The sequence below is a fragment of the Carassius carassius genome, chromosome 28, assembly GCF_963082965.1.
Source record: "Carassius carassius chromosome 28, fCarCar2.1, whole genome shotgun sequence".
Taxonomy (NCBI): domain Eukaryota; kingdom Metazoa; phylum Chordata; class Actinopteri; order Cypriniformes; family Cyprinidae; genus Carassius; species Carassius carassius.
Genome location: NC_081782.1, coordinates 18,097,994 through 18,341,786, shown reverse-complemented (window position 1 = coordinate 18,341,786; position 243,793 = coordinate 18,097,994). Strand labels below are relative to the sequence as shown.

General features: G+C 39.1%; 6 protein-coding genes and 1 pseudogene across 10 annotated transcripts; 3 read left to right on the top strand and 4 right to left on the bottom strand.

Moving 5' to 3' along the window:
• Positions 1-618: 618 nt before the first annotated feature.
• Positions 619-10,984, bottom strand: si:ch211-11n16.2 (zinc finger FYVE domain-containing protein 1). 2 transcript variants are annotated; one of them, XM_059514738.1, is made up of 11 exons: positions 10,746-10,984; positions 9,062-9,566; positions 7,015-7,232; positions 5,631-5,737; positions 5,182-5,290; positions 4,448-4,545; positions 3,040-3,157; positions 2,786-2,956; positions 2,517-2,706; positions 1,199-1,297; positions 619-1,097 (listed from the first exon to the last, which is right to left on the bottom strand). In XM_059514738.1, the coding sequence occupies exons 1-11, from the start codon at positions 10,860-10,862 to the stop codon at positions 865-867; spliced, it is 1,965 nt and encodes a 654-aa protein (XP_059370721.1). In that variant the 5' UTR covers positions 10,863-10,984; the 3' UTR covers positions 619-864. The 2 variants fall into 2 exon arrangements, with proteins under 2 accessions (XP_059370721.1, XP_059370724.1); XM_059514741.1 differs by lacking the exon at positions 10,746-10,984 and adding an exon at positions 9,839-10,016.
• A 1,222-nt stretch (positions 10,985-12,206) lies between these two features.
• LOC132108155 (zinc finger protein neuro-d4-like) lies at positions 12,207-70,848 on the top strand. Of its 3 annotated transcripts, none has more exons than XM_059514735.1 (12): positions 12,751-13,163; positions 26,051-26,080; positions 30,392-30,552; positions 30,656-30,763; positions 31,565-31,692; positions 37,278-37,367; positions 38,766-38,844; positions 41,408-41,539; positions 67,508-67,627; positions 67,713-67,825; positions 67,960-68,041; positions 68,808-70,848. In XM_059514735.1, exons 1-12 carry the CDS (start codon positions 13,156-13,158, stop codon positions 68,876-68,878), a joined length of 1,122 nt encoding a protein of 373 aa, XP_059370718.1. In that variant the 5' UTR covers positions 12,751-13,155; the 3' UTR covers positions 68,879-70,848. The 3 variants fall into 3 exon arrangements, with proteins under 3 accessions (XP_059370720.1, XP_059370718.1, XP_059370719.1); XM_059514736.1 differs by lacking the exon at positions 12,751-13,163 and adding an exon at positions 23,816-23,880; XM_059514737.1 differs by lacking the exons at positions 12,751-13,163; positions 67,508-67,627; positions 67,713-67,825; positions 67,960-68,041; positions 68,808-70,848 and adding an exon at positions 12,207-12,335 and having other exon boundaries at positions 41,408-41,981.
• Positions 70,849-77,157: 6,309 nt separating this feature from the next.
• Positions 77,158-78,811, top strand: LOC132107621 (endonuclease domain-containing 1 protein-like; annotated as a pseudogene).
• Positions 78,812-78,835: 24 nt separating this feature from the next.
• Positions 78,836-85,448, bottom strand: LOC132108152 (TRPM8 channel-associated factor homolog). 2 transcript variants are annotated; one of them, XM_059514732.1, is made up of 9 exons: positions 85,190-85,448; positions 84,956-85,076; positions 81,998-82,734; positions 80,921-81,912; positions 80,736-80,830; positions 80,415-80,628; positions 80,078-80,317; positions 79,602-79,939; positions 78,836-79,499 (listed from the first exon to the last, which is right to left on the bottom strand). In XM_059514732.1, the coding sequence occupies exons 3-9, from the start codon at positions 82,612-82,614 to the stop codon at positions 79,257-79,259; spliced, it is 2,739 nt and encodes a 912-aa protein (XP_059370715.1). In that variant the 5' UTR covers positions 82,615-82,734; positions 84,956-85,076; positions 85,190-85,448; the 3' UTR covers positions 78,836-79,256. The 2 variants fall into 2 exon arrangements, with proteins under 2 accessions (XP_059370715.1, XP_059370716.1); XM_059514733.1 differs by lacking the exons at positions 84,956-85,076; positions 85,190-85,448 and adding an exon at positions 83,024-83,282.
• Positions 84,445-91,011, top strand: pnkp (polynucleotide kinase 3'-phosphatase). Its single transcript, XM_059514734.1, has 18 exons — positions 84,445-84,582; positions 84,971-85,118; positions 85,213-85,259; positions 85,409-85,672; positions 86,831-87,085; positions 87,181-87,260; positions 87,350-87,407; positions 87,526-87,633; positions 88,098-88,169; positions 88,317-88,365; positions 88,610-88,680; positions 88,935-89,027; positions 89,483-89,579; positions 89,673-89,734; positions 89,884-89,993; positions 90,080-90,167; positions 90,345-90,412; positions 90,531-91,011. Exons 2-18 carry the CDS (start codon positions 84,992-84,994, stop codon positions 90,649-90,651), a joined length of 1,770 nt encoding a protein of 589 aa, XP_059370717.1. The 5' UTR covers positions 84,445-84,582; positions 84,971-84,991; the 3' UTR covers positions 90,652-91,011.
• A 7,939-nt stretch (positions 91,012-98,950) lies between these two features.
• On the bottom strand, positions 98,951-123,724 carry LOC132108151 (calcium-activated chloride channel regulator 1-like). Its single transcript, XM_059514731.1, has 14 exons — positions 123,575-123,724; positions 123,323-123,460; positions 123,067-123,217; positions 122,843-122,948; positions 117,949-118,117; positions 102,674-102,901; positions 102,364-102,588; positions 102,090-102,270; positions 101,877-101,983; positions 101,569-101,784; positions 101,110-101,374; positions 100,828-100,974; positions 99,474-99,692; positions 98,951-99,382 (listed from the first exon to the last, which is right to left on the bottom strand). The coding sequence occupies exons 1-14, from the start codon at positions 123,722-123,724 to the stop codon at positions 98,967-98,969; spliced, it is 2,718 nt and encodes a 905-aa protein (XP_059370714.1). The 3' UTR covers positions 98,951-98,966.
• A 32,193-nt stretch (positions 123,725-155,917) lies between these two features.
• Positions 155,918-218,419, bottom strand: LOC132108150 (calcium-activated chloride channel regulator 1-like). Its single transcript, XM_059514730.1, has 15 exons — positions 218,195-218,419; positions 191,660-191,845; positions 191,418-191,555; positions 191,165-191,315; positions 190,975-191,053; positions 190,719-190,887; positions 169,086-169,313; positions 168,731-168,955; positions 168,456-168,636; positions 168,244-168,350; positions 167,945-168,160; positions 167,473-167,737; positions 167,199-167,345; positions 158,486-158,704; positions 155,918-156,764 (listed from the first exon to the last, which is right to left on the bottom strand). Exons 1-15 carry the CDS (start codon positions 218,279-218,281, stop codon positions 156,421-156,423), a joined length of 2,742 nt encoding a protein of 913 aa, XP_059370713.1. The 5' UTR covers positions 218,282-218,419; the 3' UTR covers positions 155,918-156,420.
• Positions 218,420-243,793: the final 25,374 nt, after the last annotated feature.

Below are 243,793 nucleotides of genomic sequence, written 5' to 3'. Positions count from 1 at the left end.
GGATAGAAACACCAAGATGTTTAATCAACAAATTATTTACAAAAATGCACTTTTAGAAGGCAATTCGTTTCAGTGCCAGCACAATAGTCAATAGCTAGAATCTATCAAAATCTATTAAAATATTACAATTAGTATTTTCTATTTTCCTCTATTTTTCTCATTTCCGTAGCAAATCTCACAAAGAATAGAACATTTCTGGGTTGTTTATTCATCCCAAAGTCAAGAAAAAAAATTGTATATATATATATATATATATATAATATACAATTTTTTTTGTGCTGTCAAATGATTAATTGCAATCCAAAATAAAAGTTTTTGTTTACATAGTATGTGTGAGTAATGTGTATATTATGTATATATAAATACACACCCATGCATGCATAAAATTCTGAAAAATATGTTACGTTTATATATTAAATATTTGTATATAATATAAATTAGAAAAATATAAATATATATATATGCATATGTAAATACATGTTAATATTTTTAAAATATTTCAAAGTGTGTGTGTATTTATATATACATAATAAATATATGCAGTACACACAGATATATTATGTAAATAAAACTTTTCTTTTGGATGTGATTAATTACGGTTTGACAGCACATATATATATATATATATATAAAATATTTTAATTACGCAACATATTTAGCATTTTTCTCTGTTGATTTTGAGATGGAATATAACCCAGAGGTCATCACTCTCTAATGCTTTGAAGAGCCTGAGTGTTTGTCTGTGCAGCTGCAGTGTTTCTTCTTCCTCTCAGACCCGATTATACTGCCTAAGGATGAAAACTGGCTACAACCTGCACCTAGCACTAAGATTTATTGGAGTGGCACTACAGAGGCACAGCAAGGTCACAGGGAATCCCTGCTGTCAGCGCAGCCATCACACACTCGCACAGGGTGGTCCCAGCCACGAGAGGGCACTGGCCTGGTCTTCATCGAGCAGTTCCCGCACACTCCCTGACCACATGCCCGGCAGTGGTGCTTGGACATGCTGGGGGTGAAGGGTTTAGTACAGCTGTGACACTGGGTGATCTCATGGTCTGGGATCCAATAGTCTGGTCTTGCAACTCCCTTCACCAAACCTAAAGAGAGGACATGATGTTTAAAAAAAAAAAAAAAAACTCAGACTCGCTCTGCATAAACAATATAGTTCAGACAGTATGAGTGTATTGGTGACACTCACACAGGGGGAAGTCCACTGCAGTGGAGACCATATCCAGAGTGGACTGAGCTACTTCTGTCACTCTGCGGGCGACTAGTGTCCGGGGTTCTGTAACAGCCACTGCAGGGGAGAGAATGTAATGTCTCAGCTGAGCAAACCAGTAAGCAACCCACACTGAGACCATTTAAAACTGTTTTGGAAAACACAACTGAGCTCAAAAACCCAGGGGAATAATGCTTATGTTTTTACAAGGCCATATATTCTGCAAGATGCATTACATATACAAGTAAGCACATGCAGAACTGATGAAAATATGCGGACAATAGCACAATTTGTACCGTAAAAGTTATAAAATCCCATAGAAACGAATTTAAGACTTACCTTATGAATAATCCAATGAAAAGATAACTTTCATTAACTAGTTTTAACTAGTGGAATTAGAGTTTCACAGTCCCAAAAATCTGCCCACAGTTATTTTTGGTTGTTAGTATTTTGGATCTAAATTATTAGACTGTTGCAGAACTAAAAAAGAAGTGTGAGAAACCCTTTTTACTCTTGCAAGGGTTTGAGAACCAGACATATAGTAACAAAAAGTCAAAGCACATAAAAAAAGCAATTGTCATGACTAATATATATATATATATATATATATATATATATGTGTGTGTGTGTGTGTGTGTGTGTGTGTGTGTATACACTGAACAAAACACTGATAAAACTTTTGTTTTATCCCTCATTTTTCATGAGTTAAACTCAAAGATCTAAGACTTTTTCTATGTAAACAAAAGTCCTATTTCTCTCAAATATTGTTCACAAATCTGTCTAAATCTGTGTTAGTGAGCACTTCTCCTTTGCTGAGATAATCGATTCACCTCACAGGTGTGGCATATCAAGATGCTGATTAGACAGCATTATTATTGCACAGGTGTCCCTTAGGCTGGCCATAATAAAAGTGCTAAAATGTGCAGTTTTATCACACAGCACAATGCCACAGATGTTGCAATATTTGAGGGAGCGTGCAATATATGAATTTCTTGTATTTTTTTCAAAGTGCAATTTTTTGCTTGGATAATAATCAAAGCACCAAATCAGCATATTAGAATAATTTCTGAAGGATCACGTGACAGCTAAAGACTGAAGTATTGATGCTGAAAATGTTGCTGTGCAAATTACATTTGAAAATATATTTAAATGGAAAAAACTAAATAGTTTTACTGTATTTGTGATCGATTTTTTTTTAACATTAAGAAAATCTGACCAACCCCAAAACACTTTAGCAAGTGTAAGAATTACTTGGTGCATCATTACAGTGTATTTAAAAAGAGAATGACGTCCTCACCCTGTCCAGTGTGCTGGGGTCCTCCCTGCCGGTAACAGGCATCACACACCCGTACCGGGGTGCCGCCCCAGCCCCTCTCGGGCACTAGCATGCTGTGAGTGGAGCAGGCCTGACAGAAACCCTCCCCACATGCCCGACAGTGGTGTTTCCTCTCCGCCTCCTCAAACGCTCTTTTACAGCCAAGACATTCCTAAACAAACAAACAATATATTTTTACATTATAAAACAATAAACTTGTTTTCTTTCACCTAAGTGGCATATCAACTCACAATGATTTCAGAGTTGGGTTTCCAGTAGGGTGGAGCCACCCGGTCTGTGAGCCAAGCAGTGACGGCTTTAGTTGGGCCTGAGCTGTATTCTGTCACTGACTGGATTATGTAATTCATTCCATCCAAAACCCGCTGAGCTGCATTCTGATGGTCTGTCTGGAAGGCATCGGTCTACACAAGTGTAAAAACAACATCAACCACTGTGAGCATCAATGGAGTCAGCACATGGATGGGAACACAGAAAAACAACTTACCCCCTGCCAGACATGCTTGACCTCTGGCCGCACCACACTGCTCTCTGGATCCTGGTTGCCCATCCAGTACTGTCTACTGCGGTAGATGATGCCACAGCTGGCACACTCTAAAACATAGCTGTAGAATAGGAGGGAAACAATCCATCGATTAAATGTCTAACGATACGATGCATTGATGCCACAAAAAATATCGATATCTGTCCACATTTTCACCAATGTCTGTTTATGCATTACCTTTAACGCTTGCATTCTCGTTCAAACTCACGTTAGGACGATAGACTGGCTGAGCGTAAAAGACGCTCTGGATAGTTGACTGAATTGTCGAGCGCTTGTTATTGACAGCTCCCTAATACTTGAGCTCTCTTCCGTTTTTTTGTGCATTGATGAACAAATACCGACCCAATAACATCAGTGTCCGCCTTGGTGAATATCCTTGTAAACACAGTCGGTTAGGCCAATGTCTTAACGTAAACAGTTGAGAAATAAAACGCATGTGTATTTTTAGTATACTGGATCCGTGCTTTCGCTCTTTAAGTGAAAGCAGACTTCTGTCAAAGAAAGAAATCTCTCACTGATTTTGACTGAACAACTTTTATAACGATTACTCCATATCTTATCTATACCGTGAAGACTATGCAGTGTTATTTTACATTAAATTTCTGTACCTGAATATGTCTTCGATCTACTTGAAAAACCTGAAAAGTCTGTGTTACATTGTATTAATTTTCTGTTATTGCTTGTAATTTGGTTATCGTAGAAAAGATTTAGCACTGAGCCCATAGTAGCAGCCAAAATAAAATAAAAAAAGTCTCAAATTAAAAAAGTTAACAGCTTAATTGGTGTATTTTTTTTTATTCCTACATTGATGTATTTTTTCCTAAAACTGAAGTACCTCATTTGTGTTGTTTCCTAATGAGGACTTACATTATTTTACACATTGCATATTTTAGCACAGAAGCCTGGAAGACTTGACTATTGTCATATCTTAAGATTACTGATCTTGTGTGTGACTTATTTTTCTTTCGTATTTAAAAAAAAAAAAAAAAAAAGTTTAGGCCTATTTTTTGTTGTTGTGAATGTCCCAATTGAGGAATAGGATGTGAAAATTTTGAGTAAATGTTCATGTTATATATTTTGGTTGCATTTGTGAGTTAATAAAAATGTAGATGGTTGTTTAAAATAGGTATATAATATAATAACATCGATATATCAATCTCCTGTATCGAAATCCTATCATATAATGTTTTTGAAGCATCAGCCAATATCGTATCGCTGGGTATGAGAATCGATATCGTATCGTGACAAAACATCTGATTTACACCCCTACTGTAGAACAAGTCCAGGGTTTAGAGCGTAGATGAGGACAAGCTTCAGAGGCTAAATTCAGTAAGAAAACCATCTTACTTACCCTGACCATGCATACTTGGCCAAACCCAGCCATTGGTTATCTGTGGAGGCAGATGTTTTCGGCATGACGATCACTTCTTTTCCGCTCTCATAGCACCTCTGCATGGGTAAAAGAAATAGTTTATCATCCTTTGCTTCCATTCAATATCCTTTCATTTGAAATTGAGAAATGTAATCCATATATGACAGTTTTTTTGCAAACTGATTAATCTAAAACCTCAATTAACAGAAAAAATGTGGCAAATCTCATTAAATCTTAATCAATTTTAATTAAATTTAGTTTGATTTTTTTTAACATGGAAAACTGCATATTGGCACTGCCAAAGTGAATATCAACAGTAAAACAAAAAAAAGGAAAATAAAACAAACAAACAAACAAAAAAATTAAGTAAAACAAATATATTACAAAAAAAACGTAAAAAAAAATCTAAGCAAAAACTAATATTTAAACAAAACATCACTAAAGAAAAACAAAAATATAAATAAATCTCACAAAAAAAACATGTAAAGTAAAAACATAAAACAAGAAAAAAAAAAGAATACAAAAAGCTTAAAAATAAAACGAACAAATAAAAAACTTAAAAAATAAAAAATAGAAAAGTAAAAACACAAAATAAAACAACTAATCATAATAAAAATGGTAATTTAAACAAAACAAATGACTGAATAAAACACACACAAAACTGAAAAGATTAATTCTGACCTAGAGAACTAGCCATGACAGTGAGATCTTACCTTACAAATGATAACTTTATTGTTGTATTGGTGGGCATACTGGCATAATCCATCGGCCATGTGTGAGACCCCGTCTTTCTGGTGGTTCATTCCATACTTACACCGAACACTAAAGCCATGGGATTTTGAAAAGGTTAGTTATGATTCACTAGATCTTAAGTACTCTTGAAGAGTACTGCTCTATTAAGTCACGCACAAGCTAAAACAATAACAAACAATCTAATTATATGCATGTTCATCTCATTTTCATATATTAGTTTTGCATGCTGAATAGAGATCCTAGCTCTTTATAACTGCAAATCATCAAATTATGAAGTGGCTCAGTGTCGATGTGATTTTTTTATGCGTCAGACACTATGCATCAGTACACTCAACACAACCTTTGTGTAAAAAACAAAACAAAAACAACATTCATTCTACAGCTCTGCGCATGTGTGGACTGGACTTACTTGCAGCTGAGACAGACTGATGGGCAAGTGAAATATTCATCAGGAAAGAAGGAGAATATGCTGATTTTGTCATCTGAGATCTCGCCACAGAACCTGTTGCTCAAAGCCTGAGAGAGTGAAGCGTGTTTTCAGAAACATGCTCAGTGGACAAAGGTGAACACATACATGCAGACACTGACCCCAAAAAGTAGTTTAGGACACTTGAGTCACTACCGTTCAAAAGATTGGTAAAATGTCTTTGAAAGAAGTCACCATGTTCACCAAGGATGCATTTATTTGATTTAAAATATGGTATAAACAGTAATATTGTAAAATATAATTACAATGTAAAAAATATATATTTTCTATTTTAATACATTTTCAAACATAATTTATTCCTGTGACAGAAAAGCTGAATTTTTAGCAACCATTACACCAGGCTTTAGTGTCACATGATCCTTCAAACATTTTAATATGCTGATTTGGTGATTTTTATTAATATTTTGAATTAGTTTTCATTAGTGCTGTCAAATGATTAATCATGATTAATCACATTCAAAATGAAAGTTTTTGTTTACATAATATATGTTTGTTTACTGTGTATATTTATTATGTATATATAAATAAACACACATACATTATGTATTTGTAAAATATTTAAATGTATTTTACATGTATATATTTATCATTATATCATTAAAAAAAACATAATATATACGTGTGTGTTTTTATATATACATAATAAATATAAACAGTACACTCATATATGTTATGTAAACAAAAACTTATTTTGGATGCGATTAATCACGATTAATTGTTTGACAGCACTAGTTTTTATTCTTCTATGTTTTCATTTTAAACTTAATGTTTTACTTTTTTACTTTAGTATAGTTATTGTAGTTAAGCTTAATGGAAATAAAAATCATTGGCTCGGCAAAATGTTGAAATAAAAGAGGCTTACAATTTTTCGTATTTTATTTCAGTTAAAATTAATTTAATTTCAAGTAACAATAATTATTTTATGGTTTTACTTTTAATTAACTATAAACCTGGTGCTCAAGAAACATTTCTTGTTATTATCAATGTTGAAAACAATCCTGTTGCTTACTATTATTATTGAAACTAATATATTTTTTCCTTTCAACAGAAAGTTCGAAAGAATGGCATTTATTTAAAACAGAAATCTTAAAAGCTACTATATATATATATATATATATATATATATATATATAAATAATAATTTTAACCCCCAAAGTTTTGAACGGTTGTGTATGCAAGTCAACACTTCAGTAAGTCAAATTAACCAAATATTTCAAACCAAATATGAAAGCTTTTAGTCTTTAAATTCTTTTTAGAGTCACTTTACACACACATACACAAAGAAATGTTTGAGGAGCTGCTGTACCTGCAACGCACTGAACACAATGGCCGGCTGGCGCGGGGCTCTCTGGGATGTGTTGTTCACCTGCTGATTGACTATCTGCAGTAACTGGGAGTAGTCTGTGGGTGGAGTGATGGTTTGGGTGCCCACGTACTGAACAGAGCTGAAGGCGTCTGTGCTCTGGCCCAAGTCATGGAAGCGCTTTTGCAAAAGTGTGTCTGCTTGCCCCAGGACAGAGGCATCTGGATAAAGAAAACCAAACCCATATTTCTCTACCCTGACACACTTCATGGAATGGCACGAATTTAATCATTTCAAAATAAATAAATAGAAAAAAAGTTTTACTGACATTTAAAGATTTTTTTGCTTTTTATACAGCACTTTTCATGTACTATGATTTACAGCATGCTGAAAATCTGGAGTTTACCCAAGGGCATAATTATACTTGAGCAGGATTGTGATCTTTGTAACACTCCACACCTGAGTCACCCTGTCATGGGAATTTCCTGCAATCTGCATTAGATAAATAGTTGCTTAACCACTAAGTTACCTCCAATGTTTCGGTTTCTCTTTTGGACAAATGATATATATATATATATGATATATATATATATGATAGATATATATATATATGATAGATATATATGATAGATATATATATATATGATAGATATATATATATATATGATAGATATATATGATAGATATATATATATATGATAGATATATATGATAGATATATATATATATGATAGATATATATGATAGATATATATATATATATGATAGATATATATGATAGATATATATATATATATATATATATATATATTGAAAATGTGTCCTAATAAAATATTTTTTATTATTGCTTCAACCTTTTACAGAAGCAATCATGCTCCTGAAGATGCAATACTGTATTATATCTTATGTAATATCTTTATCTCTTTATATTCATCTTGGTTTCATAAGATTTAGATTTTCAAGAAAACTAAACATTTAATTCCTCACACACTGAATACATGCGAGTGTACAAATTGTTTGTTAAAAGTTTTTAAATATTTAACAGTATATTTTATATAAAATAAAATTAATTTAATATATATTAGGGCTGTCAAATGATTAATCACATCCAAAAATTGTATTTACATAATATATCTGTGTGTACTGTGTATATATATTATGTATATATAAATACACATACACAGTATATATTTTGAAAAAATAAATAAAAACTAATATATATATATATATATATATATATATATATATATAAAATTACATATTTCTCTTAAATATATAAATGAATGTGTTTGTATTTATATATTAATAATAAATACACACAGTACACACACATTATGTAAACAAAAGCTTTTATTTTGGATGCGATAAATCACGATTAATAGTTTGACAGCATTAATATATATATAATATAAATAATAATATAATATATATATAGAGAGAGAGAGATATGTATAGATAGATAGATAGATAAATGATTATATCAATCTTGCTTTGTCAAAAAAAATAAAAACTTCATTATGACATCAGAACAGTTCAAAATGAATTTTAATTTTAAAAAAAAATTTTTTAAATGCTCATCATGCTTTTAATTTTTTGTTTGTATGCATTACATTATTATGTATTTTTTATTAAAATAACAAAAAATAAATGATAAAAATGAAATTGCCCATGTGTTACTGACCCAAATTAAATGTCTCAAAACTCTTGTCATTTGAATACAGATAAACAACGAAACAAATTGAAATTCTCATCACTAAGCAGACAGAAACAAAAGCAGTTTGAAATAAAGCCTTTGGTTTGACTGACAACTTAGGTTTTACCTGTGGGATTCTCCACTATTCTGAAATTCAGGACTTTTTCAAAGACCCCCCTGGCTATGTGTTTAGACCCCATGAGGGTGTGCAGACCCAAGTTTAAACAGCAATCCCTTTGCCCCCAGGCTAGTCGTACAACAGCCTTTGGCAACAACATCTATCAGAAAAATGCTGTATTCATATTGATAAACACTGCAGGCCTTGTAAACAGTGAAAGTCTGCTTGCTCTGACTTACCCTGGCCTAGCAGAAGCGTGCGAACAGTCTCCTGGAAAACTATAACAGCAGGTCCGAGGCTGGAGAGAGGCACGTCCAGCCCGCAGCGGTTAGACAGAGCGCGGAGCTCAGGTGTGAAGTGCTTCAGGTAAGCAGCTGACGCGCTGCCGAGGAACTGGAACATGTCGTTGTGCAGCCTCTCGGCCCGCGTGCGGTAGATGGCCACGTCTGATACGGCCAGGACCTTCAGCAGCAGACGCATCCGGCGGTTCTGCTGACTGGCGGCACCGAGCAGGCCCTCCGTGTCCAGCACGATCAGGTTCAGACGCGGCTCGTAAGCGGCCCACACGCCCACCGTGCATGAGGACGGAGAAGGGGACGTGAGGAACACCTCCTCACCACTGAAAAGCACGTGATTGAGAGTGTGGGACTTGCCGTCGCCCGTGTTACCGAAGATAGAGAGAACTTTGACTCCTTGAGCAGCACTGCAGCCCAACTTCTGCAAAAACTCTGCTTCGTTCTTCACCTGAAGAGAGAAAGAGTACAAGAGAGACCCGGTTTACAGCAATTTTCACTTTATCTATCAGTGTGTCTATCTATCTATTTTTCTTTCTATCTATCTAGCTATCCTGTTTACCAATTCAGTTCATTTCAGTTTCAATTCCATACTACCGAAGCAATTATGCAAATAGAACCATATAATATAACCAATATAAATATAAATACAACAAATTAAACCATTTGCAGTTTGGAGATCACAATGTTTAACAGAAGACCTCTAACATATACAGGCCCCACCTGCACATCCTGTTCTTAATGCTTTCAAACACAGCAATTCTGGGAGATTCTGTTTTAGATGCATGCAGAATTTTTATTCTAATTTGGCCTGTGTGGACTATTGGACGTTTTCTCCTGTAATTTCACAATGAGTTTGCAGAATTCTGTGTTGATGGTCTCTCTTGGATGCTTGCCAGACCTATCTGTCTGTCCGTCTATCACCATTTGTAAGAATCTTAAAGAGACAGTTCACCTTAAATGACGATTATGTCATCATGAATGATGAATGAGTCATCCTGCTGTTTGTGTTTCACCAAAGAAAGTCATAAGGGCTTGAAACCTCAAAAGTGTAAGTACATAATGAAGTTTCATTTTGGGGTCTCTATATACAGTAACAATCTCGCAAAGTGACAGCAATCGATCACTTTTTGGCTGGTTCCTGAAAACACTATAAACTAGCCTAAGAAAGACACTGTCATTGTAAGATGTCTAGCTCATAGATCACAGCGAATAGCTGCTACTTTGGTATTACCAAAGTACATCAGATCTGAATATCATGTTAAAGCCATAACATAACAGCAGTAACTTATACAGCACTGAGATCATTCAATGTGATTGATTCACTGTGTTGACAGATGTATCATCTGCTGAAGCAAAAACTAAACAAACCCTTGATATAATCAACACTGATCAAAGTCTAAAGATCCCTAAATGTTATCAAAAGACAGTCTTTCCTTATGATGCGATCACATTGACAGTTTAGAGTTAGTTAATCTGTTTCTTATATAACGTTTAATTACACAGACCATACTTAGTTATTAGCGTGCTCGTGAACTGACATATCAAAGTGTATAAAAACAACTAAGAGCCTACATGTGCTGTTCACCTAATAGCTTGATGGCTAACACAGAAGCTAACAAAAACAAACCTGCAAGCTTTCGTTTTCGTCCACCAGGAGAAAACTCCGTCCATCTTCCTTCTGCTCGTCCATTTTAACAGGCCCGAGAGAAATCTCTTCTAGATCTTTCAGCAGCATTTCAGACATGGCAAAAGATTATAAACCATTGCAATTCTCTGGAAGGCTAGTTTAGACTACAACTGTCCCAGCCCAGGACTTTTAACTGTGCTGCTGGCGCTGCTCGATTTTCCAACTAGACGCAAAGGGGCGCTGTTGCTACTCTTTCAGCCGCCTTCATTGTGTGTTATTGAGCAGTTTGACGCCCTCTAGTGGCTGTTATGATCATAGCAGTCTTTGTGTGCATGAAACAGAAGTTTACACTTTAGTTTCCAGGTCAATAAAAACAAGTCTCCATGAAAAAAGTTCTCACATGAGCTCATTATTGTATGATTAGAAAATCAAAGTTTTGTAAATTTAGTAAAAAAAAAAAAAAACTTTTGGTAGGAGCAAATAGAATAGCACTGATATTTAAATTTAATTTTAGTATATATTGCAGTGCAATATCTTAAATTAAAGATTAGCTCAACTCTAAAATCCCCCCAAAAATGCACCAATTCTGCAGTAATCCCTTATGAATCAACAGGACATTTGTGTTCAGTCATTCCACAGAGCTTGCTAAGGTTCATTAAATATTTGTTAGCGGGGATCTATAAATATCACATGTCACATAATGCCTTCAAAGTGGCGCCATTGCATTTAACTGGACTGAAGAGCCCTTTACAGTCATTCCGTTTCTATCAGAGGTCAGTCTGGATGATGATATTCACAACATTTAGATGTAAATGTTTCTTATTGCATAAGCAGAATAAAAACACATATCAGAATAGTTTTACTGTTATTGTGTCCATTAATATTACTCAGGTTTAGCATGTTTTAAGGCCAGACTGTAAGAAACTTTTCTGAATAAGAAATTTATGAAAATGTAAAAATGCAGAAAAGTTTGTTTGTGGTTTAGATCTAGAAGATGAAAACTATTTTGAGCTCACAGCAGAAGTCAAATGAAGTGTGTTAGTGATATATACACATATAGCAGGATAAAGCTGCTATGTAATAATGATATTGATAATAGATTATCTCTAATAGATATAATATAATACGTGCATACTAAGAAAATAAATATTGACTTCATCGCTCTTCATAGCTGCCCGTCGCGCTCTAAAAATACTTCCAATTATTTACGAATTATAGGGAACTACCAACATGAGAGCAAACATACTGACAGACAGTCCAGCAATCCAACCTTGTATTTACAGTAGATGTTTTGGCTTGCCCATCCAACATCAAGGCGGGACTAGTGTACAGTTAACCGCAGTGCATTGTGCTATTTGTAGTACGCGCACCGCTGTCTCCTGAAGCCATCAGAGAATTAAAAACTACATTTCCCCTCAGTGACCGACAGCCAGTCGCGCTCCTATTGGCTGGCAGATCCAGCCGCAGCCCCAGAGAATGAATGAAATTGAAATTGCTGCTATATTACATGTACAATACCGGGGATCTGCAGTCTTACATTGTATCATTCTATATCAAAATGGCCACAGTGGTCCAAAATCCTCTGAAATCGTAAGTAAAAATATTTCTGTTTTTATGCGCTATGGAATACATGTCAGGCAACAAACATTGTTCGGTCTGATTCACAAATATACAAACATCTTTAAAAGTGTAAAATGCCGGCGACGTGTTTGCACTACGAACGCGTGCTGAAATGCAATAAATCATAATGCATGCGACGACATTTTGTCATCTGGGCAAATATGACATGTTATAAGTGCAGAGTCTCGCGTGTCATTTCTGCATATGCACAGTGATATGGAGGAATGTGGAGAATGTTGACCCGGCGTCCCTGGTCAGTATCGATCACTAGGAACTTACAGTTGTTGGTGCTGGAATCGGAGAGTTCACTGGTCACCGAGTCTCGAGAGAAACGTCGATACTTGAACATGTTTGCTTTTGCTTTTGTGTAATATTACGTCAAACTAAAATGAACCGGTGTGCTGTCTGTCAGGGGATAACATTTAGGTGCAAACTGCCAGAACCGGAAAATGTTACATGAAGGTTTTCAGTGGTTACATTGCACGCGCTGATCGCACACGTTAGATTGCACAAATTACGTGCATCCGTGAATATGATTTCTAAGTGTTATTTCGGAAGCAAATGCATGCTTAAACATGACATTTTAGTGACGTGCAACATCTGATATCTCTTATGCGCCGTTGCATCAGTGCACATTCTGTGAAGTTTCCATTAGATTCCTTTGTGCACACTGACACATTTTTTAGGCGTGCGGCACGCAGACGCCACACGGGTACAGTGCCAAAATTGCTTTACATTTGTCTGCTACAGACGGGGACCTTTCGAATGGGGATATGTGTTTGCATTTGGCATGAATATGTGAGTGTAGCTTTTACAGGCATCTGATAAAGAGGAAATTGCACTTGTGCCGGGTTTTAACCCGGGAGGTTGCATCTCTCTCTACAGTAACAACCACGATTGCTGCCGACCTGGACCCAGCAAAAACATCACAGTAGCCTACTGCGGGTTAAACCGTTACCCAAAGCAAACCTAAAATTATATAGGCTATTTATATATAAGATATTTAATTATATATAAAATTACACGTTTACAAAAACGAAACAAATCTAAAATGTGCATTACGTCGGAAAACAACCAAAACACAACCACGCCAAATTACAGAGCTTGTGGAATGTAATATATATATATATATATATATATATATATATATATATATATATATCAGCTTTTGAATGAAACGACTTTTTGCATGATCGCACGAGACATAAATTCTCACTCGTGCAACTAGCGGCGCGTGCACACATTCAGTATTGCGTGCACACATTCAGTAGACACGAGCTAGGTTTTATGAGGTAAGAAACTCTAACCTTGTGACAAATTATATCATTTCAGTATCTAACAATGTATAAAAAAAAAAATACAGAAGGCTACACGTGAACTAACATCGGGTGTTGGTTACTATTGCTACGCATAGACTATTCAAACGAATAGTTATGACATAATTTAAATTCAGACAAATGTTTTGTCAAATAAATAAATGCATTCAGACTTGACAAATTAAGTGTGTATGGACATGTCTGCAAATATAGCTTACGTGCTTTCCTACTTACAGTTCGTGCCTCACGTGACTTTCCTGAATGCCATGCCTTGACGTAACCAAGACCAATGTTAGTTTCAGCGTTTACTAATACATTATTTAAACCAAAGTTGTAGGCCTATCTCTTAGTATATTAGCCTTTTTAATGAACCTGGGATAACATGAACTCATAAGTATTTTTTTTAACTAATACTGTAACAAATGTATTATTACTCATTATAAGTCAATGCATTAACTAGGTAAAAATAAATAGGTAAAAATGTATAGCCTGAATGCACTGTAAGTCGCATTGGATAAAAGCTTCCGCTAAATGCATTAATTTAATTTAATTTAATTTAATTTAATTTAATTTAATTTAATTTAATTTAATTTAATTTAATTTAATTTAATTTAATTTAATTTTAACTGATGGTAACCTTTTTGTAAAGTGTTAGGCTATAGGCCTAAGACTTTTCATGAATATCACTGGACCTTGATTAACTTCAGTAGCACCATCTACTACCTTTCAGTAAAGGACTAAAACTGCTGTGGATTTTGTAGAGCCGCAGTTTTGATTCAGTGACTCATGTAAGTAACTCACATATGACAAATCTTGGGGTATCTTACTGGGTTCTCTTCAGTTTGATCAGTTTCCCCGAGAGGTGAACGTTGCTGTTGACGGATGTTTTTAGTCATGTACAAGGTCAGGTGTGCATCTTGGTGCATTTAGAGATATTTGCATGAGAAACATGAATGAACAGAAAGAGGGGCTGCAATCAGCGTCTGAATTACTGTGATGTTACACTCTTCAATAACCCTCTTCAAAGAACCCAGTTAAAGTGCAGTACTTGAGGAGATATCAGTTGAGGAGCCAATCTAATTTACATTACTGGCTTTTAGAAATCACTCATTTTGAAGAGAAGGCGATTAAATGATGCCTGCCTTGATAGCTGATTATCTGCTAACTGGCATGCCGTCACTAAAATGATTGCATTTCATTGGGAATCTTTGAATATTTGGAATAGGTTTCCCACCGTTCTCGTTGCGTATTTCTCTTTGTTCAGTCTCTCTGGTCCTCTCTAGTAATTACTCAGGTTCACTTACTGTCTCTATTTTTCCTCTATCTTCCGCTATCTCCTAAAGTGATGGTGTCCTGTCTCTTCTAGTCATCTCGTAGGATGCGGAATGCGGACTTCTTGGATAGTTATTCCGCTTTGCCTCGCTGATCTGAGAAAAATGAGATCTATATAATTCTTCTCACTGTCGCTCTTAAGCTGAAGACTGTCACCCAGTTCTAGATCCTTCCTCCCCATCTCTATACTCAGGCCCTTTTTAATGTTTGTTTGCATAAGCGGCTGCAATTCTATGAGGGCATTTTTCTTCTTCTGAGACTGGTGGGCTGTTCTCTTCATCTCACTCACTCACTCACTCACTCACTTTTTTTTCCCAGAGAGACTCTCTTTGTCTTCAAGAGGAGAGAGAGATAAAGAGACAGAGAGAGAGACACAGATAGGTATTTTTAGCTCTATGACCTATTTCTCCAAAGCTACCTAACTCACTGTCAGTCATCAAACTGTTGCTCAGGGATCTTATAGTGCACTGCTAGCATCTATATCCTATATGTAGTGCACTGTGGTGTTGCACTTGAACTTAGGAGATGTTTAGAAGGTTAGAGAAGCGTGGCGTGCTCACTTTCACTTTTTCGGGAGGTGAGACACCTTATGGGAAGATCATCAGATGTGGACTGAGGAAGACAGAGGGAGGGTGTCGCTTCCTGATGACTCAGTCTTGTCGGTGTGAAAATCTTAGTAAAGGAAGTTTGAAGCTATTGCAAAAATGTCTTGACATTAGAATTCCTATCAAACTTATATGGTAAGTCATGAAACTATATTGATATACATGTATCATTATTTTGTATTTTTAGAATGCATTTTTCAAAGAGACGTTTGCACCTACATTTGTAAATAGAGAATTCATTGGTTTGTAAGCACAAAAACTGTCGGAGCAGATAGCATTGTGGGCTGTGCTCCAGCATGTTGAATATTGGGTGACCTGAGTTTGAGTCCTGACTTCAGGACCTTTCCCAAACCCATCCCCTTTCTTCCTGTTTGTCTATATGGTCCTATAGCAAAAAAAAAAATGAACTGAATTTTGTTTCTGCACAATCTGCTTATGTCAAACTGGCAGGTAAATTTATGGGTAAGGGGGGGGCATTCATGTTTTTTATTTATTTATTTAATTAAAAATGCCCAACTGATGATTAAATTTGGGGCATACTTTTTTTTTTAATTGCAAAAAATGATGCAAATTATTGCATTAATACAAACATGATATGCATCTATATGAAATAAAAAAAATGTTACATTTTATCATGAAATTGGGCTGGTGGATGCTGTGTACAGTACAAATGTGATTTATTTTCATCATTTAAAAGTTTAAATATACTATAACTTATTCCCAGTGTTTTTGTTGGTTTCTTACAAGCTCAAGTCAGAAATGCACTCCCTAAAACCTCTGTAATATTCTAGACTTTCGGTATTGTTTGTGCCCTTCCTTCAGTGTAAGTCTATGGGTTTTTTCACCCAATTTATCATCTGCCAGGTGAAAATTGTAAGCCCTATGACTTCAGAAAGTAATATCACACCTCTCTTCAACAAAGCCACACTATTTGAGGTATCTTCTTCTTGCAAAAGCATTGTTTGATTGAGAATGACTTTGTTTTTCGATCTCACTGATATGTTGAGCTGGTGGTCTGCAGTGGTTTTACTGCATAACGCAATCGGAGGCTGGCTTGAAGTGAGATCGCCTATAGGGCAGCACTTTAAACAAATAATGATTGTGGCTAGCACTGCCAAACAGAAAATATCCCTCATATATATATATATTATCTAAAACTTGCATGTTCATGAGGATCTTCAGCCTCGTGAGACTGTGTGTACTTTGTACTGAATGCTAGTGTGTGTGTCAGTATGAATCAGAACATGCATTTGCAGCAGAAGAGCAATGCATGGAATAGTCCATTGCTAAATGTGGGTCCATCAGAGGAGATTTATAGCTGTTCTTCTTTCGCCTTTATTAGGTAGACAGATCCTCTCCCTAGATTTCAGATATTATTAAAGTGCAGAGGGTCGAAATATTCATCTCTCTACCAGACAAACTGTCCCACTAGCCATTTTCACTGGAGATCCATAGGAATACTTGTTTAAAGGAAACTATAGATGGTCCAAGAGGGAAACATAAAGGCTTAAATACGATCTTCGAAGAGCATTGTGCAAGATGTGCAAGGTGGAGGGCAAGTTCCAGAGTGTACGGTGTGTGAATGCTCACAAATCAGTTGATAGGTCCCCAAATATGTATTTTGTGCAGTGCGAATGTGATATGTATTATATAAAGAGTAATAAGCAATGGGATTTACCCTACTAAAATAACCGTATTAAGTGCACCTGTAAGCATCCCTGTCAGTCCTGCAGTCTTCTCAAGCAGTGGAACATGCAGCAGGACATCAGGTCCATGTTACACCACAGGCAACGATTTATGTGAACACATAGCCTGTCCCAGCAAACACAGCAGGGCAATTCAATATAGCAGACAAATGCCTCTGAGGATATATGGTTCTCTACTGCAATGAAGGATCCTGGGTATTCCATTTGAGTGAGGGTGTTTGCGAGCACCGTGGTCCACGGAGAACGCAGGTGTCTATAGCAGACAATCTCTGAAAATTCATTGAGCATCTTCAGCATTAACACTTTTGGCGAGTACGTTTCAAAAAGTTCATTTGGTTCTGCATACAAATGAGATGTTTTGACACTTTTTAAAACTCAAACTCCTCCCCAAGGTGATGCTGATGAATATGGAACTAATTTCATGCTGCTTTGTGCATCCTTTGGTTTTGTGCTTGGTGAACTAGGATGAATTTTCCACTGATGGTGGTTGAGGGTAAAATCATAGACTTCCAACTTTTATGAAAAAACAAACAAACATATACGTAAGCTGGTACCAACATTTTGCAGCATGAGGTGACATTATAATGCAGAGCAAACAACTAGTGCTTTATATGTGCAGCTTGTTGTCTAATAAATGTCAGTTTGTTCCTCCTAATTTGGAAACATTTATAGTCAAGAAAAAGTGCATTAATACAAATAAAGAGGTTACCATGCATCTTTATTTTCCTTCTCCATCTCTGGAGTTATAATGTAATTGCTCCATTTTAAAAGATCTCTTTTCGGCTACTGTATATAATATGTATAGATTGAACACATCCTTGAACATTACGGAAGAACAGCGCTTTAAAGTTTCATTGGAACAGAAATAGCGACAGATGTTTTTTTTATGTCATAAAACCCACAGACTGATGGATCGTTAACGCAAATTGATGATATTCAAAGCGTTAAACAACTTGGCACAAGCTGAATGGTTCATGTTGCATGCACAGCCAATGAAATTGCTTTACATTTGAATGACCGTTTAGCATTCACTAGAGCATTTTGCAGCGTGCTTTCAGATTTCCCCTGAAACCCTTCACCTTCCCCAGCTCCACCTTTCCTGTATATAGTAGATCTGCAATGGGCCCTGCACTTGCTTTGTTACAGCAGCAGCAGCAGCAGCAGCAGCAGCAGCAGCAGCAATAGTCTACAACAACAGCAATAACCAACAGCAGCAGCAATTCAGCAGCAGCGCAGCAGATCAATTTGGCCAAAACCAAATACATTAATATTGTCATATCCATTTCCATGCTAAAATCTTCCAAGGGTGGTTATGATAGAACTTATCTCACACTAGTTGTGAGAAACGCTAACCTGGTTGGTAAATTCTGTGTAAAAGTTTATTTTAAAGTTTAAAAAAAGGTTTATTTTAAATAAAGCTTTACAATGCATTTGCTATCTTTCAGTGGTATGCTGTATATTCAGCAACCATCAAGCCTCTAAAAATGAGTTTTGACATTTTCATACATCCCAAAAAAAAAAAATAATAATAATTGCGCGAATCATGCATAAATAAATAAATAAGGTGTATTTTAATTTCATTCAGACTTGGAGTAGCATACGAATGTGAGTAAAAGTGTTGTTACAGAATTTATGCACTAAAGAAAAACTTAAAAAGATTGCGTCAGTACTTGCGATATTTGATATTTGATTTAAAAGTTTGCGTCAGTACTTGCAATATAGTTAGCTTGTACATAATCTGTATGGTTAAACACTGTAATGCGCTAAACCTTTTCTCGGAAGACAATCCTTGGAAAATTTGAAACTTGGCAAGTGACAGAACAGTTTGTACAACAGACATGACAAGTTAATTTTATATTGATCTAGCTATTAATTTTTTTGGTGTTCCGATACCTTTCTTTACTTGAATGTTAAGGGGGCCATTTTTAATAAAAAATTTTTTTTATATATATATATATATATATATATATATATATACAGTATATATATATATATATACAGTATATATATATATATATATATATATATATATATATATATATATATATATATATATATATATATATATATTGTATGCAATTTGGCTGATCATTTACACAAGAACAATGTTTTGGGAGACCTAAAAACACGAACGTTTGAAATGAGTTTCAGTATGTACGTTTTTAAAAATGATGAAAGTAAACGACTCCATGTAAACTTAAAAAATGCAAATCTCTGAAAATGGTGACGTCGTCCGCGTATCACATGATCAGTCTATAGGAATGTGTATGTGCGCAAATATGTAGTTTTTCTTTACAAAGTGACATCACCAACTACTGGCCTGGCATGCACAAACCAGCTTTTTAGTCATCTACGCAAGTGCACAATTCACTTTACACAAAACTTTTAAAAAATGCAAAAGAAAAATATTTCCATTTTTAGTACAATCGTTTTTGTGCAAACCTGCTCTTAGTCCAAGAATACAGGCTATCCACTGTCCAACATTATCAACATGCACTTCCTGTTAAGTCGATGAGATTTATAAATGTTTATGTAACATTTGGCCTAGGCTAATGCAGGGTTGAGTTTTGACTATGCATCTGTTAATGTGCTGCGATTCTTGCAGTCCTCAGTAAGCTAGTCTTCAGCAGGCTGGAGGAAATGCACCAGCACATCTGTAGAGGCACAGAGGCAGATGAAGAAAGAAATGAGATAAATCATTTGACTGGGTAGTCTAGTGAAAAAGAAGAGGGAGGGGTAGCGGGGCGGATGACGAAAAGGGAAGAGGTGCTCGAGGAGGTTGCTATTGCGAAGTGTAATCTACAGTACTGGTGGGGGATGGGTGTGCCAATAACCTCTCTCAACAGTCCTAAGCTCATGGAAATACCGTGGGCCACATCAACATATTAGTCAGCCTCCAACATCAGTGACACCAGCCACAGCAATTCAGCATGGTTACAAGTCCTTACACCCACATGTAACGCTGAGATCCACTTATAAAGAAGTACCATAGTACTTTTTGAAGAATCCTGCACTGCTCGTTTGAATATGGAAATCATTCAGTCTATGGTACTACCATCTGGCACTGCTGCAGTGTTTTATTTTATTTTTATTTTTTTCTGGAGTTTATGCTTCTATAAAGATAGAAGATTTAAAATATTAACTGGCAAATTCATTGAAGATGGTGCACTTTATGACTTTTTAAACAGGCTTTAAAGGCCCAACTCCTATGTTTTTTAAGAACTATCATACAATGACAGTTTAAGTTGAATGTTTGTTTTTAGAAGATATGGTTAAGCATCTACTTTCACTGACCAATTGTTGAAAAGGTCATATGAATATTTAAATACTTCATAATAAACAAAATACAGGTGTTTTGAGCTATTGCGTATCTTTGAAACATATTGTTAGTATAAAAATTATGGTGTTAAACGTTATTTCTGTGACTCTGGATTACTAAGTTCTGTTAAAATTAATATATTGTGGTTGATTCTTCAAGCGTGTGTGTGTTTGCATTCAGTAACTTGATGGTTCTCTTCAACAGGATTTGGTATTTTACTGACACAGTGCAGCCTCTAGAGGGAGCTCTCTGTTACCTTTCAAAAGGACAACTGTTAATAAAGACTAATTGGCACTGTAGGGAGTTTTCTGCTAGTGAAGGGACTAGGGAGTATAATGAGGAATACACCAATACGTTTTAAGATATATTTGGACAACATCTCCCTCTGCCTCCACACTGGTTTCAGTTAAATAGGCTACAGAAGAAGAGCTAATTTTGGAGGCTGTTCTATTTTTGAGGGTCATAGTTGAGCTTTGCACAGGAGTGACAGTGTGGATGCTGGAAGCTATGCGCTCCTCTCCAATCATCTTTTTTTTTCTTTCTCTTTTGGTTTGGGGAAAAGGCATCCTGTTCTTGAGGTTCTTGTTTTCCTTTGTTTAGCTAGTGTGTATGTGAGTGTGTGTATGCGTCAGCCTGGCTTTGTGTAAATTGTAAGTGGCTATTACATGCATGCATTCATATCGTATCAAGTAATCGTTGAATCAATGCCAACACATTTTATTACAGGATTTTGCATGTTGACAGTTCTCTTTAAAGGCTTTAGATGCAAAAAAAGGGCTCTTAAGTGGGCGGCATCTACTAAAGAGCTCTAAGAAAGTAGATTATAAATTGGATACTTTCTTTCATTAGCCTTTGCTTTGATATATGTTGCCAATATAGCAACACTACACTGTGCACCAAACTCAAATGTAATGAAAATACAAGAGTAAATCCCTCAGATGTATCTGATTAGATCTGCGCTCCATTTGTCACTGATGCTGACAAATTAAAGCCTTTGTCCAAATTCTCCCTCACAATAAACATGGACCCTCGCTTCTATTAAAGAAATCCATAGGTGGTCATCCACAATCGATTATTGGTCACCTCTGACACAAGGAGCTGTGATTAAATTACACAGAGGACTGCAGGGAACAGTGTTGATCGAGAAAATATGAATTCACAGAGTTCGGCCTACTTTCAGACTGCATTCCATATGGCCGGCTTTCTCTCGTTTTCCAGCAAGACACGTTTCACAGCTTTCAAGGCCACCGCCACAGAATAATATAATGAGATTGTGTGAAAAAAAAGCAAACAAACTGAGAGCGGCCATTTTCTACAGCTGTCAACTTACTACTGAAAGCCAGACTTGTTCCACTAGCAGCACACACAGGAGTGAGGAGATGGAATGGAGAAGGGGGCTTGACGGCTCTGTGCTCAGACTAGAAAGAGGCGGAGGGGGGAGGGGGCAGAGGGGTGAACCTCAGGGGTGAGTTGCTTTGCATTTGTGTCTTTTTGCTACGCATTACCTTCCAAGGCTTTCAAGTCTCGGGCCAAGTCTATACCGCAGACACTCACTTTTAATTTCAGTTATTTGGAAGAAATTGTTTGCATTCTGTCTGCGTATGTCAGGTTTTGCCAGATTTGTGGTGATAAGTCAATAGTCATGTATGGAGGATGAGGACTGCTAAAAAAAAAAAGGAATCAATTATTTACTCATTAATTATATTATGCTTTACTGTTTTCTACATAAAATCATCCTTCATGAAGATGTAGAACATTCTGTAATATAATCTTTATATCTTTAATATTGACTGAGTAAGGCCATGTCAAAGATTGAAATCATAGTGAAAATTATGGATGAAATCAAACTTTGATGCTTGTTATCTCATAAATAGATTTTGAGACTTTAGCTTGGATTTTACAGACAGGGTCACACACACACACACACACACACACACACACAGGTGTTTTTGTGAAAAGTGGGGACATTCCATAGGCATAATGGTTTTTATACTGTAGAAACTGTATATTCTATGGCCCTACACCAACCCTACACCTAACCCTAACCTTCACAGGAAACTGCATTTTTACTTTCTCAAAAAACCTCATTCTGTATGATTTATAAGTGTTTTGAAAAATGGGGACATGGGTTATGTCGTCATAAGTCACTCTCTCCTTGTAATACCTGTGTCATACCCATGTCATTATACAGAGTTGTGTCCTGATATGTCACAAAAACAGCCCCCCCCCACATATATATATATATATATATATATATATATATATATATATATATATATATAGTTTAGAGAAATATTGAATTAATGTAAATTAGTAATGTGAACAATGCAAAGAAATCAATTATAAATATATTTACAAATTTACATACAACTTTAAATATTATATGATATATATATATATATATATATATATATATATATATATATATATATATATATATATATATATATATAAACAATAAATTGATGAAAAAGGCCCCGTGTAAAATTACACGTGTCTATATTTTACTGGATTAACCAATACATAAAGTATCTGCACATTCTGAACTGTAGAGTTGTTCAAAAAAGTTAATGTTGCTACCATACATATTCAAGCATCACTGTATTGCTGTGCAGTTCTATCATGCACAAAATCTATTGTATGAATCAGAAATGGGCACCAAACTATGTGCATTTTTCTTCCTGCTATGCTGTCTCATTGGTCAGTTAGATCAAAGTGAGATCATAACACTCAGCATCAACTATATGAAGGTTAAAATCAAATTCACACACACACTGCCACATATATAAACACACATACACACACACTCTCTGACCTTTCACTCCCTCTAAGCATAGATTTACACACAAAAAAGTGAGAGTGCTTCCTCATGGCATACTGGTAACACACTTTTCCCTGTGGATGGCATTCCTGGCTGGCTCTGCCCGCACACAAGCCAAACTCTGGTTTGGTTGCTTCTGGCTTTTGCTTCCTCTTCTTGATTTTTCTTATATTAGCTAACCTCACCCATTTCTCCATTCTGTCAGCCTTCTTCCAAGATACCTAATGTTTCTGGAGTTCTCATATAGCTTGAATACAATGACTGCAAATAATGCATCTCTCGGTAATGTAGTTAAAGAGGCAATAAGACGTGTTTTCCGTTTTCTATTCTTGTAACTGCTTTTCCTTTCAGCTGTAAAACTGCAGCACGCTGCTGCCTCATGCTGTTCGTGTGGCAAATCTGAAAACAGAGTCAAGGTATCCAGATCCTAGTTTCAGACCCAGATATCAGCCAGGCCAATTAATCAGCTGGTATTTGGTCTTTTTGAAATTATCACCATCGGCATGCTTGGTCAATTAGCAGAATTCTGTCTGTTCCAAAGTCTTCTGAAAGCCTTGTCAGTAGACAATAAACATATTCTGTTTTTTAAATTTTGTAATAACTCTTGAGTAATTATTCTTTTTATTTAATTTAGGGTTTCCTTTGCTGTTATTAAAGGGCATTCATCCAAAATTGAAAATGCAGTAATCTACTCATGGTGTTCCAAACCTGTATGACTTTCTTTTTTTCTTCATATGAAGATTTATATATATAAATGAATCTTGATATGAAGATATATATATAAATGAAGAGTTTGGTTCCAAAACCTGAGAAATGCCATTTAAAAAAAAAAAATTAATTTCCAACAAAAACAGTATTGTATCTGGTAGGTATAGAAAAGTCAGTTTTTAATTTTATGCAAAATGCTATATTTGCAGAGTTATTAGGTCATGTTTTCTCCCTTTTTTCCAAAAATCTAAATCAGCATATTATCAGGTCGGTAGTTGAATGGTCCATTTTTAATTTTACGAGAAATATGATATCCGCCGAGTTATTAGGTTATTGTTTCTCCCTTTTTTCCAAAACTCAACAAATGCAAATCTCCTTTCTCTGCAGAATGCGATATATCCGCTCAACTAAGCACAGCGCACCATGCCACGCACTCTAGACAGTAATGGTGGCGCTTTGAATACACCTGGGATCCTAGTTTTCCTCATCTAATTTGTACTTTGTAATCAAAAACAAACAAGGGCTGCACGACAAATCGCATGTGATTGTCATGTGTGTTTCATCAGTAAAGCCGCATCTATGATAAATCTCCATTGTGTGCTTTCAGATGAGCAGCATTTAATACACAGAGCCGTACATCACTGACAAGTTATGCAATATCTATTATGCAATATGTGTTTATAATCGCAGATGAGACACATTCGATCATGAACACGATATTGCGTAGCTTGTCAGTGTAAGTGTTTTTTAATAAAGGCCAATAATGTTTTTGTTTACACAGCGTATAGCACTAGTCAGCAGATGAATGTAACATGGCAAAGATGAATGCACTTTTGGAAGTTGAATGTTAAGGAAATGTCATTTTGGAATATGGAATCTGTGGTTTAATGTAATTTTGATGTTCATGTATGTTCATGGTGAAATTTTATTTTATTGTTGTTGGCCTAATTAATTTATAGCATTAACAAGATGATCCGTTGAATTCATTTTGGAAGCAATGACTGATGAAAGTATTTTTAATCCAGTGCCTGTATATAAGATTAGTATTGACCAAGTTCAGAGGCTGTCATATGTGGATCAACTTACTATGTTGTGTATTCTCCCAGTTTTAATATGAAAAATAACCTTTATATTGATTCAATTAAAAAAAAAAAAAAAAAAAAAAAAACATGTATCATGGATTTATTGCACTTTGGGGAAAAAATACAATTTTATAATAAATCTTTGAAAATTAAAATCTGGTTTTGAATTTTTTATGTTATTGTAACCTAAATATGGTATGTGAAAGTTTGAAACAGAAAATTGTTGTTTTCATCTTGCCACTTTCTTGGTAAACAAAAGTAACACATTTTTACTCAAATTAATCAAAATGGATTTATTCCGTTTTGGAACAAAACTCTTCATATATATATATATATATATATATATATATATATATACAAACACACACACACACACACACACACACACACACATGTATATTATTTTATTTATTTATTTTCATATAATGAAAGTAAATGGGATCCAGTGTTGCTTTGGGGCAAAAACTGTAGAAAAATTCTTCACAATATTTCCATTTGTATTCGACCAGGAAAAAAAGTAAGAAATACAGGTTTTGAACGACATGAGAATTTACATTTTTGGTTGAACTATCACTTTAAATTGTATTATCTTTATATCAGCATTATATTGTGAAAAGCATGTCTTGCTAGACCACGGTTAAGAGGCTTTGTCTGTTCTTCATAATTAATTTTTCTGTTAACTTGTAATGGTTTGAATGGAAATCCATCTTATTAATTGACCCCCCCAAACCTCCATATGAATCAGATATTGTCTGCATCTGCTCATGTCTGTTTCTGTCTTTTCTTCTCTTCTTAGGCAATCAAGTGGAACTGTCATAAAGAACAGGTATGCTTGTTAAATTCAATACACAGATCCCTCACTGGTGCATATCATACCAAAAGCATAGATGCAGTCAAATTTACTATTGGGTGGATGCTGCACATTGGTGGTGGTTGAGGAGATCCCCCTTTTTTATGTGAAGTGCCAAAAAAGCGCAATATAAATGTAACAAATTATTTAATAACATTTGCTAATGCATGCTATAGTGCCCCTTGTGGCAGGGTTGACTATGCAGCATGCATTTGACATTCACATATTCACAAATATATTTTCAAGATACTTATTTAAAGATATTGTGGTCACAAATTTAAAATTCCTTGTTTTAGTTAAATCATGGACAAAACTATCACTAATTGTGGCTACTGTTTACTAAATTAACTTGTAACTAAATTACAACTTGGCTACAAAACCAATTAGAGGAATAATCCACCCAAAAATGAAATTTCTGTCTTCACCCTCTTGTAAATCCAACCTCTATGACTTTGTTTCTTCTTCATAATAAAAAAGAAGATATCTTGAAAAGTGTTGTTAACCAAACAGTGTTGGTCTTCATTGACTATGTTGAAATCAATGGGATCCAAAACTATTTGTTTACCAACATTCTTCATCTTCTTTTGTGCTCCACAAAACAAAGAAAGTCATACAGGTTTGAAACGACATAAGGGGGTAAATGATAACAGAATTTACATTTTTGTGCGAACTGTTCATTTAAATAAACTGAACAAATTAAAAAGCAATGAGTCATGGGAACAAATTCTTAATTTGTGGCCACAATATCAATTTTTTTTTCTTCTACATGTCATGTGCAAGGCTTTGTATTTTTCTGATCTAAATGATCGCTATTTCATTGTGCTCGTGGGATATGAATACAAACTTTGCCATACAGAGAAGCCACCTTATCTCACCAATTCAGGCAGTCGATGAGGGAACTTCTGTTTTGCGCCCAACTCTTTTCGCCTATTGGAGAGGCCTATTATGGAGTATCCTGTTTAAAACATTCAAACTCCAGTTGGAAAGCCTTTCAGAAATTGCTCGAAAACAGAAGTCTTGAAAGCTCATTTGACAAGGACTTTCTCTGAAGAACAATTTCTCACATAATCACAGAGACGTCAAACTTTGTTTTTCACTCGCTCGCTGACCTTTAGATATTGCCTGGTCCATTGTGTGAGATTGAGCTCAGACTGAGTATCTGCTGAGTGTAGAGGTGTTTAAATGGAGCCCACAGCACTTCACCACAGGACTTAATATTTCCTCTCTGGTGGACCTGAGCACATGACATTCGATGCACTGTAATTTACGGCCCCTGCACACTTAGCACTTAGTATTTTCAACCCACATGTTGAGGATTGATTCCAGCCCGCGCCGAATGACCAGGATGTGGCCCCCAAAATCAAACATGGACTAAATTAGGTAGAAAATGTGTTGTTTTGCTCTGGCCGCCATTTTGTTTGGAGAAATGAGGGTTATTTATTTCAGCCTGACTGCGTTGTTTGTCTTGAGCCACAGGGCTCTTCATCATTCCCCCACAAGGAGAAATGGATGAGTACCAACCAATCACAATGGTTTTACACTTACATCATCACATCACCTCAAGCCTCTGTCAATTTGTTATCAGGCTTGTTTCAGGGATGCGGTCATTGTTGCATGATGCAATTTTCCTTCAATTCTCACTCCTGTTTGCAGACCGGTGCTTTTGATTACAATGAAACAAACGATGACACATCAGAAACCAGGGACTGTGTTCCAAAACTCGCCAGTACTTCCATGGGGCTAATTTTTACAATAGCTTATGTAACATAGAAGGGAGTTTATTCAGCCGGTTTGACAGAAAAAAAAGGCAACCGCGGGAGAGCAGGGTTTAGGAGAGCATTTTCAGGACTTTTTAAGCATCTACCAATTATTTCTGCACTTTTGATCTTTCCTTGTGTTAACAATGGGAGAGAAAATACAGACAAACTTCAATACTGAATAAACTAGAGCAGAATCAAAAGAATATCTGGACTAAATTCAATAACACTTTGATTTATGACAATGCCAAACATTATTACATGACTCACTCAGAAATACTTGCTTTTGATTGGTCAGTTGGCATTTTGTACTGTTAAATAATGATGGTTATACTCTGTAACTGCAGTCTTTCCTCATAACTGTGTTTGCAGTGAAGGAGACTTTGAAAAAGAGTAATTATTATTGAAATAAATAACATACTTAACATGTGAGCTGAATATAATGTTTTCAGATGATCAATTGGATATTAATTATATATATAATTAATTATAAATTAAATGTATTGTAGTTTAAATTGATATTAAATGCAGTAAGTTTAACTTTAAATTATTTTTGATCCACTTACATCTTTATATATAATTTCATAATTACTTTTATTGTCCTTGAATTCTGGATAAAATGGACTGCTCAAAATAAATATTAAAACATAATGAATTCTAAATGTACTTTAAAGTAAAACATTTGAAATTATTAATGTACAAAGCACACTTTTTAGAAATTGTACTCTCTTGAAGTACAATGAAGTGGCCATTTGTTTCATTAGTGTAATATGCAATTACCGTTTTCTTTTAAAATAACTTTTAAGATTTGAAGTACACTAGTACTTTTAGTATGTGATTCAATCAAGTGCACTTCTTTTTCACAAGGCAGCCTCCCATCCACCCCTGCAAAAGTAAAAAAAAAATCTCATTAAACGTTGTCATATGTTTTCATATATTCAAATTTGAATGTAAATGTACTAATCTGTAAAGCAATATATAACAGTTGCTAATGACTTATTCATTAGTGTTTTCCTTATTTTAAAATCATTTTTTAAATGCAGCGGTTTGCTGAGGGCAGCCTCAGCAATAAAATAACTGTTTGGTACTTTTGTCCTGACCAGATTCGAGCATGCAAACACACTCTTGAGGACAGAACTGTTGAGTGCGCTCTTTTTTTTGCCACATAAACCATTAATGTACACCACTGTTCTCATGCAGCAATGTTTTTAAACAGCAGTTCCTAACACCCGAGCTCTTTACCCTCGAGTGAGATTCTGTACAGTATATTCCAATGCACATGCAGTATGTCTTCAAAGGTGGATCAAGTGGTGATGCATTGCTTTAGCAGTGCAAGGTTGTGGGTTCAATTCCCAGGGAGCACATCTAAGTAAAAAAAATGTGAGCCTGAATAGTGTAAGCCGCTTTGGATAAAAGCGTCTGCTAAATGCATTAATTTAATTTAATTTAATTTAAAGGTGCAAAAGGAGATCTTGGAAAATGTTAACATTAGCCTGATAGCACTGAAAGCGAACTTCCAACCCTCCCTGCAATCACTGTATAAAGCCACGCCCCCTGAATGCTTTTATGCTCACAAACCAGAATACCAGAGACAACATTACTACAATAGGCTACATCAGCGGTTCACGGTGTAGGGATCATATCGATTGGACACAGTTCATTCACGTAGCTCGAGTTGGTCATCTGAATCGGGTGTGTTAACTAAGCAAAACATGCTAAATATGTACATTAGCACTGGAATTGGGAACCACTAGGCTACATCACGTGTTATTAACCAGTGAGAAAACTTTAAAAGTACTACAATACCAGGAAGGAATACCAGGTTTTTTGATGTTTGTCTGCCATTCTAGCTCTGTCTGCACAGCGTGCGTGAATGCGCTAGTGACATATTTTGTCTGCGCGAACAGGGTGTGCAGAGGTATGCAGATACATACGTTGACAGGCAGGTAGGAAAGCTGTTTAAAACACTCGGACCGAGCGTTTTGATTGGACGTACATTTCTTGGTCCTACGTCTTCCACAGAATATATAAATACAGATAAATAAATTTAAACCACTTAACTTAATGATTGCTATCTGGATGTGAATAGACTTTCAACCAGTATAACAAAAACATTTTCTGAAGACAATCACCTATTGCACCTTTAACAGAGCTGGAAATGAGATTTATATTTCCGGATTGCATGCCAGCCAAGAATTTTATTTCCCTTTTGCATGACAGTACAAAGAGTTCTCTGCATAGATGGGTGAAAATTTAAAGCCCCATTGAAGTTATTTGGAAAGAAATTTGTTTAGCGCAACATGACTCATCAATATTGTTTTCCTTTAATTTCCTAGAAGAGGTTAAAATGGTACATTTTGAATGTACATGTGCTAAAATATGAATTTTGTCAAGTGTTCACCAGCATATACAGTAGATGGCTTCAGACACAAATTTTGATTTCATGGGGCCTTTAAATAATAAATATTGTTTTTTGAGCACTGAAATCAAACATACTTGTGAGACATTGCCCCTTTTTAATTGTTTGCAGCCTTGGTGAGGAGTTTTACCGTGAGGCCATCGAGCACTGCCGCAGTTATAATGCTCGACTTTGTGCTGAACGCTCCATGCGCCTGCCATTTCTTGACTCCCAAACAGGCGTAGCACAGAGTAACTGCTACATATGGATGGAGAAGACACATCGTGGGCCAGGTCTGTTTTATGTGTACAGTGTATCACACTACATCTGTGATTTTGTTGTTAGGTCAAGGTTTTGGATGTTTAAACCATGGCTCTGGTTCTTTTTTTAACTCAGGTGTGGCTCCAGGGCAGCTCTATACCTATCCTGCACGCTGCTGGAGAAAGAAGAGACGGTTAAACATCTTAGAAGATCCACGTCTTGGACCAATCGAGTTTAAAATCGGTGAGAGTTGGTATTAAGAAAGACAAACATAAATCCTTAATTCACTTTTGTTGTTTTTGGGGGGGGATCCGAATAAAACAAATAATTTATTAAAATAAACCTTAAAAGAAAAACAGAAACATTTGGTATTAATTTGGTCTGTATTTTTAAAACAAATGACCCCAAAATAAGTCTCTTATGCTCACCAAGCCTGTATTTTTCTTAAGAAATATACAGTAAAATGGTAATTTGTTAAATATGATTCATATTTTAAATACCTGTTTTATATTTTTATGTGTAATTTTTTTATGTAATGTCAAAGCTACATTTTTACTAGCCATTACTCTTAAGTATCACATGACCCTTTTCTAATATGCTGACTTGCTTCTGAAGAAAATAGTTTTTGCTAGGTATGTTTTGAAGCATGATTGCTGGTTTGAGCTAGTATAAGCTGGTCCTTAGTTGGTCATGAGCTGGTCATGAACTGAGCAGGAGCTAGATGCTTAGGACCAGCACATTACCAGCTTAAACCAGCTTATAACAAGATGCCATGCTTTTAAACATAAGTAACCAGCATATGCTTTTTTTTTTCAACAGGGTAATCTTGTAAATGCACAGTTTGAACAGAAATACATAAGATACATGTTTTTTTTTTCAAGAATGGTTTTAATTGAATTCATTTCTTTTACAAATGTGCAATTTCTCATCAAATTTGAAAGACTTGAAGACTTTAAACAAATGCCATAAACACTGTCTGGCCTAGTCTTTTAGGAATTGATTAGAAATGTATTGGTGTGACGATTGTTTGTGGTGTGTGTCCAGACTATGAAGCAGCACTAAAGAAGGAAGGGGGTGTTCCTGAGGGACCCGTTCTGGAGTCACTCCTCAGTGGAGAACTCCTGGATAAGAAGGTTGAAACAAAGGAGGAGGAACCCATGAGTGAATGCCAGGTAAGAACGATTCCTCAACTGTGGTTTGCTCCCACTCAATAGTAAACTAGATAAAGAGTGGTTTTACACACTCTGCCCTGAAGTACAAACTAAAGTACACACTAAGACACTGTCGCCATGTGTTATTTTTGGTACCCAAAATGCTCTTCCCACCAATCAATTCAGCATTTCTTTCCCCTTCTGATTTCTCTGTAGTACTTGTGTCTCTTTTTGGCAGTAACACAAATCGCCGCAGGGCTGACACGCCCCCACTGGCAGACTTGTTAAACACAAACTGTGTATGTTTGTGAGTGTATTTTTTAATTTTGTGTGTCAATGTCAGTAAGTTTGACAAAGTTGGTTTATTGATTTTGTGGAGTACAGTTGCACATTTTCAACGGGTTTACGGGTACTTACATTTGACCGTGTTGACGTGTGAATGCCTATAGATCCTAATGAGCCCGCCTGCCAGTCGATGAAGCTGTCACTAGTGTCACCACCCTCACTGTTTTGCACACAACACGACATCTATCCCAGGGGTGGACAGTTAACCAATTAGCACTTCAATTAAGAGTGACTCTTTAGAGCGCTTCGTCCCCTGGGAGCGGACCTGTGATCCTTGCTGCTTGCTTCGCCTCAGGCCCCAGCAGGAGTTAAAAAACTGTGTGCCTCCCTGCTACCGCTGTTCTCTTCCCACAGCCATGTATTATGAGTATGCTTACAGTTGTGCACTTGCTAGGTAATCATCACAGTTAAGGCCTCGATATACTTGGTTCTGAACAAAAACAGTTAACATCCCGATATACTTATAAGTCTACTTATAAGTACTTATGAGTAAAATCAAAGAACAAACTGGTGTGATGTCATTTAAAAAAAAAATAGCTAAGGCCTCAATATACTTCAAGCTAAATCGATGAACGAACTAGTATGATGTCATAAAAAAAAAAAAAGGTCAATGCCAATTGGAGAGAAAAACAAACAAACAAAAAAAACGGCAAGGCCACAATGTACTTAAAAAATAAATTGAAGAACTAGCTGGTGTGACACTATTTCGAACAAAAACAGCTAACAGCTAAAACGCTGACATAGTTTTAGTGAAATCGAAGAACAAACTAATACAGCTAATACCCTGATACACTTCAATTAAAATTAAAGAAAGAAACAGTATGACATTATTTCGAACCGTAGCGAAAGTTATGCGTTTTAAAATGAAAATGCACTAGTATAAATGTAGCCTTATATTGAAATCAAAGAATCAGCTAGTGTGATGTTATTTTGGACAAAAATAAAAACAGGTCAAAATTATGTTTGTTTTCGGGATTTTTAAACAACTTGCCAGGAAAGATTGCTCTGGCTAATAACTTTCGAACTACTATTGGTCAGTGCAAATAAACCAAAGCCACAAACCACACCCACCTATTATGTTATCGCTTACATAATAGGTTGATGTGATTTGTGGAAATATTCTTCAGTGCAGACACAAGTACAAACACTCAGATATAAGTGAAATTGAAGAATGAACTTGTGTGACATCAATTGAAAAAAAACAGCCTAAGGCCCTGTAATGATAAAAGTTCGTATGGCAGAGAAGGAAGGAGACCAGAGTCGGCGTACTGAGGCTCGTGGGAACTTTATTATACTGATCAAAAGAACGGAAAACAAAGTCGTGCCACATGCGCATAAATCATAACATTGATACTTTCAGGCTCTCGCTTTCTGTCGGTCGCTTCCTCCCACGAGTCCTCAGGTCTCTCTTTTGTCTCTGGTTCCCAGCTGGCTTAAATACTGCTTCCCCACGCCAATCACTGCAATGAGAAGCAGGTGTCACTTGTCTCTCACTTAACTCACTTACCACCGCTGATCTCCTCACTCTCTCTCCCGTCGCAGACCTCGCTAAACCACACCTCCCCTGCCACATACCCCCACCGCCCGAATCAGGCCGGGGAGCCATCCGGCCTGCAGCCCCCCCACCCCCCCCCCCCCCATTCCTGAAGAGGAAGTCGGCCACAGCCATCTGCGCCCCCGGCCTGTGAATCACCTTGAACTTAAATGGCTGTAAAGCTAGATACCAACGGGTGATTCGCGCGTTGGTATCCTTCATGCGGTGGAGCCACTGGAGGGGCGCGTGGTCCGAGCAGAGGGTGAACTCCCGGCCCAGGAGGTAGTAACGAAGGGTGAGGACCGCCCACCTGATGGCCAAACACTCCTTTTCTATGGTGCTGTACTTAGCCTCTCTCTTAGAGAGCTTCCGGCTAATGTACAGCACCGGGCGATCCCCCCCCCCACCTCCTGGGACAGGACCGCGCCCAGCCCCCTGTCCGTCGTGTCAGTCTGCAAAAAAAAGGGGAGAGAAAAGTTAGGAGAGTGCAGGAGCGGTCCACCACACAGGGCAGCCTTAACTCGGGTAAAGGCCTGTTGGCACCGCTCCGTCCATTGGACCGTATCTGGTACCTCCTTTTTAGTGAGGTCAGTCAGGGGGCTAGTGAGGTCCGAATAACCAGGAATAAATCTCCTATAATATCCCGCCAGCCCCAGGAACTGCCTCACCTCCTTTTTGGTCTTGGGTCTGGGGCAAGTCGCAATTGCTGCCGTCTTGTCAATTTGGGGACGCACTTGCCCGTGACCCAAGTGGAAGCCCAGATACCTTACCTCCACCCGCCCAACCGCGCACTTCTTCGGGTTGGCCGTTAGCCCCGCCCGTCTCAGCGCCTCGAGGACAGCCCTCACATGCTCCATATGCCGCCGCCAGTCGCCACTATAAATGATAATATCATCCAGGTAGGCGGCGGCATATGCAGCATGCGGGCGCAGCACTCGATCCATGAGACGCTGGAACGTAGCGGGGGCCCCGAACAAGCCGAACGGAAGCGTCACAAATTGGTGTAAACCAAACGGCGTGGTGAAGGCTGTTTTTTCTCTAGACATGGGAGATAAGGGGATCTGCCAATATCCTTTTGTCAAGTCCAATGTCGAATAAAAGCGAGCCGTACCTAACCGATCAAGCAACTCGTCAATCCGTGGCATTGGATAAGCATCAAATTTTGACACTGCGTTCACCCTGCGATAGTCCACACAAAATCGCACCGAGCCGTCCGTTTTAGGGACCAAAACAATAGGGCTCGCCCAATCACTGTGGGACTCCTCGATTACTCCTAACCCCAGCATCGCCTCTAATTCAGTCTGAACCACTTTTTTCTTGTGTTCAGGTAGTCTATATGGCCGGCTGCGAACCACCACGCCCGGCTCTGTCTCAATATGGTGCTGAATCAGATTAGTACGACCAGGTAGAGGCGAAAACACGTCTGCAAATTCGGACTGTAACTGTCCAATGTCAGTGAGCTGCGAGGGCGAGAGGTGATCCCCTCCCAGGGCCAGGGCGAGGGATTTTTCTTTAATGATCGCCTCTGGCCCGAGATCCTCCTCTCCGCTCACTGCCGTCGCTAGCAACACGGACTCCTCTTCGCTCCATTTTTTAAGGAGGTTGAGGTGGTAAATTTGCCTGGAGTCGCCTCTGTCTGTTCGTACTACTTCATAATTGAGATCGCCTATTCGCTGTGTGACCTCAAAGGGTCCTTGCCACTTTGATAATAATTTGGAGCTGGAGGTTGGCAGTAATACGAGCACTTTATCTCCCGGTGCAAATTCTCGGAGCTTAGTTCCCCTGTTATACAGCTGGCTTTGTCTGCCCTGGGCCTGAAGCAAATTCTCCATTGAGAGCCGCCCCAGTGTATGGAGTTTTGTTCTCAGGTCCATGACATACTGAATTTCATTTTTGCTATCCGAATGTCCGTCCTCCCAAGTTTCTTTCAGGACGTCCAGCACCCCGCGGGGCTGGCGTCCGTAAAAGAAGCTCGAAGGGGGAAATGGCCCGGATCCAGGCCCAGGCCTCCCCGCCACCCTAGTGGTTGGAAGTGGGTCAGGTGATTGACGTGGGGAAGCAGCTGGTAGCTCAGCCAGTCCCTCCCCGTGCGGTGGCCCCATTCCCCTGGCCGGACCCCTTGACATGGCGGCCGGCTCCGTCCCTGCTCTCCAACGGGGTGCGGCCCTCGGTGGCCCCGTGTACCGAGACCTGGGTAAAGGGACAGGCTTTGGAGAAAGAGGAGAGAGAGGGGGGGGGAAGAGAGAGAGATGAACTGCTCCAGCACCACGGTGTTGATAATGGTCTCGGCGTCGCTTCCTCCGGCCAACAGCCATTTGCAGCAGGAGTCCCGGAGCTGCTGGGCTAAGACAAAGGGCCGGCCCGCTTCGGTCAGTTCTAGCGACCGGAAGCATTGACGGTGCTGCTCGGGGCTGAGGCCGACCCTTTGGAGCACTGCTCTTTTTAAGTCTGCATATACCAGGAGGTTCTGGACGGGCAGTTGTTGAGCAGCCTTCTGGGCCTCCCCTGACAGCAGCGGAATTATCCGGACCGGCCAGCTGTCCTCCGGCCACCCACACGCCACGGCTGTCCTCTCAAACAAATCGAGGAACGCTTCCGGATCATCTGTTGGCCCCATCTTCGTAAGAGGCATGTGGGCAGCAGGGCTGGAACTGGGGGAGGCCGACCTCGTCCGAACCTCCCGGTCCAGCATGCTCCGGAACAGCTCGCGGTCCTCCCGCTGGACCTGCATCATTGCCTGAAACCGATGTTCGTGGTCGGCTCGCAGCTCCAGCAGGACTTGATGTTGTTCCTGATGCAGGCCCGCGAGCGATGTAATGAGCTCCGCAAACGGCGTTCCCGATGATCCTGACGGGGTTTGCATGGCGGCGTCGTTCTCCTTCCTTCCCGGGTTTCGGCACCAGTGTAATGATAAAAGTTTGTATGGCAGAGAAGGAAGGAGACCAGAGTCGGCGTACTGAGGCTCGTGGGAACTTTATTATACTGATCAAAAGAACGGAAAACAAAGTCGCGCCACATGCGCATAAATCATAACATTGATACTTTCAGGCTCTAGCTTTCTGTCGGTCGCTTCCTCCCACGAGTCCTCAGGTCTCTCTTTTGTCTCTGGTTCCCAGCTGGCTTAAATACTGCTTCCCCACGCCAATCACTGCAATGAGAAGCAGGTGTCACTTGTTTCTCACTTAACTCACTTACCACCGCTGATCTCCTCACTCTCTCTCCCGTCGCAGACCTCGCTAAACCACACCTCCCCTGCCACAGGCCCCAATATACTTCATTCGAAATCCAATAACGAAGTTCATACATCACAAATACTGTTTCAATGAATGAAGTACAACACTAAAGTCACAAACCAAGCAGCTTTCTGAAGGTCGATACAGCGAATTTGCGTGACTACTTTATCTTTCTGAAATCTTTTTGAAATGGCTGGAGTTGGCTGAACACTGGTAAATGGGTAAACTCTCATACTTAGAGTTTATACCATGTCTACATCTCACATAACATTGTGTTTTTTAAAGCAACTCTTACCCTGTGTCTGCAGGGTAAACCTGTGTGAATTGCTTAATACCATTACAACTATTAGTTAACTAATATAAAGCATATTTTCCATATGGTAATTCTTAGGGTCTGCAATTCTCCAGCTCGTCTTTCCCATTTGTTTGACTTTCTAGCGTTGTTCATACAGTACAGCTGACTCATACGTGCTGGTCTTTCCATGTGGTCACAGAAGCTGCTGGTGGGAGATTTTCCTCACGAGCTGGACATGGATGAGATGGAGGAGGATGTTCCCAAACGCAAGAATCGCACCAAAGGACGGGTAAAACACATGCAGCTATAATGTTTTCTGCAGTTGATAATTAATTAGTATGAATCATACTAATAATAGAGTGAATCATACAGTTTTGTAGGCTGATTACTCACAAGACTACTGGGTTTGCTTCAAAACTCATTTCAACATTGACAATCAAATGCTGAGCCAAAAGTATATGGGTCTAGGTCATAATTTTGTGTACCTTTTAATGTTCTCAATGCAATTAGATGGATTTTCTAGAGTTTGACAATGTATTTCTGCTAATCTTTTAGAAGTAGATAAGTGATTTTGCTCGCATAACTATGCAGTATTATATGGTCAGAAACATTTTATTATTTACATTCAGTATTGTTTTTTTTTCCTGCTGTCAAATCAGACATGTTAAAGTTTATTCGTTACAACTGACCATTTGAAAACCTCTGCTCTTGGTAGCAATTAGACCTGCAACCCAAGGTTTTGTATCAATATATCACAGGTTTGCATTGAGCCCTGCGGGCTCTTTGTTTAATCTAGGATTCCTGTTTCTTCAAGGCTGCTGTTTGAACAAAGCAGGCCATTGTAGCTCATCAGCCATTGATCCATTATGGCTGTTTAGCACGTGTCCAGGTTTGATCACTGCGTAGCTTTCATCATTGCGTTCCACTGGCTTTGTGTTGATTCAAAGCAGCTCCTTCCGAACAGCTGTGAAAAACCTCCTTTAGTACCACTTTAAAGACAACACCTGATGTGTGATAGCACACTGAAAACATGGCTAAGTTCATCTGTAATTATAACCCCACAAACATGAAAGGCTGGAATCGTACAGTAAGTGGTTCTGTACAGAAATGCTTTCAAGCCATGAAATAACCACAGCCTGAAGAAGGAAGACTTTACAAAATTGCAGTTTTTGTTGAGGTTCGCAAGTGAAATAAAGATGTGGCATGTGGATTTAAATATGGCATGCGATGAATTTTACACAAATGTACGTGATAAATCAATACTTGTCCATATATATAAAAAGCAATATTCATTATTGATGTAATTTACAGGACAATGTATGGTGCACAACCTAAATCAAGTCTAGCATAAAAAATACATTCAAGGATAGCAAACAGAATGTCTTCGATTCAGTCCCTAGAATCTCTCACCTTCTGTTCTGTTAATTGGGGCACACTACTTCCTCTGAGATCTCTCACACCCCACAGTTATCCGGCAGTGTGTGGAAGAGATGCTGTGATAATTGTGTGCTTGGTGTAATTAATGCTGTGTAAGAGGATTTGCTTAAATCTTGAAGGAGGATGTAGGAAAGGGGCTCTACAAAGGCCAAAATAAGAATGCTTCTAGCTGCACCTGTGTAAAAAATAGACTGGTTGTGAGCTGTAAATAAATCTGTGTGTGTTTACATGTGATTTTTGATGTGTCCAGGCATGTGGTGTTGGGGGGATGAGAAAGAGACAGGAACCAGCATCCCTAGAGGATAGAGACAAGCCATATGTGTGTGACAGTGAGTATCATGCACAAATAAACAAAAGAACACAGAATAGATTTCTACATTCATTATTAAACACAGCATGGGGAAAGGAATAACAGAACTAGTAACAGAGGACTATATAGCCATACAAACATGCAGTCATCTTGATATTTATGTTTAATGTCAAGTTTCATTGTGTCGAGTTATTCTGCATAGTGTGACATCATTCCCTGCTGTTCTCATCGGCAATAATGGTGGAAATATTTATACACATTTTATATGTATTATTATACAAATATAACACTTTTAATTAGAATTTTTTTTAATTTAAAATTTAATTAATTTTAATTGTTAAATTGTTACATTTATTTAATTTAAATAAAGACAATAATATATTGATATTACCAATATTAACAATAACAGTATAATTAAAAATACTACTACTAATAATAAGAATATTTATATATTAACTAGTATTATACATATACAATACTATATATAATAATACTATATTTTAAATTCAAATCAAATGAATTTAAATTCTTATATTATAAAAATAAATGTATCACAATTACTTAATAATAATGTGAAATTGTGAAATATTATTAAAATGTAAAATAACTGTTTTCTATAAATTATATTTCAATATAATTTATTCCTGTGACGCAATGCTAATTTTCAGCATCTTTACTCCAGTCTTTAGTGTCACATGATCCTTCAAAAAACATTCTGATATGATTTGCTGCCCAAGAAACTTTATTATTACAACCCGAATTCCGGAAAAGTTGGGACATTTTTAAAATTTTAATAAAATGAAAACTAAAAGACTTTCAAATCACATGAACCAATATTTTATTCACAATAGAACATAGATAACATAGCAAATGTTTAAACTGAGAAAGTTTACAATTTTATGCACAAAATGAGCTCATTTCAATTTTGATTTCTGCTACAGGTCTCAAAATAGTTGGGACGGGGCATGTTTACCATGGTGTAGCATCTCCTTTTCTTTTCAAAACAGTTTGAAGACGTCTGGGCATTGAGGCTATGAGTTGCTGGAGTTTTGCTGTTGGAATTTGGTCCCATTCTTGCCTTATATAGATTTCCAGCTGCTGAAGAGTTCGTGGTCGTCTTTGACGTATTTTTCGTTTAATGATGCGCCAAATGTTCTCTATAGGTGAAAGATCTGGACTGCAGACAGGCCAGGTTAGCACCCTGACTCTTCTACGATGAAGCCATGCTGTTGTTATAGCTGCAGTATGTGGTTTTGCATTGTCCTGCTGAAATAAACAAGGTCTTCCCTGAAATAGACGTTGTTTGGAGGGAAGCATATGTTGCTCTAAAACCTTTATATACCTTTCAGCATTCACAGAGCCTTCCAAAACATGCAAGCTGCCCATACCGTATGCACTTATGCACCCCCATACCATCAGAGATGCTGGCTTTTGAACTGAACGCTGATAACATGCTGGAAGGTCTCCCTCCTCTTTAGCCCGGAGGACACGGCGTCCGTGATTTCCAACAAGAAAGTCAAATTTGGACTCGTCTGACCATAAAACACTATTCCACTCTGAAATAGTCCATTTTAAATGAGCCTTGGCCCACAGGACACGACGGCGCTTCTGGACCATGTTCACATATGGCTTCCGTTTTGCATGATAGAGCTTTAGTTGGCATCTGCTGATGGCACGGCGGATTGTGTTTACCGACAGTGGTTTCTGAAAGTATTCCTGGGCCCATTTAGTAATGTCATTGACACAATCATGCCGATGAGTGATGCAGTGTCGTCTGAGAGCCCGAAGACCACGGGCATCCAATAAAGGTCTCCGGCCTTGTCCCTTACGCACAGAGATTTCTCCAGTTTCTCTGAATCTTTTGATGATGTTATGCACTGTAGATGATGAGATTTGCAAAGCCTTTGCAATTTGACGTTGAGGAACATTGTTTTTAAAGTTTTCCACGATTTTTTTACGCAGTCTTTCACAGATTGGAGAGCCTCTGCCCATCTTTACTTCTGAGAGACTCTGCTTCTCTAAGACAAAGCTTTTATTGCTAATCATGTTACAGACCTGATATCAATTAACTTAATTAATCACTAGATGTTCTCCCAGCTGAATCTTTTCAAAACTGCTTGCTTTTTTAGCCATTTGTTGCCCCCGTGCCAACTTTTTTGAGACCTGTAGCAGGCATTACATTTTAAATGAGCTAATTAAGTGGATAAAAGTGTAAAATTTCTCAGTTTAAACATTTGCTACGTTATCTATGTTCTATTGTGAATAAAATATTGGCTCGTGTGATTTGAAATTCCTTTAGTTTTCATTTTATTAAAATTTAAAAAACGTCCCAACTTTTCCGGAATTCGGGTTGTAGAATCAATGTTGAAAAGAGTTAATATTGTTGTGGAAATGGTCTTTTTTTTTTTTGATTCTCTAATGAATAGAAAGATTATTTAAATATAATTAACTGTATCTTCTATTGTAAAATTAAAAATAATTATAATAATAATAATTACATTTCTTTTTAAGACAAGCTTAACTGAGCTACAAACTAAACAATTCAACACTTTTTATTTCCTTGTGTATTTCTTTGTGTTTAGTTTGTGGGAAGCGCTACAAGAACCGTCCAGGTTTGAGTTACCATTACACTCACACACACCTGGCAGACGAAGAGGGTGAGGAAGACTCCGAACGGCACACACTGCCCTTCCAGCGCAAGAACAACCACAAACGTGAGCCCAGCATCAGCATCAGCCATGGATTACACACTCATACCACAACCCACAGAGTACCACTATTCTAACACAACTCACCCACTCTCATACCCCTTTTCCACTGACCCCGGGGCTGGTGCTGGAGCCGCTGTCCAATCTAGCCCTGTTCCACGCATTTCCAATGAATTAAAGGTGCTTCTGGCCTGGACCAAATTGACTCGGCCTCATAATCCTGCTGGTCTTAAACCAGGCACCGTTATCGCCAGGAACCAGAAAGTTTACAAAACTACTCATGACCGAACTAGATCGTTCATTCTAATCATCAGAGCTGACTGGAAGTGCGCAATGCAGCAGTTGACACCCTGTTTTGTCCTCTTGTTCCTACTTCTGTTGTGCTGCACAGCTACTCCAGCCACTTTATTTTCCCCATCTGTCTGAAATAAAAAGATTTATTTACAAATATGTGTGAATTGATGAATTTTATTCTTTTTTATACTGAACTCCTATAATATTAACAGTTTTCTTCTTTCTTTGTTCTTGTGGTGAATTAACAGCAGTATAAAGCATTTTACTGGATCCATTTGGCATTATATTCTGTGGGTTTCCATAGACACATAGAAACGAATATCTGGTTCTGAAGACGTTAACATGGTAGAATCTGCGACTTGTCATCTTGTAATTATGGTAATTACCACAAGTAAAAGACTTCTAAACAAAGCTTTTGTTCACACTGCACACAAATCCGATTTGGATTCAGTGATTATACTGTCAATTCGCAAGTGATGAATTTGGATCCATTTGTGTTGTCTACATCTACATCAGCTGCTATAGTTATGATATAATGAGTCAGCATGATACCAAAAGACTTTCTTATAGAACAATGAAGAATAGCTGTCAATGTGGAAAAACATGATGGAAATTTTTACTTTTTATTTCTGTTCAAGTCTTCACATCTCACCATGGTGCTAAAGTCACAAGGCATGTTTTACACATTCATGCACATACTGTGTCCAAAACTGCTGACTCATATGTAAAAATGTTACATGCACAGAACGGCCAATGAATAAAATAACAATTATTTGAAATCCAATGGACTGAGATGCATTTTAAAAACATTGGATTTAATGTGTGTGCTTTTTGCCTCTGTAAAATGGATGCCAAAAATCTGTCTGAAAAAAGACTTGGTTATGTAGTAAGAGTTATTTCATCATTTGGCACTGAAGTAAAAAAATGGTACAATTCTGAGCGACGTCCCTGAGCACCAGCACCATTTTGGTGGAAAAGGGTATTAATCATCTCACACATGCATTACTATAAGGAGCCACACTGCAGTTTCTGTAATCAGTATTTTGTCATTTTCCAGTACAAATGTCCTTACAACCAAATATATTTACCTGATGTGTCATATATAGCATTTCTGAAATTATGAAATTATTTTATTTTATTTTTACCTCATTGGGAATTTTTACGCATAAATCTAACAGAATTCAGATTTACACTGCCGTTCAAAGTTTGGGGTCGGTAAGATTTATTTATTTAATTTCTCAATGTCTCATTTGCTCACCAAAGTGAAATGTAATTGATCAAGAATACAGTAAAACAGCTATAATAAAAAACAAATTTTCTATTTTAACATATCAAATAGTTATTATTTTACAGTATTATGGTTAAAACATTTTGGACCAATCATATTGAAATATATAAAAAATATTATATTGAAATGTTATAATATAAAAATAATATTTATCACAGTATTTAATATAGACTACTGTTCAAAAATGTTTGTTTTGTTTCTGAAATATGTCTCTTATGTTCCCAATGCTGCATTCATTTGATCAAAAATAAAAGTAAAAACAGTAATATCGTGAAATATTATTTCAATTTAAAACAACTGTTTTCAATTTGAATATATTTTTAAAATATAATTTATTGCTGAATTTTCAGCATCATTACTTTAGTCTTCAGTTCGACATGATCCTTCAGAAATCATTCTCTTATGCTGATTTGCTGCTCAAGAAACTTTTATTATTGTCAATATTGAAAATAGTTGTGCTTCTTAATATTGTTGGGGAAATGGTAATGAACAGAGTGTTAGATTAATAAAAATATTGTTTGAAATGTAATTTTACTGTCACTTTTGATCAGTTTAATGTTTCCAGAATAAAAGTATTTTTATTTCCTTTAAAAAAAAGTATTGACTCCAAACTTCTGAATGGTAGTTTATGCTTAAAACATTATATATTCTTTGAAAATAAGTCTAACACCGTTTTGCTGCTCAAGTAAAACTGATCTTGTTTCATGAATTTTTAGTTGTGGTATTTTTACTGGTACATAAGACAAACATACTGATAAGGAAAAGTTTTTTGTTGTTGTTGTTTTTTTCTCACTGCCGTGCACACTGTACCATGCTGAAGTCATGTATCAGTATCGATATCTTCCACTCCTAGTTTATGGCTTTGTTATGTTCAGTCTATATCCTTTTTTTCCTGACAAAGACAAGGTAACAGTGACCTCATTGCAGTGTCCTTCTGAAATCATGCCCATTTGCCTCCCAGAGTTATCTGGCTGAGTGCTTGGCTGAAATGGCCTGCCCATCGCTCTGCTTACCTCTTACCGCCGCTGGCTTTTTGATTCCAAAGCTGGTTAGTGCCGAATATTAGTGGTTCAATTTTGCGGGATTTTCAGACAGAACGCAAACTTGAGCGTCTGCAAGATGGTACGTTTTCACACACATCCCGTATTCCTCTACTCCACCACGAGCAATATTATTAATAAGAGAGGTTTTAATGAAACCTAAGCCCATGCATTATTCATGCAATATTTAGACCAAAAGAGAAAGATTTAGATATAGGCATGATAGCTAGAGCTGTCCAACTCAAGATGGAGAATTGGAGCCAGACCAAATCCGAAATTCCCATCCTCTACCTTTATTTGGTTTTACGGCTGTTCTACCTCTCTCTGTTCTATCACTTTGATAAATGACAGATTATTCAGCCAAGAGATGAGATTTCACCTCTCATTCTCACTCTCCGTCTTTCTGTTTTCTACTCCTTTGCCATCCCTTTCTTTCTTTCTTTCTTTCTTTCTTTCTCTCTTTTTCTCAGATCACCCTTGTCTTTCTGCCTATGCTTTTCGCTCTATCTCCTTTTGATTTAAGATTCATCTATCGGTTCTCTGTATTCTTCCCCCTCTTTATTTATTTCCACTGCAGAAGTGAGGCTGCTTGGCTGAGATGAGCTACTGCATTAAAATTCATGCCTGCTCATATTCTTTTTCATATAGTGTTGTGGTGCTGCTGGTGGGACGGAGGGGGTTTTGGGGGCTGTCCAGCAGGGTCTGGGGGAGGGGTGCTGTCTGTTGTCAATGTGAAGGGAAAAGGGTAGAGGGCTAGATGGCAGGGGGATTGCTGTTTGCATTTGAGTTCGCCCCCTCTAGATGTACACCTAAAAATTGGATTGGGGAGTTCTAGTTAAAATCCTCCCCCACACGCTAGCACACATGCACACTCTCTGCACCCACACTCTTAAAAAACATCAGGATTTTACAAAGACTGAACCCTAATTTTCTGAATTTTAAAGTGAAATCAGCCCCATTTTCTGTCATAACGTGACAAAACACTGTGGAAAAAAGATAACAGCAATGTATTGTGAGATAATACTAAAAATAGTTGTTTTCTTTTTCATTATGATAATTAACCTTCCTGAGAAGTTCTTAACTTTTAATTAATTTTCTCCCATCCCGTGTAATTATGTTACAGAATACAATACGTCGCATTGCTTTACATAGAGACAACAAGCCAGACATTATGATTAGCTCTTAACTCTTGCAGTTAAAATACAGAAATAACATAATCTTGTCTGAACAGAAAGGGAAATAATGAGTTTTGAGAAATACTGTTGCACATGGTGGCAATCAAAATAAACTCTGAACATTACAAAACAAGTAACCTAAAGTTAATACAATGGCAGCAACAGCCGATTCGCCCAACAAATAGTTAAAAATTCAACAACATAATTTATTTATGCCCCTAGTGCATGCTGGGAAGCTAAAGCCAGCATAGCACTGTGGACATCACAGCAAAACAGTTGCTCTGTAGATTTAGAAGAGATCACTGCAATAAAATAAATAAAAAATAAATAAAATAAAAAAATAATAATTATATATATATAATGAAAGTATGATTATTATTGTATTTGTATCATTATTATTATTATATTTATTATATTGTATTATATTATTGTATATACACATATTATCCAAGAATATACAGTACATTGACACAACACATAGAAATGTTTAGTGTTTCATCAACACAGTTACAGATTTTAACATTTATTTTATATCAGTGTTATTTATGTAATAATATTGCTTTTATTCATATTTTAAAATAGCCTTTTATATTTACAGTTCCTTTTCTTTTTATAATTATTTTTAATTTCCATCTTAGTTAATTTTTAGTTCCCTTCTGAGGAAACTTTGAACTGCATCCTCTAGAGGTCGCTTTGGGGAATGCCTTCAGCATTAGCTGTGTCTGAAGGATACATCTAGCCCGTTACACATCATCTTCTTTGGGAATTCGTGGCCTAGTGGTTAGAGAGTTTGACTCTTAACCCTAGGGTTGTGGGTTCACGTCTTGGGCTGGCAATTCCATGACTGAGGTGCCCTTGAGCAAGGCACTGAACTCCCAACTGCTCCCTGGGTACTGCAGCATAAATGGCTGCCCACTGCTCCGGGTGTGTGTTTGGATGGGTTAAATGTAGAGCATGAATTTTGAGTAAGGGTCACCATACTGTATGTCACATCACTTTCACTTTTCTTCAAGGACTTTTTTGTTTGAAGCGTGCATTTCCTGTAAGAACAATTATCCTTCTTTACCATGGCAAGCACTAGTAAAGCATCTAAAAATGTCTTCGTTATTTGACACCTGATAGCCACACATCATCTTTGCATCTTTAGTTTGTGTTAAGATTATGTGCTTGATGTCCTCGAGGGGGCAGTTTGCGTGCACTGTGAGCTTTTTCCTATGAAAAAGCTCCACTCTCGTTTGTCTCTCTTTTAGAGCAAAGAGGGACCGCCACCAGCTTCCCATGGTTCAGGAAGCTTGTGGGGATCGCAGATGGACCTGGCTGATTAGTTGAAAAAGGGTCTTTCCCTTTTGTGCTCATCAGTCATGGATGAGAGGGAGTTACTGGACGACGATGTTATCTCTCCAACATTGTCTGACCCAGTGGCTAGTGCTCTGCTGGCTCAAACCCAGGATGTGCAGGAAATGACAGATGAGGACAAAGAAGTCGAGACTGAGTCCTCCCAATACTCCTGCCCTGCGTATGATGAGCTGCTTGAGGTTATGGATCATGCCTCAATGAGCGTTTTCTTTCTAGCCATAGCCTTCCAGTTCAGGTGAGTCTTCCATTTCTTCCTGATATCCATGTGGAAAACGAGTCTTGGAAAAATCCATTCTCATCTCACATCCATAGATTCCAGCACATTAGTTATACCAACATTTAGTGGATACGTTATGAAAATGGTTATGAGAAGATGCCCCTTGTTGAAGAGATGCTGGCCTCTCTTCAGGGTCTATCCCCTGATGAGGTGGCTGAGTTGCGTTGCATCACAGATCTGGCTCTCCGTGCCACTAAGCAGGCCGCCACTGCCAATGGTAGATCCATAGTGGCCATTGTAGTTATGGAGAGACATATGTGGGTAAATTTAGAGGATATCCGGTTGAAAGAGAAGGGTTTTCTTTTTGATGCACCAGTTTCCCCTTCTGAGCTTTTTCAGCTCTTTTGTTGAGAAGTTTAAGGAAGTCAAGACACACTCTGCTGCCTTTAAATCCTTCATTCCACGAATGTCCAGGACTGAGCCTGAACAACAAAGGGGTCCTGGTTCGTCTCAATCTACGGATCAAAGGAGGGCTCAGAAGACCAGTGTCATGACTCATGCCCCCCCTCCCCCCCCGAATGCGGTTAGGGGTCAAAAGGGGCATGGGTCTAAGGCTGACAGGAAAGATTTGAGGGAGGTGATCCAGACTAGGCGTTCTCAGTGATCTCGACTGGACCAGAGTAAAATCTGAGCCATTTTCGTATTACATCTGCTTTCATCTTCCTCCCCTTTAACCCCCTAAAAAGCTTCCCTACTGACTGAGGTTAGGTAAGAGCCTCCTGCACTTGCATTGGCAGTCTCTTATTCTTGGCCTATGATGTTCTGGCTAGTTTCTATGTCCCATAGAACTTCTTACCGATAGTCCGGTCCACAGTGCTCTTCGGACTTTGCCTCCAGCCTATATCCATTAACCTGAGTTATGTGCGAGAGCCATGGTTTGTGAGTACAATCCATTTCATCTACTCTACTGCTTGTTTTAGTTTATTCAATGCTATCCTTTTTCTGCAGTGATACTAAGACCTTTTTTGGTTTAACCCCACAGCTAAGTCATGGCCTCATGCTGTTGACCGATTACAGTGATGTTTCACTCATCGAAACTGGATCCAGGCTACTGCAGAAAGCTCCCAGCATCAGGTCCCCAGTATATCGCTGCAACCTCAGGACCTGTGGGTCCTTCTCATGGGCTAGTATTCTTCTGAGTGCATGCATGGTTCCATGCTCCCTATCCTCTGGCCAGGGTGCACTACTCATCTCTCACCCTCTCCTGAGAGTGTAGTCTTTCCTTAATAACCATGCACATTCTCTGATGTTGAGCTCCTCAGCGTCTCAGCAAGAGGAGCTCAACATACCATAGATGGTCAGGCCCGTGGGTCCTAACTTTCACACTTCCTGTATGGTTGAACCAGTAATCGCCCCTCTGCGGACTGGGATTGAGTACACTGCATTCCCTGAGGTATGAGGGATTTGTGTTTCTGTGGAAACCCCTCTTGTATGCTTCTGCTCTGAGGAGCGGTAAGCTCTGTATGTATGAACAGTTATTGGGTCCAGCTATTTCTTCAGATTCCGTCGGGTCTGGTTCTATGGGATAGAGAGCATGAGAGAGTGTCCAGTTGCACCAGTGTACTGTTTCTTTTGAGCCCTGCTGGGCCTTCTGGTCAAGCTGAGAAGGGCTCCCCTCACTGTGAGGGTTAGCTATGAGTCACTCCCAGCATGATCCCTTCGGTCGAGCTGGATTCCTTTCTCCTCGCTAGTGGTTGAACCCTCCGCTCTTGAGCTCCTTGGCAGTGACATCATGTAGTTGGGCTGCTTGCTGCTTCCCTGATAAGCTGCCTGTATTTGGACCAAGCCAGGCAGTGCTCCCCTCACCTTGGAGTGTTGTCTTTGAGCCTGCTGCTCCTGACTGAAAGTCTGTGGACTTCTCTCATCGAGTTCTCTGCTTGTTTGAGCTCCACTGAGTAGCAGCTTCAAGGTAATTTCAATCTGAGCGCGATGTGAACAAGTGAGGCGAATCACAGACGAACAGTGCTTTCAGAGCACGAAACAATAGATCACCTTCTGCTAATTCACGCCTGCATGCTAGGTGGTGCCGACCAGCAATGCATTTTTACTGAGATTACGTATGTGATTATAAATGTTTTTGCTTAAAACCCACTATAAAACCATCATCGAGTGCTTGTAATAACTAGTTGATTTTGATTCTGTAATAGGCAGACATTCACTCTTTGTAGGCTGTTTCATAATACAACACTGCTTATTGTCATAAAAACCTTTGTTGTTATAAAATTACCATACTCTCCATACAAAACACATACAGAAAATATATTGTCATAATCATATGTCTATTTGCTTCCATTTTTGATGTATAAAGAATGTTGCACTCATTTTTTTAAACATGAAAGATCTAGAGAGTTAAGATGATCTGAATCCTAACACTCGCACACTTGAAAGAAAACGGACACTCCAGATCACATAAATCAATGGAGAATTTAGAAATTATATTAAAGGGTTAGTTCGCCCAATTTGCAAAATTATGTCATTAATAACTCACCCTCATGTTGTTCCAAACCCGTAAGACCTCCTTTTATTTTTGGAACACAGTTTAAGATATTTTAAATCTTTAGATTTTAGATTGAGCTCTTAGTCCCTCCATTGAAGCTGTGTGTACGGTATACTGTCAATATCCAGAAAGGTAAGAAAAACATCATCAAAGTAGTCCATGTGACATCAGAGGGTCAGTTAGAATTTTTTGAAGCATCGAAAATAAATTTTTGGTCCAAAACTAGCAAAAACTACGTCTTTATTCAGCATTGTGTTCTCTTCCGTGTCTGTTGTAAGACAGTTCAAAACAAAGCAGTTTGTCATGTCCAGTTTGCGAATGAATCATTCAATGTAACCGGATCTTTTTGAACCAGTTCACCAAATCGAACTGAATCATTTTAAACGGTTCGCGTCTCCAATACACATTAATCCACAAATTACTTAAGCTGTTAACTTTTTTAATGTGGCTGACACTTCCTCTGAGTTCAAACAAACCAATATCCCGGAGTAATTCATGTACTCAAATAGTACACTGACTGAACTGCTGTGAAAAGAGAACTGAAGATGAACACCTAAGAGATGAACGGGACTAAGAGCTCTCGGACTAAATCTAAAATATCTTAAACTGTGTTCCAAAAATAAACAGAGGTCTTACGGGTTTGGAACAACATGAGGATGAGTTATTAATGACATAATTTAGCAAATTGGGCGAACTAACCCTTTAAGAACACGTGAGAATAAATCAGTTCTCAGATAACAGATAACTCAGATAAAAGATAACAGGAACTCTGCATCCACTCCTTCTCTCTACCGGGATACTCTTCTTCGGTTTTTGTTTACACTAGTTTTCAATACTATTGTGTGCCACAGCATCTGCTCTGGGCATGTGATCTAAGCTCAAATCTGACTGGATGGCCCATTACACAGTGGAGCGACGGGGAAAGAAATCAACACACAGGACAAAACAATTAATCCTCACTTTTTCGCGCCGCGAATGATCAGGTCTGGTGTGAATAACCCCATAGGGATCTATTGTTTCAATTCAAAAGCGTCAAGGCACACTGAACATTCATGCCAAATTTTCGCTTTCATTGTGCCAGTCCCTTCAGGTTGTTAGGCCTCTCTCTGCTTCCCTGTTGAGCCTCTCTCCTTGTGGCTCGAGGCCTTGGGCTCCACTCAACTTATGTATCTCTGTTAATACTGTTCAGCAGGTTGTTGCTACCATAAATCTGTCGAGTCAGTTCTTTGAACAGGTTTATTCAGAACTGGCGGGAGCCCCTCTGGGTGGCAGGCCAGGGTCTGGTTTAGTTTTTAGACACCTGGTCGTATCCCCATAAAGGAATCTCTTCCTTCTGATTCCAATCCTTGAGCTCTTCCCTAGGCTTGGGCTTTCTAGCCTAGCCCTTAACAGGTAAGTTCTTATTAGGGTATGCAGCTCAGGCCCTTGGTCGAAAGGGATAATGTCACTGACAGCCATCAGGACGTCCTTGGGGCAACTCCCATGGCTATGGTAGAGTTGGTACTTAGTGCTCTCCATGGTTTCTGGCATATACTCCCCTCAGCATGGCGTTGTGGTTATACCGTTCCCCAAAACAAACACTAGAGGATGCAGTTTGAATTTCACGTGAAAGATAACTTCAAAGGTTACGTTTTTAACCGTGGATCCCTGAGAAGGGAATTTGACACCGCATCCTCTAGCTCCCTTGCCATCCTTCGGATGTAAGCTTCAGATGAAGAAGCAGATGATGTGTTTTCCCAGCACCCTTTTATACTGTGGTCGCTCCTGGTGATGATGTCACAGGCTGTCGCCAGCCAATGTTATTGTCGTGTTTAGATGTATGCTTCAGACACAGGTCATGCTGAAGGCGTTCCTCAAAGTGTCCTCATGAGGTCGCATGTGTTTCGCAGTCTCTCCTTCCCTTCTCACTTACGTAACATGAGACGTTTTTAATTATTTCCATTTTTTAGTGCTTTTACATAAACACATCATATTTTAAAACTTTTTATCTAATGTTAAAGTGTCATCAATATATTTTGTATATTAATATATTTAATAATATCTATTTTTTATTTTCTTAAACTACATTTTTTTTAATAGTTTCAGTTGTATTTTTAGCTGCTTTTGTGAGAGAAAAAGATTGGCCCATTATATTCAAGAAATGTCTAAAAATGATATTTCCATTACCATATTTAAACAAAATACATAATTTGAGATGTGTTAAAAATGTTTATAAATAAATTAGACAAAATAACAGAGTTCTGAACAAATTAGAGTGTACATAGATTCAGAGGTTTATGAAGACACGCGGACAGCAGAAGGACAGTTGGAAGGGTAGCATTTTTTTTTTGTATAGTGGTGGGGGGGGGTGATGCTTTTCATTGCATTGAAGGTCAGATTTGATCTGTCATTCTGTCTGTTTGTTTGCTTTCTGCATTCATTCCTACTTTTTTCCTGCCTCTTCCTCAATCCGTGGTTTTATTTTTCTCCTCTACATGTAATACATACACAAGCACCTGAGTAATCACGTACTCTCTTTTTTATGAACAATTGGCGTTGATTATGGCTGGTAAGCAAACTGCTCTGAAAGCTCAGAATGACTCCCTTCTTCAGATGAATTCCCTCATGCTGTTTGTATGAGAGGAATTGTGATTGTGAGGCTGAATCATGGCTTAAATAATAATGGCATATCAACACAGGTGGGAACGAGAGGAGGCTGAACTTATCAACAGCAGCACAACAGTCAATTGCAATAAACGGATGACAAAAATCATGCTCTCCTGGGTAAAACAAAGCAATAATGAATAACATTATGCCTCAAAAATCCTTTAAACAATACTAGATAATGAAACACATTTTAAAATCATGTCTTTATTACAACAAATGGGTATTTTTACTTGTGTTTTATATTAAGTCTGTATACATAGGTTGAGACTGTAAAGAGTGAGTGGGAAGTTGGGAACATTTTTCATATATTGGTTAATGGTTAAACTATTATTTATTATAATACATTATCATTTTATACATTTTTTTTTTTAACATTATTTAATAATTCACAAAACAACATCAGCAGAAAGGAACATTTTCTCCATTTTGAATAGAGACAAAAATCTTTCACACTTAAATATATAACAATAAAATGTACTCAGTTACTAACGTAACCTCGGTTCCCTGAAATACGGGAACGAGTACTGCGTCAAATACGCTTTATGGGAAAAACTCATTTTTTCTCCTGAACTGAAGCCTTATTCAATCACGCAGTGAAACTGCACGGCCATTGGTTCGTGCAGTGTTATTAAAACAAACCAATGGCTCAGCAGCGGTGCTGCACGAACCTATGGCAGGGAAGCCTGCCAAAGCCCTCCAAAATTGGCGGGGAATCTGGCTATATATTGGCCGCTTCGCCACAGCAATTCAGGTTACCTCGACTGAAGCGACGACTGAGTTGTGCAGCCTTTTAGCATGGCAAGGAACGCAGTACTCGTTCCTGTGTTTCAGGGAACCAAGGTTACGTTAGTAACCGAGTACGTTCCCTTTCAATACTTCACTCGTACTGCATTGAAGATGCTTATGGGAACCCAGTTCTATCACGCCATGCTAAGAAGGGGGGACGACCAACGTAATCATACTTGATCTGTGATACCAAGATATGACAATAACAACTAGGAGCAGAATAAGCTCAATGAGGTTACTTCTGGCCTAGCCTGATCATCCCGTGTTCGTATCGCCTCAGTACCAAAGGGACCGAGTGCATACAAGCAGAGTTTGAGTCTTGGGCAAAGAATGGCCAAGAGCATGCAAATGAAGAACAAAAAGGTGACCTTTACACAGAAAATACCCTAGCATGAAGTGCCGGTACGTCTAGATTATAAAATCTAGCAAATGTGGACGGCGAGTTCCAACCAGCCGCCGCACAAATTTCTGCAATAGTCACACCACTAGACCATGCCCAGGACGAAGACACTGCTCTCGTCGAATGGGCTCTTACTCCAATTGGGCTTTGCAGGCCCCAAGAAGAGTAGGCTAGCTGGATTGCATTCACAATCCACTTTGAAAGCCTTTAGTTTGAGACCGGTAACCCTCTGGCGCTGTTTCCAAAGCATATGAAGAGCTGCTCTGATCGCCTTATTGGAGCAGAACGCTCTATGTAGACTTTTAGAGCCCTCACTGGGCAAAGCAGATTCAGCTCTCGATCGTCCTCTGTGTTTTGTAATGCAGAGAGAGTGACCACTTGTGCTCTGAAAGGTGATGAGAGCACCTTTGGTACATAGCCATGCCTTGGTTTCAGGATGACCTTCGAGTCGTTAGGCCCGAATTCTAGGCAATTAGGGCTTATCGAGAGTGCTTGCAATCGCCCACACGCTTAACAGATGCTAGTGCCAACAGCAGAGCGGTCTTTAGCGACAGGGCCTTAAGGCCTATGGACTGTAGCGGTTCAAAGGGGGCCCTCTTTAGGGCTCTCAGTACCGTGGGCAGGTCCCATGAAGGGACAGTGGGAGGGCAAGGCAGATGACCTCTCATAAATCAGACGACTAAGTCGTTTCTGCCCACTGACTGGCCTGCTATAAGGGCGTGTGACGCCGCTATAGTTGCTACGTAGACCTTGAGCGTGGAAGGGATCGTCCCTTCTCCAAGAGCTCTTGTAAAAAGGACAGTATCACTGATACGTCACAGGAGGTCGGGTTTTCACCATGGTCTGAGCACCATGTGGAGAATACAGACCATTTGGAGGCATAGAGGCGTCATGTAGACGGAGCTCTAGCCTGTGAAATTGTGTTTAGCACACGCTCAGGGAGTCCTGTGGGTTCCCGTCGAGTGACCAAAGGTGCAGAGACCACATCTCTGGGTGAGGATGCCAAATCGTTCTGTCCGCCTGAGAAAGGAGGTCCCATCTCAGAGGAACAGGCCATGGGGCCGCTGTCAGCATTTGTGACAGGTCGGCTATCCAGTGCTGATTTTCCCAGAGTGGGGCTACAAGAAGAACCCTGCAACTCTGGTCCCTGACCAGCCTGATTACTTGGGGAATCAGTGATCTGACCAGCACGTGGTGGCTCTTTAGGTCTTTAGGACAGGAAGCTCTGGCAGGCTCGTTGACCTGCAATCATCTCGAGGCAGTTGAAGTGAAGCCTGCTCTCCTCTTTCGACCATCGGCCGAAAATCGGGTTTCCCTTTGCACAGCGTGCCCCAACCTTTGTTGGACGCGTCTGTGGAAAACACTTTCCTTCTGCAAACCATACCAAGCGGGGCACCCCGTTCCATCCATTGCATGTTCCTCCAAGGGGTCAGGGCCAAAATGCACTGAGGCTGAGGCTGAGGGGCAAAGTTCTGTAACCCAATGCCTCCCCCTCTGACTGAGCTAGAATTAGCCAGTCGTCAAGGTAATTGAGAATGTGGATTTCCTTCTGCCTGAGAGGGGATAGAGCCGCATCCATGCACTTTGTAAACGTGCAAGGCGCCAGAGACAGCCCAAACGGGAGGATCTTGTATTGGTAAGCCACACCGTCGAAGGCAAATCTCAAGAACGGCCTGTGACAGGGGGCTATCTGGATGTGAAAGTAAGTGTCTTTCAGATCCAGCGAAAAGAACCAATCCCCTGAGCATATTTGTGAGAGAATTTGTTTCAACGTGATCATTCTGACGACGTTGTACGGCAGGGTTTGGACGGATGGTTGGCCTTGGTTTTCCATCCAATAGCCGTGGGCGGGCAGAGATGCGCGGCCACAGACTCACCCAGCGGTGGCAATCGCTCGTATCCTCTCTCTTCAGTGCCGTCAATCAAGGTGAGGGCAGATGAAGATGAAGTACGCAAGCACCCCGAGTAGGGGGCGCGCCACGATTTTGTAAGCTCATCGTGGACTTCCGGGAAGAACGGGGCCGTTCACTAACGAGGGGCTTGCTGGCGCCCCGGCAGAAACCATTCATCCAGACGGCTACAGGATGGTTCCTCTGGAGGAGACCATTCCAGACCCTGCTCGTCCACTGCCCTGGAGAGAATGCGGATAAGTTCGGCGTCCATCCCGAGTTTCGTGCGGCTAGGCTCAGATAACATCGACAGCTCCTCAGCATCTGAAGCAGCTAGAGACATGCTGTCTTCTAGCAGTTCTTCCTCAGTCCCTCCAAACAAGACCAGATCACTTACGGCAGCAGAGGGACATTGGTCTGGCTGAATAAAGAGGACTGGGGAATCCCCTCTGGGCGGAGAAAACGAGGCACGTGGGGGCTGAGCCGGCGTGAGCTCGCTTTCTTCCTGTTGCTTTAATCCTCTGCCCCACCTTTTCTTCCTTGCCGGCTCGCGGGAGGAAGAAAACGGGAGGGCGCGAGGAGCGAGATCGCTCTCTGAAAAGAAAGCGTTTAGCGAGCCCGAGAGGCGATATTCATGTTTTTGCAATGAGAACAGGATTTCCCTGCGAGTGCTGCGTCAGCGTGGGGTTTCCCCAAGCACGCGACACACTCGCTGTGCCCGTCATCAGCGTGCAGAGCTGCAATGACGAGACGGCATTTGAAACAACGCCGTAGAAAAGGCTCTTTTAGAGAAATTTGCTCTTTCAATCTCTCTCGCCGGATGCCCGCAGGGAAGCAAAGTATCTGCAGCTGGGACTGGCAGTCGCGTTCCAGTGCGAGGCTTGTCAATAGCGAGCAGTTCAGTGGAGATCAGCGAAGCGATGTGACGTCGTCGCTGAAGGAGAAGAAATCTGAATTCCTGTGGCGAAGCAGCCAATATATAGCCAGATTCCCCACCCATTTTGGCGGCCTTTGGCGGGCTTCGCTGCCATAGGTTCATGCAGCACCGCTGCCAAGCCATTGGTTTGTTTTAATAACACTGCATGAACCAATGGCCGTGCAGTTTCACTGCGTGATTAAATAAGGCTTCAGTTCAGGAGAAAAAAATGAGTTTTTCCCATAAGCGCCTTCGACGCAGTACGAGTGAAGTATTGAAAAGGAACAAAGATCATGCATTAAAAAAAATGCCAATTTTGTGCATTGAAGTGCATAATGAATTAAAAATATAATTTGTTTTCTTTCTTTTTTTTTGCATTATAATCTTAAATATGAACAGGTAACTCTTATAATGTATTAAAACCTGAAATGCTTTATTATGTGTATTATACATTATAAATACTTCGATAATGCATTACATAAAAAGGACTCAAGAAAAGTCTAATTATACACTAGAATCAAAAGTATACTTATCTGCGTGAGTTTACCTGTCTGCACTCCATGCTCCGCTAGGCCTCGGCCGTACCTGCCACAGCTGCACTCCTGTCTGCTTCGCAACAAAGCAGGAAGAGAAGTGGCCGTTGCCTAGCGATGGTGTTGCCATGGAGACTAGCCAGACTCCCGCTATAAAGAATAGGTTGTTATATGTACATCGAGAGCAGAGAGGGAGAGAGAGAGGCAGTGGAGTTTGGAGTTTCTCTAGGTTTGAGGATGGAGGGGAGGGAAGTTCATTAAATCAGAGAGTGTGGGAGAGAGAGAGAGAGAGAGAGAGAGAGAGAGAGAGACTTGCTGAATTCTCTTTATGATTTGGCATATATATGAGGGCAGACAGTAGTGTTGAGTTATACTGCGTTCTGCCTCATTTGCTATTCTGTATTAAGAAGAGGGCCGAGGGCTGTTTGGCTAGACTGCCTCCTTAGGATAATTTAGACTCTCACCATGCTATCCTTTCTCTCATTTTCTTTTCTCTTTCTTTTCTTCACTTTCTTTCTCACATGCTCATATAAAAAGTTTAATACCAGAAAAAAAAGACTTCTTATGTTCTGTTGAGGTCATCGCTTTAGTTTTAATGAATTTTAAAGATATATATATATATATATATATATATATATATATATATATATATAATTAATAAATTGATTTTTTTATTCATATTATTATAACAATATTATTACCACATGCATTTTGATCATTTTGATTTTATTACATTTTATAATTGTTTTAATATTCATAAAGAAATATAATATAATATAATAAAAAAAACATGATATTTTGTATTGTGCACTGGGAAATATTTTATTTATTATTTATTATTTATTTTATTTAGCTTTTACTTCTAGTAACTGAGCTAACCTTGCAAATGACATGCGCACATACATAGCATTTGTTATTATGGCATTGCAATATCCTCAGTTTAACCAGATGGGAGGCACAGAGTCAGATTCTGCATATGATCCCTAAAAAGAGCTTATTGCACCCCTGACCTCTCATTCACATTATTTATAAACATACATATATCTAAGGATATGTATAATAAGGACAGAGTACAAAAATCATTCATTGTTAGAGGTATCATGGAGTATCATAAGCACAATATATATTGCATGAGGTTGTTCTGGATTCACAATCCCAGGGTTGTGCAGTGGAAATATTGATTTTCAAATGTTTATAGTTTCCCTCTGTTCTATGAAAGTTGGAGGGTGGAAAAGTCTCACTAAAGTGTGTTTTTCCCACTTGCATATACAGTAAATTTCTGTGAATTTTGTCTTGTATGAAGGATTTAGTTGCAAAGGTTCTTTATGCTGGTGCTTGTGTGTGTTCATGTTATTTTATTCCTTTTTGTGCTGAAGAGTGGTTTTGCTTTTGTGAACACATTCAAAGAATGTTGTGATCGTGGCATTAATTCAGTGTTTTAGGCTGCAAGATACAATGTGTGTATCTGCTGTTCCATATTCCATACTAGAGCTCTGTGCCACCATGTATCTCACAGCATTGGTTTGTGTGTGTGTGTGTGTGTGTGTGCGTCAGACTGACTGCACCGCAACCATAGATCAGGTTTTATTATGCACCAAAAGCTGATCCTGCTCTCCTTTCACAATGTCATTCTGTTTAAGATCTGGTATGCATCTCAGCCACTGACTGGACAAACAATTTAGGCCTATACAACACTAAAAATGCCTTTTATATATACATTTTGATTATTTTATTATTTTACCTTTATATTTACTATATTTGTTTTACTATATTATATTATATTATATTAGTCCCTACACATTGTTTACAGAAAAACATGGCAAACTAAATATTGGTAACATCTAAATTAACTGGTTTTATTAAAGTCAAAAATATCATTTAACATCAGCTGAATACATTGATCAGCAAAACTAACATCAACAACAAAAAATATTAAATTCATTCGATGGTAATAATCTCAAAATGGTCAAATATCAACAAATAACTGTCTTGACCAATATACTGTATTATTTTCATGATTGGTACTTGTCTAGTTGTATTCCTAACCCAATAATACAAATGCTGTTTGTTTATGTGTAAGCATACATGGACTTATGGTAGTATGATGAAGGGGGTTATTAAAAGCAGAAGTCCACCCCATTTGTCATGGTCCAGAAGTGGGGTGCAGCATGTGGGCAACCTCAAAAACTGAGGCAAAGATGTAGCAGTAATAAAGCCGAGATAAAGCCGAGCTCAGGAAAAGGTTTGTATGTGTAATGTGTCATTTGTTTGTGTAAAATCCATCCACACTGCAGCAAATCTTAAAGAGGCGCCTCTTATGTCCTATTTTAAAGCTAGTTTGGTTCAAGAGGCGCTAGTGTGAGGTTTTCTGCAGTATAAGGCACACAATAAAGGAGTATTTTGGGTAAATATGACAACAGAAAAAAAATTACCATATGATATATGAACAGGATCACATGAGTAGCAGTGTGATACAGCATTCATTCTTCAGATCAATCTCATATTTACAAAATAACATTAGTTTCCGCCGAGGACAGCAATATCTTTGTCGTACTATCTTTCAAGGGTGATTTCAGATGGCAGTACTACAGTGCATTTGTTGGCTGCATCTTACAAGCTGCTGATTAGTAAAAATAACTTCTATACTACTACTATTCTATTATTTATTGAATAATACAGCCATCATAAAAATTATTAAATCAATTCAGTCAAAATTGATTTGAGGATGGAGGCAGCGCTCTGATATACAGCATTAAAGTGATGTTAAATATAATGTGAAGTGATTTTGCCCTCAGCCAAAACTATTTGCTCTGGAACAAATTATAGATTAATCAGGCCAAAGACTACCCATTAGATTGACCCAAAATGAACTACATCTCACGTTTAAGCACTATAGAGAAATCAGAGCCAGCAGAAAATTCCAGAAGATCTTTATGAGCTCTGAACGTACGCTGATGCTCTGGAGCTCACATCTCCAAAAACATTAAAATAAATTTTCAAATAGATTTTTCAAATACATTCCATGACACACACACTCACACAAAACAACAGTATTATTTATAAAATTATAGTAGATTTGGGCAACCGCCATGACACTCTGTGAGAAATACTGCAAGTGGAGTGATACAAACGTTGAAACCGTTGGAGTTCTGTTTTCACTAGAATAGTGAATTTTGTGAATTTTATTCACAATAGAACATAGATAACATAGCAAATGTTTAAACTGAGAAAGTTTACAATTTTATGCACAAAATGAGCTCATTTCTATTTTGATTTCTGCTACAGGTCTCAAAATAGTTGGGACGGGGCATGTTTACCATGGTGTACCCTCTCCTTTTCTTTTCAAAACAGTTTGAAGATGTCTGGGCATTGAGGCTATGAGTTGCTGGAGTTTTGCTGTTGGAATTTGGTCCCATTCTTGCCTTATATAGATTTCCAGCTGCTGAAGAGTTCGTGGTCGTCTTTGACGTATTTTTCGTTTAATGATGCGCCAAATGTTCTCTATAGGTGAAAGATCTGGACTGCAGGCAGGCCAGGTTAGCACCCGGACTCTTCTACGACGAAGCCATGCTGTTGTTATAGCTGCAGTATGTGGTTTTGCATTGTCCTGCTGAAATAAACAAGGCCTTCCCTGAAATAGACGTTGTTTGGAGGGAAGCATATGTTGCTCTAAAACCTTTATATACCTTTCAGCATTCACAGAGCCTTCCAAAACATGCAAGCTGCCCATACCGTATGCACTTATGCACCCCCATACAATCAGAGATGCTGGCTTTTGAACTGAACGCTGATAACATGCTGGAAGGTCTCCCTCCTCTTTAGCCCGGAGGACACGGCGTCCGTGATTTCCAACAAGAATGTCAAATTTGAACTCGTCTGACCATAAAACACTATTCCACTTTGAAATAGTCCATTTTAAATGAGCCTTGGCCCACAGGACACGACGGCGCTTCTGGACCATGTTCACATATGGCTTCCTTTTTGCATGATAGAGCTTTAGTTGGCATCTGCTGATGGCACGGCGGATTGTGTTTACCGACAGTGGTTTCTGAAATTATTCCTGGGCCCATTTAGTAATGTCATTGACACAATCATGCCGATGAGTGATGCAGTGTCGTCTGAGAGCCCGAAGACCACGGGCATCTAATAAAGGTCTCCGGCCTTGTCCCTTACGCACAGAGATTTCTCCAGTTTCTCTGAATCTTTTGATGATGTTATGCACTGTAGATGATGATATTTGCAAAGCCTTTGTAATTTGACGTTGAGGAACATTGTTTTTAAAGTTTTCCACAATTTTTTTACGCAGTCTTTCACAGATTGGAGAGCCTCTGCCCATCTTTACTTCTGAGAGACTCTGCTTCTCTAAGACAAAGCTTTTATAGCTAATCATGTTACAGACCTGATATCAATTAACTTAATTAATCATTAGATGTTCTCCCAGCTGAATCTTTTCAAAACTGCTTGCTTTTTTAGCAATTTGTTGCCCCCGTGCCAACTTTTTTGAGACCTGTAGCAGGCATTAAATTTTAAATGAGCTAATTAAGTGGATAAAAGTGTAAAATTTCTCAGTTTAAACATTTGCTATGTTATCTATGTTCTATTGTGAATAAAATATTGGCTCATGTGATTTGAAATTCCTTTAGTTTTCATTTTATTAAAATTTAAAAAACTTCCCAACTTTTCCGGAATTCGGGTTGTAAAATATTGCAACTGTTTTCTATTCAAAGACATTTTAGAATGTCATTTTTTTCCTGTGCAAGCTGAATCCTTCAGAAATCACTGATGCTTTTCTCAAGAATCATTAATATAATTGTCAATGTTAAAAACAGTATACTGCTTAATATTTTTATGGAAACTGTGAACACTACCATTCAAAAGTTGCAAAGACTCATCCAGCTGATCAAAACACATTTATAATGTGGCAAAAGATGTGAAATTCAAAATAAATGCTGTTCTTTTGACACGTTTAAGTATTTATGTACATGCATTTTGATAGAAACTGAAGGAAAAAAAAATGGTGCAGAATGTTATTGCACTCCATCAGCACTGCTTGACTTCCTAAAAGTGCAGCTGTCTTTCTCAATCTTTAATCTAACCCTTATTTCACATGTCAGATCCGGCATGTGGAATCATCTTTATTAATGTGAGAGATGTTGCTAAAATGCACTCTAGTTTGATTGTCTCAAGTTTTTTTTGGGATCATAGACTATAGAACAGTTTGTGCCAACAGGTGCTTACGAGAACTTCCTGTGGCGGTGATACTTTGAGCTGCTTTTTCTCCCAGCCAATTGTCCTAATTAGAGATGTGTGATCTTGCTAAAATAGAATGGTGTCACTATAGGATCGTTTGGAGAAGTGAGGGGTGTGGAGAGAGTGAGAAAAGATAAGGGAGGGAGGTATTTGAGGATTCCTCTTCCCATCTCTGTCTTTGGATTCCCATGGGGCTGCAGACACACTTGAAAGCTGTGAAGTTTGCTGTTCTGCCCTGCATTCTCCTCATAATTGGCCAAATGCTGCAATGGGGAAGATTTAGGGAGGTAGGAAGGCATGGAAAAGAAACTCATGCGTCTGTCTTTAAAACTATCTATCAATGTTTTTATTTTTTTGGCTTGACTCATCTCTCTGTTCTTCACATCTTCTTTTTTGTGTTAATATAGGGCTTTGTTCCAATCCCTAGTTTCCTGCCTCACTGTCTGCTGCCTGCATAGACAGATGTCTTCTAGAAAAGCAGCCTCCTAACTGTCATGGAAACTCAAAAGTGACTGATTTGGAAAACTCTTCATAGGCAGCAACTCTGCATGGGAGACTCGACTCAACTTCAGTAGAGTTTGGCGTTAGCATGAGACTTTATATATAGGCATCTTATAATGCCTTAATAAAGCAAGCTATTGAATAAACAAATATTATTTCAGTTATTATTATTATTATAAAGCATATTTTAAAGTATATGTAAATAATAAGGTTCTATGGTTTTTGAATGAAACATAACTTTTATATAGAAAGAAATTTAAATTCCTGTGTATTAGTGTATAATTATTAGTGCTGTCAAACAATTAATCACATCCAAAATAAAAGTTTTGTTTGCATAATATATGTGTGTGTTCTATGTATATTTATTCAAATAACAATCAACAAGAGGAAGAAATACACGCAGACAGTTCATAATCCTGACACATACATATATTATGTAAACATAAACTTTTATTTTGGATGTGATTAATTATGATTAATCGTTTGACAGCACTAATTATTATATTATATTATATTATATTATATTATATTATATTATATTATATTATATTATATTATATTATATTATATTATATTACATTATATTATATTATATTATATTATATTATATACATATGATATGATATGATATGATATTATATTAACTATATAATAATAATAACAATAATAACAATCTTAAATGCCAACACCTAAATGAATGAATGAACGAATGAATGAATAATTAACTAACTAAATAAACACATATAAATTCAATGTTAATTAATATGATATGAATTCACATAATATCATATAAACAATATATAACACATACAGTATTGCATTATTATTATTATTATTATTATTATAAAGCATATTATAAAGAATAAGTAATAATAAGGTGTTGTCGAAATATAACTTTCATATTGAACAAATTTAAATTGTTGTATGTATATATATATATATATAATAATATATATATGTATAATTATTATATTAAAATCAACAACAACAATGATAATTCTAAGTATATTTAAATACAAAATAAATTATTATTATTGAATTAAATATTTTATATAAAAAAAGTTTTCTATAGTAGATATCACAACAGACATCAGTAACTTTAGTGGTACTACTGCTATACTATTATTTATTGAAAAATAATATTTAATAAACAAAGACAGCCATCATAAAAATCATTAAATCAATTCAGTCAAAATTGATTTTAGGATGGAGGCAGCGCTCTGATATACAGCATTAAAGTGGTACATATGGTAAATTATTTAGATTAAACATAGTTCATTGTATATTGATATATTTAATCAATATACATTTATAGAATCATATATTTTTATTTTACATAATGATTTAATTACACAAAGTTATTTGGGCATTCTAAAGTGAAGTGAACTCTCATTCTGGGATTTCCTTTTCCACAAAGGAAACATATATCTTAGAGCACATCATAATTCCACTTCCTACCTTTTTGAACAGGTTTTGCGTGGGGATCATGCCTTATGATGCCTTAACATGCTGCCTATGGAGGCAGCTCACTAGATTTTGGAGTAGAGCATCTGTCTGCTTCTTCCTCTCCTACCATCTTTCTTTTTTGTGTGAATGTGTGTGTTTGTGTGTGTGTGTGTGTATGTGTATGTTTGAGAAAGCAGGATTGATTGCCTGTGGCTGACATCCGAACACTACACCTTAAACACGACTTCAGGCTTTTAATCATTGATAGGCTTTTGCTGGAGTCAGGCAGGCTATGGGGCAGCCCTGTGCTCATGCCAGAAACTGCTGATGCACTCTGGTCTTTCAGATCTTTTATTCCAGCCTATATTTTAAACAAATATGTTGTTTGTGCTTAGTACATGAGACAACAGGAGAGTGTGTTCAGATGGAGATGTGTGTTTGTGTATGCATGCGCTCCTCAGGGACGTGTGAGCACAGCCGCCTTTGAGACAGAGGGACAAAAGAACAGATTTCTTCTTACAACTTTTTAATTCTGTAAGAAATCTTCTTAAGAAATCAAAATGCACTTAAAAAATTGTAATGTCTAAAATAACAAATATTATTTAACATCACTCAACTAACTAAAACCGAACTGAAAACTACTTTAATGGGTTAAATCCGTTAGAAATAGTTTTAAAGGTAATATTCGCAGGTTACTACATTTTACAGTATATATTTGTCAATACTTGCATGTTTTTCTTAACTTTGCAGTGTACAATCTTTGCCACAGTACTGTCAAGCAGTATTTATTTATAATAGTTTACTAATTTTAATTAGTAATTAATTTTAAATTTTAATAAGTTGTCTCTACATGATGTTTGAAATAATATATATCCAAATATTTTTATTGTAGACATCACAACATCATTTAAATGTAAAAATTTATAGTTTAATTTTTTTATTTGTTAAATTATATTATATTATATTATATTATATTATATTATATTATATTATATTATATTATATTATATTATATTATATTATATTATATTATATTAACAAAATTACTAAAAGTTTAACTACAATTAAAATGAAAATATAAAAATAAAAAGTAATTCAAAATATTAGGAAAAACTATAATAATATCTTACTAAATTCTGGTGTCAAATACCTTTTTTTAATCTTCTATAAAATTAACTTCAGTATTCAGTATTCTTTAAAGGAACAGTTTACCTAAAAATGAAAATTCTGTCATTATTTATCCACCCTCAAGTTCTGCAGCCAATATTTGAGTAGAACAGACTGTAGCGCTGCTTTCTGGAGTGCAGTCCACTTCTTCACTTCTTCAGTTTTTAGCTCTAATTATGCAGTGTGAATGTGAAGCTAACCTTTGAGTTTTTGGTTCCTTATTTTCGGTGAACTGCCCAGCTTTCAGTAATTATCCTTATAATTTGGATTCCAACCTCTTGTTCTCGATTTAAACTAGTTTTTACTATTTTTACACACTAATTATTAGAGTGAGTGGCATGGCAAATGTGAACTGGTTGCTTGCTGTACGCTAGTCTCAGCTTCAGGCCAATGAACCATCGACTGACCATCTGGTTACACACAGAAACGGCAAGCTCCAGTCTGATTGGCCGTCTTAATTTCAAATCAGCTCACAGGGAAATAGCTACTGTAGAAAGAGATTTTCTTTAAAGGATCTTGAAGCACTGTGCTCATGTGTCGTAGATGTGTTCGATTTACAGTAAATATGAACACAGGCATATTAGCAGCACCTCTCAAGTTTATTCTTGATCCAAAAGTCCAAGGGATTTTAATGTGTTCCTAAGATGCAGACAGACTGACAATAATTGTATAATAACAATAGTTTGACAAATGAATTAAGTTTTATAAAAGGGAAGCACTTCCAAAAAAAATACTGAAACAAAATTTTGCCAGTTTTGTAGGTTTTTATTTGATTCCCCCCACAAATGCATTAACATATTTTGCTTAGCTAAGTGCAAATACAAAGATTTATTTGTAAAATAAGAAACAACAAGATAAAATTAATGTGTTTTTTGATTGTATATTTTTTTTTTTGTGCAATTGTCCCATGCAATAGTGAGAATTTCTCATTCGGTTTTTAAGCACATAACAGGGAAACAGTGGACTGCAGACAGTCAGAGCTTTCATTTCCCTACTATTCAAACTGCAGAGACCTGACCTGTGATGAAAAGTTTAGCGTTTGGCTTTAAGCACCCTGGACAGCTCCCGGGCACAACGTGTGCTCATCTCTAATGCTCTAATGCTAACACAATACAACCGCACACACCACAAGCGCTACTGTACGTCCTAATGCCATGTTGATTTAGAAACTGATTCAGTCCAGTTCTTGTCCCCGCTCAACTTTGCATGCGTAATTTGTGGAGTGACTGTTTGCGTATGTTTGCACACAGAGGTTTGGACGGCAAACACTTTTTCATCTGCACTGGGTTTAATACTTCCTCTGTCTCTTATCTTATCCTGGTCCTTTCTCTCTCTTCTCTCTAGAGATTAGGGAAGAAAACAGCCCAGATTCCCCCACTCTCTCTCTCTCTCTCTCTGTGTAACACACACACACACACATGCTCCCTCCCCCACTGATTGGATCTCTAGAGGATGGAGTGGATTAATGACCTCGCTGGAGAGGGCCAGAGCTCTCCAAATCACCCGCTCATGATCACTGTGTGTGTGTGTGTGTGTTGTGTTTTACACAGCCACATACGCTTATTTCTACTATATATATATGCAAGCAAAACCAGACGCACTGCTGGATTAAATTCAACCGGCTGAAAGCCAGACCCGTTCAGCCATGAATTCAAGGCGATCTGAGCACTGCACAGAGCTGTCCTTGTGTTCCTTGTTAATTATATACACCAGTCTCCTGCTGTGTATTTGTTTGTATCCACAGCAGTTTCCTCTCTTCCTGTGACAATATTTAACAGACCTCCAGTTCTCCCAGTGGAGAGCCTGTCCCTAGGCTTCAGCAGAACCATATACCACTGTGATAGGAAACATATGGACAGAAACACACTACACAATTTGGCGGGCTTCATATGAGCAGCTCTAGTTAGTGCTCCTCGCACTATTGCTCATATTTAGGGGTGGGATTTGAAGAAATCTCTCATTATTAAAATGTGTTTGTGCTACATGAATGATATTTATTTTTTGAGTTATCAGACATGTGATTTGCTTCTGGTGAAAAATAAAATGGTCAATATATACGTATATATAAAAAGTTTGAAAAGTTTGAAGTCAGTGTAAAAAACAAAAAACACCCTTATGCATACTAAGGTTGCATTTATTGATCAAAACTACAATAAAACTGTAATATTGTGAAATATTATTATATATAGAGTAAATATTATTTAAATTAATTACATTCAATTTTTAAATATATTTATTTTTTTTAAATTCTGTAATGTCAACGCTGCATTTTCAGCAGCAGAAATAATTCTAAAATGCTGATTTGCTGCTTTTATTTTATTTATTTGTTGATTGATTGATTGATTGATTGATTGTCAGTGTTGAAGACTGTGAAAAAAATGCTGCTTAATATTTGTGGAAACCATATAAAACATGTTGATTGATATTCATTGATAACTAATATCATTTAATAATAACATATTTTTAAACTATCTTTTTATTTAAATTTGTGCTCGTTTCTCTTCTCTTTGCAGCCAAAAAAGCAGCTGATGGTTCTGTCATCCCGAACGGCTACTGTGACTTCTGTCTAGGAGGCTCTAAGAAAACAGGCTGTCCTGAAGATCTAATTTCCTGTGCGGACTGTGGCCGATCAGGTGCGTCCAAACCCATGGAAGCTCTGCTCGGAAATGGGTTTTATTAATTTGCTCAAAATATTACCTTCTTCTCGGGCTCTTGCAGGTCATCCGTCGTGCCTGCAGTTCACGGTCAACATGACGGCGTCGGTGAGGACCTACCGCTGGCAGTGCATCGAGTGCAAATCCTGCAGCCTGTGCGGGACATCAGAGAACGATGTAAGTCAACTGAACAAAGTAACTTACTTTTCCAGTGGACTCTTTGTTGTGTTTCTGAACTCTTTAATACAGGGCCCCAGCGCTGGTGTTTGGGGACATGTGCATACAAGGATCAACTTGCATTATTTTTACAGGATCAGCTTTTATTCTGTGATGATTGTGACAGAGGGTATCACATGTATTGTCTAAGCCCCCCTATGTCGGAGCCTCCGGAGGGTATGTCCTATCTGTTTAAAATTGATATGATATATATATATATATATATATATATATATATATATATATATATATATATATATATATATATATATACACACACACATACATATACATATATAATATTAAGCAATAAGATAATTTCAACATTAACCAATAAATTATTCTTGGAGCTGAATATATAATTTTTATGCAATATTTGTATCATATAAATTAACATCAATTAATAAATACTTAATTAACAAATTAAATTTGTACAATATTTAGTTTTTTTAAGCATATATCTTGCTAATCTAGTGTTTTTTTTATTATTAATTAGCATCAGTTAATAAAATATTTGTTTAAATAATATAATATAATATAATATAATATAATATAATATAATATAATATAATATAATATAATATAATATAATATAATATAATATAATATAATATAATATAATATAATATAATATAATATAATATAATATAATATAATAACATTTGTGTGTGTGTGTTGCATAAATCTAGCCCATTTTATAGAGGTTTGTCCATACAACAACAAAACAGTGTAATGTGATAAGAAAAACATTATATAAAACAATATAAAAACAATAAAAAACAATATATCTAAATTCAAGATATATTCTCTCAAAACAAGAAGAAAATAGAAAAAAATACTGATAAACAATACATCTTGCAGTGTACAAGAGCTGCTATTTCTGACTTTGGCCAAATATTACACGCCTCAGTATTATACAACATTTGTGGCTCTTTCTTTGCAGGGAGCTGGAGTTGCCATCTGTGTCTGCGCCAGCTAAAGGAAAAAGCGTCCGCCTACATCACTCTAACCTAATCTCCGTGTCCTACTTCACCCTAGCAGTCTCATCCTACTCTATCCCATCATCACAGATCCAAAGAGACTCCCCCAGCATCCACCAGAAGAGAACATGTTTCATATGCCCATTGCCTGAATGATGACTGCAAGGAAAACGCAGGGTGCGATTAACATTTTTGCAAGCAGACCTTTTTCTCAACAGTCCCTCCAAAGAGTTCTTTCCTTCGTGGATCAGTGTTCTTCTTCTTGTCTTACTCCATCTTATGGTGGTTAAAAAAGTAGTGCCAAACGGTTTGTCGCTCAGAAGACATTTTGCACGAGTCTGAGGGGGGCGTGTCAGTGGGAGGAGTCTCTGTGACATCATTACACGACGCATCTACTGCAAAAGAGACGAGTGCCACATGATCTGACCGCAACTTTCGGTTGGTTTAGCTCTGGTGAGAGATGGAATCAGCGCGCCATTGATTCTTAGCGGTATATTCTTCAGGAGCAGACACCAGCACGTAATGAGATCATGTTTAGTCATTCAATTTGGCCTTATTCTAGCTTTAATTAGACTTCTGTTGTAGAGATGAATGAATACTTCAATAATTAATATGCCTCGAAGGTACAACTTTTGGTTCTTGCAACACATCACAGTACATTTAAAAAAAAAGTTGGTATATCATTAACATAGTTTGTGTTTAAAGGAATATTCCTGGTTTGATACAAGTTAATCAACTACTTTTGTGGAATAATGTTGATTACCACAATACTGGTCCCTTATTTTACTTCAAAATCTGAAAGTCGTAGTTAGAGTGAGTTAGAGGTTGGGATCTATAAGACCCAATGCAATCTTATATATATAGATAATTATGACTTAATTATGTCTTTATTTTCTCAGACTTTCGAGTTTGTATCTCACAGTTCTGACTCATATCTGTCCCACAATTCTGACTCAAAAAAGTCTGAATTGTGCGATTTTTTAAAAACTTTTTAGTCCATGGTAGAAATGAGATTCCATAATTATAAACATTGTTCCGCCCAAACTCGATCTTAGCAATCAAAACGCTAAATAACATTGCATTATTATTTTGTGGCAGAAATAAGCTTTCATAAATATGTGTGTAAAAAAAAAAACTATATACAGGTGAAGGTCTGGATATTCTCAGTGTTTTTATTTTTTATGTGACAATTCCATCGCCTGCTGCGACAGTTGCAACAAGTTGTTAACATACAACACACACAAGTCTGGCACTTGAGATCTGAGAGCGCTGTGTGTGTGGGAATTGAAAAAAATAGGCTATGACACTGGAACGAGAAAATCTGCATAGACATCTTACTGTGGGCTTTTGCGGACTTGAGTGGGACAAAACGCGAAGTTGTAGGCGTTAACAGGGCAAAATATAACATATTTCTGTGGGAGCAGGATTGAACAATCCATCCCACCCAGACCTCTACAGTTCACAAGCACTAAATTTCGCCACTCAAAATGAATCCACTTGATTTCAGATTATGGAAGATCTGTTTATATGAAGCCTAAATGCTTAAATCTGGTTGACATATTTGTTTACATGTGCTTTATATATATTCCATACAAAAAATCAGCACATGTGTGAGGCCAAGTTGCTGCGTATGAGAAAGCCACTGGCTTTATGTAATTTCAGTATGATTGAAATTTCATTTGGATTGATGGAGTTGTTTACATGCAGGCTTTTCAGTCTGATTGAGCCATCAGTCATCAGTCAGTTTTTAACTGGATTACTTGAGTACATTTAAACATAGTGAGGCACTTACAATGGCCAAATTGTGTTAAAATACTAAAAACAGTTTATGAAGTATAGCCAGAAGACACAAACAGTATGTGTTAAAATGACTTCAGTGTGAAAAACACTTACTGACCTTTTCTGTGGAGTTATGTCCAATTTTGTAACTTTGTTACCATGACAACATCATCCTAAAAAAACATAAAAAAGATGAGAACAACAGTTTTAACAGACATTTTAACTGCAAAGTTAATGTTATATATATATATATATATATATATATATATATAAAATATTGTAAATTTTACATTTGTGCTTTTAAATTCTCCAAAAATTGGCCCCATTATATGCCTCTTCATTCTTGCACATTTTCTATACTTTTTTAAAGAAAACAGGGACCAGTAGAAATTGTTTTTTTTTTTTTTTGTTTTTTTTTTGGGAATCAACGTAACTTGTATTGATTCTGGAAAATTCTGGAATATCAGTCACTTCTAGGGAAGTCTTAATGCTGCAAACTATTTTCATAAATATAGATCCCTTTATTAGGAAGGTCTGAGGTGCATGTCTATCAACCAGAGTTAAATTTGCTCTGTGAGAAAAAAGAAAAGAAAAGTAGATTTAAAAAATCTTTGAACATGATCCCCACCTTCTCTTCCTATACTGAACAAGCCAACATAAAATTCCCTTTCAGCCAGGGTGCGTTTCTAAGAGTGTATATTTATCGGGCAACGTCTGTCCTTGTTTTAAAAACAGGGCGTTAAATGTTCGATTGTTTTTTTTTTTTTATGATGACTTGCTGGCATGTTGTAATAGTATCGTTTTTAAACCATTTAAGGACAAAAAATCGAAGAAAGCACACTTAATCTGCAATAATGTTTTTGTGTTTGTGACCCTCTCTGGGGAAATTGCGTCTGTATGTATGTGCGCTTTAAAACTCTTGTGGAACTTTGAACCTGTAAATGCCAGAATGCTAGTAGGCGGAGACTACTGTGGGCGGAGTGTTTTGAAAAAGTGGGAGGAGTTTGTGACATTCTGAAGATTTCAGATGCCACCGATTCTGATTTCCTGGACAAACTGAAGACCAGCTTTGGAGACTCTGTTTTTGCCCGGTCTCTTTGGAGGGCCATTTTTCCTTTTTTGTGACAAGAAAATTGTGCGCCTTTTTTGTAGAATGAGCTCTTTACTTTCTGTAAGTCTGCTTTGTGTTCTGAGACTTGCTACTGCAGCCTGCTTAAAAGAAGAAAAAATGTCAAACGAAATCCAGAGGAGTGTTACGGGGATGGCAGCACGTGTGTGTGTGTGTGTGTGATTGTGCTGAGGTGACTGTTTTGAACCCAAAGTCCCCTCTTATCCATGGCCTAACTGAAAAGACTGCCTGCCATTTTCTCAACACAGAGTCCTTTAGCTTTACGTTGCGAGACATTTGCTGTAAATAGATGAGTGCTCTGTCTTTCCAGAATCAGTCAATGTTATAGACACAAGTCAAATGTTCCATGTGCTGTAATGCATCAAAACAGTGAAAACAGCATTTTCCACGCTGTCAGTGGAATATTAATCCATGTTATTGGGTTATTTCTATTTTTGTATAATTTTCCAGTTAATGGTTTTAATGAGCACTACGCCATTGGTAACTCTGATGCCAGATATGTAAATCTTTTCGATTCTTTTTAAAAGAGTTGTAGAAATGTTTCGTCTTCAGTAGAAATAATCTTGATTTCACTTCTCTGTTCAGCCAAACCCCCCCCCCCCCCCCCCACTTGTTCTTTTTTGTATTTATTACTATTTTGCACAGTCTGTGTGATTTTATTGGATGAGGGCACTATTAGAGAGTTTTGATAATAAAATCAAAGTTGTGCATGTGATAATATCGATTACACACAATAAATACACATGGAATGTGTTGGTTCTTTCCCTCTCAGTTCCTGAAGCCAAAACACTGTGGCTCTGTGGCGTTTTCCAAAAATTGTTATGTTTGTTTGAGCGGCCCAGCATAGCAACACTGGCTCAACCAATAGCAAGAGTTTGGAGGCGGAGCTTTCTGTTTGTGTGACCAATGGCAGATGGACGGGCTGCTAAAATTGTTTTGAAAACCTTTTTGCAGTGCTGCAAGTGGTGCACAAATTACACATTTGACTTTTAACAGTATTAAGGGGGAGAAATATTATGATTTGTCTGCCTTGGTGAGATTTTTGGTTAGAAACTAACCTTTCATGTTCTGTAGTATTTTCAAACGATTGTCAAGCTAAAAAAGGGTCTGTGATTGGTTTGTATGAAAATACGATATACAGGCCTTTATTGATGAGGGGTGGTGTCATGATGATGTGATTGTATTCTTAGTAATGTGAGTATGAGCGGCATTATGTGGGATGAGGGATTATGGGTACACAACGCTTAACCAGATTGTTAAAATGGAGGGCAACTACATTTCCGTTTCAACATGGACCTCTATGTCCTCTCTCTGTCCAGCTTCGGTTGAGATCTGTGCTCTTTTTGTCTTTATTCTGTCTTGCTGATTTTGCAGGGTCTTCTCTACCTGTGAATTGTTGTGCTGTGATTTTTGCTTGCAGTCCCCCCCCCCCCCACACAAACACAGACAAAAAAGATACTGTGCGAGAGGACGCGTGAGTGTTTTCCTTTCTTGTAACTGTCCATAGAAAAATAAAACAGACGTATGGAGAAAAGAAGCGTGTTCTGACTCAGGACTGAGTTGTACATTTGTTTTCATTGAACTTGAAATGGGTGTTCCTCGTGGGACCGAGCGGCTCTGATGATTGCTGCTCAGTGATCCATTTTAAAGAATGTCTTTTCTTTTATTTCTGTCCATTTTGACAAGCAGGAAATAAAAAAAGAAAAATTACCATTATCAGATTTTGTCTTCTGTGATGTTTCCAGTGAAGCAGCGCTGAAATACCTCTTTAACTTTGTTTAGCAACAGAGGATCTGTGTGGCTTTTTTGTGTATTTTAAATCAAAGATTACATTTTATTTGGATCTTTTTGAAGCATTACAAAAGTAGTTCAATTAATGATTAAAAAACTCATTTTGACGAATGCACTGGGGGCTATTTTACATCCATTTACAATGAATAGGAACTGGAGCTTTCAAGCTTCAAAAGGGACAAATGTACCATAAAAGTATAATTAGGTCATATGATTAGTGCACTATAGTATCCTGCACACTCAGAAAAAGGTACTGTCATTGGGGCGATAAAAGCGAAAAGGTATATCTTTGTACCTTATTTACTCCTAAATGTTGGGCCTATATTTTAGCCTACATGTACATACAGTATGAATACGTTAAAAGTACATATAAAAGAACTTTGTTCACAAAACTTGTAGACACATTGCATAGATTATTATTTTATTTCACAATTAATGTCTAATGAAAATAATTAACAACAAATGTGATTATTGATTAATCGAGTCTGTGCACTGTGCACAAATCCCATTTCCAGTACTAATTAATGCTTTTATGGAAAAGAAAAAGTATCTTTAAAATGAGTAAAGAGAACTTCTCAAGAAAAAGTAAGTGAAACTAAACATGAGGATGCTTCATACTTGATACGCACTTGATACGCAGAAATCAATGAATTTGTGACAGAAAACTGCATCTAAAAAATATCAACACAGTTAGTGTTTATTTTTGATATAGTGCACAAATAAAACCTCACAAGAAGCACAATTTTTGTGATATCAACTTCAAATTTGGAAAATAACTTGGTTAGTTTGATTTCTTTAATCAGATAAATTGAATAAATATTTGACAGACTAATCGATTATACAAAATTCTTATTGGTTGCAGCCCCAATTTTATGACTATTTCACAATGCAATAGACAGAGGTTTTCCAATGATACTACTACTGAAAGCTTGTCTCAGGCCTAACAGAGACCTCACAGCCCTTGAAAAAGTGCAGAAAAGAGCTGTTACTCATTTCACATGTGAAGAGAGTGTGAACTAGAAGACTTAAAGGCACAGCAGTGAAAAACGGCCTGTTAAATTCTGAGAGGGACATAAAAGTGGTGGAAATGTCTTGGTGCAAAATAGCCTTGACTAATTTTCAGACCTTAGGTTGAAAAAGTGTAGCACTTTTAAAACTTACAAACAGATATATACTTCCTCTGCTAGTGCAAAAAACTGACTGGCTGCAACCATTTTAAAACTGTTTTTGAAATATAAAATAAGTCTTTCTCTCTCTCTTTCTCTCTCTCTCCTGCAGCTAGAACATTACATCTTGATAAATGACATGTAATCTAGCAGACACGCTGTACTGTAAATCTGTGCTTTTAATTGGAAGAGTGAATTGTAAAACAGATATTTGCACCTTCTCCCTGCCTGTTTTGGAGAAACGCAATTAACTAACCAGTAATCTGTCTATTTGTGCCACACTTTTTTTAAGTTTGTTTTAATTATTTAGTCTCAAAAAAAAAAAAAAATTAATAAGTAAAGCATACTTTTCTTTTCCAAACATAATTGGAATTCCAATATGCTTGTCCTTTTCATGCTAGCTTGACTTTTACCAAACTACGAAAGATAAACCCGTTTGCACTGAAATCTGAATTCTGTCCATAACATTCAGTTCTAAATAAAAAAAGTCTGTGTGTTCTGTTTAATTATTTGTGCATATGTGTATGATTTGCATGTGTGTGTTTTGGAAGGTGTTGGGGGTGATTGGAGACTCCAAGCCAATTACTGCATCCATCAGACAGCCTCAGACTGCCTGAGCTTTCCTTCCAATAAGAGCATGGTTGCAAAGAGCTGGGGCCTGAGGTGGTTGCCATGGCAACTCAGGGGCTGCTTGCATGGCGGATGATGCTGGGGTGATGGATTAAAGTAATGGGATGGGGTGTGCAGGCAGGGAGGGGTGAGTGGAGAGAACTCATGCATAAATATATTGGAAATGTATGAATAAATCTGTAATGCATAGACTTAAAGAACACAGAGGAGGAGAGTGGATGGAGGATGTTCAAATTCTGCCTGTTCCACACCTTTGCACTACTGCGGGTCTGATATCACAGGTTTGCAGGTCACAGATATGTAGCTTTTTAAAGGTGCATTGTCTCAAAGAGTTTCTTTTGAACCCATTTCATAAAGGTACGTGATACTGGACTTAAACTGACTTGTGTGATGGTAATATGTAAGATTTAACTGTTTAACACATCTATTTAAATAATGTGTAATAATATACTTTACATGTAACTCACATATTTCTTCAGATGGCTTTACTGAATGTTGAACTGTTAATGATTCAGCATGGCCATCAGATGTATGATAAATTTCATTTTTCTGCAATTTTACTGCTTTCATAGTAGCCTTATTATTTTTAGATTTAGTAGTGTTATATCATAAAATTAATAAGTTAAGACAATTTAAGTACTATATATATATATATATATATATATATATATATATATATATATATACATAAGATGAAGAAAATATGATTAAAACTCTTAATAAAAAATAAATAAATCCTACAGCTGTTCTTATTTTTCTAGCTTTTTATATATTCTGTAGGAATCTGAGGCCCAGAGACCTGCTGTGCACATGAATTCTGTCGCTATTCTGCCATCTAGTGTTAGTTTACTCTGGTAAGATGACTCAGACACAACGTGTATATCGACAATAGTATGACAGTATGGCAGCTGATTTCTTAATAAACCAACAAAAACCTGCATAAACCTGAAATTAATGCTGGATTTAGCTCAAGGGTTTATAAATATATTTATTTGTTTGTTTGTCACTTAATTGCAGTATGCAGTATATTCAGGTTGTGTCTTTATATCTATCTATCTATCTATCTATCTATCTATCTATCTATCTATCTATCTATCTATCTATCTATCTATCTATCTATCTATCTATCTATCTATCTATCTATCTATCTATCTATCTATCTATCTATCCCTCTCTCTCTATATATATAGGCTATATAAATAAAAACAACAACACAAAGCTAAAAAAATAAGAATAAGAATATATAGGGGAAGTTGCAATCGAATCGAAGGGTTGTGAGTTCGAGTCTTGGGTTGGCAGGAATTGTAGGTGGGGTGAGTGAATGTACAGCACTCTCTCCATCCTCAATACCGTGACTGAGGTGCCCTTGAGCAAGGCACCGATCCCCCAACTGCTCCCTGGGCGCCGCAGCATAAATGGCTGCCCACTGCTCTGGGTGTGTGTTCACAGTGTGTGTGTTCACTGCTGTGTGTGTGCACTTTGGATGGGTTAAAAGCAGAGCACGAATTCCTAGTATGGGTCACCATACTTGGCTGTATGTCACTTTCACTTCACTTAATGCATGCTAATAGTATATAAATAATACTAAACTCACACTGTTGTAATATGATGAATCATTAATACTTAGGTATACAAATAATCTGGTGTCCCCCACCTTTATTTCCTAACAGTTACATCATAGATTATTACTAGCTTTATTATAACTAATTCTTAAAAAAATCTTAAGTCCAGGGGGATATTAGTTTGTGACAAATTTGTTTACCTTAATTTAACATGTTCACTATTAAAAATAAAGCAGTTGTCTTTGATTTACCTTTGATGTGTGATCAGGAATTCAAACGGTAAGCATAAAATGGAGGGCACCAGTTTTTTCTTTTTTTCTGTTAATCAGAGCCTTTCTCAGGTTACCAGACACCAGTGCTGTTCCCATGGGGTCACTATTGAGTCATGGGAAACAAACACCCTGACACTCATACAACCTTTTCTGGAAAAATGAAACACAACTAATGTAAGTTAATGTGCAACTTAATTTAATTATGTTATCAACTACTCCAAATGTTGCTAGATTTAGATCTAGCATGTGATCTGTAATGCTCTCAGACACATGGAGTAAAAACAGAGAGGAGTGATACAGGAGAGCTGTGATATTATACATCTGTACTCAACTGTATTTAGTCTGTTGCATTATGGAAGTTTATTTTATTGTGCGTTTCCTTATTGGCATGTTCCTGGGCCCTGGAGATGTACATGTGGTGGCTAATTTCTTAATTTTTAAGTTCTTCTATATGGAGAAAGTTCCAGATTTCCAGAGAGACACGCTGGTTTGTAGAGCCACAGGTGAGTTATATCTATTACTGTATAGTGCTTTCAGTGTGGATTGTTGCTTTTGGAACATTCAGTTGGATTCTCACTCAATAATTACATGCTTATGAAAAAATATATATTATATAATTATATTTTTGCTTTTGAACCCGAGTACTTCATGTTTTTCTTCATAAAAGGCTTTTCTTTTCTTTTTTTTTTTTGCTAGAAACTGATTTTAAAATAAAATAAAATAGTAGAATGAAATACAATAAAATAAAATTATAATACTCCAATGGTCATTTACTGGAGTTTAAAAACATCAACAACAAAATTCTAGTTCCAATAATGTAGAAATAAAGGGCTAACTTTTAGATTTGTATGTTGTTGTTTTGCTGATTATGATGTTTTGCTAGTTGGTGAATCCCTCATGGTCCAGTAAAATGTAAGATGGGTATAAGTTTTCACAGCAGAACCCAAACATTTGGGAGAAAAACAGGCTCTGAATGAAGACTACACAAACTCAGGATTTGACTGGGACACTTGAACTCCAATGGACATCATGCAGTTAAACAGCTTATAAAATATTTCATCATGCCTTTACTCCTGCTGATACATTTTTAGAGCTTGAGGTAATAGTTTCTGATAGATCAGATCTGAGCATTCTTACATTTATCGCCAAAGTTAGAAGCTAGTACTGTGGACACTTAGGGATCATTTAGATTTAAAAATGAGTTTTCCTGAAGTAAAAATATCCTTAAATCACCTCAGAAATGAATGATTTTCACTCTCTTTTAGTTCCAAGTCATAATGCCACCTTTACCCTGACCAATGTGTTGCCTCAAAACACAACGCTGAATCAGAACGCCTGGAACAAACACGAGTTTAAACTGACCAGCTTGTTCAATTCCAATTGTCATCAGGTTTTATGTACTGGTTTATGTACTGGATCATCAAGAACGTCAAAAGTGTCAACATCCCAGAGTACATATGGAACGCTTACTGCTGCGTCAATCAAAATGGCTGCCCCATCCTAAGTTGTGCTGCAAATGCCCTAAACACAGAGCTGAATTTTGTTGTAGAACGCACCTTAGATGAGATGGTCGACTTCCTTCAGCAATTTTCTGATGCACCGGTGAATGAGCTATTCAGTGGGCAATGCAAATTTTAGGCTCGCATGAATTTATCAAATCTCTTGAGCATTTGCAACAGGGCTTTATTCTGTATTTTCAAATCACATCAACATATGCACCATTCAGAGTCTTTTAAAATAATATATATGATTCATTCTCTTTGATAAAAAAAAGGAAATACACCAATACAAAATACCATGCCATACTGTTTATTGCAGTTCACGGAGTTTTCAGTATTTATGAATAGTATAATGTGTGATTCTGTTTAACCTTAGCCCACTAGCCTACTGCCACCTTTAATTAATATCAAGTGCTCTGAATATTCCATAACTTAAACTGACATGAATCAATTGCCCATCTATGTACTTATAAGAATGGTTAATTTCCGTGACATTCCAGGTAAGCATTTATCATTTTTATACTTAATCTAACCCATTAGATTAAAACTGGCACTGTACATTTTTAACACTATCTGAGATGTTCCTATGCATACTGGACCATAGGATGGTCATTCCATTCAGGGAGATGAGAGATCTTTTCTTGTGTGCTGGGCTCGATGGGCCAACCCCACGCTTTAAAGAAAGGGCAAAGATTCAGATTGACCACCTTGGAGAAGATCTCAGCATATAGATTCATCTTTCCTGCATTGTCTTTTGGCACTCCTTTTATATCATGGTAGGCAGTAAAAACTTTCTTGAAAGCATCCCAGCCAAATTTTTCCTGTAGCTGAAAATATAAATATAGGTATAAATATATTATTTTATATTTACATAATTTATTTTTCATAATAATTACATAAATATTAACATTTTAGCAGTCTGTTCGCACCTGCATGTATGTCTCGAGTGCTGTCCACATACTCCAAGTTTTTAAATCCTTACCGCCACTGCAATACATCTTGGTACGTGCTTGGCGGTTTTCTAGAGTCATGGCTGGATGAGCTTTTGACCTATTTAAACCCAGCACTTCCTCATGCACATACACAGACCAAAGGTTGCAAGTGCACTCGGTGGTATGTGGAGGAAACTCCCAAACTCCACGCTGTTGGTTATGACCCAGCTCGTGAATGGATCCCCAAATACCACTTTTATAGGCTTCCTGCACATTTACTAAAGCTGAGGCAGAGGTGGAGTGCATCATGATAGGATATCCAGCATGCATGAAACCTGCAAGGGGAAAAGGGGGAACAGTGTTATCACTAAGACAGTGTGAGTGTAATTTATATTAATAGCATGATTCTGTTGTCGTAGTGATGCTTCTTTATTCTAACAAAGATTCTGGGAGTATTTAATAGTACCACCAACCATGAGAGATCTGAACATCTGCAACAAACCGCTCCTTGCGGGGAAACTTGGCAGGCCTTGCTGCCAGGTCAGCTATGCTTCTCATTATGCTGTCCCAAAGTTTAGCCACCTCATCAGGGCAGTCCAGATTCCTTATATATTTTGATTCTAATGTCATGATGATGTTCTCAAACTCAAGCTCTGCCCAGGGGGCAGGTGCTTGACGGATCGTGTCCACCCAGTTAGCTACACTGGTCACTCCTAAGGGAGGAAACAAGTTAGCATTGAAACATTTGACAAAACAATATTAAATGTTCTGAATAGAAAAATCACTGTGATGCTCATTCAAAATTATTACCAGACTTGAAATATGGAGCCTGTACTGAGACCTGCACGACAATTTCCACCCCATCCACTTCGCTTTGAGGAGGTGCTATTAGGTAGATGAGCCCTCCCCATAGATTGCAGACTTGAACCATCTCTGTGTCCAAAGGGAATCGCTCATGGACCACAGGAGCCCGTTTCAGAACGTCTGCTCCACCAATATTATCTGTTTGGCAACCAAGCTGCACCTGCATAAAGTGTTATCCCCTCATGTTAATAACATGCTCTCCAAAACTATATACTATATGCAGCAACTATTCCTTGATTGGATACATGTGTAGACTTGATTTATCACCTTCCAGTTTTTCCCAACGATCTCTGGAGATACTGCTATGTATGTCTTCATACCAGGAGAAAGATATAAACCTGTGCTTATCCATTCTTCACAAGCTGAAACAAGTAATTACATTCTTATTTTATAGTGTTCAAGTATTTTGAAACTTAAACCAGGAATAATATTTAGGGGGAAAACGTTCGTACCTCCAGTGTTGGCAGTGATCTGAACTCTTGCATTAGACACAGTTGACAAGTTAGGTCTGTCCTTGATGATGTATGGAAGAAGGGCATCAGGATCAGGTGACACCTTGTAAACCTCAGTCCCAACACGGAGCATCAGATGGTCCTTGGCACTTTGAACAGGGCAGTTACTACACACTTGTGGAACACCTACCTCCTTCACTATGTCACTAAGAAGACCTACTATTGAAGTATAGGCAGTACTGTCATGAGATTGCATGCGAAGGTAACTGGCACAGTCATTGCCCAGCTGTTTTAAGCAGCTCTGTTCTTGACTAGTCAGTTCTTTCCCCAGGCTTACATGTTCAGCAAACCGATGCAGCATGCTACGAAAGTGGTACCCCTCTTTACAACTATGCTCAATTTCTGGGGCTTTGTATAACCCTCCACCCAAGGTGCTGCCCAAAAGGCACAATCCCATCTTATTAAGAATGTGATTTCCTGGATAATCAGTCATCACATTGCAGCCGCAGTGGGTCTGGGCCCAATACCAGGCATGACCCCCAATCATAAGACCACCGCCTTCAGCCACAAATTCTTGAATCTCTGCACACTGGGCATCACTGTATGAAGTGCAAACATAAACACTTAGATCTTCTTTAAAACCAGTCAACTGGCAATCTAAACCAGATTTGCTCAGTACTGTGTGGGCTGCCTTTAGTTTGGGTAGAATCCCAATAGCACCCTTGCGACCCTCGTCAAGCCACTTGATAGCGTTGATCAGGAAAGTGGATAGAGATTCCCGTCCCATGAAGCCTTCGTGTGAAAGCAGGATTACACGACCTTGCCCATAATAGGCACCAGCAATGAATGCTTTTCCAGCTGGAGTAATTGCGATAGGAAATGCTAATGGTCCGTGTACCATCACCTCAGATGCTATAGCCCCACCTTGGACATCAAACTCAGACACACCTTCTAGCAGGAACTGTAGGTCATCTTTAAAGTCCTTGCCTATACTGAAAAGAAACAATTGAAAACAGCTTATGAAATGTTTTTTTTTTACAGAATGGGTAAAAAAGTAAGAATGTCTGTTGAACTTACGATACAGCAAGCCAACTGGAAGGGATGTTTCCTGGAACAGGAAAGACGCCAACTTCTCCTTGGTGTTCCGAGAAGTAAATTCCTGCAACACTGCACACTTTGTTTCCTGGGAAGTTCCTTAAAGTGTTTTCTTGTGGGTGGGCTTCAGCCCAACTCCAGGCCTGGCCAGCAATGATCAAGCCACCCCCAGCTTTGATGAAAGCGATCAGATCCTTTGCACAGCTCTCGACACTGTAAGCATCTGTGATATATATAGCTAATCCATTCTGAAAGTCTCCTAGCTCTGTCTTGATAGGGCAGTAGTTCAAGTTTTCAGCTACTGAACGTAAACTCTTCTGAATCCCTACAATGCCACCATCACCGGTACATGGCATGAGCCACATAAGGGCATTCTCTATCAGGCCAGAGAAGCTTGTTAGGTATTGCTCATGTCCCAACACCACCACACGTCCCTGACCATAATGAGATGCGGCCATTAGCACCTGACCTCTTGGATTCATGGCAAGTGGAAAGGCATGTTCACCTATTAGTACAAGATCACTGGGCACTACTTTCCCTTCAAAATCAAGCTCCTGCAGCCCATACATGATAGTGTAGTAGTCTTGTTCACGTGCCATAATGGATTAGCTCTGTTTAGCAAGGCAGTTCAAAACAATCACTCTCAATGTACAGTGAGTTTTACAGGGTAAAAGCACTGGGTTTGTTCAGCCAGAGCTTATGAAGTAAATTGATACCAACTGGTTTTCAGTCCCACACAAAGACAGACAAAGGGAGAAAAAAAATCAAGTTAAAAGCATAAATATATAAACAATAAATTTTGCAACTGTAAAGAGGTTTTTCATGAATTAAATTCTTAACATATTAAAAAAAAATCTGAAACTATTCAAATAACAATTTCAAAATGTTTCACAATTTCCCAATTATGGCTACATTTGTAAAAATTACAGATTCATATCGCACAATTGAAACTTGGTGTCTCACAATTTTTTCATATTTTATTCTAAACAGAGCATTCATTATGTACACACTTACCTTCATATAGAGATACAAAACCGTTCAGATGACTTTCTCGCTTATCTATATGTGTAACTACTGTGAGAATGTGTTTGTGGATATGGCAAAAGTTCAAATATTTAAGAGCACACCCAACAAGCACGCCCATAAATAAACCTTTTCATTTAGTTTGTTCATCCAGAAACCACCACTGACCGCTCCCTCTACAATGCTTGACATTTTTTAAAGCTGTTTAAATCTCTTTTTAATGCAGACTATTTGAGGTAAACATGTCTGACTATGTGTCAGTCCACTAATAATTATCTGTAAAAAACGAATGTGGGGAAGAAAATATTGTGGGTGCAAGTTAAGAATTTGCTGCTATGACTAATTGTGCTCTCATTTTAGTTAAAGGCTAAATACAATGCATAGTCAATGTCAGCTGTATAATACATTAACAATACTTTTGCACACTCATCCAACTGTATTTATTACAGCTGTAATAGTGAGAACCAGTCAGAAGTAGTCAGCAGTAGCAGTAGTTTGTGTAGTTATAGTATTATTTCACAGAAAACTGCATATTGTGTGATAGACAAAGACTCTTTTGGCTTTAAACTATGCATCTGTCTAGTCAGAGGAACGAATTAGTACAAACTGGCAATGATTTAACTATAACAATGGAGTGAATAAATAAAATGTTGCCATGAAGTTATGAGAATAATATTGATTCATGGCCACGATATCCATTTTTTTCTTCTGGATGTCATGTGCGGGGCTCCATAGCTTTGAGACAAAAAACATATGGCAGTTTAAACTAAACTGTTGGTACTGCATTATGCAGAGTAAATAAACTATGTTTACCAAGACATAATTATGCAGAGTAAATAAACTTTGTTTACCAAGACATAATTATTAGCAGGATATCCTATCGCATGATAATACTTATGTAAACTGGAGATTTGTCATCTAACATAATAAAAAATAAATAAATATATATATATATATATATATATATATATATATATATATATATATATATATATATATATATATATATATATATATATATATATATATATAACTGAATAGACATACAATTCTTCTGACTGTAAACTTTGTACTGATTTTCAGGGACTACACAAACAAAGGTTTAAAAGCCCTTTTCAACACTGAAACCGTTTAGGGAAAATGCTAAGTTTGCTTATCCCTCTCTCCCTCCATCCATCCATCCATCCATCCATCCATCCATCCATCCATCCATCCATCTATCTATCTATCTATCTATCTATCTATCTATCTATCTATCTATCTATCTATCTATCTATCTATCTATCTATCTATCTATCTATCTATCTATCTATCTATCTATCTATGTAGTTTCCCGCTGGTAGACTTATTAAGATCACAGTTGTATAGTAGTAAATTAATAACCGTGGTATGTCAGAAACTACAGTAAACATAGTAACGAATGACGACATGGGAATCCAACAAAAGATGTCGCTGTTCCACATCGGAGATATTCACGTGTCGGACCAGAACAGTCTGTACAACAACTGAACCACAAGAAGTTAATGTAACGTTTTAGACAACTGGTAAGCGCTGTTTAGATTTTGTATTTTGTTTTTAAAGTAAAATCATGGTGGTTTGAATGAGATATAATTTTGATGGCGTCTGTAGATACACGCAGACTGCGCAGGTTGTAGAGATAGTTTGAGCCTACACAATGAGCCCTCCGCTTTCAAAGTCCGAATGAGTTCATTATCTTTAGAAAAGAAACACTAAAGTAACTTACGTATTAAAACTAAGTTAACGTAGAGAGCTAATGAATTACAGGTTTTTGCTTACTTATACATATTCGTAATTAACGTTAGCTCATTAGCAAATGTACGAAAGAAAGAAAGGCAACTTAGCATTTAGCTTTTTGAATCGGAATTGTAAGTTACTAACTTCTATTTCTTACTGTACCTTATCCTCTTGAAGTCCAGCGGGTGTCGTCTGTGAATGGAGATGCAGTGCACACTAGTAAGTGTGGACGGAGCTCGGGTTGAACTGGCAGATGGTCGAGCTTTAATGTTAGGTCGAGGCCCTGAAACCAAAATCACAGACAAGAAGTGCTCAAGGCATCAGGGTGAGTTTTTAGATCACACCGCATCTATACGAGTAATACAAAAATAGTATGTTTCTGTTCAATAAGAATACCTGAGTGCTTCTCTCCTTGACAGTCAAACTTGTGGCCAACTATGCCAAACAGGAAGTTCTGGTTACACAGGTAAAAAAAAAAGCCCCCAAAAAAACAACATTGTATGTTACGGTTTACTGAGATAGTCAATCTTATTAACACCAGTGTTTTAAAAGCATTTTCTAATACTTAAATATACAAAAGCATAAGTGAGTACAAGGCATCCTATGTTTCGGCAGCTCGGGCCCAACCCTTGTTCCCTGGACGGTCAGTGTTTGGGACGTGGCGAGTCTGGATGTTTGACAGCTGGCTGCACACTGTACCTAGTCAATCAGTCCCACCCGTTTACAGTCGAATTTGTTGGAAAACCAAATGAAAAGTCCTCCTCTCCTCAGAAGAAAGGAAAAGCAGCAAATGAAAGCAGAGACAGACAGAAAAGCTCAAATGATGGGTCCGGCCCCAAAAGGAGCATCCACGATTATTTTTCTAAATCCCCTAAAAAGGTATAAAGATCTCGACTAATGGAACTGTTTGGGAAAATATTTAAAATACATTTTGTGGTTAATAATTAATAAAAAAAAAATTCTGCAAGAATGCATTCACTTTATTAAAAGCAACAGCAAAGAGATTACCAAAATTACAAATTATTTTTATTTAAAATTTAAATGCTGTTCTTCTAAAAATCCTATTAATCAGAATCCAGCAATAATATGCTTTTTAAGCCACAGGATTTATATTCTTCCCCCTACGACATCAAGTTAAGCAGAGTTTGATGATAATAGTTAAACTTTATGTAACAAAGTTTTACAAATAAATAAATAATAAAATAAATAAATAAATGATACAGCAACTAATACAATAAAACACCATTAAAAACTTGAAAACACTATAAAAACATGATTTATGAAAATGAATCAAAACGGAGTCATCTCTTCATATATATATATATATATATATATGTGTGTGTGTGTATATGTGTATATATATATATATATATATATATATATATATATATATATATATATATATATATATATACATACACATTTTTTTCCCAGAATCTTTTAGGTGTCGTTGTATGGATGTGTTACTGCAGTTATTTATTTTTTGTGGAAGTGCTTATAACAATATCATTGATTTTATGCTTTAGGAACACAGCAGTGTTTTGAAGAGATCAACACAGCTATGGTTTATGTAGAAGGCAAGAAACATTGGATAGAAATGGTACTGAAGAATAAATAACTTAAAATGTAGGATTTTCTAAACATAAACGTATGAACTGTAAACTCATTAATAGAAAATCATGCTTTTAATTTTTTGAAAATTAAATTTTTTTTTTGAAAATGTTTGAAATTAAACAATATAAATGATTGGTGAAAAACTTTTACATTAGAAATATTGCCTTGGCAACAAATGGATATAATCTATGTTTAGGTTGAAGGATAACAATTACTGAAATAAAACTTTAAAAAAATTTAATTAAAGCTAAATAAAACAATGTATTAAATAATAAAAATGGCAGAATTAATAAAACTTTAACTGAAACCTGAAAATATACAAATGTAATTTAAAATGTTAATAAATACTACAAAATTATATATATATATATATATATATATATATATATATCAAATACTAAAATAACACTGCTTGACTCTCAGGCGACAAAACGCCCTCACAGCCCAGAGGATGATGTCCCTCCCACGAAACGAGGGTGTGGTGATGATGATGATGATGAGGCCTCAGCTGAAGAAAAGCTTCAGCAGTTCCAAGCACATGCACAGAAAGAGTGTGATAAACTGGAGTCACCATCAGTCAAAGCCACTGTTCCATCTTCAACTTGTTCTCAAAGTCACTGGCAACAAATCGGCAGCCTTCTGCTCTTCACTGCTGCAGGCGCTCCAGATAGCTCCAAAGTAAGACATTCCTTACAGGAACTGCATATTTGTAGTATTTTATCAGTAACACCATTATGCTTCTATGATATTTGATGTTTTAATTTCTGATTCAGATTGCAGGGTTTGACATTGATGGCTGCATCATCACTACAAAGTCTGGAAAAGTATTTCCCACAAGTCCAGATGACTGGAGGTGAATCTTGTTGAAGAACTTGCAGTACATTGCAGCTTTTTGTTGTGTCTCGTGTGATTTTCTTTTTTCTTTTCTTTACATTTATTTAGGATTCTCTTCCCAGAGATTCAGCCCAGACTGGCCAGTCTTTTGAAGAAAGGATACAAGGTGCTTTTTAATCTGCTATTATTTTGTGTTGAACTGAATTTGCAGGATTAATACTTGTATAGCTGTTTTTGCGTTAGTAGTGCAAGCATCTTCATCATTGTATTTGTCTCTTTTTAAGGTGGTGTTTTTCACCAATCAGATGGGTATTTCTAGAGGCAAGCTCAGACCGGAGGTGTTCAAGTCAAAGGTTGAGGATATTCTACAGACACTGCAGTTGCCCATCCAGGTGAACCACACGTTGACTGTTTATAAAATAGGTGTTGGTAAGATTTTAAAGCATTTATTATAATATAAAATAAGTGTTTTCTGTTTGAATATATTTAAAATTGTAGTTTATTTCTGTGATGCAAAGCTGATTTTCAACGGTCATTACTCCAGTCTTCAGTATCACACGATCCTTCGGAAATCATTCTTATATGTTGCTCAAACAATTATTAATCAGTGTTGAAAACTGCATAGATTTTTATGAAAACAATGTTTTTGTTGTTACAAATGTCTTTAGTCTCTTTTGATTAATTTAATGTGTTCTTCCTGAACAAAAGTATTATTTCTTTAAAAAAAAAAAAAAAACATTTTACTGACCCCAATTTTTTAAACGGTTTTGTAATTTTGTGTTGATTAAATTTCTCAAACTTTTATCTGTATGAATGTGAATGCATTATTATTATTATTATTATTATTATTGTTTAGGTATTTGCTTCCACAGCCCCTGGTATATACAGGAAGCCTGTTATTGGGATGTGGGAACATCTGTGTGAGAAGGTGAATCCCTCTTGTGGTTATTTGTAGGATTGTATTTTAAAGGAATTGCGTAATTGAGTTGTATGATTTGTTTTACATTACATACAGCAAGCAGCAGGTTTGGTTCGAGTGTCCTGTGTGTGTGAAGGCATTGTTGTGTTTTTGCAGGCGAATGGAGGAGTGGCTGTAGATGTGTCACAGAGCTTCTATGTAGGAGGTGAGCTCACTCAAGTGGTTGTGATCCGCATTCTTGAGACATTTGAGATTTGACGTAAAATTATTGTTGCTAAAAATTATTTTATTTTTATAGTTTTATTTTTTCAAAGATTCATAATCTATTGACTAGCACTACATCTTCAAAAACATGTTGTTTTATTATTTTTAATTTACAGCACATGGTGCAAAATGACCCATAACACGCCATATTTCTGTGCTCAGTCAAAGTTTTCTCTTGTGTACAGATGCAGCAGGACGTCCCGCTAACTGGGCACCAGGAAAAAAGAAGAAAGACTTCTCCTGCAGTGACAGACTGGTAATCAAATTAACTGCAGTCTTCATTACACTTTTTTTTATTAGCATTTTTTGTTTTTACACGATTTTATATATTTTACACATTCATGTAAATTGTGTGCAATACCTTTACTCTGTTTTGACCACAAGGGGGCACGGTAGTGCTGTCTTGCTCCATTTTGGTATAACAAAAAAGAAAAGTTTTACAGTCCTATGACGAAATACATATATTTTTCATCTGCTATTTTTCTTTATATTTTTCTGCTCTCTCTACAGTTTGCCATCAACATTGGTCTTCAGTTTCACACACCAGAGGAATACTTCTTGGGCTGGAAACCAGCTCAGTTCAGCTTGCCAGAATTTGATCCTGTAAACAACTGGTCTTTATTTCATTTACATGTTTTCTATCTTTCTATTTTCTATATTTACTTTCCTTAGTAAAATTCATGGTCTCCACAAAAATATAGCAGTGCAACTATTATCAATATTTATTTATTTACAATAAATGTTTCTTGAGCAGCAAATCAGCATATTAGAATGATTTCTGAAGAATCATTTGACACCGGACACTAGTAATGATGCTGAAAATTTAGTTTTGTCATCGCAGGACTAAATTACCATTTAAAGTATATTAAATTAGAAAACAGTTGTATGTAATAATATTGAACAATATTTTTAGTTTTACTGTTATATAAATTCAGACTTGGTAAAACTTCTTTCAAAAACATTTTAAAAAGTCTTTGCAAGCTCAGACGTTTGATCAGTAGTTTTGATCAGTCATCTGTAATACTTTTTATGTTTTTTTTTTTTATCTCCTTGTCCAGAGGAAATTAGATTCTGAAAGACATCTTTACGATCCTCCAGATGCCTCCCTCACATCCACCAAGCAGGAAGTCATCGTAGCAGTGGGATTTCCTGGATGTAAGCATTTTTTTCTTTTATTCTCTTTTTAGGTGACAGCCTTCCAATTTTTTTTTTTTATGACACATCCCCTATTTTTTTTTTATTTTGCAGCCGGCAAATCAACGTTCTTCCAGACACACATCATTCCGCAAGGCTACGTGTATGTGAACAGGGTAAGTTATCCTATCTACCACAACCGAGAACCCAGACACAAGAAGTAGATCCCCAAGAACAGGATATTAAGTATATTTAGAAGCGTTGGAGAAAAACATCTTAAATGTGTATAATGATTTGTTTAATTGTCTGTGCACATGAACTCTAGGACACACTTGGCTCTTGGCAGCAGTGTGTTTCAGCCTGTGAACGCGCTCTAAAGGAAGGCCAAAGCGTTGCAGTGGACAACACTAACCCTGACCCTGAGTCTAGAAAAAGGTGCCTACCTCTATTTCCCAAAATAAAGTAAAAAATGTATCTTTGTATTTTTGATTAAACAGCACCATCAATGATTTTCTCCACAGATATATAGATGTCAGTCAAAGTGCTGGAGTTCCCTGCAGGTGTTTCAACTTCACAGCGAGTCTGGAACAAGCAAAGCATAACAACAGGGTATGTGGGTCTTCACTGCAGTTATTTCACAGTGTGCAATATGTACATTAAATATTAAAGTCTGTATAATGTTACACTTTGTTACACTTCTTGCATGGAAAATCTGTATTGTGAACCAATTTTAACACCAGAATACACAGTTAGGGATTGATCTTATTTGTTTTTTGCTGTTTTTAGTTTCGTGAGATGGTTCCATCTGCCGTCAAGCATGTTCATGTCAATGACATGGTGATGCACAGCTACAAGTGAGTCAGCAGCAAGCTTTTTCTGATAAACCAGATATTTTTGCTGGGAAATCACCATCTTTCTTGTTTAACTCAAACAAGTCTATTGGATTCTGACTGTCTTTCTTGTTCTCTGTAGGAAAAAGTTTGTGGCACCTAGTTTGTCTGAGGGCTTCTCTGAAATCCTGCAGATTAATTGTGTGCCGAGTTTCAGGGAAAAAAGATCAGAGTTCCTCTTCATGCAGTTCTCCGAGGGCTAAGCGTGAAATTGAGCAAAACCCAACTGACAATTAGTTTAATCTTTTTACCTAGCAATAAGAGGAAATCAGAAGAATTCTAGAACAATTGACAATACAACAATTACACAAGTAACACAACTAATTTTATTGTGGTATACTGTCTCTTCCAGTTAGGTTTACACCTGTCTTTAATTTACTTTTACAAATTTTAGCAGTTATGAAGTCTCCCCAAAAGCAAATTTAAAAAAGTAAATTAAAGACAGGTGTTATAAAGACTGACTTATTAAACAGTTCATAAATTGAGGAAACGATTTTGATTTTATGATCGCTTGTATTGCTTGTAGATTGTGTCAGACTGAATAAATACAATTACAATGTCAATATTTTCCAGTGTTCTTTGGTTTTCTTGCCTGTAAAATAAGACTTTATAGGTTAAATTCATAGGCTCAGATTTATAGGATTTTGATTTATTTCTTCCCAGTCCCAGTGTAATGCTCTTTCTTTCTTTCTTTGGTGATGGGCATACAAAAAAGGTGAAATTGAAAATGTTACCAAGTGTGGCAATTTATAGGTCCTTATAAGTTTTTCCCTGTTGCAAAGTTTCTTAAACATTATTGAGTAATTATGACTCGACATCATCAGGCATGAGTTCACATTAAGTGTAATGTGGTGTAATACAGCAGTTCATAAACTGACACAAATGTCTCCTTCATTGTAAGATTCAAAAGCTTAAAAAATCCAAATCATTCAATAAATTGCAGATTACATACAAACCTAGCAGGTGTTGCTAATGGCAATTTTTGACAATTTGTCTGCAACCTTTACACTAGAAAATGCCAAGTTCTGTCATGAAATTCTTGACGGGCTGGCTGATAAGATTGTTTATAGTTATTGAATGAGGTTGTATCTTGGCAATACCTTTGCATATTGCTGTACAACTATTTGAGCTTAGAACAACACCCTAAAAGTCACTGTTACATTTTAAAACAATACATAATAAAAATAAGGTTAATGTATTTGACTCCAGAAGTCTTGAGATCCCACAATATCACTTTCCAGAACATTTTCTTTTACTGTTCCTGGCTGGTGGAATGCTCTTCCAACCCCTATACAGAGTGCTGATTTCCTGACATTTTTCAAGCGACAGATGAAAACTCGCCTCTTTCATCACTATCTGACTTTATATAAAAATATATTTTCTTTCATTTTTCTCTGTCTAGCTTACATATTTGAACAATGTTTGAAACTTGGTATGATGAGCATTTCCTGTGTCCTTTTGAGAGAGAAATTCAAGCAAGTATTTCAAGTATTTCACCCAGCTATTCACAGCACTTTAAAACTCTAAAGAGGATACAATTTAAACATTATTATTTTTAGAGGGATGACTAAAATATACTTTGTGGTAAACACTTTTGTAAAATAAAAAAGGGCATCAAATTATGACTATAACCAGTAGATGGCAGCAGGGGAACACTTGTAGGCTTATTATTCATTTCTACATTTTACTTTAGATTTTGAAATGATAAAATCACTATTATAAAATTGTAAATCATCAAGAAATCAAATTTTGTAAAAGTTCTGCTCTTTTTTTGTGTATGAAGTAAGAAAAATCATAAAGTTGAAAAACATGAACTTCTCTGTGAATGAATCACATAAAAAAGAGAGCCCCTTTTATATTCACTGAAGTTGTTGGTCAGTTCCATGCTACAGACAAAAAATTATACATTTAATAGTAGAATATGTTCGTTTTCTATATAAAACTTACATTTTGTACATTCTGCTGTTGTGCTTCCCAACTCAAGCTCAGTGCTTTACTGTCAAATGTGCATTACCAACTAGTAACTACACTTATTAATGCAAAACTGTAACAATTTTATGATTTAATTATCTATAATAGACATTACCTGTCTAGTGATATATGTTTATGCTGAAATATAATATTAGTTTGTGTTTTAAAATTTATTACGTGTAATTTTGTAGCGAATTATCTCTTTAAGTTGTGAGCTTCAGAACTTCCTATAAGGGAACATAGATGCTTCCTCTTGACAGCTTTATTAGGGGAAAAAAATGTGATCGAGACAGCCCTTAACCACTGACTACTGAGCAGGGACGGACTGGGTGTGAAAAACGGCCCTGGATTTTCTCCCAAATAAGCCCACCACTACTACAAACAGTCGCTACTATTTCACAATATTACATCAATTCGCATTTATGGAAAATACACTCTTAAAAATAAAGGTGCTTCACGATGCCATAGAAGAACCTTTTTGTCTAAATGGTTCCATAAAGAACCTTTAACATCTGAAGAACCTTTCTGTTTGACAAAAGGTTCTTTGTGGCGAAAGAAGGTTCTTCAGATTAAAAAAAGTTGAGAAAGAGATGGTTCTTTAAAGAACCTTTGACTGAATGGTTCTTTGTGGAACCAAAAATGGTTCTTCTATGGCATAGCTTGAAGAACCTTTTGAAGCACCTTTATTTTTTTAAGAGTGTAACATCACAAAACCCACGGTGACACTGCTGACAAAAACAATAGAAACCGTCACAGAAATTCTAATGATTTCCACTACAAATACCACTACAAACCATCAACTTTTAACCATTAAAACCATAAAATAATAGTATCATGTAGTGTGGTTTGGGACATATTACATTAGGATATAGTGGTTTTAACAATGGCCATCAACAGAAGGAGACCAATCAGTGGGAAGTCGTTGCCTAGTGGTTAGAGAGTTTGATTCCTAACCCTAGGGTTGTGGGTTTGAGTCTTGGGCTGGCATTACCATGACTGAGGTGCCATTGAGCAAGGCACTGAACCCCTAACTGCTCCCTGGGTGCTGCAGCATAAATAGCTGCCCACTGCTCTGTGTGTGTGTTCATGGTTGGTGTGTGTGTACTTTGGATGGGTTAAATGCAGAGCATGTATTCTGAGTATGGGTCACCATACTTGGCTGAATGTCATGTCACTATTAACAGTAGAGACAGTCTCCATTTAAACAAATTAACAAAAAAAAAAAAAAATTACAAATGTGATGGTTTCTATTTTATTTTTATTTTTTTCAGTAGGGGATTGAAATAAATGTATTATTGTAACTAAAATACTTGAAATCTGTAGAAAAAGAGCATAATGCAAAATGAATAATTTGACAAAAATAAACATAAACCTAGACGCTAGAAACCTAAAACAACTACATTTTTTAAATTTGAGTCTGTCTCTCTCTGTATGTATGTGTGTGGGTGTTGTGTGTGTCATGTTAATCAGACTTATCACATTATATAGGCTTTTTCATTTACTTATTTTTTGAACTCAGTAGGCCTAGATCTTAAAAGTAAACCGAATCGCTGCTGTTCCTTTATGAAAGAATGGAATATTCATGTGGTCTTGTCCTGGTGCTCCTCTGAGACAAGGTCTTTACAGGGGATCTGTATCTGGGGCTGTAGTTGTCCTGGTCTCCGCTGTCTTTCAGGGCAGTAGAGGTCCTTAAAAAGACAATAATAAATAGCAGTGAACTATGTTCGGACTAGGGGTGTCCTGGGATTTTAATAATGCTCATAAGCTAATTGAGAAAGGAAACTTTGTTGTCAGTTGACAGCAATATCAGCCCAACAAATAAACATCTCAGTTGCATTGTTTGTAAATTTGCAACAAACAAATGTACAGAGGTCCTATTTTTTTTATTAGTGGCCTACAAAACTTTCTAAAAAACAACAGAAGAGGACAGTTAAATTTATTTATTAAAAATAAATAAATAAATAAATAAATCAAGTTATTCCAAATGGTACCATAAAATAACTGGTTAACAGCATAAATTTAAGAGCTTTAAAGCTCTTTTAAGACCTGCACTTCACATCTCAGCCTTAGACATTTATTTTTAGAAAAGAGTCAAAAGTATTAATTATTATATTATATTAAATTACATAAATATATCTTAGTGTCTTAATTGTTTAGATTTTTATAATGCATTAGCTGTTTGTCGATCCACTGATTTGCATTTAAAAGTCTAGTCTAAAATGATCCAGCGACTTGGACATTGCGGCTGTATACAGCAGTTTCGGTTTCTTATGAGCAAGAATGGATTGCATTAGCGCCACCTTTTGTCGGCTGTCAACGTCACTTTATCTGACACTTTTTCTTTGATGACGAACCAGCAGGAGGGGTGTCTCGAATGATCACAAATTCAAGACATGGGGGCAGAAAATTAATATATTTATACCAATTCATGTAGTTAATAAATTTCACATGAAGAGTATTTTTTTCTTCAATAATTACTTCAATAAAAAACTATTTTTTACAAGTTCAATAAACTATAAGTTAATTAAGAAACTTACGTTTTTGACACCATATTGCTTGTTTTTGCACTATTTCGACAACAAAAAATTATTCCAATCAATGCCACAGCGCTGTTTTGTCTCGCTGAGCAACATGATGGTGTTTTGTTCCTGAATGAATCAAACATTTAAATGATTCAGTTCAATCGCAGTGACTCACCTATTATCAGTGATTTCTTGCCACCTACTGGCGGTTTAAAGTTCACATTTAAAAATACATTTATTTTATTTAAATAATTAAACATGTACAATAAATTAATTGTGTACAATAGTTAATTATGTTTAATATATCAAAACATTATCTAGGCATTTGTAAAAAATAGGCCTTTGTAAAGGTAAATAAATAAATGCTTATATTAGAAGGGCCTCATCTTTTATCTTGCCTGGGGCCCCTACTTCATCTTGGTTCGCCTCTGCTTGGACTCTAATGGAAATAAGACCTGATTTAGCTTAAAGGGAAAGAACCACGCAAGGTAAATAAAGATACATAATTTTGCCGAAAAACATCTAACCGTACGGTTCTCCAAACATGGTTCAGCACGCGCTAGAACAGTGGTTAAACTTAAACCTGACAACACATCTGTAATATGGTTTCTCATAAACATGTAAAACAAACAAGGTTCGGCTAATATATGTTTCTGTTGATGGATGCGCATTCTGGCTTCCCAGTACATTACAACAACAGCGATAAAAAAAAGAAGAAAAAAAACAAAAACTCTTGATTGAATAGCTTTTGTAACTTTAATAAAGATTCATCTTTAATTTATACAGTCATAATTTATACATGCAATGCTGTTTCACATTTGATTATGTTGTTCAATTTCTGTACTGCTAGACCTACCTAAAAGAAACTGAAATCTTTATTCTACTGTATTTATTTGTGCTGTTGCTTGTAGTTAGATAGATAGATTATTCTTATCTTCTTTATTTGTATTTGACAGTATTGTTTCCCCAAAAAAATAGCACACACCGAACCGTACCGAAACTGTAACTCTAAAATCATGATATACGAACCGTGAAAAAGTTTAACGCTTCCACCCCTAATACATATATATATATATATATATAATGGTTTGAAAAACACTAAAATAGTGAAAAAATACCTGTTGTGGTGTTTAATATGAAACTATTTTGTTTATATTAGATATGCCCTTATGTAGCAAACCACACCTTGGACAATTTAACTCAATAATAATGCCAGATCCTCCACCCCTTTTCACTCTTTATTTTATTCAAACTTCTTTAATATAAAAAAGTTCTATTTTTGGCAAATGTAAAAGCCCTTTCACACCAAGAGCCTCAGGCTGAAGAAAATGTAAATTCACTTAGAGTTAAACGCAGAAGAAGAAAGTTAAACACTTTTAAAGGGATAGTTTACCCAAAAATAATATCCCGGAGTAATTAATTTACTCAAACAGTACACTGACTGAACTGATGTGAAGAGAGAGATGAACACCGAGCCGAGCCAGATAATGACTCGTTCACGAGTCAAGAACGAGTTTGGTGATTGAATCATTATCTGGCTTGGCTCGGTGTTCATCTTCAGTTCTCTCTTCACAGCAGTTCAGTCAGTGTACTGTTTGAGTAAATTAATTACTCCGGGATATTGGTTTGTTTGAACTCAGAGGGAGTGTCAGCCACATTAAAAATGTTAACAGCTTAAGTCATTTGTGGATTAATGCGTATTGGAGACATGAACCGTTTAAAACGATTCAGTTCGATTTGGTGAACTGGTTCAAAAAGATCCGGTTACATCGAATGATTCGTTCGCGAACTGGATATGACAAACTGCTTTGTTTTGAACTTTCTCACAACAGACACGGAAGAGAAGACAATGATGAATAAAGTCGTAGTTTTTGCTATTTTTGGACCAAAATGTATTTTCGATGCTTCAAAATATTCAAACTGACCCTCTGATGTCACATGGACTACTTTGATGATGTTTTTCTTACCTTTCTGGACATGGACAGTATACCGTACACACAGTTCCAATGGAGGGACTGAGAGCTCTCGGACTAAATCTAAAATATCTTAAACTGTTTTCCGAAGATAAAAGGTCTTACGGGATTTGGAACGACATGAAGGTGAGTCATTAATGACATAATTTAGATTTTTGGGTGAACTATCCCTTTAATCAATAAAAGAACAACAAATGTTAGTTTATCTATTAATTTTAACTTATAAGTATGGTTGAACTGGACCATTCACGGGCAGAAGCAAATGGTTTAATAAAATGGGATTAAATACAAAAAGTATATTTGTGTTATTTAACATTTAATTATTGCTGCTTTGAGCCATATTCTGAGTTGCTTTTAAGTGTTTTTATAAATTTTGAGGAAAACTAAATCTGATTTTTTTTTTTTTTTTTTTTTTTGTGAGTGAGATGAATTAATGCATGTTCAAATTTATTTAGAACTAACATCTTACAACCGATTTCTCTTAACGTGGGGACAGGAGAGCTTTGGGGGAAAGAAAAGTAACTGGCGTTACTTATTTGAAAAAGTAACTCAGATATTTTCTTGTAAATTAAAAAGTAAAGCTTTACTTTACTAGTTACTTGAAAAAAGTAATCTGATTATGTAACTCACATTACTTGCAATGCATTACCTTCAACACTGTACAGAACCAAAAAACATATTTAAAAAGCATTTAAGTGTTAATATCTTAGATCTTTACTAAGATCCTTCTGTCTATTGAAACCCACAATAATATGTAAAACATTAGTAAGTACAAAGTAAAAAAATAATAATAATAACATATTAAAAAATATTAGTTATTATATATAAAATCATCATTTGTTATGCACTTTCACTTGAGAGGTGGCTGTCCCAAACCCTAACCTCTAAATTTCAACTTATGAAAACCTACAAATATTTTTTGGTTTTATATTGTATTTAAAACTATATTTTAGACTTTAAAAAGTGAAATTTGAAGAAAAAAAAAAAAAGATATATGCATATCGTTTGATAGAATATACATTAGTATGATTGATATAGTAGTTGAGGTCTCTATGCTTCTAATGTTAAACAAACAAATATTATTCATCATAAACCAATGATCCATTTTTTATAGTGAATTTATTTTATTATTGGTGTTCACTTTCAGAGCAGACATTACATATCATTACATAACCATGCTTTTAAGAGTAACTTTCATTCCAGTATATTAAAATGAAATTTTGACAGAGTAGCTCTCAAAAGTGATGCATTTTGAAAGAGTAGCTATACACAGTTTTTTTTCCTTCATAATCCTGCTGTAGCATATCTATATAAAACAATGACTTAAAAAAAAAAAAGTGATCTTTAAAGAAAAATATAGAAAACCATTATTTAAATAAACACAACTGTTAAAGACACCAATAAATAAAAAAGAAAACAATGTAGAAGTACAACAAAAATCTAAAAACAACATCTTGTTATATTATCTCAAAGGTCTGGGCAAAATCAACAAAAATCACTCTGAAAGCGTATTTTCTTGACCATGTATTTTCAAACTGTGGCTGGGTTGACCACAGTGGCTTACTGGAGTGTATTTTAGAAGTGTTTTGAAAATGCTGTAAAAATGAGACATTTCTGGGACATTTAATTAATAGTATTTTATTTATTTCGAAAAAGAAAAAAAAAGAAAAGAAAATGAAACTATGAGAATAAACAATAGTAACATGGTAACAATGTAATGATATTCAACCACAAGCAGGAGCAAAACTCAGCAAACTCAAAGGTTACTGTTTTCTAATTAGAAACTGGTCGTCTTCCACCAGGGGTGCTTGAAAGCAGAATCAACTATTGAGGCACAGACAGTTCAGGATTTGTTTTGTATTACAGAGGACAATTGTACGTGACAGACAAAACAGAAATCCTTCTTAATAATCTTTGCAAGATTACACATGCTTCAGAAATATTCAGAAACTAAGAAATTATGTTTGATAGATTTTATTGTTTTAAGACATGTTATATATCTGCTGTATGTACATAGTTATGCTCAAATTAGGCAAAATAATTGATTTGATTTTAATCTGTGATTATTAATGCCATATCACTCTGAGCAGAGCGTTTTCTGCATTTCACTGCACGTATGACTACAGCAAAAATAAAGCACATGAGCATAAATACCACACACAGAGAAATGACAAGAACTGTCAAGTTAATGTCTGGGTTTGATATTTCTGAAGTTATCGGAGCAGGGAGGATCTTTGAAGCTTGAGCAAAGTTGGAGGTTTCAGATTTCGCATTTTGTTTGTCCTCCGTCTGAACTGCAAAGAAGAGTGTGGTGCCATTTTGGATTGTGATATTGAGATTGAATGAATGCTGTTCAACTGATCCAGCCTTCTGAGGTGTGACAGCAGTTGTGTTGACTGAATAACCATTGCTGAAGTTGAATCGAAGCATTTTAAGATCAAAGCTCCACCTGATCTCATAGGATTTAGCTTGAGAAAAAAAAATGTATTCTGTCAGTGAAGATGTTAAAAAAAAATTTCAAAACTTTTTAAAGGCTGGTATAGTAATTGTATGATTTACCTGTCCCTTGGTCGAGGTCTTCACCAGGAGCTGTCCAGTTGAGAAGCACAGTGTCCTCCTGGATCTCAGCACTCAGATCTGTGATTCTGTTAGGAGGGAAATTTGGTGGAGCTGTGCCTGATAATTTCACCTCAAAACTTTCTCCGGTGGCTGTTCTGGTGAAGTTTACAACCTCAAGTGGTTCATCAGAAACTGGAGGCTTTGGAGGGTTCAGTTGCACTACAATTGAAATTAATTGTAATTGAATCATCCACACACACTTTTTGTTCAAAACACAGATTCATTCAGGAACAAAACTTTATGACTGACAAGCTGCATTCCAGCTGCCATGGTCCCTATGTAGTGTTTACTTTAAAATGCATTAATTCCGGACAACCTGTAATTCTATCAAACATGAAGAGTTTGTGGTAAGATGACATACTCCTGTAATTATAAATAATTCCTTATTATAATTTGCCATGATATTTTTTAACATCTAATATGAAAATAAATGTTGTTTGGTTATATGTTTGATGGCTGTATAAGATGGCAAAATAGCCTATGAACTGATTTATTTAGGATTTAACTATTTATAAGCACAATATCAATCAATCTCTCTCTCTCTCTCTCACACACACACACACACACACACACACACACACACACACACACACACACACACACATATATATATATATATATATATATATATATATATATATATATATATACATATACATATATATATATATATATATATATATATATATATATATATATATATATATATATTTATATATATATATATATATACAGTACAGACCAAAAGTTTGGACACACCTTCTCATTCAAAGAATTTTCTTTATTTTCATGACTATGAAAATTGTAGAGTCACACTGAATTACACATTATATACATAACAAAAAAGTGTGAAACAACTGAAAATATGTCATATTCTAGGTTCTTCAAAGTAGCCACCTTTTGCTTTGATTACTGCTTTGCACACTCTTGGCATTCTCTTGATGAGCTTCAAGAGGTAGTCACCTGAAATGGTCTTCCAACAGTCTTGAAGGAGTTCCCCGAGAGATGCTTAGCACTTGTTGGCCCTTTTGCCTTCTGTCTGCGGTCCAGCTCACCCCTAAACCATCTCGATTGGGTTCAGGTCCGGTGACTGTGGAGGCCAGGTCATCTGGCGCAGCACCCCATCACTCTCCTTCTTGGTCAAATAGCCCTTGATGCCTTCAGTGTGACTCTACAATTTTCATAGTCATGAAAATAAAGAAAACTCTTTGAATGAGAAGGTGTGTCCAAACTTTTGGTCTGTACTGTATATATATATATATATATATATATATATATATATATCAGGTCTTACCATTTAACACACATCCAGGGACATATAGGACAGCAAATCTGGTATGTCCATCTTGATTATTTACTCTAACTTTCAGACTGCTTCTCCCATTTACCATCTTTATGAAATATCTGGAATAGATTCCATCATCTTTGATAGCATCTGCTCCTGTAAAACATGGATCTCTGATTCATTTGCCAAAGTTGGGAAAAGGACCTTACACTTTATTATTTAGAGGCGAACCTCTTTATTTACTTTTCTATTTTATTTTACATTTAACATATTTTATTTTGGCTAATTTACCCGCTCCATTGTCCAGCAGTTGTAATGTTTGTGGAGACCCAGTTCCCGAATCCAGTGTAGCCCACGCTTCAGCATTTATTACAGGCCTGTAATCCTGTCTAACCTCAGCAAACACTATCATGGGTTTAGTGCCGTCACTGAACTGCTGGTTCATGTGGGTTTTGACAGTGATAGGAGGAACATCAGCTTGTGCTGCTTGACTCGTTACTGTTATAGTGAAAGCCTGATTTGTTGTAGTTTGGATACTGAACTTCCAGTCCCCATGCTTCAAAACATATTAAAGTAAAAGCAGATCAATAAGGGTTTGCTGTAAATGTATGAGCTGAATCATTAGTGATAAACTCCATCTAAAGTTGTTGTTGAATGTTTATCTAAAACTTCTAGACATGCTTTGTGTTACGATAATTCATTTACATGTTTATAGTTTCTAAAATAACTAGTTCATAAAGGTTATCATACCTCTGCAGTTCCTGGAACTTTTAAAAAGACTGTTTTCAGAGATCCATCATGACTCATTTTTGTCTGAGTGTAGATTAAGCCACTTGGTGACTGTATGTAAATGCTAGGAAGACTTAGTTCATATATTATTACAAAGCTGGTTTTATTCCCAACAGTCTGATCCACTGATACTGTCCCATTGAACCAATTAGATGTTCTTGCTCCAATACTCTCTAGCTGAAGGAGTATTAAAAATTAATATCGTTAAAATACTCATAATACTGATGACACTCTCAGAGTAATAAATGCATTGGGATCACTTGACAAACCTGAACTGGTTCGTTTGTGTAATCTCCAGTTGATAATGTAAGTGAAGCAAATGCGTCCATTAACTGGTTAGATGTGGTCTCATCATTGGATGATAAAAATTTCCCCCCTGTTTTAAACATGGCACATTTTTGACTTTAATAATACACTGCATTTAATAATAAACTACACTGAGACAGTTACAGTAAGTTATTAATCATGTTGATATCACTTACTAGTTTTGTTCGCCATTTCCATCAATTCACGAGCTGCACTGTTACCAAAAGCTAGTGTGTGTATAATGGTACCACTTTGTATTGCAGATGGAACACAATCAGCAATTCTGTCCGTTGCCTGACCATCTGTCAGAAAAATGATTTCATCTCCTAATGCATCCCCATTGTCCTCTCGTAGTATCTGAAGAAAACAGGATCACTGACATAGAACAAACTCTATATATTTCATAGATCACAAACATAAAAATCCATGCTAGTACAATTAATATAGCACCTGTAAGCCTTGACTAAGGCCCAAGCACATGTTTGTCGATCCATCTGCTACTTTTGGCAACAATTTGATAAGATTCTCTCTTGTGGTGTCACTGTCAATAGTAGTCAAGTTTCTCAGAGTAGAAGCCATAGTACTAAACTGTACAATTCCAACACTGGCTTGATCCTCAATGATGTTCCGCAGGAAATGTGTGGCAGCCTGTTGAAGTTGAAGAATTCTAGAGCCCTAGAAAATGGGAGTGGTAACAAGAAATGGTTTTTATGGTAGCATCATTTTTTTTAGATTAAAGTTAATGTCTGTTATCACATACTCTCATGCTTCCTGAGACATCAAGGATGAGGCAAACGACCCGTTGCTTTCGCTGCACAACTTTGAAAGATGGTGGTGGTGGACGGGACTGGAGTGGTTTCAGAGAACGAAGTATGTATTTATCCACAGAATCCTCAAATATTACAGTCCATGTTGCTTTGCCACATTTTTTGTTTTGCATATTTGGAGCTTCATAATTGTGCTCATCTTCTCGACAAAATGCAGTCACCTGAAAACAGTATTTCCTTTAAAAATTAGATATATGTAATCAAATACCCAAAATGTGTTCAGTTTCTGTTAAAGGCAATGTTTTTATTATTCATTTTTTTATTTTTTATTTGAAACTTCCATAGACATAGTGTACATTTTATGTCAACTCCACACATGCAGTAATTATTTATGAACATTAAATCAAGACAGCAAAACCAATGTAAACAAATATGCAAAAGTGAAACTGCAAAGTGCCTGTAATGAATAAACAAATCTAAGTTGAATCTAAGTCTAAGTCTTATCTGTTAAAAACTAGAAGTGCATTAAACACGGTAAGAATCTCAAATAATTTCAAAGTACCCTTCTGTGACATATATTCTGCATTTCTGACAAACCTGATCAGATTTTAGGAAAGCGAGTACAGCAGGTATAAAGGTGCATCTAAAAAATTTGAATATCATAGAAAAGTTCTTTCAATTTAATTCAAAAAGCAAACTCGTTTTATATTCTAAATTCATTGCACACAAACTGAAACATTTCAAGAGTTTTTTTTTTGTTTTAATTCTGATGGTTACAACTTACAGCTTAGAAAGTTTAAAGCAACACTATTTAACATTTGCTCATGGATCCGCCATGCGGTTGATAAGCGTGATAGTCTGTTATCAGTGTTTTAAATATGGTCATTGTATAAGATTCCCTGTGGGCAGCAATATACATGCGAGTTTGTTGACTAACCGGCGATTGCAGTCAAGAACTGTTTCTGTCAGGCACGTCCGATTCGAGAACCGAGGAGCTGATGATACTGTGTTGTGTGTGTCAGCGTGAAGCAGAATGACTCACAGCACGTCTGAACCGAACTGCTTTTGGTGATTGATTCTGAACTGATTCTGTGCTAATGTTATGAGCGCGGGTAAACTGAAGGCTTGAATGAAGGGCAGTTATTGCAAATGATATCATTACGTCGAGCGCAAAAGTACTGGCTTTTTTTTTCTTCTAAAGGATCCATCAAAAAAAGGTTTAAAAAACAGAAATGTTCAAGATCTTCAAAGTAACTTTAATTATGTACTCAATACTTGGTTGGGGCTCCTTTTGCACGAATTACTGTTTCAATGCAGCATGGAGGCAATCAGCCTGTGGCACTGCTAAGGCGTTATTGAAGCTCTGGTTGCTTTGATAGCAGCATTCAGCTTGTCTGTATTGTTTGGTCGGATGTTACTTATCTTCCTCTCGACAATAACCGGTAGATTCTCTATGGGGTTCATGTCAGGCGAGTTGGCTGGCCAATCAAGCACAGTAATATCATGGTTGGTAAACCACTTAGAAGTAGTTTTGGCAGTGTGGTCTGGTGCTAAGTCCTGCTGCAAAATTAAATCAGCATCTCCAAGGAGCTTGTCAGCAGAAGGAAGCATGAAGTACTCTAAAATCTCCTGGTAGATGGCTGCATTCATTTTGGACTTTATTTCCAAATGAAATGCAAAATTTACTTTCATCTGAAAAGATTACTGTGGACCACTGAGCAATAGTCCAGTTCTTTTTTTATTTAGCCCAGGTGAGGAGCTTCTTACATTGTTTACCGAAAGACATATGTGTGTGGTTGCTCTTGATGCACTGAATCCAGCTACAGCCCATTCCTTGTGAAGCTCTCCCAAATTCTTAAATCGGCTTATCCTTGCAATCTCCTCAAGGATGCTGTCATCCCTGTTGGTTGTGCAACTTTTCCTGCCAAACTGTTTCCTTCCAACTTTCTTTGAATATTTTCGTTACAGCACTCTGTAAACAGCCAGCCCTTTCAGCGATGACTTTCTGTGACTTACCCTCCTTGTGCAGAGTGTCGATGATCATCTTCTGGACAATAACCCAGTCAGTCTCCCCCATAATTGTGGTTGCATGTTCTAAACTAGCCCAGGAGGTACCCAGTATTTATACTCAAAAATCTAATCTAGCTAAAAAAAATGTTTTACATTTTCCTAAACTGTAAGTTGTAACAATAAGAATTAAAACAAAAAACTGTTTAAATATTTCAGTTTGTGTGCAATGAATGTAGAACATAAAATTTTTTCCTCTTTTTAATTAAATTGTAAAAAATAAAGAACTTTTCCATGATGATCAAATGTTTTGAGATGCGCCTGTATACCAACAATGGACTTCTACATGAATCGCTGCCAGTCACTGCTCACCGCTGATGTATAGTGTGGAAAACCAAAATATCAAATATCACTGGATGTGTATTTACTAAGTAATCCACTATTTTTTAAAGGAGGGTCAAAATGGCAATTTTCATCTGCGATTCAGAGCAAATTACAGGGTGGTAAAAACGTACTCGGTTACTAACGTAACCTCGGTTCCCTGAGATGAGGGAACGAGTACTGCGTAAGCTAGCTTACGCTATGGGAAAAGGTCCCCTTTTCTCGAGAATATGAAGCCAAAAATTATCCTTAATTTTTAAATAATGTAAAACGCAGTGCTGCAGCACAGCAGACCCAAGCGAAGCGGCTTGCGCGCTTATTGGCTGTGCTGCGGCAACTGCAGCAACCTATGGTGAGGCGGCGGAGAGTAACGAACCAATGGGGGCGCTTCGCGCCCATTGGACGTCAGAGCGCGCCAAAATAGGCGTGGCTGGAACTATATAAGCCACCGCTTCACCATAGGGATCAGGTTTTAAATCGACTGAAGCGATCACCCGGTCCGAGCACATAGCACGGCAGGTTACGCAGTACTCGTTCCCTCATCTCAGGGAGTACTCCCTTTCGAGAGTACTCTCGTACTGCGTAAGCTAGCTTACGCTATGGGAACACAATGTAAAACGCCGTGCGTGCTCGGGAACTTCGACCTGTCACAGCCCGAGGCGAGAGCTCGGGGCTTTATAGCAGGAGAAATCCCAGTCCCAACAGCCAACCTTAGTGAGCTTTATATAGGGAACGAAAAAAGGGGGACGTGATAAGGCTTAGCACGTCTATATAGAAAGTACCCTGGCCTGCAGGGCAGGGACTTGCAGATTATAGAATCTAATAAATGTGGACGGAGAGGCCCAGCCTGCCGCCGCACAGATATCATCCAGTGGTATCCCGCAGGACCACGCCCATGACGAGGCCATACCTCGGGTGGAATGGGCTCTGATGCCGAACGGGCAGTGAAGGCCCTTAGATTTGTAAGCCAGCGAGATAGTGTCTACTATCCATCGCGATAGGCTTTGCTTCGTGGTGGCGAGACCTCGGGTGCGCCCACCAAAGCATATGAAGAGCTGGTCCGACCTCCTGAATAAGGCGGAGCGCGCAATATAGGTTTTAAGAGCCCTGACGGGGCAGATGAAGCTCGCGTTGCTTTCGTCGCTTTGCGAGGAAAGGGCTGACAGCGAGATGACCTGCGCTCTGAACGGTGTTGAGAGCACCTTGGGGACATAGCCGTGTCTTGGTCTGAGAATGACTCTGGAGTCATTAGGCCCAAACTCGAGACAGTCAGCGCTTACAGATAGCGCATGTAAATCCCCCACTCGCTTGACTGAGGCCAGAGCCAGTGGAAAAGCGGTTTTGAACGAAAGAAGCTTCATATCGACAGACTGAAGCGGTTCAAAAGGGGGGCCCTTTAAGGCCTCTAGGACCGTAGACAGGTCCCAGGAAGGGATTGAAGGGGGTCGGGGAGGGTTCATCCGACGAGCTCCCTTAAGGAAACGAATGACCAGTTCGTTTTTTCCCAGTGATAGGCCGGCCACCGGAGCATGAGAAGCTGCAATGGCTGCCACATACACTTTGAGCGTAGACGGGGATCTGCCCGCATCTAAACGCTCCTGTAGGAAGGAGAGTATCTCCGTCACGTCACATAAGTGAGGGTCTAGGTTCCGTGTCCCGCACCAGGTGGAGAACACTGACCATTTCTGCGCGTATAGGCGCCTGGTTGAGGGCGCTCTGGCTTCCGTAATGGTCTTTAACACTCCCTCAGGGAGGTTCCCGGGTACCCGTTGAGGGGCCATACATGAAGGGCCCAAAGTTCGGGGTGGGGATGCCAGAGCGCGCCCTTCAGCTGCGTGAGGAGATCTTTCCGCAGCGGTATTGGCCATGGGGCTGTACTGGACAGCTGCATCAGCTCGGAGAACCAAGGTTGGGTCGTCCAGAGTGGGGCTACTAGCAGCATAGCACATCTGCTCTTCCTGACCCGATCGATGACCTGCGGTAGCATCGCAACCGGTGGGAAGGCATAAAGCGGGCGTCTGGGCCAATCGAGGGCCAGCGCGTCCCTGCTCTTTGAAAAATATATTGGGCAATGAGCGTTGTCTTCTGAGGCGAAGAGGTCGACCTCTGCCCTGCCGAAGATGCTCCACATCAACTGAACCGTCTGTGGGTGAAGAGACCACTCCCCAGGGGGAACATTCGCCCTGGAAAGCATGTCCGGGCCCCGGTTCAGGATGCCAGGTACATGCGCTGCCTTTAGCGAGCGCAGATTGTAATGTGCCCATGTCAGAAGACGCTCGGTCAGGGTGTGCAAGGTTTCTGACCTGACACCACCCTGGCGATTTATGTAGGCCACCACTGACATGCTGTCTGATCTGACCAGAACGTGGTGGCCCTTTAAAAATGGGAGGAAAGCTTTCAGGGATAGTTCGACCGCTATCATCTCCAGACAGTTTATGTGTAACAGTCGCTCCGGGCTCGACCAGAGGCCGGAGGCAGACCTGCCCTTGTACAGGGCGCCCCAACCGAGGTTGGATGTATCTGTCGAGACTACTTTCCATTTCGAGACAGCGCCCGTGCTTACGCCTAACTGATACCAGTTGGCTATTTTCCAAGGGGCCAGAGCTGTGATGCAGCCGTGGGTCACCCTGATGCGCGCGCGGCCGGAAATCCAGGCGCGCGCTGGAACACGGTCTCTCAGCCAGCGCTGTAGTGGGCGCATGCGCAGCAGGCCCAGTTTGAGAACCGCAGAGGCTGATGCCATCAGACCTAGCATTTCCTGAAATCGTTTGAGCGGGTAAAGAGACCCGGCTTTGAACGACACGGCTAAATGTTGAATAGTGAGAGCGCGCTGTGACGTCAGACGCGCTGTACATGTCACAGAGTCTATGTCTATCCCCAAAAAGGAAATCCTCTGGCTGGGAGACAGAGCGCTCTTGACAGTGTTGATCGTGAGACCCAGGCATTCTAAATGGCTGAGGATCCAGGATCTGTGTGTCGTCAGTAGTTCCTCGGAATGGGCTAAAACTAGCCAGTCGTCGAGGTAGTTCAATACTCGCACTCCCCGCATTCTCAGGGGTGCGAGAGCGGCATCCATGCACCGTGTAAACGTACGGGGCGCTACGGAGAGGCCGAATGGAAGAACCATGTACTGATAAGTCTGCCCCTCGAAGGCGAATCTCAAGAATGGCCTGTGATGGGGTGCTATTTGAATGTGAAAGTAAGCGTCTTTCAGATCCACTGAGAAAAACCAATCCCTCGGGCGAATTTGCGCGAGTATTTGTTTGGTAGTTAACATTTTGAACGATCGCGTCATAAGCGCTTTGTTCAAACGTCTGAGATCTAGGATGGGTCTGAGACCGCCATCCTTTTTTGGTACGAGGAAGTAGCGGCTGTAAAAGCCTGACTCGCGCTGCGCAGGGGGGACAGTTTCTATCGCCCCTTTTGCAAGAAGGTTTATCAGTTCGGCGCGAAGGACGTGTGTCATTTCACTTTTCACTTTCGTTTCGACCACGGCGCGAAAGCGCGGCGGTCTGCGAGCGAACTGGAGCGAGTAACCTCGTTTTATTATATTCAAAACCCAATTTGATATGCCGGGGATGGCCTGCCATGCAGCGGCTCGTGCGGCTATGGGTTGAATGTGCTTCGGGCACTGGCCGCCTGTTATGAGGGGACCAGTAGCTCGAGTATGCTGTGCTTGTGACACTGTGGTGACAGTGCTTATTTGTAGGGTTGCGCACTGAGAAGTGGGCACGCGCGCTACATTTAGAGCACCTCCGGCGCGAGCGGGAAGGTGGGCATGAAAGGAGACCCGAGTGAGTCTTTGTGACACTTGGGGGAGTGTGTATACATGTAGGGGTGCGTACTGTGTAGTGGGCACACTGCCTACATAGAAAAAGCTCTTTTTGTGCTTTATTGAGGTCGCCGTGAAAACGGCGTTTGTGTGCAGGCGTGCGTGCATTGTAACAGGCTCGTTTACTGCAGTATAGACATCTCCAACCGCCTTTAGTGAGGGGATTGGAGGAAGCATGTGAGGTTTCTTGTGTGGTGGTCCGGCCGCAGCGGGACTTAACCACGGTCTTTTCAGCCCGAAGGTCAGGAGGGCTTCGGAGGCTCGGGGTTCAGCACAATCCTGGGCCGAGGTCCCCGTCTCTCTGGCGGTTTGCGGCTCGTAGAGCGAGAGCGGTGCTGGGTTTTGGTCGCTGGGCGAGACTGTAAGTCTGGCTGCGATGGCTTCGAGGTCTGAGGGGGCGCAGCAGAGCTTGAGCGTTTCGGCAGGAAGTGTCTCATTGCCTGTGACGTTTTCTGAGCCTCAGTGAAGCGTTCAGCGAAACCCTTAACCGACTGGCCAAAGAGGCCGGAAGGCGAGATAGGAGAGTCGAGAAAGGCGGATTTGTCGGCGTCTTTCATCTCCGTGAGCGTGAGCCAGAGGTGTCGCTCTAAAACAGCGAGGCTTGCCATGCTTCGGCCGATCGCTTGTGCTGTGGTCTTTGTCGCACGCAGGGCTAGATCAGTAGCGCTGCGGAGATCTTTAAAGTCATAGGTATCTGGGGCAGACTCGTCCAGGTTACGGAGAAGTCTGGCCTGAAAAACCTGCAGCACAGCCATGGTGTGTAGAGCCGAAGCAGCTTGACCAGCGGAGGTGTAAGCTCGGCCAGCGAGAGCTGAGGTGGTGCGGCACGGCTTGGATGGATGCACAGGCTTCGACCGCCATCCAGCGGCTGAGGGCGGGCAGAGGTGTGCAGCAATAGCCTCCTCGAGAGGGGGGAGGCTCTCGTAACCGTGGTCTCGGGCGCCGTCGACAGAGGAGAGACAGAAGTCTTCAAGCGTGCGGAGAATGGGGCTTTCCACGACTTCGTGAGTTCATTGTGAACTTCCGGGAAGAAGGGGGCGTTTCTTTGCGGAGGGGCCGAAGGGCGCCCCTGCAGGAACCATTCATCCAGCCTGCTTTTAGCGGGCTCGTCTGGAGGAGACCAGTCGAGCTGAAGGTCGCTGACAGCCCTTGTAAGCACGCGAGTAAGCTCCGCGTCGATATCGGCGCGTTGTCCGGTGCAGCTGGGTGCTGTAGAGGGGGGGAGGTCCGCAATGGAGCCCGACCATTCCTCACTACTGGACGCGGCGAGAGAAAGGCTGTCGTGTCTGTCCTCTTCCGCCTCAGGCGCTCCGAAGGAGAAGGGGGCGCTGGTGAGCAGGGACTGGCGCTGCTCGTCCACGAAGAGGACAGGCGAAGGAGAGAGAGCGGGCGAGGCACGCGGGGAGTGTTCCGGCGTGAGCTCGCGTGTAGCAGTATGCTCAGGCATTCTCTGATCGCGGCGTTTCTTACGCGGCACTTGAGAGAGAAGAGGCGGAGCGGGTGGAGCATCGTGGCTGGTTTGAGCTAATCGAGCCCGCAGGGTCGATATAGCCATGTCGTCGCACTCAGGGCAGCCGCCCTTGAAGAGTGCGCTCTCAGCATGCTCGCGGCCCAGGCAGGAGACACAGATGATGTGGCGGTCCTCGCTGGGCAGGGGGCCTCGGCAGGAAGCGCAGGCCCGAGGCATTTGAACAACGCCTCGAATTCTGGAGGAAAAAAGTGTGATGCAGCGGCAAACACACTAGCTTTGAAAAGGATATAGTCATGCCGGATGGTGCAGCAGGAAGCGAGTGCTGAAGGCGGCGTCGAGATGAAGCACGAGCCGGCGTCCTCAGATCTGCGTTGCAGTGCTATCCCACTGAGAGGCTTTTCGACGGCGTGTAGAGGCTTCTCCGGAGAAGACAGCGAAGTGCAGGTGAGATCGCTGAAGGAGATGAAATCTGATCCCTATGGTGAAGCGGTGGCTTATATAGTTCCAGCCACGCCTATTTTGGCGCGCTCTGACATCCAATGGGCGCGAAGCGCCCCCATTGGTTCGTTACTCTCCGCCGCCTCACCATAGGTTGCTGCAGTTGCCGCAGCACAGCCAATAAGCGCGCGAGCCGCTTCGCTTGGGTCTGCTGTGCTGCAGCACTGCGTTTTACATTATTTAAAAATTAAGGATAATTTTTGGCTTCATATTCTCGAGAAAAGGGGACCTTTTCCCATAGCGTAAGCTAGCTTACGCAGTACGAGAGTACTCTCGAAAGGGAACTGCTTTTAGATATTGGGTCTTAACAAACTTTACTTTTGATATCTTCAGTTTTAAGGCTCTGTATGGTTCAGTGCCAGAGATATTTGTATCTAAACATGGCTCCAGGAGTAAAATGGTGTAAAGAACAAATAATGTTGAAACTAGAAATTTATCTCATTTCCTTCTGTAAAATAACTGCATTGAACATACATGTCTGAATGCCATAAATATTATTTTTCTAAAGTTTACGTGCCTGTAACTCCGGGTATTAAGATTTTGTATGGCTTAATATACTGTAACATAAATTATGTCTCTTATTGATATCACAATAGAAAACACAACCATTGAAAAAAAAAAAAAAAAAAAAAACGTACAAGTTGCGATGGATATAAGTATAGGCTTAAACCAAATGACATTTTTTATGTATTAAAATTTTTAGAGTTGTGTATTCTAAATTGTTTTGCTGTAAGAATAGCAACAGGTAGCCAGTAGCTCTTCTACATAGGGGTTTTACGGCAGCTGGTATCTAATTTGTTGCATTACTGCCACCTACTGTACTAAATTCACTTTACACTATATTCTCTTTTCCAGTCCATTTTTTTTGTTGTTTTAAAAAAACCTAATAAATATTTCCTGCCTTTTTGTTTCTCTGCACATTCTTGAAAATATTTAATTCATTCCGCTCAACTTTAGTCTACGATGTGTAGATCAAACAACACATATTCTAGCAAGGGATCCGCTCTTGCTTAATCTCCTTAATCACTTTTTGATTTATATTAAATTTGCATCAGAGAACAATCAAACATTTCGACAGTAAGCCTTCTTCAGTGAATCATACAGTGATATTCCCTTCAAGAGTTCTTAAAGAAGAAATGAAGTCCAAAGATCACCCGGTCACAAAACAGGTATTACTGATCACGAACTTAATTGACCAATCAATCAAGCAATTTCAGGACAAACAACCAAAGATAATTCCAAAACATTCTACAAATAAAAATAACATGCTTCATTTATGAAGGAAGAGTTGGAGACCATGCAGAGTCTATGGGTGATTGAACCTTCAACCAGTGAATGGAACAATCTCATTGCGCTAGTGCCTAAGAAGGACAGTAGTTCCGGGTCTTTCCCTTTGAGCTTCATGGAGCTCTGGCTACATTCCAAAGGATGATGGATAAGGTCATCCAGGGGACTGAGCAGATTGCTGCTGCAGATTGCTGCTGCTACAGTCAAACTTGGAAGGACCATTTGGATCATCTGAAGAATATGCTAGTAAGAATCAAGAATGCTGGTCTAACCATCCGCCCAGACAAATGCAGTCTAGCTATGACTGAGACACAATACCTAGGATTTGTGATGGGGCATGGGGTAATGCTTGCACAGGTAGGGAAAGTGGAAGCCATCAAGAATGCAGCACGGCCGGAGACCAAAAAACAAGTCCGTCCATTTCTAGGACTTGTAGGATGGTAGAGACGTTTTATCCCCAACTTCTCTAAACATGCATTCGGTGCAGCTCGAGCTGGAGGCCGTGGAGAAGCAGATTCATGACCTGGAGGTGAGGCAGGCCCAGCTGAGAGATCGGAGAGCTGCACTGGAATCCTCCTGGGCTGATGCTCACAAGTCCGGGGTAAGTCTACAGTGCACTGCTATCAGTTCCACAACCTCTACTCCGTGTGTTTCTCTGCATAGGCCCAGTGCACCCAGGACGCAATCTTCCCAGATGTCCTTCACTCCGGCACCGGGACGACATGCATAGTCTTTTGCAAATATTCCTGCCTTGTATGGTGATCATAATCCACATCGGATCTCAAACAGAAGTTATTTCAAACACTCGCTGCTGTCAGAGAGTGAGTTCTGAGCTAAAAATTATTTTCAAAAGTCTGTAATGCTGGTGTTATAGCTGTTAACTAACGTTATATAAAACAATCTGTAGCACTGATGCTGACCAGACATGGAGATGCCTTTCTTCATAACCATTCCTCAAGCCCAAGCTGGTCTGCTTTGGCTCAAGGTTCTCGGCGGGCCAAAAAACCCTGGATAGTGGCCCTGAGGAAGCCCCAACGAGGCACTATCAAGCACTGGAAGTGACAGTGGAAACCCCCTGGCAGGCACTAGCACACTCACTTTTGGCTGACAGTGGAAATGCACCTAATGCTATATGGCCTTGAATATAAACATTCCAAAAAAAAAGTAAATTAATGTGTATCTTTAATACTTCTTGAGTTAGGCACGCAAACTTTGGAACAAGAATATTTATGGTACTCAGACAGGTATGTTCCCTATTAAACAATCTCTCCTGTTGCGTTAAACTCAATAAGGGGAAGCTTCTGCTTACTCTGATACTGAAGCCTGATTTGTTCATGTTTGTGTAGCTGTGTAGCTCTATATAAGTCGGCTCGGAGAGCCATTTCATCAAAATCTTCTCCTTCAGCGACAAGGATCATCTTTTTGCTGACTCTTCAAAAAGCTCAACTCTGCTCGCCACCATTGAAGATCCCCCAGCAGAGGAAGAAGACTGATCCCCGCCCCTTTGCAGTGAACTTATGGCACTTTTCCACTACACAGTACCAGCTCAACTCGACTCGACTCGACTTTGTTTTTGTTTTCCACTGTGTAAAAGTTGTACCTGTACCTGCTTCCAGGTACTTTTTTTCGTATCACCTCCAGCGAGGTTCTGAGCTAGCTGAGGCGATTCTAAAATGTGACATGAATACACGACAGACTGCTGATTGGTCAGAGAGAATTGTCACTATTCACTGCATCATCATTGCACACGCCAGTCGGAGTATCCTGAATAACCCCGCCAGCAGTGTTTCGTTTTGCTGCCCTCAGCCTCTCCAGAAACAACGTTTGTCTTCCTGCTGTGAGAAACAGCCACATCCCGAGGATCAAAAACAGTATACACTCAATTTCCTCCATTGTCCTGAGTGTGTGGGTAGCGGGGTTGCATAGAAGATTACGTCACGGCAGTTTCCTGGGGCGTTGCTATGACGACCAGGTACTATTGTAGAGGTACTATCTGCAATGGAAAATGGAGCGAAAAGCGAGCTGAGCCGAGTCGAGTCGAGTCGAGTCGAGCTGGTACTGGTAATGAACCCCTTGCCAACCAGTTCAAGGCTTGGGCTGCCATTCCGGGTGTCTCGGATTGGGTTCTAAATACAATAAAATGAGGTTACTCACCCCAGTTCGCTTCCAGGCTGCCTCGTTTCAGGGGTGTTATTCAGACTTTGGTTATGGACAACCACTGGTTAGTTTTGGTTAGTAAAAACACTGCTTGTAAAAGGTGCCATGGAAACGGTAACAGCAAGACAGGTTTCTTCAGCCACTACTTCCTCATTCCCAAGAAAGATGGCGGGCTCATACTTATTCTAGATTTGTCGCTCACTTATGAGATGGCCATTCAAAATGTTAACTTTGAAACAGAACCATGCCACAAGATTTGCCCCGAGGAGTGGTTTCTGACAGTGTATCTGAAAAATGCATAATTTCACATTCACATCACAGACCATTCTTGAGATCTGAGATCGAGGGCGTGGCCTATCAATGTGTAGTTCTATCGTTTGGACCGTCTCTGGCCCCTCACACTTTTACGAAGGTTACAGACGTGGATCTTTCACCTTTGAGACAAATGGGAATCCACATTTTGAACTAGCTCAATGATTGGCTGGTTCTAGCCAGACCAGAATGGCAATTAGTTGCTCACAGGGAGCTGTAACTCAGCCACCTAGAGCACCTCGAGTTGAGATTTTACCTGCTGAAGAGCCATTTGTCACCCAGAAAGCCAGCCATTCTTGTTCTGGTTTATTTATATAGCACCATTTAAAACACAATCAAGGTTGAACCAAAGTGCTTTACATAAAATGTACAAGAATGGAAACAAACATCTACAACATAAAATCCCACATTGACATATAAAACACCATAACTAATCTTTGTATGCTACCAACATTAGATTTACTTACAGCAGTTTCTTAACCTGTTAGCCAGCACCCCCCATTATGGGACTCACAGCTGAAAGTGCCCTACATAACTTAAAAATTGTAACAGTACCTTACTTCAGTGTGTTACACACATAACTTTGGTGTCTTTCGAAAGAAAACCCTTTGGGCTGTACTTTTTATCAACCAAAGTTGATATTGCTCAAAAATATTAAAAGTTATAGACACCGAAGTGCCTTGGATTTTTTTTAAATACATGAAATCAGTCCTGGAGCAATTGTGGATCCTTCATGTATGGAGCCTCGACGGGAGCCTATGCATCTCCCGGCAAAATTGAGAAACACTATTTTGGAAGCTAGAGCATTGTCTACAAGATTCCTTTACACCCTTAAATGGTCATTCTTTCGTGATTGGTGTTCTGCAAGAAGCCTGGATCTGGTCTTTTTTGACCTGTCCCATGTGCTAACTTCCTTACAAGAGTTGCTGGACAAGGGGCACTCCCCCTCCACACTCAGAGTTTATGCAGCAGCTATCGCAGCAAATTATTTCCTTGAAGCTGAACAAGTGATCAGCAGAAATGATCTGATCATTAAGTTCTTGCAGTGCCCTATAGATGTGAGGGCCCACTCAACTTGAGGAATGACCTCCTCCTGGGCATGTTCTGGTGGGATTTCTATAAGCTGCATGTGAATTGATGACTGCTTAGCCTGCCTATTTCTCCCTAAGTTTGGATTTGAGACTAAAGTCTCAAATCAAAAGAGATATTCTTTATAAAAATTGAGACTCGTCCATGCCCCCTGAAATGGCTCATTCTAACATGCCCCCACATATCTACGTCAGTATGTGGGAAGATTTGTACAACATCGCCCAGATGTTAATGCAAAGAAAGAAGGCGTACCTTTTATTCTCGTTGTAGTATTGTTGTTGCCACCGCCGCAATGTTGTAAAGATGCTGTCTGTTTCACTGTGAAAGCAAAACTACTTTGTTTGGCCTTCCAAAAGAGGACGATATCTGCTTCATCATGCCTGGAGCATATTCGAGATGGTAGCTGAGGAAATACATCAACTTTGCACTGTGGATCGCCAAATCAGCTTTCACCATGGATGAAGTGGCGTCCAGCCGTGGTCGTCATACGTGGTTGCTGCAAGACCAAGGTACGCTCCATCGTACAATCCACCTGCTGCACCGTTCTCAAGCCGCCCGCCTCTACTCATTCAAGCTGGCCGTGACTCACTCTAGACAGTGGCTCACTCTAGGCCTCTGCTCACTCAAGGCCGCGGTGTGTGATGTTGTTTAGTTGAGAAAGCGAAACTACTTTGTTTTTGCCTTCCAAAAGAAAACACAACTAGAAATCATGTTTATATCACATTTATAATGGGTTTTATGTTTTTGTCTCATTGTTCTGGCCGGACAAGGCTAAACAATAATGTTAAGAGGCATAAAATTTCCTTCTCATGCTTGAGGCATTCGGCCAATCACAGCACACCTCGCTTTTCCGAAAGATGAGACTTGTAAAAATCGCTGCGTTTAAGAAGGCAGGGCATAGAGGAGAAACAATAATGTACAGTATGTGGAAAATAATTTATTTATTTTTTTTTATTTTTTTTTTTTTTTTACCTTAAACCACATAAACACATTTCATTACACCAAAATGTATGCAAATTGACCCACATTGAGTTTTTGACTACAGAAAAAGTATAGTTAATTTATTGTAATTTAGCCATTTATCTTTGAAACCGAACCATACAGGGATTTAAAAATAAATGTAAAATGGCATTAAGATATCAATACTTCCTGAAAAGTGTTTTTCCTCATTTTTGAATGGTCACCATTAGCTCATAATGCAACAAAGATAGCTAAACAACAAATTTTACTAATAGACCTATCAATCTCTGTGCAAAAATAACATAATGATGTTGCCATCTTTCTAAAGAAATTTTTACTCCCCTGTAACTTGGATTCGAATCTCAGGTGAAAATAGTCCTTTTAACCCCCCATTAAAAAATTAGTGGATTACTCAGTAAATATACATCCATGACATTTAATATTTTGGCTTTCCTCACTCTACATGTTTATCTTTCTTCACTCTTACAGAGTGTCACCTTCAGATCACCACATTCAGAAAGTTTTTATTTTTGTGTTTTGCCGTGTACAACAGTGGTCTGTTGCATCCCCAGGTGGACCTGTTTCATATTGTGGATAAACTTGAATTACATTAAAAAAAACTCTAAACAAATGTATTGTTTTCTCACAGTTTTGCTGTGGCACTGTATATGAATTATGAAAATGAAAAAGTAATTTTTTTATTTACCTTGAAAAAAGCTTGGAGAACCATCCTCAGATTTAATTCTGAAGTTGGTAGAACACTTATCGTGTATGTAAATTATGTTTCAAGCTTTCGAAACATTTCAAGTCTTAATATGTTTTCCTTCTGTTCTTTTTTTCTAAAACATTTTCTTTAACTGTTTAGCATTAAATCATATTGGGATGCGTGCTAAAATTGCTGGATGTGGCACAGCTCTACCTAAAGAATTTCCACCAGCAACCTTTCTTTAACACCCTTGTGTTTCCTTGTTCATTTGTCAGTTGTTGTTACTCTGTAGCTGCTCTTGTTACATTTTTCGTAGTTGGCATATGTTCGGTGTTTACTGGTTTCCTTTTGTTTATTACTTTGTTAGTTTGTTTTCTTTAAACCATTTTTTTGTGGACTTTAACCTGCCTCCTCACACTAAATTATTACCTCCTTATGGCTGATGAGGGCAGGCCCTGAGTGATCCCATTGATCCAGACCACTATCCCTGCATGTATGTTTCTGACTTTTGTTACTATTACTGGTAGAAATATATTTATGTGTGGATAGATGTGCAATCAATACTTACAGGATCCAGACCCGGTAAGAACATAATGGAGCTATTTGTGATTTGATTTCTGTTTGGAAAAAACATACACCCCTTGGTAGGTAGTGAAGTTTCTAGATCAATGTGGCACTGTTGAAGAGATTTGCCGGCAGTAACTTCATAAAACTGACCTCCAATGTTTTTGCTACACCTAAAGATAAAGCAGGAAACCAGTGGTTAAGATAATTTCCAGGGAGATCGTATACTTTTTAATCAGAGTTAGGGAGTAACAAAATAGGCCTACATGTAACATTATTAAATATTTAAAATACAAAATACAAGTTTCGTTATAATTAAATTTTAAATGGGTGGTAATCAAATTATAGTTATTTCCAAAGTAATTACTTTGAATGAATTTTAATGGCATGTATTTATTTAAATATTACACTAAAATAATTGGATTTTTTTTTCAATGAGGCAACTGGTGATTTTCTGACTGACTCGCGTGCAGCTTGTTCAAATAGCAACCTGGCCTGGAGTGACAACTATGGAGGAATTATTGGGTCAGATTATAAACTAAAAGTCTAAAACTAAAAGTCTCAAACCAAAACTAAAAATCTAAATTTGAAACTTAAAGTCCAAGTCGAAAATTAATTTGGTATTTAGGATTGTGCATTTGGTATTTAGGATAGGGCATTTTGCATTTAGGATTGGGCATTTTCTATTTAGGGTTGGGCATTTGGTCATTTAGCCATTTAGGATTTAGGGTTGGGCATTTGGGGATTTAGGATTGGGAATTTGGTATTTAGGATTGGGCATTTAATCATTTAGCCATTTAGGATTGAGGATTGGGGATTTGGGGATTTAGGATTGGGCATTTGAACATTTAGGATTGGGCATTTGAAGATTGAGGATTGGACATTTGAGGATTGAGGAGTGTATGCAAATTAGGAGGCGTGGCCCAAATACTGGAGGCTGGGTTTGAAATGGCTGGTGCGCAGAGGCACCTTATGCACAGCAGAGGGAGCTCCCAGTGCTAAGGAGCACACTGTAATGAATACAAATGGAGCGAGTGAGTGTGAGCGAGGACTGTGTGATAACTTCAACTTAATGACAGCTTTGTAACATTTGTGGCCTCAAACACAAAGTCACCAGTGAAAGGAGTGATATCGGTCTGACGACGAGAAAGCAGCAGACAGTGCAGCAGGTAAGATGCTAACATTAGCTACTAGTTATATAAGCTGATATTGCTAACATGCTTTAGGAGGGTATCATTATATTGGGACATGCTGTTTTGTTTTTTAAACTGCAGTTAACCCCTCTGACATTAGTAGATACACTCCTTTCACATTGCCACTAGATGGTCTTGTTTTTTTTTTTTTTTGCTATATAGCCTATTTATATTTTATAAAGATTGTGAGAGAAAAGAAATTAGGCTTGTTTGACTTGAACCGGCGCTGCACACTGCAAGACTGATCGGTTTATGACATTAAAGTACTGCGAGAGCGATTCAAAAGCATAAGCATACTCTCTCTGATGTCATATGTCGTGTGTGCAGTGGTGGACAGTAACAAAGTAGCTTTACTTCGTTACTGTACTTAAGACCATTTTTCAAGTATCTGTACTTTACTGGAGTAGTTTTATTTTGAGTAACTTTTACTTTTACTTCACTACATTCCAAAGCATAAGATCGTACTTTTAACTTCACTACATTCCATACAACATATCGTTACTCCCTATAATATATCACGTGCTCCGACACGCAGAAGTGGTGTCTGATTCATCATGAACGAACTGAGTCTTTTCAAAATAAACTTTTAAATCGGATCGCAAATAACTCATGCATGTTCACATTCCCCGCTGCCGTAATATTAACAGTTTTATTAAAATGCTACAATGTCCTATGTGACGTCTGTTTTTATATTGTTTATCAACAGTAATGTATATTGTTTGGATTAACTAGACGAGTAGACAGACATGAATGTTTATTCATAACCGTACCGAAAATAAGTAAATAGAAAATAAGTAAATATTGTTAGCTGATGCTAACTGTCTAGCTAACAAGCTTGCTGGTGCTAACTTGAGGTAATTTTTATAAATAATGTCCAAATATTTTTATTCAACCACCTATATATATATATATATATATATATATATATATATATATATATATATATATATATATATATATAATATATATTACATCTGGGGAGAAAAGAAAGGATGTGATGTTCAGAACATGGTAACTACAGTAATTATCAAAGTGGGAAGAGATGCACCCTGTTTGGCCAGGGGTGTTTTAACACCACAGACAAGGTTTGAGAAGGAAAAAATCATTATGAAAACATTTATTATATTTTCTTACTGGTGAAAATCAGATGGTCAACTCTGCTTTCTCTCAGGTACATCACAGTGTAAGCTTCACAGTGAACATTACTCTCGTCAACGTAGTCTATATCAACAACAAAAATATAACTTGACTCCATATAGTGGTTATTTCGGAAAAAATACCAGGTATTTTGAGCAGTAGGATTATAAAAAAATATATGTGCTAATATAAAATTAAATTAAGTAGCCTATATAAAATTGCAAACATCTATCTTTCAGTACTTTTTTACTTAAGTACATAAAAAATTTAGTACTTTTGTACTTTCACTTGAGTAAAATTGAAAAAGGAGTACTTTTACTGAAGTAATATTTTATTATACGTATCTGTACTTTTACTCAAGTACTTGATTTGTGTACTTCCTCCATCACTGCATGTGTGTATGTACAGTATATACTCAGACCGGCCCGTCCGGCACCAACAACCATGCCACGTTCAAAATTGCTTAAATCATCTTTCTTTCCCATTCTGACATTCGGTTTGGAGTTCAGGAGATTGTCTTGACCAGGACCACACCCCTAAAAGCATTGAAGCAACTGCCATGTGATTGGTTGATTAGATAATTGCATTATTAAGAAATTGAACAGGTGTTCCTAATAATCCTTAAGGTGAGTGTGTATATACATACACACGACATATGACATCAAAGAGAGTAGATGCTCCGTATGCTTTTGAATCGCTCTCGCAGTACTTTAATGTCATAAACCGATCGGACTTGCAGTTTGCAGCGCCGGTTCAAGTCGAACAAGCCTAATTTCTTTTCTCTCACAATCTTTATAAAATATATATAGGCTATATAGCAAAAAAAAATAAAAAAAATAAAAAACAGAAACAAAACCATCTAGTGGCAATGTGAAAGGAGTGTATCTACGAATGTCAGAGGGGTTAACCGCAGTTTAAAAAACAAAACAGCATGTCCCAATATAATGATACCCTCCTAAAGCATGTTAGCAATATCAGCTTATATAATTAGTAGCTAATGTTAGCATCTTACCCTCTGCACTGTCTGCTGCTTTCTCGTCGTCAGACCGATATCACTCCTTTCACTTGTGACTTTGTGTTTGAGGCCACAAATGTTACAAAGCTGTCATTAAGTTGAAGTTAGTGTGCTCCTTAGCACTGGGAGCTCCCTCTGCTGTCGATAAGGTGCCTCTGCGCACCAGCCATTTCAAACCCAGCCTCCAGTATTTGGGCCACGCCTCCTAATTTGCATACACTCCTCAATCCTCAAATGCCCAATCCTCAATCTTCAAATGCCCAATCCTAAATCCCCAAATCCCCAATCCTCAATCCTAAATGGCTAAATGATTAAATGCCCAACCCTAAATAGAAAATGCCCAATCCTAAATCCCCAAATGCCCAACCCTAAATCCTAAATGGCTAAATGACCAAATGCCCAACCCTAAATAGAAAATGCCCAATCCTAAATACCAAATGCCCAATCCTAAATACCAAAATAATTTTCGATTTGGACTTTAAGTTTCAAATTTAGATTTTTAGTTTTGGTTTAAGACTTTTAGTTTTAGACTTTTAGTTTATAATCTGACCCAATAATTCCTCCATAGACAACTCGCTAAAATGCAAGAGGTTAGTCAGAAAGCCAAGAACAAAAAAGAACAAAAAAAGCCAGGCAATCAAGTTTACCAGCAACAAAATGTCTCTGGATCGGTTTCAAAGGAACATCTAAAAGCGTCTTAAAATAAGTTGTTCTCAGTATGAGTTCTTGTTTTTCTATATTTATAATATGTGGTATAAACAATATCATTCAAAGAAGAAGAGTGCTGTTAAGCAGAATATTAGTGTGATTGCAAATGTAATGCAAAAATGTAATGAGAAATAAGTGTTATATGATCTGTTCTGTAGCGCCAATCGAAATGGTTCCGTAAAACCGATGGCCTATTTACACTAAGAGCAAATCTGGTTGGGAATATACTACTTTCTTTCCTACATGGTGTAAACAGAATTCATGGATAATTGCACTTAGTGTAAATATAATCTATTTGCACTTAATGCAAATAACAACTGCCTTAAAAATAAATCCACATCAGAGGAGTTGAGCGTCTGCGAGCAACATTTGGTTCCTAAATGAAGCCGTGTTTTGAAAAAATCAGCAGAGAGAAAGGTTCAATTACGTGCATAAAATCACTTTCTTCATTTCTGAATTAATCTGTCTTTTAAAACAAATCGAATGATTCCATGACTCCTTCATTTAGACAGTGATTTGCCACCAATTTGTTTTCCTTCCATCATATTTTTTTATATTTCTGTTCAAAATGTTATATTCAAAACATTAATCTCATAGCATTATTCATGCATTTATAATTGTTTTAAGTGCATTCATGCCATAACATAAAACAAGACATCAAAATGAATGTGTCCCTTACCTTAAGTATTCCAATATATTTAAATTAAGTTACTAAAATTAAGCAATCTAATGAAATACGTTACATAATACTTTTTAAAGCATGTATTTTGTAATCTGTAACAAAATACATTTTAAAAGGAACCTTCCCAACCCTGGTTTTAATATGCTTTCTTTTTTTTAATCACCTTGTAGCTTCAATACGGCCATTAGAGTGGTAAAATGGTTTTTGTCCATTGAATTCATCATATACTCCCCACCTCAGATGAGCCCATTCATGCACAAAGACCCTTCCTACAAACAAACAAGAAAACTGATAATTAAACAAACATGCTACTGTATCAATAGACCTTTCTGACCTCTTATTTCATGAGAAATATTTAAATGTTGAAGAAATATACACATCATTCACCATTTGATCCATACAGCTGAATAAAAGTATCATTAAGGAGGTATTCTGGGGTGAAATTAATGAACTCTCCCTCAGCTCCACATTCTCCATACTGATTAGTATAAGGCTCAACACCGTATGCTGGATTAGCATTATCAATTCTTATGTTCGCCTGCATTGCACATAGAAATGGTCAGAGAAACATCCTATGCAAGTTAAGTAATTTATTTGTGAACATTATATAGCAGGTAAGATAAAATAGAATAATTTTCTGTACCATTCCAAAGGACTCTGTTCTTGCTTTGGTAAAATTCGTACCATTCCAATGAGGTGGGACTAGTATTGTAGCTTCTCTGAAATATACCTTTTGATTCAGTGCATCATAAAGGTAAAATGAACCTTCAGTGACCATCTCCTGTCAGAATGAATGTGAACAGATAAAATGAGAAAACACTTTTTAAAAAATTAAAAACCTCTAAAATCACCAAAGTACATAAAGTTTGTTAAATAGACCAAAGTATATAATTACCTTGATTTTATCAACAAGTCTGTTATCCTGTGGTACTTTTGAACTGATTGCAATGACAACATCAACATAACCATTTCCATCAAGTTTGATTCCAGTGGAGGTGGATGACAGCAACATCCATAATAAGACAAACACCATTCTGGAGTCCATAGCTGCGGAGTGTAGATCAACAACAACTACTGAACACCGTTTTGAACAATGTCAAGTCTAATTAGCTTGATTCTTCTCTGGTATGAACTGATGGTATTAATCAAATTCCTGTCAGGAAAAAACAACAAATAAACAAAAAAACATCAGTGTCACAAGGAAGTATGCGGCACTAATTTTATTCCTGTTTTGCATTGCATTTCTTTATTCATTCCAATGCAGTCCTCTCTGTTTCGTATTGCTTAAATCAACAACTAAGGTCATATCAGGTCATCATGAGGTTACACTGTCATTGGCTCTCCATGGGTTGTTATTGTATTGTTTGTAGCACATTTGTTACTAGGTATAAAGATCTGGTCTAACCAGGAGTACCTTGGGTTAAAAGTTTGAAGGAAGACATGCTAAAATTGCTGCTGAAAAACTGCTACGCTACAACCTTCAATAAATTCTTCTCCACACAAGAGCTTTGGTCAAGTGTACTTATTTTTCATATTAGAGAAATCTTGTACATTGGCGAGCCACCCAAAATGACTGTTCAGCCAAATAGAGCAAAATCTAACACTTATTAAAGGAATAGTTCACCCAAAAATTACTCATCCTCAGGCCAGCCAATATGTAGATTACATTGTTTCTTTTTTTGGAATAGATTTGGAGAAAGAAGCAAAGCAAAGATTTAAAGTTTAAACTGCTAAATGATGGATTTATTTCTTACAAAAACACAACTTTTCACTTCACAAAAAGCTAATTGATGGACTGGAGTCGTGTGAATTACTTGTGGATTATTGTGATGTTTTTAGCAGCTGTTTGGACTCTCATTCTGATGCCACCCATTCACTGCCAGGATCCATTGGTGAGCAAGTTATGTTATGATAAATGTTTTCAAATCTGTCTGATAAGAAAACAAGATAATCTACATCCTTGATGGCCTGAGGGTGGAGAAATTCTCAACAAATTTTTGGGTGAACAATTTCCTTAACAGGAATGTTCCTTCCTGTAGCTCAGTAATTAGATCATGGAACTAGTAACATCAAGGTCATAGGTTTGATTCACAGGGAAAGCAAAATGTGTCCTTTGAATGGAATATAAGTCCCTTTGAATAAAAGTATCTACATAAATGTAAATGTTGCTTTTCATCAGTACTGGGGCACAGACACCTCCCTCAAAAAGTTCCCTTTTTAATACTGTTATGTCTATGTGGATATAACTTGTATTTATCTGCACTAGTTAAGTCCCCTTTATTTGTATATTTGTATATGTGTTATATATTAATTTTGCAGTAATAAATGTCATTAACAAAACATTCATTTGCATTTACATACTTAGCTGACGCTTTTATCCAAAGCAACTTACAATTGCCACATATGTCAGAGATTGCACACCTCTGGAGCAACAAGGGGTTAAGTGTCTTGCTCAGGGACACATTGGTGTCTCACAGTGGATTCGAACCCGGGTCTCTCACCAAAGACATGTGTCTTATCCACTGCGCTAGCACCACCCCTTCACATCCACATTCAAACCTATTGGTCTGTAATATAAAATATACACAAATTTCACTGCATGAACTACACACATTCACGTAGTTAGACATATTTTACACAGATTTCTATTCTAAAATAGTGCAGCATTAAATTGCATGTGTAAATGTACACCTTTACAAAGCATTCTGTGGACTTTGATGTACGCCTTCACAAATATGTCTTTCTGCTTGTGGATCTTTGTAATTGGATATTAAGTTCGTTTACATTTTTAAAAATCTTACTCTGCACATGCAATTTTTGGTAACACTTTAGAATACAGACCACAATTTACAGCGTAAGTAAACAGAACTTACACTGTAACTTTTTATTTTATTTTTTATTATAGTGTTCCTATACAGTACCTCCATGCAGGCATAAGGGAATAATATATATGCAAAGTTTGGGGAATAAAGGTGTATTTTGAAACTAAGAGATACCTATTCTAATATAACGTGGTAGTCTGTGTCTGACATACTATGCTAAACGACAATCTTTTGTTTGAGTGATTTAGCAATAATATACACTTTTTACAACCCGAATTCCGGAAAAGTTGGGACGTTTTTTAAATTTTAATAAAATGAAAACTAAAAGACTTTCAAATCACATGAGCCAATATTTTATTCACAATAGAACATAGATAACATAGCAAATGTTTAAACTGAGAAAGTTTACAATTTTATGCACAAAATGAGCTCATTTCAATTTTGATTTCTGCTACAGGTCTCAAAATAGTTGGGACGGGGCATGTTTACCATGGTGTAGCATCTCCTTTTCTTTTCAAAACAGTTTGAAGACGTCTGGGCATTGAGGCTATGAGTTGCTGGAGTTTTGCTGTTGGAATTTGGTCCCATTCTTGCCTTATATAGATTTCCAGCTGCTGAAGAGTTCGTGGTCGTCTTTGACGTATTTTTTGTTTAATGATGCGCCAAATGTTCTCTATAGGTGAAAGATCTGGACTGCAGGCAGGCCAGGTTAGCACCCGGACTCTTCTACGACGAAGCCATGCTGTTGTTATAGCTGCAGTATGTGGTTTTGCATTGTCCTGCTGAAATAAACAAGGCCTTCCCTGAAATAGACGTTGTTTGGAGGGAAGCATATGTTGCTCTAAAACCTTTATATACCTTTCAGCATTCACAGAGCCTTCCAAAACATGCAAGCTGCCCATACCATATGCACTTATGCACCCCCATACCATCAGAGATGCTGGCTTTTGAACTGAACGCTGATAACATGCTGGAAGGTCTCCCTCCTCTTTAGCCCGGAGGACACGGCGTCCGTGATTTCCAACAAGAATGTCAAATTTGGACTCGTCTGACCATAAAACACTATTCCACTTTGAAATAGTCCATTTTAAATGAGCCTTGGCCCACAGGACACGACGGCGCTTCTGGACCATGTTCACATATGGCTTCCTTTTTGCATGATAGAGCTTTAGTTGGCATCTGCTGATGGCACGGCGGAATGTGTTTACCGACAGTGGTTTCTGAAAGTATTCCTGGGCCCATTTAGTAATGTCATTGACACAATCATGCCGATGAGTGATGCAGTGTCGTCTGAGAGCCGAAGACCACGGGCATCCAATAAAGGTCTCCGGCCTTGTCCCTTACGCACAGAGATTTCTCCAGTTTCTCTGAATCTTTTGATGATGTTATGCACTGTAGATGATGAGATTTGCAAAGCCTTTGCAATTTGATGTTGAGGAACATTGTTTTTAAAGTTTTCCACAATTTTTTTACGCAGTCTTTCACAGATTGGAGAGCCTCTGCCCATCTCTACTTCTGAGAGACTCTGCTTCTCTAAGACAAAGCTTTTATAGCTAATCATGTTACAGACCTGATATCAATTAACTTAATTAATCACTAGATGTTCTCCCAGCTGAATCTTTTCAAAACTGCTTGCTTTTTTAGCCATTTGTTGCCCCCGTGCCAACTTTTTTGAGACCTGTAGCAGGCATTAAATTTTAAATGAGCTAATTAAGTGGATAAAAGTGTAGAATTTCTCAGTTTAAACATTTGCTACGTTATCTATGTTCTATTGTGAATAAAATATTGGCTCATGTGATTTGAAATTCCTTTAGTTTTCATTTTATTAAAATTTAAAAAACGTCCCAACTTTTCCGGAATTCGGGTTGTAATACAATTATTATACATTTAATAAAACATTGGTATTATACTGTAGGCATAGGTGTTTTTTAATGATGGGATATATTTTATTAAATGATTAAATATTATTAAAAAAAAAGAAGAAAATACATGATGGAGATTACTGAACAACAAAACTGGAAACGACTTAATGAATAATTCACCATGTAGTAACTACCTTATGAAAGCATATTGTATTCCTCAATCTAATCTCATCAGCAACTCCCCAACACCACTATCACCAAATAATTTCTTCTGATATTCATTTTGCATGGCATTTTATACCATTAAGGTTCAGTGCAGCTTAAAACAAACTTACTTTTTTTTCAGCTGTTCGCAGAAAATAAAATACAGCATGATACAACAATTGTTTTTCAGTGGATATAGGCCCAATCCCAATTCTATTTTATACCCCTTCCCCTACCCCTCCGCCTATCCCTTCCCCTTGTCCCTTAAAACAGAGTGCCAAGGGGTAGGGGAGAAGATATTCCCCTAAGGATTGGGACACCACTACCATAACGTCACAAATCATCAGCGTTCGTCGTCTAGCTCTTACAATACACACATATACTGGTGTGCATTAGAGCCTTTAATTATCGTTCTGTATTACTGAGCTGCTTACTGACAAACACACATATCGGAAATCGCGCAGCTCACACACCCAGGAGAAAATAAACTTGTCTACGCTGCCCCACTACTTTTATTAAATACAGTTTAAATACTGAATCGCTCCATTATATTTCCCAGCGACGAGAGGACACAATCGCTGTTTTTAAGTAAACTCACTCTAAAAAGATAAACGAACAGACGTGAATACACGCAACCTCCATTTCTCTCTCTCTCTCTCTCTCTCTCTCTCTCTCTCTCTCTCTCTCGAATAGGCAATATTTGAGAAAATGGTTTAGCGATTTCTAATTATTGGGGGGATTAGTCTACGACAGTTGTCGCCCTGATCAGACATATGCTGTGGCACTATCATGCAGTCTGTGTGGAAGATTTTTATTGGTCAATATGTAAACTAATCAGGCATAATCAATGTGAATCTAGCCATTTATGTATCAAGTTATTCTACTGTTATAATCATGCTTTTGACTGTATGTAGAGACATGCCTGAGAATGGAATGTGCAGAGAGTGCAGGGGTATAGTATATGGTGCAGCTGCACACCCTATTTGGACATTAGACAAAATATATAATCAGACCTCCTTGGTGCAGACATTACCAAAATACAGCATATAGTAAAGTTGCATGTCCTGTTTTGACATAAGAAAATATATGATTAGGCCTCCTCGTTTAACTTCAAATAAATTCTACATCCTATAATCAAGCTGGAGACAGCCATATAAGGTAAAAGAGTTGATAAACAGAACCATATGTATGAAATGTATTGAACATGGGCACACCTTCAGAAGCACTGTATAAAATAGAGACACAGACTCGACAGACTGTTCTGCAGAGCTTTCTTGGTTTTATTTTCTCTTGAAAATAAAATCTTTCTTCTGGAAACAAAACCATGAGACTGTGTGATTCCTCAGATCCATGGCAGACGAAAATACACTACATCTGTAATGATATGACGTTAGCAAATATAAGCGATTTTTTGCAAACATTTCTTTGAGTAACATGACCGTTAATATGAACTCACAATTGAATGTAACATAAAACATATGATTACTTTTCGTTAAAATCTATATTTATGCCAAAAAAGCTTACATTTATGTGTCTTTTTGTTCGCTGTAGCAGCCATGTTGCCGAGATAATTCATACCCCTTCGTTTGAAGTGTGGTCCCGAAAAATCTTCGTTTGAAGGGCTATCCTGGCCCTTCCCCTTCCCCCTACCCCTCCAACCGAAAGAGAATCGAGACACCCCTACCCCTTCACGTGAACGCGTGAAACGGAGGGGTAGGGGAAAGGGGAAGGGCTAAGGGGTAGAATTGGGATTGGGCCATACTGTATACTGTAAGAAAAAAGAGAGAAAAAGGTATTTAATTTGGTCATCAAACAATTAAATTATGTTAAATAAACTATTGCAACATTTTTCTCTGTAATTACTATGCAAATATATACTTCTGTGTTTGTCCAACTTGTTCCTCCCTTTGTTCCATGTAGTTGTAGGGTAAGTGTTCACCCTGATTTTGCCAACTAAGACATGTTCCTGGATCAACATCTTTTGTTAATCCTGGATCAAGATTACAGTCCAGAAATATAGATTTAACCCAATCCCTTTCTCTAAACCTAACCCTAACACTACCCAAATGATATATGATTAAATGATAGCTGATTAACAAGGGTGTAGAAGAACCTAACTCTGAAAAGTTATAAAGATGTTCATCCATGAAATGAAATCACATTCACCAATAAAGTCTGCCCATTTTCTCCATTAATGTTTCTGCCTAGCATTTGCGGATCTGTTATTGGTGGTCCATCTATGAAATTACAGAGGGCCAAGCGATAGTAAATCAATGGCAACGTAATTTCAAATGACAGAAAAACTGACCAATCATATCTTTAATCTAAATGGGTGGGCCTTGTTATCATTAACTTTATGACAAGTGACCACAGTCGCAAAAGATCATTAGTTCCACTCTCCCCTCCATCCTGGACATTTTCCTTGCATGATGCTCCAGCAAGGCTACCAGCTACCAGTATACAGTCTCTTCAAGCTCCTGCCATCAGTTAGACGGTACTGAAATATCAAAGCTTGCTCTGCTAGACTGCTCAACAGTCTCTCAACAGACTGCCCTGTAAGTCTCTCTCAGATTACAGTATGTGTATGTATAGTGTCACAGCTATGGTGAGGTAAACACACAAAGAAGATAAAGATAAAGGCAAACAGTCCTTAAATCCACACAAGGGTAAACACAGGACAAAACAGGCAGGAGACACATGTAAGAACATAGTAGAACAGACACCGAACAGTGAAAAAACCACAACTAAAATAGGGATGCTAATGAGGGACAGACAGGTGAGGAGGATCAACTAATGAGGACAAAGGTGAACCAATTAACATAATCAAACACAGTGAGCACATGGGGAATGAAAACACAACAAAATAGTCTAAGGGTGTGACATACTGCATGGTCAACCATTTATAGTATATGTATTGTCAGAGTTTCACTATGTATAGATAATTTTTTTTCATACTTCTATTTTGTATGTTTATATTTATGTTTATCTCAATGGTCCTGTGAGACACAATATATAGTTCCATTATATGTCCACACATGTAGCAAGATGACAATAAAATGACTTGATATGGAATACTCTGAGTCAAAAAGAAAATTACTGGCAGCAGTTTGCCAGTAACTTACTGGCAGAGGCTGACGGCCATCTTGGGCTGTGGCGCTGAACCGGTGGTCAATTTGGCCTTGGCGCTGGGCTGGCGGCCATCTTGTACTGTGGCGCTGGACCGGTGGCCAATTTGGGCATTGGCGTTGGGCTGGCGGCCATCTTGGGCTGTGGCGCTGGAACGTTGGTTAATTTGGGCATTGGCGCTGGGTTAGCGGCCATCTTGTGCTGTGGCACTGGACAGACGGCCATCTTGTGCTGTGGCGCTGGACAGACGGCCATCTTGTGCTGTTGCGCTGGACCGGTGGCCAATTTGGGCATTGGCACTGGGTTAGCGGCCATCTTGTGCTGTGGCGCTAGGCTGACGGCCATCTTGGGCTGTGGCGCTGGAACATTGGCCAATTTGGGCATTGGCGCTGGGTTAGCGGCCATCTTGTGCTGTGGCGCTGGACAGACGGCCATCTTGTGCTGTGGCGCTGGGCTGGTAGCCAGTTTGGGCAGTGGTGCTGGACTGGCGGCCATCTTGGGTTGTGGCGCTTGGCTGGTTGCCATCCTGGGCAGTGGTGCTGGGCTGACGACCACCCCGCCGGAAGAGACAGAAGTGGCTGGGGCATCCCACCAAAGCCGATGCTGCAGGTAGCGCACAAATTCCCAGAATTCCAGTGTCTCTAACTGCGCCATCTCCTCCTGAGACACTGGATCATCCAGCCCGCCATTAAAATAGTCCTTTAGGGCCGCATCGTTGTAACCCATGCCCTCGGCCAGGGACCAGAACACCTGAGCCAGGGTCCCCTCTTCATTGCTCTCTTGGCGGAGGGCGATCAACCGAAGATACTTGGACGGAGTCCTTCTGTCACGATCGGTGATACAGGAAACCAGAAGATAGAACCAAGTGCGGGTAAGTTATTTATTAGGGGTTAATCCACAGAGAATAAACAGTACAGGCATGAGTCGAAAACCAGAAGAGCAATCCAAACATAAACTAAACAAGAAGACAAGGCAAGGCAAGGCAAGATGACGGACATGAATTAACATCAACATTAAACAAGGACTCCGTAACACAGACTCAGACAGACCGGGTATAAATACACAAAAGGATAATGGGGAAACTGGAGACAGGTGGGGAACAATCAATTAACTAAACAAGGAGGAAGGTGACCAAATAAGGAGACAGGAAGTGATAATATGATACACACCGTGGGAACCGGAGGACACCTAGTGGAAACCCAGGGAACACAACCCAGACACAGTGACAACATCAAGTAGAACCGACAAACACTAATTGAAAGGACTGGGGCTTTTAAACACAGGATAAGAAGGAACTAAGGAGAAATACCTGGAATCAAATTAACAAATCAACTTGAAGGAGAAACTAGGTCACATGGAGCCAAACTCACAAAACATGGAACAGAGACTGACATTACTCCCCCCTCCCGGAAGGCACACCCTTGCAACATACTCAATACCAAAAGGGAGGCGGGGTGGGTGCACTGGAGGCCCCTCAGGACAGACACGGGACGCAGAGCAGTACCCGTTCAATCAGGAGACTCGGGAGGCCATGGCAGATACGCCTCTGATTACTACCCCCACCACCCCCCAAAAAGAAATCCTTGAAGGGACTTACGGGGCTGAACTTGAGGCCTGGAGCCCTCCCTGGACTCAACAGGGGATCATGAGCCCTCCCTGGGCTCAATGGTGGATCAGCAACTGGAGGTCAGCAAAGTGCTAACGAGGTGCACTCTGGAAGATCAGGCACAGCTAGGCGCTTTCGAGGAGCTGGCAATGGAGTGAGCTTTGGGGCTGGATCTATCTGCTCTTGCAGATAGAACTCTCAGTTTTCTTCACAAACTCGTTTTTTCCTCAAACCTGCAGTAACATTTATACATACGTTTCATATTACAGCATTTTAAAACAATTAATGAACAAATTCAGTCATAAGAACAATTTTAACTTGAAAAAAAACCCAGAGAGACAGAGCTGGAGGGATGATGCACATCACTGTACTCATAGTCCAAGCCGCACACATCGTCCAAACCACTGCCTCATGTGGCACCTCGTCAACTGCAGAAGTGCATGGCGGTGGTTAGACACGAGGGCGACCTAGAGAATGTACACTCCAGAGTCAGAATTTTAGTCGCAGACTATGACAGAGAGAACATGCAGAGAGGCTGCTAAACATACCTCTCATGAGTGTCCCCCTGTGATAAACCTGTTATATGGCGCTGACTCATCGCGTCCACGAAGAGGAGTTAACACTGCTCGAAGAAAAACCGCAGAGAATGCGAGATGGTTTCCTAGGGCACAGATGATTTGCTTTCCTGAAGGAAATTAAATCTGAGCGAAATAGTGCTCGGCACTCAGTATACTATGCGTACGCATGCGTTGGGCGGTGCCAATCGCTATTTAGCCAATAGGATTGGGGGGATGGTATAGGGCTTCAGACATTCGTTACACCAAAAGATGTTCCCATACGGTGACGTCAACGCAGCATCGAAGTGACCTATGAAAGGGAAACCGAGTCAGACTGAGAAAATGGGGAATGAAAACACAACAAAATAGTCCAAGGGTGTGACATATAGTAAACTATTTATAGTGTATATATGTGCATAGGTTATTATTATGTTTTTTATTTTTTTTTATTATAAGACCAGAAGCACAGTGCAACACGGGTGTCCTTATATAGCCACTATTGGATGTGATGGAGGCAAACATCAAATTATGTTGACGCAATACTTCCAAGGCACTCACTCACGTGTGGTAGTATAAAAAGCCTTTAATAAACTTCACTTTAATATTTACGACTTGTTAAAAGTAGATCTACACATTTCAGCAAAACAGCCTTTTCCAGGACACACATCAATTGCTCAAATAGGTAATTTTAAACTAGTGTTAAATAATGAATCAAATACAACTGGTTAATATTAAAATTATAAAAAATTAAGGGGAGGGAGAAATACTAAAGTCGGAAAAAAAATTATAACGTGGAAAGTACGAATATGACTTCTTACTTCGCAAAGACCCTCATGCTTCATAGTTTTAAATGTTGCCTTAGATTCACAAGAATTTAGAGACTGCACCAGGTAGACCCATTATTAGTGGGAATGGATCATTGACAGAACCTGCATCACATGTTGACATTTTCATAAAACCCTATGTATGCAGGCTACCGTCTTATATTCAAGATAGTACTCATGTGCTCAATAGATTAGATTAGATTAGATTAGATTCAGCTTTATTGTCATTATGCAGAGTACAAGTACAAAGCTAATGATACATAGTTAGCATCTGCAACCAGCAACCAGAAGTGTGTAGAATATAGTGTTTTATACACATATAAATGCAGATTAAGTGAAGCTATGATTTACAGAATGTACAGTAAAGTTGCCATATACAGTATTAAAGGGTTAGTTCACCCAATAATCAAAATTATGTAATTAATAACTCACCCTCATGTCGTTCCAAACCAGTGAGACCTCTGTTTATCTTTGGAACACAGTTTAAGATATTTTAGATTTATTCCGAGAGCTCTCAGTCCTTCCATTGAAACTGTGTGTATGGTCTACTCTCCATGACCAGAAAGGTAAGAAAAACATCATCAAAGTAGTCCATGTGACATCAGAGGGTCAGTTAGAATTTTTTGAAGCATCGAAAATACATTTTGGTCCAAAAATAGTAAAAACTACGACTTTATTCAGCATTGTCGTCTCTTCTGTGTCTGTTGTGAGAGTGTTCAAAACAAAGCAGTTTGTGATATCCTGTTTGAACAAACGAACGAATCATTCGATGTAACCGGATCTTTTTGAACCAGTTCACCAAATTGAACTGAATCATTTTAAACGGTTCACATCTCCAATACGCATTAATCCACAAATGACTTAAGCTGTTAACTTTTTTAATGTGGCTGACACTCCCTCCGAGTTCAAACAAACCAATATCCCGGAGTAATTCATTTACTCAAACAGTACACTGACTGAACTGCTTTGTTTTGTGTGATGAACTCTCTCACAACAGACATGGAAGAGAAGACAATGCTGAATAAAGTCGTAATTTTTGCTATTTTTGGACCACCATGTATTTTCAGTGCTTCAAAAAATTCTAACTGACCCTCTGATGTCACATGAGCCCCTTTCACACTGCACGTTGGACCCGGCATATTGCCGGAACATTGCCCGGTCGCCTTCTGTGTGAAAGCAACCACGTCCCAGGATTGATTCCGGCATTGAACCCAGGTCGGGGACCTAGTAACATTGCCGGGATCAACCCGGGACGAGCGCTGTGTGAACAAAAGCCAGATCTAATGCCGTGTCTAATGCGTTATCGCGCGACTCTTTTACCAGCTGTTTTGAAGGAAGATCAACGTTCGCGACAAAAAAATATGTGCAAACTGTAATGAAGCAGAGATCAGTTAGTTCCTCACTTTCCGCGCTGACGCCGAGATCATTTGCTTGCTTCAGTGAAAGTATAACGTGCCTAACGTTTTCAACTCGTACATTACACGTCACGCCCTGATGTCACGTGTCGTTACGGGATCTTTACGGGTTGTGTGTGAAAGCACGCACATATCCCGGATAATCACTGGCAGTGTGAAAGTGCAAAATCTAGCGACCCGGGAACAATTGCCGGTAAACTTTACCCGTGTATTTGCCGGAATGGCAGTGTGAAAGGGGCTATGGACTACTTTGATGATGTTTTTCTTACTGTGACGAGTGGGGCGGGGCCGAGGGACATGGGAGCGAGGCCGGTGGAGTGATTGGAGATGAGCTACACCTGTTCGACCCACCGGTCTCGAGGCCCACGGAGGAGATGGAAGGATATAAAACTGGAGCGACGACAGTGAAGGATGAGAGAGGACCAGGCCTGGGCTTTTAGTTTTGGGTTTTATTTGCACGCACCAGTCGTCCGTGAGGGGCTGGTGCGCTGTTTTATGTTTATTTTGTTATTAAAATGTTTTTGATTGTCCGCCGGTTCCCGCCTCCTTCTTCCGGATGAATATGAAGGTTTATATCGTTACAGTGGTGCCGAAGCCCGGGAGAAGGAGGGACGCGCTGCTGAAGATCCCTCGCCGCTGTGGTGAATCCGCGGTGCCAACGAGCAGGCGAGGAGTGTGCCGCCATGGACGCTCGAGGCGGTGGGCTGGAGCGAGTTGCCGGGGACGGGCGAGCTCGCTACCGGCCGCCCACGATGTGGAGAGACGGCTGCCGTCCGTGAGGGAGCGGAGGAGTCGGCGCCGTTCGCCAGATGGCCGGAGCCTGCTGCCATCCGCCGGAACGGGGAGGAGCAGGGAACGGGGGACTCCTGCTGGCTGCCCAAAACCGGAGGAGCCGTTGCCGTCCACTGGGCGGCGGAGGAGTGTCGTGCCGTACGCCGAGTGCCATCCAGTGCCACCGCCAGGCACCGCGGAGGAGATCACCCAGCTGGTGGAGGGCCGAGCAGCAGTGCGTTTGGGAACCGGAATTATTATTTTTTTTTTTCTCCTCTCTCCCCTCTCTCGTCTCTGTCGCTCCTCCTTCCATCTCCTTTTCTCTCGCCTCGCCTGTCCTACCCCCAGGTTCCCGCAGGTCCCCGTGAGCGGTCCCCCCCGGAGGGAGGGGGGGGGGGAGTAGAGCGCACTCTTGGGAGTACCCCCCGGCCTGCGAGGGGCGATGGGGGTATGTGACGAGTGGGGCGGGGCCGAGGGACATGGGAGCGAGGCCGGTGGAGTGATTGGAGATGAGCTACACCTGTTCGACCCACCGGTCTCGAGGCCCACGGAGGAGATGGAAGGATATAAAACTGGAGCGACGACAGTGAAGGACGAGAGAGGACCAGGCCTGGGCTTTTAGTTGTGTTTTGGGTTTTATTTGCGCGCACCAGTCGTCCGTGAGGGGCTGGTGCGCTGTTTTATGTTTATTTTGCTTTATTAAAATGTTGTTTGATTGTCCGCCGGTTCCCGCCTCCTTCTTCCCGATGATTATTAGAGTTGATATCGTTACACTTACCTTTCTGGACATGGACAGTAGACCGTAGTCAAGTCAAGTCACCTTTATTTATATAGCGCTTTAAACCAAATACATTGCGTCAAAGCAACTGAACAACATTCATCAGGAAAACAGTGTATCTATAATGCAAAATGATAGTTAAAGGTAGTTCATCATTGAATTCAGTGATGTCATCTCTGTTCAGTTAAATAGTGTCTGTGCATTTATTTGCAATCAAGTCAATGATATCGCTGTAGATGAAGTGACCCCAACTAAGCAAACCAGAGGCAACAGCGGCAAGGAACCGAAATTCTTTAATTCTTGCCAAGGCGTTATCGACGCATCGTCTCGTTCCCTTCTCGGGGAACCGAGGTTACAGACGTAACCGAGACGTTCTCAATAGTCATTAACTGAGTGCCGATGATCCGTTGAGCAGTTTTCACTACCCACTGGAATGCTTTGTGGTCAGATGCGGAGCAATTGCTTAACCACACTGAGATGCAGTTTGTAAGTATGCTCTCAATGGAACAGTGGTAGAATTCCACAAGGATCCTGGGACTCCATAAGAAGTAAAGGCACTGCTGTGCCTTTTTGACCAGGGTGGAAGTGTTTAGGGACCAGGTGAGGTCATCAGAGATGAGGATGCCAAGGAACTTGAAACTCGACATACGCTCCACTACAGCTCCATCGATGTAGATGGGTGTGTGTGTGCATAACAGAATGAGAAAATTTTGAATCCAGTTGCAGATGGGTGTGCTGATTCCAAGCTGGCTGACATCTGAGATCAGCTTGGAGGGGATTACAGTATTAAATGCAGAATTAAAATAAATGAACAGCATTCTCACATGTGTATTTTTATTGTCCAGGTGGGTGAGGGCAGAGTAAAGTGCTGTAAAGATGTGAGGTCCTCTGTTGACCTATTGCGGCGATAGGCAAATTGGAGTGGGTCTAGTGTAGCAGGGAGACGGGACTTTAAATGGGATGCAACCAGCCTCTCTAAGCACTTGGAAATGATGGGGTGAGTGTGAGAGGACAGAAGTCGTTAAGGGCCAAGGCAATGGATTGCTTCGGAACTGGCATGATGGTGGAGATTTTGAAACAAGTGGGGACAGTTATCTGGGCCAGGAACAAGTTGAAAATGTCCATGAAGACAGATTCACCTTATGCAGAGAGGAGTAAACATCTGAGGTGGACAGTGTGAGAGGTAGATCATTGGGTTGATGCTCAGCTTTGAGGAAGATCTCCTTTTTATTTTGATCAAAATGAGCATAAAAGTGATTGAGCTCATCAGGGATGGAGGCAGAGCTGGAGGGGGGCACAGTGTTAGGTGGTTTGTAGTCTGTGATAGTTTGTATGCCTTGCCACATATGCCGGGGGTCTTAAGAATTTAAGTGTTCTTCAATCCTCTTTTTGTGTGTGAGTTTGGCCTGGCAGATACAATTCCTCTGGTTGGCTCTGGCTGAGCTGTAAGCCTCCCGTTTTCCAGACCTGAAGGCTGCATCTCTTGCTTTGAGCAGGAGGCGAACCTCTCTGTTCATCCAGGGCTTCTGATTGGGGAATTTTTTTTTTTGTGTGTGGTCACTCTTCCCACACACCTGTTGATGTGCTCCAGGACAGAGTTGGTGTAATTGTCAATGTTGATCTGAGAGTCTGTGTGCTGGAATTGATGTTGAAGAGTGGAGTCAGCACCTTACAGCCAGATTTTAACAGTTCTTTTTGTAGGTTTAACACATTTGATGACCAGGGTATACTTGGCGAGCAGGAACAAAGAGAGGCGGTCAGACTGACCAAGGTGGGGGAAGGGTGCTACTTTTTAGGCATCAGTCACAATAGTATGTACGTGGTCCAATAATTTATGTCCCCTTGTAGTGCAGGAGACATTTTGATGAAATTTAGGGAGAACGGATCTTAAAGGGCAGAGATTAAAGTCCCCAGCAACAATAAAGGCCCCATCCGGATCCATGCTTTGTAATTTGCTAATAGCAGCCCAAAGTTCTTTCATAGCTACGTTAGCATTAGCATCCACTGGTACATAAACTGCAGCAGCAACAATGCAAGTAAACTCACGTGGTAGGTAGAATGGCCTGCATTTGATAATCAGGAACTCCAGATCAGCAGAGCAGTAGGTATCAACAATGACAGAGTCTGTACACTATGATTTTTTTTTTTTACATAAATGCATACTCAACCAACCTTGTTTTTACCAGAGGTTTCTGCTGCTCTGTCAGCCCTGAATAAAGAGCGTTAAGCCCGAAGAAAGAGCAATAAGATCAATGACTTAAAAAATGCAGGTCTCCAGATAATGTTCCACCTACTAATTTTATTTTGCAATTGATGGAGTGGACTTTTGATAACAATGTATTTTTATTTCAAGATGTCTTCTACAAACAGATGAAAGATCAACAATGGGTGCTAGTTTCGCTCCCAACTATGCCAATCTATTTTAGGACTATGGGAAGAAAGATACATTTATTCGATTCACACTTCCTTTTTGAATAAAATTGTAATGTGGGGTTAGATACATTGATGATGTCCTGATGATTTGGTCTTGTTCAGAATCAGAATTTCACTAGTATATCACAAATATACATTTTAAATTGAGCCTTGAATATTCAATATCTAAAATCATTTTTCTTGATCTGAAAATAACTAAGGAGGCCAATGGTGAGCTATATACTTCAATCTTTAGGAAACCAATTAATCAAAACAGGATTCTTAGAGCTAACAGTTATCACCCACCCTGGCTGATTGAAAATATACCTCATTACCAGTTTCAAAGATTGAAACGTTTTTGTGATTGAGAAGACGATTATGAAACTCAATTACAGGACATGACCAGTAGATTCTGACAGAGGAGGGCCACAGAGAAAGTTAAATCAATATCTAGGAAACAATTATTGTGTAAGAAAAAAAATGCAACAATGCTCTGATTATAATCAGGTGTTCTTTTCAACAACATACAGCCGCGATGCACCACCAATTAAGTGTATAATAAATTCCAATTGGAAAATTATCGAAAGTGGCAGCACCCTTTTTCAAGAAAAACCTATGGTTAGTTATAGACGTTCACCAACTATACAAAATAAGGTAGCTTGCAGCTATCTTCCTGCCCCTGTGAAGATAACGTGGCTTGGATCTCTAGTAGGGAATTTTAGATGTGGGCGGTGTAAACATTTTGATAATATGGTGAGGACTAATAGTTTTACTGATGTTTCTTCTGGGAAAGTTTACTCAATCAAGTATTTTATTAATTGCAATTCCTCGCATGTAGTCTATAGGCTAGAATGTGAGTGTGGATATTTCTATGTAGGTCAAACAAAGAGAAAATTGCATTTAAAAGTGGCTGAACACAAATATGCTATTTGTGTGAAAAATATGTTGTACCCTATGGCGAGGCATTATAATGAGGTGGGTAGTGTCTATGAGAGTTCTCTTAAAGTGATTGGAATTGAATCTATCCCATGTTCGATAAGAGGTGGAAATATACAGAGACAGCTCCTACAGCTCCAATATTTTTTTTTTTTTTTTTTTTTTAATTTGCAATATTGATGCTGCACAATTTTTTATCTACACTGTTATAACTTTTTTTATTTTATTTTAAATTATTTCTCCCCACCCCCCTTATATTTGTATTCACATAATTATTTAGATTTTTTTTCTGACTTTAGTATAGATACAGTCGGTTGGTCTGGGAACGCCCCCGGGAATGCCCCGTCACGTGATGTGAATTTAGCCCGTGGGGGAAAACATTGCCTTGGCACCAATTGAAATACACGGGACAATCATGCCGAAGAGTTGCTGTGTCGTTTTCTGTACCTCCAATAAACTAACAAATTATGAATTGAAGTTCTACATCCTTCCTAATAAACATACAGAACTGGAAAGGATGACAAAATGGCTACAAGCAATAAGTTGTGAGAATGATTAAGCGAAGTTGTGGAATCTCAAGACTAATGTGTATGTGTGCAGTCGGCATTTCATCACAGGCAGGCTACGTTAACAATGTGTTCATTATTAACGCTATCAAAACTGTGTAAGGTTGTTTCAGAAAGTGGCATGCATATATAATTAGCCTTATTCACGAGTTCGCATTTACTTATAATTAACAAAGTTTATGCGTATTTGGCGTGCTGTCAAGAGAGAGAGCTCTAAGCCCGGCAAGACTCCCGAGCCCGGGGCACCCCCCCACCATCCGGGGAGAGGGGTCTGAGCTCGGAGTCCGGCTTAGCCCAAGTGCTCCCCTGAGTTCTTCTACCTGACCTGGGGTAGAAACTTGGCTGAAGGTTTGAGATCAGGGGGGCGGAGGGATTCTGAAAGTCGAGAGATAACGAAGGTAGGATGTACTTGATTATTTATAGGCGTTTTCTCGAGCTGATTGGTAAACCGTGTAATTGCTGATGATGATGAACTGGCCGTGTTAATTATCCGTGCACGCTCCTCCCGAAATTCGTTTGTGAAACGTCACTTCACGAGTTCGCATTTACTTATAATTAACAAAGGTTATGCATATTTGGCGTGCTGTCCGGGGAGAGAGCTCCGAGCCTGGCAAGACTCCCGAGCCCGGGGGCATCTTACAGGCTGACGATATGACGATTTGAAAAATGACCATATCGCCCAACTCTAGCGGGAGCGAGAACTGCTGCGGCACTGAGGAAATATGGAAAAAGGATCCTGCGGGAGCGGGCACTGCTGGGATGCTGGAGTGAGGATGGGCTATTATGGATGGATAAGGGGATGTTAAAGAGGGTTAGCTATGGTGGGTCACAAGTTTGAGTGAAAAGGGATGGACTTGCGTTAAGGGGGTTGGCTGATGAGGGTTCGGTGATCTTCTTTTATATGGAGTCATTAGGGTATGGCGGAACAGAGAAGTAATGGGGAGCATGAGAGGAGGAGGAAAGACAGCTGCTGGAGCCGCCTTCGGAGATGTGTTTACGCTTGGGACGGTTCTGGTAGTGGAATAAAGAGAGGGTAAATGGCGGGCATTGGGGCCTGCGCCATTAGCGGAGGAATGCTCACACTTGGGACAGCTCTGGGAGTGGAAGAGAGAGGGGAAAGGAGGGGAATGGCGGACAACAGGGCCTGAGCCAAGGGTGTTCGGAGGGATGGGTAGGGCGGAACATAAAGAAGGAAGGGGGAGCAAGAGAGGAGGAGGAAAGATAGCTGCTGGAGCCGCCTGCGGAGACGTGCTCACGCTTGGGACGGCTTCGGAAGTGGATGAAAAGAGGGGGATAGAGAGGGTGAACGGCGGGTATAGGGCCTGCGCCAATATGAGAGGCAATGTCACACTGGGGTTAGACTGTGGGGCTGCAGGCCATGAGTAGGGGAGAGGGTTGTCGGAAAAGGGTTGTGGATGGGTCTGCACTGCTATTCGAGGCATGCTCACGTTAGCGTCTACTACGGGAGCTGGAGGCCACTGAAAAGGAAAAAGGAGGTAAGAAGTAGCAGGAAGAAAGTAAGGGTCTGGGTTGCAAGTGGAAGCAGCTTCGCACTTGCTTCACGTGTTGTTGGTCACAGGAAGGGAATCCTGAAGACCCTGTGTGCAACCTGCACTACTACCAGAGGCAGCCTTACACTAGTGTTTACTACGGGAGCTGGAGGCCGCTGAACAGAAAAATGGTTATTAATAGCATGAGGGAGCGTAAGAGTTGTAGGCATGTTTACAAATGGAGGCAGCCTGACGTTTGCTTCAGCTGCTGTAGCTGTAGGCCATGCGAAGGGGTTGGGGTGTGTGATGTCTTGCAGAACCTGTGTAGCCTGCACTGCTAGCAGAGGCAGCCTTATGCTAATGTCTGCTACTTGAGCTGGAGGACACCAAAAAGAAAAAAGGGGGGTTAGAAGTAACAGGATGGAAATACTGGGATGTGCAGGCCAGTGTTGCAAGTAAAAGCAGCTTATGCTTGCTTCGGCTGCTGTAGATGTTGGCTGCGGGAAAGTAGAGGGGTTAGTAACATTAGACAATTCCTCGAGCCTTGTCCACATTAATATGTTCCTGTTGAAAAAAAAACAAAACATCTTTTCCTCTCGTTTTGGCCTTCCAGCCTTTTTAAACGCTCTCCAGAGTGGATAAATTTGAAGATGCTGTTTTCACGTTGTAGTATGGACTGTAGAAACAGAGGCTTTTGAAAACGAAGCATGTTTAGTCTTGTAACACATTCTACCAATAGACATGTTTATAGCAGTAACGTTAACTTGCAGTTATGTGCTATTCACTTTCACATGGTTTCTAAACATTTATTTTGCGTGCTTTTCATATTACAGTCCTAAAAGACAACAGAGAATTTACTCACAATTGCTGTCCTGCGGAAAACACGAGGGCAGTTGCGTTTTAGATCAATTCTGAGTGATTGCGCCAGTAAATGGTGAAATTTCCATAAATAAATTGATCCTGCCGGAAATTTTAATGAAACTTATGTCTGTATCATCTGAGTGAGGTTTGGACATGCACATCAAGGCAGGTGTAACATTAATGGGTTCAGACATTTCAGTGTGGATGACAGCTCTGAAAAAATGCCTTGTTGGCTTCATGGTTAAAAATAGCATCGACATCGGACAGAATTACGTCATAACATCGTTTAACAAACTTTAGCAAAAAAACCTGCATTTAAGCAGCTTCACCTGAAAATATTAATTTGCAACACATTGTCTGCTCCGCTAGTGGGGGCAGCCTCGAACTGCGTTGCGGCCAGAAAAGCCGCGGTAACGTTAGATCTCTTCGTTGGATGGAAAATTGGGTCTGTGATAAGATGGCAAACTGCGCGAACCGAATTCTGAAAGTCGAGAGATAACGAAGGTAGGATGTACTTGATTATTTATAGGCGTTTTCTCAAGCTGATTGGTAAACAGTGTAATTGCTGATGATGATGAACTGGCCGTGTTAATTATCCGTGCACGCTCCTCCCGAAATTCGGTTGTGAAACGTCACTCATTCTACCTGAAGCAAAACTATGTAACGTTAGCCTACTGTCGAACCTAAACTCGCATGAAAACGCTTCTGCTAAGTGGTGTAGTCTACGTGATACGCTGTATACCCACTAGAAAAGGCCAAGGATTTCCGTATACCCACTTAAAAAAGCGTGAGGATACGTAACAACTAGGTTTTGTGTCTGAACTTTTACACTTTCATATATAAATTCCCCCCCGTCTGTGTTTGCGAATGCGATTGAATCGCGGAATCCAGTCACAAATGGAACTGGCTATATAAAGCAGAACGTCACGGAATTTGGCTATTTTTGAATGAATACATCTACAATAGTGCTGTAAAATGAATCAAATATCGATATGGACTAGTGTATATGAATATTAAAGTTAAAAGAGACTACAATTGTTCTACGCATCTCTGGGAATGAGTGCTCAATATGTGCATTTTTGTCATTCAAATACACGCGATGTTTGCTGTGTTTTACCCCACACCGACTCCTCCCTCACCACGCCCCCAACTATGACTAGATGCCGACTGTATGTATTTCGCCCTCCCCTTTAATTATTATTTTTTGTAACAAGAGGCTAGTCTTAGCCACACCCATATAGTGACACACCCAGCTGTCTTTGATTGTGTAGATCTACTTTTAACAAGTTGTAATGATTTAGCCAAGTTTATTAATGGCTTTTTATCCTACCATGTGAGTGCCTTGGAGGTATTTTGTCCTCATAAGCAAATTATTATGTTTTGATGTCACTACAGGGAGATAACCTGATTTATTAATAAAGTCATGCAAGCGTTGCTTACTTGCGTTGTCAGATTACTGATTTGCATGTAAACAGGGAAACAACATTTTTTTATTTTTTTTATTTGTGTTTTATGGTTCCAGGTCACTTTGACTCCAGGGACGGAAAATAGGAATGGTATCATTGCTTAAATCTGGAATACTCGCAGTCAGATTAAGAAAATTATTATGCTTTGACATCACTAAAGGGAAATAACATGATTTATTAATAAAGTCATGTAAGTGCTGTTTACTTGTTTTTCAGGTTACTGTTGTGGATGCAAACAGGGAAAACTGGTTATTTTAATAAGCTGATATTTGTGAGTTTTCAGCTTACTGGTGTGCATGCAACTAGTTGAACTAGTGGCTTGTGCATCCCTTGTATGTGAATTTGCACATATTATAATGTAAGCATCATTAATGACCCCTTTTGTTATTAAAAAAAATGACATGAAAAGATTGATTTAATAAGAAAAAAATGATCATGTTTATTAATGGTCTCTAATAAAGTCACTGTATTTGTCACTGAATCATTCGTTCAATCGATTGGCGCGAGGGCAGTATAGTGGTTCAGTGCATTTTTGGTTGTGCTCCTCTTCAACTCCTTTTCCCTTTTCCCAAACAACCCAGTCTGCGTTCCCGCTGGCTTGAATTCTTGCACTTTGAAGAAGGAGGAATAACGGCAAATTTGTGTCTGTGTGCGAGGCATTCAAATCTGCATCCATTTTGTTAGCAACACCCATCTTCCAACGATCCAATCAATTACAGAAGGACGAAATCAAGCCCTGCCCTACATTTTTTTTCCCAGTTTCAGAAGCCATTTTACTCTGATATACGTTACAAGGAACAAAAGACAATCTCAACTTCCGTTCAATGCAGACTTCAAAAAGTCTTATCGTTTTCCTAATAAAAGGCCTTAAAAAGTTTTAAAATGTTTTATAAATATTTTTGGTCACATTACCGCTAAAAATTCTTAAGTCTGACGGACCTAATGACAGTTATATATATATAATAAATATATGTTAACAAAATAATAATTAAGAAGGGCCTCATCTTTTAATTTTGCCTGGGGCCCCGACTTCATTGGTTCGCGTCTGGTAGCACCCAATTATTTGCAAGCTAGCAGAACTGCTGCTGTGTACATAGGACATTTAGCTCAATGAACATAGTAAAATAGCAATGGCCAATGAACCTCAATTTATAAATGTTTATGCTATTTAATATTTCAATACTACTGCTCAAATGGCTATTGTGGATAATACCAAATGGCTAAGGAAAGATGGGTCTAATGATAGGGCTAATGTGAGAGCTCAGTCTGAAGTTATAAGATATCATACAGAGAGAGAGAGAGAGAGAGAGAGAGAGAGAGAGACATTCCAAATTCAGTCCAAATTCTATGGGCCTACACAGCTAAGCATTTTACTGCAGTGTAGTGGAGTAAAGAGTGCAATATTATGCTTTACAATGTAGGGAATTAGGTTTCTCAAAATAAAAAAAGACTATCATAAAGTACATATACTTGAAAAATTAAGTACAGTATTGAAGTAGGAAATAGTTACTGTCCACCAATGTAATTATCTACCCACTGAGTTTTACTAAGTTGTATGTTCTGCACTGTACACTTTTATGTTTGTTTATTAATACAGTGCATTCTGGACATTGAAGCATTGTACTAGTTGTCTTTCCCTTATACATCTGCATGACTTACTCCAGTTACAAAGGTAAAAAGACTTTGCTAAGCAGCCAACAATTCTGTCTTTTTTGCCTTCTAGGCAAGAGGAAAATGGGGCAGCAGGATGTTGTTGCAGCCCTGACAGAGATACAGGCAGCTGATGAGAGGCAGCAAAAGTGGTTGGAGGACCACTGTGACCAGTGCTTTGAAATGATCCCCGTGACGCAAGGTGGCATGAGGCTGAAATCACTTGACAACACGTCGAGCAGACTGCAATCTTCAATCAGGCCTTCCTCAGCACACTCAGTCAGCTGGTGCAGGTGTTGAGTAGTCGCTGTGTCCCTGTGCCACCATCCAGCCACTAATGATTTGTGCACTATACAGGACTTTAAACTTGTTTGACACTTGACACTTTTTCGCTTTTGATTGCACAAAACTGTTTTGTTGTTGCACTGCACATTGTACTGAAGCATTTATTTTTTTATAATAAAGTTGTGTTTACATTAATCAGGGCATGTCATGTGTTCAATGGCCTTCTCAAAGGCTTCCTCCTGTACCAATTCTAGAAACTGATGTCATTCACCTAAAGTATAGTTAGCAATTTAACTTGCATTTAAACATTTTAACTAAAAACAATAACTAAAATGTACTCAGTTTACACAATTTCACTTATTAAATGCAACATTACATTTAAAACAATTTAATTTAACAATAGTTGTTAATGCTACTTTACATTTACAATAGCTGATCTTGTCAAATATTTTAATTTTAAACTGTGCTTAAAGATGATTTGTAAAGTAAGCTAATGCAAGCAAAATATCAATTAATTTCTTCCTACATTGAACTGCAGAGAGTATGAAGTCAGGGTAAAAGTAATAATGATTTATTTGTCCATTACAATATCAAGTAAAAAAAAAAACAGGTATACAAAACATAGCATTTACACAGGTGTGACTTTGTTACAACTGCAAAGACAAAATGATTAACTGTTCAAATACTGCAGCAGACCCCCACATACATCCCTGCCCTCCTCCTCAGCACACTGTGCCAGTGGCACAATTAGCACTGCTGCAACAGGTGTATCCCATTAGTGTGGGTAATCTTCTCCATTACTTTGACAACGATTGTGCAGAGCACAACAAGTCAACACCATGGATTTCACCAGTTCAATGTTGCCATCATTCCTCCTTATAAAGGCACTGCCACCTCCCTTTGAGTCTTCCAAAAGCATTTTCTACCACCACCTGTGCCCTGCACACTTTTTTGTTGTAGTTCAGTTATTCCACTGTCAGCCCATCCATTGTCAGGTAATGGTTTTAGGAACAAATTAGGAGCATATAATAGACAGTATTAATCCCACCGATGGTCCTGGTGTAAGATGGGTAAACTCATCTAAAAAAAATTGAATATCATTGAAAAGGTCTTTATTTTTTGTCATTTCATTAAAAAAAGTAAACTTTCTTATAGTCTAGATTCATTGCACACAAACTTAAACAAACTTTTTTTTTATTCTGATGGTTATGAAAAATTCAGTATCTCAAAAAATTTGAATATTCCATTTTGAGCTTGATTAGTTTGATTAATTTTCAGTAAGAGTTCCTTTCACTTTTTGTGAAAAGAAAGCACCCCTACAGAAACTTCTGAAAGTGAACTGTAGTGTTTTACTCTAGCATTACATAAAAATGTCATTTTTAACATTGGTTTGGGAACTGAATAAAAAAAAGAAAGAAAAGAAAACACTGATTAGTCTTCATGCTATAAATTAAATATGCACTGATTCTTATTTAAGTTACAAAAGTTATTCAGGAAAGAGCAGTGAGTGATTATTCTCTTTTGTCTATTGTTCATGGCCCCAAATATTGCAAGCTGTGGCGATATGCATATTGCGATATGTACAACTTTCATAGTACTTTTATATATACACTGTATTTGTAAAATGTATACTAAGATACGCATGCAAGTTAGTACATGAGACAAAATAAATTTTAACACACAACGTAAAAACATTAGCTTTTGTAAGCTTACCCTCCTGTGCCATCATTTTTTTCTTGACTTGTCATTACTTGATTGGTTGTCCGTCTTTCCCAGCTGCTTAACATTACCCCAGTTGTCCTGTATTTTTCAGCTGTGTTTCTCTTTGCAGCCTGCAACTTTTGCTCATACAAAACTTGTCGTCTTTTTATCACAAACAGCCACATGCCAAGAAGCAAGAACAGGATCTGCTGTATGTCTTACATTGTTGTTTACGGATTTCTTCTTTGCGCGAGAGTGACCGCTACTTTCAGCCTACTCACGGTGTACACCAGGCCTATCAAGTGACATCGATTGCAACTTTCTGGCATACACCATGCTTACAAAGTAAGCGTACTATTGGCAGTGGAAACATTGGCCATAGCCATAAACTTGGCTATGGCATGTGTGTAGACTATACGATGATGGTACCTATTGACTCGTAGGCTACAAAATACATTTCTTTAGAAGAATAAAACGTCATCAGCATGTGCTAGTGGTAAACAAAATGAGCATGATAAATCATACTTCAGCAGCTGTATTTTTTATGTGTGCTGAAAAAAGTGGAAGCGGCGAAAAAGGAAGGAACAAGAGCTTGAGGTAAGCAGTTTTATGTTTTTTAATGTTTTGTTCATTTTTATTGATTGGTTGGTCAGTAAACGTTGATCGTAACAGCAAACAAACTGTGCGATGCTCATCATAGGCTATCTTTGGTCACAAGACCGTGACAACAGCCATCTTTGAACCTCACTTACTCTTACTCTCTTATTAGGAGCCACGATCACCACAATCCCCATGATTGTTTCACGATGACAATCTTTCATCTGGGACAGCAGAAAATCGTGCAGTGTGTCTCAGGCTTTAGATCTAAAAAAGACTCCAGAAATGGGTGTGTAAAACTGGAAAAGTGGGAGTGTACAGTCATGGACAAAAGCAGACTGAGCTAACTGATTGCTATAAAAGGAGGCAAGAAGCACTTCCAATCATTGTGTTCTTGTTAGTAATGGTTACCTCCAAAGAAAGACATGTAGCCATCATCACTCTGCATCAAAATTGCCTCACATCAGGTGCATGATTTCACATAGAGCAGCTTTCACTACACGGAGCCATTGTTAACTGACAAGCTGCGCAAATCCATGTGTTTATTATCAGCTTGGATTTGCGCAGCTTGTCCGTAAACAACGTCTCTGTGTAATAACAGCTGCTCTATGTGAAATCGCGCACCTGATTGAATGTACCGCTGATTAGATAACCGGCTTTACTGACGAGGTGCACCAGATGCGCCAGATTTCAAGACATAGGTTCAGTTTAGTCTTTAGAACCAGAAGAAAAAAAATTGCTCCAAAAAAACTGGAAAAAAAAGAACTACCTGTCCTTTAATAACAGACATAATGAGTGCTATTGTTGTTTTCACAGATGTGCAATCTGTACACCCTTACGAAAAATAACCATGGTTTTATTATAGTAAAACTATGGTTTTTTGGCGTGTTGACTACCATTTGTATAACCACAGATTTACTACAAATACCATGGTTAAACTATGGTTAATTTAGCAAAACCATGGTTAATTTGTGGTTACCATGGTTTAACTATAGTAACCATGGTTTTTTGGTTTTATTTGTAGTAAAACCATGGTTAATTTTCATAAGGGCATATATGTGACCATCTCAAAAGAAATATAAAATGTATTTGTGTTTTATGGTTCTATGTCACTTTGACTCCAGGGACGAAAAATAGGCATGGTATCATTGATTAAATCTGGAATACTCACAATCAGATTAAGAAAATTATTATGCTTTGACATCACTACAGGGAAATAACATGATTTATTAATAAAGTCATGTAAGCGCTGTTTACTTGTGTTGTTGCTGATGTGGATGCAAACAGGGAAAACTGGTTATTTTAATAAGCTGTTATTTGTGAGTTAGCAGCTTGCCGGTGTTCATGCAAACATGCTGAACTAGAGCACTGGCCGGGCACTGAAACCAGGTTGAATCTGTCACTTTTTTTTTCCTAAAATTCAACCCATAAACTTTTTTTTTCTTAATTTTGGGCACCCCTGAAATGTAGATATACACCGATCGACCGGCCATGGACCAGAATTAGCCAATTTTCAGTTTAATCGGCCTGATTCCAACAGGTCCGCACAGTTCTTTACTGTGAGTGAAGAAGACACAAAGTTCACAATTTGTGGAAACCAGGCCTTGACACTTGTCTTAATGCTTTTGATTCAGATTTTATTGCATTCAGTTTAAATGTTGACTGATAATGTGTTCATCTCTTGCCAGATGAGGCTTGTGCAGCCTATCTGAGTGAGACTCATAGAGAAATCAAAACAAATAATCGCCACAGCACAGACAAAGTAACTTACAGAAAGTTAAAGAAATATAAAATATGCTAATAATAAATTATATAAGTGCAACATTACACACACCCAAAATGTTTTCTCAAACATTAACACAAATACAATCGTGACAATGTTTTATACAATAGTAGTTAATTAATAAGAAGTTAAAAGTAAGTAATTTACATTTCAGACACAACATTTACTGTTTTTGTTGACAAAAATAGTTCAAATCAAAGTCACAGCAAAACTGTCTCCCTGGAACACATCTTGGATTCATTACTGAATGTATCATAGGTCCTTCTATTTGTAAACATCGGCTGAATGAATGACTAAATCAGTGGTTCCCAACCACGTTCCTGGAGGCCCCCCAACACTTGCACATTTTGCATCTCTTCTTTGTCTGACACACCCAATTCAGGTCTTGGAGTATCTACTAATGAGCTGATGATCTGGATCAGGTGTGTTTAATTAAGATGACATGGAAAACATGCAGTATTGGGGGCCTCCAGGAAGGTGGTTGGGAACCACTGCACTAAATGATTCACTCATTGAAATACTCATTTCATCATACATCATTGTATGTTTCAAAAATATTTAAAACATGAAACGTTTACAATTATTTGTGCATTTGAAAATGCATTTATGGCACCTTAGCTTCATCGAACAGTCTGTGTAAATACAACTAATGCAGCGAGCGGTTCTCAATTCCAGTCCTCACGCCCCACTGCTCTGCATACATTGCACATCTCTCTTTGTTAACACACCTGATTCGGATAATCAGTTCGTTAGAAGTGAGCTCCGTGCATGAACTGTGTTCTCATTGTTCATTGCTCCCTACTCCCTGAGCAGGGGAAATCTGTTGAAGTTTACCTAACGTCGGAACCTTCATTCACTGATTTGTGCTACGCAGCGTCTTTACACACGGACAACTGTGACATCAAATACCTCTGTAAATCAATACAATTTAAATTCACATCTCGCACACTTCAATGCACTTTGATTGGAACATATATGTTCACTTCGAACTGGAATCATGGTGGAATATCCTGTGATGTCCACTTCGCAGGGCACTTTACGTTCGAATAGAACAAACGTCTGAAGCGCTAAGAGAAACATAGCCTACAAAATGTGCAGAGCAGTGGGACGCGAAGACTGGAATTGAGAACAGCTGATCTAATGCAACTTCAGATGCAGGTTTTGTGTTTTCTGCAGTGGAAAAAAGGAGTTTGTTGATCCTGCTTTTATTTAAATTAAATTAAATTAAATTAAATTAAATCTATGCATTTAGCAGACGTTTTTTTCCAAAGCGACTTACAGTGCATTCAAGCATTTGAATAATAACAACTCAACAGTTACTTATTTATCTAACTGAATTAATTGAAACCACGTAAGAATTTTATGTGAAATATTTAAATGAAATGTATGCATTTAACAGATGCTTTTATCCAAAGAAACTTACACTACATTCAGGCTAACATTTTTTACCTAACATGTGTTCCCTGGGAATCAATCCCATAACCTTGCACTGCTAATGGAATGCTCTACCACTTGAGCCACAGGAACATAAAGATGACATATTTAATAATGTTTGGGGGGAAGGGGGAGGGGAGGGGGGGGGGTTATAAACAGCTGGAAATAACATCTTTTTTTTGTATAGCAATAGGCAGCAACAAATTGTTGTGGATTGGGCTCTCACACCAATAGGGAATTCCAATCCTTCTGATGCGTAAGCCAGAGCTATTGCATCGACAATCCAGCAAGACAGTCTTTGGTTAGTAACCAGCAGACCCTTCTGGCGGCCTTCGAAGTAAACAACAGTTTAGAACATTCCACATAGACTCTCATAGCCCTAACAGGGCTCGTTCAGTCCCTGCTGGCAATCTGGAGCGGGGAGCACCAATAGCAATATTACTTGTGCTCTAAAGGGGGTAAAGAACACTTTAGGAACATAGCCGTGTCTCGGTTTCAATATGACCTGCAGTCATTGAGCCCCAACTCAAAACACTATGCTTAACTGACTCCAAAGCAAGGAGAAGGGCCAATTTAAGCAATAAGAGCCACAAGTCAGCCGAACTGAACTGCTCAAATGCAGGCATTTTTAGGGCCCATAGGACCATGGATAAGTCCCAACATGGCACAGTCCGAGGGCAAGGAGGATTCAGTTTCCTCATGCCCTTCAGAAATTTAACGACCAAGTCGTTTCTGCCTATTAAATGGCCAGCCTCTAGATGATGAATTGCCGCGATGGCTGCCACATATACTTTGAGCGTGGATGGGGCGCACCCCTTATCCAGCAGCTCTTGCAGAAAATACAGCAAACAGGACACGTCACATGAAGATGGGTCCATTTTCCTCAAGAATGGTGTTGCATACTCTCACTAGGAGACAATCGGCCTCCCATCGAGGCACCAGACTTGAAGGCTCCACAACTCTGGGTGGGGATGCCAAATCAAAATTCGCTGTACAGTCTGAGGATGCAGTGCCCAAACACCTGGGACTACCTTGCCTCCGGACAGCATGTCCAGCCTCAGGTTCATCTTACCTGGCAGATAAACCGCCCTTAGCAAAAGGAGTTCTTTCTGTGCCCAGAGAAGGAGGTGACAAACCATTCTGTACAAGGCGTAAGACCTGAGGCTGCATTGGTGATTAATATAAGACAACACTGTCATGCTGTCTGAATGGACCAGGACATGGTGGACTTTAATAGCTGGAAAGAAAGAAAACAGGGCTAAGGAGACTGCCAACATTTCCAGGCAGTTGGGATGTAGGCATCGCTACTGAGCTGTCCAGGATCTGAATGCCAGATTGCCCTCCAACAGCGAACCCCTGCTGGAGTTGGACACGTCTGTCATGATCACTTTCCTTCTGGAGGCAACGCCCATCCTCACTACTGTCAGAAACAGACAAGTGGTCCTCCAGGGGGCCACAGCTTCGATACAGCGGTGGTCTACCCTGACCGGAAATCTTTTCAACCTTTCAATCTTTGCCAAGCGTATGGCGGGACTTGGGCTTTTAGCCAAAATTGGAGGGGCCACATGTAGAGCATTGCCCAGTGGAGTTACAGAGAAACTAAAAACCCTCAGGGGGCGTGTCATCCCCGGTGTGAGGGAAACCGTCAATTGCTGAATTATCAGGGACCCTAGAAAGACAATTCAGCATCTGGGCAACAACTGGCTCTTGCGTGGGTTGATGACCAACCTGAGGCACTCTAAGTGAATGAGCAGCAGCTCTTTGTGAGCGTTCAGTTCCTGTTCATCGAGGTAGTTCAATACGTGGATTCCCATCTGCCTGAGAGGGTACAGAGATGCGTCTATGCACTTTGTAAAAGTGCGTGGGGCCAGGGACAGTTCAAACGGAAGGCCACTCCCGCAAACGCGAATCTCAAGAACGGTCTGTGACGGGGGGCTATGTGGATGTGAAAGTAAGCATCTTTCAATTCCACAGTCAAAAACCAATCCTTGGGGGAAATATGCGTCAGAATCATCTTTACTCGTCATCAATGACCTGATGTTCAGTGAGCTGTTCAGATGTCTGAGATCTAGAATGGGTCTGAGCATACGTCTCTCTTTGGGATGAGGAAATAGTGGCTGAAAAAGCCTGACTCGCTGTTTGCTGGGGGCACTATTTCCACAGCGCCTTTTGTAAGCAGTGCTTGTACCTCCTGCTGGAGAACAATAGCTTTGTTGTCTGGGACAGAAGTTTGACCAACACCTCTGAAGAGGGGCGGCCTGCAAGCAAACTGTAGCGAGTAGCCTAGTGGAATTGTTTCCAAAACCCATCTCGAGATTCCCAGAATGGCTGCCCAGGACATATAATGGGAGGCGAGAGGTTTTATTTGCTCGAATGAGAGCTCGCCTTGAAAAAGCAGGGAGTCTACGTTCGTGTAAGTGATTGCGAGATGATGAGGAATTTCACATTTAACGTAGGCTTAAGTGTCAAAAACAAATATGCACAGCTCAGTTGAATGATACAATTTGCTTACCTTAATTCTGTTGAACCTACAGGGCAAACTGTCTTCTAAAATAAGAGCTTGCTGTTACTCTTTCAATTAGATGTGCGTCCTATGCTGTATTCCTTACTATCCACCTTTTTCTTAACGTAATTTTTTTTTGCTTCTGGTCCCATTCACTTCCAGTTATTTTTAGCTGTACAAATCTGCTTGTTTTGCTGCTTAATGCTGCAAATTGGTGTCTTACCATATTATCTTAGTGTGTTAACTTAATTATGAACACGCACTGGTTTGTAATGCAGTCAGTTCTTTGTTATTGTTATTCTTCTCACTACTTCCATATAGCAGTTAATGAAACAAAAGTCTCGCCCATATGCTAACTTCCGCATTTAAGAAAAGGTGGATAGCAATGCAGGCAATGCATTAGATGCAGGCACATTTTCTTTCAGAAGCAGCAAGTGCAAGTATATATATATAGTGCTGTCAACGTTAACGCGTTAACGCATGCGATTAATTTTTGTCTGGTTTAACGTGTCAAAATATTTAACGCAATTAACGCAGCATCCATATTTTCTGCCATCCGTTGGATAGCTTTACATTATATGATCACGCTCTTATTCATTTAAATGCTTTTAAACATTTCAAGCGCGGCAAGACAAAAGAGAATGCGCTGTCTGTGAATACCCTTATGTGACACATACACACGTACACACACACACACACACACACACACAATGCATAGACAGGGTGCCAGAATCCAGTTCTCTTAAGCGCTTGAACTAACAATAAACATCCCAAAGTGCCAGTTTTGTCGATTATCCTCATAAGAGCAATCTTAAATGATTTATATAAAGTCTAAAATGAACAAAAAGAGTTTGAGTTTGACCATAGACAATATATAAACGGTGAAATCCGCGTGTCTGTCTGCTCTTAAAGGGACAGCAGCCAATAAAGCTTCCTGTCAGTAAAGTTAAAGAACAAAGGGAACAGAGAAAATGACTCGCTGCTCTTGACTAAATAACTTGTGTAGCTTTAATAAGGATTAACGATTTAATTTATAGTTTATGCAGTGCAGACTGCATATAACTTTGATAACTTTATTAAATTTCTGTATATTTCCTAACTGTTAAGACAGGAAGGGCAGGAGTAAACATGACATTTATTATGGGTTTATGTTAGCATTGTTTTAAGTTTACTTAAATTAAAAACTGTTATATTTTTGAAGCCTAATAATAAATGTAAAAAAAAAAAAAAAGTAGCTGTATTAATATCAGTAATACTGGCCTTCATTCATAAAAAGATGTCATTTAAACAAGTATTTAAATTTAACTGTGAAATTATTACATTAAAAAATATATAAAAAACGTACAAAAACATTTCTTTTTTATTGCGATTAATTGCGATTAATCACAGAAAAAATGTGTGATTAATCTAGTTAAAGTTCGGTTGACAGCACTAATATACATATATATATATGATATGATATATATATATCACAGCTGGCTTGGTTTTCAAACTGTTGCTGGCCTGACCACAATGGCTAACTACAATGCATTTTAGGAGTGTTTTAAAAGTGCTATAAAAAGGAGACAGTTCATAGTAAAATGGTAATTTATTTATTAGGAAAAAGAAAAGAAAGAAAAAGGAACTATGAGAATCAACACTAGATATTACAGGTAACATGGACACAATGTAATGTTATTAAACCACATGCAGGAGCAGAACTCAGCAAACTTAACAAAGGTTACTGTTTTCTAATTAGAAACTGGTCGTCTTCCACCAGGGGTGCTTGAAAGCAGAATCAATCATTGAGGCACAGACAGTTCAGGATTTGTTTTGTATTACAGAGGACAATTGTACACCAAACTAAATAAATATGAAACTATATTCAGTCCACAGAATCCTGCGTGATAGATAAAAACAGAAATCCTTCTTAATAATTTGTGCAAAATTACACATGCTGCAAAAAAAAAGAAAAAAAAAGAAGAATTTCTGTTTGATGGAATTTATTATTTTTTAATGCTGATGGATGTACATACTTACAGTATGTATACAAATTATGTCAAATTAGGCATAAAGATTGTTTTGACCTTCGTTTGTGATCATTAGTGCCATATCAATTTGACCAGAGAGTGAGCATAAATACCACACACAGAGAAATTACAAGAACTGTCAAGTTCATGCCTGGGTTTGATATTTCTGAAGATATTGGAGCAGGGAGGATCTTTGAAGCTTGAGCAATGTTGGAGGTTTCAGATTTCGCATTTTGTTTGTCCTTCGTCTGAACTGCAAAGAAGAGTGTGGTGCCTTTTTGGATTGTGATTTTGAGATTGAATGAATGCTGTTCAACTGATCCAGCCTTCTGAGGTGTGACAGCAGTTGTGTTGACTGAATAACCATTGCTGAAGTTGAATCGAAGCATTTTAAGATCAAAGCTCCACCTGATCTCATAGGATTTAGCTTAATTGAAAAAAATAATAAATAAAATAAAAAATAAATAAAAATGAAAACAAAAACAACAACAAGCTACAACCCGAATTCCGGAAAAGTTGGGAAGTTTTTAAAATTTTAATAAAATGAAAACTAAAGGAATTTCAAATCACATGAGCCAATATTTTATTCACAATAGAACATAGATAACGTAGCAAATGTTTAAACTGAGAAATTTTACACTTTTATCCACTTAATTAGCTCATTTAAAATTTAATGCCTGCTACAGGTCTCAAAAAAGTTGGCACGGGGGCAACAAATGGCTAAAAAAAGCAAGCAGTTTTGAAAAGATTCAGCTGGGAGAACATCTAGTGATTAATTAAGTTAATTGATATCAGGTCTGTAACATGATTAGCTATAAAAGCTTTGTCTTAGAGAAGCAGAGTCTCTCAGAAGTAAAGATGGGCAGAGGCTCTCCAATCTGTGAAAGACTGCGTAAAAAAATTGTGGAAAACTTTAAAAACAATGTTCCTCAATGTCAAATTGCAAAGGCTTTGCAAATCTCATCATCTACAGTGCATAACATCATCAAAAGATTCAGAGAAACTGGAGAAATCTCTGTGCGTAAGGGACAAGGCCGGAGACCTTTATTAGATGCCCGTGGTCTTCGGGCTCTCAGACGACACTGCATCACTCATCGGCATGATTGTGTCAATGACATTACTAAATGGGCCCAGGAATACTTTCAGAAACCACTGTCGGTAAACACAATCCGCCGTGCCATCAGCAGATGCCAACTAAAGCTCTATCATGCAAAAAGGAAGCCATATGTGAACATGGTCCAGAAGCGCCGTCGTTTCCTGTGGGCCAAGGCTCATTTAAAATGGACTATTTCAAAGTGGAATAGTGTTTTATGGTCAGACGAGTCCAAATTTGACATTCTTGTTGGAAATCACGGACGCCGTGTCCTCCGGGCTAAAGAGGAGGGAGACCTTCCAGCATGTTATCAGCGTTCAGTTCAAAAGCCAGCATCTCTGATGGTATGGGGGTGCATAAGTGCATACGGTATGGGCAGCTTGCATGTTTTGGAAGGCTCTGTGAATGCTGAAAGGTATATAAAGGTTTTAGAGCAACATATGCTTCCCTCCAAACAACGTCTATATCAAGGAAGGCTTTGTTTATTTCAGCAGGACAATGCAAAACCACATACTGCAGCTATAACAACAGCATGGCTTCGTCGTAGAAGAGTCCGGGTGCTAACCTGGCCTGCCTGCAGTCCAGATCTTTCACCTATAGAGAACATTTGCCGCATCATTAAACGAAAAATACGTCAAAGACGACCACGAACTCTTCAGCAGCTGGAAATCTATATAAGGCAAGAATGGGACCAAGTTCCAACAGCAAAACTCCAGCAACTCATAGCCTCAATGCCCAGACGTCTTCAAACTGTTTTGAAAAGAAAAGGAGATGCTACACCATGGTAAACATGCCCCGTCCAAAACTATTTTGAGACCTGTAGCAGAAATCAAAATTGAAATGAGCTCATTTTGTGCATAAAATTGTAAACTTTCTTTAAACTAAAAAACGTCCCAACTTTTCCGGAATTCGGGTTGTAACAAAACATGCAGTGCAAGACAATTAAAGATACATTGTTTCATGATGTAACTTTAAAACAACTTTTATTTTATCTGCGAAGATGTTAAACAAATGAAAAACCTTTTAAAAGCTGGTATAGTAATTTTATGATTTACCTGTCCCTTGGTCGAGGTCTTCACCAGGAGCTGTCCAGTTGAGAAGCACAGTGTCCTCCTGGATCTCAGCACTCAGATCTGTGATTCTGTTAGGAGGGAAATTTGGTGGAGCTGTGCCTGAAAATTTCACCTCAAAACTCTCTCCGGTGGATGTTCTGGTAAAGTTTCCAACCTCAAGTGGTTCATCAGAAACTGGAGGCTTTTGAGGGTTCAGCTGCTCTACAATTGAAATTAGAGGAACCACCTGAATTAATTATTAGTATTATTAAGTTTTTTTTTTTCACACAGCTATCTATTATTATAGATAATTACAGTATATTGCCATTTATACAACAGTTAGTTTCAGTGTGTACATTAATTCACTGACTCTTTCTGCAGGTTACACCAATAAAGTGTCTTCATGAATGAATAACTGAATCATTCCCAAACGTTTTATAATATAATATAATTTGTCATATTTTTAAAATCTAATATAAAAACTAAATATAGTTTAGTTATGCATTTAATTTATCCTATTTAATTGTATTGTAGAACCTCATTAAAGCTGGCATAATACCCTGTCAATGAGATGAACAGATCGATCCTAAAGTATCGATACTTTCAATAAAGATGTTGTCTCGAATGGATCGATCCTCACATAAAAATATTGATTCTAAAGTGCATTTTTCAACCACTCGCTGCTGACACATGGCTCAGTCACAGTGTTGGTTTAAATAGGGGTGTGTTTCCCAAAAGCATCAGCAGCAGTACATTTTAAGAAACCATTGCCACAATTAGTGTTGTCAAAAGACCTGGTACTTCGGTACCAAGTCGGTACTAAAAAAATGTAAATGTGACGGTACCAGGTTTCTTTAAATACCGGTAGTACCGAGGTCCCGTTCAAACCCGGTTCAGCGCTATGATTTGCGCGAAGCAGAAAACGAGGACGGAATCTCAAAATCCAGTCATGAAAATTAAACTTACATTTTAATATGGACAGTCATGGAATTTGTCAAAGTTAGCATAAATTAATCAAATCAAATCTCCTTATGGACCAGTATCTGTAAATGTTAAACCGCAAAAGTTGTTTGAAATATGAATCCGTGTTCTGCGCGTCTCTGTGTGAATTAATGAATGGCAGAGACGTGCAGGTTTGTTTACTACATAGACTGAAGTGCATGACGCTTGCATTAATTTCAGCATCTGAGCTTCAGAGTTCTATCTCCATCAAGCGATCTGAACTTTTCAGTTCATCTCAATGGACGCACAGCGCACCTGTATTTGATGCTCTGTAAACTCTTTGTGAAGGCGCATGACTCACCGTCGCTTTACTGATAGCGCTGTTTCTCACACATGCAAAGAGCGAGAGAGCGAGAGTCTTATTTCACGCTGAATCGACACGCTATATGTAAACTATTCTTTTTTGTCTTCTCCTGTCAAAATAATGGAGTTCATTTAGAATTATTCATATTCATTTTCGAACAAGCAGAAGACATACCGGTTTCTCCGGTAGTGGGCGGAGCTAATGCGCAAATGGCAATTTCATTGGCTGGCGCTGATCTCTTACCGTCCCTGTTTTGATTTCAGCAATCAAATCAATTCATAGTGCATTGTATATACACTAGTTTGATAGTAGAATTAGTAGTAGTATTGTCTTTTAATAATAATTAATGATCTATTACTATTTTTTTTAAAGAAACCCTCAATGACCAAAAATATCTTAAGCATCACCACCAGTCTTAAGTTCAGTTAAAATGACAAATATGCATTCATTAGGCCTAAAAGTTAATTTTTACATAAAGGCATTGTGCTAAAAATATTATTATTATTTAGTAAAATGTATGTGATACTGCTACTACTGTTGAAAAAATTTATAAAACTTTATTTTTTAAAGAAATAAATCACAATATTTCTTCCATGTTTTAATTTTAATAGCAAATCCCCTTTATTTACCAAAAATAAAATGTGTTTAAATTTCATAAATTAAAAGACAAATTAAATTTGGGTGAAACTTGTTTACTGTTTTTCATAATTATATAACTTGTAGAAAAACTTTAAACATAATTGTAAATAAGTATAAAGAATGGCATTGGTTTTATTTTTAGTGCTAAAAAGTTATTTTTTTTAATTAGCATATTTTTGTGTTTTGCTTTGGTACTGAAATTGGTAACGAGAACCGTGGATTTTCACTGGTATCGGTACCGAATACTGAAATTTTGGTACCGTGACAACACTAGCCACAATATTACATTACATTACATATCATTGTTACTATAAATAAAATAATTCTGAAAAATGCATCACGGTTTCCACACAAAAATATGAAGCAGCAATAATCTAATTTAACAATTTTTTTCTTATTGTATATTGTAATTATTTCTAAAGAATTATATGACACTGAAGAGTGTAGTAATTATGCTGAAAATTCAGCTTTGATCAAAGATGTATTTTAAATTACATTTTAAAATATATAAAAGTAGAAAATAGTTATTTTAATTATTATATTTTACAATATTGCTGTTTTACTATATTTTTTGTCAAATAAGTGCGGCCTTGGTGAGCATGAGACCTATTTTTTTTTTTAAATTACATAATCTTACTAACCCCAAACTTTTGTGTACATTACTGTTACATTACATTACATTTATGTACACATAATATTTATTTTAAATAGGCTAGTTTCTAGCAAGTAAATTTATTTAAACTGGTTGTTAAAAGTTCAAAAGGATTGTGTTATGTTCTGTAATTGCTGTTAATGAATATATCAGAAAAAAAATGGTAAAGTTTATATTTTTTAGGAGTACAACAGCCTGGCAGCCTTACAAAAAATAACCATTTAATTGAGGAATTAACTATGTATAAGAGCAATCCGTTTGTTAAGTAGTGATGTAAGAAACGCTGATTTCGGGTCCAAGCCTCAACTCGGGTTCACTTGAGAATACTTCTTCAGCAGCCGTTTTTGAGCACTGTATATTCATATTAAACATTTAAGCTAAACGTTTTCAAACTTATGGAGTACACTACAGTCTCCATGCTCACAACATCCCGAACACAAATTTTTATATTTATTTATTTTTATTGTCTGGCTATCTGTGATTTCTGTATGGAGTTAAAGGTTAGGATTATAATTATTTTGGTAGTATTATATCACATTGTGAGTTTATAGTAACACCTTTTGTTGTTTTCTCATGGTATCTGATAGAGCGTTTTGATGTGAAAGCGGTGTAGCAGAAATGACTCGAACCAGACAAATTAAAGAGTCGATCAAGGCTGTGGCTGAAACACGATCCGAATTCCTCAGTAAGGCAACAGGAAGTCATAAAACATTCTGTGCCACAAGTCCCAAGCAAGATAACCAACCAACTCTTCCACAGAACAGCTTTCAACATTAACACCACTAGAACAATTATTGACAAGAGATTGTCAAATTGGCGAAATTAATTGAAATGCAACGCTGGACATCACATGTTAACCCATGAGAGTTATACACCATATCCTTAAGCACTTCCCCCACCCAGCAGAACCTGACTGAAATTCCTAAAGGGGGGGGGGGGGGGGGCTTTGAACCTCTGGTCTCCACAGAAATCTTTGTCAAGAGAATGACAAAGAAATTGTCTTTTGTACATATATATGGACCAAAATGAACTCCAAAATGACTTCTAAATGAATATCAGTCCATCGCTTCACTCCATATTCATTTATGTGTAACCCACACATTTGACTATCATGTTATAATCGCTTATTGTGTATGTCTTTTAATAACTATGGGATAGCTTAAGGATACATATTCATGTCTAGTATCTATGTAATCGAATCTGCTTGCTTGAAATAGTCCTGACAATCAGTTATTTGTCAAATGTATCATATTCTTTTTATAGGAATCATGTCCAAAATTAGACCCTGCAAGAGCGGGAAAATTCGGACCACATGCTTGGTAAGACAACATATGATTTATGATACCCCCGAGCCAAGACAATATCTGATTGGTCAAGACAACATTTGAGGTGTGACCAACAGGCCAGTTTAAATACTTAGTACACCATAAAATCTTGCTTTTAGCTTCTAGCTTTGCTCTGCTATTAGTCATGTATGCTTTTAGTTGTTAGCTTTGCTTCTTCTACTAGTCATGCCTGCTTTTAGTTTGCTTTTAGCTTTGCTTCTTAGCTTTAGCTTTTAGCCATGCTGTTAGTCATCACTGTTCTTTGAGCGCGGTTCCAGCATGCTTCGGCCTGCCTGCTGCTACTTAGCCACGATGAGAAGAAACACCAACTAATCTCACCAAACTTTAATTATTTTCTTTTCCGTTTGAGAGTTTCGTGTTCTGAGTTAAGTTTTGTAACTTCGAGTTCAACTTCAACCAGCTACACCAGCTACACACAACTCTGCATCTTCAGCCAACGCCCAACCACGGGCTTCCCAAGACGTCTCTTCAACGACTACTGAACTTCCAGCCAATCAGCGACAACAAAGGGACACCTTTACTCAGGCAATGTACCTTCAGACATTTGTGCTGGTGTATCTAATATAATTTTAACCTCATTGAGGAACTCAATGCGAGGGTTAATTAAGTGATTTAAGTCACATCAGACAGTGCACTATAGACCCCCTGAGGAACAGTTCCACTCATTCTCTACCATAGGAGAGGAAGAATTGTATAAACTTGTTAAATCATCTAAACCAACAACATGTATGTTAGACCCTATACCATCTAAGCTCCTAAAAGAAGTGCTTCCAGAAGTCATAGATCCTCTTCTGACTATTATTAATTCCTCATTGTCATTAGGATATGTTCCCAAAACCTTCAAACTGGCTGTTATTAAGCCTCTCATCAAAAAACCACAACTTGACCCCAAAGAACTAGTTAATTATAGACCAATCTCGAATCTCCCTTTTCTGTCCAAGATACTAGAAAAGGTGGTATCCTCTCAATTATATTCCTTCTTAGAGAAAAATGGTATATGTGAGGATTTCCAGTCAGGATTTAGACCGTATCATAGTACTGAGACTGCTCTCCTCAGAGTTACAAATGATCTGCTCTTATCATCTGATCGTGGGTGTATCTCTCTATTAGTTTTATTGGATCTTAGTGCTGCGTTTGACACAATTGACCACAACATTCTTTTGCATAGACTTGAACACTTTGTTGGCATCAGTGGAAGTGCATTAGCATGGTTTAAATCGTACTTATATGACCGCCATCAGTTCGTAGCAGTGAATGAAGATGTATCCTATTGATCACAAGTGCAGTATGGAGTACCTCAAGGCTCAGTACTAGGGCCGCTACTCTTCACGCTTTATATGTGTCCCTTGGGAGATATCATCAGGAAACATGGTGTTAGCTTTCACTGTTATGCTGATGATACTCAGCTCTATATTTCTTCGCAGCCCGGTGAAACACACCAATTTGAAAAACTAATGGATTGCATAGTCGATATAAAAAACTGGATGACGAGTAATTTTTTACTGCTAAATTCTGAAAAAACAGAGGTGTTAATTATAGGACCTAAAAACTCAGCTTGTAATAACCTAGAACACTGTCTAAGACTTGATGGTTGCTCTGTCAATTCTTCGTCATCAGTTAGGAACCTAGTTGTGCTATTTGATCGCAATCTTTCCTTAGAAAGCCACGTTTCTAGCATTTGTAAAACTGCATTTTTCCATCTCAAAAATATATCTAAATTACGGCCTATGCTCTCAATGTCAAATGCAGAAATGTTAATCCATGCATTTATGACCTCAAGGTTAGATTATTGTAATGCTTTATTGGGTGGTTGTTCTGCACGCTTAGTAAACAAACTACAGCTTGTCAAAAATGCAGCAGCAAGAGTTCTTACTAGAACCAGGAAGTATGACCATATTAGCCGGTCCTGTCAACACTGCACTGGCTCCCTATCAAGCATCGCATAGATTTTAAAATATTGCTTATTACTTATAAAGCCCTGAATGGTTTAGCACCTCAGTATTTGAATGAGCTCCTTTTACATTATAATCCTCTACGTTCGCTACGTTCTCAAAACTCAGGCAATTTGATAATACCTAGAATATCAAAATCAACTGCAGGCGGCAGATCCTTTTCCTATTTGGCGCCCAAACTCTGGAATAACCTACCTAACATTGTTCGGGAGGCAGACACACTCTTGCAGTTTAAATCTAGATTAAAGACCCATCTCTTTAACCTGGCATACACATAACATACTAATATGCTTTTATTATCCAAATCCGTTAAAGGATTTTTAGGCTGCATTAATTAGGTAAACCGGAACCGGAAACACTTCCCATAACACCCTATGTACTTGCTACATCATTAGAAGAATGGCATCTACGCTAATATTTGTCTGTTTCTCTCTTGTTCCGAGGTCACCGTGTCCACCAGATCCAGTCTGTGTCCAGATCAGAGGGTCACTGCAGTCACCCGGATCCAGTACGTATCCAGACCAGATGCTGGATCAGCACCTAGAAAGGACCTCTACATCCCTGAAAGACAGCGGAGACCAGGACAACTAGAGCCCCAGATACAGATCCCCTGTAAAGACCTTGTCTCAGAGGAACACCAGGACAAGACCACAGGAAACAGATGATTCTTCTGCACAATCTGACTTTGCTGCAGCCTGGAATTGAACTACTGGTTTCGTCTGGTCAGAGGAGAACTGGCCCCCCAACTGAGCCTGGTTTCTCCCAAGGTTTTTTTCTCCATTCTGTCACCGATGGAGTTTCGGTTCCTTGCCGCTGTCGCCTCTGGCTTGCTTAATTGGGGACACTTCATCTACAGCGATATCGTTGACTTGATTGCAAATAAATGCACAGACACTATTTAACTGAACAGAGATGACATAACTGAATCCAATGATGAACTGCCTTTAACTATCATTTTTGCATTATTGACACTGTTTTCCTAATGAATGTTGTTCAGTTGCTTTGACGCAATGTATTTTGTTTAAAGCGCTATATAAATAAAGGTGACTTTGACTTTGACTTTGATTGATGGTTGTTCATGTCTATGCAATTTAACGTATTGCTGTAAACTTTGGATTCCACATTTCCATTCTCTTAAACTCATCTTTCCCTAACTTTCGATCTTCCTGCAACTTGTGTGAATGTGTGCGTGCGTGCGTTTATGTGTTAGATTAGTTTATATGTCTTAGATTTATCTAATAAAGCCTTTTTCATATTGAAAAGAGAAGTATCTTGTGTTTTGTGCTTACAAGTTAATGCCTTAAACTGCCGATCTTGTTACTGTGCTAATTGATAGTGTTTTCACTATACTTTGGATATTAATATCCAGCGCAGATTTGATATTAAACGGCTCGTTCAGCTAATCGCAGGTGTCTCAGTGATCAGCCGTGAAACAGTGATTCTGTTCAAATTCCTTTTAAAATCTTAAATGATTCCCTTTGAGCTGTTTCCCTTACAGCGGTGACATGTGACTTCAGACATAACAAGCGGATATCAATCTCTCTCTCTACATAGACATGAAACTAGATGCTACAGACTGACGGGCTGTTAACATAACCGATGATTTTCAGAGAGTTAAATGTCTTTGCCCAGTCTGACTGGTTAATGCTCATTGACACTTTAATGTCAAATTGTGCATGTTTCAGAGCCTGTTTAGCCTGATGGTCTGTCCACTCGTTTCCTTCCACACCCATATGTGATGGTACCCACAGGGAATATACCATAAGACCAGATTGTCATATTCTAAATAGACTCTGCATCACATCAAACATCATATCTTGTCTTGCTGTTGAAATTCCACTTGGCAAGCTATTTAAAACTGAAAGGGAGTCTGTACAAATTACTGATCTTATTGGCTGTACTTCTTCTATCCACTGAAGAGCTAGGAATATTGCTATTGTCTCTATAGTAAAAACAAATATATGATCTGAAATTCTTTTTGATACTTTGACTTTGAATTGGGGTATATAGACTGCTGCTGCTGTTATTCTAGATTCAGGATCTTTAGAGCCATCCATGTATATTTGCAATATGCTATAATAAGTTTGTTCAATGTATTGTTTCACTGCTATATTTGTTAACGTATTTCTTTCCTTGTTATGTTTTTCTTCATATGACTGAATGTCAACTACAGGCATAGGGAGAAATTACTGAAGTTGCCACAGAAGGGGCAATATTGATGTCACTAATTCCCATATTTTTTTGCCTCCTCATTGGCCATCCATCCAAAGCTTTAAACATCATACTGTCAACAGTATATCTATTTAACCAACTTTATTTACAATTTAATGAGCAACAGAAAAGAATATATTAGCTGCTTGAAATTTCAGTGATAACGCATGAGGTAAGTAACTCTTAAAGTGAAACTTATTTAAAGTTTAATTATTTAATTATGTAATTATGTAACAAGTTTACCTGACTAAAAATAAATTGTTATATTTGATTTATTCTGATCCCTTCTGAAATCATTTTTTTAAGCAGATTAATGTGTAGCGGTATTTCCGCAAATCTGCAGATCATACGGAAGCACCAATGGATGAACCATGAGGAACACCATTAGGGGCTTCTGATTTCTGAATTTCACTGTCTTAACATGGTGTAGCTCACTTGAAGGTATTATAACCAGTCTGCATCGTCTGAGTAAGTCAGAACTGACGAGTTTGTGTCTGTGGCTTCACTATCTGCTGAGTGCAATTCCTGTGCGATACCTGGTCCCTAGTAAACAAATAATTGAAAGTATGGGATTTCCATACTTAAGATGTGATGTGATCTCAGGGTTTACCGTTTATCACACATCCATGTACGTATAGGACATCAATTCTGGTATGTCCATCTTGATTCTTTACTCTTACTTTCAAGCTGCTTCTCCCATTTACCATCTGTGTGAAATATCTGGAATAGACTCCATCATCTTGAAAAGCATCAGCTCCTGTAAAAGATGGATCACTAAATTATTTGCCAAAGTTGTGAAAAGTAACTTTCCCTTTATTTTATTTATTTGTTTTATTTGTATTTATATATTTATTTTAACTGAAATGTTATTGTTGGTAGTTTACCTGCTCCATTGTCCAGCAGTTGTAATTGATGTATGGAGCCATTTTCTGAATCCAGTGTAGACAACACTTCAGCATTTATTACAGGCCTGTAATTCTGACTAACCTCAGCAAACACTATCATGGGTTTAGTGCCGTCACTGAACTGCTGGTTCATGTGGGTTTTGACAATGATAGGAGGAACATCAGCTTGTGCCGCTTGACTAGTTACTGTTAAAGTCAAAGCCTGAAGTATTGTAGTTTGGATACTGAACTTCCAGTCCCAATGCTACCAAAGATAAGAGTAAAACCAGATAAGCAAGGGCTTGCTGTAAGTGCATCAGTAATAAACTCCTTCTTAGTCTGAAGTTGTTTTTGAATGTTTATATAAAAATCTTGATGCTTTTTATTGTGTTACGATAATACATTTAGGCCTACATGTTTATGGTTTGAACTATAAATATAACAGATAAATGGTTCATAAGGGTTATCATACCTCTGCAGTTCCTGGAATGTTTAAAGTCACTGTTTTCTGTGATACATCATGACTCATATTTGTCTGAGTATAGACTGAGCCACTTGGTGACTGTATGTAAACATTAGGAAAACGTATTTCATAGATTATTACAAAGCTGGTTTTGTTCCCAACAGTCTGATCCACTGATACTGTCCCATTGAACCAATTAGATGTTCTTGCTCCAATACTCTCTAACTAAAAGAATGATAAAAATGATAATGATTAATTACACTCTTAGAGTAATAAATGTATTGTGGGCAAAGGAAGACTTGACAAACCTGAACTGGTTCGTTTGTGTAATCTCCGGTTGATAATGTGAGTGAAGCAAATGCATCCATTAACTGGTTAGATGTGGTCTTATCATTGGTTGATAAAAATTTTCCCCCTGTTTCAACATGGCACATTTTTGCATTGATTAATAAACTGCATTTAATAATTAACTACACTGAGACAGATATAGTAAGTTATTAATCATGCTGATCTCACTCACCAGTTTTCTTCGCCATTTCTGTCAGGGCATGAGATGCCTTGTTACCAAAAGCTAGTGTGTGTATAATGGCACCACTTTGTATTGCAGATGGAACACAATCAGTAATGTTGTCCGTTGCCTGACCATCTGTTAGAAAAATGATTTCATCTCCTAATGCGTCCGCATTGTCCTCTCGAAGTATCTGAAGAAAAAAGGATCACTGACATAGAACAAACTCTATATATTTTCATACATCACAAACATAAAAATCCATGTTAGTACAATTAATATAGCACCTGTAAGCCTTGACTAAGGCCCAAGCACATGTTTGTTGTTCCATCTGCTACTTTTGGCAATAATTTGATAAGATTCTCTCTTGTGGTGTCACTGTCAATAGTAGTCAAGTTTCTCAGAGTAGAAGCCTTAGTACTAAACTGTACAATTCCAACACTGGCTTGATCCTCAATGATGTTCCGCAGGAAATGTGTGGCAGCCTGTTGAAGTTGAAGAATTCTTAATCCCTAGAAAATGGGTAAAAGCAACAACATTTGTTTCTTACGGATTCAAAATTAGTTATCAAACTGTCATTTCAAAGCATTGGTTGTCATGGGAGGATCTTTTCAGACAAAGTTAATGTCTGTTATCACATACTTGCATGCTTCCTGAGACATCAAGAATGAGGCAAACGACCCGTTGCTTTCGCTGCACAACTTTGAAAGATGGTGGTGGTGGACGAGACTTCAGTGGTTTCAGAGAACAAAGTACGTCTTTATCCACAGAATCCTCAAATATTACAGACCATGTTGCTTTGCCACATTTTTTATTTTGCATGTTTGGAGTTTCATAATAGTGCCCATTTTCTTGACAAAATGCAGTCACCTGAAAACAGGATTTTCTTTATAAATAAAAGTGCATTAAACAGAATAAGCATCTCAAATAATTTCAAAGTGAACATTTCTGTGACTTTCTGACAAACCTGAGCATATATTAGGAAAGTGAAAAAGTTAAAGTGAAAGCAACCTGAACAAATCATGCAGATTATGCAGTGTTACTGTTTATTGCTTTACTCTTTGCAGCTGCTTTTATTAATGCTGGTGCATTTGTTTTCTCTTTAGACCTGTGGTTTTATGGTGAGCACATCTTTTAGTTAATATATTGTGATGGCTGTCATTCTGCTGCTTATTTACTGTTATGATTCCTGTTGTAATTATTATTTTTTTTGTGGCAAACCACACTTATCAGTGCATTGCTGCCATCTACTGGTGACTCGGATCAGAAACATTTTCCTTATGAGGAAAACAGAGACCCTTCTCCTTCCCGGCCGTGATAATTATGGGAAGCCAAGCACACCTAAAGTCAAGTTGGTCGCCACACTTTAATACCGTGCTGTGTTCAGCTCCTCTGCTTGCACTTCCTGCATCTTTCAGCCTATAAGTATTTTTTTAAGAATAGAATTAGAATAGTGAGTGCTAAAGTTAGAGGTTGAAATGAAGATGGAAGAGATGGGTTTTAAGTCGATTCTTGAAGAAGGCTTAGGACTCAGATACTCAGATTGAGTTGGGCAGGTCAGTCCACCAGGAGGGAACATTTAATTTAAAAGTCCGTAAAAGTGACTTTGTGCTTCTTTGGGATGGCATAATCAAGCGCCGTTCACTTGCAGAACGCAAGCTTCTAGAGGGCACATCAGCCTCAAGTAGATGTGCCGGTATTCGGTAATGCGATATATCACGGTAATTAATATGCAAGGTATTGTTATCGTGGGCACTTCTAAATACTGTGAATAATTATATATTACAAATTATTCAGAATTTGCAATTAATTTTAAGAATACTATTCCCAGGGCAGGCACAAGCTCAAATGCCGCTCTAGGCAGAGCACGATCGTGCCGCCCCAACCTCACACTCACAATTAGGTATCCTTTAGATGCATGTAAACATTTTTTTTTTTTTAAATCTATAAAATTACACTAAAATATAAACATGTTTTTTTTTCATACTGCAATGTGAAAAAAGTACACAATGCAACAGCTGCATATAATTTCTGTTTTATAATAGATAGAGTACAGAATAAAACTAAACATGGACACAACTTTTTAGCTCATAAGTACTGGAGGTTTAGATTTTTTCTTGACTGATACACACAAACAAACATTCACACAACTAGCCTACATTTCAGAAGTGTGCGCGTCGGGCTTTCGCAGCGACAAACGCTTTGATTGTGTCCTCGAGTTTAAGTTGTATGTCGGAGATAATTTTTAATCAGTTTAAGCTTTGAGAAACTGCGTTCTTCAGAGATCACAGTGACAGTGAGAGTGAGAAGAACTCTCAATGCTACAAAAACATTTGGAAAAATGTATTCCATCCATTTTTCACTGATGAATTTAAGCGCATCCAGTGGTTTAGCAACCAGGCGTCTGCCCAAAGCAGTCTGCTCTTCGAACAATTCATGCCCATCAACCCCCTAACCCGGCCGGGCAGGAATTTTTATTCTAAATTTAAAGTGAATTTAAATTTATACTAATGGAGTGGGTAAAAAAAATGCTGTTGATATAAGTGCGATAATTGTAACCTAATGTAAAACAAACAAATAAATTAAAAATTCTCTCTCTCTCTCTCTCTCTCTCTTTCTCTCTCTCTCGCTTTTGCTCTCTCACATTCTCTCTTTCTTGCCGACCTGGCTGAGCTGCCGCCCTAGGCGGCTGCCTAGTTCGCCTATAGGCACGCGCCGGCCCTGACTATTCCCATCAGCTGGTCAAAATGCACAACACCACTGTATGCTGCTTAAAAGACTCGTGTTCGCTCTGATGTAAACAAGCACGCATGAGAAGCACATGAGACGTGAGAGACGCACAGACTGAAAGCACATTCACTCTCTGACAGCAGATGGCGCTAAACTGCAGAAAAAGCAATATTTACTCTGGAAACCCCATAAATAAAGCAGCAGCACTACTTTCCAAAATGTATTTAAATAGCCATTCAGATTTATGGATTTGCAATGGTGTTCATCACAGCCAAATATTTAAACCTTTTTTTTATTATTTTACTCTGGACTAAAACATGCCGTAAAGCAGGGTTATTTAAATCTTGCCCTGGAGGGCCAATGCGATGCAGAGTTTAGCTCCAACCCTGATCAAAGTCACCTGGCTTTGATTTTCTAATGATCCCAAAAACACTGATTAGCATGCTCAGGTGTGTTTGATTAGGGTTAGAGCTTAACTCTGAAGCGCATTGATGAAGTCATGAGTCAAGTCAAGTGAATTATTATTCATTTTCTAAGGAAAAGGGGAATAACCAATGACATTTCAGATAACAACTGAAACAGCAAGCCCCGCCTCACGACGGACAAAAATAAAATTGTTCGCGCGAGCAGAGGTGAGATGATCGAGCGCGAGGATGTGGGGAATGAGGATGCGCGGGCGATGGTTTTTATTGCGCGCGAGTATGGCAAGCCAAAAGGGTCAGAATTACGCTATAGATGAATTGCTTTTACATTCAAAACGCCGTTTTTTTACGCCGTCTAAAATGGTATCAGCGCCGTCAAATACGCTGTCGTGATGGCAAACGCCGTTAAAAACGCGCGTTAACCGTAAAAAAAGTAGTGTTTGTAAAGAGCGCTGCCCACTGATTTCTGTAACCAATAAGTTTGAACTGTTCTCGTCCAATCAATGATGACATGACTAAGACCAGACTAGTTTATCTCCAAGTTCGAAGCATTCGGTTGATTGACATCAAGGTGACCAGGAGAAATTTTATTTTGCGTTGTTAACAGAAGCTGAACAATTGTACTCGACAGCTGACAGAAGATTCGGGTGTATTACAGTCAACTTTAGTGAGGTAAGATTGCTTTGTTTCAGGTTATGTAAAACATGGGCGCTGTCCTGCGACCTTTTTGCTCTAACCCCAATTAAACACACCTGATTCAGATAATCAAGCCCTCAACAGCATCCGGGAAACTTCCAGGAAGGTTTATTGCAAGTTGAGCTAAACTCTGCTGGATAGTGACTTTTTAGGACTGAGTTTACACACCCTTGTTTCTGAACCTTAGATTTGTGTGCTTTCTTTAGCCCATTAAGTTGAATGTTCTTATTCTATTCTAAATTATTATATTGATGAACCTTTTTGCATCCTGAAAATTCAGTACATAAAAGTGGCTTCTTCTTTTTTTAAAGGCTAAAAACAATGCAAAGAAGCATTGCATGGGTGAGAAGGAGGCTGATCACTTCACCAGAAGCAGACAAGTTACTTGATGATCTCAATGAATCTATAGCAGAGGTACAAGACCATAGGCAGCATGGACAACAAGGTAAGTAATTTCTAAACTGTATCTGTAATATCTTGAACTTTAAAATTCTGGCTTTCTAGTGTCTACCTTTTTTGTCTTTTCTAAAATCTCTCTCTGTCTTCTATACTACATTCTAACTATCCATCTATAATTTCTAATGTCAATTTATCTATTTGCTAAACTGTCTGTTTATTTGTTGTTTCTAAATTATTCCTTTTATCACTTCTAAATTATCATCTATCTTTTCTAAACCATCATCTGTATTTCTTAATTGGCCACTTTTCAAAAATATCCATCTATCACTTCTATCTATTATTAAACTATCCAAATAGTTATTGTAGAAAACTATTTTCTAAACTATCCATCTATCCTTTCTAAACTCTCCTGAAATGTCTTTTCTGTCTAAACCCTCTAGCTATAGCTTTCAAACTGTCTGTCTACCAAGTTCTAAGTATTAATGAGCACATATTAATTTATCTTAACTTTTAGAGAAGATTAAAAAAAGATAGTGAGTGCAATTTATCACATTAGCCATTCTGATGAGATAGTCTCACCACTTTAAACTTCAAACGATGCGAAGTAAGATTTGATTTTAAAATTAGCTTTTTATTACTTGTAATGCATGAAAAGTGCACTTAGTTAATGGTTTAAAATTATTTTTGAGAAGCAATAATACTTTTGTTTGCGTGTTTGTTCCAGGAGGTTCGATTTAAATCACTCTCTGATGTATTCTGAAATAACTGATGTTGACCTCGATGTGATTACCGACGTTGTGGATGGAAATGACAAGCTGGGATCAGAGGCTGTCAGGGTGCAGTTACGGGCAGATGGAATTCGTGTACAAAGACAAGAGTACGGAGGAGCTTGGTTGGAATTAACCCAAGGGTAGCGGCACTACGGGCCAGGTCACAAAGACCACACAGACGGCTGTACAGCGTTACCGGTCCAAACTCCCTGTGGCACCTAGATGGCAACCACAAATTGATAAGGTAGATATCCGTTTCCTCTGCATTGCAAACTTTTTTTTTCTTCTTCTTTACTTTATTTCACTTGGTAACAACACTACTGTGTTTAATTGAATTTGATTAAAGACAAATATGGAATAAAAGTCAAGGTACCAGCACAATAACACACTCCGTAAGATTTCATCTAATTATCATTAAAGATAAAACCCCAGAAAATATTTATGTAATATTGCACACCCATAGTTTTTATCCATTCAAAGAGATTAACTAAACAAGATTTGTGTATGATGAACCTGTCATAGTTTGTCCCTGGCAAAAAGAAACATCAACTTCATAATTCTGCCCTTTCTAAGGCTAAAGAAAAGTATTGTAGTGGCAGTGTTTTGTGAGTATGGTGTAAACTAAAGAGTTTCTGGAAAAACTCATGCTTTGATTTTGGCTGGTTTTGCAGCAAAAGACAAATCCGATGTTAAAGGGATGGTTGACTGTAATGAAATTAGTCACATGTACAGTCGTGGCCAAAAGTTTTGAGAATTACATAAATATTGGAAAAGTTGCTGCTTAAGTTTTTATAATAGCAATTTGCATATACACCAGAATGTTATGAAGAGTGATCAGATGAATTGCATAGTCCTTCTTTGCCATGAAAATTAACTTAATCCCAAAAAAACCTTTCCACTGCATTTCATTGCTGTCATTAAAGGACCTGCTGAGATCATTTCAGTAATCGTCTTGTTAACTCAGGTGAGAATGTTGACGAGCACAAGGCTGGAGATCATTATGTCAGGCTGATTGGGTTAGAATGGCAGACTTGACATGTTAAAAGGAGGGTGATGCTTGAAATCATTGTTCTTCCATTGTTAACCATGGTGACCTGCAAAGAAACGCGTGCAGCCATCATTGCGTTGCATAAAAATAGCTTCACAGGCAAGGATATTGTGGCTACTAAGATTGCACCTAAATCAACAATTTATAGGATCATCAAGAACTTCAAGGAAAGAGGTTCAATTCTTGTAAAGAAGGCTTCAGGGCGTCCAAGAAAGGCCAGCAAGCGCCAGGATCATCTCCTAAAGAGGATTCAGCTGCGGGATCGGAGTGCCACCAGTGCAGAGCTTGCTCAGGAATGGCAGCAGGCAGGTGTGAGCGCATCTGCACGCACAGTGAGGCGAAGAATTCTGGAAGATGGCCTGGTGTCAAGAAGGGCAGCAAAGAAGCCACTTCTCTCCAAAAAAAAACATCAGGGACAGATTCATCTTCTGCAGAAAGTATAGTGAATGGACTGCTGAGGACTGGGGCAAAGTCATATTTTCCGATGAAGCCTCTTTCTGGTTGTTTGGGGCATCTGGAAAAAGGCTTGTCTGGAGAAGAAAAGGTGAGCGCTACCATCAGTCTTGTGTCATGCCAACAGTAAAGCATCCTGACACCATTCATGTGTGGGGTTGCTTCTCATCCAAGGGAGTGGGCTCACTCACAATTCTGCCCAAAAACACAGCCATGAATAAAGAATGGTACCAAAACACCCTCCAACAGCAACTTCTTCCAACAATCCAACAACAGTTTGGTGAAGAACAATGCATTTTCCAGCACGATGGAGCACAGTGCCATAAGACAAAAGTGATAACTAAGTGGCTCAGGGACCAGAATGTTGAAATTTTGGGTCCATGGCCTGGAAACTCCCCAGATCTTAATCCCATTGAGAACTTGTGGTCAATCCTCAAGAGGCGGGTGGACAAACAAAAACCCACTAATTCTGACAAACTCCAAGAAGTGATTATGAAAGAATGGGTTGCTATCAGTCAGGATTTGGCCCAGAAGTTGATTGAGAGCATGCCCAGTCGAATTGCAGAGGTCCTGAAAAAGAGGGGCCAACACTGCAAATACTGACTCTTAGCAAAAATGTCATGTAATTGTCGATAAAAGCCTTTGAAACGTATGAAGTGCTTGTAATTATATTTCAGTACATCACAGAAACAACTGAAACAAAGATCTAAAATCAGTTTAGCAGCAACCTTTTTGAAAACTAATATTTATGTAATTCTCAAAACTTTTGGCCACGACTGTACTCATTCTTAACTTATTTAACATCTGTATTAGTTTTTCTTTGAACACAAGAATGAATTAAAAAATGCAGGTAGCTTTCATGGGATCCAAAAAAAGAAAATACAGTGAACTTTTTGAAAGGAAGGCAATTCAATAACTTGCCGCTTGTCTTTTAATGTCATATTTATTTATTTTTCTCTTATGTTTTAGATTGAGAATTGTCATTCACGGTGGTATAGAGGGCTACAGTCGTCTTACAGTTTTTCTTTGTGCCTCGAACCACAACAACCGCAGCAGCACAGTAATGAATAGATTTTTGAATGCTGTGGCCAGGTATGGAGTCAGTGGAGACCAGGACAACTAGAGCCCCAGATACAGATCCCCTGTAAAGACCTTGTCTCAGAGGAGCACCAGGACAAGACCACAGGAAACGAATGATTCCTCTGCACAATCTGACTTTGCTGCAGCCTGAAATTGAACTACTGCTTTTGTCTGGTCAGAGGAGAACTGGCCCCCCGACTGAGCCTGGTTTCTCCCAAGGTTTTTTTCTCCATTCTGTCACCGATGGAGTTTCGGTTCCTTACCGCTGTTGCCTCTGGCTTGCTTAGTTGGGGTCACTTCATCTACAGTGATATCGTTGACTTGATTGCAAATAAATGCACAGACACTATTTAACTGAACAGAGATGACATCACTGAATTCAATGATGAACTGCCTTTAACTGTCATTTTGCATTATTGACACTGTTTTCCTAATTAATGTTGTTCAATTGCTTTGACACAATCTTTTTTTTTTTAAAGCACTATAAAGGTGACTTGACTTTGAGTGCCTTCTAGGGTCCGAACAGATCATGGAGGAGTAAACCGTGATGTCTGTGTGATAAGGAACCTTTTCAGGGGCTCACAGAGAGGCAGAGTAATAAGAGGCAGGAGCGTTCACAACCAAAAATTGAGAGGCTCTGGGGTGACGTGGCGGGGATTGACTATTGTTATTATAATCTCTTCCACTTCCTGGAGGCTGAAGGTATCTTGGACCTAGATAATGAAATGCATCTCTGGGCTCTTCACCTTGTCTATGTGCCGAGGATCAACAGGCGTTTATAAGCCTTTACTCGACAGTGGAATAACCATAGGCTGAGAACAGAACAATACCAGACACCCATGCAGATTTTTGTTCGGGGCTGCCGGGGCTGGCAGAATCAAGCTCGCAGGAGTCACCTTCAATATCCATGGCTGAAGGGACCGCAAGCTAGGCACTGAACCCCCAGTTGCTTCTCAGGCGCTGGATATATATAGCTGCCCACTGCTCTGTGTGTGTTCATGGTGTTTTCACTTCTCACTGCTGTGTGTAAAATAAAAGCATCTGCTAAATTAATGAATACAATGTAAGTATCTGTGCACTTGGATAGGACAAATGCAGACCACCAATTCGGAGTATGGGTTACCATACTTCGCAAATGTAATGACTTTCATAAAGCAACAAATACTTTTTGTGCACAAAAACAGACTTTTTCAATCTAGTGAAGGACCATCTCAGGACCGTGAATCAAGAAGCTTCGATTCTTAATGATATTTGTTTTGAATTACTCCCGAATTGAATCTAAAATATTTAATTTGTGTTTTGAGGTCTAACTAGGATCTTAAAGGTTTTGGAAATCATGAGGGTGAGTAATGACAAATTAGATTTTTGGGTGAACTAACCCTTTAAGATGGTGTGGCATTTTAAAGTAACATCACAAATAGCAAGGTCACATTTCAAACTTGAAAATAAGTTTAAAGTTTCCACATTGTGATATTGTTGTGCATCACCAGAAAATCTTTACTGGAACTGTCCCCTTTTTTTTTTTAATGTTCCATAAGAACATCCATTTTATATAAAATACTAAAGGTATACATAAGCGAATAAAGCCAACATTCCTCAACATCTGTAGTTCTTGTGTTCCTTGGTGCAGGGGCTGGGTAGGTGTATTTAAACACTTCCATTTCATCTGTTAAACACAAAAATATGAACCGTAATATTTTACTTTTATATATAGTTTGTACTAAAATGAAAATTCCTTAGTGTAATTAAAGTAAAAAATATAAAAAAGCTTTTTTTAATTATTATTATTTGGCAGATGCTGTGATAACCAACTTCCCAGCAGCAGCGTTGGACTTGAGGAATGCAGTTGGGAAGCATTCGGTGTGGGCTGGTTGTGGGGACGGTGGGGAGATTGTGCATACAAGTGTGGGCTGGGTGTGGGGACGGTGGGGAGGGCGTAGGTTCAGTGTGGGCTGGTTGTGGGCACAGTGGGGAGATTGTGCATACAAGTGTGGGCTGGGTGTGGGGACGGTGGGGAGGGCGTAGGTTCAGTGTGGGCTGGGTGTGGGCACAGTGGGGAGATTGTGCATACAAGTGTGGGCTGGGTGTGGGGACGGTGGGGAGGGCGTAGGTTCAGTGTGGGCTGGGTGTGGGCACAGTGGGGAGATTGTGCATACAAGTGTGGGCTGGGTGTGGGGACGGTGGGGACAGCGTGTATACAGTGTGGGCTGGGTGTGTAAATATATAAATATAAATACACATATACATTCATACATACAAGGCTTTTTTCTTTTTTTTTCCTTTCTTTCTTTTTGTGGGCAAGCCCAATGGGTATTCAGTATTCGGGAAATCCAGCCCAGATCCACTGCGGGACAAATAACCCGATATAACCCAACCCATCTGCTACCAAATTACGATGTAACCAAGAGCTCAATTTACGTTGGACAGCATAAGAGGTTCAAAGTTAAGTTTTAATCGTATTTCCCGATCTTGTCTAAAATAGGCCTATTTAACTTCGGACTTGAATGGAATGTCACAAATATTAAATAATTAGCCCACTTCACATTTGTGAATAGTAATTAGACTAGGCCTATGATTTATTTCTTTCACATGCGTGTGCAGCATTAGTCCCATTTTAGTCTGATATATAGCTTAATTTTCGTTTTTCCATTCTTCAGACAGAACGAAATAATAATAATAATAATAATGATAATACTACAATCAAATTATCATTTATCTTTATTTATTTTTGTTTGTATTTAGATTTGTCAATCAAACTTGAGTCACTCAAATAAAGAAACATTTCTAGCCCAGAGTCGGTATTGTGAAAAATATTACAATACATTTAAAATAGTGTATTCTTATAATTACAGCAGAGTGCAGATGCTCTTTTATGTCAGGACCGCGGCGACAGCAGCATTAGCTTGCTCACATTATGGTAAAGTGGGACACGATTCAGGTAAAGATACCAATCTATAGTCAATAATATATCATAATCAGACTAAAATGGACCTGAAGCTGCCCACACATGTAAAATAATTATTAATGCATAGTCTCAGTTTATTTGTTTTTACCCACGAAAAAAAACCTAGCTTAATTTCATTTTTCCGTTTCTCAAACAAAACGAAATAACAACAACAACAGGCAAATAATTATAAAATCAAACTGTTTATCATTTCTCTATACTACTTTTTTGTAGTCACTTAAATAAATAAAATATTAAAAAAAGATTTTTTTTAAACAGCAGAGAGAAGTGCATGTGGGTGACATAATACAATTGAATGGCAGTGCTGGTATTGTTAGCTAAAACCTTTTAAAGGCTAAAATAAAATAAAATGTAATATACATTATTTAAATAACTAAATTAAAAAACTTCTAAACAAAAAAAAAAGAAAGAAAGAAAAAAGAGAGCATTTGCAGTATTTGCGACGCAAAATACGCTGTTGTGATTACAAACTCAGTAAAAAACATGCGAAAATGTGTCAATGACGCCGTATTTGACGGCGTTTCGGTGTCCATGAAAAACGCCGTTTTTTACGCCGTTCATGTTGCCATATGACGGCGTAAAAAACGCCGTTTTGGTTGTACAGAGCGCGTGTCAGGCATTTTGCTAATAATATAATGAGCCACGCCCACTGATTCCCACAGCTACGGTTTTCACCCAATCGGGCAATTGCAATGGTGCTCATTAAAACTGCTGGGCTGGTGCCGAATTAATTTATATTTAGCTGTTAATGTTTTATTTTTAGAATGGAATATAAGCACATGGGTCAGATGTGATCTGCGAGGTCCTGTAAACAAATGTGCAAAATCAGGTAAGAAAATAACTATCTTTACCTTTCAAAAATAGTTAATTTGTAAATGGCTAAAGGACATGTAACCTGCAGAAGATAAATATGTCTGTGTGTATATTTGTATTGTATCACAGAAGCTAAAGTTAGAAGCTCATCTGATGTGTGATGCTGCCAATTTGTTAATGTCTGTCCTTTAGAGACTTTGCACATTTTTCTGATGTAAATGCCATGCATTAGGCCCGTTATATTGTTTATCGTTCAATAGTCTCAAAGATAACATACTGTTCGTGTTTTTCTTAGTAATCGCAAATGTCACTTAAATGTATAGACCCCTTAATCGCCTACGTCACTGTGACGTCACCGCTCTAGCTGGAGGCAAAACATGGCAGAGCTCATAGCAGGTGCATTAAAAGTTTGAGGTTTTGAATTTAAAATGTCTTGTTGGGGTTTTGGCTGCCAGAATAGAAGGAACAGAACTTTTGTTTCAAAACTAAAGTTTTACTGGATCACGGCAGACATTCCTTCACAGAAATCAAGAAGACAATTGTGGTTGAATGCAATACGGCCAGTGTTGGGAACGTTACTTTAAAACGTAATTAGTTATAGTTACTCACTACTTGTTCCAAAAAGTAATTGAGTTAGTAACTGAATTACTCCATAATAAAAGTAACTTGTTACCAGGGAAAGTAACTATTTGCGTTACTGTAGAAGAAAAAGTTGCTATGTCAAAGAATTTATATTTTAGCATTTTTCACAAGTTGAAATAAGTAGAACAGACAGGTGTTCGTACATAACTTTCGAGATGTATTGCACGTTAACAGACAGCAAGAGTTTTATCCTGCACTCTTTGTAAGAAAAGTGTTTTTGGCCACTAGCTTTGTAGATGCGTGTGTCACACATTACATGCACGTTCTTGCCTTTGACTACAATGAATTTGAAGTAGTGCTTATATCTCCACCTTGAAAATGCCAAATTTTCATCGGATTGCTCCTGACTCGCCATTTCTGCTGCTGCTGCGAATCTCTGTGTAGCTGTTGCGTGTGTGTGACTGTGTGTGTTTGGCGCCGCTGGCGCGTGTGTAAAAACACTGGCTCTGATTGGCTACCATGAAACACATGACTCTGCCTCTCCCAATCATAATCGCTTATCTCGTTATTAACCTCACTCGCTGTGTGAGCCAGGGGTGCGTTCGGATTGCATATTAAATCAATGCATAGTAACGCGCCGCATTTAACGTTCAGTAACGTTAACGCCGTTGTAACGACGGGAAAAGTAATTAGTTAGATTACCCCGTTACTGAAAAAATAACGTCGTTACCTAACGCCGTTCTTTTAAACGCCGTTATTCCAAACACTGAATACGGCGTACAGACTGTACGGAGATGATCATAAATGATGCTCGTGTTTGCAGCGCACTTCATATCAGGTAAAATCTATGCATATGAAATGGTATGTTGGTTTTATCTAGTAAATCAGCAAGTTTCTGTTTTATAGGTGAAAGTCGCCAACCTTCAGTGCACTAACGTTAGCAAGTTTAAATGTTAAACAAACATACAGCGATAGATGTGTGCGCCATCCTTTGAATGGTCTCTTAAAATAATACACATTGCTAATCATAGTTAGCCCAGCGATAGGTTACATTAGAAAATAAGCCTTGACAAAATTCCCCATACCACCAAGATGGTTTAAAGCAGTGGTTCTCAAAGTGTGGTACGAGTAGCACTAACGTTAGTTAGTTAGCTCCTTCTAGTGGTACGCAGAGGAATCACTAAGCGAATTAATGTTCATACATTTTAATTTGATCTTTTGAGTAAAGTTGTTTTTTGGTGTTTCCATTTTAAATGCAGTAAAGTTTTTCACTTTTGGGACAACACATTTGAATTTATAATTTGTTTAATTATTTAACCGTATGTAAACCGTACAGTGTTAATGTTAAAACTGAGCATTTACAATGTTGAAGTGGCTGACAACAATAAATATTCTTATGAGGAATAAAACTGGCTCGTATAAAACCATGCAGAGCTGTAGCTGAATAGTTAGGCCTACTATGCTGCTGAAATGTTAATGTTGGTCGTTATGGTAGTACTTGGAGAGCCAAATATTTTCTAAAGTGGTTTTGTAAAAAGTTTGAGAACCACTGGATTAAAGAAGTGGTATAAAATGAAATCCTACTTAAGAACTTTTTCAATAAACATTTCTTTCCCCTTGTAGAGTCATCAAAGATCTAGCTTATTATTGGTAAGGAGTTGTTCATCTGCTACATTGCACTGTCACTTCTGGTAGAGATGCATTGACCAATTGTTATAGGTTTTGATTTTACTTGGTTTAATAAAAATTAGATTTTACTTGTTTTACAAAATCCACCATCTAGTTAGGATTCAAATTAAAACCGTGTAACTGGGGGCTCTAAAACACTGCTTGTGAATAATTTAATATTGCAAACTTTCATCTGAATACATTAAGTGTTTAATGAATAGCCTTGTGCACTTTTTCCAACCCCACTGTTACTGAACCGTAAAGTGAAAATATTGTATGTGATTTGTTTTTCTTTCAGTTAAAGATATTTAACAAGCTGATATTGAGTATTTAGTAAAGGACCATACAGAAAGCACACACATGGGAGAGAGAGGAGAGGACTGCATCAGAAAGGAACTAGAGCTGGGACTCTTTCAAGGATCACCCAAAGCACAACCACAAAAACGAGGCTGTTGGTTGTAACACTTTATCACAATTTGAAGAAACCGTTCTAATTAAAATGTTACATGCATTTCATCCAAGGTAGGGTTCTTCCGTACAGAATTAAGGTGACTGTCAAATTTAGGGCCACCTCTGGCTGTCAACAAATTCAAGACTGACGAGACTGATTCTGTTGCAGGTTCCATTCTCAAACAGTTCAGTATTTTCACTGCACAAATGTACACATCTCTTGTAATGAGACCCATTAGTATAACATGTTTTCACATAAACCATATTTTTTCACCAAATAAAAGACCAACTTGTTTCAGTCAAAAAAGTACAAGGGTTTCTAAGTATGAGGGGTTGCCATACAAGTGCAAAATGTGCAGGGTTTTTTTTTTTTTTTTTTTGTATTTGGATTGTTCTACAGGTTTTTAACAATCCATCCATGCACAAACACTGCAAGCTAAAGTTTGGGATTGTATTCCTCAGTTTTATACAGAATACTACCAAAATAAAACTTGTTTAAAAAAAAATTAACATGTGGTAGTTTGAGGTTGATTGTAAAGCCATTGCTGCCAGTTATTTTTTATTTTTTTTTAACCTTTTATGAATGTACATGGTTGATCTAAACGCAAACAAGGTCTAATTGAACATACAGTTGTGTATACACCCATGTTGAAAATGTATACGATGGTGAAATGATTTCAAAATATAAACCTTGATCCAATTTGCAAAATCTAAACAATTCAATGTTGACTGGCTTATGGATATGATGGAACCCGACATCTATTCACTGTTTAATCAACGCTAAAATGCTGGCTAGACCTGCTAAGAATCGAACACGAACCAGCGCTCGGTGACGTGGGAGTCTGGCATTTTAACAAGCAGGTGAACAACAGGCTCCATAATATGATGTGCAACTATTAAACACTATCTCACTTTAATAGGGGCTTTTTCATGTTTGGAAACATGCCTCAAAGCTGTGTCCATTTATTTTCTAACGCAGTAGTAAAAGGAATCTCTGTGTTAAGTTGAATACATAAAATGGGGAAGGTAGGATAATATAGCTTAAATAATAATATTAGCAATAAGCCTACATTACACTATGATGAAGAGGTGCAATTTTTAGAGGACAATATATAGATTAAATATCCAAAAAGTAATGGGGTATTGTACTTAAAGAGTAACTAAACCCTAAACCAACTTTTTTTTAGTTAATGATCTATAAGAATGGGGCTTTATTAGTGCTGTTCATTGATTCGAGTAACTTTTTTGACATTTGAGTATAAAGTGTTTTAATTCTACAATATATGGTGTAAAAACGTGTGAGTGCTGCCCTCTTCAGGTTGAACGGTGGCTACTGCAGTTGATTTTTCCTATTGGATGTTGCAGTGGCAAGTGACGTAAGCGGTGGCAGGTGACGTAAGCAGTTTCCAGCTCACCACGCCCCTTGGTACGAGCTACCACGCCCTTGGCAGTATAAAACCATCAAAATCACTGTAGTGAGTCAGGACTCAGGAGCTGGAATTGCGAGTATTGGTAACGACCAGTATAGACTATTATAGCATCTATTTAGCATAGCAATTATATAGTTATTTAGATCTTCAAGTTGCTTAGATTTATCTGTATTTAGTACAGTGGTCAGGATGGTGTGTGTAGTGTTGCTGGTTGCGACAGCACTGCATAGTTTTCAGCAGACTTTAAAATTAGGAGCCAGTGGTTGCATGCACTTGGCCTGGAAGACCGTGAGTTCCCATCTAGAGCTCGAGTGTGCAAACTGCATTTTACACGGGATTGCTTCTCCAACGCAATGGAGGTAGAAATGGGATTCTCCACACAGCTTGCGCTGAAAAGCGACAGGGTGCGGGAGTTAAGACCGCAGTTTGAGCCAGAGGCTGGAATTAATATGAACCGACACCTCGACACCCTCCACTTCAGGTGAAAGTGGGGGAGAAAAGTCCTCTACTTCAAATGATCGTCACTTGCGTCACTACAGTCACTCTCCATTTTAGCGTCTCTGACAGCAGCTGTCAATCAATCCGTCACTGCGGGTCTCAGGTTCACGCCGCACTCGCTCAGCCCCGCCCTCGGTTCGTCCCCTCTATCTCCGCTGTGATCTGCCCACTTTTCAGCATTTTTCAAATATTGTCAGTGGGTGGAGTCAGGCTCTGAGCAGGGGTTTAGTTACACCTTAAATATCCTATTAATTCATTTGGCTAGAATGATCTGTGCTCAATTAGTCTGGTCTGTTTTAAGTTACCACTGATTGGGTGAAAACCGTTCAAACATACTGGCTGCGGGAATCAGTGGGCGTGGCTCATTATACTATTCGCAAAACAGCGTGAATGACGCGCGCTCTGTGGAACCAAAATGGCGTTTTTTACTCCATCCTATGGCAACATGAACGGCGTAAAAAACGGCGTTTTTCATGGACACCAAAACGCCGTCAAATACGGCCTCATTGGCGCATTTTCGCACGTTTTTTACGGCGTTTGTAATCACAACGGCGTATTTTGCGGCACAAAAACGGTTTAAAACGCCGTATTTTACGGCGTTTGGCTGTTAACGCGATTCATCTATAGCATAATTCTGAGCCTCTTGGCTTGCCATATCGTTGGCTCCCGTTTCCTCGCGTCCGATTTAGTTTTCCTCTCGCGGAAGCCATTTTGCACGCGCGCCAGCATCAGTTGTGCGCTCGGATAATATTGGCATTGATTTGCCGTCATAGTTTTTGGCTTAATCTGGACACAAATAAATAATCGTGTTGCTCATACTTGCTTCCTATAATTGCTTAATCAGTCACATGAAAGTAATTAGAATTATCAAAATTTTCAAAATTATACAATTGAGTGTTTAATACCTTAAACAGAGACATGGTCTGAAAAACAAATTCAAATTTATGTAGCTTTATTGGTTTAGTAAAATGTTTAACAGCTCAATGTGTATGCAGATTATATGAAATTTCGGGTGGACCCGCCCTCTCTCACACTTGTAGGCTACAACTTAGTGAGAGAATCATGCCAAAATTGTAAGCGCAGAGAAAAGAAAGATAGAGCTGTATATCGGTTTATTTCAGGAACTTTTTGCCCCATATGCACAACAAGTCATTTAGACATTTGCAACAGTTTGTTTTTTTCACACATACAAATTGGTTCTATGCAGTCGATCCGTTTTGCAGTTCTTTAAACTGTTTTCGCTTGCAAATCACTGTTCACAGGCTTGCAGTACTTCTGACCATATTTTAGCGAAAACAATGTGCCAAAACTGTAAGCACAGAAAAATGGAAGTCAGAAGAATGCAGATCATATTTATTTTGCTCTAGCATGAAGCTGCAGTTTCACATTACTTGAATTACACTTAAAAGTAACAGTAAAATGCTGCAAATAATTTTTTATTATGCTTGAAACACGAATTACACCTTTACAAAGCTTGTCTTGCTCATGCATATTTAATTTATGCTTACAGTTTTATGTACACTTCCACAACTCTTACCCTGCATATGAAAAGAATTAATAATTTAGCATTAAATTACCTTCAGAAATTATCTTTATGTAAAATATGTTTCAAGCTTTCAAAATATTTTTTTTTCTTATGTACACTTTTTTTTTTTTTCTTCCTAAACCTTTTCTTCAACTGTTTATCATGAAATCACATTGGGATGTTTGCTAAAATTGTTGGATGTGGCAAAGCCCTACCTTGAAAATTTTCCAGAAGCTACCCCTGCTAACACACGACGTAACAGTTACGTAACGTATTGGTAATTTTTGGTAATTCCATGACTTACCAATTGACAACGTAACTACGACGTCGCATGCACGTAATTGTATTACCATCACATTACCAACTCACAACGTCGTCAGTACGTCCTTCCAACGTAACAAGATAACCAAGAACGTCCCAGATAGGTCCTCTATTCGTAATATATTGGTAACTTCATGACTTACTGGCAACGTAACTACAACGTCGTATGCACGTAATTTTAATTACCATAATTTTTGTACATTCTTTATATGCTCCCTGAGTATAGTGCTATTTATAAAGTGTAATTAAACTTCAGACACACGATTAAACGTTCCTTAAAGATAAAATGTGTTTCTTTTCACCAAGTCAGAATATGGACATGCTTTTAATATATAGTGACGTGGCATACAGCGCGTGCGCGCTTCCACAACTGACGCACCCACGCGCACAATATTGACAAGAAAGGAAATACATTTTTCGTTCGAGTTGTGAAACTTTCTATTTCGTAAGGAGTTGTGAACGTGAAATAATGACAGACTGGCTGCACCATCTCATCTGCCGCAGATACAGTAACGTTATCAGGAGGACAGCGCGTTTGTTTGAAGTACTTTTCACTTCAACTGTGTCTGACAGGAGAAATGGCTTTTCTGAGGTGAGTCTTACAATTTATAATAAATAAAGAGGTTGATAAAATGTATAAAACAAAAGTCTTGATCTCCGTAAAGACGCTAAAACCCTTTTTTAATATTATTGTTTTTATTAGCCTACTAGCCGTTGAGAGTTACCATGGCAACCGCGGACACATCAGCTGCTGGAGAGGAGAGGACTCGTCTGACAGTTTCTCTGTTTCTCGTCAGTTATACCAAAGAAAAGTTCAACAACTGCGACAGATTGGTTAAGTAACATATGTTAATATTATCCACAGTCTACTTTAAGTACTTTTGTTAACATTTATACCTCTGTGATTATGGCATCTTAATTATCTGATATGTCTGCTAGCAAATATTATGCTAGCTTAGAAGCATAAGTATAACATAATAGATTTGAGCTCTTATTAATGAATGTTTGGGCTTTTAATCACATCTTATGTGTAAAGGAGCGGTTTTGATAGCTTTGTAAACTTTTTTGATGATAATATGTCAAAAGATAAATGGAAGTAAGCTAATTAATTAAAACTAAAAGTCTGCAATGTAGAGTCTATCAGTGACGTCACTCGCGGTCTAAATTTGGCTGACACTATTTCAAACCAGTGTTTCAAACACGTTTTGATTTTTCATTGTAAACAAATATGGATTAAAATTGTACTGTGATTTCAGGAGTGTCTTAAAAACCCTCTAAAACAGAGGGGAAGTTCCAAGAGAATTTCTAATGGGAGCTGCTGACAGAGATAGAAAACACAGGTGATCCGAGGAAGCTTATTAAATAACTTAATATTTATTTTACACAACATATCATTATGCATCTGTAACATCAAAAAATGTGAATACTGGTATTTTAAGATTTATATGTATGTTTTCCATTTTGCTATTTTTCTTTTCTGCATTTCCCCTATTCTCTAGTTTGTTTATTTCTAATAAGGAGCTGGAGGCTGTGGAGAAGCACATCCGTGACCTCGTGGAGAAGCAGGCCCAGCTGAGAGAGTGGAGAGCTGTGCTGGAAACATTCAGGGGTTGACGCTCATAAGTCCAGGGTAAGTAAACAGCTAACCCTACTACCACCTCTACTCTGTGTGGTTCTCAGCACAAGCTTGGTGCACCCAGGACGCGATCTTCCCAGATGTCCACAGCGTAAGACATGAGCCAGGACCTGGGCGATGACCTCTCTCCTTCCAACGCCTCCGGTCTTCAGGATCTCCACCTGCAGGAGCTCCACTTCGCGAGACAGAACACGACACTGTTATCATCTGAGAGGGTTAACGACACCACGCTGCGGCAGACGGATACGCTGAAGAGGGACTTCAGCAGCCTGATCGAGACGGTTCGCAGCACGACGCCCGCGGCGACGATCATCATGTCAGGACCACTGCCCACGTATCGACGAGGATACGAAAGGTTCAGTAGACTTGTTGCTTTAAATGAATGGTTGTTGTCATGGTGTAAAGAACAGAAACTGCTATTTGTTAATAACTGGAATCTTTTCTGGGAGCGTCCTAGGCTGTTTCGCGCTGATGGCTTGCAGCCCAGCAGAGTCGGAGCGGAGCTGCTCTCTGACAACATCTCCAGGACACTTCGCTCCATGTGACTAGTAAGACAATTCTCAAATAACTATTATGATCAGTTTTGTTCTACACGCTCAAATAGAAGTACTTGTGCTGTCCAATCAATAAAGATTGTGTTTGTTCCAGTGTTAATTTTGACAGGCATTTTTGATTTAGCATTAGTCTAAACTCCACCAAACTACTGTTATAAGCATGAGCCCCATCAGACTGGTAGTGGCTGAGGTGTTGCAACAATATATAGTGATATTCTCAATGTTACCCAGAAAACAGGATACAGGTTTAACTCATTCGAAATACTTCAGCTTAATGTTACACTGTCAGACATGCAAAAGAAATCTAATGTATCTCTTGCTCTGGCTACTAGGGGTGTGACGAGACACTTATCCCACAAGACGAGATGAGACACGAGACTGGGTTCATGAGAGCGAGACGAGATTTTTTTTTTTTTTTTAGAGAAATCCTCAATGATTTTTTTTTTGCATTATTGACACTGTTTTCCTAATGAATGTTGTTCAGTTGCTTTGACGCAATGTATTTTGTTTAAAGCGCTATATAAATAAAGGTGACTTTGACTTTGAATGATAAAATAAATATTTCATTTCATTTCATTCATCTCCTTTTTCGTAGTACATACATTTTCACATCAATTTATTAAAAGTAAAAAAAAAAAAAAACATGTTTAGGGCCCTATGAAATGTTTCATTTTTTCCCCAGCATATTATTTTTTATTATTATTGTTAACAGATTCTGTATTTTAGCATGTCTAACTATTTGAATGCATAACACAACTTAATTTATTCATTTTATTTTTTCTTAAAGGTAGCCTTACTGATACAGATATCATACCTCAAAGTGTTGTTACTGACCACTTCCTTGTATCGTGCATGCTGCATATTACTGATATTAACTATATTTCCAAAATGAGCATTATGAATGTAAGAGCCTTACATTGCATTTATAACAATCATTGTTAATGTTTGAATTGTATTTCAGGGCAGTTTGTGAAGACAGATAATCAAGAGAAGTCAGTTCCAGATCCACCTTCCACACCAGACCTCTCTCTCACGAGGATTGCTGTCTACTAGCATATTGTGTTCTCTTCAGACTTCGCCAGATGCAGATATTACTCAGGGACATGAACACTTGAATATTGCAAGAATAGAGAAAGTAAGAATTACATAAGATTTTAGAATTTAATGTTAATTGCTTAAACATATATACATATATATATTTTTTTAGATATATTTTTTTGTGGCAGTGTGAACTGGCCATAATGCTGTATGATAGGTGTGAGATTCATTAAACTTGATTTGCTATAATACATCTGTTCATAAGCTATTGCATATTATTTTCAATGAATTATTTGTAGTGGTTTGGTTAAGGGTGTGATTAGCTGATGTATTATTTGTGGGAGCTTGTGATTAGTTGATGAATGTGTACATTGTTAATGCTAATATTTAAATGCAATGTACTGAGTGCCTACTAAGACTTGCATGTTGGTGCATAATGTTTTGACCCTGGATGCTTACAGAAGAGTATAGATATTTAAATATATGGAAATGTATTTATTATTAATATATCTCAATCTATGTGCTTCTGTATGGGCTGAATGCTTTCAATCATATTTCGCTGTATATCCTATGTTTTTATTAATAATCTGGGTGTATTACTGTTCATATTTGCTTGTTAATAAATTAACTGAATTCATTTCGAGTATGTATTCATCATTCACAGCTGCTGAAACAGCCTTTAAATTAGTTTGGGCATATGAGGACATAAATTAGGTTCAAGTACTGCATGTCCGCCCATAGAATAATTATAAAAAATGACCAACTGATTACCAGCACACGACCACCGATCCGCGACGTTGCCACGACGTCGCAGTTACTTACTGGCAACGTCACAAAGTTACGTTGTGGCGACGTATCTGGGAATTTCACTTTTCCGGTTGCCACGACGTAACTAATTACATCGCCACGACGAAAGTTTGGTCACAAGATTACGTTGCAGTTACGTAACAGTTACGTATTTGTGTTAGCTGGGACCTTTGTATAACAACCCTATGTTTTCCTTGTTCATTTGTCAGTTGTTTTTACACTGTAGCTGCTTTTGTTACATGTTTCATAGTTGGATTTTGTTCTTTGGCCCTGAGTGACCCGTTTGACCCAGACCACTATCGCAACTCATGTATGTAGTTGACTCATAGTTTGTTGATATTTGTTACTGTAGAAATGTTCATGTGTAATGTATGTGCAATCAATACCTACATTATTCAGACCCTCTGAGAACATAATGGAGCTGTTTGTGATTTGATTTCTGTCCAGAAAAAACATACACCCCTTAGTAGGTAGTGAAGTTTGTGTAGCAATGCAGCACTTTTGAAGAGCTTGTCCAGCAGTAACTCCATGAAACTGACCTTTAATGTTGTTGCTACACCTAAAGATAAGCAAGAAACCAGTGGTTGAGATAATTTCAAAGGAGATTATATGTTTTTTTAATTATATGCTTTCTTTTTGTTTCCACCTTGTAGCTTCTATACGGTCATTGCATTCATCATACACACCCCATCTCAGATGAGCCCATTCATGCACAAAGATTCTTCCTGCAAACAAACAAGCAAAAAACAAATGTAAAACTGAATTAATAGATCTTTCTGACTTCTCTTCTTTCATGATAAATGTTTGAATGTTGAAGGAATATAAACAATGTGCACCTCTTGATCCACAAAGCTCAATTAATGTATCATTCAGAAGGTATTCTGGAGTGAAATGAATGAACTCTCCCTCAGCTCCACATTCTCCATATTGATAAGTATATGGTTCAACACCGTATGCTGGATTAGCATTATCAATTCTTATTTTGGCCTGCATTCCACATAGAATTGGTCTTAGAAGCATCCTATGCAAGTGAAGTCATTTATTTGTGAAAAGTTGGCAGGCAAGAAACAAAGGCGCTTTTCTCTGTACCTTTCCAAAGGTCTCTGTTCTTGCTTTGGTAAAGTTTGTACCATTCCAATGAGGTGGGACTAGTATTGTAGCTTCTCTGAAATAGACCTTTTTATACAATGCATCATAAAGGTGAAAAGACCCCTCAGTGACCATCTCCTGTCAGAAGAAGTGAAAAGATAAAATGAGAAAACATTTAAATTATGTAAAAACCTCTAAAACCTCATGAAGTTTGTTAAATAGACAAAACAGTACATATTCACCTTGATTTCATCAATAAGTCTGTTATCCTGTGGTATTTTTGAACTGATTGCAATGACAATGTCAACATAACCATTTCCATCTAGTTTGATTCCAGTGGAGGTGGACAATAGCAACATCCATAATAAAACAAACACTGTACGTGAGTCCATAAATCTGGAGTACAGATGAACAGCAACCCCCGAACCCTGTTTTGAACAATGTCAAGTCAATTAGATCAAATCTTTACTGGCATGAACTGATGGTATCAATCAACTTTTTGTCATGAAAAAAATGGCATCACAGTGTCAAAATGTTTATGGCACTACTCATTTTATTCCTATTTTACATTGCATTTGTACAAAGCTACAAAGCTAAAAACAAAGTACTCCCTAATAATATTCATAAATGGTTTAAGGAAAGAGATAGTAGATATAATTTAAGAAGGAGAGGAAATCTCTCTCAATCAATGGCACGTACTACACTCAAAAGCATGTGGATATCTGTCAACGGGGTGAGGCTGTGGAATAATTTACCTGTAACAATTAAGGAAAGCAAACATATTGTGCAATTCAAAAGAAGATTTAAAATGTCTATATTAGAAAAGTATATAAATTAAGGTGGACATGGGACAAATGTCTCATTTCCTCTTCAAGAGGTTGATTTGAATTACCATACAGTCTGTTTCTTGCCATTTTGCATATATTTAAATTATTATTATTTTTTTTTTATATTATATTGTGTGATTTATTTTCAGATAAATTTACTTCAAATTATTAATTTTTTTTCTCAATAAGGATAAATTATGATATCTTGCAAGAGTAAACAGTAACCGTTTCAAAGCTAGATGTGTAAAAGGGGAAGGCAAATATAAGTTAGCTTCTTCCTTCTTACTTGTTTTTTTTCCTTTCTTTGAACATGCGGAGACTTTTAATTTTATTATTTTCTGTTAAAATATGTTTTTTTACTAATGATCATGTTCGGAAGAAGAAAAAGAAAAAAATAATAAATTCATTCATTCATTCATTCATTCATTTCTATGCAGTCCTTTCTGCTTTTACAGTGCATATTCACCAACAAAGATAACTTATTAAAGAAAAAGTTCACCCAAAAATTTAAATGAGCTGAAATGTACTCATCCTCTGGCCAGCCAAGATGTACTGTAGATGATTTTGTTTCTTATTAGAATAGATTTGGATAAAGAAGTAAAGTAAAGGTTGCAATACGTCTTAATTATAATTTTTTTTCTTACAAACAGCTTTTCACTTCACAAGACATCAGTTTATTCGCTGGAGACTTTTCTATTACTTTTGTATTATTTGGATGTTTTGGAAATAGGGCTTCCTGTAGCTCACTCAATCGATCATGGCTTTAGCAATATCAAGCTCATAGATTTGATTCCCTGGGAAAGCACAATGTGTTCATTGAATGCTATATAAAACCTTTTGAATAAAACTGTCTATATAAATGTAAGGGTCAGTTTTCAGAAACCAGGCTCAGGGCTTTCCAGTCTAACACTCTGGTTACAAACATAGCATAAATTCTGAATATAACTATGAATCTATGAGACTGTAGGATGACTACACAAACAGCCTAAATAGAATGATAACCTTCGTTCTGCCTTCTCTCGAGACCTTATGTAAACAAAGTCATGACACCGGAGGCAGAGTTTTCCATACTATAAAAGCATGATGACCTTCCTGATTGTCCTCTTACTTTGAAAGCATTAGTATTCTTAGTGACAAGGACAGTGATGGTCATCCTTCTGTCTCAGAGATCCATCGTTATATTCATAACTTACGATCTGTTTTGACCTAAATAGGATGTCTCATGAAAAATGGTCTTGAGGAACTACTGAATCAGTACAATTCGACCCTCACTGGACAATAGCCATAAAAACATTAGCTCTGACAAACACTTGTCACATCAACTCTGAAAAATGCATGCGGTAAAATATGTGAAAAATGTGAACAGAAGGGTTAGAAATAGAAAGGTGTGAAAATAATTAATATATAGCGCATGAGCATGAGTGCACAGGCCACAGTTTGAGTGAGTAGAGAGACAAGTTTTAAGTGTGCGCACTCTCTTCGGTCGAGAGCTGTATCTCTGAGTGTCTGGTTTCCTTTCGAAAGGGAACTCCACGCTGTGTCCTCTGGAGGGTGCTAGGGGAATGCTGTTACCCCCAATTTCCACCAGATGCATAACGGCTGCGGAACGGCTCCGCTGCGTGACAGCTCCGTGTTCCGTCGTCCATCAATACCCACCAGGTCCGGATTTGTTGCGGAACGGCTGCGGTCATGACTGACTGCTGACGTCACGAGGCCCCATGTAATCTCGCGAATTAAAACTTCAACAAGCCTGTCTCCGCCCATTATGACGTTTTCAAGGTGTAGTGTAGGGAAATATGAGCGAGGTGTATTTTATTTTGAAAATTAAACGGATCTTTTATTTTGTTTCTGGCTGTTCAGTTTTGTCACTTGACTTCCTGTCCTGCGTACTCTGCCCTGTAGTGCTGCAGAGCGCTCCGGCATCCGGCAAAAATAGAGGCTCTGTGTATCTGCTATGGAGGGCTGCGGATCGCCGGAGTCGGAACGCAGCTGTACCGCATTCAGTGGAAATACACTCATTGACTTTAATGGAAACATATTGACTCAGCCGCCGTGCCGGAGCCGTAACGCAGCCGGTGGAAATTGGGGGTTAGCATGAAGGCAGAAGCCTATGATGTAAGCAAACGAGTTACTGCCGGCATAAAAGGGTACCTGTAGAATATGTCATTCTCTTTTTTTTCTTCAAGCCTTGTGTAAGAAGCACATATGCATTTAATTCACGAGAGAGAGGGATGTGTTCACTGTTGCATTCGTGGAACTACTAGAGCTGAGGTCTGCACTCTAGTTTTTTGCAAGCGTTTGCACAAGCATGTTCGCTTCTCGGCGGAGTTGAACAAGCTCAATGCATTACATTCGCGGCGGTTTCTGTTCTTGCCTGATTCTTGAAGGAATTAAGTGTTTGAACAGAGTGTGTGCGGCTTCCAGGGGAGAGATATGATTGCCTTGAGAATACCTGATGCTATTTGAGAATTTAGTGCTTCTCACCATGTTTCGGGTCTCACAGCTGCCGGGGCAGTTAATCAGGCCAATCACGGGGATTTAAGGCAGGGCCTGGAAGGAATCTGATGAGGACTGCTTTTTCTTCCAGAATTCCTTTTTGTTTGTTTGTTTCTTTTTTTTTACAGAATAGGAACTGTGTATAATGTAGGTTATCTACATTATTGGTGAAGGAGGCTCCTGAGTTGGTGTAGCAAGTTTTTTTAGTTGTTGTGCTCTTGTTGAGCCACCTCTGAGACTCCTCATCCTCTCGGCCCAGGTACGTGTATTTAGGCTAGCACGGTGTCTTCTATGATGAGCTCTCTGCTCCCTTGTATTTTTGTTTACAGTTTTGTGCATTGTGATGCTCCCTGTAAGTCTCCCTGATCCGTTGTTCTTGAGTCTGGTAGCTCCCCTCCCTTTAAGGGTTGCTATGCTGAGATCACAGATGCTAGTGCTCTCTCAACAGAGCTCTGTGGCTGCTATGTTGTTAGGCTCTTGTGGGCCTCCTTGAGAAGTCGCTCTTCAGGTCGAGCCCTCATCTGAGGGTCTTTGTGCCGATTACGACACTTAGGAGCATGGTTAGTACTCTTAGCTTAGTACTCTAGTCGTTATGCAGTGTACTCTCTCCCTAAAGCTCTGCTTAGACAGAACTATTAATATGTAGGCTCTGTAGTGAGCCTCAATAACTGTGTCTAGCGTTTAGTGTAGTCAGGTTTCCTCTCGTTTTAGAGTCATAGGCTGAGACGTCAACTCTTAAGAGCTCCTCAAATAGGGTTGGGTGTTGTTAGGCTTCCTCTCATTCAAGAGAGTTATCCTTCTGAAGCCTCTGCTCCTTATAGCTCTACTTAGACTACTATTGCTATGTAGGCTCCTTTTTGTGGGTTGAGTGCTAAGCTACCTCTTGTTTGAAAGCGTCATCCTACTGAAGCCTCCACTCTTCAGAGCTCTGTCATGGGCAGTGATATGAGTTTGTAGGCTCTTTCCTTGAACCTTGCTAACTGCCTCTGGTGCTGAGTGTAGCTAGGTCTCCTCTCGCTTTAGGGAGTTGTTATACTGAGATCTCAACTCTTAATAGCACCCCTGCCAGGGTTGAGCTTTGGAAGATTTCCTCTCATTTTAGAAAGTCATCCTGCTAGAGCCCCCGCTCCCCAGAGCTTTGCCTAGACTAGTAATATGAATGTAGGTTCTTTCTAATTTGAGCCTCAATAACTGCCTGTAATGCTGAGTGTGGCTAGGTCTCCTCTCAGTTTAGAGAGTCATTATGCCGATGCCTCCACTCTTAAGAGCTTAAACTAGGATGGAGTGTGTAGGTTTCCTCTCATGTTAGAGAGTCATTCTGCTGAAGCCTCCGCTCTCCATAGCTCAGCTTGGACAGTACTATTGGTAGGTAGGCTCCTCTTTTGTGAGCCTCTCTAATTGTCTTTAGCGCTGAGTGTTGTCAGGTCTGCTCTCGTTCTAGAGAGCCATTCTGATGAAGCCTTCGCTCTTCAGAGCTCCATCATGGGCAGTGATATGAGTTTGTAGGCTCTTTCTCTGAGCCTCGCTTACTATCTCTGGCACTGATTGTAGCCAGGTCTCCTCTTACTTTAGAGAGTCATTATGCTGAGACATTGACGCTTAAGAACTCCCCTGCCAAGTTAAGCATTGTTAGGTTTCTTCTCTTTCTAGAGAGTCATTCTGCTAAAGCCTCCTCTCCCCAGTGCTCCGCCTAGGCAGTAAGAGAGGAGAGGTTTTAGCCTAAAGGTTAGAGGGTTTGATGCCTAACCCTAAGGTTGTTAGTTCGAGTCTCGGCAATGCAGCGAATGGGTGCTTGAACAAGGCAACAAACCCCCAACTGCTCCCTGAAAAGGAATTGTAGGCTCTTCTATTCTGAGCCTCACTAACTGCCTTTGACGCTGAGTGTGGTTAGGTCTCCTCTCGTTCTAGAGAGCCATAGAACGTTCTCCAGACTTTGGTGGGTGAGTTACTCTATGATGTTTGGAGCTTGAGCCTGCCGTAAAGCCTAGCGGTTTTGCTGGTAGGGATGCTTTTTCCTCAAGTCCTGACTTGGGGAAACAGTTACCTAGGCACTTATCCCTCAGCATGGCGGCGTTGGTATACTGTTCCCATAGCGCCCTCTAGGGAATGTATCAGGAAATGTATCAGGTTACGCATGTAACCATGGTTCCCTGAGAAAAGGGAACAAGATTCTGTGTCTCTATGCCATGTTTCAGCATCATGCCATGTTTCCTCAGACAGAAAAGAGGATGATGTGTTCTTCAGGTGCCCTTTTATATCCGCAGTCGCTCATTTGCTTACGTCATAGGTTTCTGACATAATAGGTTTCTGACGTTTCATAGACACACTGGAATGAATAATTGACTAAAAACACAATGCAAGTCTCAGTTCTCTCTGCAATCTCTGATGTAATCAACTTGGTTTCCTTTATATCAGTGCTGTTTTGGACGGATTGTTTGGATGCATTCATTTACTGGATCATTGGACTGAAAACTTTCCTGCACTTTAGCAGCTTAAAATGATCTGATCGCAAGCAGAGAAGCAAATTGGAATAGAGGGTTAGAACAGAAATTGTGTTTCGGTAATTTTTCGTTAATTGCATTCAATTATTTTAACGTGTTAAGGATAGTAAAATTTATCACATGCTTTAACGCATTTACGTTCACAGCCCTAAATTATTAAAAAAATCTTTAATACTGGTGAAATAATCTGTGGCGCTGACACTCTCCAGACATGGAGAAACCCAGCTTTTGTTCATTGCCACTCTGCTAAGCTGGCCCACTTAAAGCCCTGGAAGTGATAGTGGAAATGCAGTAGCACTGGCCCTGGCATGCACTAGTATGTCCACTTTTAGTCTGACAGTGAAAACATGGCTATTGTTTGGGCAGTGACAGTTCTCTTCAGAGGCAAAAATGTAAACCTCTGTCAGGAGATGCCAACTCATCCTGTACAAGGAACGTGACCTGAGGCTGCCTTTGGCGATTGATATAGGCTACCACAGTTATGTTGTTAAAACAGACCAGGACATGATGCGTCTTTCAGGTCCAAAGACAAAAACCAGTCCCCGGGGGATATTTGAGCGAGGATATGGTTTAATCTTAACCACATCAACTCTGGGGACCCACCGGTGGGTCCAATATTGCATATGCCTAATTCTCAAAAAATCAAAATAACAGCTGAAGTGGTTAACATACTGAATGGCCATTGCATGAGGTGGTGATTCAGATGTCTGAGATCGAGAATCAGTCTTAGCCAACTTTTTTGGAAACAAGGAAACACGGCACCCTTTGCAAGCAATGTTTGCACTTTGGATTGGAGAATGTGCATTCATTGTCCTATACCAAAGTCATGTAAATTCAAGTCACCTTTTTATATAGCGCTTTTAACAATATAGATTGTAACAAAGCAACTGAACAGCATTAAATAAGAAAATAGTGTTTCAATAAAGAAAAAATAGTATCTGTGCAATCAAGTCAATGAAAATGCTGGTAATTAAGTGTCCCCAACTAAGTAAGCCAGAGGCGACAGCGGCAAGGAACCAAAACTCCATCAGTAACAGAATGGAGAAAAAACCTTGGGAGAAACCAAGCTCAGTCTGGGGTCCAGTTCTCTTCTGACCAGACAATACCAGCAGTTCAATTCCAGGCTGCAGAAAAGTCAGATTGTGCAGAAGAATCATCTTTGAAATGCCTTTGAAACAAGGCAGCCTGTGAGTTAACTGAAGCAAGTAACCTCATTCTATAATATTTAGAATCCAGCTTGACATTCGGGGAGGCAAGAGGTTGTATTTTCTATTATTCTCGCTGCTCTAAAAAATGGGGAACTGACATTTGCAAGTGCAGGGAGATGAGAAATGCTCTTTAAGGTATTTGGGTCTGCTATCACAGCAGTAGTTTTTGTACACACTGACCTTGCAGTATGTGTCCTCTTAAAATATCGCCAACACCCAGAAGTGTTTAAAGAGGTAGGACAAGATTGCAAGCTTTGAGGGGGTTCCGAATTCGGTGAGAACTTGCCCCTCTCTTCTTCCTCTCAGCACACAGAACAAGACAGCTTCCAGGGCTCTGGGGCCGGCTCTGGCTTAGGTGTGGGCTGAGGCTGCACCGAATTTGCAGGCTGCTGTGTGGATGCTGTCTTGGGGTGGTTTAATACAGTTGTCAAGCTGGGGTGTTTAGGAAGAAAATTATATAGCATTCATGGCATCTTTTATGCCTCGGTTAAGCACTCTGTGAATCCATCCATGGCAGGGCCAAACAGTCCCTTGCATAGGCGCCGATTTATGTTTTTCTCCGTGGGTGCTCAAGGGCGCACGCCATTTAAAAAATAAAAAAAATAGACTAGGCTATTCAAAAAATATTGCATTTCAGAACCTTAGGCTAATGGACAGCGGCCGATACAAACAAACACAACAGCGTCACTTCTCAAAAATACAAACAGGATTGGAGATGAAAAGTTTAACTGACACGTAACTGCTAATGCGTTCAGCTTCTTGGGAAATTAATGTTTTGTAAATATTGATTAAAAAACTATTGCGAAAGGACAGCGTTTCCATTAACCGATTGTTGCGACTAAAATAATGAGTTTCTGGGAATGTCTACCTCATTTATGTTTCGAGGTTTCTTTTGATAGTGGCATGGCTTTTCTTTGAGGTTTCGAATCCATTATTCATATAGGCTAAAAAAATATTTTTTTATTTTAAGTATTTAACAAAGAACTCGTATTCTGTCCAAAAGTAGGCTACTTTTGTGTCCATTAGTTTTTACTCTTTTAAACCGTATATAGGCCTATACTTGAGCAGAAAAATTTTCCCATTTAAACCCTGTTACGAACTTTAAGGAGTCTAGGGAATGTATCGTAACATTTACATATTAACGTACTGCTGGGTATGAAATGAGGTGGAAGAACATGACAGACAAAACTTTGAAAGAGAAAAAATACTGGACGTTTATTCACAAAAAGCCAAAGCCACTAGATCCAGTAAAATAACATTAATAATGTGCGCTATGTACAAGGTGAAAATGTAAACAAACAAACAATAAAATGGGAAAAGAACGAAAGCGGCGCCAAAGGAAAGAACAAAATATAAGAAAACAATCCTTAATCTAAACCTAATCTAACCAAAGCAAAATGTAGAAAATAAACCGAAATCTTCAGTGCATCCGGCACCTTAACTAAACTGTCTAACAAAAACAGAAATACAATGTGTGGCGCTCACTTCTTACCTAGTGTGTCTATGCAATATGTACAGTGTATATCGCGTTATACTGACCTGCGTTCTCTTCCCTCTGTACTACCAGCTGTTACTCAAGGTCTCATAGCGAACGAATAACATAGACAACACATCAAGATCAAAGCACATAGCTTATTATCTGAGAGGGCACTTGTGGTGGATGTCGATATATCAATATTAAAAGGTTTGGCTTTTTTTTATAACAAATCTGTCCATTTTAGTCTGATTAATGATTAGTGATTACGGAAAGCAGTAAATGATTACATACTCGCACGGCACTGTATAGTGGGGGATGGGACGTTTTCAGAAACGCTGTGATTGGTGGATAGGATATGGAACATGCATGCGACTGGTTATGTCACTGTCACTGACAACAACATAACCAATCACAGTGTGGCAGACGCTTCATAGCGCCAACTGCAATGTTTAATTTTAAATAAATGTAGCCTACTGGCAGTCTGGCACTGGCACACGTGGGTGCTCATTTTCCGTGGTGCTCGAGCCCCGGAACACCCACGGTATCGGCGCCTATGGTCCCTTGGGTGAGACCAGGGAGTTGAGGAAGTCGATTTTCTCGGTGTCCCTGATTTCTGTTAATTCAGTCATTAAGTCATAAATGGCCGCTGTCTGGAAGAAGATTGATGTTGTCCCTTTAAGAACCACTCATCGAGGAAGCCGTAGGTAGGGTGTTCCAGGGCTGTCCATTCAAGACCAAGCTCTTCCACAGCTCTAGTGAGAACTCGGATCAGGACACACCCACTATTCGCTGCCAGATGCAGGCAAAAACATAGAGTCAACAATGGCCACCTCCTCTTCAGAAGCGCAGAAGGAGACAGAGTTGTCACATGTGAAACACACCGGTGGGATGAAGTGAAGCCCGCGTTAGCGGTACTTTGAGAGGGCGCTGACGCTCTGCCTGTCTTTCTCTAAGGAGATTGATGTGGAAGGCATCGATGAGCTCGCCAATTGCACAAGCATCAGTTACACACAAGAATATTATGCCTGATATTGTTAATGAGCAGCTTTAATAAGGAGTGGAGTTTGCGCAGTCTGCTCTCGGGGGCTGATTGTGCTTTTCTCACTGTTAACCCTCTGGAGTCTAAGGGTATTTTTGGGGCCTGGAGAAGTTTTGTCATGCCCTGACATTTGTGCTTTTTTCAGTTTCTTATAAATATCTAAATGTGTAAAGTCTCATAATGAGCCTTTAAGTCATCTGTGTCACTGAGAGGAAGGAGTTACAAGAAAGAATGTGAAGACAAAATAAATGTATACAATTTTATGTTTGTAGTTTATTTAAAATATGTTTCATTATCCCACAACATAATTTACTATCCACTTGGGGAAGCAGTTAAACAGTTTATTAGGAACAATCAAAGCTGACTTTCAAACAAATTTTTTGCATCATTACTCAAGTCACACAATCTTTCAGAAATCCTTTTAACAATCTTATTTTCTACAAAAAAAGTATTGTTATTATTATTATTATTAATGTTGAAAAGAGCTGAGAAAGTTTTTTCAGTTTTTTTAGCGGGGATAAATTAAATGAACACCATTTTTTGTTACATTTGTTACAGTTACATTTATTTGTTACATTTATATTATTTACATCAAGCTTTTGAATGGTATAGTATTGTATATTGTTATTGAAACTTCATAATATTTCACTTGTTTATACATTTAGTTAGGAATTATAGTTTGGAAAAAGTCTTTGGAAAAAGTCTAATGTTTACACATTGTGTATATAAAAGTATATAAATAAATAAAAGAGACTTAATCATGTTTATGATCTCTGCTGAATAAAGTACTTCATTCTTTGTCTAAGGAAATCCATTTATCAAATCCTCAACCACATCACATCTTTTCAGGGTTAATTATGTCTTATTCCTCTCATCGCGAAGCAAACAGTAAAATAAAAGAACTTGAAGAACAGTTTGGCTGCTTTTTCTTCTGTGTGGGCGTATTCAAGCCGTGCGCTTCAGTTTGAATCTGAATAGCGCGTTCAGCGCGGGGGCATGGTCACATTAGATATAATGAAGGGAGACTTGAAAAACGGACATCGCGTTGTTTTCATATGGATTACTTTATCACAGAATATCTGTTTTCGGCACTTGTTTAGTTTAAAAGTTGACATGTCAAGCTTTCTATAGATATCTCATGTCTTTTCGTTGAGTATTCACTGAGTTACAGTTCATTTTAATGACGTGTTTGTAAATGAAGATCAGCGCAGACAAAGGCTGCAAACAGCACACCTTGTTTGTTATTTTTATTTTATAAGTGCACAAAGTTTTGTTGTTATTATGTCTGCTACAGAGAAGGACAGCAGCTTGTGAGTGTTTTGCCTTGTTTTCTCTTCAGACTAGTGTGGGATCGTCATTGCTAGGAAAGTTTTTTGGTTTAAATTGTGTGTGTCTTACCCTGGTTAATACGTGCTGACAGTGGCGCTTGGTTTTGCGTTTGCCTATCGCGGGAATGCCTGGTTTCGATCTGCTAAATAGTGAGGCGTGAAAGTACTTAATTAGCTGTTTAGAAAGCACTTGTCAGAAGAAACAGTCGAGCTACAGAGAAGGACAGCAGCTTGTGAGTGTTTTGCCTTGTTTTCTCTTCAGACTAGTGTGGGATCGTCATTGCTAGGAAAGTTTTTTGGTTTAAATTGTGTGTGTCTTACCCTGGTTAATACGTGCTGACAGTGGCGCTTGGTTTTGCGTTTGCCTATCGCGGGACTGCCTGGTTTCGATCTGCTAAATAGTGAGGCGTGGCCAAAGCCAGTGAAAGTACTTAATTAGCTGTTTAGAAAGCACTTGTCAGAAGAAACAGTCGAGCTACAGAGAAGGACAGCAGCTTGTGAGTGTTTTGCCTTGTTTTCTCTTCAGACTAGTGTGGGATCGTCATTGCTAGGAAAGTTTTTTGGTTTAAATTGTGTGTGTCTTACCCTGGTTAATACGTGCTGACAGTGGCGCTTGGTTTTGCGTTTGCCTATCGCGGGACTGCCTGGTTTCGATCTGCTAAATAGTGAGGCGTGGCCAAAGCCAGTGAAAGTACTTAATTAGCTGTTTAGAAAGCACTTGTCAGAAGAAACAGTCGAGCTACAGAGAAGGACAGCAGCTTGTGAGTGTTTTGCCTTGTTTTCTCTTCAGACTAGTGTGGGATCGTCATTGCTAGGAAAGTTTTTTGGTTTAAATTGTGTGTGTCTTACCCTGGTTAATACGTGCTGACAGTGGCGCTTGGTTTTGCGTTTGCCTATCGCGGGACTGCCTGGTTTCGATCTGCTAAATAGTGAGGCGTGGCCAGCTGACTTCAATCACAGGTAATCAGGCTAATACAAAAGCGCTAAGTTTCACCGCGGCAGCGGTCGCGGCAGCCCTCGTGTGAGCCCTCCTCGTGTGAAGACGGACGAGTGTAAAGACAATCGACTCTACCTGCACGACTCCACCGAGCAAGGACACCGACAGGGCACTTGAGTATTGCTTCCCCCCCCTTTCTTTACTTTTTGTATACCTTGTTCTCAAATATCTTACACCTGTAGTCACTATGTGCTTTCAGATCTCTACTATCACTACTAACACTCGGAGAGCACGCTACGGACGTCGCAGGAAGGCCTGTCTGACAAACCTACGGCCTGTCCCTCTGACCTCTACTACTACGCTCTCTATTCCAGTTGGTCTCTGGAACTGCCAGTCTGCAGTTAACAAAGCAGACTTCATTTCTTCTCTTGCTACTCATTCCGGTCTCAACCTCATGGCACTGACAGAGACTTGGATCAAACCTGAAGATACTGCCACCCCTGCAGCCCTCTCCACTAATTTCACTTGTTCCCACACTCCTCGTACCACTGGGAGGGGTGGAGGAACAGGTCTCCTTATATCAAAAGAATGGAAATTTGATCTTCAGCCATCACCTACAGGTACTGGTTCATTTGAATCACATGCCATTACTGTAACCCACCCTGTTAAAATCCATTTTGTGGTCATTTATCGTCCCCCAGGTCAATTGGGAAACTTCTTGGAGGAGTTGGATGTGCTGCTATCAAACTTTCCTGAAGATGGTACTCCTCTGGTACTGCTTGGTGACTTCAACATCCACCTAGATAAACCCCAGGCTGCTGACTTCAAAACTCTGCTCGCCTCATTTGATCTCAAGCTAGTGTCTACTACAGTGACTCACAAATCAGGCAACCAACTGGACCTCATCTACACGCGCTGTTGCTCTGTGGACAACTCTTCAGTTGCTCCACTGCACACCTCAGACCACTTCCTCATTACTGCTAACCTAGCACTTACTCCTGAAGTGCCTCACACTCCAACGCAGGTCACCTTTCGACGGAACCTACGCTCACTCTCTCCATCTCGCCTATCTTCTGTGGTTTCATCCTCACTTCCTGCACTCTCTCAGTTCTCTGCTCTGGACACGAACAGCGCTACGGACACTCTTTGCTCCACTTTAACATCTTGCTTGGACAACTTTTGCCCACTGTTGTCTAGACCAGCACGCACTGCCCCATCTGCCCCCTGGCTGTCTGAGGTTCTCCGTGAACATCGCTCTAAACTCAGGGCTGCAGAGAGGAAATGGCAGAAATCAAGAAACTCTACAGACCTCAGTGTGTATCAGTCTCTCCTCTCTTCCTTCTCTGCAAATGTCTTCACGGCTAAAACATCCTACTACCACAACAAAATTAACAGCTGTTGTGACGCTCGGACACTCTTCAAGACTTTCTCTTCTCTTCTTGATCCACCGCCACCACCTCCTCCATCGACTCTTACAGCGGACGACTTTGCAGTTTTCTTCACAAATAAGACGAGATCCATCAGCGGCCAATTCTCCACACCGCAGACTGAGGACAACTTCACAATGACCGATGCACACTCTTTCTCCTCCTTCTCCCCACTCTCAGAGATGGACGTCTCCGAACTTCTCCTGTCCAATCATCCTACTACTTGATCCGATCCCCACTCACCTCCTTCAAGCGATCTCTTCTTCAGTCATACCTTTGCTTACTCACGTTATCAACTCCTCTCTTCACTCTGGAACATTTCCCTCAGCATTCAAGCAGGCTCGGGTAAGCCCACTGCTCAAGAAACCATCACTAAATCCAGCGCTTCTTGAAAACTACAGACCGGTATCCCTTCTTCCATTTATTGCAAAGACACTTGAGCGAGCTGTGTTCAACCAGTTTTCTATATTCCTTGTACAGAACAACCTCCTGGACAGCAACCAATCTGGCTTCAAAAGTGGCCACTCAACTGAGACTGCTCTGCTCTCGGTTACTGAAGCCCTGCGACTAGCAAGAGCAGCTTCAAAATCCTCGGTACTCATCTTACTGGACCTTTCTGCTGCTTTTGACACTGTTAATCACCAGATTCTCCTGTCCACCCTCAGAAAGATGGGCATCTCTGGAACAGCACTCCTGTGGGTTAAGTCCTACCTCTCTGACAGATCCTTCAGTGTGTCTTGGAGGGGTGATGTTTCAAAGTCACACCACCTTGCTACTGGGGTTCCTCAAGGCTCAGTACTTGGACCACTTCTCTTCTCCATCTACATGACATCATTAGGATCTGTCATTCAGAAGCATGGCTTTTCTTATCACTGCTACGCTGATGACACCCAACTCTACCTCTCATTCCAACCAGATGACCCGACGGTAGCTGCTCGCATTTCAGCCTGTCTGAGTGACATCTCTAGCTGGATGAATGACCATCACCTTCAGCTTAACCTTACGAAGACAGAACTCCTGGTGATTCCAGCTAACCCATTGCTTCATCACAACTTCTCTATACAGCTGGGCTCATCAACCATTACTCCTTCGAGGACAGCTAGAAACCTAGGAGTTGTGATGGATCATCAGTTAAGCTTCACAGACCACATTGCTACAACTACCCGGTCCTGCAGGTTTGCCTTATACAACATTAGGAAGATTAGACCCTTCCTGTCAGAGCAAGCAACCCAACTTCTTGTCCAAGCTCTTGTTCTCTCCAGACTGGACTATTGTAATGCTCTCCTGGCGGGCCTTCCTGCATGTACTGTCAAGCCTCTGCAATTGATTCAGAATGCAGCAGCGAGGGTTGTCTTCAATGAGCCAAAGAAAGCTCACGTTACTCCGCTCCTCATCAGGTTACACTGGCTACCAGTAGCTGCTCGCATCAAATTCAAGGTACTGATGCTAGCCTACAAGACGACCACTGGCACGGCACCAACTTACCTAAACTCATTGGTTAAATCTTATGTGCCCTCCAGAAGTTTGCGCTCTGCAAGTGATCGACGCCTTGTGGTACCATCCCAAAGAAGTTCAAAATCACTCTCAAGGACCTTTTCCTGGACTGTCCCCAGCTGGTGGAATGACCTCCCAATCTCAATTCGTACAGCTGAGTCTTTACTCATTTTCAAGAAACAGCTAAAGACTCATCTTTTTCGCCTGCACTTAACCAACTAACACTAGCACTTTTCCTTTTCTTGTCTTTTTAATTAAAAAAAAAAAAAAAAAAAAAAAAAAAAACCCTACCTATGCGTTCTATACTAGACTAACTGAGACGTGTCATGGCACTTGTATACTGTTGTTGTTCTCTTGTTGACCTGACTGCTTCTGTTGTTCTCATTTGTAAGTCGCTTTGGATAAAAGCGTCTGCTAAATGATTAAATGTAAATGTAAATGTAAATGTATCCAAAAAAAGTAGACCCTTTACAGATTCGATTGATGTATTGCTCTTATCTGTACGATCAAAACTGAAAGTGTAATTTAAGTTATTTTCGGGGTTATCAGGAGAAAATGACTCATAACGCGTATATGCGTTAATCGACTCCAGAGGGTTAAGCTCTCCGCTTTTGCCGGGCACGCGCCGTGGAGTGTGTCCATGCATGCGATCTTGCAGTTGCACGGCTGCAACCGAGATCGCGGGAATCGTACATGATCTGGCAAACGGGTTGGAGGTGGCTCTTCCTATCTCCACCCGTGTTCCCTATATCTAGAGCTCGTTCTTGAGGTTTGGAAGCCCGCGCTGCGGATTCTTCCCCCTCTGAGACAGAGCTCGTTGCAGCATTCATCTTTCTCTGAGGAGATTAAATGTGTTTGTGTGACTGAGTGTCACAGTGTCTGGTCTGTGTATCCCTGGGTGTCCACTAGTGGTCTCACTTCCCCATAGTCACCCCAGTGCAGGCACTACATTTCCCACAAGCCTTTGTCTGATTCATCACTGTTAATTGCACATCTGTTAATTGCACTCAACTGTTTCCACTTTCATCATTTTCACCTGTCCATATATACCCGGTCTGTTTCTATCTGTTTCATGGAGTCCTTGTTTTATGTCACCCTGCTTTCTCGTGTTCCCTAGTGTTTTTCATGTTTCTTGTTTTTGGACTGCTTTTGTTAATATTGACCTCTTGCCTGTCTGAACTACAATTTTTGGATTCTCCCTAATAAACACTGCAATTTGATCTCTCTGTTCGTGTGTACGTTCATGACAGAAGGACTCCATCATGCCCAGATCCAGCAGTGTGGGATTTCGTATCCATTCCCCAGCCAGCATGGAGGAGCGGAGGGGGAGGTTCTTGAACCTAATCACCCTCCATCAAAAGGGGAGTGAGGTGGGTGGTTTAGCACAGATCTTTTGGACGATGGCAGTAGGACTGGGGTATAATGGTGAAGCACTGAAGGACCTGTTCAACAAATGCCTGGATGACCCTTTGCCTGGGTGAGAGATGAAGAGGCTGGAGGTCCTGAACTTTCTGCACAAGATGGCTGCCACAGGAGACTTTCCAGACACAAGTCAGATCCCCGTCGACTTTCTAGTGTCGCATCAGGCCCCCGCGGATGCTCCAGAGTCAAGTCAGGTCCCCGTGGTCCCTCCAGAGTCGAGTCAGGTCCCCGTGGTCCCTCCAGAGTCGAGTCAGGTCCCCGTTGACCCTCCAGAGTCGAGTCAGGTCCGCACTGATTTCCCAGAGTCAGGTCAAATCACCATTGACTGTCCTGGGTCAGGTCAGATCACCATTGACCGTCCTGAGTCAGGTCAAGTTACCATTGACCGTCCTGAGTCAGGTCAAGTCACCATTAACACCCATGAGTCAAGCAATACTACAGTTAGACCTCATGAGTCAAGTCACTCTTGATCTCCGGGAGCAAGGTCAAGTCACCAATGATCTTCATGGGCAAAGTCAAGTCACCAATGATCTTCATGGGCATGGTCAAGTCACCAATGATCTTCATGGGCAGGGTCAAGACACCAAGTTGATCTTCCTGAGCAAGGTCAAGTTACCATTAACCTTCATGAGTCAAGTCAAGCCACAGTTGATCTTCCTGAACGAAGTCAAGCCACAGTTGATATTCCTGAACCCAGTCAAATCACCAAGGATCTACCAAAGCCTCATTACGTCTCAGCTGAACTTCCAGAGCCTAGTCACATCTCAGCTGAACTTCCAGAGCCTCGCAGGTCTCAGATGAACTTCCAGAGCCTCGTCATGTCTCAGCCAAACTTCCAGAGCCTCGTCACGTCTCAGCCGAACTTCCAGAGTGCTCGTCCTATCCTGTCATGGCCATGGAGGCCATCCATGAACTCACCGCCTGTCCTGTCATGGCCATGGAGGCCATCTACCATCTCATCATGGCCACGGAGGCCACCCTTGACATGTTCATGTTCTCTATTTCAGCCTTACCTGACCAGACTTGCTCTCCTGTGTGTGAGAACACGTGTTTACCTCTCTTCCTCTGAGGAGGTTGAGGCGGTCAGGGGCTGCTGGACGGAGCGGTCCCAACCCTACCGTGTTCCAGCCTCTCGAGCCGGGGGTGTCACATTTTGTACGCAGACACTAGAGTCAGAGTGGTGCTCCTAGGCTGAAGGCTTCTAGTGGAAAGCAGTTCTGCGGACCGTCATTTTCGCTGGATAGCATTTGTCATAAGTTAACGTCCTGACGCATAAGGCCTATGACTTTTTGAGGGCCAGCTCCCTCTGGGGAAGAGCGGTGTACACTGCATTACACTGTGCCTATCTCTCCTCAGTGCCCTCAGGAGATTGATCTGCCAACCCCGCTGGTATTCCAGGGCACAGCGGTCGTGGGGAGCACTTATCTCACTTACTGCCCGGAAACGTAGCGGTGCTAAGAGGCTCGCTACCTTTACGAAGGTCTCTAGAGTAGCTAACATGGTCGTCCCCTGCCAGTCCGCCACTTCAGGGCACCGAGCTAGTGGCTCTAGGCGCACCAGAGGCCGGTTTTGCAAGACTGGTTCCCTCAGGAGGTCACATGGCGGTGTGGGAGCCCCTGCCAAGTGTGCTTCATGGGGTCCTGCCCTGAGCAGGCTCTGGTCTAGTCTTCCTTGCAGATGACGTGGGTCTGAGGACCATCGATTTAGGAGACTTCATCTACGAGAGTCCTGATGCTGTGGCTCAGGACCTTGGAGGGCAGGTCCCTCTGGGGAATAGCGATGTATACCACATTACACGGTGCCCGTATCTCCTCAGTGCCCTCAGTAGATTGATCTGCCAAACCTGCCAGTGTTCCAGGGTGCAACACTTTCCGGCGAGCACTTCTCTCAGTAACCGCCCAGAAATGTAGCCGGTCCACGGTTTGTGGAGTGGCCATCTTCTGACATGGCATATCATCTGCCCAAGGATGCTGGCCGTGCTTTGAGCACTACATTACTTCTTCCAGACCTAAGAGGTCACCATCAGGAGAGATCTCCTCTCAGAGGCAGTGCCCCCGCATTGAGCTTGGAGGCTGTAGGTGTGGTCTCTGAGGAGGCACAACTCTTAGCTTCCGCTCTCTCAGCCGAGATTGTTGAGATCGTTCTCCAATCCAGAGCTCCCTCAATGAGGGAACTGTATGCGGGAAGTGGAAGCTTTTCACCTATTTGTGCGGAGACCGCCAGCTCGACCCAGTTAACTGTACAGTTCTAGAGTTCCTGCAGGCCCTTCTCTCCGCAGGGTTGATCCACTAGACCCATGGCTGCCTACCGTGCCCCTCTCGGTGGCCAGTCAATGGGCAGACACCCTCTGATTACATGTTTCCTCCATGATGCTCTGAGGCTGAGACCTCCGGCCAGAAGAAGCTTATGTTAAGCGGTGATCAGGGTGCTATCCTAAGCATAGAGTCCTCTACTTTGAGGCTAAATGCCGGCTTTGCCGCTTGTGCTTTTAAGCTTCCTGGTCTCTGACGTCACCTGCCTATGATGTCTCACCCATCCATTGGACTGATTACACACGTGATTCAGAGCCGTCTCGCTGGAGTCATTCCCCAAAGTGTTCTCCGATGCAGCATCTCGTGTCCTCGAGGAACCATGCTTACTTACATAACCTTAGATGTTTTCCCCATAAGAGTCAATCAACACAATGAGTGTTACCTTTTGATAGGGAACTACTGAGTTATTAACAAGCTGCACATGAAATATAGAGTTTTGCCACTCTAACCATATTTTAACCATGGTATTTGTAGTAAAACTGTGATTGAGCAGGTGGTAATCAATATGGGGGGTTGATAAAAAATCCCATGCCACACCACTATAAGCATGGAAATATTTTGGGGGAAAAATATATTTTTTAAATAACTAAACACTGTGTAATCAAGTTCTCATTGTGGCTTTATTAGACACTTGTACTTAACATTTTGTGAAAATCAAGTTCAAATGGAATTAACAAGGTTTTTGACCAGCAAATGACGACCAGACAGCAACCAGTTTTGCATGGATTTCACGCGGGCCAGATATGGGACAGATCTGGACCAACACTATGTTGCTGCCTGGTCTTTCGTTAGAATGGCTGTATATGAGGCAGCAAGTGTATCACCTTCATAAATTTAATGGCTATTATGTTTATTGTAGCTTTATATGATCTTAGTTTTTCTTATTGTTATATACACGTCTTAAATCTCAGTATATAAAGGATGAAGCACTATGCACAGGATATTTGAAACATTTATTGGCTACAACAAGATGGCAAATGCTAAGACACTTTTTAAATACACAAAAAACATTTGAGCCTTGCATTGTGATTAAGTGGAGATTTATCTGTCTGCAGGCTGTGCACAGCACTTCATTGTTAATGGAGGTGGGCCGGAGTTACAAGGTTTCACTGACAGTTTGAGGATTAGAAACAAACAAATTTGAATGCCTTATATTTGTTCAATATTTGTAAAAACCTCAAATAGACATAAGAAAGACCAATAGCACTGATTTAAATTTAAATTAAATTAAATTTTTTATTTATTTAAAATGATAAACCCCTCCAGGGTTTCCCTCCCACAGACATGAAAAGCAACCTGGGGAAACGGGAAAACCACCGACTTGGCAACACTGTAAGCGAGGCGGAAGCACAAGCTTATCTTAATTTAAAGGGCCATACACAGAGCGTTTTGGCTCATACCTTAAAAATGGCAATTTCAGGAAGCTATAAAAATTATATGTGGGATATTTTGAGAAAAAAAAAAAAAACTTCACATACACACCTTGATGATATCAGAGAACAATTTAAAATATTGTATCCACCCAGCCGGCACATGACTGACTTTCAACATTGAAATATGGTTGAAATAAAGTCGGTTGTTGTTTTAACATTGAAACAATGTTGATAAAGTGTTTAAAGCTGAACATTTGAAAAACAGCCAGCACATGACCAACCTTCAACACTAAAATATGGTTGAAATAATGACAGTAGTTGTTTCAACATTGAAACAATGTTAACAATTTTTTATGCTAAATGGTTGAAAAAGGTTACCAAAAACACTTGTACAGTAAATCAACAATCTTTTTTTTTATTTATAAAATCTGTATGTTGAATCTACTTAATGTCTTCAACAACATACAAAATAAATGTCCACCTTTTAAATTATTTATATTAAATTATTTAATATATTATTATTATTATTTTAATAGCATTTTACAATATTTTAATCATGATACCTATTCTGAAATCTAAAAGTATATGTTAAATATTATCATCATTAACAACATTAAAACTAAATACATTTTGCTGCTTTATTATGCTGAAACAATTCCTATTGGTTGTTTTACTTTATTGCTTTGATTATGATTGGTTAATCTGGCTGTCATCCAGGAAACATGACAATTTAACAGTTCCTAACTTTCTAAATTTGAAAAATATGAAAGTTATTGTAGTCTTTCTGTGAGTGAGGCAGGCTGCTGACTGTGAGCTGCTGCACATTGTAACTGCTCGGTCGGTCTGAATTATTTAATATTTTCCTTTTTTTTCCCGAATTTGAGTCATGACATGTCAATGGAGAACAAAAACTGTAATGTGAACACAAGAAGGGTCAGATGTGTTCTGCGAGGTCCTGGTAAATGAGGTAAGAAAATCATTATTTTTATTATCTTTTGAAAATAGTAAACATAACATTACCAGAGTTTACAAATGGGTAAAGGACATGTAACCTGTTGAAGATAAATACCTGTGTGTATTTTTGTATTGCTTTATCACAGATGCTCAAGTTAGATGCTCATCTGATGTTGTTGGGTTCCTGGTAAATTATATGTTAATGTCTGTCTTTTAGAGATTTTTCCACATTTTCCTGATATGAATCCCATGCATTAGGTATGTTATATATATATATATTTCTTATCTTATAATAGTCTCAACGATAACATACTTTGTTTGTGTTTTCTGAAATATACAATTGCAAATGTTGGTACTAATATGAATGAATGAAAATTAATAAAAAAATGAATTAGGATTGTGTGGTTCTCAAAGTATCAGGCTCTCTCTAGTGGTACGCAGAGGAATCACTATATTAAATATAAATAAATGTCAATACATTTTAATTTAATCTTTGTGTAAGTTTTTTTTTTTATTTTACATTTAAGTACAGTACAGTTATGTAACTTTTTTATAACACATTTTAATTTCATCTTTATTTAAGTTTTTATTTTATTTTATTTGTATGTATAGTGCAGTGTTAATGTTCATTTACTGTGTATTTACAATGTTAAAGTGGCTGACAACATTACATATTCTTATTAGGAATAAAACTGCCTCATTTTTGAACTAGAGAGCTATAGCTGAATAGTTAGGACTACTAGGCTGCTAAAATTTAATGTTGGTCATTATGGTGGTACTTAGAGAGCCAAATATTTTCTGAAGTGGTACTTGGTATAACAAGTTGGAGAACCACTGGTTTAAAGAAATGGTATAAAATGAAATCCTGCTTTTTAAGAATTTTTCAGTAAACCATTTCTCCTTTCCCCTTGTTGAATCATCAAGTATCCATATTATTATTGACCAATTGGTTAGAGATTTTTCCTCTGCTACATTGTCCTGTCACTTCTGTTAGAGGTGCATTGACCTTTTCTGATAGGTTGTGATTTTACTTAGTTTAATAAAAATGTACTTAATTTGATTTGACTTGTTTTACTAAATACACTGTATAGCCAGGGTTCCGATTAACCCTCTGGGGTTCTTCATTTAGGAGTCACACTTAGGACCCCTGAAATTAAATATCCCCCCACTCCCAGTAAAATCAGTGTAATATATTTTTATTCAATAATATTTTTTCTTTTGAATTTTGAGTGAATTTTATTGTTATAATTAATATTTATGCAATAATTATGATATATTTTTCTCCATTGAAAATAATAAAAATAAATTTTATATATATATATATATATATATATATATATATATATAGGGCTGGACTGAGACAAAAAATCAGCCCTGGACTTCATCCAGACTGGCCCACTATGCATGTAAACACACGCACGCACACACAAACACACACACACACACACACACACACACACACACACACACACACACACACACACACTATATGTCTATACATACATTAATCTGCATGTAAAATTACTGATTAGAATTTATTTACTATCAAAACCAATAAAAAAACCTATTAAAATAATAATAATAAAAAAGCAAATTATTTTATCAGCCTTTATTGTAAATATCTAAAGGTCTTAATTTATGTGCTGCTTATTATTCTAATAGAAATAATGCTTAGGGTACACAATTTCTGCTGTAACTATATTTCATGTGGTGCAACATCAATCATGTTTTTATTTTATATTAATTTACACAAATTTCCTCGGACCTGTTGATAGTAGTATTAAGACCACTGATCTACAGAAAACGTGATTTATAAAGACCACACTGATGTACAATAAAATAAAAGAGTAATTAAGACAAAGAACATTGTGTAGTGATTTATTTTAAATTTTTCTTAACATGATCAAAAGACTTTAAAAATCTATGGAGTAGACTGGCTTATATATTCAAATGCAGAGCTCAATGCTAGGGTTCAAAATTGTACTTGCCCTGCCAAAAATAAATACATAAATATTAGGGGTGTAACGATACGCGTATTCGTATTGAACCGTTCGGTACGACGCTTTCGGTTCGGTACGCGGTACGCATTATTCATTGGACTAATTAATTATATTTGGAAAATAAAAAAAATTGTGAAATATAATGATATGCGTTCAACAAGGTAGCCCAATAACCCAAACAACGTAACAGGCAACGCCCCTGACACCCCCGAAGAAGAAAAAAACACCAACTTATATGTTTATGTTAGGCTACTCAGTCAGGCGCTCGCTCACTCAGTAATACACGCTGAAGGCTCGTTGCAAAATGGCCAATGCGTTTAACAGACCAGAAATAGAAGATCCTCCAATAACCAACAGGTCTGGTGTTTGGGTGCACTTTGGATTCCTTTGGAAATAAAACATTTTTTAAAAATCAAGGAAATTTATCTGCCAATTTTTTCTTTTTGCTATATCTAAAACGTACCGAACCGTACCGAACCGAACCGAACCGAACCGTGACACCAGTGTATTGTATCGAACCGAACCGTGAATTTTGTGAACCGTTACAACCCTAATAAACATAAACAAAAACAAAATAGCTATTGTTTTCTTTGTAAATCATCTGCAATCTCATTTCACAATTCCAATTTCAATATCACAATAAACACTAACTATTAAGTTCAAACATTACTGAAGACAAGTGAACACTCAGTAATAAAATAAGAAAAAATGATCATAAATAGCACTGTTTTCAGGTACAGATATTCTATAATCAAATGTAAAATACTTCACTTAACATACATGCATACATACATACATACACACATACGCACATATCTATATATCTATATATATCTATCTATATATCTATATATATCTATCTATATATCTATCTATCTATATATATATATATATATATATATATATATATATATATATATATATATATATATATATATATATATATATATATATATATATATATATATAAACTTTTCATTATTTTTCAATTACGGTAATGCTGTATTTTTTTGTGCCCCCTGGTGGGAGTAGTGAGCAATAATTTCATGCAATACCATAGTTAACCACTAGATTGATGTACAGCTCTCTATAGAAAGGCTTGTGAATTCCCTAGGATTTTCTTTTTTGCACATATTTCCTCCTTTTAGGTTGTTGATTTGAATATATATTTAGAGATTCTCTTTTCTCTAGAGACTACTTTTGTTAAGTTTTTTGTTTGTTTGTTTGTTTGGTTTAAATGGTAATTTGGAGTGCCAGTTTTACTTTATAATACAGTCAAACCTGAGCAACCTGAGCATTGCGTTAGAAAGAGAACAAATGAAAAGCATTTTGTTACCCATTGTTTTAATTCTAATTAAATGAAAATGCAATTCATTCATCATAAAAAAAATAAAACTTTTATAAAAAACATTTTAAGTAAATCAGTTTTTTGTACTATTCAATGAACAGTAACTCATCTTCAAAAGACAACAGCCATTATAAACAAAAAACAAAAATAACAGCAAAAGTATATTAATTATAAAGTAAATGGAAAATAGAAAAATTAAAAAAAAATTAAATAAGTGTTTTAAAACCTGTTAACTGTCACCCGTCCCCTCTGTGGGATGCCTACATTTACTTCACTATATTACAATTAAATCTAATCTAATCTTGACAAACTATATATCGTTGGAAAGGTCAAAGACTCCCAAATATATATTTTACCAATGCTTTTTGATAAAAATTATTTAGGAAAAGTAATCGATTAATTTATGACAAGAGTGCACCCTCAAAAATCTAAAGTATAACTGGAGTTTTGACCTTTGTTTAAAAAAAAAAAGACTTCTTTGTTGCCTTTTTCTCTATCACATTTTAGAAATCATCAGAAATTATATATCAGCTGATAGATGGATGGATGATAGATAAGATAGATGGTGTGAGGCTTTTGCATTTTGGATCCAATGTCTCCCCATTTTTTTGATTCAGTGATTTTATTCCACATATTCTCCATTTTCCCTGTTACAGTCTCATATTTCTTTCTCTGTGTGTGTGTGTGTTTGTGTGGCTATTTTGCAATCTTGATGGCTTACAGTCTCATGCTTTCATTGCTGTGTGCTTTTTTTCTTACTTTGTGGTTAAATAATTGTTTTTATTTCTCACATTTTCCAAAATTAGCTTTTACAGTGACACACGTTCATTTGTGTGTTAATGTTTATGTCTATGTGTGTTTGTGTGTGTGTGTGTGTGTGTGTGTGTGTGTGTGCGTTTTTTAGGCATCGTGGCTGATTTGTAGATTGTACGCACAAAAAGATATCTGTATTTTTGCCAATTTTCCATTCATTTCCTATGGCGGTCACTTTTGACCACAAAGACCCTGAGTGTGACTATTGTTTTTTACGACCACTTAGACTTAGTCAGATCCTGTCTCCAATATTTTTGTTTGTTCGTATATCAAGTACTATAAAAGTCACATAAAAGTCACAAAGTTTTGTACCATTCCGATGAAGCTACGATTTAAAAGTTTTTTTTTGTAAAACTTTTCGGTTAGAAGTGACCGAAGAACCCCCAAACTGCTTGTGAATAATTTGTAATGCTGGGCCATTGGAATTGTCCTAAACTTCCCTCCCCTTACTGCGCCCCTGGTTGCAGGTTCCATTCAACAACTGTTCAACACATTTTCACCCGTGTATTTACCCATGCTGAAAGGTACGATGGTGAAACAGTGTCGCGTTATAAATTGTTGATTCAATTTGCAAAATCAACAATTCAACGCTAATCCAATGTCTACAGAACTACCATAATTCACCCATGATGAAGGTAAGAAGGTGAAACAATGTCACAATATCAATGGTGATCCAATTTGCAAAATCGAAAGGTCCTTCCAAATGGATTCCCCCATTGTACCTGACATTGTTTCAATGTTGAAATGCCGACTTGGAATGCATTCTATGGCACCTTTAAACCTAATGCTTGTTTCACTTTGCCATTTGTGGTATCCATTGATTGTCAATTTTGCCAGTTTCCTTTGATTACTTATAATGTTGAAAACAATTAAAATGTGCACCCATTATTTACAATTACATTTACATTTAGCCATTTAGCAGACAATTGTATCCAAAGCGGCCTAAAAATTAGAACAATGGTAGCAATCAAAAACAAAACTACAGTACTATAACAAGTCTTGGTTAGTTTAAGGCAGTACACATAGCAAGTTTATTATTATTATTATTATTATTATTATTATTATTATTATTATTATTATTATTACTATTATTATTATATCATAGCCAAAATAAAAAGATAGAATAGAGCAAGCTAGTGTTAGAGGTCATTTTTTATTTTGTTAATTGTATAATAAATAAAATTAAAAATTAAAAACATAATAAAAAAAGGTTTAGAAAGCTAGTGTTATTTTTTTTTTTTAAGAAAACAAGCAGCAAATGCATAGAGTGCAAGTCTTAAATGGATGCGTTTATTTTTTTAAAGACTATATTTAGAATAGAGTGCTAGAGTTAGAGGGTCAAATACAGGTGTGTTTTTAGTCGATAAAGGCACATAAGGCTGAAGTAATGAATTTAGGTAAAGGGGTGCAGACCCAGTGGTGGTTTTGTAGGCAAACATCAATGCCTTGAATTTTATGCGAACTGCTATTGGTAGCCAGTGCAAATTGATAAACAGAGGTGTGACTTGCATTCTTTTAGGCTAATTAAAAATGAATCTTGTTGCCTTGTTCTGGATTAATTGTAAAGGTTTGATAGAACTGGTTGGAAGAACTGCCAACAGACAGAAGAAGAGCTTGAACAAGGAGTTGTGCAGCATGTTCCTGACAGAGAATGATAGACAGAATGCAACAACAATAGATACATAAATAGAAATAGATTAATAGAGACAATTATAGACAGAACAATAGATTGACAGAGACAGACAGACAGAATTACAGATAGATAGATAGATTGATAGATAGATAGATAGATAGATAGATAGATGAAAGGCTACTCGTCACCTTCTTGTTGTACACAGCGTGTGCAGGGGTGAAGTCTAGCGGAGGCGGTTGGTGTGTAGGTGCAGTAGGTCTATAGACTCTGATCATCTTGTTCCTCTCGCTGTGACTTATCTTGTCCGATATTGTTCACGGGGCGCTGAGGAAGAGCGTAATCGTTCTTAAACTCCAGAGTCTGAGTTCTGTGGAAAGCAGATTTTGTTAAATCCCAAACAATTAAAGGAAACTGGCAGGAAACTCTTGCCCATGTTTTTTTTTCTTTCCATGGAACTGCTGTGCTTATTTATCATTATTATCAGCAGGCTGTTAACGAATTTGACGCCCGGAATCCCCCTGGTGTGAAAAGAGGAAATTCCGGGATAAAAGTGAAACTTAAGGTGTACGACCCGGGTACGAAAATTTTCCAGGCAAGTGTGCCGAGTCCCGTACACGCAGTGGGGTCGTGGAGGGCAGTGCTTTAAGTGGCCCAAAAGAGGTGCCGGTACTCTATTATAGCCTATATATACAGTACAGACCAAAAGTTTGGAAACATTACTATTTTTAATGTTTTTGAAAGAAGTTTCTTCTGCTCATCAAGCCTGCATTTATTTGATCAAAAATACAGAAAAAACTGTAATATTGTGAAATATTATTACAATATATATTATTACAATATATATATAAGGGGGTGTCTGCGGTCTTGGGTGACGGGATGAGGGGCTTATGATATTAGACTTCGTAGCCTATAATAAAAGATAATGAATTTCAAACCTTAAACGTGCAGTATGGAATTTTTGCCCACCAGGGGTCACTCAATCAAAATTATAACATGAGACGTACTTTGATGACGTTGGGAAAGAGCGAAGGCTCATGGGAGTTGTTGTTCATTGGAACACGCGCTCTGTTGCTCCCCACATTCCTCACTCATTTTAACTGAGGCCGGCGACACACTGGATGCGTGGTGCAAGCGTCTCAGCTGCGTGGCGTGTCAGTTTAATTTAATTTAGAGCTTGCAGTCTGCCTGCGTGAGACGCGTGTCTCAGGCCCGGCTCGAGCCGCGCAGAAAACGTGTGCATGCTAGAAATAGAACCGAAGCCTATTTTTCACGCGACACGCACGCGTGTTGGAAGCGTTTCCAGGCAAAATATAATAGGAAAATATGTTTATATGTAATTTTGTACACAAATACATATTAATTCATGGCATTTTGATGTTTGAAAGTCTATAGGTTGAAATAAATTCAGATACAAATGTAATTTAAAAAATAAATAAATAATTATTGATTTTCAAATATTGCACCTGTCAAACATCAATACTGTTGTCAATACAATAATCAATACTGTTGACGGTGTCCTTTATCAGTAGGCTTTATATTTATGTTGAACATGAAGTATAGATATTGTTGTCATGAAGACAAGAGCCTGGTCTGTCGGCGGTCTCCCTCTATGTCACCTACAGCAGCAGCAGCGCGCCACGCTTCTGGCACGCAGCAGAGACGCCACGCAGCCAGTGTGTCACCGGCCTTAGTATTTTGACAATCACGTATTTTCGAACGGAGAGATATATGAATTATCAGACCCCTATCAAATCAATATTCCATCTAGCTAGTAGTAATATATGTAAAAAAAAACACGGTTGGCTTTTCGTTAATAATTATAATTAGGCTACGTTTATACTATGATATCGAACAAGATAGTGAACTGCATTTGAAGCTACTTTATTCAGCTAGATATAGAACGCATGTAGATTTACATTATACTCTACATGAGAGCTAGTCTGTCTGCGTTTTACACAAGACATCATCGTTTCACAAAATATACGGATAGATATAGTTAGCTGAATGGATGCATACCTGTTTATTAGAATGCAAGCATCTCTCTGTAGTTTCAGCTTGTCACGAAGCTCTCTCTATCTTGGAAATGCAACTCCAATATTTACCCGTGTCTCGTTTCTTCTTCGTCCCAAAACCTTCTCAGGTCATTTATTTCACCCGTACGTTTGCGCTTCACAAAACGTGCAGGCAAAGCATAATCATGATCCATAACTAAGTTATTGATTGAGGTATAAATACGAATATAAATAATATAAATATAAAATATAATGGTCTCGATCAAGGCTAGCTACTACTTTTTCTTCTTCGTATCGTCTTTGCTTCTGTTCACCTTTGTATTTGGCGGCTCCGCCGGGTTCCGCAGGTAGTTAGATAAACTAGAGGGGTCAAAGTTTATATGACGCCATAGACGGGCGACAAAATGGAAATAAAGAAACGTGCCGTGTCTTCTAATTAAACTATAATTTTCTCCGGATTTGAAAGTTCGTGGAAACTGTCGGGATAATGTAAGTACACAACAAAAAAAAATATATAACATAGATATAGTGATATCTGCTATTTTTAAAGCAGAAAAATTACATATTGCGCCTTTAACTAAACACATTTTTATTCAAAGATCAACCGTCTGTCATTACTCTTTAGTCTCCCACAAGAAACAACAACATTAAAATCATGAACTCAAATGTCATTGTAAAAAGAAAAAAAAACAATGACTGTTGTAACAGTGCGTAAATCAGACCTTTCTGTAATGCTAACGCTAATGAGCTTAAACGTATTTTTTGTACACAGTGCCACGAACTGTCAATCACTCCTGTACGCGTGCATCACTGTCCTCCTTGCAGCTGCATCAACTTGCGCTCTCTTCATCAAGCTTTAAAACAAAAAGGGGACAAAAAGGTTGTATTGTCTTTGTGCATATAGATTAATTAGATAAATGAATATCTAAATTCGTGCCTAGCCGCCTACGGTATTTTTTCTGAACTTAGAAAAAAGATGCTGCAGCCAATGAGCAGCCGGCGGGGGCTGGTTGCAGGACGACTCAACCTCCGCAGACAGTTTTTAATGTTTATCAGACAATAACTACTCAAGATTTTGCTTTAGTATGATTTTCGGGACAATTAGGGCCAGATTCGGGATTCGGGACAACAGTTTAAATTTCGGGACTGTCCCAAATTTTTCGTCACCCTACGGTATCTACGCAGTAGGCTATACGGCTTATACCCGCTTCTTTATCACTCGGCTTTGCGCATAACCACTTCAAAATCCCTTCTGATGCGCATCATTCATTACTGTCCTGCATTAGAAAAAAAAGTAGGCTATAAAAACTGGTCAACTCCTGTAAACTTTTCAATCCAAGGATCCATTAAACGAATGCGTTCAAACTAGGTTTACCACCACTGATCTATAAGATTATATATATCACATACAAAATTAAAGATTTCGTTTGCATAATATATGTGTGTTCTGTGTATATTTATTTTGTATATATAAATAGGCTACACACACATACAGTAGGCTATATTTGATAATATTTACATGTTTATATTGATATTAATATAATTTATATTAAAAATAAATATATTTAATATATAAACATATGTATATAAACATGACCTATTTTCTCTAAAATATATACATGCATGTTTGAGTATTTATATACATAATAAATGTACACAGCACACATATATCATGTAAACAAAAAAACTTTTATTTTGGATGCAATTAATCGTGATTAATCATTTGACAGCACTAATATATATATATATATATATATATATATACACACACAGGGCCCTCCATAAGTATTTGAACAGTAAAGACAAAATTGCTTTCTCTGCTGTGGAGTCAAAACATTTGCAGATATGATTAAAAATTGAATATGCGACAAAACTACAGAACATCACATTTTATTATTAGGTCTTTCCACACATACATGTTTTACCAAATAAAAAGGAAAGCACTTTTAGAGTTCATCCAACTATTTGATGTGAGCATAAGTATTGGATTGGATTGAATTTAAGGCAGATGTAAATGATTAAAAGCTAATATTTATTTGTAGATCCCTTGGATGCAATCAGAGCAGTGAGTCTGCAAACCATAGACATCACCAGACTCTTGGTCTTATGCTTTTCCCAGCCTTTAAAGGTACAGGTTGTAGGACCTGCCAAGAGAGGGCGTACTACCATAACAATAACAATCGTGTGGTTTGATGACGCTAAGAAGGAGAATGGAATGATGGGATTTGTTGTCTTCTACCCAACTGCTGACTGCCATCAATCAGACGGAAAGATAAATCATGGAACGATTTGCACGAGTAGATTACATACAAAGTCAATGCAAAGACGTGATCAGACTATGGATCAGACGCGTCCTCGCGCGGGTCTAAAGACGTGCTGCCCCGCGTTTGGAGTTTATGCCCCATAATACTTGTCTTGTTGATCGTTATAATAGCATACGTTTTCTGTAAAGATACAAATAAAAAAATCTCACCTGTCGAGTAAAACACAAGCGAGATCGGCATCTCTTTCTTGTTGAAGTTTGTCGCGAAGCTACTTCCGCATTTGCCCACGACACGGTTGTCATTTGTTTTCTACGTCAGTAAAGGTGGTAACAAAGGGTAACTAACATCATTGACAGGCGACTGCACTGCCCCGTGTCACTGTTTAGAATGGGAATTTTCTCATGATTTACAAGTAGTTGAAAACATTAGAGATATTGTTAGTAATCAGCTGGACAAAATATATAACACTAGCCTAGTGGTTTTTGGATATATACTGCAAATATCTTACAAATCGTACCTTTAATGTATTCAATTCCAACTGTTGCTTGTTATGGGGAGTTTCTGTCTTTAGTCTCCTCTTCAGCTGGTGAAATTAATGTTCAATCAGATTTAAATATGGAGATTGTTGTGTAGCTTCTGTAATTCTGTGTCAAATTTCCCTGTGGACTGTAGATTGACAGAGCATCACCCCAGCTTTCTGTCGGTTGTTGATGATTTTACAGACATATATTTTAGGGTTAATTTTCTCAGCTTTTATGATTTGTCTGTCATCAATTACTGTTGTTCTTCTCAGCCGATCAGGTAGTCGTTGGTTGCTGATGTCACTGGTAGTTTCCAAACTCTTGATTTCTCCTTGCCCTTTGTTTTTCCTATAGTTCTTATTGACTTCCTCTTTTCTTTTAGCATCCAAATTGCTTGCTATTCTTTCAGAGTCATCTTTCTCGTCTTCGTCCTGGTTTGTGTGTGTCATTATCGAATGCAAGACTTAGAATGAAGAAGCAATGGATATAACTGGTAAGACACATTCCCTGCTTTAAATTCCATTGCTTTTGCAAAAGGATACAGCTGAACACTTAGAAAGACCTGTGAGGAAGCTGTTCCAATACTTATGCTCACATAAGTGGGAAGTTGTGGCCTAGTGGCTAGAGAGTTTGACTCCTAACCCTAGGGTTGTGGGTTTGAGTCTCGACTTAGATGCCCTTGAAAAAGGCACCAAACCCCCAACTGCTCCCTGGGCGCTGCAGCATAAATGGCTGCCCACTGCTCTGGGTGGGTGTTCATGGTATGTGTGTGTTCACTGCTGTGTGTGCACTTTGGATGGGTTAAATGCACGGATTCTGAGTAGAGGTCGACCGATATATCGGTAAAAATATTGGAAAACTTCAAGATATCGGCCCTAAAGATCTGCAGCACATATCGGCCATCAGCTGACCCTGACTTCTAAACATTGGCATCGGCATCAGCTATAGAAAAACCCATATTGGTCGATCTCTAATTCTGAGTATGGGTCACCATATTTGGCTGTATGTCACATCACATCAGATGGGGAGATGAATCTCTATAAGTGCTGATCTTCTTAGCTGGTAAAACATCTTTGAATCACCCAATAATAAAATGTAATATTCTGTAGTTTTGTCTTTTTTCATATTTATAGATTTCTTGAATCCACAGCAAACAGAACAATTTTGTCTTTACTGTTCCAATACTTATTGAGGGCACTGTATATTCTTCCCTACCCCTTCTTTCTTCTTCTGATAGATTACTGGAACTATACCTTACTTAGAGTATTCACCATCATTTCTGCTTTCTCTATGCTTCCGGCTTTGCTACCGTTCGGACATTCTACCTTACTGCTCTCTGCGCTTTGCTTCTTATTTCTGTACTTTTCTCTGATTTTTCTAAGATTTCTACATCAGCAGATCAGCACAGTGCTCAAACAACAGATCTTTGGCACAAACGCTAAAACTAAAAACTCTTTGGGACTGGAATAATACTACAAAAAGAAAACTTTGCCTCCCACTGCCAGCAGCTTACATTCCGGAGACGGGAAAACAACTGCCTACATTCAAACAGAAGAGAGAGAAAATGCCTCCTGTTGGATCTACTTGTTGCATTAACTGCTGCAAACTTCTACAAAGGATTGTGATTCTTGAAACAAAGTTACTTGCTGGACTTCCAAAACAGACGGAACACTTCTGACGACGGCAGGCCGTCGTCATGGACCCTCTCAGCATACAGCCGGTAAGTCCAATGAATCTTCTGAATCTCATCACTTTATACCAAGTGTAGAGGAACAAGCCGAAACTGATCGCCACACTAATCGATGGCACAAACAGGGAGCGAGACCCAAAGGAACACGAGACATCAAATTGTCACAAGTTTCTCATATTGCTGCCGTAGCTTCCTCTACCCCAGATTCGACTATGACAAGGCTCGTGAATACTGGCATTCAACCACCCCCTATACATCTTGAGAACAGATTTGAAGCATTAATGAATGTGGGTGAGGAATCCCCAAATGTGATTAAACATCTATTGGATCAGCCAGCAACTAACAACGCTACTAACAGGCGCTCAAGGACGAGCAGACAGCGGCATTCAGCTCAGAGCGCCTGTACCTTTAAAGGCTGGGAAAAGCATAAGACCAAGAGTCTGGTGATGTCTATGGGTTGCAGACTCACTGCTCTGATTGCATCCAAGGAATCTACAAATAAATATTAGCTTTTAATCATTTACATCTTCCCATGTGGGGAAGAATGATATTCGGAAAGAGCAGTCAGAACTCCTTAAGAAGGACTTCAGTGAACTCTTTGAAACACTTTGAAGACTCAAAGTTCAGTCGTTCATCAGTGGACCAGTCCCAGCAAGGGGAACAAATATGTTTTCACGGTTGCTTGGGCTGAACACATGGCTACAAAGATCTTGTAATCTAAAAGGAGTGAATTTCACTGACAACTTCAATCTTTTCTGGGGCCATAGACAATTGTTTAAACCGGATGGCCTCCACCCGAACAAACTTGGTGCTAGAGTGTTTAAGGACAATATCTACTTTTCCCTCCGTCATCCTTCAGCAGAGTGTGTCAATCCATTCAGCACACACACACCGGGTCCGAGTCATCATGTGGTTGACATATCCCACAAGGACACTGATAACACCATGCAGCCAAAACAAGCACTGCTGATAGACACTATCCCGGCTGAGCCCTGCCCAGAGAGCTCCTCACAGACTGAATGTGATGTATCAAAACAGCTACAAGACTCAGCACCCAGGTATGACTTTCTGGAAAACAACCAGGGAAGCCAGGACAACATGTCACAGCCACCGGAAACACCAGAGACACAGCCCATCTCACCAGACACATTATCCCTTTCTCCAGCATCTCCACTTCTGTGCTTTTCACAGAAAATGGAGGAATTGGTGTATGCTGGGACTAAACTCTCTCACTCATTTGCTGCAAGCCCGTAGATATCAACAAAAAAATGTCTGGCCCCCCAACCACTAAAGCCTGTGGGCCCTGCTCCTGTGAGTGCTCTCCGACCACTGCCACAACGCACATCTGCTGAGGGTGAACCAAAAACAACTGATAGCAGCTCTAAATATAAAAAATAAATCATTTCTAATCAATGACTTTATAACCACAAAAAATCTGGATTTTATGTTTCTAAACGAAACATGGCTTGAAGACAGCTGCAATGCAACAGTCCTCAATGAAGCCGCCCATCCTAACTTCACTTACATGAGTGTCTGCAGGACTGTTAGGAGAGGTGGAGGTGTAGCTGCTCTATTTAAAGATGTCTATCAATGCAAGCAAGAGTCATTTGGTCAGTACTTGTCTTTTGAATATCTAGGGATTGTGCTGAAAGGTGCTCCACGCATTCTGTTTATTATTATTTACAGGCCTCCAAAATACTCTCCAGTCTTTGTTGAAGAGATCACAGAAATGTTATCAATGATTTCCTCAAAGTTTGACTGTTTTGCTTTTGCAGGGGATTTTAATATTCACATAGATAATGCAGAAAACAAAACTACAAAAGAAATGATAACGGTTCTAAACACTTTTGACTTTACTCAGCATGTGCATGGACCCACACACAAAGGTGGACATACTCTAGACTTAATCATCAGTAAGGGTCTAAACATTTCATCCATTGTTATTAAGGACATAACACTATCTGACCACTTCTGTATTTTGATATTTTGATGTTTGTTACAACTGAATCTAGATCGGTCTCTGCCAGAAGGAGATGTATTAACGAGAACACATGTGTACTATTTATGGAGGCTATATCTTTAACACCAAGCATTTCTGTAGACTTTGTTGATATTCTCCTTGATTCCTTTAACTCAAAAGTTAAGAATGTTATTGATGATATTGCTCCAATAATAGTCAGTAAGAAAACAAACAGACAGAAATCAGTTTGGAGAAGATCAACAGCAGTTCAGACTATGAAAAGACAATGCAGAAAAGCAGAGCGGATGTGGCGGAAGACAAAACTTGAAATTCACTATAGCATCTATAAAGACAGCCTTCATACTTTTAATGTGAAACTAGCCACAGCTAGACATAATTTCTTCTCAAACCTTATAAACAGTAACTTAAATAACACTCGTAATCTTTTTGCCACTGTTGAGAGACTGACAAACCCCCCAAGTCAGATTCCCAGTGAAATGCTCTCAGACAGCAAATGCAATGAGTTTGCATCCTTCTTTTCTGAGAAGATCATCAATATCAGGAAGGCGATTAGCACATCCTCAAGTAATGCAGAGGTCAGACAGATTAGGCCACAATATCAAAAATATACTATGTCTATTTTTGAAGCAATTGATAGCAAAATTCTGGAAGACATAGTGCAGCACCTAAAATCGTCAACCTGCTATCTTGACACACTTCCCACATCTTTTTTCAAAAGTTTGCTTAACTGCTTCGAAGCAGATCTTTTAGAAGTGGTGAATGCCTCACTTCTTTCTGGGACATTTCCAAACTCCTTAAAAACTGCAGTTGTTAAGCCCCTCCTGAAAAGAGCAATCTTGATAACACCATTTTGAGCAATTTTAGACCAATATCTAAATTTCCTTTTATAGGCAAAATATAGAAAAGGTAGTTTTTAATCAGCTGCACAAATACTTAAACTCGAATGGATACCTGGACAATTTTCAATCTGGTTTTCGACCGGATCACAGCACAGAGACAGCACTCATTTAGATAATAAATGATATTCGCTTAAATTATGACTCTGGCAAAATATCGGTGCTGGTATTGCTAGATCTCAGTGCTGCGTTTGGCACTGTCGATCATAACATACTACTAGAGAGACTGGAAAACTGGGTCGGGCTTTCTGGGATGGTACTCAAATGGTTCAGGTCATACTTAGAAGGGAGAGGCTATTATGTGAGTATAGGAGAGCATAAGTCTAAGTGGACGTCCATGACATGTGGAGTCCCACAAGGGTCAATTCTTGCACCACTCTTGTTTAGCCTATATATGCTCCCACTAAGTCAAATAATGAGAAAGAACCAAATTGCCTATCACAGCTATGCTGATGATACCCAGATTTACCTAGCCTTATCTCCAAATAACTACAGCCCCATTGACTCCCTCTGCCAATGCATTGATGAATTAATAGTTGGATGTGCCAGAACCTTCTTCAGTTAAACAAGGAAAAAACTGAAGTCATTGCATTTGGAAACAAAGATGAAGTGTTCAAGATGAATGCATACCTTGACTCTAGGGGTCAAACAATTAAAAATCAAGTCAGGAAATCTTGGTGTGATTCTGGAGACAGACCTTAGTTTCAGTAGTCATGTCAAAGCAGTAACTAAATCAGCATACTATCATTTAAAAAACATTGCAATAATTAGATGTTATGTTTCCAGCCAAGACTTGGAGAAACTTGTTCATGCCTTTATCAACAGCAGGGTGGACTATTGTAACGGGCTCCTCACTGGCCTTCCCAAAAAGACCATTAGACAGTTGCAGCTCATCCAGAACGCTGCTGCCAGGATTCTGACTAGAATCTGAAAATCTGAGCATATCACACCAGTCCTCAGGTCCTTACACTGGCTTCCAGTTACATTTAGGATTGATTTTAAAGTTCTTTTACTCGTATACAAGTCACTAAACGACCTAGGACCGAAATATATTTCAGATATGCTCACTGAATATAAGCCTAACAGACCACTCAGATCATTAGGATCAAGTCAGTTAGAAATACCAAGGGTTCACACAAAACAAGGGGAGTCCGCCTTTAGTTACTATGCCGCCCGCAGTTGGAATCAGCTTCCAGAAGATATCAGATGTGCTAAAACACTAGTCACATTTAAATCTAGACTTAAAACTCATCTGTTTAGCTGTGCATTTACTGAATGAGCACTGTGCAATGTCCGAACTGATTGCACTATATTTTCACTTTTCTTTTTTTTCTTTTCTTTTTTTATTTATTTAATGTAAAATCATTTTCTAACTGTTTTAAATTAATTTTAAATAAGTACATTTTTTAATAATTTTAAAAGTTTTAAAATAGCTTGTTTTATTCTTGTTATCATTTTTCTTCATTATTATTTTACTTTCTTTTATGTAAAGCACTTTGAATTACCATTGTGTACGAAATGTGCTATATAAATAAACTTGCCTTGCTTTGCCTTGCCTAGATTTGATATAGCCAACTGCTCTCCATCTGAAATGATTGGATAATTCCACACTCTTCTATTACCTTCCATTTTCTTGATCATTCCCCATACATCATTTATATTAATATTACTTCCAATTGTGCTACAATAATCTTTCCAGTACGCTCTTTTCCTTTGTCTTATATTCCTTTCCTTTGCCTTATAATCCTTCTCACTACTGCCTGTGCTTGTTTCCATTCCCTAATTAACTCTTCACATTTACCACTCCACCATGGAACCGCTTTTCTTACAAATTTTCCTGAACTTCTTGGTATTGGAGTTATCGCAGCCATATAAATACTCTTTCTCAACTCAGTTTAATTTCTTTCAACATCATTTGTTTCTTGGACTGATCCATCTTCCATAACAATCTTCTGTACTCAAACTTACATCAACGTTCAGCTTACATATAATTGGGTAGTGATCACTACCAAAAGTGCTTCCTCCATACACTTCCTACTCACACTTTAGAGCCACTCTACTAGACAAAAATGTGAGTCCTTATCATTTATTACCTCCTCAATCACCTGTCCATTGTTGTCTGTCTTATCCCCTCCCCACAATGTACTGTGGGCTTTAAAATCTCCACACCATACAACATTATCCCTATCCTGACCTTCTATTTCCTCTAGTTCTTTTACTTCTAACTGTTTACAATGATTATAATAATTTATTATTAATTCTTTTTATCTGCCCATATTTCTACTACCACAAATTCTTGCTCCTTCCCTGTACTCAACACACTCCCTTATAAAGGTAGCACAGCCTTTAACAGCTCATAAATTCTCTGTTGCTATTTCCTCTCTAATACTTCCTTCCCTACTCATCTTTATTTGCTCCACTATTTTAACTTCTTCTGCATAAGGAAACTCTATCCTTTCTTTTCACATTCTGAATCTCAGTCTCTCTTCTCTTTACTTCGCACCCCCAGTAGGCCGTATTGTGTCCCCCTCCACAATTACAGCATTTAGGTCTCACCCCCTCTCCACATCCCCCATAATCATGTTTCCCACCACATTTGGCACACCTTTTCTACATCGATTCTACGTCTTTATACTTTAATGTAATTACATGGACAGCATTTTAGCATACCAACCCATAGTTTACATATAATTTACTACCCAAATACCTCTTATGTATATAAAAAAGTGCTTGTTCATAATATTAATAATATTAAATTAGCTTTGAGTTATTTAATTTCCAATACAAGAAATCATACATGCTAATGGAAGTCAGAGAGTGTGTAAAAGCTGTGCAGCAACAGAAGTTGGAGGCAATGGTCCTTAGCCTTTTTGTCATAGAGTGTTTGACGCCTATACCACTACGACCGCTGGTTCGAGTCCCGCTCCAAACTGATTCTATGGGGAGCTTATTTGCTGTTTAACTAACAAATATACGGTGATGTGTTGCTTCCACATATATAATTTTTCCCCCGCTCATATTAATGAGATGTTATGTTGTTAAAACGACGTATTTTCTCCTTAAAATTACATATTTATTTCTCATAATAATGACATGTCATAAAAACAATAGGATTTTCCAGTTATAGACATGGCTAGATAATGTGAGCGAGCTAATTGTCCACACTGATGTCGGCGCAGCCTTCAGTCCTGACATAAACAAGCATCTGCATGCTGCTGAAATTATAAAAAATACACAGTTTTAAATGTATTGTAATATTTTTAATGTAGCGTCATGTTAAGGATTAATCTACAGTCGTACTGCAATATGCTATCCAACAAAAATATCAATAATCATTCATAACTAGTTATGAGTTATTATAAATATATTTAGATCTGTTGTAAGTATTTATTTGACCTCTCAGTGTCAACTCTGTCAATTCTAAGAAGGTTAATTTCCTGGTTAAGGAAAATAAATTTATTACTATGCAATACTACTCAGAGCATGTAGAAAATATGATTGATGAGCAAACAAACAACTCAAGTGTGATACAAATAAGACTTTATTAACTACATAAACACTTAAACTAGTCTAACATACACACTCACAAACACACACACACACACACACACACACACGCATACAGTGGGCAAAGGAAAAAAGGTTAAAGCTTAAGCAGTAAAGAGATGAGAAATAAAGACATGAAGTTATTATACAATTTGATATTCAGCAGATCTACAGCCTGAAGGAAACATCAGTTTCTTAGTTCAAAAACACCTTTGTAAAAGGTGCATATGATACCTTATGTATAAGTTAATAAGACTAAGTTTGATATTTGCATGTCTCAACTGTTTGAAAAAGAGTCCTGATGCACTTTGGGGCTCCAGTTGGTCTCTGCTGAAGTGAGTTTATGAGAAAGACCAGTTCAAATCAGAGGATCTTGATGAATGAATAGTCAAGGCTGAAGTCTGGGGTTTAATAGAAGAATCTTAAGATTCTTATGAAACTAATGTGTTGCATAGGCATCAACATATAATATACACTCTCATTTATATCATGAAAATACAAATTCTTAGATACCAAACATCATACAGATGAGGGTATATTAACTAGTGATCCATCATAAGCATGTATAAAACATATACAATACACAATATACAAGAACAGTAAATGCATACACAATGCCCTAAAGTATATGTGAATTAATTTAAAGAAAGGATTTTCTATGAATTAATTAGAAAAGAGACCCTCTTTATCATGGGCGCTGCACAAGATCCCACAAGATATTCCAGACTTTTCAAGGGCCCTCTCTTCCTTTGGGGCCCTGGTAACCAGTACTGGTTTTACCCCCAGTCCGACGCCCCTGCTCTTTATGTGCATTGAGACACTTCAGTTAAGAGTTGCTTAGCCACATTCCTGGGCATCGTAAACCTAGTGTTATCAGATAGTGTGCCTATGATTGCTATGGAACCAGAGTTCTGTTGTGTACTTTTTAAGTTGATAGTTTCCTTTCGGGGGAAGTGTCCATAGACCCTTTAGTTAGATGATGAGGCGTTAGATGTTATTTGTTTAAATGAAACAAATAATTTTGTGTCTGATTGGTCCAAATGCTACATTTTTTCATATTGTTTGGCTGTTATGGCTATATTTCTTGCAAATATACAGTCGTGGCCAAAAGTTTTGAGAATTACATAAATATAAGTTTTCAAAAAGTTCGCTGCTAAACTGCTTTTAGATCTTTGTTTCAGTTGTTTCTGTGATGTACTGAAATATAATTACAAGCACTTCATACATTTCAAAGGCTTTTATCGACAATAACATGACATTAATGCAAAGAGTCAGTATTTGCAGTGTTGGCCCTTCTTTTTCAGGACCTCTGCAATTCGACTGGGCATGCTCTCAATCAACTTCTGGGCCAAATCCTGACTGATAGCAACCCATTCTTTCATGATCACTTCTTGGAGTTTGTCAGAATTAGTGGGTTTGTGTTTGTCCACCCGCCTCTTGAGGATTGACCACAAGTTCTCAATGGGATTAAGATCTGGGGAGTTTCCAGGCCATGGACCCAAAATTTCAACATTCTGGTCCCCGAGCCACTTAGTTATCACTTTTGCCTTATGGCACGGTGCTCCATCGTGCTGGAAAATGCACTGTTCTTCACCAAACTGTTGTTGGATTGTCAGAAGAAGTTGCTGTTGGAGGGTGTTTTGGTACCATTCTTTATTCATGGCTGTGTTTTTGGGCAGAATTGTGAGTGAGCCCACTCCCTTGGATGAGAAGCAACCCCTTTTTTTTACTGTTGGCATGACACAGGACTGATGGTAGCGCTCACCTTTTCTTCTCCGGACAAGCCTTTTTCCAGATGCCCCAAACAATCGGAAAGTGGCTTCATCGGAGAATATGACTTTGCCCCAGTCCTCAGCAGTCCATTCACTATACTTTCTGCAGAAGATCAATCTGTCCCTGATGTTTTTTTTGGAGAGAAGTGGCTTCTTTGCTGCACCTCTTTACACCAGGCCATCTTCCAAAATCTTCGCCTCACTGTGCGTGCAGATGCGCTCACATCTGCCTGCTGCCATTCCTGAGCAAGCTCTGCACTGGTGGCACTCCGATCCCGCAGCTGAATCCTCTTTAGGAGACGATCCTGGCGCTTGCTGGACTTTCTTGGACGCCCTGAAGCCTTCTTTACAAGAATTGAACCTCTTTCCTTGAAGTTCTTGATGATCCTATAAATTGTTGATTTAGGTGCAATCTTAGTAGCCACAATATCCTTGCCTGTGAAGCCATTTTTATGCAACGCAATGATGGCTGCACACGTTTCTTTGCAGGTCACCATGGTTAACGATGGAAGAACAATGATTTCAAGCATCACCTTCCTTTTAACATGTCAAGTCTGCCATTCTAACCCAATCAGCCTGACATAATGATCTCCAGCTTTGTGCTCATCAACATTCTCACCTGAGTTAACAAGACGATTACTGAAATCATCTCAGCAGGTCCTTTAATGACAGCTGTAAGGGAAACATTTAAAATTTTAAAGGGAATTTGAACAGAATCACTGTTTCACGGCTGATCACTGAGACGCCTTGCGATTCACTGAACGAGCCGTTTAACATCAAATCTGCGCTGGATATTAATATCCAAAGTATAGTAAAAACACTATCAATTAGCACAGTAACAAGATCGGCAGTTTAAGACATTAACTTGTAAGCACAAAACACAAGATACTTCTCTTTTCAATATGAATAAGGCTTTATTAGATAAATCTAAGACATATAAACTAATCTAACACATAAACGCACACACGCACACATTCACACAAGTTGCAGGAAGATCGAAAGTTAGGGAAAGATGAGTTTAAGAGAATGGAAATGTGGAATCCCAAGTTTACAGCAATACATTAAATTGCATAGACATGAACAACCATCAATCACGTAATTAGCCCTCGCATTGAGTTCCTCAATGAGGTTAAAATTATATTAGATACACCAGCACAAATGTCTGAAGGTACATTGCCTGTGTAAAGTTGTCGCAGATTGGCTGGAAGTTCAGTAGTCGTTGAAGTGACGTCTTGGGAAGCCCTGGTTGGGGGTTGGCTGAAGACGGAGTTGTGTGCGGGTTGAAGTTGAAACTCGACATTACAAAACTTAACTCAGAACACGAAACTCTCAAACGGAAAAGAAAAGAAGTAAAGTTTGACGAGACTAGGTGGTGTTCCTTCTCATCGTGGCTAAGTAGCAGCAGGCGTGCAGGCTAAAGCACGCTGGAACCGCGCTCAAAGAACAGTGATGACAAACAGCATGGCTAAAAGCTAAATCTAAGAAGCAAAGCTAAAAGCAAACTAAAAGCAGACATGACTAATAGCAGAAGCATAGCTAGAGACTAAAAGCAGACATGACTAATAGCAGAAGCATAGCTAGAGACTAAAAGCTGGATTTTATGGTGTCCTGAGTATTTAAACTGGCCTGTTGGCCACACCTCAAATGTTGTCTTGACCAATCAGATATTGTCTTGGCTCGAGGGCATCATAAATCATATGTTTATCTTACCAAGCATGTGGTCCGAATTTTCCCGCTCTTGCAGGGTCTAATTTTGGACATGATTCCTATAACCAGAATATGATATATTTGACAAATAATTGATTGTCTGGACTAATTCAAGCAAGCAGATTCGATTACGTAGATACTAGACATGACTATGTATCCTTAAGCTATCCCATAGTTATTAAAAGACATACACAATAAGTGATTATAACATGATAGTCAAATGTGTGGGTTACACATAAATGAATATGGAGTTAAGCGATGGACTGATATTCATTCAGAAGTCATTTTGGAGTTCATTTTGGTCCATATACATGTAGAAAAGACAGGTTCTTTGCCATTCTCTTGGCAAAGATGTCTGTGGAGACCAGAGGTTCAAAGCCCCTTCCCCCTTAGGAATTTCAGTCTGGTTCTGCTAAGTGAGGGGAAGTCAAAAGATCTTGTGTAGTACTCTCATGGGTTTACACATGATGTCCGGCGTTGCTTATCAATTACGAACAACAAATTTGACAAATCTCTTCTCCGAATTGAAATTGTCAATAATTGTTCTAGTGGTGTTAATGTTGAAAGCTGTTCTGTGAAAGCTTTGGTTGGTTGGTTATCTTGCTTGGGACTTGTGGCACAGAATGTTTTATGACTTCCTGTTGCCTTACTGAGGAATTCAGCTCGTGTTTCAGCCACAGCCCTGATCGACTCTTTAATTTGTCTGGTTCGAGTCATTTCTGCTACACAGCAATGAAATGCAGTGGAAAGGTTTTTTTGGGATTAAGTTAATTTTCATGGCAAAGAAGGACTATGCAATTCATCTGATCACTCTTCATAACATTCTGGAGTATATGCAAATTGTTATTATAAAAACTTAAGCAGCAACTTTTCCAATTTCCAATATTTATGTAATTCTCAAAACTTTTAGCCACGACTGTACATCTCATATTTCACAAGTTCACCCTTACATCTAATCTGAAGGCGAATAGTAGGCATATTTTGGTGTGCTGTCCTGGAAGAGGGGTCCGGGCCCGGAGCATAGCCCGAACCCAAATAACTCCCCCATCCCTAATTTGGAATAAATAGATTAGAAGTGAGGAGTTGGGGTGGAGGACGGATGCCGAAAAACTGTTGTGGGACAGGAGGTAGGAAGACTGGATATATATACACTTGTGTGCTAGTTAAGATGATTAGCTAAACGAGATGCACCTGTGCCAAATTGGATGATCTGATTGTGCTCCTCCCAAACTTTGTTAATAAAACCACATTTCACGAGTTCACCCTTGCATTTAATCTGAAGGCGAATAGTAGGCATATTTTGGTGTGCTGTCCTTGGGTAGGGGTCCGGGCCCGGAGCATAGCCCGAACCCAAATAACTCCCCAAAAGAGGCTTAAAGGCATAGGACAGCAGCCAGAGAGCAAAATTTTGTTGCCCCCCAAAATATGCGTGTTGAGAAGAAAAATGCAGTGAAGAGAGAAGAGAGCCCATGCAGTGTTCGACGAGAGCTGCGGCTCGCAACGTCTTACCGGTGAGCCCTCCGTGCCACTTATGAGAGGAGCATGATGCCGGATATCAAAAAATTAGGGACTCTTGCTGTCTCCGAAGGGAGCTGTGGCTCTGCTGCACCGGAAGCGAGAGCCCCTCTTGCGGCTGAGTAAGAGGCGCGGTTTGGTGCATCTGATGGAGGGCTCTCACTGCAACTGAAGGGAGCCAGTGGCTGTACCCTATCGGGAGGGAGATCCCTGGCCGCCATCGAGTATGCAACATAACTCGGACAGGGGGTTCACACTGCGACCGAAGGGAGGCGTGGGTCTGCTGCACCAGAAGGGAGAGCCCCGTCAGATGCTGAATAGGCAATGAGATTCGAGCCACGGTTTGGTGCGTCGGATGAAGGGCTCCTAATGCAACCGAAGGGAGCCAGCGGCTGTACCCCATCGGGAGGGAGATCCCTAGCCACCGTTGGGCATGCAACATAACTCAGATGGGGGGTTCACACTGCGACCGAAGGGAGCTGCGGCTCTGCTGCACCGGAAGGGGGAGTCCCCCATTGCGGGTTTATGTGAGGCACGGTTTTTCACCTCGGAGGGTTCTCCCAGCCTCCGTAGGGGGTTCGCAACTCTGCATCCGGAGTGCTGCCCCAGAGGGGAGAGCCCTGATTGACGCTAACTGGAATACGACTGTTGGAGGGACTCTTGCTGCGACCGAAGACAGCCAGCGGCTCTATTCCCCCGGGAGGGAGATCCCTGTCCGCCATTGAGAATGCAACATAACTCAGACGGGGGGGTTCATCCTGCGACCGAAGGGAGCCTTGGGTCTGCTGCATCGGTAGGGGTGCCGCATCCGATTCAGAGTAGGCAAGAAGACGCGACTGATGGAGGGACTCTCACTGTATCCGAAGGGAGCTGCGGCTCTGCTGCACCGGAAGGGAGAGTCCCCCTTGCGACTGGATATGAGGCATGATTTTAAGCATCGGATGGAGGGGTCTCACAGCAACCAAAGGGGGACATGTTCCTGCTGAAGGGAGAGCCCTGTCCGATCCTGGACAAGCAGAAAAAAAACGCGACAGATGGAGGGACTCTCACTGCATTCGAAGGGAGCTGCGGCTCTGCTGCACTGGAGGGGAGAGTCCCCCTTTCGACTGAATAAGAGGCATGGTTTGATCCATCAGATGGAGGGCTCCCACTGAGACTGAAGGGAGCCAACGGCTCTGCTGCACCAGGAGGGAGATCCCCCTTCCACCGCTGAGCATGCATCATACTCAGAACGACAGACTGAAGAATGACCCTGCAACCGAAGGGAGCCGATGGGTCTGCTGCTGGGGAGCCCCATTCGATGCGGAGTAGGCAAGAAAACGCGACTGATGGAGGGACTCTCGCTGCGTCCGAAGGGAGCTGCGGCTCTGCTGCACCGGAAGGGAGAGTCCCCCTTGCGACTGTATACGAGGTGTAATTTGATGCATCGGATGGAGGGCTGTCACAATGACCGAAGGGGGCCTGTGGCTCTGCAGCACCGGGAGGGAGAAATCCGTTCGCCCTGCTGAGCGCGCAGCGCAACTCAATGACAGACGAAAGGTTCACACTGCGACCGAAGGGAGCCACTGCCCTGCTGCACCGGAAGGGAGAGCCCTGTCCGATGCTGAATAGGCAAGGAGATTGTAACGATGGCTGGAGGGCCCTTACTTTGACCGAAGAAACAATAACTGAGAGGCTTCGATTTAAACAAGTAAACAACATGATTTAAAATGCCGATTTTTTTTTTTTAAATGTCTGATGAACAACAACCGAGGGCCTCTATCTGATTATGTGAGAGGCCCCTTTTGAGCTGCTTAAGTTTAGGGCTGAAACAATTCCTCGAGTAACTTGATTACAAAAAATGACCTAGGCAAATTCCTCTGCCTCTAAGCCTCTTTTAATTTATTTTAAATCTCACGTCAGGTTCTTTCGCAATGATTTTTTTTTTCATTTTTATTTCTTTTTTTTAATGTGACAACGCATTTTTGTTGGCGGAAGGAGACAAGTGCTGCGTCCGAAATCGTATACTGCAAGGAGTCAGCAGTGTTTTGATTTGAGGGGGTAAAGAGAACGTCGTGGCATGTGTCCAATGCAAGATAGAGCTGGCATACCACAACTAGGGCCCTATGATTTCCGCGATGCAGAAAACGCAGAGGGAATCGCGGAATCCAGTCATAAAACAGAATTTACAGTTTAACACGGAATGGCACGGAATTTGCCAATTTTTTGAATGAATTAATTAAAATAGGTCATTGCACTTACATCAAATCATGATATGGACTAATATCTGTAAATATTAAGCCGGAACAGTCTATTTAAATGTAAATCCTCCATGTTCTGTGTGTCTCTGTTAATGAATGGAGCAGAAGCGCGACTTCCTTTATCACACACACTGAAGCGCGCGTGACGGTAATTTTAGCATCTGCTGTCTCACTAAATAAGGACTTGAACACATGAACAACATCTCCAGAACTGCTCTGACAGTCACTTCATGAGCATTTGACCATTTGATTTAAGTAAAACTAGCGTCACATCACATACACAGATCTCTCCGGTGTCCTGACATTTTATCCTACCTGTCAGATTAACTGCGCATGCGCACATCAATATCGCATCAATATAATTAAGCAAAAACACATTTTATCCTATTACTCGATTAATTGATGGAATTTTTGGTAGAATACTCGTTTACTAAAATATTCGATAGCTACAGCCCTAACTTAATTTGCTGCCCCGATGCATAAATGAGTGACTGGAAAATGTTCTGTGGGTATGCCTGATTGAGCAAGGATCAGTTAAGGTTTTTATTAAGTCATTGATGAAGAGAGGGTCCAGCGCGAATTTAGATTGAGCGTTCCGGAGTTGGACATAAAAGCGAGCCTGATGAGGTTGAATTGGAGAATGGACATTAATTTTTTTTTTTTTACATGTAGTGGCTTTTCCTTTCTTGGTCCACCTTTATTTAATGAAGACGAATCAGATTGTGTTTTTTTTTTTTTTTTTTTTTAGGCTCCTGCAGGAGCAAGAATTGCTGCGGCAGTAGGGAAGGATAGAAAGGGCTCTTGCGGGAGCAGACACTGCTGCGGCAGTGGTGAAATATAGGTAGAGGCTCCTGTGGGAGCAGACACTGCTGCGGCAGTCGTGAAATATAGGTAGAGGCTCCTGCGGGAGCGGACACTGCTGCGGCAGTGGGGAGATATGGAAAAAAGGCTCCTGCAGGGGCGGGCACTGCTGGGATGGCTGAAGTAAGGATTGACCATTATAGGTAGATAGGTAGATGTTAGGAGAGTTAGCTATGGTAGATAAGGAGTTTGAGTGAAAGGGGATGGGCTGGCATTAGAGGGGTTGGCTGAAGAGGGTTCAGAGATTTTTTTTTTTTTTTTTTTAATATATAATCGGTCTGACAACTAATAGGTCTTGGTACCCTCTGCCTTCTGACAAATCTGGAGCTGGAGGCCACTGAACAGAAAAATGGTTAGTAGCATGAGGGAGCGGAAGAGTTTAGTAAAGTAGCTCAAGTAAAAGTAGCTTCGTGCTTGCTTTGACTGCTGTAGTTGTTGGCTGATTTGACAATTGCTCAAACCTTGTATGAATTAATACGTTCCTGGTGGAAAAGCATCTTTTCCTCTCGTTTTGGCCTTCAGGCCTTTTTAAATGGCCTCCAGAGCAGATACATTTGGCATGCTGTTTTCCTGTTGTAGTATGCTGTGGAAACAGAGGCTTTTGAAACGATGTAGCATGTTTAGTTTTCTAAAACATTGTACCAATAGACATGTCTATAGCAGTAACGTTAATTGCAGTAATGTGATATTCAAATTTAATCGGTTTCTAAAGATATTTACTTTGCATGCTTTTCATATTAAAGTCCTAAAAAGACAATAGAAAATTTACTCACACTTGCTGTCCTGCGGCAAAACACGCTTCGCGCCCTTCTTGCCACTTCCCGCCGAAACGGGTGTGGCCCAACCTATAAAAGGAGCTCGAAAAGGCTGACTCACCTGATTTATTTCATCGGCGAAGCGAACCAGAGTGAATCGTGCGCACGGCAGAGAACGTAGTACTCGTTCGCTCTCCTAGAGAGAACCGAGGTTACGTTTAGTAACCGAGTACGTTCTCTTACGAGAGCTCTCTCGTACTGCGTCTTAGCTAAGACGCTACGGGAACCCAATGTAAAACGCTGTGCACGCAGGGATCACACACCAATAAACCTGAAGCAACGCCCAGGATTTACAGTGCACAGTCACCTGAGGAACTCACAGAGAGTCCAGGACAGAAAGGGGAAAAACCCTCCGTCCCATATCTAGCAGCATCCGTAGATGCGGCAATATGACATCACACAGCCGAGGCAAGGCCTGACCAATGTGGCAATGCCGGTCTTACGCAATACTGCCCATATAACAGTCGGCAGCGCATAGCGCTCATGAACTCAGAATTCCCTCAGGGCCCTGATTCAACTATACCGACAGCAGCCTTGCTTGCAAGGCGGGAACCTCCAGGTTATAGAACCTGATAAATGTAGACGGCGAGGCCTACCTGCCGCCATACATATATCCTGCAAGGAGATCCCAGTAGACCACGCCCACGACGAGGCGACGCCTCTTGTGGAGTGTGATCTGATGCCCAACGGGCACTGCAGGCCCTTGGAAGCATAAGCTAACGCTATGGCGTCAACTATCCATCTGGATAGAGTCTGTCTCGAAACAGCCATTCCCTTGGAACGTCCACCGAACGAGACAAACAGCTGCTCCGTCTGCCGAAAGGCAGCAGAGCGAGACACATAAGCTCTTAAAACCCTGACAGGGCAAAGAAGACTCGAGTCTCTATCCTCTCCTGACACCGGCAGGGCAGACAAGGCAATAACCTGAGCCCGAAACGGCATGTTGAGGGATTTCGGCACATAACCGTGCCTAGGCTTGAGTATGACTCTTGAGTCATTAGGCCCAAACTCCAAGCACGACTGGCTCACCGAGAGCGCGTGCAGATCACCCACACGCTTCACTGAAGCGAGAGCTAACAAGAATACTGTCTTGAACGACTGATTGGATAGGCTCAAAAGGGGGATCCTTCATGGCCTCCAAAACCGCCGCGAGGTCCCACATAGGGACTGACGGAGGTCTGGGAGGATTCAGCCTCCTAGCTCCTCTGAGGAACCGGATGACCAAATCATTCCTTCCTATTGACTGACCGAGCGCTGTTTCAGAAAACGCTGCGATGGCCGCCACATAAACTTTGAGCGTGGATGGGGCTCTGCCCTTATCCAACAGCTCCTGCAGGAAGGAGAGAACCTCCGTCACCTCACAACTAAGGGGTGAATATCCTCGAGCTGTGCACCAGCTGGAGAACACCGACCACTTCGAGACATACAGACGTCGTGTCGACGGAGCTCTAGCCTGAGTGATGGTATTTAGCACTCCCACTGCGAGATCAGCGGGTAACCGCTGAGCGCCCACACATGGAGGGACCACAACTCCGGTTGAGGGTGCCAAATCGAGCCCCTGGCCTGCGAGAGGAGGTCCCTCCTCAACGGTCCCGGCCACGGGGCGACATCTGCTAACTGCATCAAATCTGGGAACCATGGTTGGTTCTTCCAAAGAGGTGCTACAAGCAGTATTGAACATCTCGTTTCTCTCACCCGTTCTATCACCTGCGGAAGGAGGGAGACGGGAGGGAAAGCATAAAGCGGGCAGCACGGCCATTCCCGTGACAGCGCGCTTTCGTTCTTGGAAAAGAACGCGGGGCAGTGAGCGTTTTCGTGGGACGCAAAGAGGTCCACCTCCCGAGACCGCCTTGGCAATTTATGTAGGACACCACAGACATGTTTTCCGAGCGGACTAAGACGTGGTGATCCTTGATTTGGGGCCAAAAGCGCATCAGCGCGTTCTCCACTGCCAGGATTTCCAGACAACTGATATGATGGAGCTTTTCCCATTCTGACCATAGGCCAAAGGACGGTCTGCCCTCGAGCAGCGCTCCCCATCCCGAAGTGGTGGCGTCCGTCGACACCATCTTCACATTCGGGGAAGTCCCCAGGCTTACACCTGATCGGTACCAGCCGTTCGCTGTCCAAGGTGCCAGAGCTGTGACACAGCTCTGATTGACCTTGAGATGCAGCCGGCCAGACGCCCACGCTCTATGCGGCACCTGCGCCTTCAGCCAGAACTGCAGGGGGCGCATGCGGAGCAGGCCCAGCTGCAGAACCAGAGATGCTGAGGACATGAGGCACAGCATCCTCTGACAGTGTTTGAGCGACACGGTCGCGCCGCAGCAGAAAGAACTCGCTGCACGCTGAATGCCCATCACGCGCTGTGGTGACAGCTGCGCCGTCATGGAACACGAGTTCAAAACTATACCCAGAAACAGAATCGTCTGACTGGGGTTCAGCGAACTCTTCGCCCAATTGAGACTGAGGACGAGCTTCTCGAGGTGATCGAGCAAAACGGCCCTGTGGTCCACGAGCTCTGCTCGTGATCGGGCCAGAACCAGCCAGTCTTCCAAATAATTCAGCACTCGCATACCTCTGAGTCTGAGAGGAGCGAGCGCTGCATCCATGCATCTCGTAAACGTACGAGGAGCCACGGACAAGCCGAACGGCAGGACTGTAAACTGGTATGCCTGGCCCTCGAAGGCGAATCTCAAATATCGCCTGTGGTTTGACGCTATCTGTATTTGAAAATACCCGTCCTCCAGATCTATTGACACTGCAAGATCAGCGGGTAACCGTTGAGCGCCCACACATGGAGGGACCACAACTCCGGTTGAGGGTGCCAAATCGAGCCCCTGGCCTGCGAGAGGAGGTCCCTCCTCAACGGTCTCGGCCACGGGGCGACATCTGCTAACTGCATCAAATCTGGGAACCATGGTTGGTTCTTCCAAAGAGGTGCTACAAGCAGTATTGAACATCTCGTTTCTCTCACCCGTTCTATCACCTGCGGAAGGAGGGAGATGGGAGGGAAAGCATAAAGCGGGCAGCACGGCCATTCCCGTGACAGCGCGCTTTCGTTCTTGGAAAAGAACGCGGGGCAGTGAGCGTTTTCGTGGGACGCGAAGAGGTCCACCTCCCGAGACCACCTTGGCGATTTATGTAGGACACCACAGACATGTTTTCCGAGCGGACTAAGACGTGGTGATCCTTGATTTGGGGACAAAAGCACATCAGCGCGTTCTCCACTGCCAGCATTTCCAGACAGTTGATATGATGGAGCTTTTCCCGTTCTGACCATAGGCCAAAGGACGGTCTGCCCTCGAGCAGCGCTCCCCATCCCGAAGTGGTGGCGTCCGTCGACACCATCTTCACATTCGGGGAAGTCCCCAGGCTTACACCTGATCGGTACCAGCCGTTCGCTGTCCAAGGTGCCAGAGCTGTGACACAGCTCTGATTGACCTTGAGATGCAGCCGGCCAGACGCCCACGCTCTGCGCGGCACCTGCGCCTTCAGCCAGAACTGCAGGGGGCGCATGCGGAGCAGGCCCAGCTGCAGAACCAGAGATGCTGAGGCCATGAGGCCCAGCATCCTCTGACAGTGTTTGAGCGACACGGTCGCGCCGCAGCAGAAAGAACTCGCTGCACGCTGAATGCCCATCACGCGCTGTGGTGACAGCTGCGCCGTCATGGAACACGAGTTCAGAACTATACCCAGAAACAGAATCGTCTGACTGGGGTTCAGCGAACTCTTCGCCCAATTGAGACTGAGGCCGAGCTTCTCGAGGTGATCGAGCAAAACGGCCCTGTGGTCCACGAGCTCCGCTCGTGATCGGGCCAGAACCAGCCAGTCTTCCAAATAATTCAGCACTCGCATACCTCTGAGTCTGAGAGGAGCGAACGCTGCATCCATGCATCTCGTAAACGTACGAGGAGCCACGGACAAGCTGAACGGCAGGACTGTAAACTGGTATGCCTGGCCCTCG

Coding starts and splice junctions, on each gene's coding strand:
- si:ch211-11n16.2 (XM_059514738.1), bottom strand. CDS start 10,862: ATGTCTGAAATGCTGCTGAAAGATCTAGAAGAGATTTCTCTCGGGCCT. Junction 9,567..10,745: donor ACGAAAACGAAAGCTTGCAG/GTTTGTTTTTGT, acceptor TTCTCTCTTCAG/GTGAAGAACGAAGCAGAGTT. Junction 7,233..9,061: donor CACGCTTCTGCTAGGCCAGG/GTAAGTCAGAGC, acceptor TTCTTTATCCAG/ATGCCTCTGTCCTGGGGCAA.
- LOC132108155 (XM_059514735.1), top strand. Junction 38,845..41,407: donor CAAGCCATATGTGTGTGACA/GTGAGTATCATG, acceptor CTTTGTGTTTAG/TTTGTGGGAAGCGCTACAAG. Junction 67,826..67,959: donor GCGGGACATCAGAGAACGAT/GTAAGTCAACTG, acceptor TTATTTTTACAG/GATCAGCTTTTATTCTGTGA.
- LOC132108152 (XM_059514732.1), bottom strand. CDS start 82,614: ATGGCACGTGAACAAGACTACTACACTATCATGTATGGGCTGCAGGAG. Junction 81,913..81,997: donor TCCAGTTGGCTTGCTGTATC/GTAAGTTCAACA, acceptor GTTTCTTTTCAG/TATAGGCAAGGACTTTAAAG. Junction 80,629..80,735: donor TCGTTGGGAAAAACTGGAAG/GTGATAAATCAA, acceptor CACTTTATGCAG/GTGCAGCTTGGTTGCCAAAC.
- pnkp (XM_059514734.1), top strand. CDS start 84,992: ATGGAGATGCAGTGCACACTAGTAAGTGTGGACGGAGCTCGGGTTGAA. Junction 89,028..89,482: donor GCTTGCCAGAATTTGATCCT/GTAAACAACTGG, acceptor CTCCTTGTCCAG/AGGAAATTAGATTCTGAAAG. Junction 90,168..90,344: donor AAGCAAAGCATAACAACAGG/GTATGTGGGTCT, acceptor TGCTGTTTTTAG/TTTCGTGAGATGGTTCCATC.
- LOC132108151 (XM_059514731.1), bottom strand. CDS start 123,724: ATGGACTCCAGAATGGTGTTTGTCTTATTATGGATGTTGCTGTCATCC. Junction 102,902..117,948: donor TCTTACCGGGTCTGGATCCT/GTAAGTATTGAT, acceptor TACTGTTTTCAG/GTGACTGCATTTTGTCGAGA. Junction 99,383..99,473: donor AGACCTCGACCAAGGGACAG/GTAAATCATACA, acceptor TTTTTTCTCAAG/CTAAATCCTATGAGATCAGG.
- LOC132108150 (XM_059514730.1), bottom strand. CDS start 218,281: ATGATCAGAGTCTATAGACCTACTGCACCTACACACCAACCGCCTCCG. Junction 168,351..168,455: donor AGAAATGGCGAAGAAAACTG/GTGAGTGAGATC, acceptor ATGTTGAAACAG/GGGGAAAATTTTTATCAACC. Junction 167,346..167,472: donor ACTGCTGGACAATGGAGCAG/GTAAACTACCAA, acceptor CATCTTTTACAG/GAGCTGATGCTTTTCAAGAT.